Below are 287,619 nucleotides of genomic sequence, written 5' to 3' on the forward strand. Positions count from 1 at the left end.
TAAAAATGTCCATTCTCCCAACACTGATGTATAAATTTAAGGTAATTCCCATTATATTACAATTTTTGTTTTTATTTATTTTTTAAGAGATTTTTATTTATTTATTTAACAGAGAGCACAAACGGGGAGCAGCAGAAAGAGAGAAGCAGGCTCCCCGTAGAGGAAGCCCAGTATGGGACTCAGTCTCAGGACTCTGGGATCATGACTTGAGCCAAAGGTGGACATTTAACCAACTCAGCCACCCAGGTGTGCCATTTTTAACTGAATGGATATCATGCTCATAAAGTCCATTTGGGAGAATTAATGTCTGACAGTGGCCAAAAAATATTTAAGCGGGAAGGTCTTGCCTTATAGATATTAAAATATAAAGTCACCAGAATCCAATAATATTGCATTGATGTAGGATTATTGTATTGGCAGAAAACTATGGAACAGAATAAAAAGCCCATAAATACATCTGAGTATATATGGGAACTCAATATATAATAAATGTTTTGCCTCAGTAAGAACAAAAAATAAGGTTAATAAATAATATCGGAAAAATCACCTTAGCTATTTGTAAGAAAGTGAAGTTGGATCCTCACCTCACACCATATAAAAAAAATTGAATCCCAATAGATTAATAAGACTTAAATGTAAAAATAAAATATAAAAACCATAGGAGAAATTTTAGGTAAATAGATGTATAATCCAGAATTAGAAAGGATATTTTTATAGGATTTTAAAAGGATTATGACAGGAAATCTAGAGTCTATTAAAAAATGCATATTTAGCATAAAATTTTATCTCATCCAGTTAATTTTTTGATATTGTTATATCTTGGTCCTTAAATCCCCCTTTGCTTATTTTTATCATCTTTTTTGTGCTGAGGTTTTCTCTTTGATCATTCGTGATTAGCATATTTTTCTTCATGTCCTTGAACACAGTTATAACACTGCTTTAAAAGGTCTTATTTCTCAATTCCAAGATCTGAGTCACCTTGAGATTGGTCTCACGGTTGCCTTTCCTCTTGAATATGGGTTACATTTTCCTATTTCTTCATATGTCTAGTAATTTTGGATTGTATCCTGGATACTATCAATGGTAAGTTGTAGAAACTCTGGATTCTATTATGGTCTTCTGGAAGGCTATTGATTTTTTTTATTTCATCAGCAAGTTAACTTGGCTGAGCTCAGACTCCAAACTCATGCCGCTCCCTGGTAGGCAGCAGCTGGAATCTCTGTTCAGAAGCCCCTTTAGGCTTCTCAGAATTTTTCCACTGAAGTCCTTGCTCAGAAAACACTCTGATGTTTGGGTGAGGTTTAGAAGCAGACTTGGCCCTCCATGGCTTTCTACTTTCTGGTATCACTTTCCAACCACTGTGGAAGCCCCACATTTCATCCTCTGATTCCTCAACAAGTAAGAATTCAGATTTCTATCCAAGGTTTAGCTGACTCACATGGCACTGCCTGGGGCCTGGTCTGAGGCACAAAGATGTAAACATGAGAAACTCAGTTAATGGTGTTCCCTTCCAAGTGTTAGTCTCTCTAATTTCTGCCTGGTTGTGATCCCATCACTTTCAGTCCTTCAGGAGCCTTCTTTCTGTAGCCTTTTTAAAAGTATTTTGTCCAGAATTCATAGTTGTTAGCTGTCAGGGAGATCATCTTCTACCAGGCATTCTGTCCTTATTGGAGGTGGCACTCTCTGACTACATAAAATTTAAATTTTTTTTTAGATGGCTAAAGGTTCCCATAAACAGAATGAAAAGATGAACAGTAAGTTGGGAGAACAGATTTGCCAGGACTCATGGCAAGATAAAGAGTTAATTTCTAGCTCTTACAAATGGTTAAGAAAAAGATGAAGTATCCAATAGAAAAATGTTCCCAGGATGTGAATAGGCTCAGAGAAGAATAAACCCAAATGACCAATAAACATATGGAGCAACTTCCTAGTACTCAGGGAAATGCAAATTAAACTAACTCCTTGCCCATCAGATTGGCAAAAATTCAAAAGGATGTTACCACCTACTACGGATGGGGGTGGGAGGGAAAGTATATTTTCATACTTAACTGGTGAGAAGGAGCATTGATGCTGCCTTTTTGGAAAGCCATATAGAAAAAAAAAATCTGTTTAAAAACTTAAACAAAATTTAAAACCCACCTTTTAACCCAACCATCTCACTCATGAGAATTTGTCCCCCTTCCCAAAAAAAAAAAAAAAAAAAAAAATTGGTCCCATAGAACTAGACAGTGTCTGAATAGGACAACGTTTAAACCATGACACATTTATGCTATGAAAGAAGACGTAGCCAATAGGAACAGATTCACTTCATAAGGGTTCCCACAATATTATTAATTAAGGAAATATGTGTAATAGTATCATTTTATCAGACAGTGATCTACAAGCCCTTTACGTATAGGACTGCATGGGCACATAAGGATATGAAAGGATTCATAACATTTTAACATCAGTTTCTGGAATATTAGGAGAGGACCAGGGAGATGGAAAAGGGGGTAAAGTCTTTTCTTTTTTTTTAAGTGTTTGAAATGTCTGGTGGGAAGAGACCCCTGTATGATATGATACATTTATGTAAGGATGTGTGTGGAAGCAGAGTAACAGAAAGGTGCTTGAGGCAGGATATCAAACATAAATGGTCAGATTCAGGGGATTACTCTTAGACACTTCTATTTTTACAAAAAGTCTTTTAATTAAGTATAAATCACATAATGGAAAACTTACAGCTATTTTTTGTCATGAAAAAGATTTTAGGGGCACCTGGTTGGCTCCGTTGGTGGAGCATGCAACTCTTGATCTCAGGGTTGTGAGTTCGAGCCCCACATCGGGTGTAGAGATTATGTTAAAAATAAAATAGAAGGAAGAAAGGGAGGGAGTGAGGAAGGGAGGGAGGGAAAGGAAAGGGAAGGAAGGGAGAAAGAAAGAAAGAGGAAGGAAGGAAAGAAAGAAAGAAAAGAGAAGAGAGAGAAAGTAAGGGAGGGAAAGGAAAGGAAAGAAAAGATTTTAAAACTACAGAAGTTGACTTCCTCCCTAGATGATGTCATCTTGTCCATGGCTTCCTGTATGCTGATGTTTGTCGAATTTTTATCTCTGCTCCTAACCATGGTCAGGAGCTACGGGCTCACGAGTAAGCATTCTGCTCAACAGCTGCACCTTCGGGGCATCTGAAAGGCGACAGAGTCGGTGTGGCACGATGCCGTCCCCTTCGGCGGGCTTTTGCTCATCTTTCCCATCCCACCCCCGTTTAAGCAATTGATCAGGCCCTTCTAGGTCCGATGTTGTAAGTTTGTCCTGATTCTTCTTGTCTCTCCGGTTCCATACTCAATCCTAGGGCAGCCCCTCTCAGGTCCGTGTACACAACAGGCTCTCCATGCCGCTATGTCTGCGCTGTTTAGTTAAGGTGGTGTCTGCCGTATTGTGCCTTTGTAAAGGAAATTTCTATTCAAAAATTGAAAAGTGATCTGTCGAATGACACTTTGACATTGTGGGAATGTTCTGTGTCCCCAGCATTTTATCCAGTGATCTCAACACCCATGAGGAAGCCTTATTTGAATCGATTTTTATGTTGGTGATTACAAAATGGTAGTTTTTCTCATTTCTTGTGTTTTTATTCTGTATTGTTCTGTAAAGAACTTTTCTTCCTGTCCTGTCTTTCAGTATTGATGTGGATTTGTGGATTATTTTTTAATTCAATGTGCTATAATCCATTTTTGTCATCTTTTTTTATGCTCAAATTTTCAAAAGTTGGCCATCTCTGTCAAGCTGTCTTTTGACATGTCCTCATCAGTCTCGCAAGACACCCTTGCTTTCTGGCACAACAGAACTGGGATAATTGGGAACATTGAAATATAACTTTATATTGGATTAAACACGGGCGTGATCATGGTAGTGTGGTTGTGTTGGAGAATGTCCTTGCTCTTAGAAGATGTTCTGAGGTCTCATGGGATGCAATGCTGTGATGTCTGCCACTAACTCTCAAAAGGGGGGAGAGAAGAAGGAACAAATAGCACAAAATTTCAACAATCGGTAAAGCTGGCATAGATTAAAACTATGCCTTCCTTTCAGCCTCTTTGTAGAGTAGTTGAATCTTTTCAAAATAAAAGTCACAGAAAAAAACAGGAGCCACTAGACCTGCCCTCCAGAGCCGCCATGTTGATTGTCACCATTGTCGTGCTGTCTGCACACCTCCTTCCTGGTCCCCCCTTCTCCCTTCCCTCAGCACTCCATTCTCAAAGAGCTGCCAAATGAAGTGTTTTAAGACTTAAATCAGAACTAGACATTGCCTTGCCTGAAGCTCTCCTTGCCTCCTGAATAGAAGTGAATTTCTTACCTAGGTCTCTAGCCTTCCGTGGTCTGGCCTCTCCCTGCCTTCCATCCTTGCCTCCTGTCCTGCCACTTGCCCACTCTCTTTGCCCAGCCTCAGTGCCTTTACACAGGCTTTTCCCACCATCTGAACACCTTTGCCCCAGATTTTCACATGGCTTTTTCTCATCATTCACACGTCTACTCCATGCCACCTCCACCAAGAAGCCCTCTCTGCCCACTTTAACTTAGCTCCCCACCTGGACAGACTCTGTCCTTCACCCAACTTAATTTTCTCCTTAGTGCTCATTTGCTGGAATGTAACACACCCCAGAGCAGGAACCTTGTCTATTCAACACTGTAACCTTAGCACAAAGGACACAGCCTCACACATAGTAGGTGAACAGTAAATACTCACTGAATAAAATGATGTAGATGCATCCCTAGATGTGCTTGTGCAGCAATGGCACACCCACATAGAGGAGCAGCCCAAGTGCCCACGAGGTACCTGTAGAGAAGCGGAGTTGTATGGAAACATCCATGAACAAACGTAATGCTTCTGTCGTTCCTGCGCTCACTTGTACAGTGCACATGAAGACAGATACACTCACACAATAATGCTTAAACATATATCCAGTAGTCCGTAGATTTCAAACATCGACATAGACAGATACAGATGGGCTTACATGGTCTCTCTCTCTCTCACACACACACACACACACACACACATGCACACAGACACACACACACACACACAAAAAGAGATGCTCAGGGCGTAAATGAATACCTCCTCCTCCCATACTCTTGCACATGGTTACCTGCACACACTTTGCCTTTGCCTGGTCTAGGCTTTTACATCCTTGCTAAGCCTGGTTTCGTGGACACTGCTGGGCTGCTCAGCAGCCCTGGGACAGGAGGGCCCCAAACCTCCTGGTAATGCTTCTCTCCCAGGACAGATGATCTGGGAGGGGGCTGGGGCCACTGGGCAGGTGGCCCTTGATTTACAGCTGCTCCAAGGCGGCTACGTAGAGCAGTAATGTCACAGAGGCCATTAGTTGTCTGGGCCGAGCTGTAAAACACACTGGGCTCGGCCCCCTCTGCTCTGGTCACACTCACTTCTGTAGTCACCCAACCTCCCCAGGGCAGCCCCTCGGTTCCAAAAGCAGTGACCTCTCAGGACTACATGGTAAGGAGACAAGGGCCACAGGGAAAGTCCTCAGGGCTCCCCAGGTGCCTACCTACAGGACGGGGCTGAGTGTGACCCTATTGGGGGGGGGGCAGGCAGAGAGTAGTGATCCTCAGAAATTTGAGGTAAACTGGTGTGTGCTGTGCCTACATACAGCTAGCACAGGCAGCAGCTGAGTTTAGAGCAGGCTCTGGTTTACCAGGACCGGGGCTGAGAGGGCACCTGGCCCCCCAGGTGGGCTTGGCTGGTGCCTGGACCTCCTAAGGCCCACTCAATGCCAGGCCTGGAGAGCAGACCAGCCCTAGAACCCAGTAGCTGGTGCAGGCCAGACTGTCGACCGCTACCTGCCTGGCCCACCAAGGATTGCATTCTGAACCCATGAAGTCTCGGGCTGGATGTCTCCGTAACCCCAGATGCCCGGGTGGGAGGCCCTGAGGAGACCTTCGTGGCCAGCTCTTTCAGACTCCTGTCCCTGTGGAGCCTTTGGGTGACATCCTGTGCTAGGTAGGCTCAGGAAGTGGAGGGGCAGGTTCCCAAGGGGTCCTGAAGATACGTTCTGAAGCCTAGAAGCTGGGCAGAAGACAGTTTGTTCGGGAGACGCAGCTATGAACAAGACCCAGCACAATGGAGGGCCAAGGTGGGGAGGACATGGCGCACTCAAGACAGGAGAGAAGGCCAGTCCGGCTGGAAGGGATGGTGAGGGGGTAGATGGTAGGTGGGCGACCACAGGCAGGTGGTGCCCAAACCCTGTAGCTCAGGATGAGGATTTGGGGCTTGAACCTAAAGCCACTGGGGAGCCACGGATGGTCTAGAGCAGGGGAGTGATGTGATCTGATTTGACAGTGTCCCGTGCCAAGTGATGCAGCACATCATTTCATTATAGGAGTGCGGAGGTGGTCCAGGACAGGAAAAGGGACGGAAGACGTTTTGTAGAGTGTTAGGGGCTGTGCACCAGTCCTGTTTTTTGCCAAAGGAACACTGCTTAGGACCAGTGTTCAACCAAAAGGCTGGATTTCTTGCGTTCGTCTGTCCATCCATCCGTCCATCCATCCATCCTCGTATTCATGCATGCATTCCTGTATCCATCAGCATGTAGGCCTCATGGAGATGAGAAATAAACCAGGTCCTGCCATCCAGCGGTGTTCAGTAGAGAAGGAGGAAAGGAAGAGGCAGCACCTGGGGTCAGCATTTATGGAGCACCTAATGTATGCAGGACACCGAGTCAGGCAGCTGACAAGCAAGATCTTTTGTCTTCATAGTCACCTATGGGATGGGAAGGAGCTCCCATTTCATAGACAAGAAACTTGAGACTCAGGGAGGGAAGCCATCTGCCCAAGTCCTCACAGAGGGCTCTGGGCCCAAGCAGAAAGGGCCTAGAGAATGATAGAGAGCATCCGGAGGCTCTTCAAGGGTCATTTCTGTCCTTGTCTTCAGGCCCTGTGAAGTTCTGAAGTTCCCAGAAAGGATGAGACCCCGGGGGATTGGCCTAGCGGCCCAGCGCTGCCTCCCCCTCAGCCCGTGATTAATGCCTGACAGTCCTTCTACTCACAGGGAACTCATCAGACTAATATTTCCTGATGTGAACTCCGGGTTGCCCTAGAATGAGAAATCCCAGCCCCCTCGTATTCTGTGCCCCCAGATGAATGGGCTTCCGTCCCAGGGTCTGTGAGTGATGCGGCCCGTGTCTGCAGAGGGGGGTCGATAAAGGCTCTTTATCAGCAGAACTGTAGCCTCTCCTGGCTGGCCGGCTGGCCCTGGTCCCCCTCAGCGTGCTGCTCCCCAGCAGGCCCTGGACTGTTCATCACAGATGGGGAGGCCAGGCCAATGCCCAGCACATGGGGAGGGAGGGCCTTGGGAAGGTAGGGCCAGGCCTTCCCCAGCCCTGCCCCAGATACCAGCGCCCTGGGGCAGGGCCCTGGGGACCAGAAGGAAGGGGCAGGTCTGCTAAGGTTTTGATCCAGTGAGCTCAAGGAGGGCGGAGCCTGTATAGCCCAAGGCTAGGAGCAGCTGCCTGTTGAAGGCAACAAAGGACCTCAAAGGCTCTGTGAAGGATGCTGGAACCAAGTGATTCTAGGAATAGAAACAGCAAAGGTCATTGCCATAGTAACAGAAACAACTAATAACCGGTACCACTTATTGAATGCTCTCCAGGTGCCCGGCCTGGTGCCAAACATTGATAATGCCTTGTGACTCTCAGTCCTCAGAGAGTCCTATGGAACAAGATGGCGTTATCCTGTCTTACAGATGGGAAAAGTGAGGCCAAGAGAAGTTAAATGATACTCTAAGTAGCGGTGTCAGGATTTAACTCTAGAGATTTCTGCCTTCAAACCTGTGCACCCAACGACCCTTCCACTGATACTTGTCAAGTAGTGCGTGGCACGGGGCGCAGAGGAGGGTGCTGGGAGTACACGAGCTGGGCGTCATCCCCGCGCTCACGGAGCTTGCAGTCTCGTGGGGAAACAACATCAAACAAGATGACTCTGGTGCTTCATTGAGAGTGTGGGTGGGGACAGGTGTTCAAGGGATGTTTTGTCAAGAGAAAAAAGAGAAAAGGGGGGAGATCTTGTCTTTCCCTAACGCAGGGAGAGGCCAGTCCAACTCCCCAGTCTGGGTCCCGATGACCCTTGAAGTGGCCAAAGGTGGAAAGATTCTAGGGCTAAGGGTCAAAGCATCAAAGGCCAAAGCTGAGGCTAAGAGAGTGGCCCTCCTGAGGAGCCATTAGCAGAAGACGGGGTCAGGATGTGAATGCAGGCGGAAAAGAAATGGCCAGAAGGAAGCAAGGGGTCTCCTGTGTGAAGGAGGCAGCTGTCGTGCTCTGAGCTTTGTGGTCCCTGACTGCGTGGCGTGTTGGACCGGCTGGAAGGTGAAGGTCAAGAAGGTGTCTTTCGACAACAGGTCGGCAGTAGCACCAGGACGACAGGTTCATAGGAGGTCTCCAGCCAGCAGCCAGAAGCTTCCAGAGCAGCTGTGACTTTTGTGAATGGGACCTGGCATGGATTATGCAGGAGGTTCAAGCCCCAGCCAAGCAGACTGGTTCAGGGGGCAGAGTTCAAAGTTCAGCAGGAAAAGGGAGGCTGAGGGTGGTAGCCAAATTAGAGCAGACCCAGAGCCAGAGGGTGGGGCAGCAGGAGTAATACCCGAGGCCACCTGCTGGAGGCGCTATAGCCACCAATCAGCTCTTCACCCAGTCAGGATTGGGAAAGGAGAGCTTCAGTTGGGAGGGGCAAGGAGGCAGAGTCGCCCCATTCCTGGGGCTGCCAGGGGCTGGCCTGATGGAGAGGGAATTAGCCCCTTTTTCTGGCTGCAAAGAGCTTGTCCTTCCTGGGCTCTTCCTGCTCATGGCTCCACTCCGTTTCCTGAACTTGCCCTGAACCTGGCCTTCAATTCATCTTTGACCCTTACTCTGTCCCTAAGGCCCATTCCTGAATCTATTTACCCCAATTCTGAAATGTTTTCCGTCTCTGAGCCTCGGCCCCTCCTGGACCCTCCATCCCCAAGCTCATCCCACCCCAGTCCTGAGCCTCACCCCTCCCTCTCCACGCACCCCACCCCGATTCTTGCTGCACCCCTGCCATCACATCCATCCCGGATCCTTCCCCCACTGTTCACCCCCACCCCTACCCTGCCTCTGGATTGGGCTCAAGATGTGTTACTCATATTCCTAATAAGTTATTTTAAAACTGAGAGGTTCCTGTTTTCTTTGAGGGCCCAAAAAACAGGTGGAATTTCAAAATGCCCTTGTTAAAATGCCATGTACAACATCAGTCCACAGCCTGAGACATCAGAATAGTGGTCCTCCTTTGGCGGGGGGTGTCAGAGAATGGACGGAGGGCAAAGGCGCCCATCTGGAGGTTTCTGGAATGTTTCTTGATATGGGTGTTGGGTGCACAGGTGTATTCCACTGGGGAAGATAAATCAAGCAATAGACTTACAATTTGTGCACCTTTCTGTGTCTATGTTATATTTCAGTAGAAAGTTCTAAAAAAATGCCCTGTAGTGTGGGCGGTTTGAGCCCCTCGGGGAAACGCAGATGGCCAGGGGTCCCTGTAGCAGCTGAGACACAGCCTGGGAGCTGGTCAGGCTGGTCCTGCCTGAAACGGGCCCTTAGAAAAGCACGCTTGGGCTCCCAGTGTTCCCAGAACAAACATTCACCCCAACAGGATGCTGACAGCAAGTCCCCTCCACCCGTCCATACACCCCACTGTCCCCTGGGACCCTGCCTTGGTGCCAGCTGCCTTCCTACCCTAACAGCTGTATTTTTCAGGTACAATATGACAGGCTCAATCTATTCCTGTTATATATTTCCCAGTAAATGGACAAGGTGAAAACAGTGTCAGTTCAAATCACTATCATGACACTTAATTCTGATTTACTGTACCTTTTGCTGCAATCTTGAAAGTGCCTGCATCCGTGCCGAGCCGGATTGCCCAGCCAGGCCCCACGGGGTCTATGTTAAGATCAGCTTCAATAAAAGAATTTAGGGTAAGGCAGCCCCGGGTGGGCAGGGGGCAAGCTGGGGCCCAGAGGACGAGCCAGCAGAGACGCTGAAGCCGCAGCTCTCCCACGCCTCCCTCCCACCGACGCTTTGTCCCCAGCCCTGTGTTTGCAGCAGCTGGGAAATTTATGGAGGCTCCATAAACGGGTTTTACAGACAGCTGTTAGAGCGTGCGGAGCAAGGCTGGGCTGTCGGGGGACCTAGTCGCAGGCTTACAGCCAAGACACTTAAATATTATGGCTCGACATATATAAAAAGTGTGTTGTGCACGTCCTCTGCTACCTCCCTCCTCCTGACCCAGGAGCATGGGGTTGCCAGCTCGCCAGAGACAAAATGCCCACAACTCCTGGCTCTGGCCCCTGCCACCCAGGCCAGGAGCCTCTGGCTGTGCTGGCAGCATGGTTGCGGGGAAACTCGTCCGAACAGTGGTGCCGGGCATGTGCTGGCCCCCTCCTCCTCCTCCCTGCCCTCCTGGCTTGCTGTGCTCAGGCTCAGCTCACCAAGTTCTTTTTGCCTCCGGGCCTGGCTCTGCTGTTTTCTCTGTCTTGAAACTCTCCCTCTTCCCCCACCCCCCAACACCTTCTCTCTTCCTGGCCAGTGCATACCTGTCCTTCCAGAAACTCAGCTGAAATGCTGATTTCTTAGAAATCAAAATGAGCCACTTTCCTCCTCTCCGATGAGGGGTATTCTAGGTATCACGCAGAAATCTTGGGCATCGACCCCCGCCCCCACCCCTCTAGAGTCAGGGGTCCCCAGTTATAAATGCTCACATCCTCCCTGGCCTTCTTCATAACATTTATAACAATTGTAATTACATAATTATTGGTGTCATTATCTGTTTAATGTCTGTCTTCCCCACTGGACAATAAACTCTGTGAAAGCAGGGACTCTTTTTGAATGTATCCCTAGTGCCTTGCACAGAGCCTGGCACGCCATAAATATTCAGTGAAGGAACGAATGAAAGAACAAATGAAGATGCAGAAATGAATCCCATGCAGTCCTGAGACATGGCTCGAGGCAAACTGCTCAGATCGTAAGAGCCAGAGAAAGGTCTGACAAGGGGGCAACAGGGAAGGCTTCCAGGAAGAGGTGCTATGGGACCTCCCGATATACCGAAGTGCTTTAATTCAGAAGTCCCAGCCTTGAAGGTGAAGATGTGAGTCAGAGCTCTAGTCCCTTAGCTTCATGGGGCCTCAGCTTCCCTGTCTTTAAAATGGGACTCGGATGGTGCTTATATCAGGTGGTTTTTATAAAGGTTTAATGTATTTAGCATAGCACATTTAATCAGAGTTGCTTAAGCTTGCACGACTGCTGAATGTAGCCAGGATTTGGTAATTCCAGGCAAAGGGAGCCGCATGTGTGAAGGTGTTTATGGGGGATAAAAATTCCACTTGATTCCCTGCTGCCTTGGAAGCCATGTTTTGTATCTCCTGAACTTCGCCTGACCTACTTGACCAGGGGAGAGTGTCTGACCCAGTAAGAGCCCATCAGAGGCTGGCCAGTGACCTGTGGCTCATGCCTGGGCCAATCACATTACCCCTCTGGGGTGTTTGATTGAAGAGACTTGGGAAGAATTGGCTAGGGAACCGAAGCTGAAAGAACCATGATGAAAATATTGCATAATGACGTGGAAATTATAACCGAGCACAAGGAATCAGAGAGAGAGGCCTGGGATGCCTCCGCTCCTGGCCCATCTGTAACCTTGTGATAGAAGCTTTAGTTTTTTTGTTTTGTTTTTGTTTTGTTTTGTTTCTTTTGGGGGAGGCAATATAGCAATACAATTTTTTTTTTAATGTTAGCTGTGTGGCCTCAGACAGATGACTTCACCTCTCTGAGCTTCACTTTTCTTGTCTGCAGAATAGAGATGATTAAAGCATTTGTCTCAGCTATTATGCACATTGAATGCGATAAGATAGTAGGTTGTATTACTATTCACTGATACCTTCCTCATTAAGAAAAACCAACCTCATCTAAAAGATTTGACTGCTAAAGCCTTAATCTCACTCTTTGGGCCTCCCATCTTTTGTGGAAAGAAAAAAGGCCGAGAAATCTGTTCAACCCCCACACTGGGCATATTCTCCAATGCTGTCATCATATATGGAAGAGGATAGGTTGGACCATTTGAAAATGTCAATATTCAAATCGATGTTCTGTGGATGTTTTGATCCATAAAACTAGATTTGCATATGGTTGGATCATCCAAAGGAGGGATCCCCCAGAGCCCCAGAGCGCACTGGACTGGGACATCCCCGCCCTCCCTCACCAGGAGATGGAATTGGGGCCTAATCAGGGAATATTTCCTACACCTAGGGAACAGACCCCTTAAATGCGTGCCCAGAATGATTCCAGAATCGACAGAGCTGTCAAGGCCCTATGTCCCCGGTTCTTGTCTCTTTAGAATGGGGGTATTTAACTGTGATAGCCCTGTCCCATTTTACCACAGGGTATGGGTCTGGGGTGGAAGGTAGCTGGCATTTTTTGGCTCATAGATCCCTGAACCAAAATGAGCCACTTTCCTCCTCTCCGATGAGGGGTATTCTAGGTATCATGCAGAAATCTTGGGCTTTGAGCTTGCACCAGTATTTGGAGGGGACTTAGGATTGCTTGCCTAGAGGTGAGCAGGTTTTCCCTGTAAGGGATGGAGGGTATTGAATAAGTGGCAGTCAGAAGGGCCCACCATGGTAGATTATTTTATTGGTCCCCCACACCCCAGCCCCTTGAAGTCAGTCTTGGCCATGCAACTTCCTTTGGCCAATGAGATGAATGTAGAAGGGACATGGTGCTCTAGGCAGAAGCTCTTAACAGCTCGTTTGTGCTTTTCCACACTCTTTCCCGCTGAAATAACCACAACGGGCGAGGTTCTAGACAGAAGATGCTCCAGAAGCTTCCATCCTGGAAGAAAGGAAATACGTGGCCAGGTTGCCGCCAGTGTGCCCTGGACCAGTAGCAAGAGTGGGATGCAGACTTGGAAGCTTGAATTTTTTTCTTACTGCAGCACGGCCGGCTTATCCTGACCGCCAGCATGGTATGCAGAGAGCTTTAGCCCAGAGCCTGACTTGGAGTAAGTGCCATTGGTGTTTGTCTCCTGTCTCCTCAGAGGCCAGGACAAATTTCAGTTGCAGTTTAGTATAGAACTTGTAACTGGAGTAAAGTCTATTTGAAGGGGTGTAGTTAACAATAAAAGTCAAAAGGGGGACTATATCGTGGAGAACTTGGAAGAGAAGCCGCACGTCTGGCTGAACCAGCCTAGGGGGTATAAAATGCAGTCACCTTTTAATATTCCTGTGACTCTCCAATCCAGTCTCCCCGTAGAGGAGACGGGGTCTTTCTTCTCTCCCCGCAGCACGTGCCCCTCCCCTCTGCCTTCTCCCTTCCCGCTGAGCTAAGTCTGAGATCCCTTAGCAAGAGTGTGTTGAAGCTACTGCTCACAGAGAAGATCAGAAAACCTCGTCTGTCCGCCAGAGGGAGGGCCTGTGTTCCTGGCCGCCGGTTTCCCTGCCTCACGGTGTCACTGCTGAAAACAGAATGGCCCAAAGCAAGCAGGCATAAAAGGAACAATTGATAGATCTCACTCTACTAAAATGTAAAACTTCTAAGTGACAAGAGACACCATAAACAAGCTAGAAACAAGCTGTAGCCGGGGAGAAAATATTTGCAATTTATATAACAGATAAGGGATTAGCATCCAGAATATATAAAGAATTCTAACAAATCAATAAGAAAAAGACAAATGGCCCAATAGAGCACTCAGCAAATGATAAAAAACAGTCGATTTATGGAAAAGGAAATTCAAATGGCCAATAAACTTGAAGAATGTTCAATTTCACTAGTAATCAAGGAAATAAAACATTAAAGTACTGTGAACTATATTTCACTCATCAGATTGGTGAGAAAAATTAAATTTGATACTAAATGTCAGTGAGGGTGTACGGAAATAGGGACTCTTGCGTTTTGTGACAGTGCAGGTTGGCACGGCTGCTTTGAAAGACGAGTCCACTCACTGGTATCTCCCCTAGAGAAAATGCTTGGGCAGGTGTGTAAGGAGGCCTGTTTGGGGGTGGGGGAGCGATTACCACAGGATTGTTCAAAAGAGTAAAAACTTAGAGAAAAACCTACGTGTCCATCAGCAGGGGACTAGCCAGATAAACCCTAGCATGACATGCTAGGAAGGACTCTGTAACTGTTCACAACAAAGAGATAAATCTGGGACATCTGGGTGGCTTGGTCAGTAGAGCATCTGCATTTGGCTCAGGTCATCTCAGAGTCCTGGCCTTGAGCCCCACGTCAGGCTACCTGCTCAGTGAGGAGTCTGCTTCTCCCTCTCCCTCCCCCCTCCACCTTGTTCTGTCTCTCTCAAATAAATAAAAATCTTTTAAAAAAGAATGAGGAAAAAATCTATGACATAACCTCAGGAGAGAGCATTAGGTGAATAAAGAAAGTGGCAGAAAATACATAAAGCAAGACATCTGTTTTGTAGAGTCAGAGAAGCAGAAGCATACACAGTTTTTCAATTTTTTATAGATATAAAGGTATTAAAAATATTTGAAATGGTGACTCAAAGGAGAACAGCAATCATGACCTCTGAGACTGAGGGAGAGGAGCTCGCGGGGTGGCACCGGTGGGAAGGTGGTCGGTAAGGAGGGCTGGTGGGAAGGAGTCAAAGGGGATTGAACTTCATTGTTGCGTTTCCATATTGTCTCACGGAAGAGAGAAAAGGAGAAAGAGGAGATGGTATTCGTGAACTATTTGTGTAATTAAAAATGAATTGTTTGTGAAGAGAAACAGGCTGTCTGGCTTGCGAACCCCCTCCTCACTGGCAGAAAGATGGTGGGGAGCCAGGAGCACCACAGCTGGTCAGTCATTCTTCAGGGGTGTGTGTGTGTGTGTGTGTGTAGAAACTAGATTAGTCAGGGTAAGGAAACTGCTAGCACTGACACCCTCAACATCTCAGTGCCTTAACACAACCAAAGTTTGTTTCTCATTCATGTTGCCATTCAGTGTGCATGGTGGGGGAGGGGATGCTCAGTTCCATGCAGTCGCTCAGGGATGGGGGCCCCTTCCATGTTATGATCTGTCATCTCGTGATGTCTTGTCTCTTCCTATGCATCTGGCTGCTAAAAAGGGCACAAGAGATAGCATGGAGGATTGCTCAGAAGACTTCTAGTCATCTGGCCTGGAAGTGACCGATCCTCGTGTTCCATTGGCCAAGACTCAGTCACATGGCCCCACTAACTGCAAGGGGGTTTGGGAAATGTAGTCTAGCATGGGCTCAGGAAGAGAAAATGGGCTCGGTGATCACATGGCAACCTCTGCTTCCCTCACCTGTGGTGCTCCAGGTCCATACAGCTTTTTGAGGACACACCCTGGCCCACCTTCTTGGAAGACCTTTCTGTACCTCCCTGCACTGTGCCATGTTCCCCAAAGCAGCCTGACCCTGTCAACTTTAGAGGGGTTTCCAACTTTGACCATCCTCTGAGCCTAAACCCGCCATCTTCCCCCACCCCAAGGTCTTGTCTGTAGAGAGAAGAATAAACCCCTCTCCACCCACCATGTCCAATTACCTGTTCTGTTTTTAGTTCCCGGGGCATTATTTCCTCTGGGAAAATGTTCACTTTGTTACCCAGAGCTAAGGGGTGCAGATTTCAATCAAAATCTCTGAGAAGTTTCTGAGTAAGGCACTGGTGTAATAAAACAGATGCTTGAGAAAGGTGAGGAGGGTACACTGGGTGAGGAGGTTCCTTCCATGGTCCCAGTGATGGGGAATGAGTTCTCTGCCAAGGTAACAGCAGAGATGGAGCGTGGAGCAGAAATGACAGGTCTTAGAGAGGTATACTCTGTAGGACGTGGGGGGTACTGTACGGAGGGGACCCAGGGGGCTCCCTGTTTCAGAACAGTGACCCCCAAATACTGAGATAGGAGACAGGTTTGGGTCAGGGAGAGCTGGGAAAGTAACTCCAGACCTGAGATGTCTGTAGACATTCAGATGGAAGCATCCTGTCGGCAGCTGGGCTAGCACAGCAGCAAGGCGCGGGCTCCTGGTGAAGATCTGGGGGCTAAAGATGGTACTTGAAGTGACCAGATCATAGTGAGTCTGCATCATAAGAACAAGAAACACGCATCTCCTCTCAGAACAGGTAAAGAGCATGTCCTTGTAGTTCCAGCCTCCTAAAACTGGGCCAGCTGAAAGGATGGACTTCCAGACACCAAGTGACTTCCGACACAGGGCAGAGGAGCAGAACCGGGTTGGGGAAGCACTTGGCAGTGGAGGGAGCTCGGTGTGGGCCACTGTCTTTCTGAGAGGGGGCGGCTGGACCTGAGGAAGGAGAAGCTGTGAACTGAGGCTATTCTGAGGCCAAGAACATGGCCAGAGTAGGCAGGACTGGACGCAGTCATACCTACCCTCTGGAGAACCCCGGGCTTTGTTGAATGCTCTGCGGTCGTCATTTTGACATTCTGAACAACTGTAGCTTTGAACTTGTGTTTTGTAAGTGAAGTCCAATGGGACGATGAAGCATGCACGAGAGCAGAGGAGACAACACACGCAATGTTTGTGTCCCCCACTCCTGGCCTCTGTGTTGGTGTGTGGCATGTGTTGTACCTCACAAGTGCAGAATTTGGACTCATCATGCATGGGAGCCCAGTGAAACTCAGAGCAATTGGAAGGTAAACATGTTCCTTCTACTGAGCAGGGTGCCCACAGCCTCAGGTGGCCACACTTTCCCTTCAATGAAGGATTTGCTTGGAACAGTAGAAAGAAGGCAACGTGACATACCAAGCAATCGTTTCCTATCCTTTCCGATTCATGCGGCTTCCCTAGATTAGCCAACCATTTACGTTGCAAACCACAACCTCTCGAGCCTCCCTACTCCTCAGTAAGCTGAAGGCAGGCAGCATCAGTAGCTTGCGCATGTATCAGAAGTGAACTAAAAACAGCTGAGTTCATTTTGTGCGGCATTCCTGCTATTCCGGTGAGAAGAAATGTGTGTATCCCTGTGTGAGCTACAAAATAGGATATGGTCTTGGTGCTTCTGCGTATGAGTTAAATGCTCTTATGTTTGCATTCAACACCAATATTGCCTAATATTAAGTAAAATTCATGCTAATAATTTAAAATGATTTCTTAGAGTGGCAGGAAATCTCAAAAAATGTTATGATTCGTTAAGAGAGAGACCACTAAAAAAAAGAAAAACTTTGTATTTGAGCATTTTTCATTGTACTTTCCCCCTGCTTTTTGAACAGGGAGCTGAGGTGTTCATTTTCCACCAGGCCCTGCCAATTACATTGCCAGCCCTGAGTGTAGGGTTTTGCATAGAACCTGAAGACCTAAGGAGCATCGGTCCTGGGGAAATGTTTTGGCTCACTTGTTTCTTGACCCAGTGTTTGACTTCCTCTGTAACTTGGCTCTGCCTCTGATCTGGTGGCAGATAGCCCTATGATTTGGAGCCAAGCTTGAGTCTGGCTGCTCCAGCTCAAGCCCCAGTTCTGCTCTTGCTGGCTGTGTGGTCTCAGGCATTACCTAACCTCTCTGCATCCCGCATGTGCCATCTCTAGAATGAGGATTTTGATGATAGTACCTACCTCAAAGAGTCGTTGAGAAGGTTAGATGAGATAATACCCACAGAGTATTTGGAACAGCCCTTGGAACCTACCCAGTATGGGTGAGCTCTTATTATTCTAGCATTTTCTACAGTTTCGCTATCTGGTGGAGGAAGTCCCTGGCTGCCTTTCCCTCTTGCATCTTTGTGATGGTGAAAGTGGGGGCCAAACTCAGTCCCTCTGCTGGGGAAGGGGCTGTGGGGAGTGGTGCTCCCGCACGGGACCTGGGCTTCAGGTCTGTGCATGTGGGGTGTGCTGGCCTGGGGGTCCTGTGTGAGGCTGTGGAGGCAGCTGTGGGTCTGGGGTTGTGTTGGGGGGATGTTGGAGATCTCTTGGCCTCCATGTCTGTATTAATTTTCTAAGGCTTCCAAACAAAGTACCACAGACAGGATAGTTTAAAGAAAAGAAATTTATTTTGTCACAGTCTGGAGGCTAGAAGTCTGGGATCAAGGTGTTGACAGGGTTGGTTTCTTCTGAGGCCTCTCCGTGGTTTGCAAATGGCCGTCTTCTTCCTGGATCTTCACAGGCTCTTCCCTCCCCATGTGTGCATCTGTCTTCTCTTCTTAAAAGGTCAACAGTCATATTGAAGTAGGGCCCACACGATGACCTCAGCGCCTTAATTACTCTTTTAAAGTCCCTGCCTCTAAATTCAGTCCCATTCTGAGGTACTAGGGATTAGAACTTCAACCTGTGAATTTGGGGAGACACACTCGAGTCTATCACAATGTCTTTGAATGCATGGCTGCTCTGTGGGTTCCTGAGACTGCCGGATTGCATACCCGTGTGTCTGTGTCAGTGTCTGTGTGTATGTCTGTCCATCCTTATGTCTGACCTTCAAGACCCTCAGGTCTCAGTGTACTTGTGTTGATGAAGCCTCTGCAGCATTTGGAGTCAGCCTGACTGTGCTGTGAATGTGTCCACAGTGCAGTACGTCCCCCGGAACGGCGGGATCTGGGGTTCTGGGGGCCTGGGAGGGGCGGTATCTGCCCGCCCCAGGTCCTGTGCACGTGAGTCCCGACTCCCGTGTGTCTGTAAACATGAAATCTGATCAGGCATGTGGCTGCAAGGCAGGATTTGAAAGGAGAGGGGAAGGATCATATTAATTTGAAATTTGAAAGAAGACAGTATGTTTACGAAAGCGAAAGAACAGCGGGTTAAACATATGTTGGCGACGACGGTGAGCGGATGGCAGCGGAGGCTCGGGCTGGCTACAGGGAGGGTGCTGTGGTGTGTTGGTGTCTTTTAATCTGTCACCAAACCAGATATGGAAGCAAAACAATGGGACTGAGCAGAATCCAGTGGGGGTGGGGAAGGAGGAAGCAGCAGTGTCTGGGGCACAGGAGGGTCATCAGGAAGACTCCTGTGGGCACACAGCCAGCCCTTCCCCCACAGCCAACCACAGTCTGCACCCTGAGCCCTGGTGCAGTAAGTCAGTACCCAACCCTTACTTTTCCCACTACCCCCGTCAGCCCTGTGATAATGGGATCAAGCCCTTCCCCCTGTTCTTTTTGGAAGATCAGTGACAGTCCAGAGACGGTGGGCGCTGTTGGCTTCTAACCCAGGGGGCAAACTTTGTCTCGGGAAACAAATGGGAAGGAGAGGGTCAGCACAGCGATTCTTTGCCCCCACCCCCAACGCCCCCCATGCTCCCCTCCACCTTCCCCCCAACACCCAAACCCTAAGTGGAGGCATCAGGGTAGCTCAGCTGCGGACCCGGGTTTGAAGATCAGCTCGGTCGCACGCTAGCCTCTTCATTCCCCTTCCTCCGCTGTTCTTGCTGTCGGGTCCAGCCCTCCCTCTGTTTCACTGAACAGGCTTAAACGCACAGCGCTTTCAGGTCATTCTTTCCTCTCCAGGTCCTGGCGTATGAATGTTCCCCTTGGATGTCCCCACTGGGCCTTTCTCTTGGTGGCTTGTTTCCTTGTGTGCTTTAGAATTGTCTGTATGCTCTGTTTCCCCAGGGGGCCCATAGGCCCTGGGTTGCATCGATAGAGCCGTTTGAAGCTGGCCTCCACTGGGGATTGGGGTTTTTGTCTGGTCTCAGATGAGGTTGCTTATTAACTTCCTGGGCTAAGTCTCCAGGCTCCAGGCTTGATGCTGGAGTGTGGCCCGGCCCCGGATCTCCTGTTTTCTTTTTCACCCCTGCCAGTGTTGATGGCAAGTCTTTTGTCTCTTTCACGGACCAGCAGGCAGAAATTTTCCCCTGTAAGTTTTGAGAAGTTGAGTTTCTGTCCTAGTGTGGGAGTATGGCACCTTCTCATTTCCGTGATGGTTTCTTCTTGGACCCATCATAACCCGGGTTTGTCTTTATGACCAGCTGCTTTTCACCCTCCTGGCTCCGTGTTCACACTGTCTCGTTTTAGCTAATCATGCTGCCTGGATTTTCTACCACAGATTTCTTGGAGGTCATAAAGCCCCTTGTACCTGTGGCCTTGGCTCTATTAATTTCCAGCTTCTGATAAGGAGCATTTCCCAACTAATGCCTTCTAACAGCAATTGTAATTTCGTCTTTGATTTTTTCTTGGATTTACAAGTGCTTTGTTTCCTTCCCAAGGTTTCTTTTTTTCCTGTTTATCTTTTGTCCATTTGAACAGACTTTTAGAGTGGATGCTAACTAGAAAGGACAACTAGAGAGGTGTCTGGAGATGGTTTATTAAGTTCAGTGTTTAAATAAATGGACGGTGTCTGCCGGTCGGCGCACAGGCGGGGAATCGGGGGGCCAGGCGGAACCCCTGCCCCAGGCTGGACTCAGCCATGCCACTTGGAGCTCCAGTTCCACTAGAGGTCTCATGTTTGCTCACAGGAGAGCTCTGGGCAGATTGTCTCAGTGCCTCTTTCTCTTAGCAGGCAACCTCCCTGGGACTCCTGGCTCCCACCAGCCCCCTTCCCAGAGAGCCCCTCAACCTCAGATCCTGCTCACTGTCCTAACTCCAAGTTCCCACTTTGTGTGGTTCCTGGGGCTCCCTCTTCCTTTGCTTTGAATTCAGCTGTGCATTTGCATTTTTTGGTTCTATTTTATCTTGCATTTTCATGTATTTGGAGTAGGAGTGGGGAATTCCCGTACTGACCCCATGCACTACATTAACCAAACGTTTCTGGCACAATTAGCTAGATACCTTTGAGCAAAACATTTAAAATCTCTAACTTCAACTCTTTCATCTTTAAAATAAGGAGTTTTTATTTTTATTTTTTTAAAGATTTTTATTTATTTATTCATTTGACAGAGAGAAAGAGATCATAAGTAGGCAGAGAGGCAGGCAGAGAGAGAGGGGGAAGCAGGCTCCCCGCTGAGCAGAGAGCCTGATGCGGGGCTCGATCCCAGGACCCTGGGATCATGACCTGAGCCGAAGGTAGAGGCTTTAACCCACTGAGCCGCCCAGGCACCCCGATAAGGAGGTTTTATAATAGGAATATCTACAAATACGTTGTTCTAAGGATTTGGGGAGATAGGCATGCAAAGAGTTTAGCACATATGGTGTTTGGAAATAGTAGATGTCAGATAAATAGTAGATATTACTTCTGCTCCTGTTTTACAAATAAAGATAACAGGCTCAAAGAGATTAAGTGACCTTTGTAAAGCCACGCAGCATGTCAGATGTTTGAGTCTTCCCTAGTCTAGGAGCCAGACACGTGAATAAAGGAGGTCTTCAGAATGACATGGGCCCCAGTCACCATCTGAATACCCCCTATGAGAGACCCCCAAGTGGGAACACCTAGCAGAACCTAGCCAACCCCCAGATACTTTGCATAAGCCACTGTTTGGGGAAGGTTTGGGGCATGGCGTTGGACAGCAGGACCATGGTTCAGGAACTTCCTAGGCACCGTGAACTCCCTGGGAAGACATAAGGCAACAGCACTGGGGTCATTTGTTTCTTTGTCCATATACTCAGCAAATAACACGCTGAGCCCCAATTCTGCCTAGGGCTCTTTGCTAGGCACCAGAGAATTAGCCTTAAACAAGACAAGCAAGATAGGAAACAGATGAACAAGTAAATAAAAAAGAAAATACCAGGTAGCGATAAATGCCACGGTCAAAATAAAACATGGGACAGAGTGGTAAATGGAGTCTTTTGAACCCAGGTGACCAAGGAAGTCTTCTCTGCTACCTTGAGGGTGAGGTGAAGGTCAAGAGTGAGAGCTGGCGGCAGCCTAGTCCAAGCCAAAGAATTGCTGGTGGAAACGCCCTATGGTGGGAATGAGCTTGGTGTGTTCAGACATCCTTTGGAGGCTGGTGTGGCCAGTGAGTGTGGGAGAAGGGCCAGGAGAGACCATGTGTGGGGCTTTATAGACCAAGGAAAGGTTGGGTTGGGGGGTTGTCCAAATGCAAGGAGAAGGCACTGGTGGGTATTTTTAGCAAGGCGGTATGTCAGTCAGAGTAGGACAGGCCATACCGCAGTAACAAATAAACCCCAAGATCTCAGTGGCTTTCCACCAGCAGAGTTTACTTTTCTCTTGAGTTGCAGTCAACTGTGTGTTTAGAGGATTTCCTCTCACTGTCAACTCAAGAGCTCAGACTGCCTCCCTTTTGTAGCTCCCTCAATTTGTAGCTTCCAAGTCACCGTATGTCCTCTACCTAGGGACAGGTAGAAGGAGGGGAGAGAGAGGAGAAGGCACACCAGATGTTATCCACCCTCACCAGAGGTAATGCAGACCACTCTGCTCATAGCCCATTGGCCAGAACTAGTCATGGGGCCACGGCTGGGGACACAGACGAGCTCACAGATACACCCGAGAGCTCCTGACAGTTGCTCCCACAGGGACCAGTAGACTTTGGTTTGTCTTTGATTTCAAGATGGCACTTCTATGCCTTCAAGACAAATGTGAACCATGAGCAGTGGGAGCCCCAGCTGTGGTTAGATTCCAAAATCAGAGTCCACTTCTTTCCCTTTTGAATTTGTTACTCATGGTCCTTAATGCTGGGCAAATTTTACCTCCTGGGACCCAAAAAAAAAAAAAAAAAAAAAAACCCCAAACAAACAAACAAAACCCAAAAAAACCAACAACAACAAAAAAACAAAAAACACCTGAAACTTCTATCCTGAAAGGATGCTCAGGTCAAAGGTGGAGGCAAAATTTCAAAAACAAATGTTGTTTAATCACGGAGACCCTGATTCCCAGACTGTGGGATCATGGATTCGTAAATTCCAGAAACTAATTTGGAAAGCACCGACAGTTATTTTATCTCATAAGTACAAACTGCCACTTTATTTCATGAAATAAAGGGCATCTTAATATTTATAAGTCAGAAGGAAATAATAGCCCAATAAAGAACATCCCTTTCCTAGAAAAGACTGTTGACAGCTTTACACAGAACATACGTGTGGACCACGCATGTGCGGAGTCGCACCAGCCCAGTATGCACAGAGAACGAACGTTAGTCGGCTTCCTGGAATCACCCTTGAGAACCTTTTATTCTCATTCAGTAAGTATATTGGCGCCACCACCGACTGTGGAAAGGTTCTGAGTTGCCTGTGTGAGAAGCTGCTTGAGGCAAATCACCACTTTTCATTCCAAGATGGACCCTTCAAACTTTCAATTTGGGAGTCACATTTGAAGTCACTGTCTTCTTTTACTGTGATATCTCAATATTTACACCATGCCCCCCTCAATTGGTAGTCGTACAGGCCTCTTATTATAATAACTCATTTACCTATTTGAGAGTCTTTTTCTTCAGGGCTCCTAAGATGAATTTTGTGCTTACCTGGTGGCCTAATTTCTACGCCGGAACATTCTCCATGTTACGCTCACATTTGGTGTGTCCGGCCGTTGTGCTGTGATGTCTGTCTGTAACTTGCAGACGGCAGTGCAGTTCTGCGTCTGTGATGCCACATTGTCTTTATTCTTTGCTTTTCCCTACTTGCATTTCCTGCCTCATTGACAAGCACTGGTCCATGAACGATACTTGGAGGCTTCAGGGCTCGGTGAACAGCAGCGACCAAGATCGGGAGCCAGACACAGAGGTTTAGGAACCAGGATGCCAAGGGCCAAGAGTGGCCACACAGACAAAGGGCAGAAATCTGGGCGAATGTGCAAGGAGCAAGCATATGCCCTGGTGACTGGGGCCGGGCCGGGGAGGGACCTGCAGGGTGGGCTGGGGAACTAGAGACCCCTTGTGAGGACCTCCAGGAGCTGGCTGGATCCCAACTGCTTACTCCCCCACCCCCTGCCTCCTCCAGTCAAATCAATCACCCCCGCCGGGTACCCCCTCTCCACACGATAAGTCCCTTCTCCTACTTTTGTGCCCTTTGCGAGTATTTGTTCTCCGTTCTCTCCAGAGCACCTCTTTCCTGTGACCCCTTTTTCCTGCCTGGCCAACTCGTATGCATATTTCCAATGGAACTTGCTCTGTCTCCTAACATACAGGGAAAAAGAAACTTGGTGCTCAGCGGACACACCTCCCTAACTGTCCTGAGCCTTGAGGCTGAAATGTTGGAGGTGAGGTATACAAGAAAGCAAGGAGGCAAAGATGGCTCCCAGGGTTTTGGCAGAGAGCCTAGAAAGATGTAGTTTCTGACAGGAGAGATGGGGCAGATGGAGGGAAGAGCGGGTTTGGAAGGGGCAGTCAGTAGCTGGGTTCTAGAAGTTCTAGAAGTAGGGTTATGTTGGAGATGCCCACTAGACATTCAAAGAGGGTATCAAGTAGGCTGTGGGATTAAAAAAAAAAAAAAAAAAGTTTGTGGTTCAGGGAGAAGGATCAGACTAGAGACAAGGAATCCTCAGTATAAGCTGATACATGAAACTGTTTTTTCAATATGAGATTCTGTAGGATATGTCTTTCAACTGATGTCCTTCAAGCCTGGGACACCTGGTCCTTCCAGCGGGCCCTGGACAATCCCTTAACCTCACCCTCGCCCTTCTGGCCATCTTCCCTTCACTGCAGCTCTGGTCACCCCTCACCTTCCTCCCTATTCTGTGTATCCCCAAAGCCTTCCTCCTCTGCTGCCTGGTGATGGCTCCTCATTCTTCAAGGACCAGTGGACATCCTTTTTCTCTGTAGCCTCTTCCTGGAAGAATGAGTATTTCTTTTCTCACTGTTAGAACAGGACTTGGACCGCTCGTATTGATACCCTTGGGCAGATTGCTTCACACTAGGATGTAATACCTGTGTTGCTGATAAATATTTTAGAAGATTACCTGATGTGTTTCTCCTTGGAATTCCTGCTAGCACCTCAACCCGAGCCTCCTTCTCAAGGCTTAGTTAAAAACCTCTTTCTCAAGGCTTAGTTCTTCAGGGAAGAAATGATACAAGGTAAAACCAAACAACAGAAACAATGGGTAACTTCTTGGCTTTGAATTCTCCAGTTTCACTGTTAAAAATCCACAGCATTGGGGCACCTGGGTGGCTCAGTGGGTTAAAGCCTCTGCCTTCGGCTCAGGTCATAATCTCAGGGTCCTGGGATCGAGCCCCACATCAGGCTCTCTGCTCGGCGGGGAGCCTGCTTCCTCCTCTCTCTCTGCCTGCTTGTGATCTCTGTCTGTCAAGTAAATAAATAAAATCTTTAAAAAATTCCATGGCATCAAGAGAATAAGAAGACAAGCTACAGATGGGGAGAAATATTGGCAGACGACAGTGCCTAGCACATGGGTAAATAGACATGACTCTCCCCTGTGTCTGGTTTATTTGGTCTAGGCTAGATCTGACCATTAGTGGGCCTTTCAGATTCTCTCCCTCTAAGTCTAGAATTAGAGCATAGAGACACTTATCTGTGTCTCAGGTCCCCGGAACATGACCCTAAGTGGTATGTGGTAGACTAGGCGGTACCATTATGGCAGCCACGTTAGACTGTGAACAGAGAGAAAAGAGGTCTGTTAGAGAGGGTGAAGAGCAGAGGCAGATACACAGGGAGAAGGAGTAACAGAAGAACATGTGACCCTGGAAAAGCCCCAGAATGTTCCTGCCTTGTGACTGTTTCCAAGAGAATCCCATTTGTTCTATGAATTCTCTTTTTTGCCTAAGCTAGAGTGCTTTTCTATTCTGACAACCAGATGATTGTTACCCACAAGAGCTGAATCTCCTCCAGACTGTGCACATCTTTTTTTAAAAGATTTTTTTTTATTTATTGGACTGAGAGCACAAGCAGGGGGAGCAGCAGGCAGAGGGAGAAGCAGTTTCCCCACCGAGCAGGGAGCCTGATGTGGGGCTCAATCCCAAGGTCCCCCAGGATGATAACCTGAGCCAAAAGCAGATGCTTAACTGACTGAGCCCCCTAGGTGACCCTTTTTTAAAGATTTTATTTAATTATTTGAGAGAAGGAGAGAGCATGAGCAGGGTGAAGGGACAGAGGGAGAAGCAGACTTCCCACTGAGCAGGGAGCCCGACCCGGGGCTGGAGTCCAGGACTCTGGGACCATAACCTGAGCTGAAGGCAGATGCTTAACCCACTGAGCCAGACAGACACATCTTGAGGGCAAAACCAACTCTCCAAATCCAGAAGCCTAGCCAGGACTCTTAGGGACTGATGGAACAACCACTGTCTACGGAAGGGTAGGATTCCATCCAGCAGAATGTTCTCCAGGACTCTGGGAATCCTGTTTAAGAGGTCTGTGTGGTGAAGTTATAAACATTCAATTTGGAGTTTGATGCCTCTGACCCCCACTTACCGCAGCGCAGGTTAGGAGGCCCCACTTTCCACAGTTGTCATACGTGGATCATAATCCTTGTGTCGTGGGCTCCATGGCAGTGCTGAGGGAAATGATTTATGCAGAAGGGCTGAGCCCGGCGCCTGGCACAGGGGAAATGGAATGTCTGTGAATGGAAATTATCATGATATCTCACTGCCCTTGAGAATGACACTGTTCATTCAAGAAATATTTGTTGAGTACCTGCTGTGTCCTGGAGTGGCAAAAAGAGAGACAAGGCTCCTAAGGAACCTGACCTCCTGAAGCCCACAATCTAAAGAAAGGGAAGCTGCCTTCTTTGTGCCGACTCTCTGGAGCAAACTCCTCTTGACTAGGAAGGGTGTTGAAAGAATCACAACTTGGGTCTGTCGTTATGTGGTGCCTCCATGTAATAAAAGCTGTTCTGCACGTGGTTATGATTTCTGAGTTTCAACCGCACTGTTTGTGGTTGCTCTGTGTTTCTTTTCCTATCCTTCCCGTCAAACTCTGTGACAAAGAGCCAACCACATTCACACACACCTGTCCCACAAACACGTTCATTCCAGCTGCCTACCTTCTGCTCCTCTGAGCCTCTGTGTTCCGTCTGAGAGCACAGACCAGATCAACAACTCTGCAAATTGGACAGAGTTCTCTTTTAGCCAGCAAGAATGATAACTGAAGAGATTTCAACCTCACTCTCTTAAGGCAGAATCAATCCATTTTAGTTTCCACAGATCAATACCAGAAAGTAGCCTGAGGAGTAATGATGTATTTATTAATAGGAAGAGCTTGAAGTTGGGGGGGGAGGCGAAGAGGACAAAAGTGAGTGGTGGCAATCTGGGGTTCAGGAGGTTGGCCAAGGCGGTGTTTGACCTGCGTGGTCAGGGCCTTCTAAGCAGCAAGGACCTGCTCTCCAAACTGCTGGCCGCACTTTACTGAACACCCTTTGGCATCTCATCATGTCTGACATACCCATACGTTATTTATATTTATTATTAAAGTGTGAAAAATCTTAATTGCCTTCCTCCCGGATAAGGAAACTGATTGTGTTTTATTTTTCATCTTTTTCCAGACATGTTGAAACAGAATTGACATGTACATTGTGTAAGTTTAAGGTACCCAGTACGATTAGATACACATATGTATTGTGAAATGATCACCATTGGAAGGTTGGTTGACACACCCATCACCTCGCATAGTTAGCATTTGCGTGTTTAGTGAGAACTTTTAAGATCTACTCTCTTAGCCACTTTTCAGTATACAGTACGATATAGTTAACTATAATCATCGTGCTGTGTGTTATATCCCCAGAACTTGTTCATCTCATAACTAGTTTGTATCTTCTGACCACCTTCACCATCTTCCACTCCCCTTTACCTCTGGCAACCACCCATCTACCCTGTTTCTATCAGTTCTGTTTTTAAAGATTTTTTTTTTTTTTTTTGGTCAGGGATAGAGGGAGAGAGAGTGAGCGAGCACAGGCAGACAGAGAGGCAGGCAGAGGCAGAGGGAGAAGCAGGCTCCCTGCTGAGCAAGGAGCCCGATGTGGGACTCGATCCCAGGACACTGGGATCACGACCGAAGGCAGCCGCTCAACCAACTGAGCCACCCAGGCGTCCCAGTTTTTTGATTCCTCACATAGATGACCTTATCCAGTATTTGTCTTTCTCTCTAGTTTATTTCACTTAGCCTATTGTCCTCATGGTTCACCCATGTTGTCACAAAGGCAGATTTTCCTTCTTTTTAATGGCTGAATAATATTCCTTAGTGTATGTGTGTGTGTGTCTGTGTGTGTCTGTGTATCTCATACTTTCTTTATCCATTCATCTGCCAAAAGACACGTGTGTTGTTTCCATCTCCTGGCTATTACAGAGAATGCTGCAGTGAATGTGGGAGTGCAGGTGTCTCCTTGAGATCTTATTTTCATCTCCTTTGGGTATATACCTAGAATTGGGATTGCTGGATCACATGGTAGTTCTGTTTTTAATTTTCTAAGGCACTTCCATGCTGTTTTCCATGATTTTTAAATGGCATGTCAACATGACCAGCTTCGGGAGGTGATCATGATTGACAAAGCCATTTTCCTAGCCTTCCTTCCAGTTGGGATGGCCATGTGACCCACTTCTGGCCCTTGGGATCTTACCAGATCTGCCGGGGAATTCCTGGGAAAGATTGTGCTCCCCACCTGCTTTCATGCAGTGAAAGGAGACTGTGACATCTGGGGAGCTGTTCTGTGCCCTTGAGGTAACCAGTACACACATAAAAGACAACCACCTGAGGATGTGAGCAAAAGATAGAAGGACAGGAGTTCTCAGTGTCTTCATTCCCCTCTAACAGGGAGACTGAAGGTGAATGACTTCTGGCCGGCAAAATAAATGCCTATTGTTCAAGCTCCTCTTGGTTGGGTGGCCTATTATTTGTGTCTCCATCCTTAAGATGCTAAAATATAGATATAGATATGCTAAAATGGAAAACGAAAATCTCTATCCTCCCCCTACAGATAGCCACTATTAAACTATTAATGTTTGGTATATGTTTTCCAAGTATCTAAAGCATTTTATTTTATTATTTATTTTAAAAATTTTTATGTGTTTGACAGAGAGACAGACAGATAGACACACAGAGAGCACAAGCGGGGGAGGAGCAGAGGGAGAGGGAGAAGCAGGCTCTCCTCTGAGCAGGGAGTCCGACATGAGGCTTGATCCCAGGAACTTGGGATCATAAGCTGAGCTACAGGCAGATGCTTAACCAACTGAGCCACCCAGGAATCAGGCATCCCCATCTAATGCATGTTAATACATATAAATACTCATGAATACATATAAAATTAATGGGCTCATAGAATGAATGCATTCTGTTCTGTACCCTATTTTGGTTTATTTTCTTACTGCACAAAATACCATGGTATATTTCTATGTCAGCACAGCTTTCTTTTTTTAATGACTCAATCTTCTATTGCTAGACATTTAGGATATATCCAATATTTTCTCATTATAAGCGATGCTGAAATAATTATCCTTGAACATACATCTGTGTGCACTTGCCTGATTGTTTGCTCTGGATAATTATTAGACATGGACAGAGGGTATGCACATATTAAATGTTGACACATCTATGTATTAAACAAATGTTTATTGAGGGGCTAGTACATGGGGCACATTTATGTTTGATGAGCTGATACCAGGGTGGAGCTTTTAGTCTTGTGGAGAGACTGAGAATTGAACAGGTAAACAAATAGTAAATAGTTACATATTGTGATGGAGTGATAACTGGGAAATGAGCAGATGTGGTATGAATACAATATGAAACTACTTGGATGACCAGCGAAGGCCTCCAAGGACATGACATTTAGCTGAGAGTTTAAGAATGAAAAGGGCCCAGGCCCTGTAAAGATGGTGAGGAAGAATGCTCTAGGTGAAAACCCCCAGGGAAAAAAGAACTTTTGTATTTAAATATCTAAAAGGAAACTAGCATGGCTAGAAGAGCTGAGAATATGGCCGGGCAGGCAAGGTCCACAGAGCAAGAGATTGGTCGGTTGCATTGTGTTGGAGCGTTTATTTTATTTTTTGGAAAGTCACTGGAGGGGTCTTAAGAAGGGGGGTGATTTGCTGTCTTATTATTATTATTATTTTTTTTAATGATCACTCTGGTTGCTGTTTTCCATTGTTTGAAGGGAGTCAAAGCCAGGAGAATAGTAAGGATGTTACTGAAGTGATCTGGGCAAGATAATATAGTTTGGAGTGGAATATTAGAAACATACAAATGGATCAGTGGATAGAAACAGCATGTGGTATTTATAAACAGGGAACTCAATATATGATAAAGTGGGTATTCCTACACTGATGGCCCACAATTTTATTTACTGAAGTTTTATGTTACATTTTATTATTTTTTAAAAGATTGATTTAGTTTAGAGGGGGTAGAGGAGAGAGAGAATCTCAAGATTCTGAGACCACTGAGCTCAGAGCCCAACAAGGAACTTGATCCCAGGACCCTGAGATCATGACCTGAGCCAAAATCAAGAGTCAGACCCTCAACTGACTGAGCCACCCAGGTGCCCCCATGTTATATTTTAATATGTTAGATAACCAGTAGTATTACTGCTCTAATAGATGTTAAAATATAAGTTACTATATTTATATGATATAAAATATATAAAGTATAAAATATAAGTTACAATGTAAGTTTTATGTTATATTTGATACTCATTATTATTAATATTCTTATAATAAATTTAATATAACACTATTATTCAATTTAAAATTTTTTCTTCATATTTTACATATTTATTTATCAAGATCAGTTTTAAAATAATTTTGTTAAATTCCATTGCAGGGGCACCTGGGTGGCTCAGTGGGTTAATCCTCTGCCTTCAGCTTAGGTCATGATCTCAGGGTCCTTGGATCGAGCCCTGCATCGGGCTCTCTGCTCAGCAGGGAGCCTGCTTCACCCTTCTCTCTGCCTGCCTCTCTGCCTGCCCCTCTGCCTACTTGTAATCTGTCAAATTAAATTCCATTGCACCATATCCCCCAAATCATATTGGTTCTTTGATTTAGATTCCACTAAATATATAAATTGAGTTAGGGGGGATATGACATCTTTGCAATATTGAGACTTCTTCCTTGGGGATTTATTATGTTTTTCCTTTGAGGACTTCTTTTATGTTTTTCAGTAAGGTTTTATAGTTTTCTTTCTATGGGCCTTGCCATTTCTTGTTAAGATTAAGCTCAGGTATTTTAGAGTATTCATTGCTAATGTGAATGTAATTTTCTTAAAAAACATCATACTTTCTAAATAGAAATCATTGGTATTTAGTGCTGTATTTAGGGGATCCTATAAGTTATACCTCTCCCCCACTTCTGAATTTGGAAGAAACTGCGGCATAGATATAGAAAAGAGACATAGGAGAGAAAAGTCCTTGAAATTGACAGGAAACTGTAGCTTTTGATCTGTGGACAAGTTGACTTGCTATAACATCTCCCCCTGAACTGGAGAGATTTACCGCTATAGTAGCTGGACAATAGTATCTCTCTGCAGAAGAAAGAGGTCCACTTGCCACATGGCAGGAGACCACATAAAAATAGTTGCTCTCTGTAGTCAGCCAGAGCCAAAAACAAAACAGAAGTTTCTTTATGGAAAGGAAGTCTTTTCTCTTCACATTTAGAAAAGCCATGGATTTTGGTGTTTATCTCATTACTAGCCATTTTACCAAAATCTTGAAGATTTTTGGCTGATTCTCTTCAATTTTTTTTTTTTTTTTTAGGTACACACTTAAGTCATGAACAAGTAATGACAATATGTCTCTTCCTTTCCAGTATTTGTTTATTTATTTTTCTTATCTTATCACATTGGCATTAGTTTCTAGCAGCTATGACAGACATCCTTGTTTTGTTGCTGACTTAAATGAGAATACCTTCAGTGTTTCCCCATTAAATATGTTTATTGATGGCTTCTGATAAACTTTTTCATGTTATGAAGTTTAAATTTTCTTCCTAGTTTACTAAGAGATTTTTTAAAAATTTGTAAGTAATTGGTGTTGAAGTTTATCAAATACTTTTAAAGCATCTGTCTTGTTGAAATACTCTGTGATTTATTTTTCTTTAACAATTTATAGACTCCCTGATGGTGAATTATTCGTTTACTTTTTGAATAAATCTTGTTTGATCATAGTGGATTTTGACTTGTTTTACATCAAGTTGGATTCAAATTACTAAAATTTTGTGTTTAATAGATTTACAACCATTATATACTTATGTGGGTTGGTCTATAGTCGTGATTCACATATTAGAGATAATTGGTGAACTTTTAAAAGGTGCTCCTGACTCAGATGAGTTTGAGAAATGCCAGGTTATACAGTTTCTTTACCCCTGGACTTCATAGAGACTTTAATATGTAAATAGTTATTGTGATTCTCCAAAAGGTAGACTATACATGGCAGTACTTTCTCAAGTTGTTTGACTATAGAGCCTCTTTTTCAAATAACTCATTTTAAATTATCTGGGCACCAGTGTCCTATGATTAATCTGCAATTCTCTTTTTTGATGTAATCTCTGTCAGATTTTGGCATTAGAGTTATGCTAAATTTGGAAAGCGAAACAGAACGTTTTTCTTTCTTTCTTTTCTTTTCTTTCTTTCTGTTTTTTTTTTTCTTTTTTTTTCTGTGTAACAGTTTAAATAACATAGGCATTGTCTGTCCCCTAATGGTTTGAAAAAACTTGCCTGCAAAACCATCTGAAACTGGCATTTCGGAGCAAGACAGACACTTGGAATGCACACAGTTGCCTGGCTTCCCCACAGGACATTTTCCCCAACAGCCAGTTCTGCTTAGAAAAGCCTAGAATGTGTGACAATTAGACTTGATGTATTAGCAAATTGATGCCAATCACTCTTGCATGGTCCTCTGCTCGAAAGGCGCCAGCCTTCTGACCACAATTCTTTCAAATAGCAGACCGGCCCCTCTCTGGGAATGCCTTGCTGGGGCTATGTAGGACAATTTTTGGTTAAAGGTGAAGAGACAGGCTGCTCCTGTCTTTGGTACCAGCCATTCCAGCTGAGGGTCAAGTTCTGGACCCCAGCCCTCATCCAGCTTCATCTTATCCTCTGGCCCATACCTTTTCCCAAGTACTGTAGGGCATCACTTCTGTAAACCCATGGTCCCTCTGGATGCTTCCCTCCAGGGCAGTCCCATAACCCTGGTTCTGGGCCTCGGTGGGTAGATCATTTGCCTGGCGTAAAGGGGAGGCAGAGAATTGCTGGGAGATTGGGATCACTTTGAGGGGTCTGTTATTATTAGTGGGGACTGGGACCTGGCTAAGCTTGTGTTGGGTCTGTTGGGTCAATGGGTCTCCCGAACTGGAGTGAGCTGAGTTGAAGGAATGGCCTGATGTTCCCTCAAGACTAGGGAGGGTCGGGTGTCCCTGCAAGAGGCCAACGTGTGTGTGTGTGTGTGTGTGTGTGTGTTGAGGCCTGTGTGTGTGTGTGTGTGTGTGTGTGTGTGTTGAGGCCTGTGTGTGTGTGTGGAGGCCGGGGGCGTCCAGGGTTCTTAGGCTGTGCGGAAGGGCTGATTCAGTGCGGCCTAAGAGAGCCGAGTGGGCTGCGGGGCCCTGCAAGAGACCAGCTTGGCGGAGGGGATAACTAGTGCCCAGACTCCAAGAGGCCGGCGGCTCCCGGGGCTCGGAGGCCGGGCTGGGGGCCGCCCGCGGGCTCGGGGAGGCCGGGCCGGGGGGCTAGCGGGCTGAGCCTTAAGGGAGGCCGCGGAGGGGAGGCGGAGTGCCGGCCGGGGCGGCGGCGCGGGCTCCGGACGCGAGGGCTCCCGCTCCCTCCTCCCGCCGGAGCCAGCCTCGGGCGCCCGGCGCCTCCCCCGGAGCCAGCGCCAGAGCCGGGAGGCCCGGAGCGCGGCCCGCCGAGGGAGCCGCCGCCGCCGTCGTTGTCGCCGCCGCCGCCGCCGCCGCCGCCAGGCCGCGCCCCGCCCCTGCCGCCGCCGCCGCCGCCGCTCCCCGGTGAGGCTCGCGCTCGAGCTGCGGCGCCGGCCCCGCCGCCTGGGCCCCGGGCCCGGCCCCTCCTGCGCCGCCCGGGCGATGAGAAGCTGCTTCTGCGTGAGACGGAGCCGGGACCCGCCGCCGCCGCAGCCGCCGCCGCCCCAGCGGGGAACAGTTAAGTGAGGCCGGGCGGGCCGGGCGCCGCGGAGGCTCGGTCGAGCCGGCCCTGCTGCCGCGGCGCAGGCAGGCAGGCGGGCGGGCGGGCGGGCGCGGGCCCCGGGCCGAGGGGCGGGCGGGCGGGCGGAGCCGGGCCGCGCCGAGGCCTGCGGGCTCCGTGCCCGGCCCGCCGCGGGGACAGGCCCGGCGGCCTCTACCAGAGCCCGCGTGCGCCGCGGCTTCTCCAACACCGGCTTGGCCTTGCGGTGGGCAGGCGGGTGGGAGCTCAGGGACCCGAACGCCAGCAGTGCACCCCCCCGACTCCACCCCGGGCCGGACAGGTGAGGGTCCCTGAGAGCCACCCCCTCCCGGGTAGGCGGTGAGGCGGCCCATCTGTGCCCAGGCCGCAGCGGCCACCTGCCAGACTGGGGACAGTCGTTTCAATGGCCCAGGCTGGGGTCCAGCTCTCTGTGATCACGTGGGTGCAGACCAGCTTGCACCTGAGCCTTGAGCATCATCTGAGATGCGGCCTCATCTGTGACCTGGGCACAGTAGAGAGGACACCCAAATGCCAGGGCACCTGTCTAAAGGTGAGGTGCCCGGCGTGGACACTCAAGACCCAGAGCACCCATCCTGGAAGTGAGGTGGGTGTGTTGGTGAGCACCCCATAAGGACTGCAGCCTAAGTGAGGCCCAGGGGCAGGGGCTGGGATAAGAGCTATGGCTGAGCACCAGGTGACAGCAGATCCCCAGCGACAGGCCCAGGTGAAGAGGGCAGACCCGTGAGCATCTTTGTCCTCTTTGTTACCAACAGACAACTCTTCCAAAATTATCAGCCTTCTCACTACTAAAGATGTGACTCTTCTGTCCCCTCCCAGCAGCCTCTTCAGCAGGGAACAGAGGAAGGCCCCAGGAAGGCAAAAGGCAAATATCTGTTGCCCCTTCTCTGTTCCCTGCCCCCACCCAAGAACCAGCGCCCACTCAGATTTCTGCCACAAAAGCCACAACAGGCCAGTGACTCTTTAAGGGCTTTTGTCTCTGGTGGTTCCTTCTCAGTGTAATCTCATTGTACCATTCTCGACAGCCGGCTGGATCCCATCTCATTTTAATGGGGGGGAGGGCATGCAAAAAGTCTTATCAGCTGTACCAGAGAAGCCTTAGAAAAGTTAGGGGTAAGCTCTGCAGAAACGCAGACAAACCAAGAAGCTCAGGGTACTCAAGTTTAGTTACAGGACACAGGGGACACCTTTCTTGCTCACTGGAAATTGTTGTGGCACTTTGAGATATTGGACTGTGCAGAGACTATTTAAATGGGGCCTCCGACGGATGGGACCTCTGCTGGGATCTGGGCATCACGACCCATGTAAAGCAGTTGATTGGTTCATTTGAGCCCAGAATCATCTTTTCTGATCAACATTTTTCGTTCCTTCCTCCTAGCTTTTAGGCCACACTCCTGGTTTATGCTGAGGACATTTCCCTGCCTGCCTCCATCTCACTGGCAGGCTTTCCAACTTCCAGGAACAGTGCACCATGGTTAAATGCAAGGACTTTAGAATTAGACCTCAGCTGAATCTTTGGCTTTCCTACTTATCCTGTGTGTTCTTGTGTAAATGAATGAAATTTTCTGAGCCTCAGTTTCCTCATCTGTAGAGTGAGGCTAATATCTATCTTATAGGATTATGGTGAGCAGTGAATGAAATATTGCAAGAGAAGCATTTAGCTCTGCGTCTGCCATAGGGCAAGTGGTCAGTAGAAGTTAGTGCTTATCATTAAGTGTTTGTTAACATTAATCCGAAGAGTAGCTTCGTTTTTACTTTTTTTTTAGAGTGTGTTTCTGTTTTGGGTTATTATTTAGCTCTCCTGAGGATAACCAGGAGGGGATGATACAGTAAGAAGAACATAAGGCTCGGATCTAGGGGTTTGGATTTGAATCTCATTCTACTTCCTGCAATCGCAGTGACCCCAGGCAGGTCATGGAACTTCACAGAAACTTTCTTCCTTTCTTTCTTTTTAAAAAATATTTTATTTATTCATTTGAGAGAGAGAGAGAGAGAGAGAACATAAGCAGGGGGGGAGGCAGAGGGAGAAGCAGACCCCCCACTGAGCTGGGAGCCCGAAACAGGGCTCGATCCCAGGACCTGGATATCATGATCTGAGCTGAAGGCAGATGCTTACCCATCTGAGCCACCTAGGCGCCCCTTGGGGAACCTTTCGGCATCCCGACTTCCTTCTGTGTAAAAGTGGTTTAAGAATATAACCTAGCCCGGGGCGCCTGGGTGGCTCAGTGGGTTAAGCCGCTGCCTTCGGCTCAGGTCATGATCTCAGGGTCCTGGGATCGAGTCCCACATTGGGCTCTCTGCTCGGCGGGGAGCCTGCTTCTCTCTCTCTCTCTCTCTCTCTCTCTGCCAGCCTCTCTACCTACCTGTGATCTCTCTCTGTCAAATAAATAAATAAAATCTTTAAAAAAAAAAAAAAAGAATATAACCTAGCGCATAAGGCTGCGTGAGCTGTATGTGAGTGCATGTGGCTCCACAGAGGGTGTGGGGGAGTCCGTACCAAATTTAGGTGGAAGCCAGAGGCAGACCTTGGTTATCTGGGTTAGACAGTTTGGAGTGGGGAGCGGTTAGAAGAAAAAGAAAACAAGAATGTCTTGCTTTTGTACACTTTACAGAACCACTCAACCCTGTGAACACATTGCTGGGTCCTCCCTCTCGGGACCTTGGAAGGGGTGAGGGGTGGAGAGTGACCAGAGGTTCCTTGCTATTAGTTTCATGGCACATCTGCTTCTGGGGGAGTCTGAATCCAAAAGTCATGGGCCCCTCTGCCTTAGCAGGTCAGAAGTGCTCCCTGCTTCACACTGAAAGAGCGACGTCCTTTGCCACACAGGAAAGTCATGATGGAGTTGGAGCCAAGCATGGGAAATGTCAAAGGTGCTATTATGATGATGAAGATAACAAATGACTACATGGCTGGTGTGGTGGGCCGAGAACACTGTATTTAGTTGGTTGCGGTTGAATGAGCAGAGTTTCCTTTGCTGGTTGGGTTGTGGGAGGGGAGACCTGGGGTCCTTGAATGGGCTGCCTCTGTCAAGCTGTTGTTGCTCTCTCTGAGCCCCTCCCTGGCCAGCGTTTTACTGGCCCCACTGGCTCTCCTTGGCCTTCTGCTTGCCGCTGCCCTTGAGAATTGAGGTTTCCCTGCATCGTCCGCGCTGTTTGTGGTGGGGTCGCCTGGGTTAGCACTCATCCGCTCTGCTCCGTGGGAGGCGGGGCCCCTGCAGGCTGTAATTGACATTACCTCCCTTGTTGGGGACATCCTGTGGGCGCGTGTTTGGTTTACCTGACACACTTCTGGTGAGATGTGGAGCTTGTGCAGGCTGAAATGTGAGAGGCCCATGGGCCTGGAGCTGTGGGGTCACATACTCAAGCTTTGTAGCTGCTACTTCCCTGAGAATCAGAGGATCATCTTGTTGGGCTGTGGCTAGAATCAACAGGAGAGCTTTCTAGACACACACACACACACACACACACACACACACACAGGCATAGCGTGTGTGTATGTTTTAAACAGATACTGATCAGCAAAGCAAAATATTCAGAAGAATTTTCCTTGACCCTTTAGAACCAGAGCAAAATACACGAATTCTTAGTGTGCTAAATAGCCCTGAGATGTTTATGAAAATGCAGATTCCAGGACCTCCCACCCAGACCTTCAGTCAGAATATCTGGGGGAAGGGGCCCCGGAGTCTCTGTGTTTAATAAGGATCTTGGGTTGTACTTCTACTGACTGAAACTTGAAAACCACACTTGTAGATGCCATTTTTAAGTTGCAAAACGTACAGCACATAAAATGTACCACCCTAATCGTTTTCAAGTATACAAATCAGTGGCATTAAGGACATTCACATTGTCATGTGAATCTCTGGAACTTTCCCATCTTGCAAAACACTATACTCATTAAACAGCTTCCATTTCCCCTCCCCCACGCTCTGGCAGCCACCATGCTACTTTCTGTAGCCTCACATATGTGGAAGTATATAGTATCTGTCTTTCTATGACTGGCTTATTTCACTCCACATAATGTCTTCAGGGTTCACTCACATTATAGTATATGCCAGAATTTCCTTTTTAAGCCAAATAATATTCACTGCATATATATACCCATTTTGCTTACCCGTATCTCTGGACAGTTGGGTTACTTCCACCTTTTGGCGCTTGTGAATAATGCCATTGTGAACACGGAGGTACAAATATCTTTTCAAGACCCTGTTTTCAACTCTTTTGGGTACATACCCAGAAGTGGAATTGCCAGACCATATAGTAATTCTATTTTTAATATTTTGAGAAATCCCTATACTGTTTTCCACAGTAGCTGCTTTTCCATTTCCAAAAACAGTGCACCAGAGTTCCAGTTTTCCAATCCTCACCAACACTAATTTTTTGACTTTTGATAGTGGCCATCCCAACGGGTACAGACGACAGCTCATTGTGATTTTGGTTTGCATTTCCCTAGTGACCGCACATCTTTTCATATGCTTATTAGCCATTTGTATATCATCTTTGGAGAAGTGTCTACTCAAGTCCTTTGCCCATTTGTTTTTAAATCAAGTGTTTGTTTTTTGTTATTGTTGTTAAGTTGTAGGAGTTCTTTATAGATTTGGATTTTAACCCCTGAGCGGATATGTGATTTGGAAATATTTTCTTCTATTTCATAGATGGGTCCATTTTGTTCTGTCAGTTGTTTCTTTTGATAGAAGTTCTACAAGTTCTTTACACTATAGCACCCTGTAGAGGAAATATTATTATTATTCCAGTTTTAGGGGGATGAAAACTTGAGCCCAGTCATACCGCTGTACACAGTGCAAGAGCTGGGATTCGGGCTCTGGTCCGTCTGACTCCAGAACCTCTCCCTATCCGTTCCTCTGCTTCACTTCCCAGTCCCCCACCAAGCGAATGCCAAGGCCCATGGCTTTCTGCAGGAAGTGGCATGGGTTCAAGAAGTGTTCAGTTACAGGAGAGGAAATACAAATGAAAGACTTGCGAATCTTCCTTCCTTCCTGAAGCTGTGTCATTGCTTAGACCTTAGAAATAGCAGAGAAATGCAGACAGGTTTTTAACTGTTTTATTTGTTTGTTTGTTTAAGTATTACATAAGCTCGTTTCAGAGCCCATCTGCTTGCCACAGTTCCCCCAGTGGTCTGCGTTCATTCACACCGCTGCTGGCCTGGCCTCTCCTGCCTACAGTATCTTCCCTACTTGGCACCCTCTGTCTTTCCAGGAGGCCAGCCTGACCGACCGCCTGCTCTTCCCTCCCATCTCCGTGACTCACCAGGCAGAAGGAAGTGTCCCCTCTTGGGCAGCCCCTTTCTTTGGGATGTTTCCCAGCCTAGGAGTGCCACAGGGGGTGGCCATGTCTTTTTCATTGTCTCATTGGCCTAGGCCATGCATTATCTGGTCTCGGCCCAGGCCCAGACCAGTTAAATCACAACCTGGGGGACTGGAATGGGCAGCAGTGGTTTTTACCAACTCCTTAGTGGGGTCTTCTGTGCAGCTAGCTTGGAGACCCCCTGGCCTCTGCCAGGCTGTCACCCAACTGCTTGGACTAAGTCATAATCACTTCTGGAGCTGCTGGAGTGCTGCGGTCCTGCCGCCCCTCCTCTGCAGCCTGCCTGTCCCTAGAATTGTAGTGTTTGCCCTGGGCTCCTGGATGCCCAGCCTGGCGCTGTCATTGTAAGGGTTCCACAGGGCTGTTCTTGCTGTTGCCTTTGATGCTTTGTGTGCTTTTCCTAATCCAGTGAAAGAGGGGCAGTTTTGAAAGGATGATGGGAACTTGCTCCTTCCTTCCTTCCATCTACCCCCCCATAATCCATTTATTGAGCGCCCACTGTGGGCCAGGCACTGGGTGGACATAACACCTTTGAACAACCACTGTTCTCCTGGGGCAAGGGTGCTTTAACCTTCTGAGAGGCAAGGCTGTGTGTTTCTGTATGTGTGTACACACGTATGTGCGCATACGTGTGCTAAGACCACGTCCTTGGTGACACGCAGGGCTTCTCCGTGACAGCAGCTGTGTGGCTAGGCGGTCGGGGAAAGTTTGGGGAGAATGTGACCTGGATTTTGAATGGTGGGGTGGGTGTCGTAGGGGAGGAACTGGGTGCTCTGGGCTGACCTGTTTGGGGGAGGGAGAGACTGAAGGATTCATTCGGAGGCTAGTCCCCATGGATAATTGCACTCAGGTTTTTGTTTCTGTTCATTCATTCATCAAACATCTAACGAACACCTGCTGTCTTGTACTCTGAGTTCAGACTGTGGACCAGCTGTTTGGCCGTCACCTGGAGCTTGTTAGAAATGCAGCTTCTCGGGCCCCATCCTACACTTACTGAATCAGTGTCTCTGGGAGTGGGTTCAAGAGTCTCTTTTAACACACTCTGCAGGTACCTCACACTTGCTCCTGTTTGAGTCCCTGCTCCCCAGTGTTGCATTGTCCATCATCGTCATTGCGAAGTCTCCCTCGCTGCTTACACAAAGGCTCCCTGTAAATATTTGTGGGCTTATTGCTATGTGCCAGGTCCTGCAAGGTACTGGAAATGTGGGAGATGCTTCAGGGGGAGGAGGACACGTTCAGCCAGGACACAGGCTGGCAGTAGCCAGCAGGACACTAGATGCACACCTCTGAGTCTCAGGAGAAAAGTCAGGGCAGTCGAGGGATTTTGGAAGCCATCAGCATACAGGTAAAAAAATTAGATGCCAAATATACATGAAAAGAAACTCTCAAGACCCCTGTGAAAGTTGGAGAGGAGGGTGGTGGGGATGAGATGCCTGGCTGACCTGAGCCAGGTGTTCTGATGATTTCCCACCCGGCGGCCCATTTGCTTGGTGCTGAGGCACCATATTGGCATTTTTACTCTGTAAACCGGGGTAAGGATGTGACTTACCTTATGTCACTGAACATCAAGAGAGCACGTCTCCTGGGTCCTTTTGGGTCCATTTTTAGAGCACCTGCCTTCTGTGGGGTTCTCCTTCTTCCTTCTCTCCCAGGGACATATGGCACTGAGACTTGATGGGAAGCGGCAGGGCTGACCCTCTTTTGCAGTGTTTGGGGGCAGGTGGGGGCACAGTGGGCACAGTGTTCTGGAGATCGCCCCCCGCCCCTGCCCCGCTCCCCAGCACTAGGTTCACTGGCTGTGGAGAGTCTGGCCTGTAAGGGGCAGGACTTTGGCTACCGCAGGGCCATAAAACTTGATCCTGGATTTATTTTTGGAGAATGAACTCTGGGATCTAGCCTTGCACCATATGCGCGGCAGCAACATGAACTCTAGGCCTGTATCACATGATTTGTGGAAAATCTGCTTGGTATACAAATGGTTAATAGAAATCTCTGCATTAGTCAGATAGAATGGGTGCGTTTATACACCAGATTCTTTTATTAGAAGTAACAGGCCTTTACTGGAGAAGAGGAAGTGCTCGCCATTGTTAGTTCCCTAGCTGGAAAATTCTTTGTGATCTAGGAGAGCTTAGAAAAATATTTGCTTTAGTGTACTAATATCTTAGCAGCCTTCCCAGCAGCCTCTGGTCTGTGGCCACCTGACCATACTCAACGAGTTTGTTAGAGTCATTTGGCTTCTGACGGGGAGAGTGGTCCAGACCAAGTGCAGGAGGCCCCAGGATGCCGTTCTGAGGTTCCATAGCGGACGCCTCTCCGCCTGGGGACTGTCCTCCATGAGTAGCTCCAGGAGCCGGCTGGCCTTGGGTGCTACATGGACTCAGGCCATGGCCTGCCATCTCCCGAGGAGGTAGGTCTGCACCTTACCTGCACATAGGCAGCCCGGTCTGTGTGTTTGTTTGTGTGGTGGTGTGTGTTGGTGAAGCCTGGCCATGGCCTCCCTCCAGTGGGAACAGGACCGTGTCCCTCCATACCTGCTAAAGATTTGTGGGTAAAAAGGTGACAGTAATCATGGGGCCAAAGGGGGCATGGATTCTTGCAGACCACTGCTGCCGCTGGGAGACAGGCAAAGAGCTGCCCCACGATGGGTACAGCAGCAGCTCTCATGGCAGGGACAGCCCGTTCTCAGTCTCCACCCCCTGCTATTGGTCAGGTTTCCACGGCAAGTGAAATATTTACCCACTGTCTTCCCCCAGCCCCACAAGTTGGTGGATGTGGGCAGACAGTTTATGTCTTTTGTGCCCTTGACTTTGGATTTCAAACAAACGGATTGCAAGTTCATCCTTCTGTAGGGACTTAATTAATCCACTGGTTTTGTCATTTCAATTACAGTAGCCCAATTTAACCTACACCCCCCATACTTTGAAATTACTCTTCTCAAAAGTTGTGTGCGAGTCACGCCTTCAGGTCTTGGTGGGCGGCCCTGGCGCTGCTTCTGAGCCGGCCTTCCTCACCGCAGTGGGGAGGCCGAGTCCGGGTTCCTGCTGCGCCTCCTTTGATGGCACACCCCCTGCCCCCCTGCAGTTGTTGCCCCCCGATCCACCCTGCTGCTGGAAGGGCCTCAGTGGAGAGAGGTCTGAGCTCTGTTAGTTGGGTTTTGATTTCAGTACAGGAGTTGATAAAACGAGATAAACCCCAGGCTCACAGGGCCGGGGAAATTAAACAGAGATGATATCAAAGTTCCCCTGAGTTTTCAACTGTGATACAGTAGCTTAGTTTTCTCCCAGACTGGGGCCGGGAGGCACGCCTTTGATTCTGAAACAATATTCAGCATCAGTTAAGCCCAGCACTGCTGACTTTTAGGGATTAAGCACACTGTTGTAGTAATTCTTTGATCAGCTACAAGGGAGCAGTGTGCTGTCTGTATGAGAGGCTTTTTAGTTAAAGTTCATTTCTCTGTGAACCTGGGATGACAGCATTGCCAAGGTGCTGCAGGGCTGGGCGCGGGGGCCTTCCCCAGTGTTTGCAGCACTGCAGGCAGAAGCAGGAGGCGGTTTTTCTCCTCCCCGGCCTTGTTGCATAGTATTCATCGAGCATGACATGGGAAAAATCCTCCTGGCCTGGAAACATACCTCACCCTAACTGAATCTTTGTTGCCCCAGTGTGTACATGCAACACACACACACACACACACACATACACACACACCCCACAGCACATTCATACATACTCTCCTGCCTGGCGGAGAAATCCTCTCGGGGCAGACATAGGAATAGCAACCCCCAGCCTCGGAAATGATATAGTGGAGCCTGGCCATGCACCCAGGGTAGAGACTGGGAGGGCAACTGGGGCCAGATAACCTACAAGGTTAAATGAGGAGGACCAGCTCAAGATCATTGTTGCCACTGCACTCTCTGTGGGCCCACGAGCAGACGTGCCTCCCAGGCGCCATCATCACCTTGATTCCTCACCTGGCATTTCCTGAGAACTGGCTTAATTTCAGGTTGGTTCAATTTTATAGTTCTGAGAAATCTCAGCCCCCACTGTCTTGTCATCTAAAATCCTGGTCAACTTTTGGCTCTCCCTGTGGAGACTCTTGCAGACTCCCTTGCAGCCGCAGCTGGGATGGTAGAAGTTGCCTTAAATTGGCCCCCCTCCTCCTGGTGGGCCTCGCGACTTCCAGTTGGTAATGGAGCCCCTGTGTGCTGTCGATTGTGCGTATACAGTGCTATACATCAACCTATTCCCTCCTGTGCGGCGCTCGGATCTCCCTCATTAGGCCTAAATTTACCTCCGTCCTACACAAACATGGCCTTAGCTCATTTTTATTGTTGTAAATTATTTATGAGGGAAATGTTGAATCTTGAAACTGAGGTGTGAGGAAAATTAATCCCATGTTACTTTTATCTTTCTGTACTTTTCTCCCGCTTGCTTCACTTATTGGGCTATAGCTAGAGAAAGAAGAGCTTTGGCATTTTTAAATATAATTAGTGTTGAAACTGCTTTCTCAGTTGGGTATCAGATGGGATGTTGGTCTCCAGGCACAGAGTCATGGAAAGCAGATCAGACCCGGGAAGGAGGACTAAAGGTCCGGTGGCCAGTTGCGCAGCGGCTGACAACTCTGGCCCTCAGTTTTCTTTTTCCCTCCAAAATCGAGGTAATAAGACCCAGCTACCTTCCAGGTTTGGTGTGATCATCAATCAAGAAGGGTGACCGAGAAAGCTTTTTGAGAATTGCAAAGCACTCTGCAGACACAGCGCAGGTGTGTTAGTGTGTCTGCGTGCGGTTAGGATTTGAGATAGAGGTGGGTCTCTCCCTCACTCGGCCGCAGAGCTGCTGAGGATACAGCCAGGGCTTGCTGCAAGTAGGCCTTGGTGTTTTATGTATTAGACCAGCATTGCCTCTTGCCAGACAGGTTAATGTTGGTCTTAAACAGCCCGCTCCCCCAGCGCCCCTCCCCGGCAGATCTGCTCTGCAGGCTTGCATTAATGGCCTCTTCTCCCCTCTCAGAGGCCTGGCCTGTGACCCTGGGCGGCTGAGTACTCGGCGGTGCCATCCCTTCTGGCTCGAGGCTCCACACAGCCCGGGAAACGTGGAGTGCTAGTTAATAAATGGCCTTTTGTTAGGAAGGTCAATTGAAGTGACGGTAGAGACGCTGTTAAAAGTAATTTGCAGTCAGAAAATATGTAATTCAGGGCAAGCTGCTTTGAGTGATTGCCTCTGCCATGGATATCTTGGGCGTTTCTCATTAAAAGCTTCCTTTGCTGGTGGTGGGGCTTCCTCCACCGCCGAGCCGGCCCCGGCCCCGCACCGCGAGGAGTCATTTGTCTGTATTTCACAAAGGCTGCCTTGATCCCCAGGGTACAGCAGCTGGGGGGGAAAGGGAAGAAGGAGACGCGCATCCGAGATGCTCTGTGCTCATGCTCCGCTGTCGCATCCTCCCGACTGCAGGCTGGGCTGTGACCGTGCGCGAATCGGCACAGGCCGCCGGCTCCTTTGTCTGCCTCAGCCGGAGGCAGCCCGCAGCCATCTTGGAACCTGCGGCTGGGCTGCCTCCCCGGTGCATTGTGGGAGCGGCGGGGTTCCTGGGAGCGGGGGGGCCCCCACCCACTGCCCTTGACCACCGGCTTCGGGAGGGGAGAGCCGCTGTCACCCGCGCCTCACGAGGACGTCGTGGTCTGGGGACGGGAATCTGTCAGCAAATAAAATAGTTCTTATTTGTTCCCATGCTTGCCTTCTCTCTTTCTCTCACATAGTAGAGGCGGTACTATCTTAATAATAATAATAATAATAGGGTGGTGGGGTTATGGACATTGGGGAAGGTATGTGCTATTGTGAGTGCTGTGAAGTGTGTAAACCTGGCGATTCACAGACCTGTACCCTGGCGCTAATAATATGTTATATGTTATTAAAAAAATAAAAAATTTTAAAAAATAATTTTAAAAAAACCCTTGGATCTTCTTTGTTAAAGTCACAGCATGGTATTTTAGCACTGGTAGAATTTGTACATTCTGTTAATGAGTTGTTAATTGCAAAGCGTTTTGGTAACCAATAGCAGCAGGTACCCATTTTTCAAATTGCAGTAGTCTTCTTTTCATGCTACCAATACTATGGGATTTTCCAAGTGACGATACTTTTTGATTAGTGTTTGCTTTGGACTGGGCCAATGGAGATATTTAATGCTAAACCTTCTTTATTGGGGGGCATGCATGCCTATTCATTAAATAAATACTTACTTCCTGCCTACTTTGTGCAGGAATCACCGATCCTGGTGCTTTATATAAACCTGCCTGGTAAATGAAATTTGAAAAAACAGAAAATGATGCCATGGTGTGGCATGCCCTGGGCTTCCAGAAGCTCGTTTTCAGTAGGATTAAGTAAACCATAACTTAGTTTGGCTTTTGTCATGAACAGAAGTTGAGAGCGTGGCTGCTGCTAGGGGCTTCCTGGGCTTGATTGGAAACTTGGCTCAATTGCATTGACGAGTCTGTTTCTGGAGCCTTTTGTGGGCTTCAGGGGACACTGGTTACAAGGGTGACTTGCATATAGCATTCTGATTGTTCCCATTTAGAAGGCTGCAGTCATTTTTAAGAGCCTCTGCCTTTTCTGATTCTAGGCTGAGAACTAAGAATATTTCTTCTCCCTGCCTAACTAGGCAGGGGTGTTTGTTTGTTTTAGAAGTAGTAACCAGCTTCGAGAGAGCTGGTAGACCTACAGCCGGTGGAATTTAATTGCTGCAGAAGGAGGTGGAATTTAACTTGCTCTTTTTCGCTCCTTGTCCTTTTAAAAGTACTAAAAGTCATTTACATAAGGTGTTACCTCTTTTATTTGCTTTCTGGTGCACTGCCACTCCAGCTGCCCAGACCCAGTGTACTCTATATTCTCCTTGTCTCCTCTGGTCACATCAAGAGGCAGTCAGCAGCAGAATAATAATTCCATTTCCCCTCCCTTTCTCCCAAAGTGCCCAGCAAGAATTATGGTCATTGTTAGTGTTTAGCTTTGAGTAAGTACCCACATGACCTGTGGGATTAAACGCAACAAAGGCACCTGCCAGGCCTCCCAGGAATGGCATCTACCACATTTCTGGCCATTTGCGCTGAACCTGTGTGCCCCAGACCTGCCAGTCTCATCTGCTTTTTGTTGAGTGCCTACTCTGTGCCAGGGACTCCTCCAGGCCCTTCGTTCATGTGACTCCCTTAGATCTCACGGCAGCTCTGTGACTGTCAGAATCATGACCTCTTGCTTGCTCAAAGTCACCAGCCAGTAAGCCATGGAGCCTGGACTTGAATGCTATTCCTTTGCCTCCATTCCCAGATCACTTTCTTCCACGTGTTTGCAGAGCTCTGCCTACCGAACAGTCCGTGCTTGGTTGTGTGAGAGGGTATAGATTTGGAAGTCTGCACCTCCACACGAGATCTTGTAAGGAAGATAAGTGGACAGTTGTGTCAGTTCAGCTGTGTCTGCTTTCTCCCCAGAGAAGCTACGGGTATCTGTTCAGAAGTCAGGCAGCTTGTTGAGAGAGTTAAGAATGAATGGTTGGCTTTGGGGTTTGAGTCCAAGTTACCTCTCTGAGTAGGGACAGGCCCCCATTAACTACGTTAGCCCGGTGTTCAGAGCCAACGTGACAGAGCAGGGGTCAGAGACGATTTGAGCTCTTGATCTGAGGAAAGGGTCAGGAAAGCTCAGGGCTCCTTTAGCCAGTTCAGGTACATGGAACTAAGCTCAGGATATTTGCCCCAAGATTCTGGTTCTATGTGTTTGAGACTTTGTATCGTTCACTTTAAACGGTCAGTTTGAATTTTGTGCTGTCTTTCTTCTTTTCGGAACCAGGACCAATCCACCATGCCTGAAGTCAAAGACCTTTCAGAAGCTTTGCCAGAGACATCGATGGATCCCATCACAGGAGTGGGGGTGGTGGCTTCTCGGAACCGAGCCCCAACAGGCTATGATGTAGTAAGTCCAGATCCACTGATTCAACCAATGTTTATTCCCTGTGCTCAGGAGCCCCCGAGCCTTGTTGTAAATGTGCTCCTTCCCTCCGGGAACTTGAACAGGGAGCAAAAGCGTCACCAGTGGGAAGGTGTGGGGAGTGTCCTGGGTTGGGAGTCAGAGGACCTGGGTCCACCTGGGCTGTTTCCTGGTCTTGACCTCTGTGATGGCTGTTTTCACCTTCTGTAAATCTAAACGGTTGGCTCTGTTGATTTCTAAAATCACTTCTGTTGTGAGATTTTGTGAACAGCATCCGAGAGTCTGAAAGATCCTTGGCATTGGTTTTCCTGCGTGTGTAGGTGTCACTGGTGTGTCGCCATACATTTCTATAGCTCTTTACAGTTTGCAGAGCAGTTTCCTACCTGTGAACTCATTGGGCTCTCACGGTTCCCTGGAAGGGTAGGAGGACAAGTAGCTTTATCTCCACTTCGCTGATTAAGAGAACCCAAGTTCTGACAGGCGAAGTGACAGAGGCCCAGTTCTTGGGAGTGGTGAATCGGGACCCTGGCCCCTTCCAGGTCCGCCACTCTGACTGATCACACCTGCGCAGGTTAGCAGAGCACTGGCTTTGCTCTTCAGCAGGCGTCTGTGCTCCTGTTCCGTAGCACTGACGGCTGGAATTGTTGTTTTATTGTTTCAATAGATAAACTGGGATTTGGGTCAAAGGTGCAGAGTGACATTAGGAGGGTTGTGTTAGCAGTGACTGTGGTCCCATGTCCTGAGATTCTAAGCTGGTCTTATTTTCACTTTCCTCATTTTGTTTGAGACAGCATTTTATTCTTGTTTGTTGAAAATGTGCATCAAGAATGTGTAAGAATTAAAAGAATACAAGGCTCATTAGCCAGCACTGAAAACCTGCCACCATGACTAGATTAGCATCTGATATCCCAGGGGTGGGAGGGATCCAGCGCCTGGTCCAGAAGAAGCCTAAGGCCTGATTCCTCAACCTGAACACTCGTGACATTTTGGGCCAGATAATCAGATAATCCTGTGTTGGGGCTGTGCCTCACATGTAGGATGCTTAGCAGCATCCCTGGCCTCTACCTACCAGACCCTAGTAGCATTAACCTCCCCTCCCCCAACCGTGGCAACCCAAAATGTGGGCAGACTTTGCCAGATGTCCCAAGGCGGAGATGACAGAGGGGCAAAAGCAAGCCCCATTGAGAACTCTTTGGTACCCATTGGCTCAGCCTGCGCCGGGTCCTGTGCAGGGAAGGAGAAGCCCGTTAAAATGCTCCACATCACTTTCCCAACTGTTTGAAAGCTTATAAACATTTTAAAAGTGAAAGGACAAGGGAATCTTTTTTGACAAGGATTTGAGTCTTACCTGCTGTCTGACTTCAAAGCACTGTTTGAATGTATAACTTGCCATAAAATAGAATCATTAGATATGGCTTTGTGCCATAAAACTCTTGGGGAAGCTAATAAAAATGTTCCTGATTTGAGAAGCCAAAGTGTCTTTTGATGAATTAGATATGAAGCAGCCAGTCATGAATCAGGGCAGGGGCCCAGCGCCCACGATCTCTGGGAGGACTGGCTCAGGGGTTGCTCTCCCGGGAGGGTTCGTGCAGGGGGCTCACGCCCAGGGCACGGCTCTCCACGTCTTCTTGCTGTTCTCCTTTGTTGATCTGTGTCTTTAACATCCCGCTTGTACCTTTGAGGTCGTCCTGAAAGCTTGGCTAGTGGGTGGCAGATGGCCTTTGATAGTCTGGTTTTCTGAAAGTCTTGGTAAGTCTGACAGGAGCAGAATCTATCCCTATCATTTTCTCCTAACATCTAGCTCAGGGCAGAAGAGCGCAGTGTCAAATGAGTAAAATTAATAAGCACATTTCATGATTATGCTGTACCACGCATTATAGTGAAAGGTGAGCAGGGCAAGAGGCTCCCGAGGGTCAGCCCGGCAATTACCCAGCCCCCTCCCGCAGAGATGGAGAGTGTCCGAGCTCCCTCTGAAAGCCCTTTCAGGGAGAGGGCTGGGAAACGTGTCTTCGTACTGACCGCTGGGTTGTTCTTAGATAGGATCTGGTTCCCTAGAGGTCTGACCCTGAGTTCAAGGGGAATGGGCAAGGGGCGGGGGGAAGAGAGTCACTTCCTATTCCTTTTATCGAGAGTTTCATAGAACGTCAACCTCCAAACCGAAATGTAAGGCATTTTATGGTGGCAGCCTTCCGAGATGCTTAGACCGAACTGCAGTGCCCGAGGGAGCCTGCCGGGGATTGTGGTGAGACCCCCCTCCGCCTGTCACATCTGTGGCAGGATTAATCCCTCCTGTGCTTAAGAGTATGGTCCGTACTGTGACCGCACAGCCCCGAGAGCTTGGCACAGATGGACTGCTGACCCTGAGTGGCACGGCCGCATGCCTTGTGGCTTGTTTGAAGCCAAAGATGTCACATGTGTGTTTATAAAAATTTAATTTTGTAACTTTTCTCTCTAGGTCAGGGGAAGCTTCTTAGGGTAAGGGGCTGGGCATTATTTGCTAAACTTCCCAATCTATTGTCCGTATTTCTGCAGTCCTCTGTGAAATAGCTTGCCCTTTCTGTTCCACTGCCACACTCTCAGATCTCAGAGTGACTGGTGATGATCCTCCTTGTCATCAGAAGGCTGATGGTCACATGTGTCCTTGTGACATCACCGCACCCGCGCACTGACTCTGTGTTGTGGGCACCTGGCAGTTGCTGAAGGTGGTACCTGCTGCTCTGTCATATGCGGACGGTCATTTTTCAGCGAATCATAATGCCCTGGAAGCACTTCATGCTAAAACTCTTCGGGGCAGAATTAATCTTTGACTTTCACATCTCTCTGGGATACAGCAGCATCAGGCTGGCCGTTACTGACGGCCAGTGTGGGTGTGTTTTTATGTATTTTTGATGAAATACATCTTAATACGTCCTAACTTTTGTAGCCTTTTGCTCTCTAAACAAGTGCTTACAACTCAGAGACTAAAGCCTCTACACCAAATTCATGACACAACTCTCTCTGTAACAGAAATAGCCTCCTTTGATAATATGCTTTTTGGTCTATACTTTCCTATGACAATATTCTGTTTGGACAAAAACTAACAAAACAAAAAGTCAACAACACAAAGAAAGAATAATCGAATGTTTAAGAGCATTTTAACTTAAATTGTTTATTTATCCAATCTGTTTTGTGAGTAAATACTACGTGCCAGCCAGGAACTGGGGACATAGTGGTGAGTGAAAACATCCAGTGTTCAGCCTTCACGAGGCTTACAGTCCAGAGGGAGAGGAAGAGAATTAAATGCTCACACAAATAAATGTAAAACAAAATTGTGGTAAGTGCTGGGACGGGTAGTCCTAACAGACATTGTTTCTGTCAGATCCTGCTTTCCAGACCTATCCACCTTTCTTGCTAAATTCCAGGTTATGACAGCATAGACTCTCTCCTACTTACTTCTAGAATTCCCTCCCTTTCTTCTCTACCCTGACACCTGCCAAATGTCTGTCCTCCAGTGTTTTCTGAGCCTCTCCCAGGGCACCGGCTCAAGCATGTTCAGGGTTCTTCAACTCTGGGTTTCTCCCCGGCCACCGCACTTCACCATTTTTATTGGTGACATCTGTGAGGCTGTCCTTGGCTGAGTACAGCTCCCTGCTAACCCTGCAGTGACTGCTTCCACCTTTCTGGCCCGAGTGGGGATGGACACTGCTTTCCCTTCTATTCCCTTCTTCTGGGACCTGCCATGGCATCCCACAGAACAGCTGAGACCCAAGTCACTTTCCAGGAGACTTTTCTGGAGCTCTGAGGATGAAGGGAATGAGAAAGTAAAACTCAGCAACTATGAGAATGTGCTACTGAGGCCCATTGTCCCCTACTTGCCCAGACTGTGCCTTCATTCTGCCTACTCCAGAATGATATCTAGATTTGAATCCCAGTCTCGGAGAGAGGAGGAGATATTTTCTTTTTCCTCTTTCCAATCTCAGACCTCCTCCATTCTCTTCCAGAGAAACCTTACCCTATATACTGGAGTCTTTATGGCACTGATCTAAATCAAGTCATTCTTAAAAAATCGCTAGGTCTACCTCAGGGAGGGCTGTGCTAGCTTTTTCTGTTGTTTTTGGCCTCCCCTGATTTAAATTTCCAGAAGTCTCTGGGGATGTGTGTGTATGTCTATGGGAATGGTACTATATATAAATATATAAATGGTACTAAATATAAATATAAATGGAATGGTACTATTCATACTCTCCTAGCTTTTAAAATATATTGTGAGCATAGGGAGCTCTATATTAATCTATATAGATCTATCTCATCCTTTTAATAACAAATATTATTTGGCTGTGCCAAAATTTGGCCAATAATCCCACCTGAAGGACACTTAGTTTGTTTCCAGTTTTTGTTTTTAATACGCTAAACAAGGTCCTTGCACATGTATCCTGGCATGTCCTACTAGGTCCAAAGAATAATTCTATAGGTTGGAATTACTGGGTCAGGGTATTCACATTTTAATTTGATAAACATTACTGATTGCCTTCAAGAAAGGTGACATTCTGTCAGTTTCTATTCTCACTAAAGTGAAAGTGAGTGAAAGGAATGGGGTGGGGAGCAGCAGATGAATTGACAAGAGTCTCCCCCTCCCCCAGGCTTTGTGCCCAACTTCCTGTCATCCTGGGACTTCTCCCAGTAAGGGACACTTCCGGGAGCAAGGGCCCAATGATAGCATGCACACTTGTTGTAGTGCTGGCCAACAAGAGATCTGTCATCCCTGAGAAGCAGAGACCATGTAGGACAAATACCAGACTCCTTCATTTGGTACACATGGTTTCCGTCTATCTTCCTGTCTCACTTCCTTCTACTAGCTTCTTCTCGGGCCTCACTGAACTTCTCACTTTCTCATGTTCAGAATAAGCAGACACTTTATACCATCATGCCTCTGAGTCTACTTTTTCCAGAATTCCTGGACCTCCGTCCCCACTTTTGGAGTAAAATTTCACCTCTCCTTCCAAACCCCATTTGAGTAGCTCCTTAGTGAAATTGGTCCTGACATCACTCATTCATGTCTTTATTCACGCATTGGTTTCACGAATATTTGTCAAGCAGCTGCTATTGTGTGAGACCCTGGGAATCGGAGGTCTGGGGAGGTTGGGGTCCACCAGGTGGAAGGTCGGAGGCGAGGGCAGAGGTGAGGCTGGGAGGGCGGATGAGGCCGGATCCCAGCACAAAGGTATTGCCCGTTATTCTGAGGGCGATGGGGGTGGTCAGAGGACTTCAAGAAGAGATTCTTAGATGTGTGTTTCCAGAAGTTCACTTGGTGTGTGCAATGAGGGGAATAATTGGAAGACATGGGTACTGGGCCCGGGGTGGGGGGAGGGTGGTGAGGCCTGGATTTGGAGGCTTCATGCTAGTGCCGGGTGTGAGAGTAGTGGCCTGACCAGTCATAGCGGAGACAGGACGTACGTGGATCTGAAGGACATGGGCATCCAAATACATACTCTTTCACGGGAAGAGACGGATTGAGTGTTGGGAGGTGGGCGCAGAGGTGGGGAAAGGAAGAGCCCCGATGATACGAGGCATCTTCCTGGGCAGCCAGTGGGCGCTGATGCTCTTTTGCTGAAAGGGAAGCATGGACAGCCAGGTGGGTTGTGGGTAGAGAAGGGCGATTGGCTCAGTTTGGGGCACACTGAGGTGTTTGTGTGATGTCCAGGCGGCAATGCTGAGGGGCCCCAGGGCTGAAGGTTGGGAGAGACCATGGGGTAACTGAGGTGTCCCTGGGAGGTGGTCCCTGGAGTGTCACACTAGGTGTGAAGGGAGCCCCAAAGAGGGGACCGGGGCTGACTGTCCAGAGAAGTAGGTGAAAATTAGTAAGAAACTGAAGGAAAATGAGTCTTTCTAGGAGAAAGGGTGGTTGTTAACGTTCACAGTTGCCTAAAGTTTAAGTAAAATGAAGCGGAAAGGTTTCTGTTGAGTTCATACCAAGGAGGTAGTTATGGACTCGGCAGTGGCCTCAGAAGCAAGACAGGAGTGGACGGGAAGAGCCCACCTGAAGCGGGAGAGGACCTCAAAGGAAGGGAGGGACGTGGGGTCAGAAGTCTTTCTTCCTCTGTGTAAAGACAGGAAAGTGTGGAGCATGCGTAGCTGCCGATGGGAAGGACCCGGAGTGACGGAGGGCCATGTGGGGAAGGCAGGCCCATGAGCGGCCGAGGACTTGGCATCTAGATCCTGCCAGAGAAGAGCCAGGAAGTGAGGCTTGCGTGCCTCCTGCTCGCTGCTGGCGCTGGGGAGCCGGCCTTGGTCACGGGCTGTGACCAGCGGGCAGGCCTCGTGGGCAGACACTGGCCAGTCCTGCCTTCAAGTCTGCACTTCCTTGTCTCCTTTCTCTCGACTCTGCTGCTTTTCTCTGAGACTAATTAGACAACAAAACCTTTCTTAAAACTCTTGGATGTGAATAATTTATATATGCCCTAACTATATTTGGGATTTTCTAAATAATTAGAAGTTTCAGATACTTAAACTGTCAAACATGAGGGACACTGGGGGAACTCGGGGAAACCAGCTCCCCTACGGGCCAGTGGGCTGTGTCCAGGGGGCTCATGGAGGGGTGAGTTTAAAGTCCTAAGTCTGCAAATAAGGCCTTCCTTAGCAAACTGGTGAAAGAAAATAGTAATCTGCTAAATGCTGAAACAGCTTCCAGCAAGCTGATGTTTCTATACAGCGCTCAAGAAATTCTTGAAAAGTCACACACAAAGCCCGAGAAGATGGCAAAAGTATCTTATTAAAAACATATGGCGGGCCTCAAGTGGCAAACGTGGGACGGAATCATATGTCTGGTCTGGTCCCAGCTGTCACGTGGCCTCCCGGATAGCTCCAGGGTCCTTGTGGCCGGAGGACAGCCAGAGCCCGTGGCCTCCCCGGAGCTCTGGCTCCATGGAGCAAAAGCAGAAGCAAGGGGCAGTGGCGTCCCCCTGCTGCCTCCGGTCCCCCCCCCCCCGCCCCGCTCCACTGTCCAGAGCGGAAACCACCATAGGCAGAGACCCACCCCATGCTGGTTTATTTTCAGAACCAGAGCTTGTTTTGAGAAAAAGCACCAGGTGTTCCTCCCTTTTGTTTTGTTAGAAAATACATTAAACTGCGAATTACTGAAAACACAGACAGCGGTCTTGTGACCAGCTTTTGGGCCGTTGTTTCCCGTGGCCTGGATTAGCAGACTTGGGGTCATGCTGGCCTCTCCCTGCATGTTTGCCTGGGCCCCGCAGAGCCCCAGCCTCTGCCCCAGGGGGTGTGTGAGAGGTGGGCCTGGCCTGCTATTAGGGTACATCTCTCAGGGAGAACGGCCTCCATCGCTCCTTCCAGGCTTCGGTCTCCCCAACTCTGCCCTTCGGTTCTGACCCAAAGCCTTCCTTCTTGGTAATGACTTGCTCCGTAGTTGGTTCGTCTAGAAGGTGGGGAGGATTTGAGAAACAGTGTGGTGTTCTGGAGCTTCCTCCTGTTCGCCAGACTTCCTCTTCACCGCTTCGAAAGGCTTCTGACAAGCCTCAGTGAGCTGGGTTAGTGGAAACGATGAGGGAGGGACTGCTGTAATTTTTCTTTTCTTTTTTTCAGTTCAACTTTTTATTTGGAGATGACTGTAGATGCCCATGCAGTTGTAAGAAGTAATATGGAAAGATCTCGCGTGTACTCATGTTCTCCCGATAGTAACATCTTGCAAATTCTAGGAAAACGTCAACAATCAGGATATTGACACTGATATAGTCAAGATACAGAACATTTTGCTTTTAAAACATACCTGGGATTTTATTTTTATTAAAGTCTGTTGAGGCCTGCAGATCAGGAGACAAGTGCCATCGAAAAGGGAGTTTTTTACTCCCAGCTCCAGGGGGAGGGGGACACACCGCCCCACCATCACGGGAGATGGGGAGACACCAGCATGGGGCACGAGGCAGAAGGAATGAGGGGAAGCATGAGCTGGAGACTTTCTTGTGGTTTCTGTGGGAGAGGCCCGGCAGGTCAGGTCAGCAGACTTAGGACAGTCCGGTTGAAATAACTCCAGCAGGCGCTGGGCTGTCAGGGATGGTTTCTAGTCTGACAGCCTGGCCCTTGGGGACTATAGGATGAGGGGACCATGGAAGGAGCCGATAAAAGGAGGTAGACGGGGATGGAGACAGACTCAGGACTGGTTGGTTTGCGTATAAACATGTGCTCCCAGGCAGCCTGTCTGCTCTCTAGGAGTTAGCTGACCTCCTTAACCGCGGACGAGCACTACTTCGTTCTCCATTTCTGTAACTTTCTCATTTCGGAAATGCTATATACAGGAACCATACAGCATGTCGCCTTTTGGGATTGGCTTTTTTGCTGTTCTTTTTCAAAAACAGCATAATTCCCTAGAGATTCATCTGTTGCTGTCTTTATTGCTGAATAGTATTAATTGGTGTGGCTGCACCACAGTTAGCTTAACTCTTTGCCTATTGAAGGACACCCTGGTTGTTCCCAGTTCGGAGCTATTATGAGTAAAGCTGCTGTAAATACTTGTGTATACGTTTTTGTGTGACCATGTTTTCAGCCCTCTGGGATGAATGTCTAGGAGTGAGGCTGTCGGTTCGATGGTAGCTGCAAGTTTCATTTTTTAAGAAAATGCCAAATTCTTTTCCTCTGTGGCTGTAACGTTTTAAATTCCCATTGGTAATGCAGAAATGATCCAGTTTCTCTACATTCTTTCCAGCATTTATTATTGTCACTAGTTTTTTGGGTTGTTTTTTTTTTTAAGTCATTCTGATAGTTATGTAGTGACAAGTCATTTGGTTTTTAATTCGTATTACTCTAGCAGCTAATGACATTGAACACCCTTTCCCGCATGTATTTGCCATCCCTGTGTCTTCACTGAAATGTCGCTTCACCTCTTACTCAGTTTCTAAAGATTACTTATTTATTTGACAGAGAGATCACAAGTAGGCAAAGAGGCAGGCAGAGGGAGAGGAAGAAGCACTCCCCGCCGAGCAGAGAGCCCAATGTGGGGCTCGATCCCAGGACCCTGAGATCATGACCTGAGCCAAAGACAGAGGCTTAACCCACTGAGCCACCCTCTTACTCAGTTTCTAATTGGATTGTTTGGTTTTTACTGTCTTAAGTGTTCTTGTATACTGTGTGTGTGCATCTTTTATTAGTTATGGTTTGGAAATACTTTCTTCTGGTCTGTACTTGTCCTTTTATTGTAACAGGGTCTTATGTGAGCAAAAGTTTTAAACTTTGACAAATTTAAATTTTGACAAAACTTAGCAGTTTTTCCATTTTTCGGTGTCAGGTGTAAGAACTCTTAGCCCGAAATCCTGAAGATTTTCTCCTATTTTTTTTTCCTACAAGATTTATAAGTTTACATTCAACATTTAAGTCTGTGATAGATACATTTTGACTTTCGCACAAGTATGGACTTAGATCTGAGTTCTCTCTCTCTTTTCTGCTATGAATAAATAACTGCTCCAGTACCATTTGTTGGAAATGCAACCTTTCCGTTTTGAATTGCTTTTGAACCTTTAGAAAAAAATCAGCTGGGCATATCTGTGTGGGTCTCTTAGGTTCCATTCTGTGTGTTTAGACTTCTGCCAGTACTACACAATACTGATTACTGCCGCTCTGTAGTAAGCCCCACGATTGACTAGAATGATTCCATCTACTTTATTCTTTCTAAAAATTGTTTCAGCTATTCAAGTCCTTTGTCTTTCCATAGAAATCTTAGAATAATCTTGTCCAGATTCTCTAAAAAATATCATGATGGATTTTGGATGGGAACTAATATTTCAAAGGGTTTCTGACCCAGCTCCACTGTGGGGGGTGGTTCCTTATGCCGACAACCAGCAATTCTCAGACAGCAGTTCTAGGGTTCCTAGAGTTCACCAATTTTGACCCTGACTACCTGGAGACAGCATCAGATTCCACAAGCTAAAGGCTCAGTCCCACAAGACTACCCCCTCCCCACTTCAGATGATGGTCACAAGGCCAGGCTGTCACCTGTGCTTCTGACCTACCAGTTATAGATCAGAGGTTCCAACTACCCCTTCCTTGGGTTCCATTAATTTGCTAGAGTCACTAATAGAGCTCAGAGAAACATTTTACTTCCTAGATCACTGGTTTATTATAAAAGGATATAACCCAGGAACACCCAGTTGGAAGAGGTGCATAGGCTGGGATGTGAGGGAAGGGCATGGAGTTTTTATGTTCTTTCTTCCAGTATAGCATTCTCCCCACATCTCCATGTGCTTGCCAACTTGTAAGCTCTCCAAACCGCATCCTCTCCATCCTTTTGGGGTTTCATGGAGGCTTTATTACAGAGGCATGATTGATTAAATCACTGGCCATTGTTGATTGGTTCAACTTGCACCTCCTCTCCCCTTCCCAGAAATTAAGGGGTGGGACTGAAAGTTCCAACCCTTTATTCATAGTTGGTTCTCCTGGCAGCCCCCATCCTTGGGAGCTTTTCAAAAATCACCGTACTACACAAACCCAGTTGTGGTGGAAAGGGGTTTGTTATGGACAATAGGACAGCTCTTTGACCTTTATGGCTCTGAAACAGTTTCAGGAACTGAGGGCAAGAGACCAAATATTAGAACAAAAGATGTTTCCATTGCCCTTATTGCTGAGGAAATTCCAAGGATTTTGGGAGCTATGAGCCAAGAGTTATGAGTGAAGACCAAATACATATTTCTTATTATAAATCATAATGTCATAACATTAAATCTGTATATCAGTTTGAGAATTCACATCTTTACTATGTTGAGTTTCCCAATTCATGAGCATAATATTCTCTCCATTTATTTAGTATTTTGACTACTTCACCAGCCTTTTGTAGGTTTCAGCAGACAAGCTCTATACATGTTTAGGTATAATTAAGCCTAAGTGCTTCATTTTTTATTTTGAGTAATTGTAAGTGGAATTGTATTTTTTAGTTTTGATGTCCACATGTCCATTGCTACTATATAGAAATACAATTGATTTTTGTATGTTTTTTTTTCTTTTAATTTTTTATTTTTTATAAATATATATTTTTATCCCCAGGGGTACAGGTCTGTGAATCACCAGGTTTACACACTTCACAGCACTCACCAAAACACATACCCTCCGCAATGTCCATAATCCCACCCCCTTCTCCCAACCCCCCTCCCCCCAGCAACCCTCAGTTTGTTTTGTGAGATTAAGAGTCACTTATGGTTTGTCTTGATTTTTGTATGTTTATCTTTGCTGAACTTTGAGACCTTGCTGAACTCACTTAGTGTATGTTCCTTGGCGTTTTCTGTGTAGACTATCACATCTCCTTTCTGACCTGTATGCCGTTTATTTCCTTTTCTTGCCTTATTGCAATGGCTGGAGCTTCTAGTGCTATGTAGCATAGAAGTGGTGAGAATGGACATCTTGCCTATTCCTGACCACAGGGGGAGAGTATTCAATCTTTTACCATTAAGTATAATATCAGCTGTAGTTTCTTTGTAGAAGCTCTTTATTCAAGTTGAAGAAGTTGCATTCTATTCCTGTTTTTTCCGAGAACTTTTATAGTGAATGGGTGTCAAATATTGTCAAATGCCTTTTTTGCATTGATTGACATGATCATGTGGTTTTTTTCTTTAGCCTCTTAATGTGTATACTACATTTATTGATTTTTTGAGTAATGAACCAGTCTTATAAACCATGAATAGATTTCAGTTGGTTGTGGTGTATAATTCTTTTTATTTATTGCTCAACTCTCTTTGTTAATATTTTGTTAAGAATTTTTATATCTGTATCCATGAGAGATACTGATCTGTAGTTTTCTTTTTGATACCATTTTTTAAAAGATTTTTAAAAATTTATTTATTTGACAGACAAGAGATCACAAGTAGGCAGAGAGGCAGGCAGAGAGAGAGGAGGAAGCAGGCTCCCTGACGAGCAGAGAGCCCGGTATGGGACTCAATCCCAGGACCTGGGATCATGACCTAAGGCAGAGGCTTTTAACCCACTGAGCCACCCAGGCACCCCTTTTTGATACCATTTTTACATGGTTTGGTAATGCTGGATTCATAAAATGAATCGGAAAGTGTTTGCTCTTCTTCTGTTTTCTGGAAGGGATTGTGTAGGATTTTTTTGAGGAATTGATCCATTTCACCTAAGTTGTCAAATTTGCATATGTAGAATTGTTCATAGGATTCCATTATTATCCTTTTGATGTCTGCAGAGTCTGTAATAATATTCTCCATTTCTGATATTGGTAATTTGTGTCTTCTTTCTTGTTTGCCTTTGTTAGTCTTCCTAGAAATTTCCCAATTTTATGAATCTTTTAAAAACCCAGCTCTTTGTTTCATTGATTGTTCTCGATTTTTCTGTTTTTAATTTCACTGATTTCTGGTTTTGTCTTCCTTATTTCCTTCCTTTGCTTACTTTGGGTTTATTTAGCTCTTTTTCTAGATTCTGGAGGAAGGAGCTTAGATTACTGATTTGAGACTTTTCTTCATTTCTGATGTATGCATTTAATGGTATGAATTTCTCCCCTCGATGCTTTAGCTATGTCCCACAAATTTATATTTTTAAAATTTTTCATTCTGTTCAATGTATTTTTCAATTTCTTTTTGAACTTCTTCTTTTACCCATGGATTATTTAGAATTGTGTTATTTAGTTTACAAGCATTTAGTGATTTTTTTTCCTGTAATTTTTCTGTTACTGATTTCCAGTTTGATTTGACTATATTGGAGAATATAATCTGTATGATTTCAATTAGTTTAGCTATGTTGAGGTTTGTTTTGTAGCCTGTGAAATGGTCTATTTGGGCATATATTCCATGGTTACTTGAAAAAAACTGATTCTGCTATTACTGATAGGAATTCTCTTTAAGTATCATTAGATCCTCTTGGCTGATAGTGTTGTTGTGTCCTTCTGTATGCTTGCTGATTTTCTGTGTAGTTATTCTATAATTTTTTGAGATAAGGGTGATGAAGTCTTCAACTATATTAGAATTGTCTTTTTTTCCTTTCAGTTCTATCAGTTTTATTTTCACATATACTTTATAGCACTGTTGTCTGGTGCATACACATTTAGGATTACTGTCTTTTCTGTATACTGACCTATCATCATTATATAATATCCCTTTCTGTCTGATAATTTTCTTAGCTCTGAAGTCTATTTTATCTGATATTAATATAGCTGCTCCTGGTTCCTTTTAATTAATGTTTTTATGATATAACTTTTTCTATACTTTTACTTTGCATCTGCCTGTAGCATTATATTTGAAAGAAGTTTTTCGTAGGCAGATATAGTTAGATCATGACTTTAAATCTACTCTGCTATTCTCTGTCTTTTAATTGATGTACTTAGACTACTTATATTTAATGTAATTATTGATATGTTAGGGCTTAAATGTGCCATTTTATTTATTTTCTGGCTTTTGTTTGTTTCTATGATTTTCCTCCCACCTTCCTGTGGGTTACTTGAACATTTGTTAGAATTTCATTTTGGTTTATGTAAGTGTTTTTGAGTGTAATTTTAATGGCTTTTTAGTGGTATCTCTAGGCATTGCATTGTATATGTGTGTGTCTTATAACAATCTAATGGTAACCTCATTTTACTAGTTCAAGTGAAGTGTAGAACCTTCACTCTCTTTTATGTTCCTTTACTCTCCCACATTTATAATATAATTGCCTTAAATATCTCCTCTGCATACATTTACAATCTTATCAATATTATGATTTTTGCTTCTACTATCAAACATAACTAGAAAGTTCAAGAGGAGAAGTAAAGTCAATTAACCTGTATTTTTGCTTACCATGTGTTTTTCTCCCTTCCTGATGTTTCAGAGTTCCTGCTTTTATCATTTCTTTTCTGTTTATAGAACTTCCTTTAGCCATTCTTTTAGAGTATGTCTGCTTGTGACAAATTCTCTTAGTTTTCCTTTATCTGAGAATGTCTTTATTTCTTGTTCATTCCTGAAGGATATTTCACTGGATATAGGATTCTGGGTTGACAGTTCTTTTAGCACTTGAAAAATGGCATGGCATTTCCTCCTGGCTCCTGTGATTTCTAATGAGAGATCTGCCATCATTCGGATTGTTCTTCCCTTATAAGTAAAGAATAGTTTCTTTCTCACTTTTTCAAAAAATGTTCTTTATCCTCATTTTTCAGAAGTTTGACTATGATGTGTCTTGGGGGGGATTTTTTTGGTTATATCCTGTTTGGACCTTCCTTACCTTCTTGACTCTGTAGCTTTGTGCCTGTTGCTAAATTTAGAAAGTTTTTTAGCCATTATTTCTTCAGGTACTTTTTTAACTTCATCCTCTTTCTCTTGTCCTAGAACTCTGATGACAGGAATGTTAGATCTTTTGTTATAGTCCCACCGGTCCCTGAGGCTCTGTTCTTGTTTTATGCAGTCTGTTTTCTCTCTGTGGTTCATTTTGGGTAATTTCTGGTCCGTCTCCCAGTTCACTGATTCTTTCTTCTCGCTCTTCCATGCTGCTATTGAGCCCATCCATTACGTTTATTTCAGTTACTGTATTTTTCAGTTCTAAAATTTCAATTTGGTTCTTTGTGTTTTCTATTTCTTTGCTGAGACTTTGTTTCTTTGCTGAGACTTTCTATTTTTAAATTTGCTTTAAGCATATTTGTGATTGCTCAGTGATGCATTTTCATGATGGCTGTTTTAAAACTGTTCTTTTTCCTTTTTAAGATAGTTCTGATATATCCATTTCCCGATTTTGGCATCTGTTGATTATTCCTTTTTATTTAGTTTGAGATCTTTCTGTTTCTTGGTGATTTTCTTTGATGAGTGAGTTTCGATTTAAACTTGGGAATTTGGGGTTTATGTTGTGAGATTCTGGATCTTATTTAAATCTTCTGTTTTAGCTGGCTTCTCTTGACACTGTTCTGATAGGCAAATAAGGGAGAACTACCTCTTTACTGGCAGAGAGAAGTAGAAGTCCAGTTTTCCCGCTTGGCATCTGTTGACATCCAAGGAGGTAGGGCTCCTTGTGATTGCTGGACAGAGGTGGGAGTTCAGACCCCCTACTGGCCCCTACTTAAACCTCCCTGATAGGAGTGTCTCATTAAAACTCCCTTTGTGGCTTCTACTGACATCAGAGGTTTTGTCCTTGTTAGACATCATGATGAAAGTCCTGCCTATCCATCAGTTCCTCCATCAACGTCACCCCACTGGGAAGAGGGAGGGGTGTGGGGAGGTATGCGTCATGACAACCTGGTGGGGATGAAAGCCCTGGCTCCCTACTTGACCTTCCCTGACACCATCTTGGCGGAAGTATTAGGATACCCCATTACAGCCTAGTGAGGATGGAAGTCTCAGCTCTCTACTTTGGCTTTGCTCACATGGGTAGGTGGGGGCACAGTTTTTTATATGGTGTTTGTCTGGAGTAGATCTGTTAATGTCTAGAAATTTCTGTCTTTCTAGGATGCCCCAATAATGGAAAAAGCAGTCTTTTGTTGGGGCTTTTTTTGGTCTGTGTCTGTTGCTGTTTCTGGGTTGCTGGCTTCTTTAGCTCTAAAACTAAAAGAAATCCACAGAACTCATCACCATGTCATCCTTGGGTCCTGAGGTCCATAGCTCTCGTCCTTCTTCTGTCACCTTTCAGGGTTCACTTATGTTTGTTTCATATGTCTAGGGTTTTTAGTTGTTCTTCACAGGAAGAGTAGGGAAAAGTATATCCTCCCATATTCCCAGAAGTGGAAGTCCTGGCTTGTTTTAATTTTATGTTAATTCAGCTTAACCAGAGAATCTGTTTGTTTCTATGACTGTCAGAAATCTTTCTAAAATGTTTATGTTTCAGCCTTATGATATTTATAGGCAAGAAATATGCTACTACATGCTTGTAAAATACTTGTCAGTTACTCCTAATATCTTCAAGACTTAAAATGATTCAGGGCTACCTTTCTCGATTTTTATGGTCCCCACTTATAGTATTAAGAGACTGTTTGCTTGAGGGATGGTGCATATTTGGAAGAGAAGATGAAGGTGGAGTTGAGAATTGTGGGTGGTGAGCTATGTTATTGAAAGATGGAGGATCACTGGAGAGGAGGAAGAGCCCATGAAATGTCTCCAAATAGGGGAGATGAGAGTAGAAGGCAGTATCTGTTATGATTCTTGAAATGGGCAGACATCCAGGGATTCTAGAAACCAGTTCTATTAATTAATTAGTTAGTTGTTTGTAAGGTGTTGCTTTGTTTTAATAGCAGGTAAATTGTTAATAGTTTGGTCTCTATCTTTCCAATCCCTTTTCTGTGAATTTGCAAATACAGTTGATCTTTGAACAACATGGCTTTAAACTGTGCAGGTCCACATATATGTGGATTTTTTCAACAAACACAGTGCAATACTATCAATATATTTTCTCTTGCTTGTGATTTTCTTACATACATTTTCTTTTCTCTGGCTTCCTTTATTGTAAGAATATAGTATATGATACATATAACATACAGACATATTTATTAATCAGCTGGTGATGCTAGAAACAGTAAGGCTTCCAGTCAATAGTAGACTATTGATAGTTAAGTTTTTGGGGGGATTGAAAGTTATACATGGATTCTCCACTGCACAGAGGGGTATGTTAGTGCCCCTACCCCCTGCATTGCTCAATGATCAACTGTATACAAAGAGAGAGTTTTCAAAAGCATAGATTCTGGAACCCTCATGCCTGGGTTCAAATCTTGGTTCTGGGGGCACCTGGGTGGCTCAGTTGGTTAAGTGTCTGCCTTCAGCTCAGGTCATGATCCCAGAGTCCTGGGATCAATCCCTGTGTTAGGCACCCCGCTCAGTGGGGAGTCTGCTGCTCGCTCTGCCTCCCCCACGACCTGCACACTTGTTCTCTCTCTGTCTCAAATAAATAAAATATTTTTTTAAAAAAATCTTGGTTCTGCCACTTATTAGCTGTGTGACCTTGGTCAAGTACTTACCTCCTAGTGCCTCAGTTTCCTTGTCTCTAATGTGAAGAGGAATAACAACTTCCCTCATAGAATTGTGTGAGAATTAAGTGGGCTAATGTTCATAAAGTGATTAAAATGGTAACTTTCATTGTCCTAAGCTCTATAGCTGTTTGTATATTATCATTAATATTTATACATATCTATATATACATAATGTTCCTTGGCTTTTTTTCTTTTCCTTAACAATATTTGTATGAAATCTTTCCATGTCAAGGCCTATGTTGTATATCAAGCTCATTCTCTTTACATTTACTATACCATTGTGCCACTGTATAGTAATTTGTTAGCCACTGCCCTACAGACAAAAATTTAATTTAATTTTTTTTGGTTTGGTCTTTGAAAAGCAATAGAGTATTAAGTACATATACATCTGGGTGTGTGCAGATCGATCCAAGGATATGTACATTTTATTTTTTTTTTAAGATTTTTATTTACTTATTTGACAGAGATCACAAGTAGGCAGAGAGGCAGGCAGAGAGGGGGGGGGGGAGCAGGCTCCCTGCTGAGCAGAAAGCCCGATGAGGGGCTCGATCCCAGGACCTGGAATCATGACCTGAGCCGAAGGCAGAGGCTTTAACCCACTGAGCTACCCAGGTGCCCCCATTTTATTATTTTAATTTATTTATTTGAGTGAGAGAGAGAGCGTGCCTGTGAGCACATGAGCGGAGGGAGAAGCAGAAGCAGATTCCCCATGGAGCAGGGAACCCGACGCAGGACTCTATCCCAGGACCCTGGGATTATGGCCTGAGCCCAAGGCAGACACTTAACCGACTGAGCCATCCAGGTGCCCTGGATGTATACATTTTAAATTTTAGTAGTTAACCACCAGTAGCTTTTCAAAAATGCTATACCAATTTCTGAACACTCCCAGTGAGTGACATGCAAAAGTTTCTATTTGTCCTGATCGTTTCCATCATTCTGTAGGTCTTCTTTCTTTTATTTTCCCAAACGAGGAGCTCACCCTGTGAATTTATAGTGATCTTATTTATATTTAGGTTGAACATCTTTCCTATTGATTGGCCATTTCTATTTTTTCTATTAATTTCCTGTTTTTATAGTGGGCTTATGTGGTTGCCTTCTTCTTCTAGCTCTGTAGGGTTCTCTCATAGGTTCTACTTCTCAGTTCTTTGCCTATTACTTATATTACAGATGTTTTTCTCTCATGCCGTCATTGTCTTTCAGGTTTGTTCACAGTATAAAACTTTGTTGTTCGTTCATGTGGTCCATTTTTAGTTTTTATGTAGCCAACCCATGTCAGATTTTCTGGTCTTAGTGCTTAAAAAGACTTAAAAAGATGCTAAAACTCGTGGCTAGAAGTTTTATGAGAAAGAGTACATTTAAATAGTTTCAAAGTATGGCTCACAAAATATTTTTTAATTACAGAAGAACAAAAGTGGGGAAACCAAGCAGATTTCATCTCAAGCAGGTGATCCAAGTTAACATCACCTATAGTGAGACAAACGGATCTCCTGTGCCTCTTGTTATGATACACTTTGAAGGACAGGCATGTAAATAAATACATGAGTATGTGTATATTCCGTACATACATATAAGAGAGAGAGGAAGAGAGAGAAAAAGCAAATTTGAAATGTTAACATTTGGGTAATGTGGGTGAAGAGTGTACAGAAATTATTTCTGTTGTTTTTGTAATATCCCTAAATCTTAAATTATTTCCAAACAAAAATAAAAAAAAAATTAAAGAGCCACAAAGAAGCCTGCCTAGAAATATTGTCCTATATTTTTAGCCAATACTTCATGTTGTTTTGTTCATTGGGCTTTTCAAACATACAGATTTTTGTTTTGGATTATACCCAGGTACAGGTTTGTGCTTTAGGCTGGTTGAAAGCTCATTTCCTGTCCCAAAGATGGAATTCAGCAGCTTCTTGTCCCTTAGGGTTAGGGTCCTGATGCAGGAAGAGCAGGACATGAAGCAAACATAAGCCATGTTGCAGCGGCCTTCTGACTCCTGCGGACCCCCAGCCAGCCTCCTGGGACTGGAGGTGTGTGTGTGGGGGGAGGGGTGGAGAACTGATCCTTGGGGTCTGCAAGGAATGCTGGGTAGGCCTGGCCTTCAGGGCTGGGATGCAAGGCCAGTTTTCCCATCGAGGAACATGATATGCATTTCTGTGTATTTAGGTCTTATTTTATGTCCTTCAGTGAAGTTTTATAGTGTTTTTCAGATGTCTTGTTATTTCCATATGTGCTTTGTCATTGGTTGTGCATGGTTACTTTTTTATGTAGCTTTATTGAAGCATCCTTGACCTACAATGTACGGCATATATATAAAGTAGTCCATCTGCTGAGTCTTGACCTGTAAATGTTTACACCTGTGAAACCACCACAGTAGTTTGCTCTTGTCCTTTGGTAACACATCCCTCACTGTCCCAGCCCCATCCCTAGAAGACCACTGGTCTTTCTTTTCTTTTTTAAAATTTTTAAGATTTTATTCATTTATTTATTTGATAGAGAGAGAGAGAGAGAGCACAAGGATGAGCAGGGGAGGAGCAGAGGGAGGGGAAAGAATCTCAAACCCTCCATGCTGAGTGCAGAGCCTGATGTGGGGCTCTATCCCTAGACCCTAAGATCATGACCTGAGCCCAAACCAAGAGCTGGATATATAACAGGCTAAGCCACCCTGGTGCCCCACCACTGGTCTACTTTATGTCACTGTAGACTAGGTTGCATTTTTTGGAATTTTATATAAATTATTTTTTTGGTCTGGCTTTTTCTCTCAGAATTTTTTGTCTGGCTTTCTCCTCTCAGAATAATTATTTCAAGATTCATTCATACTGTTGACTGTATCAGGAGTTTGTATGTGTGTGTGTGTTTTAAAGATTTTTATTTATTTTTTTGACAGACAGAGATGACAAGCAGGCAGAGAGACAGGCAGAGAGAGAGGGGGAAGCAGGCTCCCCGTTGAGCAGAAAGCTCGATGCAAGGCTTGATCCCAGGACCCCGGGATCACGACCTGAGCCAAAGGCAGAGGCTTTAACCCACTGAGCCACCCAGGCGCCCCTTGTGTGTATTTTTTAATGAGTGGTAATATATTCAGCCTTGTTGAATACATATATGATGTTTACTTGATGATTATTTGGGTTGTTGCCAGTTTGGGGTATTAATAAAATGGGCATCTGGGTGGCTTAGTTGGTTAAGCCTCTGCCTTCAGCTCGGATCATGATCCCAGAGTCCTGGGACTGAGCCTCACATCAGACTCCCTGCACAGTGGGGAGCCTCTTCTCCCTCTCCCTCTTCCTCTCTTGCTTGTGCTCTCTCACTCACTCTCTCAAATAAATAAATAGAATCTTAAAAAGTAATAATAATAAAGCTGCTATGAACATTCAGATACAAGTCTTTGTGTGGACATATGCTTTCATTTCTCCCTGGTAAAAATGTAGGCATGGATGCTGGATTGAATGGTAATGTACATTTAACATTTTAAGTGCTTATATCATTGTACATTCCTACTAACACCTTAGAGTTCTAGTTGTTCCATATCCTTGTCAACACTTGATTTGCTCACTCTTTTGAATTTTAGCCATTCTGGTGGGTATGTAATGACATTTGATTATGGTTTTAGCTTGCATTTCTCTGGTAACTAATGATTTCAAGTATCTTATCTTGTGGGCTTTTTGGTTTTTGTTTGTTTGTTGGTTTGTTTGTTGCCATTAGTATATGTCTTCATTGGTGAAGTGTCCAAGTTTTTTGCCCATTTTTATTGGGTTGTTTTCTTGCTACTCAGTTTAAAGAGTACCTTGTTTTTTAAAAAGTTTTATTTATTTATTTTAGAAGGTAAGAGAGAGACAGTGGTGCGGGAGTGGGGGACAGTCAGAGAAAGAGTGAGAGTCTAAAGCAGACTCTGCACTGAACCCAGAGCCCAACTTGGGGCTTGATCTCATGACCTTGAGATCACGACCTGAAACCAAGAGTCCGGTGTTTAAGAGACTGTGCCACCCAGGTGCCCCTGAAGAGTTCTTTGTATATTTTAAATACAAGTCCTTTGTTAGATATATGTTTTACAAATATGTTCTCCCAGTTTGTAGCTTGATTTTCATTATCTTAACAGTATATTTGAGAAGCTAATGTCTCATGAAGTCAAGCTTCTTAATTTTTTTCCTTTATAGCTAGGGCATTTTGTAGAACATTAAAGAGATCTTTGTCAAACTAAAGGTCAAGATTTTTCTCTATAATCCCTTCTAGAAATTTTTTATTTTTAGCTCTTACATATAGGTCAAGCTTATATGAAGTGAATTTTTATTTATGGTATGATGCAGTGATCAAGGGTCATCTTTACATACAGCTGTCAAATTGTTCTAACATCCTTTCTTTAAAAGATTGTCCTTTCTTCTTTGAATTGCTTTGACACCTTTGTCAAATAGCAAGTGATCATATATGTATAGGTATTTTGCATGACTCTGTATTCTAGTCCATTGGTATATATCTGTCTATGTGCTAAAGGTGCTCCCTTTGATCATCATAGCTTTATAATAATTTTTAAAATCAGCCAGTCCTCTAACTTTATTCTTTTCCAGCTATTTTAGTCAGAATTCTGACTCCTTTGAATTTTAATATAAATTTTTAGAATCAGCATGTCAGTTTCTGTAGAAAAAGCCTGGTGGGATTTTTGTTTGGGGTTGTATTAAGTGTATGGACCCATTTGGATAGAATGAATATCTTAACAATATTGAACCTTCAGATTTATTAATATGACATATCCCTTCCTTTATTTAAGTCCTCTTTATTTTCTCTCATCAGTTGTTTTTAGTTTTCAGTGTAGAAATCATGGAGGTCTTTTGAAAAATCTGTCCTTCAGAATTTCATTCTTGGATGCTAATGTAAATGGCATTTGTTTTCATTTTAATTTCATTTTAGTTTATATAAATAGAATAGATTTTTGCATATTGACCTGGTATTCTGCAACTTTGATTAGTTCTGGTAGCTTTTTTGAATAGTCCTCAAAATCTTTTTACATAAACAGTCCTATTGTTTGTGAAGAAAAACAATTTTACTTCCTCCTATCAATCTGTATGCCCTTTTATTTGTTTATTTCTGCCTTACTGAACTGTCTAGAACTTCCAGTATAAAATGAGTTGACATGGTGAAGGCAGACACACTTGCCTCCTTCCAGATCTCAGGGGACCAGCATTCAGTGTTTCACCACTTAAATATAGTGTTAGCTGTAGACTTTTTGTAGATTCTGTTTCATAGGCTTAGGAAATAGCCCTCCAGAAAGTTTTTTTTTTAATCCTACATGGCTGTTGAATTTTGTCAAATGCTTTATCTACATCTATTAAGATGTTCATGTGGTTTTTCCTTTTTAATCTTTTAATATGATGAAATATACTGATTAATTTTAGATGTCAAACCAAACTTACATTTTTGGGGATAAACCCCAAATGGACATAATACATTGTCCTTTTAATATATTGTTTGATTCAATTTCCTGATTTGTGTTAGAACATTTTATATATATATATATGCATGAGAAATACTGATTGGTCTGCCGTTTTCTTATGTCTTTGTGTGGTTTTGGTATGAGGGTGATGCTGGTCTCATATAATGAGTTGGGAAATATTCCTTCCTCATATATTTTCTGGAGTATTTAATGTAGGATTGGCATTATTTCTTCTTTAAATGTTTGTGGAATTTACCAGTGAAGTTATCTGGTTTGGTCATGGAAAGGTTTTATGAGCTCAAGTTTTTAAATAAATACACTGCTATTTACGCTTTGGTAATTTGTATGAAGGGATTTTTCCATTTAACTTGTTTTCCAATGTCTGGGCATAAAGTTGCTCATAATATTTCCTTATTGTCTTTTTTTTGTATCTTTAGGATCCATAAGATGTCTTCTCTTTCATTCCCTATAATGGCAGTTGTCTCATCTGTCTTTTTTGTTGCTCAGGCTGTCTAGAATTTTATCAATTTTATTAATCTTAAAGATTCAGCTTTGGGTTTTATTGATTTTCTCTATTTTTGTCTTTTCTATTTTATTGTTTTCTCTTTATTACTTTCTTCTGCTTACTCTGGATTTAATGTTCCTTTTTTAAGGTGAAAGTTATAGTCATTGATTTGAGACCTTTCATCATTTCTAGTATAGACATTTTTAGTGCTATGAATTTCCCTCTAAACTCTGCATTAGCTGCATCCCTCAGATTTTGATATGTAGTTTTAAATTTTAATTCCATTCATGATACTGCCTTAATTTACCTTTCTTTCTTGAATCATGAGTTAGTTAGATATGTGCTGTCTCACTTCCACATATTTGTGAATTTTCTGGATATATTTCTGTTATTGACCTCTTACTTAATGCTAGGTCATCAGAGAACAAATTCAGTGGTCTAGAACGGGAGTGAGCAAACTTTTTCTGTAAAAGTCTAGATAGTAAATATTTTAAGCTTCATGGACCAAATATGGTCTGTATGTACATTAGCTTTTTAACCTTTAAAAAAAATGTAGAACCATTTGTAATTCACAGACTGTACATAAACAGGCTACCGGCTAGATTTGGCCTGTGGGCTGTAGTTCATCAACCCTGGCCTAGACTACAATCTGTCTTAGTAAATGTTCCATGTATACCTGAGAAGAACGTATAATCTGCTGTTGTTGCAGTTGGAGATTTTAGGGTAATTATTAAAATAGATCTTCTTCACCTCTCCCTCTTCTGGAGGCTCTAGTTACATGTATGTTAAACTACTTGATATTGTCCCAGAGATCAAGTAGCTGGATAAACACATGGAAGGAAATAATAAAAAATAAGATCAGAAATTAGAAGTAAAAGGAGGGAGAGAATTGTTAATTATGAATCGATTCTTTGTGAAAAGCTTAATAGATAAACTTCTAGCAAATATAGTAGTAAACAGAAATAAAGATAAGCAGAATTTAGATTGAGAAAAGGAAAGTAAGAGTATAGATTTGAAAATTTTAACAATATGTTGCATAGCTGTTTTGTGCAGCCTTATGTGACTAAAATGGAAAATCTTGATGAGTTAGATAATTTCCACTGCTATTTAAGAAGAAATCCTATAACCAACGTGTGTTGAAGGAAGAAATAAGAAAAATCATTAGAGATTTATTTCTAACAAAAATCCTAGCCCCAAATTATTTTAAGGTAGCATTCCCTAAAATTATCAAGGAACAAGTAATTTCCACATCCTAAAAACTATCTTAAAGCTTTAAGAAAGGAGGGGAAGCTTCTCAGTTTGTTTTATAGAGCGAATTTAATTGATAATATCGCTATTGTGCATTGTACTGTTTTTCCCATTGTTTTATTTAAATGATTATTAGTTTTGGTTTGCATATTTTGTATAAAGGAAAACTAACTTTTAAAAAATACATTTATCTTACAAATCTCATTGAATTCTTTTATGGTTTCTGATTTCCCCTTCTGTCCCTTGGCCGTTCCGTGACCCTTTGGACTGTGGTTCAAATGGATGACAAGTTTGTAAGGTTTTTATAATAAAAAGTTACATGATTGCAGATTCCACTGCGTTTATGGAGAGGGGCAGGTGAGAGGGACTGAGTTTAAGAAGGGGGTTGGTCCGCTGACTGAGCAGCTATCTGTTAAGTGCATCTCTGCTCTCCTTTGTTAAGGTCTGCTGGCTTGTCTCCCACAGGTCTCCCTAGCTTGATTCTGACCTCCAGCCTTCTGTCTGTGATTGCCAATGGAAACTTTCTTTTTTTAAAATTTTATTTATTTATTTGACAGACAGAGATCACAAGTAGGCAGAGAGGCAGGCAGAGAAAGAGGAGAAGGCAGGCTCCCCACTGAGCAGAGAGCTCCATGCGGGGCTCGATCCCAGGACCCCGGAATCATGACCCAAGCTGAAGGCAGAGGCTTTAACCCACTGAGCCACCCAGGTGCCCCGCCAATGGAAACTTTCTAAAAGATCAGATTACAGTCCTGCTGAGAATGGTTCTCCAGTTCTGTTTCTAGATTTAGAGGCCAATCCATTGTTTTACTTAAATACCCAGCAACTAATGCTGAGTTAAGTGTTCATCCTATGGATGGACTTCCCTGGAATCTAAGAACCATTTTTTTTTTTCATTTGCCCAGTCACTGCCTTCCCAGCCCCCATCCTGCCCCTCAGCTCTGTGTGTGGGCTGTCCCCGTTTTTGCCTGTTGCCCTTGTGCCTGCACGCTGTGCCGCTCCCTGGAGAATTCTCTTCCAGCTCTCTACATTTTGGTAACGTCTTTACTGTCCTCTCTTGCAGCTCCTACCCCTCTAATTGCAGGGGCCACCTGTGTGCCCTCTCCCTGGGTCCTGAGGCCCCTGGAGGCTGTGGAACAGTATCTTTCATGGGGCTGTACCTCCAGGACCCCAGTAGAGTACCTGGGTGTGTAAGGACCCCACCAGGCATGCAAAGAACGTGTACGGAATCGAATTAGTTGGCTCCTTTGTTCTGCCTTTCTGTGCCTGGGATATTGGATGCCACCATCCAGCTAAGTTACGAACTGAAATGTAATTACAGCCGGCAGTGTGGTTTGAGAGCTGAGTCACAGAGTAAATAAGAAGGGTGACTTAGTCGCAAGTGCCAGTTCATCTCCTCTGCCTTCCTTTCTCCTGTCACTGGGTGTGACGCATGAGCAGCACGGGTTCAAGTGTCCTCCCTTTTGCCCCATTGCTTTAACTCTTCCCATCCTCCTGGTCTGTTGGGTCTCTTCCAAGGGCCCCTTTGTGAACACTGGCCAGAAGCTTGCGGCCAGGCGTTGGAGTCCAAGGTGTTTGGCTCCAGCACGAGGCTGTCCTATCCATGACCGGTGGTCTCTGCCGAGAGCTGGGGCAGAGGAGGCGCCGGGCAGCCTGGGCCAGGCAGGCCAGCCTCCTTCCTCAAGATCTGGGGAAGCCATGCGGAGTCCCTGGATTTTCTGCAGAGCCCAGGATTGCTAGGTTTTGCTGTTTTCTCGACCCTATCCTGCTAGAGCCCCAGCTAAGGCAAAAACAGTGCTGTTTATCAAAGACATGGCCTTCTTATCTTAGACCCATTTTTGTGGCTTTATTAAATCGTACTCAGAAATTGCATCTTGTCATTGGACCTCCCTTGAGGTCATTTCAATTGAGTGGAGAGAAAAACTTCCTTTTTATCCATAAGAAGGCACTTAGATATCTTGCAGTCTCAAGGTGGGGGTCTGCAGAACCTTTCAGACCAGTGCAGTTGCTTGTTAATGAGCATTTTTGTGGTCTCCTAAGATCAACTGATAAGAGAAGCCCCCCTCCCAGATTCAGAGGAGGTTTCCTGAAACTTCAGAGATGGAGCAGAAGAGAAGGGGAAGCGGTCACTGACTGGTAGATATTTAGTGAGCCCCCACGCACTGTACGCCCAGGGCGCTGGGAATCGTCAGTGTCAGATGTGGTCCCCGCCTGCAGGCAATTACAGACGTGAGCCCAAGGGAGGAGGTGCGCATCCTTGGGGAGCCGCCTTCCTTCCTGAGAGTAATCCTCCTGGGGGAGTGCTCATATCCCAGGAACAGATGCAGCCCCGGCCAGCATTGCCTCCTTTGCCTCACCAGCCCCTCCAGCTGCTTCCTGAACAATCCTTTCCCGTCCCCCTCGACCTGCCTCTCCTCTTCTTCATTATCTCCGCTCACCACTTCCTTCCAAATCATCTAACTTGATGGCTTTTTCCTAATTCTTCCTCTTCTTGATCTCATCTCAGCTTTGGACACTGTTGGCCAGTTCCTTCCTTCCAGAACATATCCATTTTCTGAATGTAGAACTAGCGCGCGCTCCCTGTAGACAATTCGGAAGAGAAAAAATGCAAGGGAGGAAACAAGTGGCTCGTGACTCCGCCGCTCAGACGGACAACGCTCCTAACATTTTGAGCTGTATCCTTTAACTTTTTCTGTGTGGGTCGGTGGGTATTTACGCAATAATGGGATCCTGTTGTATATTCTTTTTCTGCCATCTCTACTATATAATATTCTTATTATTGCATTGTAGTTTTTTATTATTTCAGTATTTTCTTAGGTCATTAAATATTCTTCCAGAGCCCTTTTTCTTGAAGCACTCTTATCCGTGAAATGTGATTTCACCTGCTTTCTACCTTGTTCTTCCATTTCCCCTTCCTGTGTAGTCTCTGCCACACTGTGACATCCCTAGCTTGTGTCCCAGCCTCCTTCACGGTGTGTCCTCTTCAGGCCCGGGTCCAGCCACCAAGAGCTGAGCCGCATCCCCACGCGGACACCCTGTGGTCAGGCCATTGTCTTTAGCCAGACCTACGTTTCCATCTGCCTGCCACACTAGTCCACGTATGACAGCCGGGACGCTCCGCCTGCTTACTCCCAAACTGGTCCCTTACACTGCTCACCCAGCACCCAGCTCGTGACCGCCCCTGCTCCCAACCGTTCTACCAGGGAGAGGCCAGACTCTTCCTGGGCAGTCCCCGCCTCCGCAAGCAGGTTCTTGGAATTCGACCCCCGCATCTTCTTTCACGCCATCCTTTTCTGTCTGCCAAGGCCAGCCCTCACTCTACACGTCCTGGCTGGCCTCTTCCAAAGGGACTCTGGTCCCACTCTCCAGAGTTCCTTCTTGAACCATCAGGCAGGTCCTACCTCCTGCACCTGCTCTGCTCCCCCAGGTTCTGGCTCCTCCTACCATGGCTCCTTGGGTCATCCCACCTGAAGCTGCCTTGGCCTCACTTCTTCCTTTTCCTACCCCACCCCCTCCCTGTACCCTGATGTGCTTCCTTGTTCTTCTGAACACTTACCTCCGTTATACTACTAAGGTCACTCTCCTTCCCTTCCAGTAACTCCGAACACCCCTGCTAGGTCTGTCTCTGTGCTAGCTGTTTCCATAGACCGGGAAGCTCCTGTTATAATATTACTTTACAAAAAGAAAACAAAGCCTCAGGGAGCTCCAGCGCCCTTCTTGAGATCACACAACAGGTGCGGATGAGCAGAGATTAACCCGGGTCTCCTGCGTGCACACACGGGCCCCTCACCACTGATTCAGCTTGTCTGCTGGCCCTCCCTCCAGGGAAGTGACTGTCTTCCTCAGGTTAGTATATGCTGAGGAGTGTGCCGCAGTGCCTGTGGATCTAAGTGCTTGGTAGATACCTGCTACAAAAGAGTATAGACCTGCGGCCCAAAGAGATGAGTAGCGTGTACAGGTAGAGGCCTCCGTTTCAGGCCAGGTCAGCCTGTTTCTGCTACATCAGCACCAATATTTACCACTGATTAAGGGATTACTGTGTTCCAGGTGATGGGCAGAGCACTTTGTTTGTACTCTTTTAAGTTTTACTACAACTGTATGAGATTGAGTTTACTGTTTCCATATACAGAGACCCCAGCTGAGGCTCAGAGAGGTTGAGGAACTCAGCCAAGGTCACACAGCCACCAAGTAGTGAAGCCACGATTTGAACTCACATCCCTCTGTCCTGTACCCAAGCCCATGTTCTCGACTGCTGCCTTCTGCTTTCCTCTCCCAGGAGAGTAGGGATTGGGTGGTGTGAGGCATAGGCGGTTACCCAGAGTCCCAAGAGAAAAGGACTTGGAGATACTGGCCACAGTTAGCAGAGACAGAGAGGGTGGTCTTCAGGAAGAGCCTTGTGAGCAGGTCCTCTTTTCTTCTCTCTACTAACCTTTATTCAGCAGCTGCCTCCATAATAATTCTCTCTTAATCTCCGGATCCTGGTAGAGAGAGGATTAACGAACCCTGCCCTTTTTTTTTTAATTAAAAATATCTTTATGACATTTTAAAAATTATAAAAGCTCATTTCAGAAAATCCAAATCATATAGAATTATATGAACTGAAGAGTGAAAATATTACTACCTTTCCTTTCTTCTAGTCTTATGCATATTATTAACAATATCCTTCTAAACTTGTTTTTTTCTTTTTGCAAAAAAATCGTATTTATTTTTAATTAAATAAGGGATACAAAAATCTTCCTATTTTAAAAAACCAAATAATAGAGCCAAGGCTCAAGTTATTATCATGTCCCTAATATCTATTAGCCACTGTCCTCAGTTTGCTCTTTTTCTTCCTTTTCCCTCAGCACTTCTGGGTTTGAACGACTTACAGAACTATGTCATTGTAACTCGACTTTTCAATATAAAGTAGATCATTCAGTAAGCTCTTGCTTTCTTTTTCCCAAATGATGCACTTGCCAGTTAGATCTTTCTAGCCTCCTGTGTAGGGGACGAACACATTGTTGCTCCCTGGTGTGTGGTAGTCTGTGCAGACCACATGGGCTCACTCCAGCATTCTCCTGGTGCTTGGCATATGGTTTTCTTCCCATTTTTCACTGGACAGAACCACAGAGCACTCCCCGACCTTGTTTGGGTTGCCAAACTTAACAAATAGAAATAATAGGATGCCCAACTAAATCTGAAATCTTGAACATTTTTTGAAATTTGAAAAATATTACTCATTGTTCATCTAAAATTCAAATTTCACTGGGTGCCTGTGTTTTCTCTGGCAAGTTTCCTCCTTGTGAATGTTTGCAAGTATTTGAAGTCCCCACTCATTTGTTTCTTAAGGGGTCTACAACCTGATTTTTAAATTAAAAATTGTATTACCAAGGGTGCCTTGGTAAGGGCTCAGTTGGTTAAGTGTCCTGACTCTTGATTTTGGCACAGGTCGTGTTCTCAGAATCATGAGATCAACCCCCGCATTGGGCTCCACACTCAGCACGGAGTCTGCTTAAGATTCTCTCTCCCCTTCTCCCTCTGCCCCTCCCCCTGCTCTCTCTCACTAAATAAATAAAACCTTGAAAAAAAATCAAATGAATAAAAATTGTGTTATCAAGTATTTCATATACAGTTGTCCTTGAACATGGGGGTAAGGGTACCAACCACTCCCCCACTTGTACAATTGAAAATCCCTATATAGGGGCGCGTGGGTGGCTCGGTCGTTGGGCATCTGCCTTCAGCTCAGGTCACGATCCCAGGGTCCTGGGATCAAGCCCCACATCGGGAAGCCTGCTTCTCCCTTTCCCACTCCCCCTGCTTGTGTTCCCTCTCTCGCTGTGTCTCTCTGTCAAATAAATAAATAAAAATCTTAAAATAAAAAAATCCCTATATAAATGTCAACTCCATAAAAACTTAACTACTTTTTTTTTTTTTTAAAGATTTTATTTATTGATTTGACAGACAGAGATCACAAGTAGGCAGAGAGGCAGGCAGATAGAGGGGGGAGGCAGTCTCCCTGCTGAGCAGAAAGCCTGATGTGGAGCTCGATCCCTGGACCCCAGGATCATGACCTGAGCTGAAGGAAGAGGCTTTAACCCACTGAACTATCCAGGTGCCCCCAAAACTTAACTACTAATAGCCTACTTTGACCAGGAGCTTTACAGATAGCATAGTCAATTAACACCTCTTTTTATTTAATGTATTACATCCTGTATTCTTGCAATAAAATAAGCTAGAGAAAAGAAAATGTTCTTAGGGAAACATAAGAAAAAGAAAATAACATTTACAGTACCGTATCGTATTTATCACAAAAAAATTGGCAAGGAAGTAGACTCCCGTGTTGTTGAAGGTTCAAGTGTATATAAGGACAACATAGAGAATAATGTAATACCCATGTAACCACCGTGCAGCTTTTTCAGATATTAATATTTCACTAAGTTTATATGAAATTTTTTTTCAAGAAGAGAAAGAAAACATTATTGGTGCCTGTGCCCCCTCCAGGCCATGCTTCCTCGTTTACCTAGAGTAACTACTGACTTCGGTGTTTATCACTCTGGCACATTCCTCTGTTTTCGAACTTTGTACAGATGATATTCATATGGAGTCCATCATCACACTGTACATATTTTTCAACTTGCTTTTTGCTAAGCATGATTTTTGAGATTTATCCCTGCTGACACAATAGCTCTAGTTCATGTATTTCGTATTTCCAAGGTTGTTATCAAAATCTGTTGCGTGAATAGACTATGACGTATTTATTCATCCTTCTGTTGATAAAGATTTGGGTCATTTCTAATCATTTACTTTTATAAACACTGTTACAAACAATACCTTCACATCTTTATGCTAAGAATTTCTCTAGAGATCCATTTCGGAGTGGAATTGCTGGGTCATTTTCACCTTACTAAATTCATTTTCCCCTTACTAAATGCCGTGAATGTGTTCTCCGAAGTGGCTGTGCCACTTTGTGCCCCAATTTTTGGTGAATATTTGCAGTTTGGTCAGCGATTTGACTTAACGATAGAACGTCATTTTAAATTTGCATTTCCTAGAAGGTTGAATTTAGTGCAGTTTTCTCCCATGGCTTTTACATATTGTATGTCATTTTTTCCTTTGGATTATTTCTTTTTCTTGTTGATTTGTAGGAGTTTTTTATTTATTTTGGAAATTAACCCCCTGCCTGTGAATGCATTGCTCAGAGTCTGAGGCTTGTCTTATTACTGTCTTTAGTGTCCTTTGTAGAACCGAAGTTTTATATTTTAGAGTAGTAAAATTCGTCCATCTTCTCTTTTATGGACTTTTTTCTACACATGTATCTATTTCTTTAATAATTTCCTCCATTAACATCATAAAGATTATTTACATTTTTTTCTGAAATGTTTTCAAGTTTTACTTTTCACTTTTAGCCTTTAATCTACCCGGAATTTGTTTTTATGGGAGCTAGAGCTCTAATTCAGTTTTTTGTTTCACAGTGACGCACAGATGTCTGAGTGGTATTGATTGAACAGTTCCTGCTTGACCACTGCTGTGCCATCCGCAGCTCTGTCCCAGACTGTCTGTGACAGAGAGGAGCCCTCCTCTCTATGGGTGCCAGCCAGCCCCACGAAACCTGCTGCTCTTCTCCCTGGGGTCTGCAGAGATCCAGGGCCATGTCCCCAAGCCATCCTTCATGATGACCAGGAAAGGATAGAACATTCCTGATTTGATGTAGCCAAGTGCCCTGCCCACGCTTACATCCCATTTTCCAGCTCCTGACCTCACGGGTCTCCAGGAACCAATTTCCCTTTGTGTCTGCCTTTCCCCATCAGCAGGTGCAGAAGTAGGCCTCCTGATTTCTGGGGGTATCACCAGGGACCTTTGCTTTCTTCCGCCTTGCCCAGCCTCAGGCACTAGCCCTCTCCATGCCTGCTGGAGTCACAGCAGCTGTGCAGCAGGAAGAATGAAGAAGGGTGTCTGTGGAGCCCCTTGTGGGCCAGCTTCAGTCTTTGTGCTGTTTCTTACCATATACTCCTTTCCTTATTCATTCAGCCAGTTGGGAAATAACTGATGGTGTCCTACCAGCAGGGTCTGGGGCTGGGCACTCTGGAAAAGACCCTACTGAATGACTAGGATCCTACTTTAAGGAGCAGAAATAATAATAATAATAATAATAAGGGGCTAATATTTTTTTTTGAGTGTACACCATGTGCTGGGTCTTATGCCAAGAGCTTAAAAGAGAATAGCTTTATGGATATCTCACTCCCATACCATGAAATTCACCCTTTGCATGTGAACAATTCCGTGGCTTTCAGTGTGTTCACAGAGCTGTGCGGCCTTCCCCACTACCTAGTTCTGGAATATTTTCATCACCCCCAAAAGAATCCTTAAACCCCTGGCCACCACCAGTGTGCTTTCAGACTGCGGATTTGCCTTTTCTGGACATTTCGCGTAACGGGTGTGATACAGATGTGCCTTTTGGTGACCGTCTTCTTTCACTTAGTGCAATGCTGTCAGGGGTCCCTGTGGTATAGCAAGTGTGTGTGCCTCAGCCCCGTGGCACAGCTGGAAGAGATCCCATCGTATGGATGTACCACCTTCTGTTTATTCATCAGGTGGGGGACATTTGGGTTGTTGCCTCTTTGGGGCAATTATGAAGAATGCTGCTTACGCCTGAGATTGGAATTGTTGGATCCACTGATAACTCTGTGTTAAACATTTGGAGAAATTGCCAGACTGTTTCTGAAACTGCTGCTCCCCATTACCATCCGGCCAGCGGCGGACACGGGCTTCTGATTCCACATCCTTGTCTGCACGCACTGTTGTCTGTCTTCTCGAGAATAGTCATCGCAGCAGGTAGGAAGTGGTATCGCATCACGACTGCGTACTTTCTGTGTGCTTTCTGGCTTTTAACCATCACAAAGAATCCCGTGAGTTAGGCATTATTATGACTTTCATTTTTCGATGAGGTTCAGAAAGGAAAAATATGACTTCTGGGAAACCATGGTATGTAAGTGGCAAAGCCAGGTCTTGAACTCCCATCTACCTGACTTTAAAAATCTGAGTTCTTCCCTTTGTCTCTGGTTTTCTCCATCCTAGAGGTTTCATGCAAGAAGCCAAAGGACACGGAAGATCCTGGAAGAAGAGCGTGTGCTTTGGGCTGACGTCATCGGGAAGGCTTGGCAGAGGGAGGGTTCCTCTAGCCAGGCTCGAAGTGATGAGAGCGTTCCACACAGAGAGGATCCAGAGGGAACCCGAAGAGCAAATCCAGGGAGGCAGGGAATCGCAGCGACCGAGGGAGATGGAAGAGTCTCAGAGACAGGGGCGTGTACCCATTTCTTTTGCTAAGAAACGTTAGACATTTCAGCTGAAAATCTATGATGACTTGAGCTGTCAGTTCAGGATACAGAATGATAAAATAATGCAAATGAAATCAGAACCAAACAACAACCAAAGGATTTCTGGCCTTGTCATCAGTTGGATGGCTCTTTTCATGTTAGGGTTTTAGAAAGCGTTTGGGCACACCTCCTGTTAGGGATTCAGAAGAGAGGTGACCAGCTCCCTGTCTCCACACGGTGCCCCAACTGCTCTGATTAAGAGTTGAAATGGCTTCACGGTTGGCCACTGTCTGACCTGGGCTGAGTGTCTGTGTTTCCACAGTGGGTGATCTCACACATCAAGAGCCCTTTGAACTTCATTATTCACAGCGCTAGCCAGATATTTCCTTTGGAATGTCTGCAGAGTTTCCTGGCCCTTTTGATCACTTTATGTCTGCCAGATACATCTTTGCATTGTGGGTGGGCTCCCTTAGAACACCAGGGCGTGCATGGGGTGACCAGTCTGGTAGTTAGCCTGGTGGTCAGCTGTGGCGTCTTTTGAGAATAATGTCTCCTTGGGCAGGGAGTACACAATGCTGACAAGGAATAACGGCTGACCATTTTAAGGACTTACCATGCAGCCCCTCTCCGGGCAGCTCCGAGGAGGAGCTAATCTCACAAAGTGTTTCTCAAGTTGAAATCCCATAGATCATTATTTCTCACCCCATCAAATGAAGTCTTGTAGATGGTTGTTTTTCTTAGTATAAAAGCTACAGAGAGTCAAAAGGAACAAACTTGCAGTTATAAAACACAGTAGTTGTGGGGTGCCTGGTGGCTCAGGTCGTGATCCCAGGATCCTGGGATCGAGCCCCGCGTTGGGCTCTCTGCTCAGCGGGGAGCCTGCTTCCTCCTCTCTCTCTGCCTGCCTCTCTGCCTACCTGTGATCTCTGTCTGTCAAATAAATAAATAGAATCTTAAACACACACACACACACACAGCAGTCACGGGGAGGGGGGACTAGAGTTAATAATACTGTGTTGCATATTTGAGAGTCTAAACCTTAAACAAAATGTCTGTGTGATGACAAACATGAACTACACTTACCTCGGGGATCATCTCACGGTATCAACAAAAGTCGAATCACTATGTTATACACCTGAAGCTTAATACAACATTGTGTGTTGATTATACTTTAATTAAGAAAGGGAACACCAAAAAATACCCATGATCTCAACTGCTCAGAGCCAAACAGTGGTTAACGCTTGGCTTTACATTTGTCTAGATCATTCGACTATAATGTAGATTATTTTTAAGAAATGAAATATGAGATTGTACTATCTAAACCATTTTGTGACTTAGTCTTTCCCCTGAACTTTCCATGTTCCTAGATACGTGTCTTCCACATTGTTTCCTGCTGCAGAGTCTGCCACTATAAGGATGTTCTCTCATCATTAGAAATTCATCATTCCCCACTTTTGCCTTTAAACGCTATGCCCCAAGGGACGTATAGATAATACACCTCCCATGTAACTCTGGTGACGGAGCCCCGCTTTTTGTCCCCTTAACCCATCAGCCTGGTTTCCACCTATCTTCACGTTAGCTGCTCCCTCGCCCTGCAAGGCTGTATCTCCAGATCTCATGAGATGGTTTCTTCTTGTCCCCCAGGTGTCAGCACTGAGGCATTTCATCAGAGAGGGCCTCCCTGGTCACCCCATCCAAAGCAGCCTCTTCCTTCACTCTCTGTTCCTGTTATGTTATTTTATTTTATACAAGCCACTGATTCCTCTCTAAAATTATCTTACATATTTGTTCATGTGTTTACTGTGTGTCTTCCCCCATCGACGAGACTGTGACCCTGTGGGGCTGGTGACTGTGTCTGTCTTGTTTGACTGTCTGTTGTCTGCCGTGATCAGAGCCGGGCGCCCAGAAGTTCAGTGTGAATGAACAGATGGCGGCCATCCTCTCGTGTCCCCATCCCATCACTGCGTGGGCTCTCGGCCCAGGAGTGGAATTCCTGGGTCACAGGCATGATTGTGTTTTTTAAAAAGATTTATTTGGGCGCCTGGGTGGCTCAGTGGGTTAAAGCCTCTGCCTTTGGCTCAGGTCATGATCCCGGGATCCTGGGATCGAGCCCCGCATTGGGCTCTCTGCTCTGCAGAGAGCCTGCTTCCTCCTCTCTCTCTCTCTGCCTGCCTCTCTGCCTACTTGTGACCTCTGTCTGTCAAATAAATAAATAAAATCTTAAAAAAGAAATAAAAAGATTTATTTATTTATTTGAGAGAGAGAGAGTGAGCGCAGGGTGGGGAACACATAGAGGGGAGAGAGAGAATCCAAAGCAAACTCGCTGATGAGCGCAGAGCCCAACCGGAGCTCCATCCCATGACCCTGCGATCCTGACCTGAGCTGGAACCGAGAGCTGGGCGCTTAACCGGCTGAGCCAGCACACATCCCAGGCACGTCTGTTTTTAAGGCCCGTGATATGCAGCACCAAATGAATCTCATCTGAAGTTATACCCCTTAACACTCCAGCAGTGGTCGGGGCACCTGACTCCCCCAGAGCCTGTCTGGACGATTGTGTCTTTCCCCTTTAAAGTGTGTCTTTGTTAGTTTGACAGAGAAAGTGGCATCTTGGCTATTGGCACTTTAATTTAATCATTACCCACGTGCAACATATTTTCTTGTTCGTTGGCCGTTCGTCTTGCTTCTGTGAACTGCTGGTTCACGGCCACAGTCCATTCCTTGACCGGACCGTTCATCTGTCCCCGCTGCTTTATGAGAACTGCGTGTTTATGTTCTCTCATATGTTTCTTGGTAGGAAGATCCCCCTCCCACACTTAATATATCATGGACATAATTATAAATATACTTCATCTTTTTAAAGAACTGAGTAACTGTTCTTTTGCATAGACGTAGCACAATCGATTGAGCCAAAACCCTTTTATTTCTCAGTTTCCTCACCTATAAAATCAAGAGTAACTGATGATGATTTGTTGTGGCTCCTAGTATTGTTGTGTCAACATGTTACTTACACTGCTGACTTAGGCTCCTGGCGCTTAGAGTGTACACAGCGGGTGTTAGCTACTAGTCCCTGCAGTACGTGCTGCACTGGGGCAGACTGCACAAGAGGTTGTCTGCGAGGGTGCTGTGGCATCGGGCTCCAGCTCTCCCCACAGCCCCCCAGGAGGCCGAGTCACGTGTTGGCCCTCCAGTGAACCAGAAGCCCTGTCTCGCTGAGGTCTGCTTGCTCTGACTTTTCTTGGTTTCTGTGGACTCCTATCCTGGTTCCTCCTCCATTTCCACACCCTCCGTCTCAGGCGGGTGAGCTCCAGGACCTCTGTGTCTCGCAGGCAAAGGAATGTGGTGAAAACACAGGGCCTTGCCTGAATGCAGAGGAGTATAGAGCGGTAGAAGTCCTCTGGTTGGTTCTGCAGGGCTGGGGGTTACCACTCACAGGACCCTCCCCAACCCGTCCCGGAAGTAACTCTTCATGGACTCTAGCAGTAGAGAAGGCAGAATCCACTGTGCACACAGCTGTGGACACTGTCACACTCTGGGGAACGCACCGCATTGTGGTTCTGTTGCACCTGTAGGAACGTCCCTGATCATGGGGGTTTCCCTAAAAGGAATAATATATTCCCATATAGTCTTCCATGATATATTTTCCAAGCTCTCCAATTTTTTTTAAATTCACTTTTCTTTTAACAAAGTTAAAAGAAAAAAAATGTACAGTTAAAAAAAAATCAAAGAGTACTGGGGCACCCGGGTGGCTCAGGTGGTTAAACGTCTGATTCTTGATCTCAGCTCAGGTCTTAATCTCGGGGTGGCGAGTTCAGGCCCCATGTTGGACTCCACACTGGGTATGGAATCTACTTAAAAATATATATATATCAAAAAGTACCAAAAGGCTTATAAGACCATCTCTTCCTTTTCCACTCCCCAGAGGTTGTCACTTTCAACTCTTCGATTTCCTCACTTCTGGCTCTTTATCTCCTTGTTTCTGAATAATTTGAGTATACTACTTACGTCTTGATTTACCTATCTTACACATTCAGTCTTCTTATACTCTCCCCCATCAGGCAGCATCACAATTTTTGGTGAATGGGTTGTCCGTGTTTACCTACGAGAAGGCCAACAGGGAGGACATTTTCTTTCTCATACAACCTTTCCACTTTCTTGGAGTCAGTCATTGACTTGTTTCTTTCATTTGCTTAATTGTCTATGTGTCTGTTGATGTTATATTCGAATTTTTAAATTTTCTTTTTAGAATTTTTCCCAGTTACATTGTATTGTGTTGTGCTGTGTTATATTGTGTTGTGTCGTATTGTATTTCCAGTAAAGCTCACATACAGTGTTACATCAGTTTCAGGTGTATAACATGTATGTGATTCAGCACTTCATGCCTCACCAGGTGCCCACCACAGGTGCCCTCCTTAATCCCCATCACCTTTTTCACCCATTCCCCACCCCCAACCTGCCCTCTGGGAACCATCAGTTTGTTCTCTATACTTAAGAGTCTGTTTCTTGATTTGCCTCTCTCTCTTTTTTTTTCATTTGTTTTGTTTCTTAACAAAACATTTGTTTTGCTCATTTGTTTTGTTTCTTAAATTCCACATATGAGTGAAATTAGATGGTATTAGTCTTTCTCTGACATATTATGCTTAGCATAATACTCTCTAGCTCCATCCGTGTCATTGCAATTGGCAAGATTTCATTCTTTTTTATGGCTGAATAACATATATAGATACAGATATTTGATATATATATCAAAATTTGATATATACACTGATTTGAAATGGATATATATAGATATAGATATAGATAGATATATTTGGATAGAAATGGATATATATAGAAATGGATATATATAGATATAGATATTTGATATATATTTGATATAGATATTTGATATATATTTGATATTTGATATATTTGATATAGATATTTGACATCTATTAGCAATAATCACGCCTCGGATAAACCTCATTGGCTACGATACTGCCACTGCGCAAAGCTGATATTTGACATCTATATCAAATATTTGATATAGATACTTGATATCTATATCATATCTATATCAAATATTTGATATAGATGTCAAATATCTAACTCTATCTATATCAAATATTTGATATAGATAGTTGATATCTATATCAAATAAACATATATGATATAATATTTATTTTGATATTTTATATCAATATATTTATATCAATATTTATCATATTTATATCAATATATTTATTTTGATATTTATTTGATATTTTGATTATGATATAATATTTATATATGATAAATGATATATATATATCAAAAATAGATATAGATATAAATATATATAGATATATACATATATCTCTATATAGATATTTGATATATATATCAAATTTTGGTATAGATATTTGATATATATGTCAAATTTTTGATATATATCAAATATCTATATCAAAATATATCCATTTCAAATTAGTGTTTTTGTATTTGGTGGGTAAATACTCAGTAGTGGGATTACTGAGTCATAGGGTAGTTCTATTTCTAACTTTTTGAGGAACCTCCATACTAAGTGCCTATTGGTTTTTACATTTACATGTTAAATTTTTTTTTTTAATTTTAAGTTAATTAATAAGTTATGTTTTCAAACAGCTTTACATCTGTGTTTTTAGTTTTCTAAATGCTCCAGTACCTCTGTCACACACCCATCTGTATTTCTTCCCAGGGCTTAAGTTCAATTCCAAAAACTGTCCTGTCCCTTCCTCCCGCAGATGGCCGGCCATGGCCTTCTCTTCTTTTCCTCGTGTTGTGTCTAGGCCCTGGCACCCTGCTGCCTTCTCTTCACCGTCCTGTGCAGGATCTTTTTCCTGGGGTTCGTAGTTTCCTCGTCATTGATTTCATACCCAGTTTTGCTGATGCATTTTCCAGTAGGCTCCCAAGAGAGGCCCGATGGGCGATTAATTTAACTCCTTGCACATCCGCAAGGGTCTTTATTCTGCCCTCACGATTAATTGGTTGAGGTAGAGAATTCCAGAATTCCCAGAATTTTTTTTTTAAGATTTTATTGATTCCCAGGAGAAATAGAGAGACCGATCACTAGCAAGCTGGGGGAGGGGCAGAAGCAGACCCCACCCTAAGCAGGAAGCTGAGTTCGGGGCTCCATCCCTGGACTCCAGGATCAGGACCAGAAGAGAAGGCAGAGGCTCCATCAGCTGAGACCCCCCCCAGGTACCCCTCCCCCAGAATTTTACAGATGTTTTTCCTCTTATTTAGCGTTCAGTCTCAGAGAAGTCTGATGCCTTCCGATTTGCATTCCTTTGTATGTGACCTGTCTCTTCTCTCTGGAAGTTTTAAAAATGCTTTATTTCTCTGAAATTTGGTGGGATTCTCTTTTGATTTGCTTTGAGACTTTTTCATTCCCTGTGCTAGGACCTCCAAGGCCTCTTTAATAGCTACACTCACCTCCTCTGTTTTTTTATTTCTTTTTCTGGAGATTGCATTAGTTGGGCGTTGTCCTGATAGTTTTTTCTTTCCTATATAGCTTATCTCATCTTTGTATTTTACTTTCTAAAAGAGTTCCTCAATTCCCCCCCCCCCAGTATTTTTAAAATTTTTTCATTTTATCTACAACATTTTTACTTCTAGGCTCTTTATATTATTTTTAAATTGATCCTTTGAATTTTTTCACAATGTTCCATTCTTGTTTGGTGGTTGCAGTTCCCTGCATTATGGGCTTAGTCGTTTGTCCCTTAACTTGAATTGTTTCCTCATGCTATCTGTGCTACCTTCAAATGCCCGTTCTGCTGTGGACCCTGTCTTTCATATTGGAGACTTATCCCAGCACCTGGTGATCCTTTGTTGTCCGTTTATATTTAAGAGGGAGACACTTGTCGGTGTGGTTGGGGAGCCGGGAGTGGGGCTGGGGGCTGGGGGCTGGTGGGTGGCTCTCAGGGTGAGGGAGCTGGGAAGCAGCTTTTGTAGCAGGAGACCCCGGAGCCTGGGTGTGCTGCTCTGCTCTCTGGCAGTCTTTAGTGTCTCCAGAGACAAATCCTCCCATATCCAGTGTTTAGGGGATACCCCTGGCTGCTGAGGTGCCGGCAGCAGGAAGGAGGATAAGCCCGGTGGTAGCACGTGGGGGGAGGGGAGGGGGAGGGCCCACCTTTCAGTGTGCATGGTTACCCCCCTGTTTTCAGTCTGGAATCTACTTCTTCCTGGTGTTCTGGAGCCCTGAGCCTTACTGGTTCCATTTCTGGAGAAAACGCACCTGAAGTGGGGGGGTTGGGGATCTGGGAGTGTAACTGCTGTGTTTCTAGACCTTGTTCAGATCTTCCTGTTTCAGCTGGAAACTCACACACACCCACCCCCCACGACCCCCACCCTCACCCCAATGGAATCTGGTGGCTCTGGGGCCCAGGGATTGGGGGGCAGATCATTAGCCCCTCCCAGGCCTGAGATGTCACCCCCTCCACTCGCTAAAGCCCAGCCTTTCACCGTCCATGTCTCCAGGCAGTTGTTGGCATCTCTCTGGATCACACTCTTCTCTTGCTCTTTATTTTGGGGGCTCGTACCTTCCGCACACGGCTGTCATTTGAGATGCATATTGGCAGAGAAGGGAGACAAACCCATGCGTCCAGCCTGTCACTGCCCACCTACTCCTCCCCAGAAGCAGCTCGAGGCCCCAGGGAGATGCTGGGAAGACAGGGCGGGCATGCAAGAGTGCGTGCGTGTAAGAGAGAAGCATGAGTGTGTGCACATGTGAGTGTGTAATTAAGAGTGTGCTTGAAGCTGTCGGGTGTGTGCTTGTGTGCACATGTGCGCATGTGAAGCCCCGTAACAGATCCTCTGGAGGCACCGTGGCAGCACTGGACATGCTCCAGTGATTTGGGGAACAGGGCAGGGTACGAGCAAGATGACCAGAAGACTGAGGGACCTTCTTGTCGAAATAGGTGTGTGGCCTCACAGAGTGGGGATTCTGAAGGGGATACACTCAGCTCAAGGGATTAGATTCTGAAAACTTCCATTTAAAATGTTTGATTACCAGGGTGCCTGGATGACTCAGTCAGTTAAGCATCTGACTCTTGAATTTGGCTCAGGTCCTGATCTCAGGGTCGTCAGATCAAGCCCCGTGTGGGGCTCTGTGCTCAGTGTGGCGTCTGCTTGTCCCTTAGTTTCTGCTCCTTCCCTCCCCGCCCCTCTCTCTCAAATAAATAAAAAAATAAAATCTTGAAAACATTTTTTTAGATTTCCTTCTTGGGGCGCTATCAAGGTGTATAGCTTTTCACAGTTTGCTCCTGATTTAATGGCTGAATCTTTCATTCCTTCAACAAGTTTTGATTGAGCCCATACATATCAGGCACTGTGCTTACTGAAGGGAAGAGATAAGGATCGCCGTTTTCCTCGTGAAGCTTCTAGTCCAGGGGCAGGATAGCAGGGGGCAGGAAAACATTTGTTGCACATGCATATAATTTGTGTTTGAACACCAGATATAATCCCAGAGTTGGAGAAGGACTCCCAGAGGACCAGCTAAACCCCAGTGTGACAGTTTAGGACTTTTTGAATCTTGATGTAGCATGACATCATTTTGAAGGTTTGGTTTGACTAGATGTCTTTATTTCTAGTTCAGACACGTGAGCCGGGCTTTGTGGGTGCTCCCTGGAGTCCACTAAGGTAGAAGCTTTGTTCGTACATCATCCCTAACCAAAGTGCCCCCAGGAGGAGGGGTTTGCTTCAGCCACCAGGTGTCAAGTTCAAGTCTACATCTTAATTTTATGGGCTGTACTACACTTAGAGCACCACTTCCTGCAGCCCTCGGCCCACCTCCCCACGGCCTCTCCCATCCCAGATTCAGAGGCTGGCCTCTGGGGTCTCATGGTCAGAGGTGAATTTCTGCATGGAGGCTAGTGCAGGCACCTCATACATAGCTTAACTTGGAGATCATTAGCTCTTCTAATTTGGGACAGGAAGAATTAAGATTAGTAAACACCTTTCTTGACTGAGTGGGAAAGAAGTTTCTGGGTGTTCTGGGGAAGGCAAGGCTGGGAATGCCCAGCTTTGTTACACAAGGCCCACTTCTCTAGTGCTCCGTTGATCTGGGACCCTGGGCCTTCTCACTCCTGGCTCCAGTCCATCCCCTGTGTGGGTCCAGGCTTTGGGCAGCTCTGCATTCTACACATATGCACACACACGCACGCACGCACACATGCACACACGTGCGGGCACGAGGTTGCGCTTGCTCACTCTCTTTCTCACCACCCTCCAAACCACCCCTCGGAGGTGAGCTTGGAGGGGGTTACACATTTCTACTTCCTTGCAAATGAGTTGTGGCCTCAGGGCAAAGCCAGGCCCTTGGTGGTCCATTTTCAATGCTCCGCCAGTGCAGGCTGGAGGACTGCCACTGCCTGGGCCTCTGAGGAAGGAGCAGGCCCGCTGCGAGCTTTTTCTCTTTACACGCTTGCCCTGGCCTCTTTATCACGGTGAGGTGTCTTCTCACCCAGAAAAAAGAAAATTCAGGCAGTGGGGAAAGCGGAGGGAACCACCATTCTCAAGCCCTGGAAACAATAGTCTTGACCTAGGGCACACCTACTCCCCCAGTGGTATTCCCAGATATCCCAGAGAGCCCTTCTGAACTCCATTCCTTTTCTGGTGGGAGGTTAAAGACAGCTCTGTCTTCTGAGGTCCCAGCGTGGGATTCCACAGCCTTCCAGTGTTCTGCAGACTCATTTTTTTTTTAATTTATCAAAAATAAAATATTTATTATTATAGAAACCATATAAGTTCCCTTATTTCTTTATTCCTGTAGCATCTTTTATTTTCACATCTTAATGGTTCTGAAATTAGAATGCATCTTGAAATAGATCTGTACCTTTTGACATTTTATTCTTTTTTCCTGAAGCATTATTCTTGAAATCCATGGGTGATTCCCAAATGACTGCGGCCTAGAATTGAGGAAGTACAGGAAAAGGACAGTTGGGGAAACAAAAAAATTTTTCAAAACTTGGAATCCACAGGAGAAAATCGACAAAGGGGATCCTTGGCGGCAGAGAGTTAGTGCCACTGCCTGAAATCTCATGTTTTCCGAGAAACTCGATGGAGGACATTCGTGGGGGAAAGTGCTGATGAGGCCTGATGCCATTCTGTGTCATGTCTTTCCGTGGGGGTGACATACTTGGTCCCCAAGATTATCCCCATACCATTCCTCCTCCAGGTTTCAGGTCAAACATATTTGCAAATGTAGCATAAGGACCTTTCTTTTTCTCGTGCTGCATTTGCTAATTTACAATTGTTCCGTTTGGAGTGGGGGGAAAAAAAGCATTTTTCTTTTGCCAGCTGGCCTTTGGGCCTCTCTGAGGCAGCCTCAGAGAACAGGACTATGGGAGACCCGGGGATGTCCAGGCAGCGTTGCAGCCCAGCGCGCCCCCATCCCCTTGCAAACGTAACAGCCCGAGGCCACTGGCGTGCTGTGGCGTGTGTATATGGGCTGGGGCTCCATGGAGGCAGTTTTCGTGCAGAGCATGGAGGTGCTTTCAGCAGTCTGTCCGATCAGGGATTGCATCCCAAATTCTAAACCTCAACAGGACAACCGGGGAGATGGCAGAGAGCAGAAACGGGGTGCTGCTCCCTCCATCTTCCTGGCTGTGCCCCCTGGGGGTGCCAGCCACAGACCCTGGGCTGGTAGTGCCATCCCGTTGGGCTGCTGGGTGAGAAAGAAGAGCGTGCCTGACAGGCCGGGAAAAGAGCCGACTGGAAGGCGATGGGGGCAGTGCTGCCCTCGTCCGGCCATTTCTCCCCCGCTCTCCGGTCTCCTTGCCCACTCTTAGCCCCAAAGCAGGGGCCTTCGTGCAAGGCCCCCCGCCCCCAGCCCAGTACACAGGTCCTTTAAGACTCAAATCAAGGCTGGCTTCATGCTTGGGTGCTCCTGAGAGGAGCACTTCTCTAGCCGCACACAGGAAAATGGTTTCTTAGTGAGACTATAAACAAGGAGCTGAATCTTTTTTATTTTTCTATCATGAGACAGTTTCCGACCTTGAGTACCCCTCACAGAGCCTGTAGGGAGAAGACACAGCGAGGAGCGAGTTTCCCTGGCACCCTGCCCCGGGTCCCCACCAGGGTCCCATGGAACAAGCACCCCAGCTGGCCCCAGGGTCCTGGAGCAGGCAGCTCCCCGCAGGCGGCGCCCCTCCCAGGTGGCATTTCACACCCCATTGGACCTTTTCCTGCCCCTCTCCCGTCCCCCGAGTGAGTGGTACCGAGCAACGTAATGTGCTGACTTCTCCAATCCCTCCTTGGTCCATTGCAACAAAAGTTGCTCTTTTCTCATTAGAACCGTTTTTGTCAGGGTGTCTTTAATCAATGGCTTCCCTGGGGACAATATTTTTAGAAGTTGTATTTTTCACACTCTCCCTTTTCCCCTTTCGGAAAGTCTCTTCCCGGTGTCTGGTGAAATGAACTAATGAGATGCCAGGAGAGTTCGGCCCAATGTTAATGGGCACAGGTACAGGTACAGAGACGCTTCCCGTGTCTACCTTCAGTCCCAGCCCGCCTTACCCGCGCTCTTCTTCTGTCTCTCCGGTGCAGGTGGCACAGACAGCAGATGGTGTGGATGCTGACCTCTGGAAAGACGGCTTATTTAAATCCAAGGTTACCAGATACCTGTGTTTCACGAGATCATTTTCCAAAGAAAATGTAAGTCTAGCGGTGGCGTCCATGTGCTGCATAAGCACAAGGCATTTACTTGCCTGGTTGAAATTTTCTCTTTTTCTTCTTCTTTCTTTCTTTCTTTCTTTTTTTTTTTTTTTGTTGTTGTTGTTGTGGTTTATTTTCCTTGCCATATTAATCTGTGGTTTTAGCGAACTGGGTAGAATCAGCAGCTCGCACTGTGCTTCATTTATTAACAGTATTATTAACCTCGTACTCCAGTGTACAGTGAATTCCATTAAAATGTGTTCTCAAAAGGGAACCAGGAAATTTCTCCCCCGGCCCTCATTTGCCTATAGCTTTCCTGTAAGTCACAAATCACAGGATGGTGTGGACGTCAGCGTTGCCGGCGTGGCTGGATTTAAAGCTGGCCAGCATGCAGAAGCAGGGCTGGAAGGACGCTCCACCATCCCTTCCTTCCCCAGACGCGACCTTGTTCCCAAAATGACTGACTTTCTCCCTGAGTCTCTGTGACGTTTGACATTTCATTGTTTCCACAGTAGGTATCTGCCACGTGTGCAGGTTTCTTTCAGTAGGCCGTTCTGAACTCTTGGGCCCATAAATTAGGACATTCTAAACCTATCTATTAAGGCTTTTCCAACGGAATGTTTTCACGAGCAGCTTAGAAAGAAAGGGAAGTAGCTTTCATGAGGATTTGCACAGATCCAGACTGGGAGGGAGGCCTGTCCTAGGCACTCTGTGAATAAACTTCTCCCATCCTCAGACAGTCTCTTGGAAGTATTAGCTCCTTTCCTGAGATCAGGGAGTTTTGGGGCTTGTCCAAGGTCACCTGTCTTCCCTAGCCCCAAACACGGAGCAGTCAGCTTTTCATTTTCAGGGGTGACATATTATTTTTGGCCTAAATGTTATTGGCTCTTTCTAATGCAAGAAAAACAAAAACAAAAACAAAACATGGCAGGAAGAATGTTTTTCTTAATTTATTTTTACAAATTTTATTATACCAGTGATAGATCCTCACGGTTTAAAAAGAAAAAAAATTTCCAGACATCCTCATTCAGAAGTGTGAAAGGGGAACAGCAAGCTTTTGTCCCCATCACATATGACACAGCCCGTGGTCCTATCCCAGGGCCCTTGTGTGGCCCGTCATTGTTGTCTGGATGCCGACGGTCACGTGGTCCTCTGGCTTGCCCTCTCTTCCGCCAGCCCTTCCTGTTGTTTACTGATAAGTCTTTGTTAGGAAAATGATTCCTAATGTATTCAGGACTGGGGGAGAAGTCATTGCTTTAATTTTTCCCCCTAATTATGAGAGTAATATATGCTTGCTGTAAAGTACAGAGTTTCTAATGGGGCAGGCACAGTCCTCGCACTAAACACTAGAAATCCTTCTCAGAGGCGAGAAGGTGGCTGCTGGGCCTGTAATGAGCCTGAGCAGGTCCCTGGGGCTCATCGTGCAGCCCGAGGAGACGCGGAGGAACAGTGTGGAAGCCAGGTTGCCTTTCCAGCCGGGGGCTTGAGCAGTTAGGGTAGTTCCGCCCCGCCCTCCTCATAGCTCCATTCCTCCGCCCCTGCACCCATACCCCCACGCAGGGCACTCTCATGCCTCTTTGTCCCTGGAGTTGACCCAAACCTGTTTTTGAAACTACTGATATTTTTAGCTTTTGTCACCTCTGTTCTGTCTGCTGGCTGCCCCTCTGCACAGGTCAGTGCCTTCACTGCCGCTCAGGGAAGCCAGGACAAAGTCCCGAGGATTTGAACAACTCACTGTGCCCAGCAGTCTCACGGCTTTGGCATTTGGTACTGATCTCTGCTCGGCCCCACCTCTCCTGCCTGAAGCTGCAGTTCCCGACTGTGGCCTCACAGGACAGCCATGATCTCTTTGATTGTTTTTGACTTTTGGGTTTTTGGGGGTTTTTTGGTTTGTTTTGTTTTGTGTTTGGGAGATTTGTTTTGCACTTCCCCTAAAAGCTGTGGGGTATTGGTAGTCTAGGCCAAGAGAGTCCTGATCCCTTGGAGTTGGGGACAGTGACAAGTCTAAAAATGACAGATGTCACCAGTCCTGCATAAACATATTATAGAAAGTGTATCGAGTTCATTGGCATTTGTTGAACAGAAAGAGATAGTGTGGAATGCTCATTTGTAAGCCTTACCCTCTGGGGGGGGTTGAGGGCGGTGGGGGAGGTCTCTGGTCTCTGCCTCCCTCCGAAGGAGGATGGGAAGTCGGTGCATCCTGTTTCCCGAAGAAGAACGACTGAGTCCTTTAGTGAGACCCAGAGGGATTCATTCAGGGGGGTGGCAGGGACCTACTTGCCCAGGAGCACAGTAGGAACGGGCATATTTTAATCCACCACAGCCGGTCTGTCCCGGCCCTGCTGTCACAACCAGGACTTTGCATAGCGTATATTTTTACAACTGTAGAGGAGGGATGTGGGATCTCAAGACTGGACAGATTCTTAATTAGGCAGCTCGAGACTCCCTGTGTAGGAGTTTGGGGACACTCCTTTGGAACCTAAATTCCTTTCCCCCAGTAATGCTATTAATACAGAAACCTGGCTTTGGAGTGACATTGCTTCCTGGGGAAGGATCGAGATTAATTGCACTTTTCATGCCCTGTACTTTCTGCATTACCTGTAATAATAATGTACATAGATTAGGTAGGGAGGATATTAAACAGAAGGATTTATGAACATTTGAATATTAAGTTGGTTATCTGTGGCTACCTTAAATGCAAGGTTGTCAGAAATAATTACAGTATACTAGCAAATACTGGCTACCAGAGACAGTATAAATACCCTGAGTCAGTGCATATTGGGCTTTTGGCATGAATCATTTGCTCAACAAGGATTGGGAATACGTTCTTCATATTTATGAGGAGGAAATGAAAGAGAGCACGGGATGGGGGAGGGGAGAGGAACAAGCAAAATTAATGATGTCGCAGACCCACCGTATTAAACCCAGTAGAGCAGCAGCCCCGTGTGCAGAGGGACCGCACTTGGGTTGCAGGAAGCTTGGACAGTGCAGCGTCCCGTTTTGTATGCGTGGGAGGGTTCTCGATGCTTTTTTTTTTTTTTTTTTTTTTAATGGCCACACCACTGATGTTCTGGTTTTATGATCGGGGACATTTGTAGAGTGTGGAGGGTGAGGTCGCTAAGTGGTTTGCAGTTGACTTGTGTAAAACCCAACTTGTCAAGTAGAAGACATTTGAGAAGGATATTGATGAATACCCATCCATCTCCGGGGCAGGAAAACATACCCAGTTGTTAATTTCTCAATGCAGAAAGCAGCGATGACACGGAAAAGCAACTGCCAGGAAAGAAAAAAATTATGATAGATTAGATCAGGCAATTCTGAAAGCAGCTGATGTTTTCAAGTTAGGTTAACGGTTCAAACCTCTTCTACACGGTCAGAGATTTATTCTGCATTAGTAAGGTTCCGCTTTTCATGTGTGGTGCTGAGCTGTGTGCATTGTTTCTCTGAGACCAAGCTACCTGAAATGTCATAATAGAAAATAGTCGTCAAACATGAGAGGTATAAGAGAAGGAAACGGGTTTGTGACAACAGGGCCATAAAAGCCCGGTCACAGTTGACATTTGACACTGTGACTTTCGTAGTGAAGTTTGAAGAATTTATTTCAATTGTGCGCTTTTAGGTTTATAATGTATTTATGAAGCATCCTTCCGTTTTTATTGTTATAGTTGAGGTTTGTCATCTAAGCAAATCCAATTTGATTTCCAGTTCTGGCCCACCCAGTTGAAAATGTACCCCCAAAATGTTACGCTATTCAGTAGGTATATTTTAGTAGGTAATTATGAGGTAGGTAATAATTGAGCATGTATGCCGAGAAGTGTGCTAAGCTTGGGGGTCTAGTAGCAACAGACAGTTTTGGTCCTTGTGGCCCTTGAACGGTCATGGGGAGACAGATAGTGAAGAAAGAACCTCACACATGGGCCATTACCAATCGGTAGGGAAGAAAAGAAAGAGCAGCCAAGAGAGACAATAGCGCAGAGTTCAGAGGGTAAGAAGTTCCTGACTAGCCATCCAGGCTAGTGTTGGCACAGAGCATTTCAACCAGAACCGTGGGCTGCTAATGCCGGTGTGTTTGCAGAGGGTGCTGTTGTGCAATTACACGATGGTGCATGCTGTCCTCAGAAGATATTTTTGCACTGGTTACAGAAAACGCACGCTGTGGACCCCCTATGCTACCACTGAGTTGAAACTTTAAGAGGCCCTTGTGCATGTCATTTTAGTAGATGTGTGATATGGAGACAGCAGGGCTTTCCAGCCTGTATGAGTTGACGATTCCTAGGATTTTACAGAATCGTATCTAGCAACTGAAAGGTGTGTCAGTACGCAGATGGGCAATCACCTAGGAGCGTGACTGGTTCTTGGGGAGGCTTTGCACGCTCTCTCCAGCCGCGGTGACTGCCCCAGGAATGTGCAGCCCATGCTGCAGGCCGAGTGGCAGCCTGGTCCCAGGATGCACGCGCAGCTGCCCTCTGCTGGGTTCTGTCTCGAGCATCTCCCAGGTCGCCGTCTAGCTAACCACCGTGTCTGAGTGAGTGGTGTGGAGGTGCGGCAGATGAAGCTCCTTCCCGGGGGCCCCCCGAGTCCCTGCGTAGCCGCTGGGGAACATTAAGTGGCACCTACTCTAATTAACCTGCTGTCGTAAAGCTGCATGAGTCATTGTGTTAAATATGCATCTCGAAGCCAAAATGGCAAACCCACCACAGGGCTGTTCAGATTAATAGTCTGTATCTCTTTTCTTTCTTCCCAAGAGTCATTTAGGGAACGTGTTAGTGGATATGAAGCTCATTGACATCAAGGACACTCTGCCTGTAGGCTTCATCCCAATTCAGGAGACGATGGACACACGTGAGTCTCCCTTTAGTACCGCTCGTCACAATGAGACTTTTCTTCCTCCAGGTATATTTTTAGATGGTTTGTATGTGCATTTTTCTTCGGGAACATTTTAGGGGGCCTTGCTGCACACCCGTGACTAAACCCTCCTGCTCGTGCCGTGTGCCTGACTTGGTTCTCTGAGGAGTTTGCGGCGCTCTGGGAAGCAGCATGTAAATGAGCAGAATGTCCTTTTCTCTTAGAACGGGCTCCCTGCTGACTCGGCTCGCTCAGGAACAGACCAGTGAGACTGGTTGCCGTCCCCACTCGGTCCATCCTCTGGTGTCGCAGAAGCCAAGCTTAGCACAAGACCCACAAACAAAAGGAAAAAAAAAAAAAATCAAAGACGTCCAAGGAATATAAGTGCAATAATGTCCTATAATGTCCTTATTTTTGGCTCATGGAGCACACAAGAAATGCCGGAACCAGGAAGACTGTGCCTTAGAGGACACGGGCTCGTATTTGAGTGACTGCTCTGACCCTGAACCTTGGCAAGCAGAAGCAAAATCACTGACCAGCCGAAGCTTCTTCAGGATTCTGGAGGGATCTTGTCATACCTGTCGGTTCTGAAATCGTGCCGGAAAACCTCCGGATATTTGAGCCTCCTCATTCTGATTTAACTTAACTTGTTTTATTTTTAATTACTGTCACCAATTTTAGGATGGCACCAGCAGTGAAGCAGTACGTGAAAAACAAAGACAAGGAACCCTTCCTTTATTACACATGATTCATTTATGAAATCCTGTATCTCATTCTCTGTCACGCATACCTTGTGTTTCCATGGTTGGCCCCATTTTGGATCCATAATCTGCTGTTTTCTCGCTAGCATTTCATACAGACCAGACTGGGTGTACAGAAGCCACACAGCCGTTATTTTCACGAGACAAGCTGAGTCCGTTGTATTGCATGTTTTTATTTTCTTCATAGTCCTCTCACTTTTGGACATTGTGCTTTTACTTGTTATCCCATGTATCAGCTACTACTCGTGCTAGCTGACACGTGGTAGGTGACGTACCAGACGCTAAGCCTGTGGTAAATGCTTTACGTACCTGATGTCACTGGCTCTCCAGGGGACCCGCGTTTGGAGATGGGTGTTGTTAAACCCATCCCATGTGAGGAAAGTGGGACACAGTAACTGCTGAGGGTTTGAAGAACTTATCCACAGTCACTTATCTGGAAGCGGGGGCATCGCGAGAGGACACACGGGAGTCTGACTCTAGCCCTAGCATTAACCACCATGCAGCCCTGTCACGGCATGTGGTTAAGTGCCTTTTACAGATAGATTTGATGTATTTATGCATCAGGTGTGGTTGGTAACAGTTCTATTGAGATATAATTCATATGCCATTAATTTACCCATTCGAGGTATACAATTCAGTGGTTTTTAAGGTATTCACAGAGTTGTGTGACTTTTACCACAATTGGTATTTTAGAACATTTCATCACACACCCACCCCTCAAGAGCCCTACACCCATTGGCCATCACTCCCCATTTCTCTCTAACCCTCCCCTATCAACCCCTTCCCAGCCCTGGACAACCACTGAACTCCTTTCCCTACGGACTTGCCTATTCTGGACATTCCATGTAAATGGAATCCTACAGCATGTAGTCTCTCGTGATGGGCTTCTTTCACAAGGCATAAAGTTTTCAAGGTCCATGTTGTGGTGTGGGTCAGTACTTCATGCCTCGCTATTACCAAGTCAGAGTCTGTTGTACGGACTCCTGCATCTTGCTTGTCCACTCAGCTGGAGGATATTCGGGTTGCTTCCACTTCGGGCTGTTGTGACTCGTGCTACTGTGAATGTTCACCTTCAGGCCTTTGTGGGGACATGTGTTTTCATTGCTCATGGGGCCAGACCTAGGAGTGGAACTGCCAGAGTCTTATGGTAATTATTTACCTTCTAGAGGCGCTGCCAGACTGTTTTTCAAAGGAGCAGCACCATTTTACATACCCACCCACAGTGTGGGAGGGCACCGGTGAGTCCGCGTCTCCGCTGACACTTGTTACTATTCTGTCTGTCTTACTGGGCACAAAGTGGTCCCTCGTGGTTTTGACTTGCATTTCCCGATGGTTAATGGTGTTGAGCAGAGTTTTGTGTGCTTGCTGGCCGTTTGTATATCTTCTGCAGAGAAATGTCTGTTCTGATCCTCTGGCATTTCAAATTGGGTTGTCTTTTTTATTATTGAGTTATAAATATTTGAACATATTCTAGATATAAGCCCTTTCTCAATTATATGGTTCGCAAAATTTTCTTCCTTTCTGTGGGTTTTCTTTTCATTTGATGTCCTTCGAAATATGCAAGCTTTTTATTTTGATGGAGTTCTGCTCATTTACACTTTTCCTTTGTTGCATGTGTTTTTGGTGTCATACCTAAGAAAGCATTGCTTAATTCAAGGTCACCAATATTTATGCCCATGGTTTTATTTCCTGAGGGCTTTATTATTTTTTTTTAAGATTTTATTTATTTGACAGAGAGAGATCACAGTAGACAGAGGCAGGCAGAGAGAGAGAGAGGGAAGCAGGCTCCCCGCTGAGCAGAGAGCCTGACGCGGGACTCGATCCCAGGACCCTGAGATCATGACCTGAGCCGAAGGCAGTGGCTTAACCCACTGAGCCACCCAGGCGTCCCTTCTGAGGGCTTTATAGTGTTTGCTATTACACTTCGATCTTTGCTCCATTTTGAGTTAACTTCTGTGTGTGGTGTGAGGTAGGGATCCACCTTTCTTCTTTCACATGTGACGGTCATGTCGTTCCAGCACCATGTGTTAAAAAGACTGTTCTCTCCCCCGTGGAATTGTCTTCGCATCCTTGTTACAGGAAATCAGATGACCATAGATGCGAGTTTGTTTCTGGACTCTGACTTCTCTTCCATTGATCTGCGTGTCTTTCCTCATGCCAGTAGCACATGGTCTTAATGACTAGCTTTGTGGCAGGTTTTCATACCAGGAAGCATGAGTCTTCCACCCTCATTCTTCTTTTTCAAGATTATTTTGGCTAGTCTGGGTCCGTCAAATTTCCATCTGAACCTTAGGCTTAGTCCATTTTGGCAAAGCAGTAAGCTGGGATTTAGATAGCATTTGGTGTCGAATCTATAAACCAGTTTAGGTATGTATCAATCTTGAAGGATTTTCTTGTGATGAGTTTCTAAGTACTGGAGGCTGCTGGGTCTTAGGTCCTCTACAGTCGGCTCCAGCCTTCCTCTACAAATGTCTTCCTCATCTTCAGGTACCCCCTACTTTACCCAAACTGAGGCACTCACTGTGTACTCTTCGCCCTTGTTTCTTTCCTGACTCTACTTGTTTGCTTTGTTGTTTTTTCCCCTGTCTGAAAAGCCCTTTCCCTCAACTCTGAGTGCCCACACTTCATATCTTTCAAGCGTGAGCTTTAATTCTGCCCTCTGCATGAAACTACCTCTGACCCTCAGATACCAGTTTCTAGCAAGCCCTCTCTCTCTTCAACAGTCAGTGGGGATTGATGAATGCCTCGTGCAGGCACCTCAGGCTTTGTGAGAGAAGGCGGCTGACTGAGATGCCAGCCTTTCCTTCGAGGGGCTTAGTCTGGTGGGTGACTCAGCCCTGCAAACAAGGAGTTGCCTCACAGTGTAATCAGAGCTCTCTCTCATCAGTCAGAGATCAGGGACTGTCTGCCTTCTTTGATGCTTTCCCTCACACGCAGCACAGCACACATTCAGGGGAAGGAGGGAGAGAGGGAAGCGCCACAGGTCACAGTGGCCAGAAGCCAAAGGAAGTAATAGATTCTGTCTCTTACTTCCCACCCCAACCCTGACGGGACGCATGGCAGCTTGGCCTGGAGGTTGCAGGGGAGAAGCACTTGGACTCCACAGTCAGACTCACCTAAGATTGAGTCTGGCTTTGCCACTCACAGCTTTAATGCCCCAAGTGAATGACTTCACCTTCTGGGGCCTCAGTTTCCCTATCTGTAAGATGGGGGGATTGGTATCTGCCTCCCAATGTTGCTTTCAGCTTGCGTTTTAGCCACTTCCATGTTTTCTGGACATCCTCACTACTTACCTTTCTCTTTGAGGACAAGATCTGTGTTTAACTCATTTGTGAATCACTGGAGACACCTACCACACACGGTGCCTTGCTCAGAGGATGGGCTCCATAAAGATAAGCTTTATTATCCTCTCTTGCCAAATTAACTTCCAGAAATACCAGTTCACGATGCCACTAATGATACAGGCTTGTGCCTATTTTCCACAGGCCTGCCAGCATAGGTTTTAAATTTTTATTCAGTTTTACTATTCTAATTTTATTTAATTTTCATGTCATCATTTATTAGCAAGACTGAAATTTTCGCAAGGTTTGCTTGCTGCCTTTGCTTACTCTTATATGACTTGTCTGCCTGGGAACCAAAATTGCCTCGTAGACTTGTATTAATTTCTTACTTGTCCCTCGTGCTTTTCTTAGTTTCAAAATTTGCATTGGTGTTCATTTTTGACAACTAATTGACTTATAATGTCTTCATATTGATAGACTCTAGAGCCACAGGGGATTCCCCATTCTGCATTTTCCTCTTAATTTGTTGAACCAGTTAAGGGAGGAGGCCCAAGGCCTCCTGCCCGGGCCTGTGGTCTAGTTGTGTTGGGGCCCCAGTGGTCCTGGGTGGGAAAGCTCTTCCCCATGATCGTTGTTCCCTGTGGACATTCTGAGATCAGGTCCTGGCATCACCCATAAGTATCTTATCACACGAGGGTGGGTTTAGGGCCGCCCGTTCATTTTGGGTTGTATGGTCATTTCCTGGAGCCCGTCCCCAGTGGGGAGGGTAAGCGAGGCTGACCGGATAAACCCATGGTCAGCTCTGTGCAGCCTCAGTGCCTTAAGGCCCTCATTTTATAAAGTCAGCCAAGAAGATGAGACTCTTATAATGAATATAAAATAGTTTGTTGCTATCCACACAGTATTTAAAAACTGGAAGACTGTTTGTTTTAGTAAAGTGCTGTATCCTTTCTGTGTGTTCATTAGCATGACTGAACACATTTCTATTGACTCTGTATAATATGTTTACTTAAAATTAGGCCTGTTTAAGCATGTGTAATTAGTGGCTCCTTCTACCCCGAGTTGCTGTAGACGGAGGAAAAGAGCAAAGAGCAGCATGGCAAAAGCAAGTAAGAGACCTGTTTCCATTTCTGTGAGGGAAGGTCTCACCTTCTTCACACTTTCCCAAGTCTGATCTTACCAGCTCATATTTTTGAAGGTGCACTGTTGGTACGGATGTTTTCCCCCAGGATACCGTCCCTGGCTCATAGGGTACAATGTCTGGGGTCTGGATTCAGGACATTATTAGTCATAGCTCATAGATCTGATCTAGCCCTCAGTTTCCTTGCCTGGGAAAAGAACCCACCAAGTTTCTGAGATTCTACCTGGCTCTTTAAAAAACACCCTCCCCTCAGTCAGCGATAAGACACCACCACTGACCGTAATCTCCCTTTGGTCAAGCCAAGACCAGTGGCGTGACTGTCCTTCCCTCCCCGCTCGGTGTCTGATTTGAGTGTGCTTACTTCCTGCCCCGGAAGTGAAAGGTCTTGAAAGTCAGTGCCAAACGCTGACATAAATTGTGCACTGGAGGCTTACTGGTAATTCTGATGATAAGAGCATTCATGGCTATGCTCTACTGAGCACTTACTATGTGCCAGGCGCTGGGCTAGGAGAAGCATATGATGTGTTATCACATTTCATCCACCTGATGTCCCTTTGGGGTAGGGTTTTAGTAAGTCCCTTTTACAGATAATGAAACCTATCAGAGAAATTAAGTCATTTGCCTAAGATGATAGAATTGATGGCGGAGTTGGGACTTTAACCCAGGTATACCTGACTCATGCATCCAGTGGATTGGAATTGATTGGAACTCATATTTAAAAACCACAAATGAACAACAACAACAAAAAATACCTGGTTGGTCAGCATTGGAGTTCGCTAAATCACCAGCTCATTTCTTTGAGACTTACTAAGTAAGAGCAAAGAATCATGTATCTAGCTTTCCTTTCTGGTACCGAAGCTTTTTCAGGGAGACCAAGTAGTTGAAAAAAAAAAGTTACTGTTTACGTAGAAGAATTCCAGCTAATAAATTCCAGAAGGAATCACAGAATTAGAAAATCGTGTGTTGGAGAGGATGTGGAGAAAGGGGAACCCTCTTACACTGTTGGTTCGAATGCAAGTTGGTGCAGCCCCTTTGGAAAACAGTGTGGAGATTCCTTAAGAAATTAAAAATAGAGCTTCCTTATGACCCTGCAATTACACTACTTGGTATTTACCCCAAAAATACAGATGTAGTGAAAAGAAGGGCCATATGAACCCCAGTGTTCATAGGAGCAATGGCCATAGTCGCCAAACCGTGGAAAGAACCAAGATGCCCTTCAATGGATGAATGGATAAGGAAGATGTGGTCCATAAACACCATGGAGTATTATGCCTCCATCAGAAAGGATGAATACCCAACTTTTGTAGCAACATGGACAGAACTGGAAGAGATTAGGCTGAGTGAAATAAGTCAAGCAGAGAGAGTCAATTATCATATGGTTTCGCTTATTTGTGGAGCATAAGGAATAACACGGAGGACATGGGGAGATGGAGAGGAGAAGGGAGTTGAGGGAAATTGGAAGGGGAGGTGAACCATGAGAGACTATGGACTCTGAAAAACAATCTGAGGGTTTTGAAGAGGTGGGGGGTGGGAGGTTGGGTGAGCCTGGTGGTGGGTATTAAGGAGGGCACGGATTGCATGGAGCACTGGGTGTGGTGCATAAACAATGAATTCTGAAACACTAAAAACAAATTTAAAAAAATAAATTAAAAAAATTTTTTAAATCACCATTTTGAAAATTTTAATGAGAGTATGGATCTAGGCAATGGTCATCAGGGGATGAAAACACTGCCCAAAGAGTGGTCGTGGGGGGCTTCACAGCCCACGTTACCAGGCCGACCCCACCGGAACCCCCGCAGGGTGGCAGAGCTAGACGCCGTGCCTCATGACAGGACGCCACTGGACATCTGTGCACCGCCTGTGAAGCCTTCCTACCTAAAAGAAATAATCTAACCTGCATCTCATCAAGTCTTTTGCTCCAACTGCCAGTTCACAGGAAATACAGGCTAATCACCCAATTTCAGCAACATTCCGGTGACCTGAAGGAAAGGGGAGGGAGAGAGTTTGTTACAGAGGAAGAAGGACCTAACAGGCCTACCAACCAGATCCGGGGCATAGACGTCATTTCGATCTTGATCGAGGCCAAGCCATAGTTAAATGGTATTTTGGAGACAATGGAGGAAACTTGAATGTAGACTGTCTGCGGGGTCATGCTAAGGAGTCATTGTTCATTCAGTTGGGTGTGATCGCAGCCTGCTGGTCGTGTTCGGACAGACTGTCGGCCGTGGGTGCTTCCTGAGACATTGGTGGGTGACATTACCTGGTGTGGGGATTCATTGAAATCCTCCAGCAAGACTTGCCAGCAAGCAGCTTGTCTGCTGTCCATAATGTTGAAACTAGATGCCGGGAACAAAGTGGGTTCTCCCCACTTTGGGGAATGTGTGAAAATCTCTGTAATAAAAAGTAAAAAAGAAAAGTCCACGTGGCATAAAGTGTTAATACTCAGGGTGTCTGTGTGTCTGTCCCTGATGGCATGAGTGGTGAACAGACCGTGGGTATGGGCTTCGGAAGCCAGCCTCGTGGGTTTTTTCTGGCTCTGCATGCCCCTGGGAGCCCTTCCCGGCAGGGAGGACTGGGGTCAGGTCCCGAATGCAGGAGCGGGGCGACTGGCGCCCACTCTGCAGTCACAGCCTGGGCACCCTGTGGAGGGCAGGAGAGGCTCAGCCCAGCGACTTGGGTGGCTAGTTGCTCCTGCCGCCAGGAAGGGGACGTGACGGGAGACATTCAGGATAGAGATGCTGGCATCTCTGGACGACTCACACCTTTTCTTGTTGTCCTTTTCTTCAGAGGAATTGGCTTTTAGAAAAAAGAGGCTGTGCATTAAATTTATCCCACGGGATTCAACTGAAGCCGCAATCTGTGACATTCGGATCATGGGCCGGACCAAGCAGGCCCCTCCTCAGTACACATTTATCGGGTAAGTCTTAGTCACACAGATGTCATCTCTTCTCTCCGACGAGAGAGAGCTCAGGTCACTCCCTGGGGTGAGACTGTGTGACCCACAGGGCTCTGGGCCACCTGCGTCTCCGGCCTGAGCTCTCATCGCTGCCCTTCCCGCTAATGCTGCTGCCAGGCCAGACCCCGAGCTCTTGACCTCTCTGTGCCTTTGCGCGTGAAGCTCGCTCCTTTCCTTCCCTCGTCCTTCTGTGTGCTCGTCCTTCAGGCTCCTCGGGTGTCCTCTCCTCTTTGCCCGCTCGGCCTGCAGTCTTGCATTGCTTCTTCATCCCCGCTAGGGTTTGAGGAACACCTGTTTGTACCCCTGGGCCAAAGACCCCGGATATGATGGTCAAGGAGCCAGCAGAGACCAGCTCTCTTGGAATTGGTATTCTAAGAGGGGAGACAAGCAGCAAACAAGAAATAAATGAGTGAGACCATTTCAGTTCGTGGCAAAAATAAGACACAGCAGTGAATGGAGGCTGCTTCAGCGAGGTGCCGGGGAGGTGGGGGGTGGTGACATGGGGCAGAGGTGCAAATGCCGAGAAGAAGCCAGCCGTGCCGAGATCTGAAGGCAGAGCCTTTTTGACTCAGGAGAAGAAAAAATGTAAAGATGGGAATGGGTGTGGCTTGTTCAGGAGCAGAAAGCAGAGCGGTGTGGCTGATGTGGGAGAGCAAGGCTGAGTCGGGCGTTGGGGTGAGCGGTTAGCAGGGCCTCATACAACACAGAGGCAGTTTGGATTTTATCCCAGGCACACTGGAGAGTCGCTGGAGGGTCTGAGTCAGGAAGAAACATGAGTCTCATATGACTACGTGATAATTTCTTGTGCACTTTCCAGTCTGATGTTCATCTTCCCTGAGAAGCAGAGGGCAACTGAGGGCTAGGCCCACTGTGTCTTGTTTACCCGGTAGCCCCAGTACTAGGCACGGGCCCAGCTCTGTAGCTGTTTTGTAAATAAGAAGTCCAGGGAATCTCAGGATTTCACTTTGGACTCTTGTAAGTGACCAGAAACCCAACTCAGGCTGGCTAAAGCAAAAGGAAGGATTCGTTGGCTGGCCTAATAGCGTTCAGGGGCAGGATGGCTTCAGGTGTGGCTTGAGCTAGGTGCTCAGAGGACATCACTAAGATCTAGTTTCCCCCTGTTTACCTCCTTGCTCTGATTCCATAGGGTGGATCCCATTCTTCTACATGTTCTCCCTTGATGAGTGGACTAGTGGTGGTGTGGGAGTTCTGCCTACTTTTCCTTCAGGTTCAGTTTCTGAGGCAAAGAGCAAGTCTATGTTCTTGATAATTCAAACGGGTTCTAGAATTTAGTCTAACTGATATTGATTGATCTCACTGAAGTCCTGTGCATTGTCTGAGAAACCAGAACTGAGCTAGAAATGGGATTGGCTCCATTGGAACCCAGAGGCTAGGACTGAGGGGTTGACTGCCCCCCAAAATATGGAAGGAAGAAGGCAGAGTCAGAAAGAGGGGTGAGTGGATGCTGGATGCCCAGAAGATTAGAGATAATCATTACATTCAGTCAACTGGATGTTGAGTCTCTCAACTGGAACTGAAACTCAGATCTCTCAAACTAATCAGTCCCCTAGATGGCTTTCAGCATCCCTCTCTCCCTGGCCAGCTCTGCAGGTACACCCCAACCCCTTGTCCCCATGGGTGTGCTCCCCTCCTTGGCTTTCGCAGTGGCCTCTGGATCTGGGTTGTGCTCTGTTTTGCTTCTTGCTCACTTGAACCCAGATTTTCACTCTACAAACTGGGCCTTTCTCCGTGGGCCTTTTGCCGTGGGTGATGGCCTGAAGGTGTGGTGTTTGTGTGGAGGTCCTGGGAGCAAGTGTCACGGGAACAGACGGTTTTCATCCTGGGGCACGATAGTTCCTGGAGACCGTTCAGCTGTGGAATCTAAGTGCTCCGTCTCCGGATTCTGTGATCCCTCCCTCCACACTCCAAAGTCCTGTTTTGCAACATGGTTTAAACTAATTATATAAAGAGCATTACAGGAGGAGGAAACAGTTAAGAGAATGACTGTACTTCAGGTACCTAGAAGCAGCCATTTACATATAAATAGTAGAAACCAACAATTTAATAATGAATTTTTAAAGTCTAATTTCGTCACTATGTGTATTTTTAATTACTAGCTATAGTCCTTTAAAAGACTCAATTTTTAATCAGTTTAAACAATTCTAAAGAATAGATTGTTACCATATGTCTTGATAATCAAAACTAGAACCTTCTTTCTCTTATATCATTTTGAAAAGATAGCTAAATAAAACATTTTTTGTATCCTCTCGGGGCAAAAAATTCCTTTTCAGAAGAAGACAATTCCAGTATTATTTTTAAGGAAGGAAAAAGGACAATGTCCAGAACTCTGAGTCACTTTTTTTTGAAAATGAGCATATACATTACTCTGTAAGAGTTCAGGGTTGTCGGCTGGGGGAGACAAACCTCTGGCTGAGGATAGCCCCTCTGAGGCTGGGACCACGGGGCCATCGCTGAGGTGTGATGGAATCAGCCATCTGATGAGCCGTAATCGTGGTTTAGAATAGTTCCTGAGAAGTTACCAGACGTCTCCACTGAATAAATCTGCCCTCATCGTTTGATGAAATGCAGTTCTATGGGGACAGCTGAGAAGTTTTAAGTTGGATGTGGCTAAAATAATCCCGTTCTAGTTCCTAAGACCAAACCTGTCTCATAAACACTCCTAACCAGGTGGAGTGGCACATCAGGGAACAGGAGACCCGATGTGGCATCTGTTGAGTCCTTTTGTGGCTGCTCTTGTTTGTAGTGGTTCGTGGGGCACATGCCTCAGGCTTTGTGGTTTGAAGAGGTCTCACCAGCTGCCCCTGCGAATGAGGCCAAATGCAGGTGACATCCAGGTCGTAGGAGTTTATCCAGAAGTTGGGACGTGTCCTTGAGCAGGGTGGCGCTAATTCCCATCACAGGGAAAAAACCTGGCACAGGGGGGCACCTGGGTGGCTCAGTCCTTAAGGATCTGTCTTCAGCTCAGGTCATGATCCTGGGCTCCTGACATGGAGCCCACATCAGGCTCCCTGCTCAGAGGGGAGTCTGCTTGTCCCTTTCCTACGTCCCTTACTCCTGCTCATGCATTCTCTCTTTCTCTTTCAAATAAATAAAATCTTAAAAAAAAAAAAAAAAAGGCAGATGCATCCATTTGCCCATTGTTGCCCCCATCTGTCTCACCATAACCACAGAAAAGACTTGAAGTGGATTATTACAGAATTACGCATCATGTAGTGGCAAACTCAAAAGAATTTTGAAGACTGAGAACAAAGGAAAGTGTCAACCGTGTAGTAGGAAGTTGCTGGCTCCAAGGGCAGGTAAAGAAGATGGCAAGTCAGAGAGCCTGCCTTGTTGGGACAGTCGACTTCACATTAGGCTCTGAACTCTAACACCCAGACCACAAAGAGCGGTGATAGAATGGATCTTTGTGGGCAAGAGTGGTCTCCCGGGCATTCGAGGCTGTGATTCTTCTAACTGAGCTGGTTTGCTCTGTTGCTCAGGTAAATGCTTTGTGCTGGACCACGCCGTGACAGTTTCTCTCTTCTCCCAAAGGGAACTGAACAGCATGGGGATCTGGTACCGAATGGGCAAAGTACCGAGGAACCATGACTCATCTCAACCCACAACGCCTTCCCAGTCATCAGCTGCTTCCACCCCGGCCCCCAACCTCCCCAGGTGAGGCCTCATCGGTGGTATCTGGTGCTGTTAGGCGTGTTACAGTGATGTGGTCTTGGGTCTCACTGAGTAATGTTTTGAACACTTCCCCTTAGCATCTACTAAAAACTGCGGAAGCAATATACTGCTAGAGAAGATTTTTTTTAAATTTTAAAGATTTTTTTAAAGTTCCAGTTAGAATGCTATCTTGTACCCGTATTCTATCTTGTCCATATTCTGCTCCTAAGATGGCAGAATCTGTGACGTTCCGTTGGCTTTGCTCTTCTAAAGAGCTCATAGCTACACGCAGACATGTGACTTGTAGCCGCGTGGTTGGGAACACTGGCCATAAGAAGGGACAATTTCTTCTCTGCCTTGGCCAACAACTCCTCTGAGGGCTGGTAAGTCATTTTGTTCATGTGCATATCATTTCTTTTCTCACTGAGCTACGAACTAAGAAATGGGTAGTTTGGGTATGGGAGAAGAGCAAGGAGGCTTTCAGGAGGTGCTGGTTTCAAGAATTCCACAGAGAAACTTAGGTGAGCAAACTGGTCACCTGATTTCAGTTGTAATAGAGGTAGTCGTGGTCTCTGTGAAAAGCAGGTGGTTAAAAAGCATCCTATCAAATGAAAAAAACACTTACCTCTCAGCACTGACTTCTCGTGGTGAGCACTGCATAACGTCGAGAATTGTCGATTTCCTGTGTTGTGCACCTGAAACTAATAGAACATGTGTGTCCACTATAGTTCAATAATGATAATAACAAAAACCCGGGCCTTACTATAGTGAATTATTTGAGGGCCAGAAACAGCAATGAGGGATTACGTTTGAGAAAGGCATTACAAAAATCAGTAAAACAAGAATTGGCGAGGCCGTGCTGTTTGGGGCGGGATGTAGCATAACCGAGAATGCGTCTAAAAGCTCCCACGTGGGTGAACGGAGATGAACAGTGTCTGTCAGAAGCAGACTGCAGGACTCCTCCAGAGCCCCACAAATCCCACCACACACCAGGAGGTACTGAGGAGCGGGCGGTGTGGCCACCGGGTCTCTGCGCGCTGTTCCCCTAGCTGAGCATCCGCCCCCCTCAGAAGAGCACCACTGCCATGAGCCAGGAGCTCAGGGGACGCCATCCTTTGGGACCTCCCCCGCCCATAAAGACAGTCTGGTCTTTCTCTTGATAGTTCCGCAAACCCACTGATACTTGAGCTTAACTCCTCAGAATTGCCTGGAACTTGACAAGTAGTTTTTAGTCTCGCTTTGGCATGAAGAGGCAGCAAGAGCTGGTGAGCTGCTCAGAGTCTCAGGGTGACCGTGGCGTGTCTCCAGTTTAGGGGTACAGGACTAACATAGCTCAGGTCAGCATTTTCATGGTCCTTTCTCAATACCCAGCACATCGGCACAGCTGCGGTCACTGTCGCCTGTGCAGGGGGTCAGCTCAGGCCCATGGCCCATGCCCAGGGTCGGCTCAGGCCCATAGCCCCGGAGTGGTTACAGCTGCTGCCTATTGACATCACATGGTCTGGAAGGGCCTAAGCTTGGGCCCCACCTCCGGGCAGGCTGGAACTTTCTATGGAATCAAGAGCACCGCTTCTCCCAGTTAAAGTAGGAAGCACAACCTCTCCAGAAGTTTGCCAGGCCGAAAGAGAGCACAGTCACTAGCAGCTGAAGCGAGAGGGCCCGAGAACACAGGCCACGGGAAGCCGAGCGAAACTGAAGGTAGTACGTCCGAACAAAAGGTTTATAAGGTTTATATATTTTATGCAAAACCCTTGCTGTACAGTTCGTGGTTTACAAGGGCTACAAGGAAGTTGGATCAGTTTTGTTTTACTTGCCAAATGAAACAGATGTCAAAATAGCCCATATAAAGTGTATTCCCGGGGCACCTAGGTGACTCAGTTGCTTAAATGTCTGCCTTTGTCTCAGGTCATGATCTCAGGGTCCTGAGATAGAGCCCCGAGTTGGGCTTCCTGCTCAGCGGGGAGTCTGCTTCCCCCTCTCCTCCCTGCTGGTGCTCTCTGTCGCTATCTCTGTCTCTCTCTCTAATAAGAAATCTTTAAAAACAAATAAAATGTATTCCCGTGTCACTGGGTTAAGTCCACCGGTTTGCGGAGGGATAATTAAATGTTATGTTAATGCTTCCGGCTAAACTCCACCTTCTGTCCCCAGCTTTCCTCTCTCGCCAGTCAATCCTTTCCAGGTGGCATGCACGTCTCTGTGAGCCTCCTAATGTATGGAGGGAAGGGAGTGTTGTCTTTGCTTTTTGTATTTTCCTATCCAGTACCTTTGACTTAAAAAAAAAAAAAAAAAAAAAAAGAAATGCTGATGCTTCACTCAAAATTTCCACTGCAGATTTATGAAACGATGAGCATCTTATTTCCTTGAGGCTTTGGGTCTGTCCTCTCCTCAGCAGAGGAATCAGATAGCTTTCCCTCCGGTGGTGGTGAGCTGTGGGTGACGCTTGTTTTCCTGTGTGGCGGTCTGCAGTGGGCCCATCGGCTGAAGGCTTCCAAATCCAGCTCCCGTGACCTCCTCTTCCCCACCCCTAAGCTTCAGACTTTAAACTGGTATTCTCTTCTTCCCTTGCTTTTTCATGTTGCAGTGTCTTTGCTCATGTGGACAGCCATACGATGGTGTGTCTCAAATCCCGTGCCTTAGATGGCGGCTCAAAAGCCTCCTCTCCCAGGAAGCCTTCCCTGAACACCCTGGGGTTGGATCTGGGCTGGGGTTTCCTCTTCCAATGCTGCTTCTCAGCCATCATGCCTTCACCGTGGGTTGTGGACACGTTGTGAACTCCCTGAGGGCAGGAACCCTGTCCAGTGCCTGTTACCTCCTAGCGCTCCGCCCAGATCCAGACACATGTTCAGTTTTGCAGCAAATGCTTCTCCAACAGCCTGGGACCCTGTGCTGCAGGTCCACCCCCTACCCCGACTACTGAATCTCTGAGCACTCCTTGGGTCCTTTTCTGACTAGAGCATAAGCATAAGAAATACTTCAAGTGTGGTCTTTTGTGTGGCCACGGATCCAGTGGCACAGCGGGGCTAGAGAGAGCGTGTGCGGTGATGCAGCGCCCTCTACTGACCAGATTTGGAGGTGGCCAGGAAGACTAACGTGCTGGTTCCCAGCAAGGGACAGCAGGCCCTTTGCCCAGCAAATCCCTGGGTGGGGGGACTACAAGGCACCAAAGGAGGGGACAGTAGCAGACCTTGTTGCCTGCTTGAGCTCAGGCTTTTGTCTCAAAAGCTAAAAACCTGTGCTCTACCTCTATTGCTTATGTTGTTACTCATCTTTCAAAGAATTCTGGGCCGTTTTTTGGAGAGCTGTTATCCCCAGCTTATGTCAGGCAAAAAGAATGGTTGGTTTAGTGGACTTTTCCAGAGTTAATGAGTCATCACCTGAGGACCCCCAGTCCTCTCCAGAGGCAGATGCTGGCCCCGGGAACAAGTGCCTCCTGCCTGTTTCCTTCCTGTTGTTGCAGAGAATGCTAATTCGGAAGCCAGATCTGGGCATGTCCTTTCAGAATGGTTGGGCCGCTGGAGAGGTGAGGGAGAGCCCCTTGGCTGTATCCAGTGAATCAGATGCAGTGTTCGGTCAGGTCCACGGCAAAAGACAGGATGACGTGTCTCAGCAGAGCTCTTCTTCCTTGGCCAGTGACGCTTCGTCTCACATGCGTACGTCTCTGCACACATTTCCTGACCATTTCCAAGCAAGACGGGCTTGCCACCTCCCCCAGGAGTGGGGAGCCCCTGTTTTCTCTCTGGGTCTCCGTGCTGCTCCACCCTCTGCCTGTCTGCTCCGCACATCCTGCGCAGCATAGACTGGCCTTGGGGCTGAGGCATGGTCCCCTCTCCCCATCTGTTTGAGCTCAGCTTTGCAAGACAGCCTGGTACACACAAGCAGACAACTGGTGTGCGGATGCGGGCTTTTCTGATGCTCTTCCATGCCACTGCCTTGGGACAGAGGGCAGGTAACGGAAGCACCTTCCCGCTTCAACCAGAGCGGGTCCCGCTCTTCCCTCTCGCACCAGGTCTCACATACGGTTCTGCTGCTGCTGGTTCTGAGGTTTAGAAGAGCTCCGGGAGGCAAGTGAACTCACAACTGGAGTTCACCGGTTGCCACAGAGTGTGGATACTTGAATGGTTCCATGTCGTTCCGGGAGGGGGCCTCTGGTGGACCGCTGCCCCCTGGCTTGCTGAGCAGTGGAAGCAGTGGCTTGATAAAGACATCAGAGGCACGCTTATCAAATTTGCAGATGACACAGAGTCATTAGGGAGAGCTGATGTGCCGAATGACAGAATCAATACTCAGCATTCTCCTTTACAGCTAGAACACCCCGCTGGAAGCAGAGGATGAAAGGTGATGGAAGAAAGCCTCATCCCCCACCCCCACCCCCACCCCCAGGTTTAAAAAAAAAATCAGTTGCACAAGAATGAAACCGAGGACCCTGGCTTAGCAGTGATTTGTGCTCAGTGACCAGGTAGGCCCCAACTGGGATTGTGTGGAATGCAGCCTGGTGTGCCCAGTGGGGCACATCGCGAGAGGTAGTGTCCTACTCCTATCAGGTTCATCGGGAGGGGCGCGTCCACTGCTACACACCACCCCGTAAAAGTTAACCAAACTGAGCACTGACTTTGGGGACGAGGAATCGCTGCAGGGCTGCCGGCCCCAGGTGTTCCAATGGTCAAGAGGTACCCGAGAGAAGGGTTTCCAGGTGGGAGTGGGTCGTTGGCAGCCCCAAGAAGACAAAAAATTAGATCAAGTGGACTGAAGTTTTAAGGTGGTAGATTTAGGCTTAACGTGTTCCCCCAAAATGGAGAAAGAACTCTCCAAAGGCAAAAATCCCGTGGCGTTGAAGATGTCCCGCTCAGAGGTGGTGCCCCCCAGCCCCTGCCGCAGGCAGCATCCAAACAGCGTTTGGCTTTTTCAGAGCTGCTGGCGTTCTTCATAAGCCTTATTTAAGAAGTGTATCTTGTCCCCAACCTCAAAACGGCAGGCTCCCTCGGCATCTGGGTGGCTTAGTCAGTTAAGCATCCAATGCTTGATCTCAACTCAGGTTTGGATCTCAGGGTTGTGAGTTCAAGCCCCGCAGTGGACTCCACATTGGGTGTGAAGCCTACTTTAAAAAAAAGACTCCACAGACGTCTGCTGACACCTTACCGAGGGTGCCTCCAGGCAGCTGCGGTGGGAGGGGGTGCAGCACGGGGAGCTCGTCACCGGGGCCTGCACGTGTGGCTTTCCGTGCTTCCTCGTCATCTGACTTGTGGCCGTGGTCCCCTTCCGTTCACCAGTGCTGCGGTGTGGGTGTGTCTCTGAGCTGTGGAGGGCAGTGGGGCCCCCTCCCTGGGATGGAGGGCACAGGGGGCCCCCAGCGGTGCTGCCATGGATGTGTATTGTGCCCCTTTCTAGGTCCACCCGAACTAGGTAGTCTAGACTCCAGAGTGCTGGCATCTCTAGCTTATGTGGACTCCGGGCTCAGGCCGGCCAAGGAGAGGTGGGACGTATGGTTCTAGGAGCTCCGCTGTGTCATTCCCCTTGGCCTGAGTCTTGCACATTGTGCTTCTGGAGGAGGAGCTGCCCCCTCAGGCTGCAGGCACATGTGATCCTGCCCTGACATTGCCCACCACCACCACCCCCGTCCCGGGAGAAAGTGTCATCCCCACCCCCACCCAGAGCCCCAGAGCACACGGTCCTTTGCCAGCAGTTGAGACCTGCCCCCTGCCCTCCGCCTGCAAGGTTCAGCCTCTGGGGAGCCTCTCCCAAGTGCCAGGCGGGGCTGAGCTTCCCTTCGAGGCTCCTCGTGCTGCCCCGAGTTGTTGCAGGAATCTCCTGGTGATTTGTCAGCTCCTAGCGAGTTGTCAGTCACAGGTTCCAAAGTCTGTTTCTTAGTGACAGACATAATTGTACTTAACTTTTTGCGTGGATGTTATCAATCTGTGACAGATACTCTGGGAAATGGGGCATTTTGATTGCAGAAGATCTGTCACAGGCGTTTAGTCTTTCTCCCAGGGACACCAGGATTCAGTCACAACTTTTGCATGTCGATGTCAGGTTTAGAGAACATAGATCCTTGCTGACCTCAAAAATCGCTCCGTCACTCCGATCCCAGGGCTGTCATCTGAAAGGTTAATGGCTCTTCCTCAAGGAGAGAGACAATCACACCGGGAGGATCTGGAATTCAGGCCGTGCCCGCCCAGGCGTGCCCCCCATCACAACCGGCGTCAGAGGCCCGGAAGCCGCTGCACGATGTCCCCCACCCCGGCCGCCCGGACCCCACCTTCCTGGGGACGTGGGATCACCTCTCTACTGGTCAACCCCGGAGTAAGCCAGCAAGTGGAGGCGGCCTCGGCACACCGGCTGGTGTCCGGTTGTCTAAGCCTCCGTCAGCACTCAGTTATGAGACGATCTTTATGCTGCAGAGGACTTGTGTCACCTGTCCTGTTTGGCAGGATTGAATGGCACCTGTCAGGCAGGCCGGGTTCCCCTTCGAGGTGTTTGCCGCCTGTCCCGAGGGGCGGAAGGCTTGGCACTGGAGATGCCGCCTGTCAGGAGGCGTAGCGGATTCCCTATTCAGGTTTAATGGAGAAGGCTCAGCCCAGGGGAGTGGAGGGAATTCCAGAACTGAAAGCTCTTCTTTAAGGTCCCTCAGGGTCATCTGTGCCCTGTTTCAAGGTGAGATTAGAAGCCAAGGGCCCAGTCCAGTGATCTTTGATCTTTTTCCTCCCCCATAACGGTAAGCACGGTGTGTCCTGGATTCTGAGCTCACACCTGTAGGAACAAGAGACAGGTTGGGGGGGGGCGGTCCGTGAGTCCCTGGGGAGCACTCTGCCTTGGTCCCTCCAAAGGAGGGCTCGGGGCTGGCCGTCCCAGCGGGGCCCTTCAGAGCCACCCACCCCCACAGGGCGTGTCCTGGCAGAACTGTGGGTCTGGCTTCACTTGGGATAATTAGACTTCCTTTTCCTTCACACAAAAACCACACAGATTTTTGTTTATTTAACTTTGAAGATGGGATACACATTTTCATAGCCTTCCTGGCTGCATTACCCCTTTGAAGATGAAGACTTCCTGCAGATGTTTCCACGCAGAGGTCTGCTGTAGACTTGAGTTCCCCTCACTCTGACCCCGGTACCTTCCACCCACTGCTTTCCAAAGTACCAACAGCCAGGGGTGCCTCAGAGAAGGGCCGTCTGCGGGGTGGGACCTGAATACGGATTTAAATCAAATGTAGGTTCTAGGTTGTGCTTCCAGGGTCTGACATATTATTTCAGTAGCTCACCTTGACGTTCTTTGCCTAGAACTTTAAAGCCCTGGGTTGCCTGCCATCCTGTTAGGATTTCCAGATTTCCACATGTTCTCTTTACTTTCTGGAACCTTCACTGGCTTCCTATTATCCGACATACCTCTCACATTACCTTGTATTAATCAGATGATTCTCTTCTTCACTCCTGAGCACCTCACCCTCCTTCCAGAACCGTCTCTGCTCTGGCCATTGCTGTATATCTTGGCCTGTCCTGCTGCTGCCCTCCGGGAAGGGGCAGACCAGACTCCAGAATGCAGAGGCTTGGTCCTGTCCACCTTCCAGCCTGGGATAGCTTTCGGCCCTTCTAGAAAGCCCGGCCCAGACTGTTTCTCCTCTTCCCCTCTTCCAGTTGCTTGCACCAGACAACTCGGCATTTCACATTCTCCTGTCATTGCTACATATATTTATGCTTGGTCCTCTGACCAGATTTGCTGGCTTATTGATGACAGGGATTCTGTTTCCTTTCTGTCCTTTAATGCTTTAGAAAAGGCTAGACATACAGAAATACAGATGATAACATTGTATTCCCAGGCATGGCAGCTCAGCGAGTACTTTGAACCCTGTCCTCTCAAGTCGGTGTGTGTTCAGTGGAAAGTGCCTGGTCCCAGAATGGCAGGGACCTTTGAACACCGGGTTTTTGGCATATCTCTTGAATGTATAAAGTGAGCTGGTTTAGATACATACGACCAGGTATTAATCTATTGATCTGTCCCTCCTTCCATTGATTCTGCCAGCCAGCCAGCCAACAGAGACTTACATTGTATCTGTTAAGTGTCCTGCACTTTCCGAGTGCTTTATAAATAAGAACTCCTTTAATCCTCATAACAGCCCTGTGAGTAGGGTACTGTCCTCACATCCACTTTAGACCAAGGGGATGAAATCCCTTTCCCAAGTTCATGCAGCTACTGAGAGTCAGAGCTAGGATTTGAACTCAAGCAGGTGAGTGGCCTGGGGCTTACATACTCCGCCCCGAGGCTGCTGGCCACAGAGTCACCGGCTGGGAAGCAGCCACCCAGGTGTCCCAGCCGTCTCCACGTGCGGCCACTGCAGGCTCCTGGCCAGCAGCCTGGAGCCATGGACTGGCCAGAGTGTGCCCATGTGGGCGCGGGGGAGCCCACTGTCTTCTCCAGGCTCCACGAGGTCTGCGTTCACACCCTTGTAGGAGACCCGTGAATGCTGGCCCCGGCCCCATCTGCCCAAGCCAGAGAGGGCAGCTGAGAACAGGTACCCAAGGGGGTCCTGGCGGCGCAGCTCCCAGCAGCGGTCTCTGAGCCCGCGATAAAGTGGGGTTCCAAGCGGTGTGATGTATCCTGGCTTCCGGGAGAGCGGCATGAAAGAGACCTGGCGGGGAGGGTTCAAAACGCTCGTGTCCCTGCACTGCGACCGCTTTTGCAACAGTACCCAGCTCCGTGGCGGTGCCCGAGCGAGGCTGAAGGGGGGTTTCATCAGAATGCGGTTTGATAGTGTTGGATATGAGTGATGAGTTTAGGCTGAGCAATACACTTTTTGGTATTAATTTTTAATACGGCTTCTTGGGAAGTCAGAGTTTCTACTTAATGAAGAATTGACTATTAGTCAATACAGCTTCCATCCCTTCTTTGCTTTCACTCGTACACCAGATTTTGACAAGGTAGTTGCTGCTCGTAAATGCGGTTATCTTTGTAGTTTTTGTGACTCTGTGAGTGTCTAATTTTTCTTGGTGGTTATGATGGTTATGCGCGCTGCTTGGCGTTGTCCCGGAAGCAGGGCCGTAAATGTGGAGTGATTTCCTCCCGTGCCTGCTTCGAGGGTGCACGCGGGCTCTTTGTGTACTTGGTTTAAGCTCCAGGGTTTGGAGAAAGGCCTTTTTCAGGATTATGAAAATAGTTTTCCGTGTGTCAGAACAGATTTATCAGTTCACTTTAGGGTCGGTTTTGTGAACCAGACCATTTAGGGGAGGATATTTTACCTTTTATCCGAGTGGAAGCTGACAGTCTATTTGCAGGGAGCACTATGGAATATTTCACCTGGGTCTCTCAGTGTAAATCTAGCTGCCGAACAAAGTAAAAATGGGCATTAAGTGAAATTTCCCACTATTTTACCCACCCCCCAAACCCCCACCCCAGTGCTGTTCTATTTCGAGGCAGGCTTTCAATTATTAATTTGGATATTTAATAAAATCCTGTGCTTGCAGTAACTTTTAAAAAGACCCCTTGAATTTTATTCGGGTCGGGTTTCTGCCCATGGGTAGGGTAGCGTTCAACTTGAGTTTCTTTTCTTAAGCAGATGTTTTGTTTCCAGTTGAATGATAATGTTAACAATTATTAGAATAAATAAAATTATCGTGGTCATTATTTCAGCTGCAATTTTTTGAGCATCGTGTGCCAGGCATTGTGCAAACACTTCATAGCTATCATTTTAATCTTTATAACCATGCAGTGAGGTGCATAATGGGAATGAGCGAAGCCTTTAAGAAATAAGCAAGCCTTTAAGAAATAAGTGGGGAGAGGTGGCGGCAGGCCCAAGGGCAGAGCTTCGGGACGCAGAGGGGTCAGGACTGGAGCCTGGTCCCACCATCCCTGCCTGAGTATTGGGACTTCACCTCCGTGTCTCCTACGGCCTCACCGGGGACCAAACGTTAGCCAGGAGCCATTCCGGACCACGGTTCCCATCGCACCTCCTTATTCGTCATTGCTTTATTTTGCTAAATAAATTGTTTTCCACGGCTTCTGAGATTGATTGAGCAAGAAGGAGAAAAATGTGCCTTTGATTCTTTGTTAGGGTTTGTTGTTTTCTGCTCGGACTGTTCCTGCCCACCCTGCGCTCTCACGCACGTAGCCTTTTATGGATCTGAGTTTAGCAGTCTCCCTGCTCTTGAATTTTGGGAAAGCGGATATTTTAGTAGGCTGGAAGAAGATGAAAAGCTAGAAGTGCCCATATGTTCCTTGTTTTTAAAAGTAGGGTCAGTGAGGTTTAGAGACTCTTTAAATATTTCAGTTTATAAGATTAGACTAGATCATCTGGAATGGAAGTGCGGTGCCCTGGGTCCCAGACTTCGCTTTTTTCTTCATTTCTTTTATATGGGAGGTAGGTGTTTGGGCATGGCAGGGTTCAAGTGTAATAAAACTTAAATGCAGTGAATAAATACCACGATTTGGAGTGTTGCTGCAGCTATGAAGTTAGTTTCCTTTCTTTTTCTTTGTTTCTTCTTTTTTTTTTTTTCTTTAAGTAATCAGGGACTTGAAAAATAGCCGATTGGTACGAGGATGGTGTAACTTCACTGAAAACTCTGAAGCTTTAAAGGAATATAGTTTTTGGCATTTTTCTACAGAAGCGTTTTCTTCGCCCGGTTAAATCTTCGCGGGTCGACATCAAGCATCCATCCTGAAGTGTCTGAGTCCTTTGAAATTGCACCCACTTGTGCATTTCGTTAAAACCACTCCAGCCTCTGCCTTCATTCTCTCTTGGAGTAGGGTTGGCAAATCTGTCACGCTGCTGGTTTGTCTCAATCCCAAGAGAACCGCAGAAGCCAGGGTTCGGAGCATCTGCCTGGCCCAACCCCAAGTTCCCGACAAGGGGCCCACAGAGGGGACTCGATGCCGTGCACGTAGAGAAAGGCTGGTTTGGGACCAGGTCTCGCCTCCAGTTACAGTGCACCCAGCACTCCGCACTTCCTGCCGCGAGGCAGGACAGACAGCCTTTTACTGCCTTGGGTTGCCCCACGCGAGGTCCTGGGAGACACCTGCGTGAGGGAGGCCTGTGGCCACCAGGACGCCCAGATGGGAGGGACCTGGACCTTCATGGTTTTCTGGGGATCCGCCCTTGCCCGCCGAGAGTAAGCGGGAGCTCTGTGCTCGCCCGCATGTCCTGTCATGTTCATTCACTCTCCATACCTCTTCGATTCTAAATTTCAGGAGTAATTTGTCACTTTAGAGGAGGGAGTCATTAATAACCATTATTTAGAACTGTCGAGCCTTCCTCTCTGTGTGTGAGTGTCTGAGTTAAGCATCCAAAAAATTGGCCTTGTTGGTGGCAAACAGGGCCTCCATGTTGACAGATCCGAGGCTGCCCCACCCCCACCGGCCTTTCTCACGTTCTGGTTATTCCAAGTCTGTCTTTAATCACCGAGAGGGTGGCGGCCGAGTGGTTGAAGCCCGTCCTCCTGGAATTCATTAGTATTATTACCAAAGACCGTGTTGTAAATTGTTGATTTTTTTTTTTAACTGCTTGGAAAAAATTTCTCCTTAACTATTTCATTTTAACGTGCTTTCAAAGAAAAAAAAGGAAGAAAGATTTTTCTCATCAAATATTTGAAACGAAAATAGTTCAGAAACCTCGACTTCAGATCTCACCGGGTGTGGGCTGAGGGGTTGTCCTAAAAACTGAAACAGCGTCTCAGCCACCCTCAGGCTGTGGGGTGGGGGCCCCCAGCAAGAACCCCCCAAACCTGCCGACCGTGGTTAAAAAGAATTGGCATTCCACGTATGTTAATGCACATTGTTATTCTTTAACATTAAAATTCCTCTAAAGCAGTAATAATTACTGTTAATATCTTTCAGTGGAAACTTACAGTAAAGGAGCAATAGTAGAAACAGTATTTAAGGGAGAGCTGCCGGCGTGATAAGAATGCAAATAAGTGTTATTAGCCTAATGATTTTGCCGTCTCCATGGTTGTGCGGCAGCAGTGTTGTGAATATGTCATCCGGCACCCGTGAATTTGGAAAGTGTGTCAAAACACAACTTCAATTAGTTTGCTCTAATTATGGCTCTGGAGAGTTTGTAACTACATCACTCCTCATTAAAAGAGATTTTCTTATATGGATTAATGTAATATACAAAGGAAAGTTTCAAAGTTCCCGACGCCGTTTGCTCCCGCAACAAGCAGGCTCAAAGCAGGGCTGAGGGATCCTGGGTCTGCTGGTACCCCCCACCCCCCACCCTGGCCAGGCCTGGCGGAGGCAGGGGACAGAGCCAGGGTGAGGGGGTGGGGGCCAAACCAGGGGCTGTGGCCAAGGGGGCCTGTGCTGCCACCGCACAGAGCAGCTCATCCCTCTGTCTGGTAATCGGCCGCCTGCTAAAGTGGCCATTGCAAACAGTTTTGACGACTGCCACAAGAGGGTAAATGAACCCATCTCAGGCCTTTAAACTGCTGATCCGGAACTGTGGGGGTGTCCCTCATTCACAGCACCTGTGGCGTCTGGAAGCCAAAAGTGCTCACAACCTCCCATGGCCACGTGCCATGTGGGAAGCCAGCCTTTGGTCCTGTCCTGGGGCCTTGCAGGAGATTTCATGGGAAAATTTATTTGGGGTCCTGCAGGATCACACCACCTCTGCGAAATGTCAAATGTCTTGTCATGGAGTGAAAGAGTATTTTAAGGAAATGTTCTCGCTTGTCTAAGCTGCTGGGTAGGTACGGATGCTGCTGTTGGGGGGCGGGGCATGCCCGGGTGGTTCGGTCCCTTAAACCTCCAACTCTTCGTTTTTTGTTTTTGTTTTTTTAAAGTTTTTCTTAAAAGATTTTATTTATTTATTTGACAGAGATCACAAGTAGGCGGGGGGTGGGGGGGGAAGCAGGCTCCCTGCTGAGCAGAGAGCCCAATGTGGGGCTTGATCCCAGGACCCTGAGATCATGACCTAAGCCGAAGGCAGAGGCTTAACCTACTGAGCCACCCAGGCACCCCCCAACTCTTAGTTTTGGCTCAGGTCATGATCTCGGGGTTGTGAGATGGAGCCACCAGCTGGGCTCCGCTCTGGGCATGGAATCTACTTGAGATTCTTTTTTCCACCCCTCCCCTATCTTCCCCCCGCCATTCATGGGCACTCTTGCACACTCACTCTCTAAAATAAATTAAAATCCTTTTAAAAACTGCTTTGTTGAGCTGTTGCCATTTTGAAAGAAAAAAAATCCACGTTTTCTTATGCTGTTACTGACTTCCCTCCCCTCGGACACCAGTAATGCTCTGCAGTGCCCACCTCTGCGAAGCTCCAATGTACAGGGTGTAGACAGCTATACCAGGTCTCAGGTCCACTTGCAAGGCCGTTTCCTTGAGCTGTGCTGCCTCTCTCCGTGCCGCCTTCCCCTGAGCAGCTGGCCACGCGTCCTTGTGACTGCCCAGTTGGAGGAACTCCGTGGTACAATTTGAATCCAAGAGTTAAATTTTAGAATGCTTGTTGAGTCCACCTGGAATTTGGGTGCAACTCCTCACCCCCACCCCCTCCATTTACATGCACAATGCAGGATATCCAAAATACAGCTTTGAATATGTTTTCTTGACCTTTGATTATTCTCTTTGCCCTTATTTCTGGTGCGTACTGGGGGATATATAACTTGACCTTCTTTACAGCACTCACAACCAGTGTTCTCTTGACTGCATTCTATCACTACTCCAAGTCTCAGTTTCCTCTTCTGGAAAGTGGGGATAAGAATATCACCCTTGCAGATTGTTCTGAGAAATAAACCGGGGACACATGGAAGTGCCACGCCAGGCCCACAGTGGGCCCGCGTGCACGTGGCTTTCTGTCTTTGTCCAGGCTTTAGTTCAGGGTCCAGTCTGAGCCCGAGACCTCTCTGTTGCCCACATTTGGCTCCTTTCTGCCCCGGCTGTAGCTTCAATCACACCCCCGCACCCCCCACCCGCCGCCAGTTCTCGGAGAGCCAGACTGCGGGCACAGGGGCCCCCGCAAAACTGGGGCGGGGATCTGGGGCGAGATCGCTGTGCTCACAGGTGAGCAGCTGGTGAGGGGTTAAGATAGTAATTGTGTAAGTCTTCCAGGCTTTCTCCCAGTTCTGCGATAATTTGATGAAGAACTTCACCCTAATTAAATATTCAAATTAGGAATAAGTGTCAATATGGCTTCCCATTGCCTGGAATGATGATTAATTGTATTCAAAACTCTAGTGGCCCGCTGTAATCTAAACTGAACCGTTGTTCTTGATTATTTTCTGCACCACACTTGCCATGTTTTTGTTTTAAGATTTAAACTAGTAATTGATTTGCCATATGCCGTCGAGCTGCACATACTTTAAAGCTGTGCGTTTAGGAACTTGGGGAGTTTGGAATTTTGATTTCCTTAGTCTTCCAGTGGCAGTTTTCTTGTCCAGTGCATAATGCTTTGGTTGGGAGGGGGTGGGGTGTGCTGCCCAGGAGGAAAACTCATTATATAGTCAAGTTGGTAGGCTGAAGTTTTATTGATCACAGCAAGTGGGTTGCCTGAATGGAAAATAGAAAGTCTGCATTTACATTTGGCTTCTGCTTTGCATTGTCTCGGCAAAGCAGCATGTTTCTAGTGGAAAAAGCATCTACTCAAATACTAGCCCAGCCAGTTTCTTTTGCTGTGTGTCCTTGGGCAAGTCTCCTAACCTCTCTGAACCTCCTTTCACCTGAAGAGTAGAATAACACTTACCTTGTTGGGTTGGGCCGCTTAGAGATGAGCGTGAATCACGAAGAATAGTTCAGGTGCTCAGTGAGTGGTAACTGTCATAGTAACAGACGACTGTGGGGACAGAGCCTTCAGTGTTGTTCCCCCTGCCTCCCACCTCCTGACATCCGACTCCAAAACGGCCTCCCATTTCTCTGACTCCAGGAGTCTCCATTGCTGTCTCTTCCTCTGCGACATCTCCCAGCTCATTGCCTCGACTCTTGAATTTCTGCTTCATTGTTTGAGGCTTTTCTACCTGTCTACTGCACTTGCAGTCTTTTCTCTTGACTGATGGGACCACAGCTTCGACAGCCCTGGACTGGGCACTTCCTGGGGTTTGGTGGAGCGCCTGGTCCATGGTAGACAGACACTCAACAGATATTTGTTGTGTTCTTTTTTCTTTTTCTTTTTTTTTTTAAGATTTTATTTATTTATTTATTTGACACAGAGAGATCACAGGTAGGCAGAGAGGCAGGCAGAGGGGGTGGGGGGGGGGGGAAGCAGGCTCTCTGCTGAGCAGAGAGCCCAATGCAGGGCTCAATCCCAGGACCCTGAGATCATGACCTGAGCGGAAGGCAGAGGCTTCTTAACCCACTGAGCCACCCAGGCACCCCTGTTTGTTTTCTTTTTCTTTTTCTTTTTCTTTTTCTTTTTTTTTTTTTTTTTGGCCATTGCTTTAAAATGGAAACATATAACCTTATTTGCATATCTTTAGAGCTTTTTACTTTATGATCTAGCCGATTTATGTGTTTCAATTTACTTGTAGATATATTCCTAAAGAGGAAAGATAGAAATCTCATTTGGCTCTTTTTTTGTTTTTTCATTTTTTAAAAATTTTATTCTCTTAGAGCAGTTTTAAGTTCACTATAAAATTGAGAGGGAAGTATGGAGATTTTCCATATATCCCCTGTTCTCACATATGCACAGCCTCCCTGTTCAATATACTCACTAGAGTGGTACTCCCCCCCCCCCCCACCAGGGATAAAACTACATTGACACATCGTAATCACCCCAAGTCCACAGTTCACCTCCAGGTTCACTCTTGGTGTTGTACCTTTTGTGGGTTTGGACAAAGATATGATGACATATGTCCATCATTATAAAATCATCATGCCCCAAAAATCCTCTGCGTCCTGCCCGTTCACGCCTCCCCCAGCCCCTGGCAACCACTGGTCTTTTTATTCTCTCCACAGTTTTGCCTTTTCCACAATGTCCTAGAATTTGAATCCTATAGTATGGAGCATCAGATTGGCATCTTTCACTTAGTGATAGGCATTTATCGTTTGGGTTTTTTTTTTTTAATGATCTCAGTGCCAAATCCTGTGGTTGGACTATAGTAGGAGCTCAGTTAAAAACTGGTGGACTGAATCAGTCCCAACACCAGATTATAGCAGCCTTGTGTGCCTGCTGATACAACAGTCCGTCCGCCCTGGGATGGCATCAATTCATTCAGTTTATTTGGAATTAAGTTTCAAGTCTGGGCATAGCAAGTTTATGAGATAGTGGATATCACTGTAAAGGAAATGGGTCTTTAGGTTTTACAAAACCAGACTTCGCTGGTGTCTGTCCATCACAAAACAAAACAAAGCTGTCTCATCAGTCCATGAAAAATGGTAGCAAAGTTGGCACATGGTGATTTCTTTCTGAGGTTGGCTCTAAAATCAATGAAAAAAGAAAAAACCCCATACCCAGAAATTATTTTAGAGCCTAGAGTCATTAAAATGACTCTTGATATTATTAGAATGAAGTGGCAAGAAAAATGTGCAACATTGTCTCACGTTATCTCTGGGTCTTCACAGATCTGAATCCTAACTCAGGGCTCAGTTTGGAAGCACAGGGGACCCGGAGCTGGAATCCTTTCTGTGAAGTCTTTGAGGACGGTGCTGGTGCTGGTCGGGCCTTCCAGCTGAAAATGATTCATTTTAATTACCGTCCAGGGCAATCTGATACCTGAGCATATGGTCCTTAAGAAATAAGCTTGCCTAAACTGTCAGCGAGCGTGGGCAATGGTCGGGGACCTCATTCTGACACCGTTGACCAGCCTTGGAGAGCGGATGCTCTGGAAGGTGCTTATTAAAATGCCAGCAGGTGCAGCGAGGGTCCCCTTCCCTGTGACTCCCTCACCCTGCTTGTGCCAGGTGTTTTATAAGAGCCTTTTTCTTCATTAAATGGCATTCATTAAGCACGTCCTTACACCTGGCACAGAAGCTGTGTGTCACAGATGACTTCTTCCCGACGGTGTTTTGCAGGAATAAAGTGGAATTTCATGTAGCTGTTGGCTGTGTTCTTCCCCCACCCGACCACCCTCACTCAGTTATCGTGGCTTTTGCATATTCTATTCCTCTGCTGCCACCCACCCCCATCTCTGTACTTTGCTTCTGTATGTCACCTCTGGTCCTTGTCCACCAGCAGACGGGTCCTCTGGAAAACAAGATGTTCCTGTAGCACCAAACGCTGTGCTGTCTGCTTTCATGTATGTTTGGAAGCTAGACTAACACTCCCAGCAACTTCTGTTTTCTGCCATCTTCTTACTGATAAAAAGAAAACTTCTCATTGGAAAAAACTAACACGTAAAATATGTGAAAGGGGAGGAGGAAGGGAATCTGTGTCCACGCAGGCCGCTGGCCGATCCCAGTCCTGCCGCCAGCGCCGGGCCGTCTCGGCTGGGAGCTGGTGTTTTCTCCCAGGCCCCTTTGATCCTTCCATGCATCCGCATATGCATAACCACAGAAGTACACCGCGTGCAGGGGAGTTTCTGTATGCGGTCTTGTTTCGTTTTATTTTGTTTTTACCGAACAGCTGAGTCTTGGAGATTTGGCTGTGGAGATATTTAAAAGAAACAAAAGAACAAAACTATGTCTGGCTCCTTCCTTCTTGTTCTGTCCTCATTTAGTGTCCTATGAGCATTTCCCCAGTTCACCGCTCTTACAAAGGCCGCCTGAAAGGACCCGGCTCCCGCCTCTCCTGCCCCTGGGTTCCCTCTCCCAGCACCACAGGGTCCCACCCAGAAAACCTGGAAACATCATTTTATGTCCGGACGGTATTCTGAATCAGATGCTTTATAATGTCCTATAAATTATATTACATTTATACCACTCTATAACGTTCCGGTTTTTGAGTCAAGCATCATGATTCCGAGCTGCGTTTTGTGATTTTCCCCATCAGGGTTCAGACCCAGGCTGTATCCCCTCAGGCAAGCGGCTGAGCCTTTCTGAGGCCATCTGTCAACCAGAGAGGGTCCCAGCGCCTAGTCGTGGGGTGCGGGTGGGGCTTGCGTGATGCGTGATGCAGGGTAAGCCCTGTGAAAACGGCAGCTAACGTTGTTTGCTTGTTTTTATCTTAAATAATTCCTTTCCCATGTTTCCGGTTATTGCCTCAGGCCACATTTCTAGAGGGAAAGCGAAAATGTCAGTCCTTTTGTCTGCTTCCTTCCCGGTTCTTAAGTCTTAATTTCACATCCTCTGAAGCACATTTGAATGTATTTCTTTCAGAGGAAGGGATGTGAATGATTTTATTTATTTATTTATTTATTTTGGTCGGTGTCTTTACCTAGAAGAGACAACTTGAAGGAATAAGTAGTTTCTGAAAAGCCGCTCTCTCTCCTTAAACTTCTGTGGCTCCATTGTCTTCCGGCACATAGTATGACAGAGGAAAAGTCTGAAATCACTGCCAGAGTCTGCCGGGACGCGTCTAGGGGTGGGTCTCTCTTCATTGCCGTTCCCTGTCCTGTCAGCCCCATTGGTTTCCTCCTTTAGCGCCCCCCCCCCGCCTTTTTTAAAGTTTTTTAGACCAGGAAATATTTTCAGCTTTACTACAGTATACTCAGTATACAATAAACTGCACATATTTAAGTAGAATTTGATGAGCTTGTCTATGTACACTTAACAATACCATCACCGAATTCAAGGTCGTGCCGCCTCCAAAACTTCCTCGTGCTCCTTCGTAGTCCACCCTCCCTCCTCAGGCCGACCACTGATCCGCTTTCTATCTCTATGGGTTAGTTCATATTTCCTAGAATGTTCCGTAATATAATGGAACAATACCATGTGTATTTTTCACCTTGCCTGTTTTACTCGGCATTATTATCTTGAGATTTATCCACATCGAGTGTATCAGTAGTTTGTTTCCATTTTGTTTTATTTTTAAAGATTTGATTTATTTGACAGACAGAGATCACAAGTAGGCAGAGAGGCAGGCAGAGAGAGAGGAGGAAGCAGGCTCCCTGCTGAGCAGAGAGCCCAATACCGGACTCCATCCCAGGACCCTGAAATCATGACCTGAGCCGAAGGCAGAGACTTTAATCTACTGAGCCACCCAGGCACCCCTGTTTCCATTTTATTGTTGAGTAGTATCCATTGTGAGATGTTCTTCAGTATACTTACCAAGTCACTTATTACTGGACATTTGGCTTGTTTTTTATAACAAATAAACTGCTTAGTACGTTTGTGTACAGAGCTTTGTATAGACCTATGCTTTCCTTCCTCTTGGGTAAAAACCAAGAAGTGTAATGGCTGGCTCCACTGGTAGGATGTGTTAAATTTTCTAAGAAACTGCTGTTTCCTACAGTGGTTGTACCATTTTACCTTCCCACCAGTAATGTAGAAGAGTTCCGTCTATTCCTCAACCTTGCCCACAATTGACATTTTGGGCGATTTTTGCCTTTCTAGAAGACACATGTTGGCATCAGACCATGGCTTCAATGTCACCTCCCTAATGACCAGTGATGTTGAACATCTTCTCATGTGCTGATTGACCATTCATACATTTTCTTTAGTGAAGGATCTATTCTGATCTTTTAGCCATTTCTTTAAATTGGACTTTTTTTTTTCTATTAAGTTTTAAGAGTTCTGTATAAATGCTGGCTATAAATTGGGTATGTTTTTACAGATAACTTCTTCAGGTCTGTGGGTTATCTTTTCATTTATGTAATAGACGTTCTAAAGAACGAGAGTTTTAAGTGTTGGTGAAGTCCAGTTGATTGATCTTTTTCCTTGTATGGTTTATGGTTTTTTGTGTCTTATTTAAGAAATTTTCGCCAAGCCTACGGTCACAAAGATCTTCCCCTTTGTTTTCTTCTAGAAGAGGCCATGCTCTGCCTGTGAAGTTAAGATGCATTGAAATAAAAAGTGAAATACTAGGACTTCCAGACTTAATAATTTATCCTTTCTCTTTCCTCTTTTCTAAAAAACAGTTCTGTGAACCTCTTGGGTCATTTATATATGGTGTGAGGTAAGCGTCAAGGTTCATTTATTTACGTGTGGGTATCCAGGTGTTCTAACACCATTTGTTGGAAAGATTACCCTCTTTCCCTTGAATTGTCTTGGCACCTTTTGTTGAAAATCGATTGATCATATCTGCTTAGATTTATTTCTGGACTGTCCCTTCTGTAGCATTGATCTGTATGTCTGTCTTTATGCCCTAATACCACACCATATTGATTATTGTAGCTTTACACTAAGTGTTGAAATTGGGAGTCTGGATATCCGTATTTATTTAGCCATGAGTCTCTTTATTGATTTTATTGGAATGTTGAAAGCCCTATTGACTCTATTATATGGAGTCGTTATTGTTGTTTTTTACTTAGACAGACCGTAAACTTCTTTTTCTGATTGCTACTTCTCTTTTAATTATTGTGGTTTCTTTCTAACACCTAAAATATTCAGGTTGGTTCTCTGTGTTTATCATAATTTTCCTCCTCATCGCTTGGTTCTTTCTTTCTCTATGTTCTAGAAAATCTTGGGGGCTTTTCCATGATACTATTGATTTAGTTCTTTTGGAATTTTATTTCTCTGTTATTTCTAATGCAGATAAATTTCTCTATATGCTATAGTAAATTCTTTTTTTAAAAGCTAATGTTCTTATCTTGTTGTATGACATTTTTTGTAGACCAGCAAAAGAATGTATTTAGACTGTTGGCCAAAAGGCAGGGTGTGTAAGGTATCCCCCCATCTCACTTAGGTGGTCACTATTGGGTAGATTACTTTCTAATTCTTCATCACCCTTCTCTGTTCACCTTAGTGTAGGGCCTCAGTGACAGGAAGCTGGCCGGAGCTGTCACTGGCCCAAAAACTCATCCAGTCTTGGTTTTTCAAGGACATGTATCATTTCATCCACCTGGTTTGATTTTTTTTCAACTATTGGTTCTTCGTACCAGTGAGAGTGAATAAACAAATGTCGTTCCTCATTATTTGGGGGATAATGTTTCTGTCTTGGAGCGGCCTGCTGCTCATGCCTGCTCTGTCCCCCAAACGCAAGTTTACATTCTCAAAGGATTTGGTCGCTGCTAGTCAGAAGAGGGACTCCCAGGCTTGTCGGGGAGCTGTGAGGTGGCTTTCGTGTGAGGAACATCATGTTCCAGTTCAAACAGCCAGACACTGGACTTCTCCTTCCTGGCTGTCTGTCCAGGCACTGTTGCCTTCCCGCCATGCTGTGTCTGTTAAATCAAGATGCATTTAAGTGGAGATTATCAAACCCTAGGCCTTCCGGACTTAATAATTTTGTCTCTTCCTTTCATCTTATCTAGGATAGTTCTGTGAATCTCATGGGTCCTTCGTATTTTTATTCCTGCTCTGCTTTTTTTTTCCTTTATATGTATCGACACACGGTTGATAGCTCAGCCATGTGCCCTCACAGGGCTCAGGCACATGGATACTGGGGAAAAGCAAAACCTTCAATTATCTTAGACTACTTTATTCTCAAACTAAATTCTTCTTCTTTTTTTTTTTTAAGCTTTTATTTGTTAGAGAGAAAGAAAAAGAAAATGAGTAGGGGGAGGGCCAGAGGGAGAAGCAGCCTCCCCACTGAGCGGAGAGCTCAGGACTACTGGATCGGGACTGTAGCCAAAGGCAGGCGCATACCAACTGAGCCACCAGGTGCCATCGAACTAAATTCTTGAGAATAGTTACTTGCCTGGCCATAACAAGTAAGTCTTGTCCTTCTGTCTTTTTTTCCACTTGTGAAAATTTATTAACTTTTTTCCATGAGCACCGTTTTCTTTGAGGAAGCGTCCCATGGAGACCAAGCCTTTGTTCTTGTTCTTACTCTTCTGAGCCCAACCCCACCAACTTCAGACCTTGGGCTTTTGTAGAGTCAGTTTCAACAGGCTGCCCTAGAGCAATGGTTTGAAAACTTTGAGTCTAGGACTTCTTAATCTTTAAAAATGGAGGATTCTAAAGAGCTTGTGTTCACGTGGCTTGTGTTAGCCTATAATTACCTTACTGGAAGTTAAAACTGAGAACAATGGGGAGCATTACAAGTATGCAAGGAGACCTCAGAGTGATGACCCCACAGTCTTGCAGCTTCTGAAAAACTCTGGGGTGCCTGGGTGGCTCAGTAAGTTAGACGTCTGACTCTTGGTTTCGGCTCAGGTCATGATCTCAGGGTTGTGGGATGGAGCCCTGCTTTGGGCTCCCTGCTCAGCAGGGGGACTGTTTCTCCCTCTCTCTTGGTCCCTCCCTCCCCCACCCCCTACTCCTGTGCTCACTTGCTCTCAAATCAATAAATCCTAAACAAAAAAAAAAAAAAAAAATTTTTAAATAAAATTTTTTTTAAAAAGGAGGTGAGACCTGAAAGTGACATCTGTCTCTAACTGTGAGTCTGCCTCTGTCTTACCGGCCACCACTTCGTCCACGCTGCCCCCTGACAGTCTGAGAGGACATCAGGCATCCCCACTGCCTGGGCAGAGCCTGCTCCATTCTATGTGGCCACTGGGTCCAGAAGATTAATGGTAACATTTTAAAAATTCACACAGACCTGGAATCAGCACTAGAAAATACAGATTTAAATTAACAAGGAAAAAGCAGAATCCCATCAAAGGAAATAAATCGTGCTGGCAACTATTGTCACCTAATAAAATGTGTTCCATAACTGACGGACTTTCCTATGGAGCTGTCTGCAGCTAGTGGCCATGTTAATTGAATAAGGTGCCTAAAACTGACTTGGGGGGAAAAATGAAATTTCCCTCAGCATCTATTCAGCCAGAGCCGTTGTCAGCAGCCCGTATGACACTGACCTATTTGTTCCACAACAGCCAGTCCCTCCTGCAGAATGTGGTGGTTGCTCAGCCCCGAGGCCCCCGTCCTCTGGGCTGTCCCCTGCATAGGAAATGGGGAGGAGAGCTTGGTACAGTGCACCCTCTTCTAGTTGGAATTCTCCAGGGACCAGATAGATTTTGGAAGAAGAAGCCATCATTCAAGTCAGGGGGCAAAAATGGTTGGCCTCTGACGTCCGTTTGTTCCAGTGGTCCAAGGCCTACTGGGGATGGTTCTAGAAAGTCTTCCTCTCTAGGCACCTACCTAGCTAGAGATGGTTTCCTGAGTCCTTAGGTCTATCTCTTAGCCTGCTAGTGATCTTTATGAACTTTCCTAAAATCTAAAACAAGGCCTCTGCTTATGGAGTAATCAGTAACTTTGGAACCCATTGATAGAACCTTGCCAAACATGCTGTCCAGGGGACCCCAACAGCTGTCATGTTCTTAGACTGCTCAGTTTGGCTAGAAGCCATGGAATACCTACTTGTTCTTAGAACCCTCTGGACTAGGTGCTTCAGAAGACAAGAGCCAAAGTGCCCAGCTCCTTCTTTCCTCTGCTAGCAACACCCAGCGTCATGAATGGCATGTTCCTTTCATCTCTTTAGACAATCAGGTTGTGGGAAATAAGCCCAGGTGTTGGGTTAACCAATCACAGCTTCAAGTGTGAAAATGAGGATTTGATATCACTTCTCGCTAGATGCTGCAGTGAGAGGCATGGCCTCTGGCTGTTGGTCTTCTGAAATGTTTTGAATGACTGTAAAATATTTCATCAGACAGTTGTACCATAATTTTTTAAGCAGTCCCCTATTGTTTGAGATCTGATTCCACTTTTGGCTTTATAAACAATGCCATGATGAATGTATTTACTATTTATGTAAAAATACTCGGGAATCAGAAATAACTGCATTTTCCAGTTAACCGGCCTGTCCTGGGGATGAGAAAGAGACAAGTGGGAAGTTTTCATGTAAGTCAAAGTACAAGTCAGTGTAAGAGTCACTCATTCATTCAATATTCTGTAAGATCACCTATCAAGTGATCCTAGAGGCTCTCATATTTTAAGTCTCCTCTGTGTGGAGGACACTGTTCTAGGCACTGGCGATACGGTGGAAAGTGTAGTGTAGATCATGTTCTGGTGACCTATGAACAAATCGGACAGTCCTGTAGAGTGGGAAGGGTCTGCAGAGAGGAAAGTGGGGTGTTGTAAGAGCGACTGGAGGCAGGGTGCCCCAGCAGGCATCTAGGGGGGTGGCCTGCCTGGGGGAGGAACCAGCGTCTGGAGAACTGGAGGAAGAGTGTTTAAGGCAGAGGGAACAGCAAGCACAAAGGCCGTGAGGCAGGAACGAGAGTGCCGGGAGCTGGTAAGGTTGGAGGATGTGAGTGCGGGGACCATGAACAAGGCAAGCTCAGAGAGGAGCGACGGGCTGGCAGGACCTCCCAACCACGGGGCATTTGGATTTCATTCTAATACAGAGGGAGGGCACTGGCGGGTTCTGTCATGGTCCTGGACTATGCCCTTCATCAGTGGGATGCTAAAACAATGACCGGAGTGGGAAGAATCAGAATAGGAGCTGTGTGGGAAATTATAAGGGACATTCTGCTTCTACACACCCACTACATGCCTGGTTCTGTGCCGTCTGCTCGGCGTGGTCACAAGGTATGCAGGAGGGGGCAACACGGCGTCCCTGAGGGGCACCCAGCTCCCGGGGGTAGTGCTGGGACTTGAACCTACATCAGACCAACTCCAGGGTTGGTGCTGCTAACTGCCACCATTGCTCTCTCTCCCTGGGCATGTGGTTGGGCCGTAGGGTGTCCCATTCTGTTGCTTTTCCCTTGGTGACATGGTATCAGAGGGACTGTGTCCTGCCAGGATCATCAAGCCAGTCAGTGGCTGAGATGCTGAGTCCTTGGTCTCATCGCTTGCAACAGGGTCTGGGGACGGACTGTGCAGTCCTCACTCTATATACCTGAAAGCCGAGATGATACAGTAGGGCAACTTCCAGTTAATAGTGTTTACCCCTGGAGGATACGTGGATGAACGTTTTCCCTAATTCTTAGCATTCTCTTTGTTAGCTTTCCCTCTGAAGCCCCCGGCCCCGTTCCCTGATCTATCAGACGGAGTTAACTATTCCAATCGGAAAAGGTTGCCGGGAGGATGAGGCGAGGCGTGTGCGTGAAGGCACCCAGCCCGGTGCCTGGCTTGAGGTCTCCCCGCTCCACCCGGCCCCTGCTGGGGAACTAGAATCTCCTTTCACTCTGCTATCACCAGAGCCTCGCTGGTTCCTGTCATCTGTCACTTTCAGGCTAATCTGACGCTGCAGTGCCCCTGGGCCGCTTCTCCTTCTGCAGGTGACTTGCTCTTTCCCTTTAACCATAGGTTATCTGTCCCCTCGGCCCCAGCTGCCCATTCTCATTACAGGAGGCTTTGCTGTGGCTTTTCCTCCTCCCACCCCCTACATTTCCTCTTCCTGAGTCTGGACAACAGAAGTGAAAAGCAGCTCTTTGCAATGCAGGGAACCCTTCTCTTTAAAGCTGTCCCTGGTCGGGAGCCTCTCATCTCTCTGGGTGCTGCATCGTACCGTCCTGTAGCAGCTGAGGAGCCAGAGTCTGGGGTGACTTCATTACCGTTCACCGCGATCCTGTTGAGCTATGACTGTCGAAGATACAGTCGGGTATGCGACTCGAATGTGCTGTTAACGTCACATGTACTCTATGAACCACGCATTGTATGTAGGAGATCAGAAATCCTTTTTCTCTCTCCCGCCCCCCCACCACCTCCCATAAATTCCCAGTCACCACCGATCCCTTCTTATATCATACCTGTTTTCTTCCAGGGCAGAGACGAGCAGGATGCCTGGTGTAATAGAGACCACTTGAGTCTGATTGGCAAACACACACATGGGTAGAAATGGAGTCACAGACACTCTGCAGTTTATACCAAAAAGATCCAGAGGTTTTATTAGAGTAGATTCAGGGCTTGATTTGGTCAACACGTGCTCAACCACTATCTACTCCAGGTCAAAAAATCATCCTACAAAATGGGCACAAATTGATGAGCTTCGGCCCTGATTTTGAGGAGGCCACAGTCGTGTTAGGAAGACAGGCTCGTATCAGATGCTTCAAATAATTTGTGCAAACTGGAGAGAGAAGGGACATGCAGGCCTCCGGTGAGCCCAGAACAAGCCCAGGGAAGGTTCTACCAGAGAAGACATGCTTGGATGGGGTCTTGAGGGATGAATAGGAGTTCGGAGTGTAGGTAAGGAAGAAATGGAGATTCTACGAAGGGAAACAGCCTGGCTAAAGAGTCAGGCTAAGGCATGAACATCACATCACATATTCAGAGATTTACAGAACTTTCCCCTCTTCTGGGTAGAGGGAGAAGTAAACAGGGCAAGAGACAGTTGGGAAAGCTGGGCTAGTGTGTGAGCACCACTAAAGTCAGGGAATGGCTGAGGATGAGGTTGCCTCAGGAAAGCATATGGAATGAGGACAGAGCTCAAGCAGAACCCTGACAAAGAGTAAATTTTAAAAGTTGGAGGAGGGACCAGAAAGGACATCTGCAAGGAAGAGCGGCTGGCCGGGGTAGGGGGGTTGCCGAGCATGTCAGCCAGGCACGATCAGGTGTCCCAGAGAAGCAGGAAAAGTTGAGACCAGGGAGTCCACATCGGGCGGGGCTGCTAAGGAGCCAGGCACCTTAGTTTCTCTGGTATAGCCTTTGTTTTTAAGTCCTGTATACCGCACAGTTCCCCCCAGACTGTTCAGAGGGCTGCAGTAGGACACTTTGGCAGGAACTGGAAAGGGTCTACACACAGTAAGTGCTCAATAATTGCAGTTTCACGAGAATCCCCACTGTAATTTGCTGCTCCGTTCCCGTCTACCACAGCATCGCCGTTTTATCTCCTCACCTTCCCATAGGCAGGCAATCTGCTTGGCTCTTTGCCATCCAGGTCTGCCTGTCTTCGGAAGTTCCACTAACACCCACCTCCTCCTCAGCCTTCCTGAATGCCTCCAGCCCCTGGGGAGGCAGGGGGACTGCACCGCACAGATGTGTGATGCTCTCAGTTTGGGTGGATGCACCTTTCGAAAATGCTTTCAAGGCTTAGAAATCTTCAGGCATGGCAGCCCTGCCTTATAGTTCTTCCCCGGCTTCGGGAACCCCCCTCCCCCGTGGTGTGGTGGGTGCAAAAACAGCAGCCGCCCCAGCCAGCTTTGTGGATGTGCGGCCAGCTCCGTCCCACGGGCGCGGGCTCAGAAGGCCCACGTCAGGCCCAGGGCTGTGCTGGTGCCATCTCCCGTGCCGAGCGTTCGAACCACGGCCTCCCGGCCTCAGTGTGTGCTGGGCCCTACGCTCGCCTTGTAGGAGCGCAAGGAGCCAGAAGAGACCGCCTGAGCTCAGCATCCCCCGAGGCCTGGCACACGGCGGCACCCTCTGCGGGGTGACCTGTCATCATTTTAGCTCCGCTCAACCACAGCCACAGTCCATAATTCATTCTTCTGTGTGCTCAGCTTCACTGACTCAGTGCTGCAGTCAGAGGCGTTGATCAACTGTGTAAAACCCTCCTGCAGCTGCTCCTTACCCTCCCAGGGTCGCAAACCTGGCCGGCCTTCAACGTCACTCCTGGAGCTGTTAAAGATAGATTCTTGGCCGCACCCCAGGCCCCCCAATCCAGGCTCCCCGGGCTCGCGGCTGTGACTCTGTGTTGTTAGCGAGTGCCCCGCAGCCCGGATGCCTTCGTTTGTGCTGTGATGGGCAGAACAGAGTTAGGAACTCTTGTCTGAGGGAATGAAGTCTTGAAGCATGGCGGGGTGGGGGGGTCCCTTCCAACCTGGCCTCAACCTTACCAGCCTCGCTTCCACACATACCCTGACCCTGTGCGCCAGAGGCTTGGCTTTCTCTGACCACCCAGTGAGTTCCTTTTACTCCATCAGTACCCGTGTCCTCTTCTGACAAGGGGTCACTAGAACCCCAGCCTCTTTCTCAGAGCTCTTGTGCTCCCTCGCACCCAGGCACCTGCCCTGTTGCATCTGGTGCTTTATTTCTACACCTCGATCCCCTGTAACCCGGGCACTCCTTCAGTGAGCGCACCCCTGCATCCTTCGTTAGCATTAGTAAAAGCAGACACTCAGATCTGCTCCACACATGTCAGAGTCTCCCTGCACTTAGGTCTGCTGGTTCCCACCCCCTCTTTCACCAGCCCTGGGTCTAGGCAGTGCTCAGCAAAGCCCTCTACCCACCGGGTTGAGCCAGACCGTTCCATGGCACAGATGTTCGCCTCAGTGTTCATGCTACAGCAAGCAAACCAAATGCCTTTACAACCGTTGGTGCTCGTCTTGTCACCAAGAGACCCTGTGGGGACAGGTCTTGCCTAGAGAACGTTCCCTCCCAGGAGCCTGTACGTTCAGGAGTCATTCCTAGAAGGTCATGCATTTGTTGTGTGAAAAAGGCAACATGTATAACATAAAACTTTGTCATAAATGCTCCCTTCCTCGGTCTTTTCCCTTTTGACTGAGTGTGGCCAAAACTCGGGCTACTGAACTCATTCAAGCCAATCCCTAGGCCTGCCAGTAAGATGCCTTATTGTTGTTTTTTCTCCCAGACCTGTTGGGTTTGAAATATATTTCTTATCATCTTAATCTTCTTTTGCATTTGCTAAAGGCAGCTGATGACCACACCAAATGGATTATTTACTTTGCTTGAATACTCAACTTGGGCTCTGTGGGCACCTTGAGCTTTAATGGCCAACACCTTTGTCATAAAAAGCCAATGCTGGACCAATCGAGATGATTTCCTGAGCACCTACTGTGTACTCCTGCCAGAGGGCGAACACACAGGCCCAGCAGTTCAGGAGAGCAGGCCTTTCTGATTCTCAGTGGTTGTATGTTTTCCTGGACTCACGTGGTAGTAATAATACTCTAGACCTTCATTCACAAAGTGCTCCTTGCCCTATTCTCAGTGGCCTATGGGACAGGAATGAAAGCCATTGGGTGGACAATGGAAGCTGGATGGCAAAACATGCCTGGGCTCCTGGTCAGGGTCAAGTGTTTTGTTTCTGCGGGTATATTTTGCCCAGTGAGCAGAGATCGAGACAAAGTTGCTCACACAGGCCATAAGGCTTGGGAAACATTTTCCTCCACTTGGATATTCTTGGAATTGAAGAAGGTGGTCGCTGATGTCTGGAAACTTCTGAATTCCTTGAGGGGGCTTTGAGCTGTTGGGGGGCCTGCTCCACGGGCACCCCCTCCTCCTGCTCTGTGCTGCTACGGGCTGGTGGTGGCGCGGGTGCTTTCTGAGCCTTGGGGAGTGCTCTGTGCGCCCTGTAACCTCCTCTCTCCTCCGTCTCTTTCTTAGGCACATCTCACTAACGCTTCCTGCTACCTTCCGAGGCAGGAACAGCACTCGGGCTGACTATGAGTACCAGCACTCCAATCTGTATGCCATATCAGGTACGTGGGGCCTCTGCTCATGGCCAGCTACGATGTCTGTGTCCCGGGCACCACCTCCCTCTGTGTGTCTCCTGGCTTCGAATGGCATCTGTCTTACCTGTCTCTTCACCCTGCGAGGAGCCTGTCCCCTGCAGCGATTAGCCCTTTCCTTCCTTTATGTCACCTCAGCACTTAGAGAAGGGCCAGACACTCTGTGCATTTGGAAACTAACGATGAAAAACAATGTGTGGATTTCGCGAGCTTGAAGGGAGGTTTCCAGAGGATACTCTGTGCATTGTTCACCTGCCAGAGCCAGGGCGGGTTTCCCATGGGGTCTCGGGAGTGGCACAGAGCTGAGGCCCAGTCCACTCACCAGCCTGTGTCCAGGTCTGTTCTCCCCTCTCATTTCCCAAAGCTAGGTTTGCAGCCAGAAGGGACGCTGGCTGTCTCCTTTCCCACCCTCGTCATAAGGGTCTGTGATTTCTGACCTCGGCCTTGAAGTAGATGGTGGTCCTTCGGCCGGAACCTCAGCAGTGCGCGTTTGCCTTCCCACCTTCGCCATGGAGGGGAACACTTACAGGCCTGATGGCAGAGTGGAGACTCATGGGGTGCCTGGCAGCACAGGTGATGCGCTAAGAGCCCAGGAAACCCGTAAGTTCACCTCCGATGATCCTAGGCCTCCAGTCAGGGGCGTTTGTATTTAAGGGGGAAGTGGCAAATCGGTGCCACTTACCAGCGCATGGCCTTAATGGTGAGTGACGTTTTGAACACGGGAACATGGCACTCATTCATGTACCATAATGAATCCGTTATTTAAAAGGTAATCTTTTTTCTAAAAATTGCAACTTGGGGTTACTAAATAGATGAAATAGAACAATGGTATAATTCATGTCAGTATCAGTTTCTCTTGTTATGATCACTCCCTAATAGGTTTGGAAGTAGAAGCAAAAGCCAGTTGTTCCATTTCTGGGTGGGGGGAAGAGGAAGACCTGGGATGTCCTTAAAGCCCGGGCGCCTGGCCGACCTCCAGGAGCCCAGCTCCTTAAAGGGGCAGAGGGAGCGCGTCGTCTCAGAAAAGCACCTCCAGAGAGAGTTACTTTTGTGCTGTGGCTATTTCAGCGAAGTCGACAAGGAGCATAACAAGTGTGGAAAGATGACCTATTTTGTAGAAAAGCTATTTCCCCAGATGCTTCGTGGCAGAGTAGTGCAAAACAGGTCTGTGAAACCCAGCAGGGCAGCCCCGTTCCGAATGCGCAGGAGGAAACCTCAGTCAAAGCCGATGCTTCTTTCCTTACGCTTGCAAACCTTTTTCCAGCCACGGTGTTCGGCTCGAGCCCCCCCCCTTACCTAGGTTCTCTGATGCCTTTCCCAGCTGTTGACATTTCTGCAGAAAAGGACCCACAGAGCGAAACCTCCTCTGGTTTGGCAGGAATGTTCCTGTCTGCCTCTGGACCACTGCTCCCTCGCCCCTCAGCTTTGATGAGGTGTTGTCTGGGCTCATTTCAGCCGTGAGTTTAGCAACACCAAGGTAACAGCCTCAAGACACAGGGGAAGCCATTCAGAAACTTCCTGTTACATTTATGTAAGTGGCAGTTGGTGGGATTTTATCTTCCAAACAGTGGTAGTAGAGGCTGCCCCCTCCTGTGTCTCCCCCCCCACCCCAGCAGCAGGCAGCCCCCAGCACCTCCGTGGCTGCCGGCACCAAATTGCTCCACCAGGGTCCGAGGCTGCCTTGTGGGAAGGCTGCCAGAAAGAGCCCGCAGGACCTGCCAGCTCCATAAGGCCTGCATGCTCAGCACTGGGCAACCATGGTGCAGCCGGGAAGCCTGCCCGCCCCCCACCGGCTGCCTGCCTGCGAGCCGTGCTGGTGGAAGGGAACAGAGACCACCTACCCCACCCCCAACCCCGTCCCTGCCATGAATAGCGTTTGGCACAGAATGGCACATCTCAGTTTGGGATTGCAGAGTTAAGGTTTCAAGGGTTGATTCCAAAAGCAGTGGAGGCAAAAGTGTGCCCCAGGCCCTCGCCGTTGCCTGGTGCCCTACATACGGTGGCTGGAGCTCAGCCAATAAGGAAACGAAGCCTCAGACTGTTCTGAACCGGCCCTGGTGCCCGGCTGCCACAGGCTTCGGGGGTCTGCCTTCCATGCAGACTGCTGGTGCGTTCTGGTGCGTTCCTGAAAATATGTAGTGAGGGCTCCCTTCACACGCGGGCACCTCCTAAAAATGAGTAGATTTCTAGGTGAAGTAAATTGAAAAGCGAGTAGCCCATGCTTAACTTGTGTGTGTGGTTGTTAAAGTCATATTAACTTTTCAGTGTCTTCTCAAAGGCATGCCCGTTTTCCAGCCCCTCTCCTGTCCCCCGCACAGAGGCTGCTGGTGACTGTCAGGGGTGTAGAGGGAGGGACAGCGCTCAGAGTTGCTGGAGTAAGGGGAGGGGACTCTATGGAACTGTGGCCCCGGTGCGCAGAGGCGCTCATGAGCTGTTCATGGGAAGGAGAGCCTTTAGCCCAGGAACGCCCCCTGTGACCTCTGCGGCAGGCGATCTGACCTGCTTCTCGAATGCATCCCGACGTGTGGGCCTCCACCTCCGCCTATCCTATTCCACCTCTGCAAGGTCCTCCCCTGCTCAGCTGAGCTCATGTTCATACCCACCCAGCCATTCGGGCTGCAGATGTGTTCCACTGGCCAAGGTGTGCCAGCTGCCAGCTGCTCAGCCAGTAGATCTCTCGCGCCCACAGAAGTGGGGTGAGGGGCTTCGGCTAACTCAGTGCCGAAATCCTGAGAAGTGCATGTCCCTTGCCTTGCCACTTCGTACCCTCATCACATGGCCACAGGGCCTGCCTTTGCTCCTCGTGCATCCACCAATAAGAATTTTTTCTGGAAAACACTCACGGGTGTTCAGGAAGGTTTATCCACAGGGATGAGCGCTGCTGCTTCTTAAAAATAATACTCAGGGAAAGGGCTTGGGGTGGGGCTCTTAAATGCCCCAGACAAAAAGCGAAGGGTTAAATTGTGGAACATTCTTAAAAGATTTGATGCCATAACTCTTAAGGCATCAAAAATGATTTGGATAAAAAGGTGCAGGTGAATGTTGTTAAGTGACAACCAGAATGAGCAATGTGATCACATTTTTTAAAATATCCAGGAACACCTGAGCAGCTCAGGGAAGCATCCGACTCTTGATTTCTGCTTAGGTCATGATCTCAAGATCATGGGATTGAGCCCCACATCAGGTTCTGTGCTCCGCATGGAGTCTGCTTAAGATTTTCTCTCTCCCTCTGCTCTTCCCCTGCTTGTACACATGCTCTCTCTCCGCCCTCCCACCCCTAAAGAAGAAATCAGAATGTCTGGAAAGGTACCCCCAAAGGTGTTTACAGTGGTTTTCACCAGTCTTTCCTGCTCTTTTCTTTCCCCTTCCGTGCAGTGTCTCATTTCTCTATGCTGGCAGGTGTTACTTTTATAATAAAAAGTTCGGGCGTGCCTGGGTAACTCAGTCAGTTACGTGCCCAGCTCTTGGTTTTGGCTGAGGTCACGATCCTTGGGGTCCTGGGATCGAACCCTGCATCAGGCTCCACACTCAGAGTCTGCTCCAAGGATTCTCTCCCACCCTCCCCCTGCTCTCCCTCAAATAAATACATAAGTCTTAGAAAGAAAGCAAAGCAAAGAAAAAGTTTAGACCCAAAGTTCATTTGGCGTGCTCTTAGTAAGCCATGCTGGTCCCCGCGATTACCTTGCCTTTTCTCAGTGCTCCCAAGCCTCCTGACGCCTCTTCTGAATTCTGTTGGAAATCACCTCCAGGCCACAGATCGATAATTTTCTTATGGTCCTTTTTGAAAATATGGGGGTTTTATTCCCCTTGTTGTCCAGTTGCTGGTACTCCTGTCCACTGCTGTCCCCCAAAGACCACTGACCACCAGTCTAACACCACTGGTGGTCCAGACGCCGATGGGATGTGGGAGCCCAGCTGCGGGAGCCCAGCTGCTGGGGCTGTCTCCTCGCCTGCCTTGCTCCTCACATCCCGCATCATCATCTCGTTCTTTTCCTTAGGCTTGAGGATGGTTTTCCTTGAAAGAGGAAGTAGAAATCGAGTGGTAGGTTTGGCCTGGTTTGGCTCACTGTGATCCATGTGTGTTAGAGTTGGCAAACCACTTTTTTTTTTTTTTAAATCCTTGTGTCTGATAAATGGCAGCTCATGGGTTCACGCTTTCCTGACAACATTCGAACTGGCTTGTCCCCCTTAAGACCTTACCTCCTGGGAGGTGCCTCCTTGGGCCATGTTGATTTTCTAGATTCTACCCCAAAGCCCTACTCCTGCGAGCCCTTGTCGGGCTTCTTGGGAGCTGTTCATTTTCTTCCTAAGAATGTCCCGTTGGGGACGGTATGTGCTACGGTGAGTGCTGTGAAATGTGTAACCTGATGATTCACAGACCTGTACCCCTGGGGTACATAATACATTACATGTTAATAAAATTTTTTTTTTTTTAAATAAGAATATCTTCTCTGTTCTGGGGAAGCCTGGGTGGCTCAGTTGGTTAAGCAGCCAACTCTTGATTTCGGCTCAGGTCATGATCTCAGGGTCATGAGATCGAGCCCCATGTTGGGCTCTGCACTCCGTGCAGATTCTGTTTGAGAATCTCTCCCTCTGCCCCTCCCCCCCCCACACTCTCTCTCCCTGTCTCTCTCTCTCTCTCTCACTCTCAAATAAATAAAATAAATCTTAAATATATTTATTTTTTCTGTCCTGGAAAGTCTTCTGATTTAGTCCTGAATGATAGCCTCCTAAACTTTCTGTTCCCCCTAGAATTATTTTAGATGTCTAGATGTCTGATCATTTATTTCTAGGCCAGCCGGTCCAGAAAGATAGAAGGCAGCTCCAAAAATACATGTAACCAAATGAAAATGGAAGCGAAAAAGTAAGAGTGAGCAAAAATACAGGATAGAAAAGGAGGGTGCAGCTGTGGGCGAGGTTTTGCACAAAGGGGATTCTGGATTTGGTTCCGAATCAGGACAATCTCTGTATGGATAAGATTAAAACAAAGCTGGTTGACTAGGATGAACCTAGCTTTTCCTTAAATGGAATTTAAGGCCCATAAAGAGGGCCAAGTACAAGGCTTTGGACAACAAAACAGCCACTTTTCAGTGAGTTTGAGGAGGACAGCCTAGGTGCCCCCATATTAGGAGATCTGCTCCTGTTTGAACCCCTAACATGCTTGGCTGTTGAGTGAGATGTTTCTTAAATGGTCTTGGGTGTCACGTGTCTTAGGGACTGGAGATGTGGAGGTATCAGGAATGCAGGTTCCCTGGCCTCCTGTCCCACCTAGAAGATGCACCTGGGCCGGAGTTTCCCCACACGGAGAAGCTCAATCACAAGGTGCCCAGGATCACTTTTTCTAAGCACGAATGTCTATCTGTCTTAGGACGGTTTCACTTAATGAACAGGATACGATAGGTCTGGGAAACCACACTGTGCCATTCTTTTGTTTTGTTGTTGTTATCCACTGATTCATATCTCTAAGTGAAGTATTTTTTTCCAAAGAACCTATTTTTCTCCCTTTTGAAAAAAATGGCATAGTAATATAAAATAGTAAAATTAAGCAAATGCACATTGAAACTGGCACATAATGAAGCCGAAAATCTCGAACAGTCCATGAATGCAGGTTGAGCCATAAGGCAGAAACACAGTGCAGGGATCCGAGGGGTCCAGCTTCCCTTCCCTTTCCTCTGTGGGCAGATTGCCTTGCTAATACCTTCATTTATTCAGGAGCATTGGGCTGGCCGTGGAATAGATTGCCCACACTATCCCTTTTGAGAGTCAAAGGGGCTCCCACTTGTACCTGGACAAAGCGGTAACCTAGAACTGCCCCAGCAGATGGGGTGGAGAGGGGTGTGGTCACCCTGCTTTTAGCTTTCTCGATCTTTTCATTTTTTCCAGTGTTCTTTCTTTTGGCTGGAAAAAACCTTTTATTGCTCTCCACAGCTGTTCCTTCTTAAAAATCCATCTCCTTTCAAGATGTTGGGCCAGGAAGCTTGTGAGCATGGACAAGCCTGAGTCCATGGGCTCCTCGCCTTGGCTCACAGCAACTTGGACAGAGAGGAGGATTTCCTCTGAAACAGAACTGCGTACGAGCAGTGTGTAACTCTGACATCAGACCGGGAAAGCACAAAGCAATTAAAAATAATTAATGATTACTGAATATCAGCCTTCTCCATGCAGTTTTAATCTAGTCCTCATTTAAATTGGAAGATGGACATTTAATTATCAGTATTATGAAATTCATGATTTATATATTTCATCCAATTGGATAAAATTTCTGCCACCAGCTCTTCATCTTATTACAAAAAGAAAAAAAAATCTGTATGTTTTACAGTGTGAGCATTTAAAAAGTCTTCTGAAGCACACCAAACAATTACAAACATATTTTCCTTTGTAGTGATTACTATTATTTCTGTCCTTGAATTAGGGAAAAAAAAATCTCACCTGGAAAATGGAACGTGAACTTAATACTTTCATGATCGTAAAGCATGGCCGGGCTGGAAAATGAAGGCTAAAAGACCAAAACAATAGGGTACTTGAGAAAGGCTGGCTTTTTTCTGCATAAGGTGTTCTGACCAACAGCTGTTCCAGGCGCAGCGTGGACAGTATCCTCGCAGAATTTGTGTCCGCGTTTTCTGTGCGCATGCCCGTGCTTCTTCTTTTCCCCTGAATTTGGGTGTCAGCCGTGCGTGGGTTGAGTGACGATGTTACTGATAATCACAAACAAGGGAACCCCAGTGTCTTCCAGTGGAAGCCCCATATGAGAGGCAACCTTTGCGTTCGCAGGTGCACCCCCTTCCCCCACGGTGGCCTCTGTCCTTCATGGACATGCTCGTGTGGCTTCTGTGGCCTCGCGTCCAGACCCCTGCCTCCCTTTCCCCTCCGCCGAGGATTTTCCAAGCCACCAAGAACTGGTTGGAGACTTAGGGGGGAGGGTGGCAAGGATCCGGGAGAGAGGGAAGCATCCGTTTGACGCAGCCACAGATAATAGCAGAGGGGGGAAATTCCTGAATGAAGCGAAAAAATATTTATAATAATGGTGTTCAAATCAGGGAGGAAATAAGTCATTTTAGAGGTATATAAATTTTTATCATCACCTCCAACAGCCGCGTGTCCCTTGTCTATCCATCTATCCTCGCCCTGACTGACAACAAAATCGAGGGCAAAGAAAAATATAATAAGAAAAAGAAGAAATGAATGGGAGCGGATGGGGAATTGATCGTCTCGTGTATTTGTAGATCCTGATGTAAAAGGTACAGTTGACAGGTGGCCGGCTTCGCTCTGTACACAACCATGTGTGTGCTGTCAGACGCACGCACGCTGCCTTGTTTCGATTGATGAATTGCCTGCTTTCTTGATTAAACCTTCCGTCACTTAAGAAACAAAAAGCCTGTGTTTAGATGGCAGAGTGGGACATGTCAAAAAAATCTGCCTCCTTTACCTTTGTGCAGATGTTGGGCACAGACTGTAACATGTATTATTAAAATGAATGTGGCATTTACTGTGCATTATTCCTTTCCTGGGAGAAAGGACTATAAATTATATGCTAATAATAAGCTTTAACCCTTTCGAAATGCAAAAGATTTAAGAGTGCAAATATTCACGGAGGCCTGGCTAATTGGATGTGCTTTTATACACCCGCCGTGACGGCCGTGTCGCTGAAGTTAATGAACAGCGCGTGCGGGCAGACACACAGGGCGCTCGGGGACCTCTCGCCTCCTGGAGGTGTCCCGCCCTGCAAGGACCTCCACTAGGAGTTCACAGAGAGAGTGAGACCCCGAAGGCCCTCCACTGGGCTCTGGATCATCTTACTTTGGATTAGGTATGGAGGCACAGCCATGCCCAGTGGCCCCAGCGAGTCTCCTGGAGCCGAGAGTCAAAGGCGGTCTTCTCTTGGCTTTCCTGCATCCCTACTTATGGGGCTGGCTTGGCTCAGGCCTGGCGGTGCCAGGCACTGGTGCCTCACACTTGACTTGTCCATCTTTCTTGGCACGCTCCTCGATGCTCAGTCCAATTGCCCAGGTAGCAGATTCATCTCCTTGAGGCAGAACTCTAGAGAGCACACCTTCATCTGCCTACCCCGGTCCACGGCCCGCTGCGGTGATCCACACCACACTTGCCCAGCATTGAGGCTGCTCAGCATAGAGGCCAGTCTCTACTTTTCCAGGGTCTTCTCTCCATTTCTCTTCACCTGTGTCACTCCTGGGCCCTCACTTTGTCTCTTTGTGCCTGTGCCCCTGCCGATCATATATATGGCCCAGATTCACCCAGCTTCCCTGTGGATCCATCTTTGAGGGCTGGTCCTCAAACTGCTCTTCCAGTAAGCTTTACCGAGTCCCTTCCATCTGGGGCTGCTCCCTTCCTGGTGTGCTCCCACACTGCTTCGTGCTGCAGACCTTTCCCCCAGGAGCACCTTGAGATGCTTATGTGCAGTGAAGAAGGAGCGTGTCTTCAATCCTTCCTGAATCATGGAGGATGTCATTAAAGGTGAAGGATAGTTTACTCCTCCATTCATTTAGCAGACTCTGAGGGCTTCCATGAGCCTAGCCCCAAGTTCCCTCCCGAGGACAACAGGAAGCAGGTGGAAGAAGGGTCAGCACGTGGCTGATGGGGCATCTGGAGCCCAAAGCACGTATGGCCATCACACCAGAGCCTCTGTGAATGACCACATGGGTTGCACACCATGCAACGTACGTAAACGCCCCCCAGCCAGAGCCAGGCCACAGTCCTGTGTGATGTTGCCTTGGGCAGGTCACTCCACACTAGCTGTCCATAGCTGGGAAATGATTCGCTAACTACCGCCACCTTCCCAGCATTGGCGTGAGGAACCGGAGCGTATGAGAACATTTTGTAAGTCGGGACGCAGCGCAGGAATGTCCCCTTCTCTCCACACGTACCTCCCCTGTGGGGCTGTGATCAGAGCAGAGCCCAAAGATTTGTGGAGAATTATCTCTCAGGACACCCTGGCTCCTGACCCACGTGGCCTTCCCCTTCTCAGCCCTCTCTTCTGTAGTTTTATAAATGAGATTACTTCCCAGTCTTCAGCACACTTGGAGAAAATCTGGCTCCATCCAAACAAACTTGCAGGCAAGGCTCTCTGGCCTCGCTCAGCTTGGCACCCCCTGCTAACCGAGACACTTTGTCACCATTGTCACTTAGAAGTGGGCTAGGCAGGGGTGCCTGGGTGGCTCAGTAGGTTAAAGCCTCTGCCTTCGGCTCAGGTCATGATCCCAGAGTCCTGGGATCGAGGCCTGCATCGGGCTCTCTGCTCAGCAGGGAGCCTGCTTCCTCCTCTCTCTCAGCCTGCCTCTCTGCCTACTTGTAATCTCTCCTGTCAAATAAATAAATCTTTTTTTTTAAAAAAAAACGAAGAAGAAGAAGAAGTGGGCTAGGCAGCCCACAGGCCCTCGGCAGGGTGACAGAATGATGGCTTGGGGCAGGAAGGAGAGGAGAGCTCGGTATACTGAGCCAGCAGCATCTGTAAAATCCTCCAATGTGCCTTTGGCTTTTTGGGAGGAAAAGGACTAGGGTGGGGCGCGACAGGCTGCTTTCTGCTCCGGGCCTTCATTTCTTCCTCATCTTGGGCTCCACCGGTAGCAGAAAGTTAAGACTTTTTCCAGTTTCGTCACTGTGAAAAAAATATTTAAAAAAATTATTAGGTGACAGCTACTTTGGTGCTCTTGAAGCAGTGGCCACACGTCCCACCCCTGTTGTGCTTTCCTTCTCTCTCTGGTTTTTAGGCAAGGCCACGTTTAGGCAGCGTCAGTTTAATGACCCATGTCCCCTGTTCAGACCCAAGAGGGAGGCAGCTGGTGGGGGCAGCAGGAGGACCGAGGGCAGGAGCTGTGAGCACCAGGCTCCCTTCTTGAACCAACTAGTCCCATCACGCCTTCCGGGATCTGCGTGTCCGAGTCTACAGCAATAAGAGCATCTGTAATTTAAACAGAACAGTATTTTCCAGAAGCTTCCTGTGCACCAGGCGTGGTCTAGTATCTAAGACGGCAGCGATCATACTCTCTCCCGTGGGGTGTCACCAGCACACGTGCGGCTGCGGCCCCAAACTCACAGGCATCCCATCCACACACCGTCTTGACCGCAAAGACCCAGACTGCGGCAACAACGTGAGGAAAACCAGATTTCTGACACCTTTCTCCCCTTGTGTTTATCGTCCTTGTCTAGTTGTCAAGCAGAAACATGCATGTGTTTGCCTCTCCTGCTTCCCTTCCCCGTGGGCTGCCTGCCTGGGGGCCCACGGCAGAGTCCCTTCCGGAGGCCTGGTTAGAGAGGCGCTGCAAATGGGGAGCACACTGAATCCCGACCCTTCATCTGCTCTTAGCATCTCTTCAGAAGCTTCCTCTGGGCTGAGTGAAGGAGCCGAGCCGGGCTCAAACACGCAGTCCTGCCTCGGGGCAGCTGACGTCAGATCAGCCTTCCGTTTCTTTTTCTAGCTCTGTCTCTGTCCTGCTAATAGACTGTCAGCCAAGAGGGGGGAAATGCTATAATTAAGGCAACTTCTTTAATTTAAACACATTTAGGGAGCTGAAGTTGTTTTTGCTTTTATTAAAATGGATTATATTAATTTATTTTAATAATACCTAACCTTCCTCCAGCACTTAGCATGTATGAGAGTCTGCAGTAAGCACTCTGCATGTATTTTGTCATTTAATTGAGATAAAACCTTACCAGGAAAACCTTACAACAAAACCTTTAGGGTTTGGGGGCACCTCGGTGGTTCAGTCCATTAAGCATCTGCCTTCGGCTCAGGTCATGACCTCAGGTTCCTGGGATCGAGCCCTGCATTAGGCTCCCTGGTTAGCTCCCTGCTTCTCTCTCTGCCTGCCACTCCCTCTGCTTGTGCTTGCTCTCTCTCTCTTTTTCTCCCTCTCTCTGTCAAATAAATAAAATCTTAAAAAAAAAAAACTTCAGGGTTTGTACCATCACTACTATTATCTCTATAGGTGTAGCACAGCGCTCAAGCCTTGTAAAACAAATCTCTCTTACATAAATCTTTATTTTACCTTTATAAATATTTTTATTTTACAGATAGAAAAAAATGAGGTTTTGAAAGATTTTAGTCTCTCCACAGTTCTGTTGCTAGTAAGGAGAAGAGCTGAGATTCGAACCTAGGTCTCTCTGATCCAGCCGCCAACCTCCAAATCCCCGAGTCACATATGTGGCTCCAGGTTGCACGTGACCATTTCCTTCCTGTCATCGACTTGAAGTCAGAAATGGCACTCATACCCCAAGTGAGTCATGCTGGGACTAACTTGGGAGATTAGGTCTCAGGGTTGTTTAAATCTCAGGAAGTTCCCTGGCCCGTCCTCTGTGGCATCCCATTAGCATGAGGCCCTGGACACTGGCCTAAGGACAACTCCTGAGTCCACAGAACATCTGGAACAGGGTTGTGGCTCCCGTGGGCGGGTTGCTGGGCAGAACAGTGATCGGATGAGCAGGCGGACCCCGCACTTAAGCTGAGTGGCCCCAGGTGAGGAGCTTAACCTGTGCCTTAGTTTCCTTATCTGTTGAATGGGAATGAGAGTGGGTTTGTTGGTGAGGCTTGGAATCAAGCCTGGTACATGGGAGGTGCCAGAGACGTGTCGCTGTGATTGTAGTTATTCCATAGCCCCTTCCTCCCACCATTTCTCAGAGCTTTCCTGACCAGGAGAGGGAATATTCTAGGAACCTCGGGGAACTTTCTCGCCATCAGTAGATGGGACTACCATGGTTCTTGTTGTTGGAGACTTCTGTCTGGGGAGCTCTGGACATCTGGATATCTCCTTACCCATGGTCTTCTCTTAGCCCTGTGGTAATAGTGGGCGACCCAAACCCACCACTTCACCTGCTGGAACTGAACCTTAGCTGTTGTCTTCCTCCTGCCCAGCTGTTCTGGGCTGTGCCCATGATGGGACATTTGTTTGAATGACAGTCACCTTATGGCCTCTCCTGCTTTGAAGCATCATTGTGTGGATTGGGCATCCTAGGATGCATCCAAGCCCAAGGTTACGGGGCCGTTGCAGACCCTGTGCGTTCCCTGTCCGTACCCAGCTCGCATGCCCCTCCTACCGGGTTGCGGCTCCCCAACTTCTGCTGTTGCCACCGGCACCGAGCACCCCAGCTCCCGCCTTGCTGACCTACAATGGTAGGCGTGGGGTCACTTTCCACATGAGTGTTGGAGGCATTTAAACTCCTGATGGCTTGATGAGTGAAGACGGGGGCATTGGCAGGACCTGGGGAGGAGTTGGATAGCCACATAGGCTTCGGGATGAGATCGGAAATTACCCTTCGTCACACAATATGAGCCTCCTCACGTTTGTGATAGAAGACATGCATTCAGTTGCTAACATTAGGACTAAAGAAATTCTGATCTGTTTTATTTTTTTAATTTTTTTTTTAATTTTTTATTTTTTATAAACATATATTTTTATCCCCAGGGGTACAGGTCTGTGAATCACCAGGTTTACACACTTCACAGCACTCACCAAAGCACATATCTGATCTGTTTTAGAAAAATGAAACCTTACCTGAATCCACCCATTGATGTGTTTGGGTCCTGAACGCCCAAGTGCATTTCCCCTTCTTTTTACTAATGGCAATGATGGTCCTTACCTGTTTCTGTTTAAAAAACAAACAAACAAACAAACAAAAAACCCCTCAGTGCTCCAGCCTAGAATTTGGACGAATATATTTATCACTTATCCCAGAGAAGGAGGCTTTTTCTAACCCCAAATTTGTCTTTTGATTGTCTCCAAGACAATGAGCGATGCGGAACTCTCATCCAAGGCCGAGATCCTTTGTCAGAGAGCGGTTTCTCACGCCTGACTTGTTTTATAGCATGAACGATCTCATGATCCACCAGCGAGACAACATCCATAATTTTGAATGAGATAGTAAAGCTTGCCTCGTTGGCCCTAAGCTTCGCTTCTGGTGACACTTAGAGGTACTTAAGCACTTGCTACCTAGAGGCACTAAGCACACCCATCTTTATGTTCCATTGCCTTGCGTGTTTACGTAACCTACGCCCTGTGCTAACAAAACGCCGTTGTCACTCCTGCCGGAAGGTCCTGGGGCTCATGAGTTCCAGAGTCCTCCTTCACCCTCATTCTGCCAAAGACGGTTGTGCCTTGCATAGACCCAAATGGGCGGCTTCTTTGGCTTCTTGGTTATCAATGCCATCCTGTGAAGCTTTGGCCATCTGATGGGTTTCCCATTTCTGAGGAAGTGGATTCATCTTTGGTGGGAGCATTTGTTCCCAGCCGGGTTCTCTGCTGGAGTGCAGGATCCCTTCTGGGCTGCTGGCCCAGCGATGCCTCTCGGGTACTGGTGTGTGCCTGATGCCCTGCCTGGGACCTGGGTGGTAGGAGGCACTCAAGGATCTGTGCCTTCTGATCGGTTCTTGAGATCCACACTTTCCAGTTGCATGACCTCAGATAGTTCGTGTGACATTTCAGTTCATTTTCCCTTCTATAATTTTGAGGATCAGAGATAATGTTTGTGAAGTCCCTAATACTGAGCGAGCACCCCAGAAATTGTAGCAGGAATGACTGTCATAAATACTCTTATTCCAGTGCCGTGCTGTTTATTATTCTGGAAGCCCCAGTCCCATTCACACTACAGTTTGACTCCACCACCCCACCCCACCCCCAAAAATGGAATCGAGGAAGGAGCAGCTTCCTCACTAAGGAAATACCAGAGGGGAACCCACACCTGCAGGGACCCTGCCCGGTACAGGGGACTTTTGGATATAACATAAGGCAAATCCTCCACCCCAGGTCAGAAATTAGTACTTGCTTGGGATAGAGTTTGCCACTGGGCCAAATAATTTTAAAACAAACTCCTCAACATTTAAATCGGCTTCTGATTTATTCCTCCCCATCAGATTAGCTCTGATTAAGAAAGGATTGTAGCTGTGTTCATTCCACTCTTGAAATGGTTTGACTTTCTCTTTGCCTTTTGGTTTGTGGCTCTTTCTTTCCTTCCCCTCCTATCCCAGGACGCTTTAGCAGGAGGGGAAAAAAAAAGAAAGAGGGAGAAAAAAAAAAAAAAGAACAACCCAAAGCAGCAACAACCCTTTCCTTACCCCAGAATCCTTACATATCTGTGAGCCAGGGCTTGGCTTAAGGGTCCATCAGATTCCTACCACTCACTGAGCACATCGTCAAGTCTCCTCTTCCAAAGCTCACTGCCAGGCCAAGGGCCCTCAAGCCCTGAGGCCTGTATTGAAGATACAGCCACAACCAAGGCATCCTTTCTCTGCATTTGAAAGTGGACCGAAGGACTTTCTTAGATGTCCCCATCTCATGGGAGGACACCAGACTGTTGATGGTGAGGAATTGTTCCTTTCTCCAGGCTACATTTTTTTTAAAAAAGATATTGTACCTTTTATTTGGCTTTAATGAGGACAGACATTTTAATCAGAGGTTAGTCATTTATTTTTGCAAACTATTGTTTTGATTCATCATTTTTGCAGATAATTAAATGGTTCAGTTGGCACAGTGTTTCTACTTTATTAAAACAGGTAATTTTGAAAAAAAAAGATGCTATTTTTTGGATCACTGCACAAGAATTGCTTTTATCTTCATCTTTGAGCATAGTTTCTCGTTGCTTTGCCAGAAGGCTCTCGTGTTCAAGCATTTGGTGTCTTCTCTGGGCTGGAGGGGGGGCTTGCCCTTGGATGAATGGGGTGTTAGCCACTACGCCCTTTGAAACAGGAGATGAAGAGCCCATTCTGTGCTGTTACCTTCTAGAAAGACGCGTAGGTTTTAATTGGAGTGGGGAAAAGAGCCTACAAGTTATGAACTTTGCAGAGCCGCAGTTCTTGGGCTGAAAACAGATTAATTGTAGCCCTCACAGTGGGTGGAGTTTAAAAGTCAATTACTGCTTGTCCTATTCTAATTTACACACCAAAGATTTGAAAAAGTCTGTCACTTAGTATGAAAATGAAAAGGTTATGTTACTAGTTTGAGTATACCTATGACTTTTCATTTGTAAATGCTCTAGCTACAATGTATTTGTATGTATGCAACTTGTAGCCGCTGAGCTATAATGTAACTACATCTGTGAGCGGCTTCCTTATGAGGTGTAACCTTTCAGATTCAGTTTCTTGAAATCTCTAACAGCTTAGAATATAGTCCTTTGTCTTGCAATGTAACCCACTTGTAGGCACTGTGGCTGGCCCCCACACAGCCTCAGGAACACTCTGCTCCTGGGTCACAAACCAATAAGGGAATGGCCCTTCAGGGGTCAATTTTTTCAAAACACATTGCTCGTGACATTTGCTTTCTTTGATTTTCCCATGTTTGTGTCCTGAATCAGTTAATTCGCTCATTAAAAGGATTTATTTTAGGTGGACCAATTAAAACTTTGGAAGCTAATTTTTTGCTGAGCAGCACAGAGCTCTGAAAACACAATTTATAATGTGGCTTCTGCCCTTTTCCAGCGAGAGCCGAGAGCTGTCGGAGAGCGCTGCGGCCTCTGGCTCTCGCTGCGGCCTCTTGCGCTCGTGGAAGGACAGATCCGCCATCCTTTGTCCGCCCCTCTGGGCGAAGCTGCCTTATGGGTGGGTTTCTCATGGCCTCCCATTGTTTTAAGGTGAACAGGCAGGTCTGAAAAGTCCAGCCCGGGAGTGGCACGCCACATTTGTTTGCTTGCATAAACCCCATAGTTTAATTTTTTTTAATAGGAAGCTGCTGTGCAGTTTGGATATTTAAACAGTTATTAACCGAATGACAATTAACAGATTGCATAGACAGATTTTCTTTTGAAAACCTCTGAAATTGAGTACAGTTTGCAAAACTATCACGGCATAGTAATGACAATGAATTTTGATTTCCCGGAACTGATATTAGACTCCTTATTAAACTATGTGCATCTGCTTTTAATTTACTCCAAATAATTGGAAAATGCAATGAAGCTTTCCAATTAAAGCACGGCTTTATGCTGTTTAATAATACCCCCATAATATTATAGCTTATGAAGTGACAGGTGAGTTGGTGTATGAATAAAACATAAAGGCAGCAATAAGGGACAGAAAACCGGAGACAGTTGTGGGGATTTTAAATGCTGGATGTAATTTGCATATATTAATCTCTTCTTTTCAGCCTTATCAGGCGTTCTTCAGTATTTGAAGTTAAAATAGCGTTGACAGGCGGGAGTACGCTTAGTTTTTTCAAGGATTTATTACTTGTATAATTTCTGATCTTTAATAAGCAGATATGACTGATCCTCATAGTTCTATAGAAATCGGTTAATTGTTCCAGATGGCGTGTACTGATTATGCAAAATTACTTTTCACACCATTTTTTTTGTGATGGAGTTTGGAGTAAAATTAAATTTTTTATAGCCTTCTTATCATGCTGTTTTACAGTGGTTTTTCCACAGAAGTTGAATTTAATCTACTATATTACATTGACCAGCACAGTTATTCTAATGTAGCATTTTGTGATTTGACAAAGAATAATAGAACACATTGCTCATTGTTCATTACTGTGTCCCTAATAAAAAGGAGCTCCTGTGTATAGAACATAGCTGTTATTTATGAAGAATGCCTAATTCATAGAGTTAAAAATGCAAAATTGTACCATGAAGTAGTTCCTTTTGGGGAGGGAGTATCTGTGAGGAGCAAATGGTAATCGGCACATTGCTTCTGGTTTTCCATGCTGAGGGAGGGGTCGTCTTTAATGAGCAGACTGCGTAAATTGTGCTACTTTCTTCTTCTTTGAAGGGGGTGGAGGGTGGGGGGGAGGCCAGATAATCTCATTCTATTAAGAGAGGTGTCATCAGTTGACTTGTCTTGATTTACATAATCCCAGAAGCCTTTCATAATTGAATAGCATTTATAAAAGGTAGTTACACTTCGGTGTAAAGTATCAAAAAAAAAAAAAAAGAAGAAGTCTAGAAAGCCTCAATGATAATTTGGCTCTAACGTTTCCCAAAGAGTTGATTTTTGCAAAGTGCCGCACGCCCATGTCAGATCGAAGCCCAGGTTGTGTGTGCTACAAGGTGACATGAATCTAGGCCCAGAGATCGCATTCTCCCTGCAGTTCAGTGGGAGAGGAAGGACTCAGCAGACTGACCCCAGAGTGGAATCGTGGAGCTGTTATCGTGATACGGGGGTGGACGCACTTCCCGAGGGGTGGGGGAGGAGGAAGATTTTTCTGTTGCATCACAATTCCTGTCTGGGGAGGATGCAATATTTTAAATACAGCAGGTAAAGGAAAATACTTCTATGTCTATAATCTGAAGTTTGACTTGTTTCAAAAAAGACTTGTGTATTAAGTCTTATCAAGACTTTTATAGACTCAAGATATATATTTCTATTTGAGTCAGATCCCATATGCAGAGCCACTCACATAGATCTTCACGTGGCGGGCCGAGGGCTCGCTCCAGATAAATCTAGTTCTGCACATCAGCCTCTCCCACCCTTATGCGTCGTCCACAGACCCTGAGAACTCTTCCTCTCCTGAGCAAACTTGAGGTGGATTTGGATCTGTTTAAAGGGTTCAATTCCCTTGGCCCCCAGGGAAGTCCAATTTTTTTTTTTTTTTTTTTTTAATATTCTCCCACCAGCAATACTGCCTGCTTTCACGGAGGGGTCCTTGGAGTGGAGACAGGACTTCACTGACAGCCCCGTGGCATGCTCTTAGGGAAACAGACAGAAGGTCATGGACCTTGGAACTCAGAGGATGGCTGTCTGTCCACCTGTGTCAGCTGGGGTTCAGGGCCCGGGGCACAGGGCAACAGTTGCTCTCGGGAGTGTGGGGTCTCCACAGAGTCCAGAAAAACCAATTCAGTTAGACGTCTGGATGTTAACCACCGGCAGAATTACAGACATGGTATTGTGCACGCTCGGCTGTTTTCTGGCCTTTGGGGTATCTTTGGTTAGACTCTCTGCTGTATCTAGTCCAGTCTTGTAGGAGGTTTATAGGAAGGTAAATATCTTTGACTACCTATAGGACTAGAATGACTGGTTAAGCCAAATGTAAGGAAGTGTGTTTTGGTTGGAGCCCAGAGCAGTTTCAAAAGGCAGTACCAGGGAAATTGTGTGTCCTCTCTACCTCTAGAGTACTTCTAAAACTTGAAACCTTTCACATACCCTCTTCTGTAACTCAAAAAATATTTTTGTGAAAATGAAAGCTATCTGAGAATGCATAAATCAGACATGATTAAAAATATTTGTTCTAATGCAGTAATAATTTGGTAGTAATGCTTTCATCAGTACAGCTTAAGGCTACATTAAGTGGACAGACTTTATATGGATTCTCTAATTTTAATCTTCAAAATGCTATCTAATGTCTCATTAAGACTTGCATATAATGTATCTTAAGTACAGTCATTAAATATAGTTTAGGGAGATTTATGTTCAGATATTGCTTAAAGATGTTTTAATAGGCCCATTTACTCTGATGATATTAATGAGCTCTTAATACAGACTAAGCTTCTAAAACTAGTGGTAAAGACTTCAGCCTGAGCACAACAACTCAGAATCTGTGCCTAGTTTGGACAAGAGCCCCCGGGTGAGCCCTGCCAACATCCCAGGGGGCCAGTGCAAGCCCCTCTAATGAGCCCTGAGCTTTAGAAAAGGGCCTCCCCTTCCTGCTTCAGTCTGGCCATGGGCCGCCAAAAAACTCACATTTTTCTGCACGCAGTCCTTTCTCTCCCCCAAAACCAGGCACAAGACATGTGCTCACTTGGCCAACCTCTGCGTCTCCAAGGTCACTGAGCGGCATGGGCGCTCTTAGCGGTGTCACCAGGGCGCGGGAGGGTTAAAGGAGTCTGTCGCCGTGCTTCCCGTGTGAGCATCTGGCAGGTAAGGTGAGCACAGTCTGGCATCGTTATGTGAACAGCTTCGATCTACCATAAGCAAACCATAAAAGGTCACACGGGTGTGCTTTCGTCTTCCAGGCATTCGTAGGGACTCGGATATACGTAACGAAGTGGTCCTGCTAATTCAAAATTGGGAAGTAAAAACCCAGCCTGACCAGAATCTCGGTGTGCCCCATGCTCGCGCAGGGCCATCCCCCAGGCCCTGCTTTTCAAACATGTCACCAAAAAAATCTGCATTGGTATTTCCTTACCTTTCAGAGAAATACTAAAAAGCACAATTTTTTGTTTGTTTGTTTGAGTTATTTTAAGGGAGAGGGGGAAAAAAAGAACCTACGAGTTCAGAGACTTTTCTAATTACTAAATTGGTTTGTTATAAAAAGATAATAGCAAATTTCTTCTTTTCATAATTGGACATTTCTTCCCTGTAGGCTAATGCTTGCGCAGCCCGTGCATGCACAATAAGTTGTGCTTTTGAAAAGCCATAACTAGCTAATAACAGCTACAGTGTCATCAGAGAGTAATGGTGTGCTGATTAGCATAATTAATGACAAATGGTGGTACGGAATTGGTGGATTGGTTTAGCGGATGATGAATGCGGCAAGGCCCGGGCTGGGGCCTGCCAACTAGGCCTCGCTGGCTGTCAGCCCTTCTGTTCTCGCCGAGGCAGCCCTCATTAGTCACGATGGGAGGTGCCAGTTTGTATTCTGTTTGGAGCACAGAAAACTTAATAATCCAAGCAAACGCAGCGTTCCCTTTTTCCTCTATTTACTCACAAAAATCTCTGCTCGCTCATCCCTGTTGTGGCTGCACCCCGAAGACACAGCGGTTTCAAGATGCTTCCATGATACTTGAAGGGGAAACAAAAGGTAGTGTAACTGACACTCCTATCATGAGGCTGTCCTCTGACCATGGATGGATTCCTCCTGTTAGGAGGACTTGTGCTTTGTGGACTCTGTTTATCTGAGTATTTATAAGGGAAGAAGAGAGGAACTCAGGAAGCTATACATTCTGTCCTGAAATAAGACTAGCACATTTATCTTTGACTTGATTAATCAGGCCTAATTTGCATTCTCAAATGAGACTGATAAAAATGGATTTACCTTTTAACCTTTCGAGGGGGAAAAGTATTTCTCTGCAAGATTTCTGGGGCTATCTTTCCTTAACCGATAAGAAGCAATTCCTTTATCAATAAAGATGAAAATCCTTAATTTGCATTAGTGAATGAGACTAATTATTATATAGTTAATTAGCATCTGGAAATGAGGATTATCTTAATTACAAAGCACAATTTCCCTAATAGCTACAAAACTCTAAGTTTGATCCGTGTGGAAATTGGTAACTATTATTATGTAATTAGTGATAACATTAATAGTACAGAGTATTTAGGCATAATTTGCATATGCAAATGTAATTTACCTGAACTAAGCAAGTGGACCATTAATGATTGGAGTGTGATAGAGCTGACGGAAAGTTCTAGAGAGCTGAATGGTCTCCATTATGCCAAGTATCTAAATTATTAAGTGGTGGAGCAGGTATGGATTTTTTTAATATGTAGGTGGTCAGAGTGGATTTTGTTTTAAGAAGAATTAGTAGCTGGAGGGTTAAATAGTGAAGCTAACTGGTTCGGGAAAGAGCTGGCCATGGTCCTCTCCTTGGCTTTGATTTCCCCATGCTTCTCAATGTGCCTCATACTTTCCCCACATATTTTAACATTTCTGACTATTGGATCTGTCTTACAATTGGGGTGTATGTTTAAAGCAGTTATGCACACATATGAGCACAGCAAATTATGAAATTGATGGTGCAGTCTACAGTTCTTGGGGGGAAATTCAGAAGACTCTGAGTGTTATCTGTGTGGCCCTGGAGTTAGAGCTGCTGCTCTATCTACATCTCCTCCGGTACCCATTGGCATACCTCCTCCAGGCTGTAGCAGTGCTTCCCAAAAGATGGGGCATGCACCTGTGAGATGGGAATGGCTTTTTTGACTTTTGTATCTCACCCATAATCATATACAGTGGGTAGCATTGTTTAGGAAAAGGATAAAGTAGGTATGTTAATTAGTCTTAGGGTTATGCTGCAGTAACAAACAGGCCCCCCAATCGCAATGGCATACACGACCACCATTTTGTATGTTACTCAAGTTCACAGTTGGTGACTGCAGGTTGGTGGGCTCCTGCTTTGTGGGTCTTCTTGTTCTGGGACCTGGACTGAAGGAAGCCCCAATTACAACATGCTGTTCTTAGAATAGAGGGAAAGAGCAAGAGCTCCAGAAGTAACAACCAGTGGCTCTAAAACCTTCTGGTCAGACACGGCAAAATACCCAGCCCAGCCAACATCGGTGCACAGGGGTGTGTTCTTTTCCCAGGAGGCCCTGACCTTTCCATGGCAGTGGGGGGAATGGTCAGACTCACACAGGGAAGTGAGAACACTTATACAGGAATGGTGGTTTTGAGTTTTACAAAGTGAGTTTCAGCAGAAACAACCAGAAAACAATTAACAAGATGGCAGTAAGTATATACCTGTCAATAAGTACTTTGGAGCATTCATTCCATTTACACTTAATCAAAAGACATGGAGAGACTGAAAAGATAACAAAAATAACAAGACCCATCTATATGATGCCTACAAGAAGCGCATTTCATATCTAAAGACCCACACATGCTGAAGTGAAGGGCTGGAAAAAGATATGCCACACAAATAGAAATGAAAAAAGCTGGAGTATGATACTCATATCAGATGAAATAGACTTTAAAACAAAGACTGAACAAAAGACAAAGAAGGGCATTACATAATAATAGAGGCGTCAATCCAAGAAGAGGATATAGCATTCATAAATATTTATATTCCTGATGTAGGAACACCTAAATATGTAAAGCAAATATTAATAGGCATAAAGGGAAAAATTGACAGTAGTAGAATAATAGTAAAGGATTTTAATACTCCATTTACTTCAATGGTCAGATAATCCAGACAGAAAATCAATATGGAAACATTGGACTTAAACAACAAGTTAGATCAGATGGATGAAATAGGTGTACACAGAGTATTCCATCCAAAAAATGCAGAATACACATTCTTTTCAAGTGCACAGGGAACATTCTTCAGGATAAATAACATGTTAGGTGCTCCAAAACAAGTCTCAGTAAATTCAAGTTTATGAAATTATATCAAGCATATTCTCTGACCACAGTGATATGAAACTAGAAATAATTATAAAAACACTGGGAAAAACACAAACATGTGAAAACTAAGCAACGAGTGTGTCAACAAAGAAAGAGGAAATCAAAATAAATCCTGAGACAAATGAAAATGGAAATACAACTTTCCAAAATCTGTGGGATACAGCAAAAGCATTTCTAAGAGTGAAGTTCATCGTGATACAGGGCTACCTAGAGAAAAAAAGAAAATCACAAGTAAACAATCCAACTTTACACCTAAAGGAATTAGAAAAGGGAGAATAAACAAAGCCCAAAGTTAATAGAAGGAAGGAAGGAATAAAGATCAGAATAGAAATAAATGGAGACCAAAAAAGAGCGAAAAAGTACCAATGAAACTAAAAGTTGGTTCTTTAAAAAGCAAAGTTAATAAGCTTCTAGCCAGGAAAAAGAGAGGCCCAAATAAAATCAGAAATGAAAGAGCTGTTATAACTGACACCACAGAAACACAAGCGATCATAAGAGACTATTACAAACAATTATATACCAATGAATTAGAAATCCTAGGGAAAAAAGTGGATAAATTCCTAGGAATACCCAACCTTCCAAAACCAAATCATGAAGAAATGGGAGATCTGGAAAATGTGAATAGACTGATTATAAGTAATGAATTGAGTCAGTAATTTTTAAACTCCCAAAAAGCAGAAGTCCAGGACCAGATAGCTTCCCAAGTGAATTCTAGGAATACAAGGATGGCTCAACATCCATAAATCAGTGTGATTCACTAAATTAACAAAATGAAGGATAAAAATCATATGATCTTGTCAGTAGATGCAGAAAAAAACATTTGACAAAATGCAATATCCACTTATGGAAAAACACTCTAGATAGTAGATGTAGAAGGAAATTATCTCAACATAAAAAAGGCCATATATCACAAACACACAATTGACATCCTACCCAGTATTGAAAAGATGAAAGCTTTTCCTCTAAAATCAGGAACAAGACAAGGTTGCCCAATCTCACCACTTTTATTCAACATAATTTTGAAAATCCTAGCCACATCAACCGGGCAATAGAAAGAAATAAAAAGAACCCAAATTGGAAAGGAAGAAGTAAAACTGTCACTACTTGCAGATGACATGGTACTATATTCAGAAAACCCTAGGCTCCACACACACACAAAATTAGAGCTAGTAAATGAATTCAGTAAAATCACAGGATACCAAATTAACATATAAAACTTGATTGTGTTTCTACACACTGATAATGAACTATAAGAGAAATTAAGACAGTCCCATTTGCAATTCCATCAAAAAGAATAAAATACCAAGGCACCTGGGTGGCTCAGTGGGTTAAGCCTCTGCCTTCGGCTCAGGTCTTGATCTCGGGGTCCTGGGATTGAGCTCCACGTCAGGCTCTCTGCTCAGCGGGGAGCCTGCTTCCCCCACTCACTCTCTGCCTACTTGTGATCTCTCTCTATCAAATAAATAAATCTTAAAAAAAAAAAAGAATAAAATACCTAGGAATAAATTTAAACAAAGTGAAAGACCTGTACACTGAGAACCATATAAGACACTGATGAAGGACATTGAAGACACAAATGGAAAGATATTTCATGCTCATGGGCTAGAATAAATTAATACTGTTAAAATATCCATTCTATCCAAAGCAATCTACAGATTCAGTGCAATCTCCATCAAAATTCCAATGGCATTTTTCACAGAAATAGAACAAAGAATCCTGAAATTCGTATGTAGTCAGAAAAGACTCCTAATCACCAAAGCAATACTGAGAAAGAACAACAAACTTCAAAGTATCATGCTTCCTGATTTTAAACTATACTGCGAGGCTATAGTAATCAAAACAGTACAGTACTAGCATGAAGACAGACAAACCTATGAGTGGAATAAAAGAGAAAGCCCGGTAGTAAAACCACACATATAAAGTCAATTGATCTGTGAAGGAGGCAAGAATTTACAGTGGGGGAAAGATTAAGAAATGGTGTTGAGAAAACTGGACCACCATCTTACATCATATACAAAAACACAGTTAAAATGGATTAAAACTTTGAATTCAAGCCCTGAACCCACAGAACTCCTAGAAGAAAATAGCCATTCGTAAGCTCTTTGACATTGGTTTAGCAGTATTTTGGTGAGCTGGTCTTCTCAGGCAAGGGCAACAAAAACTAAAAACACCAACCTAAAAAACTTTTAGACAGAAAACCATCAACAAAATGAAAAGACAGCTTACAAATGGGAGAAGATATACACAAATCATACATCTGATAAGGGATTAATATCCAAAGTATATAAAGAAGGTATACAACTTAATATCCAAAACACAACAGTTTAAAAAATGGGCACAGAACTCGATAGACATTTTTCACAGAAAATTTACACGTGGCTGACTAGCACATGAAAGGATGTTCAATTAATCTTCAGGGAAAGCAAATCAAAACTACAATGTGGTATCACCTCACACCTGTGAAATTGCCCATTATCAAAAAACACAAAATAACAAGTGTTGGCAAGGATGTGGAGAAAGGGGAACTCTTGTATGCTGTTAGTGGGAGTATAACTTGGGGCAGTTGCTATGAAAAAGTGGAAGTCCTTTAAAAAATTAAAAATAGAACTGGGGCACCTGGGTGGCTCAGTGGGTTAAGCCTCTGCCTTCGGCTCAGGTCATGATCTCAGGGTCCTGGGATCGAGCCCCGCATCCGGCTCTCTGCTCAGCAGGGAGCCTGCTTCCCCCTCTCTCTCTCCCTGTCTCTCTACCTGCTTGTGATCGATTGATCTCTCTCTCTCTGTCAAATAAATAAGTAAAATCTTTTTTGAAAAAATTAAAATTAAAAATAGAACTGCCATAGGGTTCTGTAGGTCCACTTCTGGGTATTTATCTGAAGAAAAGGAAAACAGAAACAGAAAATGAAGAGATAATATGCATCCCAGCATTTATTGCAGCATTATTTACAATAACCGAGATATGGATGCAGCCCAAGTGCCCACTGATGGATGAATGGATAAAGAACATGCGGTATATACATACAACAGAGTATTATTCAGCCATAAGAAAAGGCTAAAATCTTGCCATTTTCAACAACATGGGTAGACCTTGATGGTGTCATGTTAAGTGAAACAAGACAGAGAAGGACAGACATCATATGATTGTACTTACATGTGGAATCTAAAAATGAACAAACAAAACAGAAAAAGACTCATCAATACAGGAGACAAACTGCTGGGTACTATAGGGCACAGTGGTTGGGTGGGGGTTGGTAGAGGGGATTAAGAGTACAAACTTGCAGTTACAAAATAAGTCAGGGGGATGGAACGTACAGCATAGGGACTATAGTCAATAATATTGTAAAAGCTTTGTATGGGGACAGATGGTAACTAGACTTATGGGGATCATTTCTATAGTGTGTAAAAATTCTGAGTCACTATCATGTACACCTGACACTAATAAGATACTGTATGTCATTTGTACTTCAATTTTTTTTAAAAAGTGAGTTTCAACCAGAAAAAAAAGTGGGTTTCAGAAAAAATAAATTAAAAATAATATGAAATAAAATGTTAATTTAAAAAAATTTTTAAGTGAGCCTTCAGATGTAAATAAAAATATAAAAATAATTATACTGAAAAAAGTAAGTGAAGCTGGGGCATGAGACATTGCTTCCTAAAGTTTGAGAACCATTGTCCTGTAATACCTCTGGTTTCTGTAGCTTATTTCAACTCATCAGGCACTTGATTCTCCTGGCACAGTTAGGTTTAACACCAGGATTTTCACAGGGGTTCCAGTGTGGTGGGAATAGCGGTGCCCCCTGGCAGCTAAGGCTCATTTTGATCTCTTCCGAACTTGAGAACGTCACTCCTTTTCTCTGGGATTCAGTTTTCCCAGCTGCAAAATGAAGCTGTTGGACTAGGTGGTAGTACTTCTAGTTGCTCTACCCTCCCACCATGCCTACTGAGCTCCTGTTGAGAGCCAGGCATTTTGCAGGGGCTGGAACAGAGGTGTTCCGGACAATTCTGCCTCAGGGCTTGTGGGACTCAGCAGTTCCTGTAAGAACCTTAAAAAGTTTGTTGCCAGACAGAACAATTTGTTGATAAATTTCTTTAATCAAAAACAGACAAGGGTGCCTGGGTGGCTCAGTGGGTTAAGCCTCTGCCTTCAGCTCAGGTCATGATCTCAGGGTGCTGGGATAGAGTCCCGCATCTCTGCTCAGCAGGGAGCCTGCTTCCCCCTCTCTCTCTGCCTGCCTCTCTGCCTAGTTGTGATCTCTCTCCCTCTCTCTGTCAAATAAATAAGTAAAATATTTTTTAAAATTTAAAAAGACGGACACAAACTTTTCTGATTTATAAATTCAGACAATATTTTAGTGTAGATCCTTATTCTTTTTTCTAATATGTATATACATATACATATTAATAATATAATAATACTAATATGTATATGTATACCTACATATTATATCTTTATATAAAAGTATATTCCTACGTAATTAAGTGTCCATTCTGTTTTTTTGGTCAGATTTATTGAGGTTTAATTCACATACAATAAAATTCACCCCCTTGATGTATACAGTTCAGTGAGTCTTAACAAATGTTAAATGTCAAACTGGCACAATAAATGTCATGCAACTGCCACCAGAAGAAAGATACAGAATTTTTCCATCATGCCAAAAAGTTCTCCAGTTCCTGCTGCTGGTCATTTCCTGCCCCATGCTGAGCATGACGATCACCCATGTGTTTCCTGTGTCATAATGGAGTCCTACAGGATGCAGCTTTGTGTGTTGCTCACCATCATGTTTTTGAGATTCATTCGTGCTGCATAGATCCATCAGTAGATTGCTCCTTTTAAAAAAATATTTATTTAAGTCATCTCTACACCCAGCATGGGGCTCGAACCCACAATCCTGAGATCAGGAGCCGTGTGCGCCTATGGACTGAGCCAGCCAGGCGCCCCAGGAGCTTGCTCCTTTTCATTGCCAAGAGTGTCCATTCCATTCTGTGACCTGGTCGCAGGCTTGCTCCTTGCCTTTCCGTCGTCTTCCCCGGGGCAGATGTCATGGTTATGTGGCCTTCCTCATGGATGCGGTGCACTTTATCTAACGGGTCCTCTAAGGCTGGATATTTACATTCTCTTCCCTTTTGAGATACTTTGGTAAGCTTCCCTTCAGGTAAACCTTTGTTCCTTAGGGTGGTAAGTGTGCAGTTTTAGGCATCTCGATATGTAGTGACACATTGTCCACCAAAATGGTTGAATCCATTTACACTTACACATACATGAAAGGGGTTAGCCTTCCTTTCCAAGATCCTGATCGCTTTGAAAGAGGACACGGCATCTCACCGTGAGGGCATGTTTTCCTGTGCTGAATGGCAGCCGTTGGTACCCCCTAGTCCTTTCCTGTTTGTGCCCTTGCTGCTTTTCTCGTGAAGTCCTCTGGCTTTTCTTGTTCGGCTGTAGCAGCTCCTTATGGAGTGAAGTTTTTTTTTTGCTGCTGTATTACTACTACTTTTTTTCCAGTTTGTGGTTCTCCTTTCATTTGTTTTTTTTCCCCCCTTTATGTTTTGCTCCTTTGCCATCACATTTTAGAAAAGTCTTCTCTAGCTCGTTTTGTTACTTTTTTTTAAATCTAAAATCCATCTGTGATTTATTTTGATGTATAACCTGAGGTTAAGGGTCTATGTTTTTCCAAATCCTCTTTGTCCTAATACCATTTATTAAATAATGCTTTTTTAAACTAGCTTATTTGAAAACAATCTTATATAAATTTATTATATGATATATTTTGTAGCTTGTGTCCTATTGATTTGAATGCATATTCTGATGGGAGAATCATACTTTTAACTATAATAAATGTATATGTTTTGGTAGCCTGTCTTACTGTTCTTTGTTTTCAAAATATTCCTGGTAATTCTAGCTCAGACTTTTACCCAGTTGAAATTTAGAATCACTTTAAGTAACAAGGAAAATACTTTCAAGACTTTGTTTGAGAAAATGTTAAAACTGTAAAATAACTTAGGGAGAATAGTCATCTTTAAAATACTTGATCTTTCCTTCTAGAAATGTAACATGCCTATCCATTTATTCAAAATTTTTTATATCGTTCAGTAAAATATTATCATTTACTTTCTGTTTATCTAATTCCTAGGTTTCAAATTTTTGTTGTCATTGTCTGGTGTACTTTGTTTTATCCAGGAGTTGCTTATACATATATTTTTAAGTACTGTTGGTTCCTGAATCTTTATTTTATAACTGGCTTCCTCTCTTCTGTGCATGTTATTTCTAGTAGCTTCCAGCTGATTTACTTGGGTTTTCTCAGTAGACAACAATATCATCTGCAAATACTGTTTTGTCTCTTTGATAAGATTTATACTGCATTTCTTTTTCTTGCTTTATATTTTTGGCTAGAACATCCAAAGCAGCAAATGAAGGTAGCAATAGTTTGCATTCTTACCCAGTTCTGGACTTCAGTGGGGATGAATGTTTCTAGCATTTCGTAATCAAGCCCGAGGTAGGGTGTTAATTTAGGAGTGAGTTTGATCATGTTAAAGGAACAGTTCTTCTATTCCCATTTTCCTGAGAGTTGGTGTGTGTGTGTGTGTGTGTGTGTTTTAATTCAGGCACAATTTCAGTTTCAAGTAAAAATCACTTCAAAATCTATCCGTACGATATTGTATTTTTTCTCACTAGACTTATTGATATGAGTCATTATATTTTGATGATTTAACATTGAGATAATTGCTATATTTTTGAAATCCTTTTTTTACTGTGGTGCATGATTGGTAGTACTAGATCTCAGCTGCTGTTATTTAAGTTAGGATTTTGGTATTTAGATGATATCAGGCTTAATGCTTATTCAAATATTAATTTCGAATGATCTAAGAATCAGAAATTTTTTCTTTCAAATATGAGAATATTCTTAAGATATTGTAATTTCTGTTCCTTGGGGTAGGGGGAGGGAAAATGAAAAAAAAAATTTTTTTTCCCTCTGAAAACTAAATGGACCTGGGGAACCAGCAGGTACTTTGGGAAGAGGGACAATTTCACTTTTTTCAGGCTTCTGCTTTTGCTTGAATCAGTTTTGTCATTTATATTTTCTTTGAAAGAAAACCTAGCCCTTTCACCTAAATTTTAGAGTTTAGTAGTATAGGGGTGCCTGGGTAGCTCAATCGGTTAGGGGTCTGATTCTTGCTTTTGGTTTATTTCAGGGCCATGAAATCAAGCCCCACATTGGGTTCCATGCTGGGCATGGAGTCTGCTTAAGATTCTCTCTCTTCCCCTTTGCTGCTCCCCACTCCAAAAAAAGATGAAGTAAAAAAAAAAAATTAAGTTTATTAAAGGTATATTATTAAAGGTATAAAGCTGTGCCTAAGAGTTTAATCTTGATTTTGAAATTAATATACCTGCAGTCATATATATTCCTAGTTTCTTTTTCCTTTGGTCTTGCTAACGATTTATTTTTTCACGTAACTAGTTTTTGATCTATAAATAAAGGCATTAGGGTTTCTGTTTCATTTTTTATCTTCATTAGTTCCTTTTTTCTAGTTTCTTTTGGCTTCTATTTAAAATATATATATATATATATATATATATATATATATATAAAACTGCTTGAGTTGGATGGTTACCTCATTTATTTTGTTTGTGTGTGTTTTTTTTTTTTTTTTAAGATTCTATTTATTTGAGAGAGAGAGCATGCAAGCTGGGGGAGGGTCAGAGGGAGAGGGAGAGTGAAAGAATCTGGAGCGGACTCCATGCAGAGCCCAACACCTGGCTCATGTATGACCCTGAAGTCATGATCTGAGCCAAAACCAAGAGTCAGACACTTAACCAACTGAGCACCCAGGCGCTCCTGTTTTGTTTATGATTTTTTTTTAAAGATTTTATTTATTTATTTGACAGAGAGAGATCACAAGCAGGCAGAGAGGCAGGCAGAGAGAGAGGAGGAAGCAGGCTCCCTGCTGAGCAGAGAGCCCGATGCGGGACTCGATCCCAGGACCCTGGGATCATGACCTGAGCCGAAAGCAGCAGCTTAACCACTGAGCCACCCAGGCACCCCTTGTTTATGATTTTTAACAAAAGTATTCAGAGCTGTAGAGGTATGTCTATGTATCACGTGGAAGGAAGTCTGATACATAGTCATTACATTTATAAACATACAGTAGTTTTAGTTTTGGTTGCCTGACTGACTCAAGGACCATCTCTGAGGGACTGAGATTTTAACTTGTTTCTAACTTTATTGGACACTGGGCAGAGAATGTGGTCTCTAATGTTTCATTTTTTTCAGATCTTCAGAGTTCGTCACCTCCTGTATTACCTCTTGTTTCAGTAAGAGTTAGGTTGATTCTTGGAAATAATGTCTTCTTTCTGTAAGGCACCGTGTTTGAGATACACACATAACCATTCTTTAATCAGGTAGGATGGATGGATAGATCCGTTTCCATATCTCCATCCATCTTGCTTAGCCAAGAAGGGTACCTTTTTGTGTTTGGGGCCTTAAGTTCTAGAAGGTTCTTGCCCTGCTTGGCTGTCAGGTGCTTGGCCATGACCTCTGTCACTCGTCTCTCTATTCTGGCCAGCTGAGACTCCTTCCATGGGTGCTGCCAACATAGGCCTTTGTTTGATTTTCCTCCCTCCCACATCCTCACCAGTCTCCAGCCTACCCCGGAGTCCCACTCTTCCTGGAAGCCATCCCCCTGGTGACTCCTGTATTCCTGGTGCCTTCCATGGATGACTCCAGCCCGTCTCTGTACCCACACGTGAACCCATACCTCTCAAGTGCCCTCTGTACGCAGCCAGCCACCTCGCGTCCACACCTGGTGGGCGGGAGCTCTGCTTTCAGACTGGGGCCAAGTCCAGGCCTGCTCAGTCTTTCTTGGCCACCTGGTCACCACGTTATAAACAGATTGATCGCTGCTCCTAGACTGTTCTGGTTTTGTTGTTGTTGTTGTTGTTGTTTTAAATGGCTTCAAGAGCCTTACTCCAAAATGTAGATCATGAGAAACACTATTTGAAAGCTTTCCCACATTCCCTTGTGATTCTCCAGGGACGCGGACAGAACACTGGGCAGCAGGTGTAGAAGAGGCAGCAGGGGTGTTGGAGACACCTGCCTTCCTGACTGGGCACCAGCCCTGTCACTTGCAGGCACCCTCACCCAGGCTGGCCGTCCTCCCCTCCATGGCATGGCTCCCCGCCCCTCCTGCACACGGGTCTGTGAGGTTCAGCAGCACCTTCGGTCAGCAGGGACCGAGCACCTCCCGTGGACCAGCTCAGGGCCAAGCCTGGTTGGTAGCAGGGCCAGCAGAGAGCCTGAGGACAGCAGTTGGGGCCAGCAGAGAGCCTGAGGACAGCAGTTGGGGCCCCCCACACTCCGGTTTGCTGTGACCTGTCACCAGAAACATGCAGTACAAATTGTAGAGATCAGGTTGCTCTTTGGCGTGTTGAGGTGGGTCATTGGAGGAGGCCCAGGGGCCCCAGGGGGATCCTGGGCCCCAGAGACCCGCAGGCCCACCTCTCTCGGGCTGGCTGCCTGCTAGCACAGCCTCCGCGGTTTCCTGTCATTAGTGTGGTTTCAGATGGGAGTGAATATACCCACACCACTGCCTTGCTAAGGCTCATTTCCAGAGGAAGACAGAGAGTCATTCTTCATGGTTAAAAGTAAGGACAGCCTCTAATTTGGGCAAATTTAGCCACTTCCTACCTTTCCTGCCCAGAGACTGAAGAGTATTGCTGAACCTGGAAGGGCCAGCCTAGGCCCAGAAGGCCCTGAGTCCCAGGGCACGTCTGTGGAGTCATTCCCTGCAGTGACAAGGCCTGGCTTCTGTCCTCTCCTGACCAGCCGCGCCTCGGAGGAGCTAGGGAGAGGAGTGTCTGTCTGTTTCGGGAATAATAGTCTTTATGGAGCTAAATCGCCTTCAGGTGTGAACTTACTACATCCGTACAGCCACCCTGGGAAGCAGGCGGTATCACTGTCCTCCCCATTTGACAAGTGGCTCAGAGAGGTAAGCGAGTTCCCCAGGGTCACACAGTAAATCTCAACAGTGCCTTTCCCGTGGTTTCCACAGAACTCCGTCCTAGCCTTTCACACTCCGCTCTTGGCTTTACATCTCCGTACTTCCTCAGCGGCGCGCTCCACGAGGGAGGTGCTCGGCCCCGCCCGTCCCTGCGCCCCCAGCCTCCTGACGTACAACCTCCGAGTTGACAGAGGGCACCAGCCTGGGCCCGGGCGGTAGCAGCGGCCGCTGCAGGGAGGGCCAGCCAGGCGGGAAGGCTCATTAGGCCCGGGGGCCACTGATTACCTGTGCCTCGCGGGGCACGAACCTGGGCCCTCCCTGGGAAGGAAGGCCTGGCGCCCCGGAGGGCAGCGGGCAAATTCCATCTCCTCTCATTAGGCAGCCTAAGCGACGGTCGCCTGAGCTCGCACTTCTGTCCAGGGACAGGTGGACGCTCCCGCTTGCTCCCAGAGCAGCCTGGGAAGCCAGCCCCCTCTGGGGCGGCGCAGATGGCGGGCCCACACGACAAAGTAAACTCCAATACGTCTTGGAGACACTGTCAGCCCGCAGCTTATTTGTCATGTCACCGCGGGGGGCATGGACTCAGGGGCACCCTCCGAGCCTGCCCAGCTTCCCCCCCATGGGAGGATTATTTGCAGGAAACTGATTTTTATTGGGGGGGGGCACAGTGAGGGAGGGGACATTGGTCATTTTTGTTCTCATTTAGGAGGCGAATGATAGCCTTCTAAATGCACCGGATGCACTTACCCAGCATCCGGTGTCTGCCCTGCTCTGAGCGCCTTATCCGGACTATCTCTTCCACCCTGACAACCCTAAGCGGGAGGCGTCCTGTGTCCCAGCCTCCAGCCCCAGAAACAAAGGCCGGACGACCTAGTTCACCTACCACAGCCGCCGCTGGGGCAGCTTGGCCTGCACCCACTCTTAACCTCCACACTCCGTTTCGTCCGTTGTAGAAACAGAGATGGAGGCGTGCAAAGCTTCCTCTGAGAGCACAGGGAAGGTTCTGTGAACTAGAGCTTGCGAGACACCTGGCCCGCAGCAGGTGCTCTTGCTGCCGTGTGGGCCAGGGAAGCAGGGAGAGGGACTGCGTGAAGGGCTCTGCCCTTCGGGGCACTCGTCGGTAGAGGAGCACTTGTGGGTAGAGGTGACAGGAGGGTCCTGAGAGCCACCCCCGAGCGGCCCTCTGTGCTCAGAGGGGACCAGGCCATAGCAGGGCTCCACAGAGAGGAGTGGACTGAGTCAGGCCGCACAGCAGCAGGAGTCTGGGGGAGGGGGCCACAGGGAGCTCAGCGGTGGGACTGTCCTGGTCCCCTGCCTTCCCGAGGTTGGAAGAGAAAATGCTCAAGGGCCTGGGCTGGGTGTCCAGGACACGTATCCTTTGAAAGCATTTATTTATCTTTCTGATTTAGCTTTAGCGATGCCCCAGAACTCCCAGCCTCTAGGCACAGGTAAGCAGTGGAAGCAGGCAGAATAGGAAGCGCGGATTAGGCGATCCTCGTGACTGACCCCTGCGTGGCTGGACTGGCGGCATCTGTGTAAATTCCACGTGTGCCGGCGATCGAGGACACCTGCCATGTCCAGAGCCGGGCAGAAGTCGCGCTGGTTCGGTCCTCATTCCCGCTTACCGGTTCTGGGAAACTCCTTTCCCAGCAGCGCCGTGTGCGTGGCAGGCGTCAAGGGGTCCGCTTGGGCAGGCCCCGTTCAGACTTCTGCAGTGTTGGTGAGCACAGAGGCACCTTCTTTTGCTCTAGCAGATGAGAAAGGGACGTCATTGCTGTCCTGGAGGATCTCGTGTGCCCACGTGTGTGCACACATGCAGAGTGTGTGTGGCCACGCATACACATGTATGTGCACAGACACACAACCAGGGCTTCCAAGTAGAATTTGCAACATGAAAAACCCAGTGTTGGGTGTGGGCCCTTCAGCCGGCCATTTATGAAACCCTGAGGCCCTGCCTTGGGCCAGTCACTCTGCTTTATTTTGGACCGTAAAAGCCACAGAAGACAGGCCCCGCCTTTGGCCTTGGGTGCTCTCCCTTGGTCTATCGGGCCCACACTCAGCTTCAGGTGCCTGTAGGCCTAGCGCCCTTGGCTTTGGCCTGGGAGTCAGGGAATTGTGCCCCAGTGGGGCACAGTCCGTCTGGTGACTTGGGGCCAGCCACCATAACAGATCCCACGGGGCCTCCATCTTGTTTGTATAGGACGCTGGTCCTGTTCTGAATATTGCTGGAAATGACAGGGCAGCCGTTGAGCCTCTCTGTGCTGGGTAAATAGGTAGAAAGTATTCCAGCCGGCAGAGGAAGGGAAGACAAGCCCGTTTGCCTGTGCCTCTGCTCTCTGACTTGTGCGTTTGGGAGAGGGTGTGATTTGGGTTTGGGTGAGGGTTTGGACTGAAATGGTGGGAAGAATAATTAGAATCTCTTAGGAGGGAGAACAGGAAGCGATGTTTAAGGGTAATTGGTGACCGACACCAAAAATAAAAGAGCTGTAGAATGCGTCACAACTTCCAGCTCTTTCTCTGGGACAAGTGGCCTGTCGTGGGGTGTGGGATGATGACTATGGGACCACATGGCTTCATTTTAAAGCCCTGGACCCAGGTAGCAGCTCTACCCTTAGGACAAGCCCATCACTGCCTTTGAGCTCTGGTAAGCAGAGATGATAGGAAAGACCAGTTACGGCACTTGCGCTGTGTCTTTTCTTATCAGCTGCGAGATAGGTAAGATCCCAGTTTCTTCAACACGAGAAGTTTCTCTTGAGCATCTGTTTTGCAGAGGCTGGTGTCCCCTAACATTGGGCCCTCTGCAGCCCTGCCCATGAGCTGGCTCATCCCTGGTGAACAAGGGAAGCCAGCTGAGTGGGGGAGGGCCAGGGGCCCAGTGAGGGCAGGGACTCAGGGCTCAGAGGGAGGATGGCAGAGTCACCCTTCGCCCATGTGACATTCTCAAGTTTGGAGTTTTATTTTTAACTCAAAGGTTGGGCATTTCAGGGACTCTTCCCTCTCTGCTCACAAGGACTCTGGGGGAACCCTGTTTCCAACCGCGCTGGCCCTCTGTGCTTCATGGAAGAGGTAGTCAGTCACACAGGCTTGGTGTCGCCTCAGCTATGAGGCTCATGTGGTTTCTTTCCACACATACAGACACACACACACACACACACACACACAGAGCCTCCCCTTCTCTCCAGATCATCAACGTCATCGTAGGTGGGTACCACCCAGGCCTGGGGTGAAGGCCCACCAGGCCCTTCAGGACAGCATGAGAGAGAGAAAACACACATTTCGGGTCCCACCAGGGAAAATCTGAGGAAGACCCACAGTAGCGCAGAGGGTAGCTTCCAGAGACCAGGGCAGAGCGTGTCCCCTGGAGCGGCTCCGACTTACCGCCCATTAGCACCTTCCTTTGGTCCTTTCGAGTCCGAAACCATCTCTCTCTACTGAAAAATAGCCTTTCTGCTTTCATTTTCAAACTTCAAAGTTTACTTCTGAAATAAAGTTTTCCAGTGAAATTCCAACGGTTTGACACATGTGTGAAAGGAGCAGTCTGGCTGTGAAAATGTGTTCGCTCTGCCCCTCGGTCCCCTTAACCACAGACGCTGCACAGCCACCTCCCCTTTGTCCTCCAGAACAGCCCCCCAGCTCGCTTCCCCACCACGAAGCACGCGGCCCCAGCCCGAGTCTCATTCAGGAGAGCCTGGTGGGGCGAAATGGGCCTTTGTGTCTGGAGGAAAGCCTTCCTGTTCTCAGCAATTCAGCTGCCCCCGTGAACCCCAGTCTCTGTAACTGGTCGCCACAGTGGCCCAGTCTTGGCTGAGGAGAAGGTGGCCCTGGTCACAGCCAGAGGAGTTTCCCAGTCACGAGTAAGGACAGGTTTGCAGTGGTTGGCCGTGTGGCTGTGGTCAGTTTTTAACCTCTGGATGCTGTTAGCCTCAAACCCAACTGAATAATGGGGCCGGAGGGGGGGGCATTTTTGAGCCTCTAATGCACTATGTTATGGCTTTTCTGTCCTGGATGATTCTAGAACAATAAACTTTGATAGGTCATCTTGAACATCTCTTCCTAATACAATAATTAGACCATAAATGTTTTTGTAGGATAATTCCCCAAGGTACTCCCAAGTGCCGAAATTTAGAAACCGCTCTTTAGCACATAATTCTCTCCGTAAAATGTAGGAACATAAAAGTGAAACATTTGGGTGAACCTGTAGAACTAACAATTCTATAAATAAAGACCAACGTCATTTAGAAAGTTATTTAAATAAATTTTGTCACTAAAATGAATTCCTCCACATATTACATCACTGTTAATAATCATTTTAACTGTGAGTTCTGTTTATGTAGAAAAGATTTGGGACAAAACCCAAGGTTTTTCTAATCAGGCTGTCAGTGTGCTTGGCTGAGGTTCCCACATTGCCCCTGTCCATCTCCACCCCACACCCCTGCCCCGCCCGCTAGGATGTTCAGAATGTTGGCAGGAACCTGGCTGAATGTGGAAACAGCTTCAGAACTAGGGCGGAAGGGGAGAGGCTTTGTTTAGGCCACCTGGCCTCCATCTGAGGAGGCTGATGTTTCCAGCAGAGGCCAAGTTCACCAGCGCTGATGTCAGGACCGTCCGGCTACCAGGTCCTGAAGCTGTGTGAGCGGTCGCTTCCCCCACAGCATCCCCCTCCCCCAGCATGTGGGGCTCGGGGTCAGCAGTCCACGTGCCACTCACACTCCTTCATTTTCTTCCACCTTTTCCAATCTTCCCTTCCTTGATGGGGTGTGTTTTAAAAAATAAGGAACAGTCTCTGCTTTTGCAGGAGAAAGGTGGAGAACTAGCACAGTTGGGCTGAAATTCAGGGGCCGGGCATGTGTCAGACTGGCTCGCCGGCCGGACGCCCCACGCGTGGAACTGCTTTGTATGTTAGCAAAATGACGAATCATTTCATGTTGTGACCGTCAGGATTTCCACCAGCAGTAGACACCACCAATGCTGTATTCTCGAGTACTGGGGGAGAGGCTGTTTCAGGGGTGAGGACACAGGTCCCTGTCCTCCTGCCTTCTCCGTGACATATCAGACCTCAGACTGCCCTGGGGTGAGGACTTTGTGGAGTTAAAGAAGTGTGGCATCTCCTTCTCCAGAGGTGTGCTGGCACGGCACCCCACTCCCGGGCCTGTGGGACTTCACAGGCACAGGACTGAAAAGCCGCCTTATGTGTTCTCAGCCTCAGGTGGGAATGAAGTCACGGTCTGGGGTTCGTCCAACAGCCTGGACGGAATCAAGCCTAGAGCGCCGCCAATCCGCAGACCGGCCCCCTCTCCGCCAAAAACGAAACCATAAAAAAAAAAGCCAAAAAGAGGTGTGCTTTCAAGATGTGCCTGTCGAAGACCATTTGCAAATTCTTTCCTAGTAAAGACTGAGCAAACTCTTAACGCTTGTCCTCTGAGCCCCCAGTGCCCCCAGACCAGCAGCCCTGAACATTCTCTCACGAAGAGGCGGCCTTTGACTTTGGGATCTGGGGTCCCTTCTAGGCCTCTGCTGAAATGGTTTTTCCACTGACCCCATAAACGATTACACCACAGTCAGGAGGGCCATATTCAACACCCGGTTCTGTTACGGGCCCACTGGGCCGCATTGAACAAGCCTATAAACTCTCTGAGCTCGGGCGTCGTCATGGCGGCTCTGGACCAGGGTCAGCCTCGCGGGGACAGGGTAGAAAGTAGGATAAAGCAGTTAATGGGTGTGCAGCCCCCAAAGGAAGCTCTGCGGGTATTCACCATGTGAGTCATACAACTCTGGGGGGGCGCCATTCCTTCATTTCTAAGCTGCTCCATGCCCAGGCTGACTACCCCCCCACTCCACTCTGCCTATAGCTTTGCCGTCCTGCGGGGTTTCTGTTTTCCCATCTGCTTTGGGGGTTTTATTTGTTTTAATTTAATTTTATTTCTTCAGTATTCCAAGATTCATTGCTTATGCACCACACCCAGTGCTCCATGCAATACGTGCCCTCCTTAATACTCACCACCAGGCTCAACCAACCCCACATCCCACACCCCTCCAAAACCCTCAGTTTGTTTCTCAGAGTCCACAGTCTCTCGTGGTTCATCTCCCCCTCCAATTTCCCCCAATTCACTTTTCCTTTCCTTCACCTAATGTCCTCCAAGTTATTCCTTATGCTCCACAAGTAAATGAAACCATACGATAATTGACCCTCTCTGCTTGACTGATTTCACTCAGCATAATTTCCAGTCCAGTCCATGTTGATACAAAAGTTGGGTATTCATCTTTTCTGATGGAAGCGTAATATTCCATTGTATATATGGACCACATCTTCTTTATCCATTCATCTGTTGAAGGGCATCTCGGCTCTTTCCACAGTTTGGCGACCGTGGCCATTGCTGCTATGAACGTTGGGGTTCATATGGCCCTTCTTTTCACTACATCTATTTCTTTGGGGTAAATACCCAGTAGTGCAATTGCAGGGTCATAGGGAAGTTCTATTTTTAATTTCTTAAGAAATCTTCACACTGTTTCCCAAAGTGGCTGCACCAACTTACATTCCCATCAACAGTGTAAGAGGGTTCCCCTTTCTCCACATCCTCTCCAACACATGTTGTTTCCTGTCTTGTTGATTCTGGCCATTCTAACTGGTGTAAGGTGGTATCTCAGTGCGGTTTTGATTTGAATCTCCCTGATGGCTAATGATGATGAACATTTTTTCATGTGTCTGTTAGCCGTTTGTATATCTTCTTTGGAGAAGTGTCTGTTCATGTCTTCTGCCCATTTTTTTGACATGATTATCTGTTTTTTGAGTGTTGAGTTTGAGGAGTTCTTTATGGATCTTGGATATCAGCACCCTTTGTCTGTAGTGTCATTTGCAAATATCTTCTCCCATTCCGTGGGTTGCCTCTTTGTTTTGTTGATGGTTTGGGGGTTTTAAATTCCCGTTATATTTCCCCCTTTCCTGGGGCTTTAAAGAAAGTATTTTTAAGAACAGGCCTCTGCTTTCCTGTCGGGGCTTGTGTTTTGTGATGGTGCCCCCCTAATTCCCACCCACCGTCCCGTCTAGCGGCTGCAGCTAGAAAGCTTCCTGGTGCAGAAATCACTTTTGTGTGTCTTTTTAAGTTGTTAGTTTCCGTTGAAATGTATCCTTTCATACTTTGTTCTGACCAAAGGTTCCCTTTGAAAAATTCAGGGCAGATTTTCAAGTGCTGGAAGTCATTACTCAGGAAAGCACAGAAGGGTTGGAGAAGGAAACTCAAGGATCCAACACAAGTTAGAAATACATTCCCCAGCTTCATGATATGTAGAGCTCAACTGGAATTAGGCATTAGAGAGAGGGAAGGAGAAAGCCTTTTGTCTGGATCCCAGGAAAGATGGTCATAGGCTACCTGAATGTTACCTTCTTTTCCTACTATTGAAGGTAAAGGCCACAGAAACCCCGAGTGCTCAGGAAATTCACTGTAGATTGAGAGAAAGACAGACCAAGGACCTTTCTGGGCTCCTAAAATCTTGTGAATTTTGGAGGCTCAGTCCAGGAAAGATCCAAACAAAGAGAAACCCCATGGTTGGGTCTCATCGTAAGTGATAAATGATCACTAGCAGAACACCTGGTTATGCTGTGGCCCTGACATTTTCTTGAGATCGTGTATTTAATTATGTAGGAGTGTCAAGAGCCTGGCCTTCTAAGGTTGGCACTCCTGGCCTCCCTTTGAGCTGGAAGCAGGACCACCTGCCTCTCCCAGCCATGGGACAGGGTGAGCGCCTTGGCCTCTCTGGGCTGTGACCGTGCCTAGCACTAAGTCCAAGATTTTGCCAAGTGACGACTGTGACCAGTGCTGCGGTTCTGTGTGCCGCTGCCCTGCTTAGTCCTTATGGGACCCAGAGTGGCTTATATGTGGGTCAGAGGCTGACAGAACCGCACTCTGAGGCTCCAGGCACAGACTGGAGCTTCTCATGGTGCCCTTGTCCTGGAGCTCCTGAGCCAAAGTCTGGAGGTTTAAGGCCAGGGATTTGATTGGCAATGATCATCCCAGACCACTCTGACACACTAGGGCCTGTAGTTTGGAGAGAAAGGGCGGGTCTTCTGGAAGCAAGGGGAGGGGGCATGGCTCTGGAGACACATGTCTAAGGCGGTACCAGAGGCCCAGCTCAGCAAGGCCCCCTTGCCTCCCACACTTGTCTGGACTGTCCTCGCCCCTGTGGGGTGCCCCGGTTCTCTCCAGGGATGTGGCTGCTCGAGAGAGAGAAGGTTCCTGTGCTCAGAGCTGCTTTTCCCTGGGCTGACTTCACAGAGGACTTGCCCTGGTTTGCGAAGCAGTGGCTCCTGCAGTTCGGGTCATCTGCTTGGACTTTCTATTTGGGGCCTGTCTTTGAAACCACTGTTCTTCCTGCCTGGGGCGTCTACAGTCGGCTCTACTGGCCTCAGTTGCTCTGGAGGACGCCTGCCCGTCTCTTTGACAGGCCCCCTAGCAGGCTCCCAAATGAATCTGCCACCCCATGGTCCCTAAGGTTGGCAGACCCCCACCTAGCTGCGTGTGTGGCTCTTGTCCGACCTCCCTGAGGCCGTGCTCCCCCGTGGGGACCAGCTCTTCCTGCACAAGGAGCAGGTCCTGGGGGGAGGCCACCTGGAGTCTTGGGCCAGCAGGGCTTAAGCTCCCACTTCACTGCCTGGTTGCTGGCAATGTCCGCGTGGAAGTCGTCAGTGCTCCGCCCCCAGTGTCTCCACCTGGAAAAGGAAAACATTCCACAGAGCAGGATACACAAGTCAGCTTCTGGTTTCGACCTTCTCAGGTCCTTTGAAGTGTTTAACCTCAGAACACTGACACCCCACCCCATCTCAGCTCGCCCCCGGATGTGCCCCAAATGCTCTGCTTTTCTTGCACTTTCCATCCACTGCGGAACGAGCTGCTTTGCCCCATTCCTTTCCAGATCCCCTTTTGGGGGAGGGTAGAGTGATGTCAGGAACATAGAGGGGGGCATTCCCCAAGTCCGGGGCTGTGGAGAGAAATCTCCGGAGGGAATCAGAAGCTCCGTGGTGGTGTGCGGAAGGCTGTGTGCAGTTGCCCGGGTTCGGCCCTGCCGCCGTGTCTTGTCTGCCGTGAGCTCCTGGGCGGGTTCCCCATCTGCCCTCGGCCAGAGTGTCCTCTGCGAAACTGGGAAGTGGGGGTGTAATGACAATAAAGAGTAACCACATACATAACTCAGGATGGTCCCGAGTAACCCGTCCGTTCGCAGAAAGCACAGAGACCACGGCCTGCCATGGAGTCGGAGCTCAGTTCACTGCGAGCCACCGCCACCATCACTACCTTCTCGGGGACTGAAAGGATTGATGACAGGTGTGAGGGACGAGGACAAGTCCCTGTTGTCCCAGGCCCCAGGATTAGACATCCAGGTGGGCAGTGGAACTCTTCCCTGGGACCGCGATACAGAAGCAGGAAGCTCGTAAGGGAAGAGCGAGCTGCCCTTGCTTCTCTGGTGGCAGAGGTCGGGGACAACGTCTGGCTGCCTCTCCTGTCGGGTCCCCAGCGGACCGCTTACGTGGCCGTCAGAGAGCCCCCGCGATTCCGCCCGCTGGCCGGCTCCGCGGCTCTTCAGGGCTGGGCGGCTATTGTCTTTGAATCACACTGCTGGGAAGTAGTGTGATTCCCAAGTTTGTAATTAAAACAACTGAGAAACAATTTTCAGTATAAAAAAAAAAATAGCTGAACAGGAAGTGTCTTTTAAAGCAGATGTTGTGCTGTGAGCCATGTAGAAATATTATTTTATCATCAACCCAAAACGGTTATCTCAAGACTTGAAAGGAAAACTAAGGGAACATCTTTTCTACTAACCCAGCATTTTTTTAGCGCCTAATATCATTTCACATTTAAAGGTGACAGCAATATCTTTAACGTTTTTCTATTGGATTAATAACGTTTAATGTTCAAAGCCATAAAGTGAAATGTTTTCGTGAGAGTGCTTCATATCACTGGTGGAAAATTCAAGTGGGAAAAAAAAGACGATGACCACACACACAGTAATAGGCGCCGAGTGCCATCAAGAAAAGGGAGACTGGGCACGGAGGTGGCTTCACAGAGCCTGTGGGTGTGCGAGCCTGGGGTCCCCCCGGCCCGGCGCCAGGAGGGGCTCGGTACTCTCGGCAGTGAGCGCTGGGAGCCCCCGCCTGGTCCCCCAGCCATCCGTCTCCGCCCAGCAGCGGAATATGACAATGTTAGCATTTTTCATTTCCCTGACGTTACCATTAATAAAGCAATGATCCAAAAGGGGCTTTGCTGAGTCTGTTCTTTATGCTCCCATCACTCACGACTAGATAATTTCACACAGGATCGTTTTAAAATTAAATGGCGATAAAAACGCTCTGCTGTTCTGTGTTCACCAGTTCATAGAAGTCTATCAAGTCATTAATGTGTCATGACAAACTGCTCGATGGATACAAGAGTAATTAATTATTTGAATAAATAACAAGTTGAACGTGGGGCTTTGAACCACAATGACATACGCATCCCATTAAGGGCGTCTTGGAACCTTTGCAGGGCACTGGTACGAAGAGTTAAAATGCAGGCCGGGGTGTTGGGAATGATGAAAACCAACTTCGCACACCCAGGGTAATATTTTACAGGGAGAGAGCCAAAATGTCACATTTCTGTGCCCACATGTTTGGTGTTGAAAGTTCTCTGGCAGAGGCCATTTCAAGATACCCCTGGATCGGCGATGTTGTCAGAGAACAATTATACAGATTTTCATAATCACCATTAATCTCTGCATATTTTTCACGATAATTACAGCAATTATTACTTAGATTTCTCTTGTACATGCCCATTGTGGGGAAGGAACAAGTGCTCATTATACCGGATAGTTCAGAGAACCTCGGATTCAAGTTCTTTGTCGTGCCTGCGCTCCGTTATTTCAACTCGCATTGCCTCTGAAAATTCGTCAGCTCTAGAAATTAGAGTCATATTCGCAGGCTCTATTATTAAGTCCTAAGGCTCAGCTTAGGCTGCGGTTCGAGTCGATGGCTGACTTGCTCCTTCATGGGGCCGCACGTTTGGTGGGAATTACTGTCAGGTGGCGGGAGACGCCCGTGACAGGTGCCGGCAGAGACGGGGTGGGGGGGGGCAGCCTCACACCTGTTCTCCACGACAGACTTACAAAGTGAGCTAACAACCAATATTTAGAGAATACATTTTTGTGACATGCCCTTTAAAGGTTAATATTAAATCTGAGATCTGGGTAATTTACGGCATTGTACTTCGCAGACGCGTCAAGTGAGACAGAAGGGAGCGCCCTCCTCGGTTTTCCCAGATCAAGGTGGGTGTCCATTCAGGCATCGGTTCTGTCTCGGAATTTTATCTTCATGTCAGCGTGGTCCGAGAGCTTGTCCACCAGAGCTGAGTTTTGGGGAAAGTGATATGCTGCTTGCAAGGAAAGCCATTCCCCGGGGCAACGTTTCTGGAAAATGATGCAGTTTGGAAAGGCAGGGCTGTGGAGGTCTGGTGTGTGTGCTCTTGGGCCCCATCCCAACCACAGGCATGACTCTGTGGTCTCCTGTCATTCCGCGTCTGGCCCTGGGGACCGGCAGAGCCTGCCCGCCTCAACCAGTTGTTACAGGTCTAGCTATGTGAGGGGGATGATGGCCAAGCCTTTGCTTTTGAACTGGGAAGTTCAGTATTTGAGCTTTCTGTAAAAGAGAAGAGTAAAAAGAGAAGAGTAGTAAAAATGCCCTTTTTCCCCCTCTTCCAATGAACTTTTATTAAGTCATGACCTGGTTCGAATGTACACAAGCAGCCCAATCTTAAGTAAGCATAAATTGCGTGTAGAGGGCTGTCAGACTTTCCGTGGAGGTCGCCTTTTATTTGGCCTGTACCTGTGTCCGTCCCTCTGCCTGGTCTCTTGGAGGCACTCGGCAGCTCAGGGAGGCTGAAGCCTGGGGCCCGTGCAGGCAGCCTCTCCCCCAGCGGCTGCCCTCCTGCCCCTTAGCTGCAGGACTCTGGTCCACGGTTTTCTCCTTCACTGGGGGATGCCTGGGCCCTGGGGAATTCGATCCCACTAACCAAGGTCAGAAGAACTCTGTGCTGTTACATTTCAGACTATCTTTCTTTACCCGGTAGGCAATCTCTTCTCAAATCCTAAATAAAATGTATAATGAGGTTCTGCTTTTCCCGCTTGGGTGATGCCACCATCCTTTTGAGAAAGTACTTGGGCAGTTAGACAATTAAAAGCTGACTTACTGGTGACGAACGGCCGAGATCCCTGAAGCAGGGGTATTTGTCTTGGCCATGAGGGTGTCCCTGGGGAGAGTGCCCAGGGACGCTGCAGGGGCGGCTCCCGGGAACCTTCTACATCCATACAACTTCCATCCGCTTTCTTGTCCTTGTTGATTGGACTCCTGGGCTGCCGTCTGTAGGGGACGTTTCATCTCCTGGAGGAAGGCATCCCCACCTCCTCCTTCATGCGGTGGGAAGGCAGTGGACTTGGAAGCTCTCCCTTTCTGCACCAGCTGTGCCATTTACCAGCTTTATGGCCCCAACAAGTCCCTTCCCTTCTGTGCTTCAGGTCCCTCTGGCAGGGGGTAGGACGAGGTTTAAACGGGACTGTGGGGACGCCTGGGTGGCTCAGTTGGTTGAGCAGCTGCCTTCGGCTCAGGTCATGATCCCAGTGTCCTGGGATCGAGTCCCACATCGGGCTCCTTGCTCAGCGGGGAGCCTGCTTCTCCCTCTGCCTGCCATTCTGTCTGCCTGTGCTCGCTCTCTCCCCCTCTCTCTCTCTGATAAATAAATAAAATCTTTAAAAAAAAAAAAAAAAAAAAAAACGGGGCTGTGTGCGAACTTCCTGGCGCGCTGTCCTTGCCTCCAGAGAGTAGTGGCCAGTCAGTCCTGGCTTTGGACATACAGAAACCTGGGACACCGTCTCTCCCTGCCCTCTGGTTCCAGGACAGGGAGGCATCTGACCAGAAGCTGCTTTACCCTTCGAGATCGTTGCTTTTCCAAAGGTTTTGTGAGTAGAATCTGGAAGAGGGCTGGAGAAGTCAGCTAGAAACCAGCTGTTACCACAGTGCGTTTGGAAATTGCACCCTCTGGGCTGGACCTCAGATCACAGGGCCATATTTAATACAGTGATTCTGAGAGGAAAGAATGTCCAGTGGGGGGGATTTTAGATCTCACCTAGCCCAGCGCTGCTCTAGCCTAGTCGCACCTGGGAATCAGCTGGAGCCTTGAAAAGCTACCGATTCCCAGGGCTACGGCTCATACCAAGTAAATCAGAAGTTCCTAGAGGAGGAACGGCAGGTGGTTTTTGAAAGTCACAGGTCAAGGACGCCTGGGTGGCTCTGTCAGTTAAACATCTGACTCCTGATTTCAGCTCAGGTCATGACCTCAGTGTCCTGGGATCGAGCCCCACATTGGCTTACACATTCAGCAGGAGGTCTGCTTGAGAGTCTCTCTCCCTGTCATCTGCTCCCCCTGCTTGTGCATGCTCGCTCTAAAATAAATAAATCTTTAAAAAAAAAAAAAAAAAGCCACAGATCAGCGCCAGCTTGGTCATCTAGCCCAGCCACGCACTCTCATCTGAGGACACGGAGCTGCGAGGCCAGCTTTCTTCTCTGCCACCGTGTCAGCTGTTACTGTATTCTTCTGTGCGCATCCTGTCCGGAAGTTCATCCTGTTGGCCTGACCCAGCTGGGATCACCCGCTCACGGTGCTGCTTGCTAAGTTTCCTTCCCATAAAGTTACTGTTTTTCCTCTTGTAATTAACATGTCATCAGTGGGAAATACTTTGGGACTATGTGCATAGTTCATTCCTAATCAGATTATCCATTGATTTTTATAACTCCTTCATTCCGTCGATGTGCGTTGGCATTCTATTGTAAGGATGAGTTCCCCTTATCCCTTGTCTGTGCACATTGGTGTGGACTGGAGGGTTCTAATTCGTTATTGTCCTTATTTATTTGGACACTCAAATTGTTTCATTTTAGCCAGGAGGAGCCCCTTTGAGCTGGCTCCTAGGTCCTTCTGCTGAGTTCCTGTGATTCTTTGAAGACGTCTTACTTTCTGGTACAACAAGGTGTCCTAGGCTTGTTCCTTCCCTGCCTTCCCCTCCGGCAGCCATTTCTCTAAAGAGCCCTTGTGTCTCTCAGAGGAGAAAACTAGAATCTAAAACTCTGGGCACTAGGTGTGCTCATGGCTTCTGGGCTGTCCGCAGGTAGAAATAGACGTCCCTTTGCGTGTGTGTGTGTGAGAGAGAGAGAGAGAAAGAACCCGTGCATGCATATAAAACCATGTGCATATAAACACATACCTCTGTGTGTCGATGTATGTCTGTCTGCTTATTAAAACCATACCTCCTGGGGCGCCTGGGTGGCTCAGTGGGTTAAGCCTCTGCCTTCAGCTCAGGTCATGATCCCAGGGTCCTGGGATTGAGCCCTGCATTGGGCTTTTTGCTCAGCAGGGAGCCTGCTTCCCTTTCTCTCTTTCTGCCTGCTTGTGATCTCTGTCTGTCTAATAAATAAATAAAATCTTAAAAAAAAAATTCCACACCTCTGGTTGTGATCCAGTATCATGGAGCACATTTGAATTTTCCTCCCATTGTTTGGCGGACTTCTTTTCTTTGGCACTTGCATCAGATGTTGCGTTGCTCAGAGCCCCTTGCTGGCCCTGCCCTCTTCTCAGCGCGTGCTCGTCCCAGAACGTCTCATCTTCTCTTGTGCCCCAGTCACCGGCAGGCTGGATGCCCCAGGTCCTCCCCTGGCCGCCTTACTTCTGTATTTCCATCTGGGCGGTCCTCACCAACCAGTCTTGAATCTTGCTCATCATGTCCCAACCATGTTGACTGTGTCTCCTCTGAGATGTTTCACAAGCCCGTCAAACCCAGCATGGCCAAAAGAGACCCTGCCAGCTTACCCCACACGTCTCCCAGGTCCCCAAGTGCCTGTTCTCCTAGAAATCCGTGAAACTGCCACAGCCAGTTGCCAAGTCCCGTGATTCTGCATCAGAATGCCCCTCGATCTGTCTGCTCTTCTCCATTCTTTCAATCACAGTCCTGGACACTGCTCCCAGCATCCCTCGCCTAATTTACTGCCAGAACCTCCCCCCTGGTGGTCCTGCCCCCCCACCCCCACCCCCGCCTCCCTCCCTCTAATCCATGCTCCTCTCTAGAGCCAGGAAGCCATTCCTGAAATATAAATGTCTCTCTCCAGCTCAAAACCCTTCAGCGGCTCCCCAGGGACCTCATGGTGACTTGTAGGCCTCTTAAACAGGCAGCCAGGGCTCCTGACCAGCTGGTTGGTCATTGGTCGTCTCTCCACTCATACTTCTGCCAGCTGTTGAAAGGACCAAGATACATCTATAGCTCCGACAGGGGAACTCTCTGACAGTTACTGAAAAAAAGCAAATTGTAGAACGGTTATGCTACGATACTATTTTTATGAAAAGCAAAGACACTTACAAAACAAAATTCTGTATTTCTTCTGTGTATGCAAACAATAGCAATGGTTGGGAGAACCCGAGGACTGTGCGTAGATCACATCCAGGGCCAGCCCCAAGGAGGCTCCAGGGTCAGGGCTCTGCATTGAAGGGCACTTTAACTTAGCTGTACTATGGAATTGTTTGTTTAGGAAAGTATTCCTTTATTGAGGGCGTAAAAAGTACAACTTAAAAACATACAGGTCTTCCTCGTCTCATGGTGGGGTTACATCCCAATAAAGCCATCATCGGTTGAAAATGCATTTACTACTCCTACCCTACCCAGCATCACAGCTCAGCCCAGCCTACTTTTAGACATGCTCAGAACCACTTACAGTTGGGGAAAATCATCTAACAAAAGCCTATTTTGTGCTAAAGCGTTGAATATCTCTTGTAGTCTTTTGAATACTGTATCAAAAGTGAAAAACAGGATGGCTGTACAGGGATAGAATGACCGTCCGTGTATGTACTGTTGACCCTCGTGGTCCCCTGGCTGTCTGGGAGCTGTCGCCACCCTGCACCGTGAGAAAGGATGGAACCGCTCGTTGCTAGCTCAGGGAAGGGTCAACATTCAGAACCTGAAGTACGGCTTCTACTGAAGGCGTATCACTTCTGCACCATCGAAAACTCGTAAGTGGGGCTGTCCTGAATCGGAACTGCCTGTGTGTGAGATGGTCCTGCCAAGATGAAGAAGGGGCCGTGAGGGGAGGTGCACCTTCCTGCCCACGCGGCCGGGCCCCCCCCGGCAGGCAGCGATATTTGCCACTCAGACCTGTCACAGCTAGAGGCCAGACCTGTCCTAGGTCAAGGCTTGGCCTCTGTCCACAACTGGCTGTGGATGAAACTGCTTGTTCAGACCACACCTGTGTTCTGGAGGAGTGTGGTCGCTCCTAAGAGCAGCAAACCTCCATTGGCCCTCAGGCTGCGTCTCTGCTTCTCGTCCGGCTTTGAGAGAGCTGTTGTTGTCTGCAGCTCGCTTAGGGGTCTCTGTGCATGTTGCCCTGTGGGATGGCAGGTCTGGACCCACAGGATTTCCCTGCGATGCCCCACAATCGAGGTGCCTTTTCACTCATGTGGAAAAGTGGCGCTTGGCTGGATTTTATCTTTATCTTGAGCAAAATGCAACAGGTCTTGGCCCCAAGTGACCAAATATTCATGAAGTTTTAGAAAGCGTTTCTGCAGCAGTGGGTTTTTGTTCGTGTACCCAGAGTTTCTCGTGGCTGCAGTGCGTGGCCCTGCCCTCTGCACTCTGCCTTCCCAGCTCCTGTGGCTCAGACACCAGCCACCAGGCCGCCGACGGGCAACTCGTCCTCGAAGGAGGACGGGCAAGTGCAGAGCCCTCGGTTTCCTCCCAGGATACTGGGGACGCGGAGACATGAACTGGGCCACACGGCTGAAGTGACTCTTCCTGGCACGTGTTCTGTGTGGGGGACAGAGAGCCTCCCCCACTTCATAGAGCCTCAGAGAACATTCATTTGTAGGGTGTAGCCACTTTATTTTGGAGAGTACGGCCTTTCCGACTGACCTGACAAATGAACCTCCTGGCACCCAAGGGCAGTTTTCTTCACTTACTTTGCTTCAGGGGCTCTTGTCCAGGGGACGTTAAGCCGGCTTGGGCCCAGCATGGGTCTTGCTCCTGCAGTTGAGCTTGACCTGTGACCCAGAGGTGGCAGGTGCCAGGGAGAGCCATGGTCAGGGGCACCCCCGGAGGGAGTCCTGGGCAGGTGTTGCTTCCATACCTGCAGAAGCCTCTGCACGGGGACTTCTAGCCCACGGGTTACAGAATTTAATGTGGCTGCGCTTCCATTTTGATGACTAAAAGCAGGTCAGAAACCAAAAAGGTCTACTTCCTTGGAAGGACATTCTCCCCAACTTGTGATGACGATGAGAATGAGCAGGTAGTTCCCGGGGGCTTTATGGTTTTTCTCCTTTAAATGACACAGCAGCCCAGGTAGGATTATCTCCTTCCTTCTCCAGTGGAGGAAGGAGAAGCAGAGATTCAACACTTGTCCTAAGTCCGAGGTGGACCCGGCCTGAATCATGCCTCTGAGAAGCAGGCCCTCTTGGTTGGCGTCTGCAAATCGCCGGAATCCACCACGCACTGTGTGCCCGCTGTGGGCCGGTCCACGCTCAGACCTCTGTCCTCTGCAGGCTCAGGCCCTTGGCCATGCTGCCAAGTGCCCTTGGTTCTCCTCTGACAGGTGCAAGTCTGACTCAGGCTGAGGGACCTGCCTGAAGCCCCATGGCCAACAAGTGGCTGAGCCCGGCTCAGGGCTCCCCTGGGTCCGACTCTGACGCCCACTCACTCCTCCCTATGGTGCCATCGGCCTCAGGTCCTCACTGTGGCTGATAAGTCAGTTCTTTTGGCTCTTGAATAACTGGCAAAACACATTACTTGGGGGATCTAGAAGGAAGCAGTTGGCCTAGTGTGGACTCAGTGGGAATGTCCCCAAGCAGACCGTCTTGGAGGCATCTACACATATCTTCCTAGGAACACCCCTGAAGTGACCAAGAAAGCAAAACAGGCGTGGTGCTTTGGTGTGCAAATGAGTTTCGAGAACCAGCCTTGAGATCTTGAGGTGTTGGCGTCTTTCCCGTCACAGATTGTAAAGGACCGCTGACATCACAGGAAAGGAGAGAAGAAAGAGGCAGGTTGCTGGTTCTTTACAAGCGAGTAGCCAGGGTAAAAGGCCGCCCCCTGCCCCATTCTGGCTGCTTTTGACTTTATTCTGCAAGTGACTACCCGCCGATAAAGCCACATCGTTCTCGGCCATCTTGAAAGAGTCCTTCTGAGATGCGGGGACCCCGGTTCACGGGACGCCACCTGACGGCTATAAGCAGGGGACAGTTGAGATGCTGGGAATGCAGTCTTTTTCTCTTAATGCTACTTTTTTGTTTGTTTTGCCACATGACTTTAAGACTTGTTATCAGGGACGCCTGGGTGGCTCAGTTGGTTAAGCAGCTGCCTACGGCTCAGGTCATGATCCCAGCGTGCTGGGATCGAGTCCCACATCAGGCTCCTTGCTCGGCGGGGAGCCTGCTTCTCCCTCTGCCTCTGCCTGTCATTCTGTCTGCCTGTGCTCGCTCTCTCCCCCTCTCTCTCTCTGATAAATAAATAAAATCTTTAAAAAAAAAAAAAAAAGACTCGTTATCAGACATGTTGAGGATGAGTCCGAGTCGAGCCTGGGGAAATCCGAAAGTGTGTGTTTTGCGGGGAGAATCAAGGGATGGCTCTGAGGGGCTGCCTTGGCAAGGACAGCTACAGTTCCCACACGAGGGAGAGACACGGGAGCTAGCAGGCTGTCCACGCAAGCAGGAGTCCAGCTCCCGCCCACACAAATCCAGCACCGCAAACGGCTCCTTCCCCAGGAACAGCAAAGTCAGGTAGTCGGGTCAGTTGGGGAAAAAAAGAAATCCTCCCTCTGCCTTCTCCTCCTTTAAAAATCAAGGGTGGTGGTACTACAGCAGCAGATTAGAGCTTTATTTGTTTAAACCTTGCAGATTCTGTAAGCACTCGCCATCCTCTTGACTCGCAGTGCCGATTGTAAAAAGAACAGTTGAATGAGCTCATTGTTTCCTGGTTTTTTTCTTTAATGTATTTTACAAACACTCCGGTGACAGGCCTGACACGCTGATTTCTATGTACTCGTACTTCAGTTTGGGATTACAGCATTAATAACAGAGCTCCATGCATCATGCCATTTTTAAGCATGATCGTTATGATAAAGGGCATATACTTAATTACAGGCCTGCTTAATTACAGCTCTGTTGAAGCTCGTTTGTTTAGGAGAATGCTAATTGCACCACGGAGCCCGCGGCCCATCCTTGCTCTCATCTGCCGTACGCTGCTCGGTGCCGGGGATCAGCGTTTTGTTAAAACTGCCACCAAAAACAAAATTAAAAAAAAAAAAAAAAAAGGAGCAGAAGAAGAAAATAGTGCCCTGGTGCTTAAAGGAAGGCTGCCCAGACGTGGCTTTGGGTCCAAGCGGATACTACCATCTATGGCCCCGGGGGGGCCTCCCCTCTCATGTGACTGTGGTCCCTGTCACCCTCATGCTGCCTTCTGAGAGCTGCATCTTCCCATTTCACAGACAGGGTAGCTGAGGCTCAGGGAGGTGGGGTGGCCGGCTGGGCCACATGCCCATGCCCACAGAGTTGGCAGAAAGGCCCAGGCTGTTGACCTCCCGGGCCGCCTTTCCATCACACCCCTGCAGTGCCCCCGCCACCACCGGCCAGACTCTGCTGGACTCCTGGCCCCGGCAAGCCACCCCACTGCTCTAAGCCTTGGCTTCTGTGAGGCTAACTTGCAAGCAATTGCTTTGAGGCTAACATTACTCGATGCATGTTCCAGGAAGGCCGGCTTTGGTGCCAGCAAAGAAAGGACAGGCGCCGTCTCTCCCTCTGGGTTGTGACCTCGGATGGGTCAGATGGTATCCGTCTGGGATCCCCATGCAAACCCCAGGCTGACTGGGAGGGCAGGCTGGGAGATGAAAACATTCTCTCCGAAAGCAAGGACGCTCGCTGCCGGCTCTCCCTCCAGCTGCCCCGCACATGTCCCTCTGAGTAGACTCAGTGATAGACTGAAGGCTAGAGTGAGTGTCACAGTCTCGGAGCGCGGAAGAATAGTGAAGACAAAATAGTGGCTTCAGTGAGGGGAGAAAGAAAGGAAGGAAGGAAGCGTGGCGCCCCCATGAGAAGCCAGGATGGAGATGATTTATGAACACGCTTTCGGAACACATGAAAAATGTGTGCCATTGATTTTAAGAATTATGTTTGGCAAATCTCTAGATATTTTAAAATATGGAATGGCTGCCCAGATAAAGAGAGTAGAAATGGATGTTATGGAATTAGAAGGGGATTCAGCAGTCCCACGGATCAGCTTTCCACCCAATACACAAAATCTCCCCCGAGCTCCCCAGCACATGGCCACTGCCGGGACCTGCTCAGCCAGCTCTGCTCATCCTCCCTTTTGTGTCTCGTCCAGAGGACGGGACCATCCCCCTAGCCTTCCCCCTGGGGCAGCTCTGAGAATATGGGCGGACCTCTGATTACGCTCCCCTTCGAGTCTTACCTGGACCGGATCTCACTGCACTTCCCCCCATGCTGGCACGGCGATGGGTTCTAGGGTGCCAGGCAGGGGCTGATGGTGAACCAAAATGGACAGGGTGATGCCTTCCTGGAGCATCAGGCCTGATGGCTTTCTCCCCTCTCCTTGTGTGGTCGGACTCTGGGTCCCCCACCATCCTGGGACTCCTTGCAGGCCACACGGGAAGACCCTCTGACAACTGGTCCCCACACTGAGCTCACTGTCAAGGCCAGAGCAGACCAAGATGGCGGCTCCCTCACGTCGCACTGGGACTGTAGCGCGGTCTCTTCCTGTGGCACCCCTCCGGCATCTTGTTAATTGAACCACACTACTGACTCATTTGACTGAAGACAAGTCTGTTTTCATACCTTCTGCTGTTCCTCCACATGTCTTTCATTCCATCGAATACATTGGTTTTTAAGACCTCAAGCACAGGACTTACTAGCATTGACCTGTAGTAAGTCCCATCCTTAAACTTAGACCATGATCCCAATTTGGGGGGATCTTCATTGGATTTCTCTCGGTTATCCAGCGTATAGACTGTCCTCCCAGATCCCCCGTTGGCCACATCTGAGATGGGCTATGTGTATCTCCATTGAACTAACTGATAACGCCCTGGTACTCTCCAGAGAGGTCGGTTGAGGTCAACATCTATCTATTAATCAGCTTTTTGAGCATCTAGTCCAACTAGTTATGGGTTCTCTTCCTGTTAACATTATTTAGCCATATTATCCATCTTGTCCACATGGGTAATGTGAGAAGTTTTGTCAAATGTTTTGCTAAAATTCACATTCTTTCAGCCTGCCATAATCTTTGTTGTGCTAAGTTTTTTTTAAATAAACGAAATTTGGCCAGCAGACTATCTGTCTAGCAAATCTACCCACAGGATCCTATCTACTCATTTTCTTTTCATCCAAGACTATTAAAGTCTGTTTTCTAAAAGAATATGAGAAGGAACTGACTGTGCTTATCTTTCTATCATGAACTTTAAGATAAAGTGAAATTTATCCCAAAGTTCCCATCTCTTTCCCATCACCAGGCAGTTCCCCTTGGGGGTCAGGCTGGGTCCGAGTGGTCCTCCCCATCATCTCTTCTGCCACCAAACCCATCAGGAGGGCACCCTGAAGGCCACTGCTGCCTCTCCAACACAGTCTCGGGGGGTGCCTCCTCCCTTCTCTCCAAAAGGGCTGTCTTTGGTGTGATCCCATAAGGATGTTGCTTCTGGTCTTCTGCCTTCAGCCCCCTCAAGAAGTGGGTCTGTGAAGAAATTGCCTTTGAGCCGACCCAGCAGGGACCAGAAGGCGTGCCTTCGCCAAACTCCTTCATTGTTCGCGTGGGAGACTGGCCCTTGATCCCAACAAATCCCCACCATTCTCCAGGTCTGGGAGTGAGGTTTTCACCAGGAATGAGGTGGTGGGGAAGGGGCTGTAGGTGAACAGGAGGCACCTCTGAACGAGACCAACTTCCCGCCACTCAGAAATTCTATGGAATGTGGCTGTGTCTTCTACTCCCTTCCTCTAGTCTGTTTTAGAATCTAAGAGGGGGCCTTTGGGAAATGCTGTGTGTGTCCGTGTATATACATATGTACACACATACATACACATATATAATGTCAAAACATTTATATATTCTATAAACATGCATGATGTAAAGGTGTATTTTTATTACACACACACACACACACACACACCCCAAAAATTCTATTGTTAGTATCCAGATTTTACAAGTCCCTTTTTCTGGGTCTTTTTCTCCTCAATTTTTTTTACAGCCCTCCAGGTGCCAAGGGTCAAGCCCCTCCCCCATCATAGCCCACGAGACTGAAATGCAAGTGGGCCACCACGGTACAGAAAGCCAGTCTTCTCTTTCTAGATCTTTCTTTCTCAAAGATTTGACCATCAGTTGGAAGGAGATAGGAACACACACTCCCAGGGGGACAGAGGGAAAGTACTGAGTGGCGGGGTGTTGCTCTGGAGCAGGGGACATGCTGTGGGACTGGGGAACGGTGGTGCTCGCTCAACATTATGAACAGACCAGATGCTGCTGAAACGTTCATTCTCAAATGAATTTTGTATTGTGCGAATTTTAGCTCAACAAAATGTACTAAATTTTACTGGTGTGCCAAAAAAAATTTTTTTTGAGCATCAAAATATCCCTCCTCCCTGCTGAAATCTCCCCAGTTCCTGGAGGTGATACCCAGACTCCTTCCAGAAACCCGTGGGTTTTGGCAGCGGCTCACCAAGGCCTCAGAGGGTTAGGTGCACGCCCCAGGCTGAGCCCCCCTGCTCAGGGCTATTCTGGGGGAGCTGCCACCCTCCTGCCCCTGCTCCCCTGAGCCCCTCCAGACCTGGCCCTGGCCAGGGACATGGAAATGCAGCAGCGACTCACACGTGGACTGCCGGGAAGCCCACTGCCGGAGAGGAGATGTGGCCAGGGACCCAGTGGGGGGCGGGGGCGCCTCTGGGAAGCTCGCTGCAAGAGAGGCACTCGGAGCGGACCTCAGGAGGACAGCCAGGTGTCAACATAAGGAGTGTGAGGGGAAGGGCCTTCCGTGAAGGGGTTGCAGACCCTTACGTGCCACTGAGGACGCCCCTTGGGAATCCTGCTGTGTGGGGCACTGGTGTGGCTGCCAGCCTCGAACCAGATGGAGCCACCTCTCTGCCTCCCTCCTGCTCTCCGTGCTCCCCAGGCCTCCCATTTCTGGAGCGGGGGATGATCAGGCCGTGGAAAGTCACCCCACTTCCCCTTCAGGATACGAGTTCTCTAAACACACACGGACGTTCAGACGGAGCCCGGTCAGCAGCGACGGGGAGTTCTTGACTTCTCAGGACCCCGCAGACACTAATACAGTCTTTCAAACAGCAAGCCTAGTGAGTGACTGATCAGGGGTGTGCAGGGCCGGGATGTGTGCAGATGTGCTCGCCGAACACTCCTCGCCAGGCGTGAGATCAGTGGGCTTCCTGCGCGTAGCTGGCGGAAAGAAGCGGGAAAGAGTGTGTGTGTGTGCAGAGGTGTGTACGGAGAACACCGTGGCCCTGGCAGGTGAGAGCCATGGGCTTGTGAGATTTTTTTTTTTTTTTAAGATTTTATTTATTTATTTGTCAGACAGAGATCACAAGTAGGCAGCGAGGCAGGCAGAGAGAGAGAGAGAGAGAGAGGAGGAAGCAGGCTCCCTGCTAAGCAGAGAGCCCAGTGATCCCAGGAAGGTCCTGGTCTGGAAGAGGCAGATTTGTTCTCAGAAATTCCATTTATACCCAGTGGAAGGGCCAGAGGATTTGGCGTCCCTGCTTGCTACCTGAGTGTCCTCAGCTGGCCCCAGTCTGTGGAATGATGGCAGGTGCTGAGTGGCACCTGCCCGTGCATCTTTGTGGCACTGGGAAGGGGTCAGGCGTCAGAGTGCCATGCGGGATAGGCCTTGGCCCACACCCGGAGTTGGGCAGATGGTGGTAGTTGCTGCGAAGGGAGTGTGGCCTCTTCTTGGACCTTGGGTGGGACCCCGTCCTGTCCCTCTCTAGAAGGCACGTGGCCTTTCAAGGGTTGTCTGTTTAGGGATGGGTTTTCCCAGCCATGCATGAACAAGCACGCACGTGTACCCCGATGTCAGTCGTATGTCTGCACGTGTGACGGGCTGAAAATTCCTCCCCACCTCCTCTGGAGAAGTGTCACACTTCCTGGCCCTTAGCCGGCATTCCCCCAGGCGGTCCCGGTAGCTTGCAGGGGCCCAAGATGGGAAAAGGCCCCCAACTGTGGATGTCCGTGCCCGGGCTAGGCCCAGGCCTTAGGCAGCAGCCTTCCAAAGAAAGGAGGCCTCCGGGGCAACAGCTGGGGCCAGCTGTGCTGTTTCCTTTTCTTCAGACTTACCGGAGGAGGCTTCATTTTTCCTTTCCTCAAACACATTATGATCATTGCTTAAAATGAGCTACTGGGCTCAGCTTGCTGATTGGAGAGGATTAGCTCCAGACTTCTCCTTCCCTTATTTTTCTCCTGTCTGTCTTCTTTTTTTGCTTCTGCAACTCTTCTTTCTTAGGACTGGAAAAAATTGCCGCTCGTGTACCAGAGAAACCCCCATCTTAGATGTTGGGGGAAGCAGAGAACATGACTTCCCAGGGAACCCCTCACCAGGCCTTCCCCGTGTCCTCCCAAAGCAGAATGGGCAGGAAGACCATCTCCCTGCGGGCTGTGGGAAGGGGAATGCTTCCCCAACCCTGTGTTTTCATTTGCTAGGAACCCGTTCCCGTCTTTCTCTGATGTCCCCATTCGAGCAGCCTGGTGCCTCGAGGCCACTGGGAAGCCCAGGACTAGGAGATAGAGAGGGAACCATGCTGGCTGTGTGTGGCCCCCCAACCTGCTCTGTGCCTGACGCTGCACACTCCTCCAGCTCATACGCACCCCTACTCACACATACCCCAGCTCGCACACACCTCCAGCTCGCACACACCCCTGCTCACACGCACCCCTGCTCACATGCATCTCCAGCTCGCACACACCCCTGCTCACGGGCCCTGCCATCCTCCTTAAAAAAAAAAAAAAAATTCTGTTTATTTGAAAGAAAGAGCGCCAGAGATAGCAAGAGAGCGCAGGACAGGGAGGACTGGCAGGGAGCCCACCACAGGGCTCTGTCCCGGGCCCCTGATACCGACTAAGCCACCCAGGCGCCCCCCGCCATCCTCGTTCTAAACATAACGTAACCTTACTGAAAGATTCAAACCCCGTCTTTCTGACTCCAAAGTCACTCTCTCCTCCAACCTAGACCTTCCCTGTGGGCCTGGCAGCCTGGGGCATGGCGTCCTTCTCAGTGGAGAAAACGTCTCCCAAGCACGCTCCCTGTCCACCACCCAGAGCACAGCTTTGTCCCCCTCCCCCGAGCCACACGCACCTCTGTCCTGCTGCCAGCCCCTCGGGAGCCGCCCCACAGGTCAGAGAGCAGACACCGGGCTCTGGAGCCCTCTCTGCCCCCATAGCTCGGTCTGCACTTTGGTGAGGCGCTCAGGTGTGTGTCCTGGGTGAGGGCTGGAGCCCCTGGGGTCCCCACTCACCGGGACCCACATAGACCTGTCCTGCCAATATCTCCGGCCTCCGAGCACCGCCAGCATCTGCAATGCCTTTTCTCTGTTTCTGTTCTTTTCCAGCAATGGACGGTGTGCCTTTCATGATCTCAGAGAAGTTTTCCTGCGTTCCAGAAAGTGTAAGTGTTTTTGCGTGATGGCCCCGCGTGATGGCCGCCCCGGCCTGCACACCCCCGCGCAGCACACACGCCCCCACCCTCACGCTGTCTCGACCACAGGGCTTCCTGTGCAGGCCCCTCCAGCTAACGCTGCACACAGGGGGTGCTCGAGGAGTGACCGGGCAGGGATGAGGCGTGGGGAGGCAGCGAGATGGACAAGCGGACAGACCCCGATTCGGCCACAACAGGGCCTTTTTGTTTCAAATGTGACAGTCAATGGGGCTGAACTTCACAAGTTGTGAATGTTCTTGGTTTCCAAGTTCCACGTAATTAATTTTTGTTCTTTTTTATTTAACCATGATAACATCTTGCTGAAAGAAGCCTGCCTCCTTTTTTTTCATTGTAATTGGCTGGATCTGAGATAACCACGCTCTGCTCTCAGTCGGAGGGAGGCCTCCGAGCGGCAGGGCTGGCTGGCAAGTGTGTGTGCCCAGAGCTGTGGTCGCCCGTTCGCTGCAGACCTCCAGGGACCCCACGACACGCACTAGCCAGCCGGGGCCCCTGAGCCACCTATGACGACGCAGGGGCGGCATGAACTGGCCGGGCCTGCCGGCCAGAACCCGGACCGAGGGGGGTGCCCACCACAGGCTGTGCGCTCTGGGGACCCTCTCTCAGACGGCCCTGCCCCCCGGGTGGGAGTCCCCCGCCCGACCCCGCCCTCCCCACCCAGCTGTTCAGGCCTGGGCTATGCTGGCTCAATAGGCCTTTTCTGGGTCTTTTTTATCCTTTTTGCAGAAGTTTTTCATGAGCAGCTAATAACCATGAGGGCCCCAGTTTGGGTACCAGCTAAAGAATCCTCTAGTGTATTTCTTGGATCCAGCTTAAAACCACCCGGCTTGTGATTTGACCTGCTCTGTAGTTTCCATTTTCATGAAATATAATAGGCCTCCTCTGAACCCTTCTGGTAAGCAGCTTAATCTTGAAAAATGCTCGTGACGTGACACGCGGAGCATGAGTAACTTCAGCCGACGCCACTTGGCCGCGTTGCCATGACGACGCTGGCGCCTCTCCCGCCTGCTCCCTGGGAGAGGCTGCTCTGTCCTGCGCACCAGCTCCAGTCGGGAAAGTTTAGTGGGGCGGTTAGAGCCTAATGATGCAACAGCTGGGCCTCTGCTGGACGGCGGGCAAGCAGCCCCGTTCTTGCCACTCGGGCTGGCAGCCGGAGAGAGCCACACTGCTTTGTGGCCGCTGGCAGAGCAGTCCCGGGAGCCGAGTGGCTCATGCAGTGGCCCCGTCCCAAGGTCGCACTCGCACACATGGCACTGCCCTCTCAGTAGGCGCTCAGGGCGGGCAGCTCGGGCCAAGCCCAGTGCCGTGCACCTCCATGCACTTCTCGAGGTCCCCCTCCCGGCAGCACAGCCCCAAGAACCCAGCCACGCTACTCTGAGCGGGAGAGGAAATGAGGCAGTGATTTAACCCACAGCTGCCCCGTTCTGCATCCAGGTCCGTGGACTGGGGAGCCGGCCTTTCTCGCGTACCTGGCAGGACATCCCCGTTGGGCTCGGCTCCTCTTGGGCTCTGGGCTGCGGTTCAGAACCATGAGGGCCTGGGGTTTTGTCGGGGACCCTGGCTTCACCTGCTTGTCCCCAGCTGCCAGTTGCTGGCTCCTGTCGGGATTACAGAATGCTGAGGGGCTCCGAGCGGGGGCCTCAGGGACGGGCTGCCCACTGACCTCTTACCTCTCACCATGCATCCAGCCCCAGGCTCTCTGTGCCGCCAGCTGACATGTTGCCTCGTGAACTTGGCCTTTCCAGCTAGCTGGGGGAAAGCCAGCACTTTCAGAGAAGGCTCCCGTCATCAGGAAATTATAGAAACACCCATTAAAATGCAGTGATAGCATTTTTCACCACCATTGGGTTCTCAGATGACCATCGATGGGCGGTTCTTTCACTCAGCTTCCATCTTGGAAGACCCAGAATTCCCGCCTGCAGTTCCTTAACCCAGCCCACTGCCAGATGCCACAGTCAGGGCGGCCGTGGCCTCACCTCATGCCCCTCCGTCCCCCCAGCTGCAGAAGGAGAAAACCGGCTTTTGACCCGGGCAGGGACAAAGGAGAGACGGAAGTTACCAGTGCCTGGCACCGTCTCTCAGGAGGGCTGGGACCCTCCCCGGGGCTGCCCACCGAGGACTCAACAAGGGTCCCCACCAGAAGGGACCGGCCCTGCTGTCAGCCAGGTTTTCTAGAACGTTTGCTCACATTGCTCGTAATCACTAGAGTCACGGTGCTGGGCTTCCCTTCGAAAGAGGGTAGAGAAGATGCTAGATCACATAGGGTGGTTTGAGGGGACACAATCGTTATGCATAAAAGCAAATGTGAAACAGCATTTTCCAACCGTTTAAAAGAATTTGATCCGTATTTGCAGATGCAGCCCTTTGATCTCTTGGGAATCACCATCAAATCTCTGGCAGAAATTGAAAAGGAGGTGAGCATGGCGCCTAGAGAGCGGGCAGGTGGGGCCTGGGCTTGCATGCTCCCCGCGGGGTCTCCGGTCCCTCACAGGAGTCTGTCCCAGGAGCGGGGAGGATGTAGGTGTGCGGTGCCCCTAGGAGGAAAACACTTCCATGTGCCTCAGATTTATTCCCTAGAAAAAGAATCTCACGCTGATTGTGTTCACTGCTTCAAGTCCGTTAGGACCGACACTTCTTTGTGTTCTCTGAAACCCAGGTTGTCAAATGCCCCCGGTTTTAAAAGGTGGGAGGTAGGGGATGGGCACGCAATCGCCTCTCTCTCCTGCTTGGGTTCTACTCTTCGCCGCCAATAGAGGTTTGGGAACATGTCCAAGGAGCCTCTTAATGATTTAGAGCGAGGATCAGGATCCGTTCCGTTGTGCCCGAGAAGCCAGACCCCGTTCCGCCGCCTGGTTCCACATAGTTTGGATGTTTGCATAACCAAAGAGAAAGAAATCCAGGCCCGCGGTCCTGTGACAACTCTTGAGGAAGGAGAGCTGAGATACTGGGATGAACCCAGAGGTCTGACCCGCCCGTGTCATCTCTGTTTTCCTAAGACAGCGTTAGAGTGTGTGCGTGTCGTGTTCCATGTGTAGACGGCCGTTAAGCAGTCACATGCTTGCAACCAGCTCTCCTCTGAGAGGAACATTTGTCTCAAAGATGGAAATGGTAGAACCATTTCAATATTCTCAGTTCCTCTGGGTTTTCTCCTGTATACCCAGCTAGCAGAAGCAGGTTGCATTATTGAAAGATGGCTGAAATCAAGGAAAATTGAATCAACGTAGTACAACAAATTTCTAAACCTGTCATAGCAAAAACAAGACCAAAAAAAGTCCCCCTTTGTTTTTGATTTTCAGCAGATCATAAAGACCAACGTGATTGTCATTTATAGGTTGGTGGGGGGTGTGGGGGGAGCTGTAAACTTGGGGGAAGGAAGGGCGACTCCTTTAGAGACCCTGTGCCCATGGAGCTCCGTGTCAGCCCTTCTCGAAAGCAAGGCAGCCATAGCTGGTTCTGCAAACTGCCTTTGTGTGGGGTCCCACGTGGGGCGGCCCCGGGGAGTGTATGCAGAAGGCGTCTGAGGGTGGCTTCCTCTGGCTGCTGGGGGAAAGCGGGGGCATGGACTGTGACCACTATAGGATGGACAAGGTCATACAAACAGACGTCCAACCCAGCTCCACGCCAACAGGGGACAGGTCACCCCTCTCTGTTTAAAGCTGGGATAACGGGAGAATGTACCCCCTAGGGTTTTCAGGAACACCACGCGAATGTATGTAAGCACAGGGGCGCGGCCCCATAGGTTGGAAGCTGTGAGGTGGCACATGCTGAACCAGGGAGGCGACCGTCTGGATGCCACACTTTCCCTTGCCCAGAGTCGTCCCTGCTTTATTTTAGCAGCTGCTCTGTGCTCGCCTTCCGCATTTTCACTGGCTCCCGCCGCCCCCCACCCCCACCGCTGACCAAGGGGGTGTCATTCCTCCCCATCTCGCGGGGCAGAAAGTGAGACACTAGAGGCGAAAGGTCTTGCCCAAGACGAGACTGAGACCCAGTGCTCACACTCCAAACCCTGCCCCTTAAGACTTGAAGCCTGTGGCTCCATGGGCTGGGGGACAACGGGGGTGGGAGCTTGGTGCCCCCAACGTGGGCTGGGCCTTTGGGTCACCGGGATGGGGCAGACTCTGGGAGGCCTATAGGGCTCGGAGCAGCCTGCAGAAGCCACCAGAAACCCGAATTCGAAAATGCCACCCAAACACACGTTTCGTTAGAATGTGTTGTCTTGATGTCCGACACTCTGAGCAGAGCGCGGAGGGGTGCAGAGGGCTTCTGGGCTCGGCCGGCCCAGGCTCGGGTCTCAGCAGCACCACTTCACTGCTCTGAACCTCTGTCTTCTCTTCTGTAAATCAGGAGAGTAACAAAACACTGCCCACCGAGCACTTACGGGGTCTGAGTCGTGTGAAGGGCCCAGGACGGGCCTGGCCGTGGCCACAATCGTGCCTGCTGTTACCGCTGTCCTCAGGACGGGAGGTGAGTGGGCGCCTATCTGGCCCGGCTGCCCACACATAGCTTTATTTCTTGTCGCAGTCATGGGCTGAAAACACAGGCCTGTGGTCTCTGCTGAAGGACATTAACGTGGAGTTACAAAGCAGGGACATGAGGAAGGGTAGGAACCTTCCATGGGGTGTAAAACCATCACAGATGCCGTGGCAGGCAAGAATGCTGCGGTTTTTCATTTAATCTGAGGGTTTAGAAGTTACTGGCCTCGGCCGGCCGCGTGCATTTCATGGTGATTAGTATGTTGATATCACGCTCTGGTGAACGGGCTGCAGCTTCGGCAACAATGGCAGAGAATTCTCTCCATAAATAAACATGAACTTCCCCCGCTTTTCGCCGCTGAACTCCGCGTTGCTCATGGAGTCTGAGGGCGAGCAGAAGCTGGGCCCACCACCCCCCCCGGCCCTGGCTCTCGGCTCCTGAGTAGCTGGGTGTCCCTTTGGTCAGGATGATTTTGCTCCTTTCTGTCCCCAGCAAGTCTAGCTGCGCCTGGAGGGGATGTGTGGGGGGGTCTTGGTGGAGGACTTTGCTTGGCTCGCTGTGTATTATTTTGTCATATTTTACATGATTAAGCCAAACCCCTTCCCCCAAAAAGGCAGGAGACTGCCTCTGGGTTCCGGGACAGACCCAGCACCAGAACCACGTCTCTCTGCCCATCCTGAACGCCGCCTCGAGCTCTCGGCTTCCTGAACAGCAGGGAGAGGCCAGTGTCCACGGAGGCTGCTTTGTGCTGGGAGGGGCTTCTCTCCTTCACTCCCGCCACCGCCGCCCCGCCGCCCCCCGTGTGGACATGTGGTGTTGCGTGAGGTTCCCCCAGAGACCTGGGCTCACACGGTCTCAGGAGAAAAGGGCGCTGAAGCAAGCCCCGGTGACAGCAGTGTTCTGTCTGCCCAGAACTGGGCTGGGGTTGCTTTCCTGCCAACTTTACCTTCACTTACCATGCTCTGCCCGGGGTACGATTCTGAATTTAAGCCCGTGCCCCATCACCGCCATTCAACCGCAGGGACTGTTCATTCCATGAACGAACCCCGTGACCCTGCCAGCCCTGACTTTGGTGGTTAGCCAGCTGCCGGCGCAAGCAGGGACCGCCCCCCACGGCAGAGACCCGCAGTGCCCCCCAGCCTACCACAGCCAAGAATCGCCCAAGTAAAGATGGAGCGAGGCGAGGTGTCACCCCAGGTGTGGTTGGGCAGTGCACCTCCAGCCCCCCCGGATCAGCCGAGCTTCAGGGAGCATGAGACACAGGGCCCCGCCAGCAGGAGGACAGGACAAGGCTCACTGGCTGTGTGGACCAGAGGCCCCTGCCACGTTGGTGGGTACACCGCGGGTGTTTGCTGGGACATTCATGGACCATGTAGACTGTGGAGGAAACAGCATAGGCTGGAGAGGACACATTCTGCGTCTGAATGCATGGGGTAGCACGCCAAATCTGCTGTGTAGGTTCGGCCCTGAACAGGTCCCCTGGCTGCCCCCCAACTCCGCCCCGGCCATGGGTCCGATGGCCCCAGCCTGGGTGTAGCACTCGTCCCCGCAGCTTCTGTTTCCGCCTGCATCGTGACTCCCCAGAAGTGGTGGCTTGTAGCACTGGCTTAAGTTTCTTGAAAGACCCCCCCCAAGGAAGGTCATGTTTTAAGGTTGTGATCAAAATCCCTCTACCTGCCATCAAGCAGACTTGGGGCGAAAAAATTCTTGACAAACATGAAACCTCTCACAACTAAGGGATACTCTGAGGTGTGGGGGTCGAAGTGAACAAAGCTGTGGCTGATAAATTCCCACGTGAATGCGGTCACTCTCCTGGCGCCGATGGGCCGGCAGCCTCCTTCCTGCCCAGCCTGTCCTCCCCCCGCCGTACTGCCTGCCATCCGCGTCCGTCCCCGGCCCGTGTACATTTGTCCGAGGCATGGAACCCTGCCCCCACGGGGCTGGGCAGCAGGAGGGTGGTGGTGACCCCGGGGGACGGTGTCCCCGTGAGACCCTTACTGCCCTCCCCGCGGCCCCAACAAAAGCTGCTCTCTGTTCAGGAGTCAGGAAAAGTGAGATTTCGCAGCCGACCCCTGTGATGAAGCATCTCCTCTCGGAGTGAGAAGATGGGCATATAAATATTCCCCGTCTCTGCTGCTCTTTATTTCCCTTGTAAGCAGTTGCTCCATTTCTCCATCTGATGGATTCCCCGTCACAGCCAGGGTGGGAGCACCCCAGCTCCGGGAGCCCAGGCTGCAGCTTCTAAAATCCCGCCCGTGTCTCCGTTCCCTTTACCGTGCCTATTTTTCCTGCCTCCCCGCCAGAGCCCCGCCTGCCCTGTGGCCCCGCCACCCCCAGTCTCGCCTCCCCTGCAGACCCTCCATGCCTGGACTCAAGGAATAACGGCCAAGAGACGGCGGCCTTGATTGTAGATTTCACGCTGCACGCGGAACAGCCTTTTAAAACTAGGAGCCAACAATGCCTGTAACGAAGCGGCACCCGGCATCCGCAGTGCCCTCCAGCCCCGTGCAAAGCCACCTCCCCACCTACCGCCGACCTCCCACGGAAAACCATGACGCTCACCCTCCCTTCCGGGGGTGCCACGCTGAAAACTCAGCCTGGCGAGGGAAGCGCCATTACCCCACCCTGCTTCCTGGTAGGACACACAGCCTCCATTTTCAGTCCACTTTAAAGCTGTAAGACACGGGAGAGTCTAATTAGTAAAGGGACGATCTAATATTAATCACTCCCTGAAAATTGACAAGGGAGGCAGTTCATTTAACCACTTAATTGCTACAGGTTTTTATGGGCTGCTGTTTGCAGACTCTTTAATGAAGAAGTTATAAATCTAAGGGAGCTTAAAATTTTAATTTTATACCTAAATATTTTCCTTGTTCTCATGTTTGTAGTCAATCCTCAAGAGTGTAGTCACGTGGAATGTTCTTTAAATGAACATATTTGCTAACTGGCGTGATTTCAGTTTTTAAAACATTGGTTCCAGCAATTAGGCATTTTTCTCAGTTCCCAAATGACTAGAGAAATTCGTCTTGATTATAATTGCTCTTAGCCACGCATATCTAATTTGTGTCTTTTTAAGTGTTAATTAGTAAACAGTTTGAGCTGACATCTTTATGTGTTTGTGTGTTGAAAAATGGGGCTTATTGCTTATTTAGCTTGGGGCCGATTCTGCTAGCATTTACGTCACGACATTGAGGTGAAATTAATGGAAACCCCTTTGGCACTGCAAAGTAAAAAAAAGAAAATTTTTCGAATTCAACTTTTGGACATCCAGTCTGCGTGGGCTTCTACGGGCCCCTTCAAATAGATGAGAGTAGATTTGGGACCTGCATATGCGGGAAGAAAGTGAGGCAGAAGATTTTTGTATCAGTAATGAAATGGCAGAGTCCCAATTTTATAAAAGCAAAATGTTCGTGTCCCAGCACAATCGTTCATTCCTTCTACTTTTGGAAAGCTTTCATTGTGCTTATTAACGTTGAAAGAAATTCTGTGGAGGGAGAGGGCGCACAATTTGCGGTCCCTTTGCACCATCTAGTGGTCAGGTCTTCAACTGCAACGGGAAGTCGGCCGCCTTGTTCTCCCCAGAATCCTTTTTCTTGATTTTTCAGTAACTGATACGTTTGGGGAAAGAAACCTGCCTAATTCATTTATTATATAAAAGTCAATTAAATAAATAGACGTTAACCTGTTCGCCCCTTTTTTATATTTCTCAAAGGCACCAAGCTGCCACCCAAACCCTTATACACAGTTAGACCATTCCAGCCCAAAACAAAGAAACCTAATGATTTAGTTTAACGGACGGCCTTTCTGAAGGCGCGCAGGAGGTGTTGGCTCTGAAACATGGGAAGCAGCTTGGGGACCACCCCTGCGTAGACTTCAGGGGCGTGACCCTGGCTTAGGGACCAGCTTCATGCCAGAGATGAGTTCCCTCCCCGTAAATTGTAGTGGATCTTGTGGGCACTTTATCATCTGAAACAGCTACCCTGCCGATCAGAATCAGTTGTTTAATATTTAGTGTTTTCCCCTTGAGTTCAAAGGTTGTAGGTGTTTATAAAACTGTAAACATCACAAAAACATAGGAAGTAAAATGTGGACACACGCACACACACACACGCACACGCACACGCACACGCACGGGCATTATGTAGGCTCACACTATACATAAGCTTCACCTTGCTTTTCGCTTCCACAACCTTCCCTATCACTTCGCCCAGACCTACCTCATTCTTTTTAATGACTACATGTGGTTCCCTTTTATGATTACGCCATAATTTATTTCAGCAATCCACTATTGATTGAGTTTTGAGTTGTTTTCAATTATTCGCTATTACACGGCTGCAGTATATTTTCTTGTACATGTGTCTTTGCTCCCCTGGGTCTTTCTTTAGGAGAATATATATTGCCATTTTGCCTTCCAAAAAGGCCATGCACATTGTGACCTCCCCACCCCATAGTGTATGAGGGGGATGCCTGTTTCCCACATTTTTTTTTTTAAGATTTTATTTGACAGAGATCACAAGCAGGCAGAGAGGCAGGTAGAGAGGAGGAAGCAGGCTGCCTGCTTAGCAGGGACCAGCTTCATGCCAGAGATGATGTGGGGCTCGATCCCAGGACCCTAGGACCCTAGGACCCTAGGACCCTAGAATCATGACCTGAGCCGAAGGCAGAGGCTTTAACCCACTGAGCCACCCAGGCGCCCGTTTCCCACATTCCCACTAGGGCTGACCACTGGCATCGGAAGGTGAACGTTCTTTCACACGGTTATTGGCCATTTGTATGCATTTTGCAAATCTCTCTGTGCGCCTTTGCCTTATTTTTTCTGTTGGCTTCATTTGGTTCCATTTATTTTTAAGAATTCCTAATAAGATTTTATTTATTTATTTGAGAGGGAGAACAAACAGTGGGGAGGGGCAGAGGGAAAGGGAGAGAGAGAAGCAGGCGCCCTGCTGAGCAGAGAGCCCCAATGCTGGACTCGATCCCAGGACCCTGAGATCATGACCTGAGCCGAAGGCAGAGGCTTAACCACCTGAGCCACCCAGGCGCCCCTTCTTTATGCTCTTTATAACAACTTTCTCCTTGTCCCTTGCTCAAACACACCTTTAACCAGTGGCTCTTCTTGTTAATGATGTGTTAGGCTGTACAATAGTTTTAATTTTTTCACAGGCTCTTATTTTATGTTTCAGCATCTTATTTATTTATCTGGGGCTTTGTGCCAAAGTTAGAAGATGATAAAAATAATCAGTCTGTTTTCTTCTACTCTTTCATATTTAAATATATTAAAATATGAAATTCTTTTCAACTACTTAATCCATCTGAAATCTACTAGAATTAAGACCAGCTTTATTTTGTCCCATGGCGTTAGCCAGTTTTCTTAACACGGACTGCTTTCTTCAGTGCATTTGAAATGCTGTCTTTATCACACTGTTCTGTAATGTAAGCGGACCCGGGGACATTGCTCTTGACTCCGTTCTTCTCTGTTCTTTTAATATTATTGCCACCCTGTTTTGAATCTTACGGGTTTTTTTTTTTTAAAGATTTTATTTATTTGACAGACAGAGATCACAAGCAGGAAGAGAGTCAGGCAGAGAGAGAGGAGGAAGCAGACTCCCTGCTGAGCAGAGAGCTCAATGCGGGGCTCGATCCCAGGACCCTGAGATCATGACCTGAGCCGAAGGCAGAGGCTTTAGCCCACTGAGCCACCCAGGCACCCTTGAATCTTAACAGTTTTATGATGAGCTTCAACATGTGCCGGAGTTCTCCCTTCATAACCCCCCAACTTTTCTAATCACATGATTATTCTCCCAGCTCACTAGAGAACCTTTTGGGGGCAGGGGTTTTCAGAAACTCTGTTCTAGGTGTTTATTGTGACCGCACTGACTGCATAGATTAGCAGAGCAGCGACTGTCACTTTAGATGAAATGTCCCGACCCCAAGGCTGGTCTCTGTCGCCACGCACAGCAGAAATGCCGACCCCACAGGCTGCTTCTCAGGTTCCTCTGGATGTTGAATGTTCTCACGGCTCTTGGGAACGGCTCTTTTCCGACGTCATATTTCCCAGCATTTATAGATCAAGAACCTGCAGGCTTCTGACCGACTTCTTTTATTGTTCCTGATGGGTTTTCAGTTGCTTTTCTCCGGGGTCGCTGGCAGGCAGCTGTGCGCCTGCAGACCCCAATGGGGCCTCCTCCCGCCACACCTGCCTGCACCTCCCCACACCTCACCTGCCGCCTTCTGGCCACTGTGCCGCCGCGTCTGACCTGTGCCTTAGTAGAAGCTTCTAGTATCCGTGTTAACCCATAATGCTGCGTTTGGGCTTGTTATATATAGACACGTCTCTCACTCTCTTTTTTCTTATTATTATCCTGCTAAAGAATTAGCCGTCCATTTCTATTTTTCTAACGGTTTTTTATCAGGAATGGATGGTGGCTTTTGATAAATGTCTTTTAATCATCTATTGAGATGATCATACATTTTCTCCATGGGCATATTAATATGCTAGATTATATTAATAGAGTCCCTAATTCTGAGAGTCTCTGAGCCCCCCACCCCCCACACACACCACCCCTTGGGTTTGCGGGCGGCAGCCCCCGCCCAGCCTGGGCCCCGGGCGTGCATCACAGAGCTGAGAGCTGCAGGCTGAGCCGGTGGCAAGGAAGCCACAGCAGAGGTGAGGTCCGGCAGCCTCACCTGTCCCGGTCATCATCGCGACCTGTGCCCTCGCTCTTGCCACCCAAAGCCCAGATGAATACGAGGTCTCCCACAAGCCCTTCACAGAAGGATCTTTCTCTCCTCATGTTTTGAGAACTCTCATCCCCCATGTTTTAAAGTAATATCTGCCCCCCAGACTAAACTCCGAGAAGCTTGCCTGTCACGCAGGTAAAAAGCATAAAGATGACAGAAAGAATAAGGAGGGCGCTTTCCCAGAGCGACCACGTCCCTCACCTGCCGGGGGTGCCAAGTGGTGGTGTTTTAAATATTTCCTACAAAGAGCCTAGAGCAGGGAAAGTTCACAGATCCGTTTTTTAAAAGTTAATACTCAGGTGAGTTCTTGAAATGCTGACCCAATGAGGGGAAGGCCCCGTGGTTGCTTACAGACATAGAAATGGCATTTTCAGCCACGAAGTCCCCATCCATGGCCAGGCCCACAGTCGAGGGGGCAGGCTGGACATGTAGGCCCCTGCCAGGCCGCGGGTCCTGAAGTGGGGGAGGGGCTGGGGACAAGCAGGACACCTCCGTGTCCTCACTGGCCATACTGCGGTCTTCAGCACCAGCACGGAATGTGCCTTTGCCCCTTTTTCCTTAAAATTACATGACCTTCTCAGTCTCTCTTTCCTTCTCCTACTTTTGGTAGACATGGGTACAAGAAATATTTCACTTTCTTGCTTACTTTGTCCCCACAACCCTACACACTCACAAAGTACAATCATAGTGATAACATCAGTTGGGCAGTTTATAGGGGGTGGTGGGGAGTGTGGCAAATTGAAAAGGACATGGCTCTCTAAAGGAAGCAGCCTCTAGTTGCAAGAATGAACATCCAGAATTGCTACAGCCTCCTATTTTTTTCTAGAACAAGCTGGAAAATGTTGGCATTTTATGCAATGTCTCAACTTTTCAGTGTTTATTTTTAAACATCCCACAGACCAGTAGCGTGTGAACTTCCAGCTTGTACATGGTGTTTGTGTGGAGATAAAAACACTCAAACTCATACTCTTGCATTCACGGGGTGATGTGGCCAAGAACTGAGCTTTGGAATTTATATGCCTGAGTTAAATAACACACGATAGGACTGATCCCACCATCGTGCTCAGAGGGCTGGGGGAAGTCAGAAAACCCAGGGCTGGACGGACGGCTGCTTCCACAAAAGACTAAAAATCAGAATAACCTGCCATCTGCCTCAGAACGTAGCCCCTAAGCTAGCTGCCTTCTCTCCTTTGCATTGAGCTGGACCCAAAGACTGATCTGTTCCTTCATTTACCTGTCCTGCACCACCCGTCCATCCGTCCTTCCTTCCATCCGTCTGTCCATCCATCCATCCATGGCCATAGCCTCCACCAGGCTCTGGAGCTACAGAGACGACTGTGGCCCATCCTGACCGTGCACTTAGGAGGATATGTGACGTGTTGGGGAGGCTCGGGGAGTTGGGATGAATTCTCCCCAGGGAAGGAAGGAACATGTCCAGAACAAGTACCCCTTTAGCTGGGCCTTAAAAGACAGAGTTTAGCCATTGAAGAGAAAAAGTGTCCGAGGGAGAACTGAGTTCAGAAAGGCACAAAGGTGTGGCTGTGCCCGGCCCATTTAGGACTCGGTGCTGGGGACTGAGGAAGAAGAGGTCTCTGCGGAACCCACTCAATCCTCCCCCTGGAGGAGGGGCGGGCCTGGCGCTGTGCTGGGGCAGAGCGGGGATGGGGGAGTCCCTGCCCCACTCCTGGGATCTCTTCAACGACGCTCCTCTCTGGGTCCCCCAGCAGGAAGCTGCTCTGTGAGCTTCGTGAGTGAAGGCTGCCTTGGGAGTGGGGGGCTCTCCCGGCACTGAGCCCAGGAGGCAGCCCATGCAGGGTGTCACCACCCCCGTCCTGGGAGACCCAGGCTTAGAGCAGGAAAGGAGGGAGGAATGGGTGCTGAGGATCCCTGAAAGGGACCTGGATGCCCCAGAGTGGAAAGACCTGGGGGCTGGATCAGCAGAAGGCTGTGAATTTGATGAACTGAGCAGCCGCTGTCGGAGCCCTTTTCTGGGCTGGTGCCACCGGGTCCGGTGCCCAGACAGACATGGTTCCTGCCAGAGCAGGTGAGTCTTGGAAGGGCCCTTGTTTGGATCATCATTTAGGGAGGGACCCAGCAGTGGGCCTGGGTGGGGCTCAGGCCCCGACTCGGGGTTACTCCTCTCGGATTAGAGCCCAGGAACCCAATGGGAAAGCCGAAACGGAAACCGAGGCGGCTTCCCTGATGCCTACAGGAGCCGTGCCGACCCCTCTGTGCAGCTGCGGGGGACCCAGGCATCCCCATGGGACTGTGGCATTGAAGATGCCTCCCTGCTGCCCCCCTATTCCTCACGGCATCGAAAGGCTTCTCAGCCGCTGAGAGCCCCGTTTGCCCACCGGGGTGGAAAGACAGCAATACCAGCTTCACGGGCGTGTACGGATTTGGTCCCAGCACCCCGACTCGGGACATGGAATCTCCTGTCACATTAGAGTCACAGGGTGCATGGGCTGTAGCCCTGAGCTCCAGAGTGTTCTCTCCCCAGCTCCGGAATGTTCTAGAACCTCCCTGTAGAATGGGGAGGGCAGTCTTGGAATCCCCTGCGTTCCTCTGGGCCCCCAGTGTGCACGTGGGGAGACCTCGTCCAGGCAAAGCCATCGTTCCTGCTTGTCGGGACCCCAGCGCGTCCCCCATTCGCTCAGTGGTTCCGATCTCCATGTGGCACCAGAGTCCAGGCATGGAACGAGGACTCCCGGGCTTGTCCAGTGCGGTGTTGGTCCTCAGTCTCCCCTTAAGGAGCATGAAGGGGGCGATGTATTCAAATCAGCTGGATCCCATGCCCTGGTACACAGACGAGGCTGCCCTGTGGGGTTTCAAGGCCCTTCTGCACCCAGCTCCCCTGGGGCTGAGTTCCAGCAGCCAGACGTGCAGACAGAGGGGAGGGCGTGGAGGCCTCAAGTGAGGAGTGAGGTTTCCCGTAGCTGAAATCCCTGGAGAGGTTGAGCTGTGGGTGACAAGCAGAGCCCGTGTCACGGCTGGGGCTGGGGGGCACCGAGCAGGTGCAGGACCTGCTTGGGAGGGCAGGCCCTGGGCAGGCTCTGGGGAAGCAGAGCCACTAAGAACCTCGTCCACCTTCCTGACTGTACGGGGCCAGGCCCATCTGCCTGCCCGGGGACCCTCCGTGATTACCGAAGCCCACCCTTCAGTGTGCATGCACCCCGATCCGGACTCTTTGTTGACCTAAATCTTGGCCCCCTTACTTCCCCTCTACCTGTTCTCCCCTGGCCAGGCCTCTGAGGCCCAGCCTGGTTGCTCTGGACCTGCTCTCGACGCACCCTTCCAGGCTCTTCCGTGATCCACCCCAGTGCCAGCTTACACTGACTCCTCGGCTCCCATCTGTCAACCTGCCCCCACCTCCGAGCCGCAGGGAAGGGGGTGCACACGCTCGCCTGTCCCCCACCCCTGGGGCCCCTGTGGGCCTAGTCCAGCTTTGCCCTGGCTCTTTCTGGACCTTTGGGGAAGTCTGATCCTGCCCCAGGTCTCTGGCCTCCGTTTCTACAACACTCAGGTGCTGGAAATAATCCCTTTCTGTCCTTTTCTCTGATTTGAGTCTCTGATTTGCTTGTTGCCAGACCCAGGAAGGGAAGGTACCTGCTCGCCCTTTCTGCCCTCTGCAGATCTTCCTCAGCTTACAGTGGGGTGGCCGCCCCCCCCATTAAATCCGTCATGAGTTGAAAGCACTATAAACTGAAAATGCATTTATTACCCCTAAGTTACCGAACAGCACCGCTTAGCCTGGCTGCCCTCAACTCCCAGAACCCGGCCAGGAGCCCGCAGCTGGGCGGCGCATCCCACACAAAGCCTGTTTTTATAATGAAGTGTTGTGTCGTGTACTTCACTGAATACCGCACTGAAGGCGGAAATCAGGACAGTCGTATGGGGACAGCCCGGCCGTCAGCGTATCCATCATGGACCTTCGTGGTCGCGTGGCTGTCCGGGGACAGTGGCTGCTGAGCAGCACAGGACAGGGTCCAACTCAAAGTCCAAGGTCTGGTTTCTGCTGAACGTTTGTTGCTTTCACTGTGTCATAAAGTCCAAACATCATAACTCGGAGACCGTCTGAACTATATTTGATAGTTTTCAGGCAGTGCTTCTCACTTGCCTAATCTGTCAGGTGTCCTGGGGGTTTTGGAAGATGCCATCTGCCCCACCAGGTGAACCAGAACCACCCCACGCCAGAAGGGGCCTGGGCACCGGTGGCTTGGTGAGAAACCTTGATTCTGATGCAGCAGGAGGACTGGGTTTTTCAGGCAAAGTGTCTCGGGTGATTCTCATGCCTTTGTGAGTGGACAGGGGTTTGCTGGCCCCCTTTGTGCCAGTGAGGCTGGGTCTAAGTGACAGCCGCCACCATCCAGCTGGAAGCCAGGGCCCACATGTCCCACAGACTAGGACGATGGCCTCGCTGGGCCTCATGCCCCACAGCTAGAGAGGCACGATGCATCAGTTGCAGGGTCTCCCAGGCGGAGGCGGAGGGACACTGCGGTCCCTGGGCCCCAGGAAAGCTCAAAACAGCCCCTGACAGTGACATCTCTTTCCTGGAAACACCGCCAGGCCTGGCTGCTGTGATGGCCTGTGTCCACCAGAGGGCGCCATGGCCTGGCGCCACTCAGCTGGGCTCGGCTCTGTGAACCCAAATGCTTTTTAATTGAAAATTTTTTTAATTCAAAAAGGATTTGCTGTTTGTACGCGAGTGCAGGTTTTCCTTATGCAGGAGACTAATGTCTTGAGTAAACAGATCCGGGCCCAAATCCACCTTCAAAGGTACTCACTGTTTGCCCAAGGGAGTGAAAGGCCTTCCAGAAGCGGCCCTAGTCTCTTGGGCAAACACTTTGGGGCCAGCAATCCCGGGCAGAAGACAGTGTCTGTGGGAAGGGTTATCCGCAGCCTAAGGGGGATTATGTCTGGGGACATATGTTGAAATTTCATTTGGGGAGTTAGAGAAAACAAGAGGTGGGGGTGGGGGGGGGGAATAATGCTTTTCTCCAGCCAAGATAACCTAAAAAGGGAAAAGCTCCCAAGGGTAGGAGTGGGGGGACAGCAATCTGTGCAGGGCACCAAGTCCCGGCTCTGGAGGGGGGAGGGGGAGCGGCGCGCGCAGGCTGTGAATCCGGAAAAGGCAGCGTGTGCGCTTGGGACTTCTGGCTGCTTCTGAGAGGTGCCTTCTGTCCGCTGCCCCAGGCAGGCATCTCCCGGGCTTGGCCTCCGCGCAGCCCGAGTAAAGCACCCCCAGCCTCCTCCCTCCACAGCTCCCCACAGCCCAGCCCTAATGTCTCTAGCCCTCTGCTTTCTGCTCACTCCCACCCACATCCTCCCCTTCGTCCCCTTGGTTGGGTCACAGAATTGTCTGAACTGGTCCCCAAATCACCTGGAAGTTGGTTGAAAACGCAGAATCTTGGGCTGTACCCCAGACCTTCTGAGTCAGAATCTGCCTTTTACCAAGACTTCCAGGGACTTTTGTGCAGTAAAGTGGGATCAGCCCGCTTCAGCTCTTTCCCTGGGTGCCCCCCTCCCCACCCCTGAGGGGCAACCGCACCCGCCACACTGACAGCTCTCCAAGCTTCGCCCACCCAGAACTGCTCCCATGGAAGCCACTATGCCCAGCCCGTGTCCTCCCTCTGCTCCCCTCCAGGTCCTCCACCCAAGTACAAGGCCTGTCCTCACCCTCTGAGCCTGTGTGCTTCTCCCGAAACCTCTCTCCACTGGCACTCCAGATACCCGCCGCCCCCGAACCCCGCTCCTCCGGCAGTGCTTCCCGTTCCCAACCTTTGATCCCTGGTTTCCTAGCTCCCCAGCCAGGCAGCTGCTCCTGAGCCCCGGCTAGAAATGCACTCATGCTCGGAGCCCAGCCAAGGGTGAAGAACCGGGTGGGCGCTGATGGAACCCGGGGAACCTTTCCTGCCATGATGCACCCGAGCAGCCACCAGGTGGCGGTATTGTCCCAGACTTTGCCCCGGGGCCGCCTCTGGGGCTGCTCCACAGGGCTGGCCTCCTAGAGCTGGACTCCAGCCAGGGCCCATGCCCTGCTCATCAGGGAGCAGGAAAGGGAGCAGGTTGGGGGCTGCTCTGATAGATTTTCCCAAGCCAGCAAATGTGCAGCAAGCGCTTGCCTGGTGACCGTGGCGCATGAGCCCTTAACCTGCATAGCTCACCCCATCCCCACAGCCAGCCCTGGAGATAGACTGTGACCCCACTTTTTTATTGAGGTGTAATTGACTTAGGACATTAGCGTCAGGTGCACCACATAATGAGTCCATATTTGTATATATGCAGAATGATCATAGCACATCTAGTTAACATCTGTCCCCATGATTACAAAAGATTTGCTCTTAGCACCTTCCGAAATGGAATGCAGTAATAATGGTCATCGCCCTGCCGTCCATGACACCCCTAGGACAAGTTTTATAGCTGGAATCTGTACCTTTCGACCCCCTTTGCCCATCCAGACGCCCTCCCCGGGCAAGCCCCTGGCTGGTTAGACTCCGCATGTAAGTGGGGTCCCATGGCCTTTGTCTTTCTCAGACTCACTGTACCTCATGTAATGCCTGTGAGGTCCATCCGTGCTTTGCAAATGGAAAGATTTCGTTTTTTATGGCTGAGTAAGAGCCCATCATGTCTCTACGCCACATCTTCTTTGTCCCTTCACCCGTCACGGGACGCCTAGGGTGTTCCCGCGTCTTGGCTCTTGGAGAGAATGCTGCAGGGAATGTGGGGGTGCAGGTGTCTGAGTTAGTGTTTTGTTTTCTTTGGATAAATTCCCAGAAGAGGAATTGCTGAGTCCTAGGGGAGTCCTAGTTCCTATTTTGTGAGTCTCCCCCATACCGTGTTTCATGGCGGCTGCACCCGTTTGTGTTCCCAGTAGGGCCCAAGGGTTCCCTTTTCTCCACGTTCTCGCTAACGCTTGTCAGTTCTTACCATGGCCCAGTTCAGAGAGGGGCAAAGACCTGCCTGAGGTCACCCTCCAAAGTCAAGTCCTTCCTACCCGCCCCTTCTGGTGACGGACAATGTCTGTAGGGTCGCGGGGCCCTTTGATCCGGGCTCAGAGGCAGCCTGAGGCTGTTCCCTCCTGCGGTTCATACAGAGATGGGATGGGCTGAGCCCAGGTCTGCTTCTCCCTGTGTAGGGTCAACCCCATGGGCCCCTCCGGCAGGGGCGGTGGAGGACACAGTGCGCTGGGTGCCTCCTCACCATTTCTACTTGAGGGGAAAAACCTTCAGAAGTCTGTGGCTGCCCCTCATCCTTGACCAACTGCTGAAGCCCTCAGTACTGAGCTGTTCTTCTGCGGAGGCCGCTCGCTCGCCTGGGGCTTCCTCTCATCCTGCCCTCAGTGTGCCGGAGGCAACAGCTGTTTCAGCCCAGGCAGCCCCGCTTTGCTCTGGGTACAGGGAGGAGCCCTTGTTAGGGCAATTCTACTGCTAAAGAGTCTTGAGATGGGATTCAAAATGTTGAACCTGCCTGACCAAAGCCATGGGCCCACACGGCTGCTGTGGCCTCTGCTGCAGCGCCCCCGCCCCAGGCCCACCAGCCCCACATTTGGAAGGTGCCATCCCTCCTAGCCCTTGGGGTGAGCCGCAGGCCTTCCCCTTTCCCTCTGTAAGTACCTCTGAATTTCCGTCACACTTGGAACCTTCCTTTACATGTCCGTGACCGAGAGCCAGGTAAGCTTCGGTCTTCAGCATGAGGTGGGGCAGGGGACGGGTGTGCCCCTCCAAGGACCATTCTGGCCCAGGCCGGGTTGCCACTGTGGGGTGCTGCCCTCCTGGAGCCTCGGGCCCTCGTCAGGTACGGAGGACAGTCACACAACCTTCCGGAACTGGCGCTGGGAACTCAGGAGAGGGCACACACGTGCGGGGTGCCACCTGCCCCTCCCCGGGGTCACCTAGCCTGTCAGCAGGCAAGCAAGGAAGCACTGGGACCAAGGGTCCCCCGGGCCTGGTGGCTGTGGCTGGCCTCAGGTCAGGTGGGGGATGGCGTTCCAGAGCGGTCCCTTACCCCGCCTGCGACCCCTCTCCTGGCAGGCAGCCCGGCCCACGGCCAGCTCGTGGCTTCCGGCCCCAAGGTCCCTCCTTGCGGAGAGCAGAGCAGGGACTGGGAATAGAATCCGTCATCGGGAACTGGGGGCCACCTACAGCCGCAGAGGTGCGTCCCCGCACGCACCCCCACCCACACACTGCACGGAGGGCACACGCTGGGCAAGGTGGCCTCGGGTCCCTGCGGGCCAGGCCTGGGGCCGAGGAGGGGCTGCTCTGCTCTTCTCCCGCACTGACCCCGCTTCTCTGTCCTCTCCCTCCTCCAGTATGAATACAGCTTCCGCACGGAGCAGAGCGCGGCCGCCCGGCTCCCGCCCAGCCCCACCCGGTGTCAGCAGATCCCCCAGTCCTGAGGGGCCGGCCACCACCCTGTCCCCGTGGGGAGAAGACGCAGCTGCCCAGACTACTGAGCGCCCCTCCCTCGCCCAGGCCTTCCTGCCCACCCTTCCCTACCGGCCCCCCGTGGGGCTCACCCGGGAGACTCTGGGCAGCTGGGCTCTGACCTCCTTGGCCCTCGGCCTGCCTAACGGGACACCCCCGCCTCCCTGGGGACACTGTTCATAATCGCCACTAATCTGTGTTTGCTGTAGTGACCAACAGCTCTTAACGTGTCTGTATGACGACCGGCCCTCCTACAAATGACCCTACCCACCCCGGGAGTCACCCCGAGGGCCCCGCACGTGTGCTGGAGCTGCCCAGTGACACCGCCGACTCCCTTTCCTCCTGACTGTTGCCTGCCACAGAGCTATCCACATCCTTCTGGAAGGCCCAAAGGTGGGTGGCAACTGAGGCCTCCCCGAGGGCCGCAGACTCGGGGCTGCCGTGGAACAAGTCCCTCACGCCAGCGGCAGCGAGTGCCCTGAGCATCTCACGGCGACGCGGACGACACGGGGGAGGAAGAATCCTGTGGTCCCAGAGTGACCCCGAGCCCAGGTTCCTGCCCACTGGCAGCCACACCTCAGACTCCACCCCCAAGCCACACACTGGACACACCACGGTCAGGGAGAGGACGCCCAGTGGCCCGCACCGAGGACTTGCCTTCGGGGTGAGAGGGCGGAGGGCCCTGGTGCTTGCTCGGAGCGCGTTCGCTGCCCAGGACACTGTGCTCCCCCGCCACACGCCCCCATTCCTCCCAAAGGGCTCATCTCTGCCACGCCCATGTGCCAACTGCCATGCCAGCTGCCTCGGCCCCATGCCCTGCCCCAGGGACAGGCCCGCCACAAGTGAGGAGACGCTCAGCCAGCGGCCTGCCCCAGAGGCACACGGGGACACTGTCACCCTGGTCCTCAGAGCCAGGAGGCATCGCGACGCGCTCCACAAACAGCAACGTTTGTTTTAGAAAGTCCGTCTGAACCAGGCCACCGAGCTGGGACCAGTGTAGACCCGTCCACCACAACTGGCTAGCAGACGCACAGGCTCTTCTTACCACGCCGGCCGCCGAGCTCAGCTCCACGTGTGTTTGCCATGAGAACGGGGCTGCCCCCGTCCCTGGGGGCTCAGGCCCTCCCCCCGGTGGCCTGCCTGGTCTAGCTCTCGGGATTTGTCCTGAATCAATTCCACAGAATGTTGGTATCTCCCCTCTGAGCGGGGGGGGTGGGGGGGTGGGGGGGGGTGTGTCCCCTGATGGCTGGAGCTTTGGACGTGAGGCTTGCCATGTGTCTGGAGAGTGGGGAGGGTCCCCCAACACAAAGAGAGCATGGGAGAGCCACGGCCGGGGACGGAGCCTGCCTCCCCAGGGCGCCCGGGACGTTTCTGAACGGGCCAACACCTTGAGGAGGGTGGCCGCCGGCTAAGCAGTGGGGCGGGCCAAAATACCTCATGTACCTTCATTGGCGCTGCCGCCTCAAGCAGCTCCCCTCCTCCCGGTCGCCTGTTGATGTTCATCCAAAACCTCCTGATCTCTGTGCATTAGAGAAGTGCTTGCCTCTGCCTGCCTCTGCCCGGACCTGAGGATGTCCCCGGTGAGGCCGGCCTTCCTGGGCCCCCACGGCAGAGTGGGTGGAACCCCCAGGGGCCACGGGCTGGAGCCAGCAGTCCGTCTGTGGGCCTTCTGGGACTGGTGCTTAACCAGGAGAGGACAGAGCTGTTGAACTGGTCTCAGAGGCACCCACTGACATAAGCTGGTCGTGATTCTGGGGAGTTGGAACCCCATGTCTACTGCGTTTTGCCTGGGTGGCTCGTCCAAAACCAAGTGACCCATGTGACCCAAAGCCCAACAGAGAGGGGCGACCCCCATTACTCCTCTTCCCTTGGTTCGTGCACTTTGCTTGTGGCCTAATTGTGAGGTTGTCATCCGACAGCACCTGGCGGCCCTTGTCCCTGACTGACAAGCAAGCATTTTAGCGGAGAGTCCCAGAGACAAGCATGGGGGAGCCGGAGTCCAGGTGCAGGACGGCAGAGCCGGGCGGGGGGGCGGGGCTGTCCAGGAGGAGGCGGGCGCTTGCCCTTCCGAGCCCCCGGGGCTGTCCTGCAGCCAGGGGACCCATGGAGGGCAAGGCCGGGCTGCACCGGGAAGAGGGCAGACCTGCTGGGCTCGGCCGGGCTGCGGCCACCTTGACAGCACCGTAGACGGAAGCTACGTGTGACAGTGACTGTGTGTACCCCTGAACCACAGCTTAAACAAGTGATGCAATGACCGTGGTAGGGAAAGGCTGCTGTCAGGGGTAGACTGCAGGCTGCTCCTAGCCCCTTTCCTTGCCTCCTGAGAGGTGGGGGTCAAGCAAGCATGTGACGGTAGGCTGGGGGTGCGCGTGGGGCTCATGAGGACCGCAGGACAGCCGGACCCCTGGCTCGTGCCTGGGAGGGAGCGTTTCTTCACCAACCCTGGGGCCACGTGGGGAGGGGAGGGGGAGGGTCCTCGGAAGCATGAAGGGCAGCGGCCTCGCCCCCGTCCCCCCGCCCCCGCCCCGGCACTCCCTGCTTCCGTCCCTCCTCAAAAAGACTAACCAGAGCACAGTTTTCCTGTTGTCTTTCCTTTCCCCCCTGAAAATGCACAGTCTCCCTCCAAAGCCCTTGGACATGGCACAAAGGTAGTAAGGAGTAAGTTGTTGGCTGCACGTTCACTCGCGAAGTCAAAGTCGTATCAAGGCTTTTTTCCCACCCCGAGTCCGGGAACTAATCTGGGCCACAACCCTCTCCGGCTCGGAGAGCTGGACAGCCGGGCGGGTGGCGGAGGAAACAGGCTACAGCCCCCACACCGGTCCCCCCAGCCAGAGGAGGGCAGCTGCTGGCGTCTCCCTCGCTGGGAGTCCTGACTGGGGTCCGGCTGGCGGCAGGACGACCCCGACAGTTGCCCCCCCCCCCCCGGCCCGGTGTCCTGCGGAGAGGCGGCGGGAGCAGAGGCCAGCAAAGATTCACCCGCGCCAGAACCCCTGCTCCTCGCCAGCCACCGGGCCGGCACCGTAAGCACATTTTCTCCTGTTATTCCCCTTAAAAAACAAACCCCCAGAAGTGGATGTCCGTCACTCCTTGTTACAAAGGAAGAAGCGGAGGCCCGTCTGTGAGCCCAAGGGGTCAGTGGCAGGGATGGGGTCCGGAGCCGCGTCTCATCTCGGAGCCACCCCGCCAGGGGGCCCGACCCAAGCACATGCCTCGCTCTGACCCTTCTGTCTCCTGCCCCGTGAAGACTTCCCGGCACCACCAGCCTCCCTGGTTCTAGCGTGATTGGCCGCCCCTCCAGGGCGCCATGGTGCTCAGCCTGCCCAGTCGCTCCACCCTGACGACGAGGGCCCCCCGGACCCCCGGGGAGCCTGAGGGCCAAGGAGGGCCTTGACACGGCAGCCACGTGCCTGCTCAGGGGGGCAGAAGCCGAGCTCATTTGACTCAGGCCACAATCCACCGGGACACCGGGGCCTCTGGGCCTGGAGGCGGCCGCCGCGTGCCCAACCCCCAGCCCGGCACCCCTGGGTTGGCCCCTCTGTCTTCACCTGTTCCGATGCGGCCCGGGAGTGGCTGTCACCACCCTGCAGCAGGGCTTCCGTTCTCCCAGCAGAAGGCCCGGGAGCTGCCCTGGGACCGCACGGGGCCTGGGACAGGCTGCTGTGTACCCGCAGAGGAACGACACCCTTACTGTATTTATTTGAGGTGACTCCTGTATTTGGCAAAGGGAAGTTTCACTGTGTGATTGTCTGTCTTAATATAATTTGTTAAATAAATGTTTGTTTTAACCTTTTCCCGGCTTGCTGCTGTGACGCCTCCTGAGCGAGGTCAGCATCACCCCAGACGTTGGCGCGGCCGGCCAAGGGGACGGGGGCACAGGGCCACCACCACGCCTCCCAGCCCTCTAGAAAGGCCTGGCAGGCTTCTCTGCACCCTGCTGAGTTGAGAGGCCTGGGTACGAGCCCTGGGAGTTCAGGAGGGCAAAGCAAGCCCTGCTGTTCTCTGGGAATAGCCCTCTGGAATGCCCCTTGCAGGCGAAAACGCCACAAAAGCACGTGAAACAGGTCGCCCGCCAGGAATGCAGAGGTGCGGAGGGCCCAGGGCCTTGTCTGTGCCGCGTGCAGAACCGGGGGGCTGCTCAGGAGGACGCGCGGCCCCCGCAGCTTCAGTCCTGTCCTGACTGCTCACCTGCTTGAGAGAAGCCACTCCCGACACCGGGGAGGGGACTGAAGGGCCACGGGACACGGCCCGGGGCTCCTCGCAGACCCGTCAGTTCAGGTTTCAGGATCAAAGCTCTTTGCCTCCTCCCGAAGTGACCTCTGCGTGTCTGGGCGAGACATCACGGTCGGTCGGGGCTGTCTCTGCCTCAGGCCCTGTTTATGCCAGACTCCGAAAGGGGCCACCTTCCCTCATGAGGACGGTGAGAGCCCCGGAAGTGTCCGCGCCTCCAGCCCTGGACCCCCACCTCTAGCCTCGCTGGGAAGAAAGGAAACGCAGCCGAGGGGATTCAGAGACACCCACGCGGCACACTCCACGGGGGGCTGGAGGAGCTGGAGTCGGATTCTGGCTCTGCCCTGCCTGTGTGGCCTTTAGCTGGTCACCTATCACCCACAGAAGGGGGACCCTGCCTCCCTCCATGGCTTGCCCGGGAAGAGGGGACGAGGATGCCCGCAGGACACCGAGCACAGGCAGAGACCGCGGGCCTGGCTTCGGTGTTGCCATCCACACTGCGGAGTCCCTGCGAGAGCTGGGTCACCAGGGGAGGGCGGGCAATGGCCTCCGGCATCCAGGACCCCGAGTCTAGTTGCAGGAGGCCTCGGGGTCTGCTCAGGAAGGCAGACGAGTGGATCCCCGGGGCCCAGGGGGAGGCACCTGGCCAGCCTTTGGGCAGCAAGAAACCAGAACCTACTCAGAGCAGCCTAGGCCCAGGCAGGGTTCGTGGCCAGACCCGGTGCCCGTGTCTCCTGTTCTTGCCCGCGCTGCCTCACCTGCCTCCGCCTGGGCAGCTGCTTCCAGCCTCGCACACTCTGGTCTTCCCTCCCGTGTGCTCTCTGTGCCAGCACACGTGGCGCACACACTCGTGTGTCCACACGGCCACTCCAGATCGTGGATCTCCGTTCAAAAGATCCAAAGGCGAGAGTCCCAGGACAGACTCTGATTGGCCAGCCTGGGTCAGGTGACCCCTCCAGCCCCGGCAGCTCAGGCTGAGGGGATGGGGGGGGCAGGGGAGTGTGTGATCACGACATATCTAGAGCAGGTCTAGATTTATTCAGAACCTTGACGGGCATCTCCCCACGGACAGGGGAGCACAAGCCTTGGGGGCAGCAGGAGCGGGGCAGCCCTTCCCGGGGAGATGGAGAAGTCCTCCATCAGCCGCTCTGTGCCACAGGGAGAAGCCCCCGAGGTGGGCGGAGCATCCTTCATCTTCCCATCCGTCTGTCTGTCCATCCCCTCCCACCAGGTGGGGGGAGCACCTCCCGCGTGTAGGACCTGAGCCCACGTGAGGATTCAGCAGGGACCCCACGCCGCCGTCCTGACGGTCTAGCCCGTCCCACTGCACCCCCACATCCCCCGCACCAGGTCTCTTCCACTTCTCCCCCTGCTCCTGCCTGGGTGTCCCCAGCCGCCCTGGCTCATGGCTATAGCTCTGAGCTCCCTGAGTCCCACCCTGACCTTTCCCTCCGGTTCCGTGTCCTCCCCACTGCCGCCCAGGGCAGCCTGGGTCTTCAGCTGTGCTCAGCTTGGTCACAGGCCCATCTCCCTGAGCTCCGGCAGCCACCTGGGGGCGCCACCTCCGTGTTACACCTTGACCTCAGCCCATCCTAAGCGGAACGTAGCATCTCCCCCACTCAAGACCCAAACGGCTCCCCTTCTCCTGACCCCCCATCCTGGAACAGCGCCCCCCCACCCTTGACCCCAGCCCACCCCACCCCACCCCCGTCTCCTGCAGAGCTGCCTCTGCCACCACCTGGAGCCATCTGTGGTCACCCCATTTCCAGCTAGACAGTTCTCCCGTCTAAATGTGCACCCAAACTCAGCCCCTCCTATTCTCTCTTCTTGCCTCTCCTTTCTCAGTTCTGCCCCTTGACACTTTTCACCTGGATTACGGCATGGGCCCCTTAACCACTCCGCCACCTCCAGGGTCTTCCTCTCCCCGCCATCAGCCTCGGAGCCACCTAACAGGGCTCCTCCGCTTACACCGCTTCGCCCCTCACCTTAAGAATGAGATCGAAGCCCCTCAGCTTTCCCAGCACCACCTTTCTCGGTCTGAGTCCGCCTCCTGTCCCAGCGTCACTGCCTGCAAATCTCTTTGATGGGTTATTTGTGATTTCACATACTCTAAACGTTGTACTTCCTCGTCTTGGCATAGGCTATTCCCTCTACCTAGAATGCTTTTCCCTCATTTTTTTGCCTGGTCAAGTCCTGCTCATCCTCTAAACTCTGCTCATACACCTCCTGTGTGATGTCCTACCTGACCCCTTGGAGGCAAAACTAATGTTCCTCCCCTTCAAGCTACGCCACACCTTGTACCCCAGAACCACTGACCCGATGGGACACCACAGCAATTTGATCCTTCCATTAGGTGATCTGCTCCTGAAGGAAGGGTGCAGGTCTCATTTAGGACACGTTCCTCCCTAACCACACACACATATGCAAATCAGGCACCCAGCACAAGCCTAGAATACAAAACAGGTATGAGCAAACGTTCTTTGAATGAATTCCTCAAAGTGGGGAAGGAGACAGGTGGGCTGGATTCCACTGCTAAGCAGCCCAGGACGAATGGGCCCCCAGTGACGCGTGCTGTGAGGCCTGTGACCACCTCAGGGACGGTGATGACCAGCAGCAGCCCTCCCTGGACAAGTCCTGATGCTGGCCCCAAGGAGGCCAGAGACCAGAGGGAGACCTGGGCCCACACCTGGCCCATCTGAAGTCATGGCATCCATTAAGATCCACAACGGGTGTATGGAAGGAAGATGAACAGCCATGGGCTGCTGGTTCTCCCCTTCAAGCCCAACTTCTGGGGCTACCACAAAAAGAAGAAGATCTATGGATCACAGGAGCTAACAGTAAAGCTAGGAGGGGCTTGGCTTTGGGGAAGAGCAGACGAGAGGCAAAGTCGGCTAATGCCACAGATCAGGGAAGACATGGGGAGACCAGTTTGCTGGCTGGGCTCATTCATCGCACACACAGACACACCCGTTGCCCTGGGTGGGTCATGTCATCCCTTCACCACCAAAACAGCAGCTCTGCTGACCCCTGAGCTCCCTCCTCCCCTCTCCCCACACCTTGGGCCAGGTAAGTGCAACCAGAGATGTGAGTCTTAGGAAAAATGGTGCTGGAGAGAGGTCTTGGCCATTTCCATGAGGATCTGGATCTCCTACAGGGGGAGGGGACATGGGCAGATGTCGGCACAGTTGCGTACCCAAGGCATCTCCATTACCCCCCTCCTCCCTGTCCTTCTCGGGAGGGGGCACAAGGTTTCACGACCTTAACCGCATGACAGAAACACCTAGAGAGTTTTTTAAAACTCCCTGTGCCCAGACCACATCTAGATCCATGAAATCAGAGTCTCTGGAGGAGGACCCATGAGTCAGTCTTCTCCAGCCTCCTCGGGTGATGCCAACATCCAGCTGAGATTAGGAACCACCAAGCTGGGGGCTTCTAGCACATCCCTCGGTTACATGGTACCAGCAACGAAGCTTAGAGTCCCCAGGAATAAATTCACAGGAGAACAGACTCCAGAAGAGCAGGTCCACCAAAAGGAAGACAAGACACCAACCAACATCAGAAGAAGAATTAATAGTCCAGACAGAAAAGGAATTTAATAGAAACAAAAATTAGCTTCCCCGAGAGAGAGAACAACCCTGGAAACATCAGGGTCTTATTCAAAACAACCTGCTCCCACCCCTCTGCCTAGAAACACTTAACAGGCCAGAGAGGAAAAGAAACCGAAAAATCAGCAATCACACTTGAAGATTTCACTATATCTCTCCTAGAAACTAGCCAAATTTATAAAACATGAGCAAATACGAGGTCATGGGTGCAAAATACGAGCAAATACATAACCCAGATACCAAAACCAGACAAAGACACCACAAGAAAATCACAGACCAACATCCCTGGTTGATACAGATGCAAAAATCCTTAACAAAACTTTAGCAAACCATTTCAATAATGCACTACAAGGACCAACTACAATGAGCAAGTGCGATTTTTTCTAGGAATGCAAAAATAGTTCCATATCCACAAATCAATCAATCCTACACCACATTAACAAAACAAAGGATAAAATAGATGCAGGGAAAGCATTTGACAAAATGCAACATCCATTTATGATTAAAAACTCTAACAAAGTGGGTACAAACGGAATGAACCTATCTGTTCTTATTCCTATACATTCTCTAGAACATAATAATGGCTTTATAGGACAAGCCCATGGTTGACACACTCAGTGGGGAAGAGTTTTGAGGGATGGAGCCAAGCAAGAATGCTCCTTCTCGCCACTTTTGTTCAACATAGTATTAGAGGTCCTAGCCAGAGCAATTTGTCAAGAAAGAGAAATAAAATACATCCAAATTGGGAAGAAAAGAAGTTGTCATTATTTGTAGACAACATGATACGATAGAGAGAAAACCCTAAGGACTTCACCAAAAAGCTGTTAGAATAAATGAATTCAGTAAAGTTGGAGAATATAAAATCAATATATAAAAAATCAGCTGCATTTCTATACACGAATCGTGTGCCATCACAAAGAGAATTTAAGAAAGCAATCCCATTTGTAAATAGCACCAAAAAGGATAAAATACATAGGAATAAATTTAACTAAAGAGGTAAAAGACCTGTGCACTGGACATTCTAAGACACTGATGAAAGAAATTGAAGACACTAATAACTGGAATGATGTTCCCTATTCACAGAGGAAGAACTGATATTTTAAAAAATAGTTTATTTATTTATTTGACAGAGATCACAAGTAAGCAGAGAGGCAGGCATAGAGAGGGGGTGGGGAAGAAGGCTCCCCGCCAAGCAGAGAGCCTGACACGGGGCTCGATCCCAGGACCCTGAGATCATGACCCAAGCTGAAGGCAGAGGCTTAACCCACTGAGCCACCCAGGCACACCAAGAACTGATATTGTTAAAATGTCTATACTTCTCAAAGCAATCTCCAGATTCAGTGCAACCCCTATCAAAATTCCAGTGGCATTTTTCACAGAACTAGAACCAGCACCAAGGATCCTAAAATTTGTGTGAGACCACAAAAGACCCAAGGAGCAAAGCAATCTTGGGGGAGAAAAAAAAAAAAAGAACAAAGCTGGAGGCATCACTCTCCCTGGTTTCAAACTGTATTACTAAAGTTGTTAGAGTAACCAAAACAGTGTGGTACTGGCATAAAACAGACACACAGATCAACAGAACTGAATAAAGAGCCCAGAAATAAACTTGTGCCTATATGGCCCACCAACTTAAGCCAAAAGACCAATAATATACAATGGGGAACGCACAGCCTCTTCTGTAAACAATGATGGGAAAACTGGACAGCCAAATGCAAAAGAATGAACCTGAACTTTCTTCACAGCATATGCAAAATTGTTCCTTACATTTCCTTACACCATGCACAAAAATTAATTCAAAATGAATGAAAGAATTAGAGAGGACGTAGAAAACCTCTTGCACACTGTTGGTGAGAATGTAAACTGCCATGCCCACTGTGGAAAACAGTATGGACGTTCCTCAAAAAATAAAAAATAGAACAACGGTATGACCCATCAAGATCAACTCCGAGTATTTATCTGAAGAGACAAAAACACTAACGCAAAAAGGTATCTGTACCCCTCCCCCACCGTGTTAATTGCAGCATTATTTACAACAGGCAAGACATGGAAACAACCTAAGTGTCCATCCGCCGATGAATGGAGGTGTGTGACGGGGTATATATTACACCACTTAATATTACTCCACCATGTGTGACGGGGTGTATATTACACCACTTAATATTACTCCACCATAAAAAAGAATAAAATCTTGCCATTTGTGACAACACGGGTGGAACTCAGAGCACTGTGCTAAGTGAAGTCAGACAGAGAAAGACACATACTGTACGATCTCCTGTGTATGTAGAATCCTAAAAAAAAAAAAAAACACACACAACAAGCTCAGGGATAGAGGGAAAAGTTGGCAGTTGCTAGAGGCAGTGGTGGGAGTAGGAGGAAAGGGGTCAAGGGGTCAAAAACGACAAACTTGCAGCTGTGAGATAATCAGGTCCTCTGGATATAACATGCAGCACGGTAACTAGAGCTGAGGAGACTGTACTGCATATTTGAAAACTACCGGCAAGATACACAGATACTGAATCATCATATTGTACACCTGAAACGAATATGTTATATGGCAACTGTACCTCAATTAAAAACATACATGAGCAGACAGATAAAAGATTTGAGTAATTTGCCTAATTAAGAAGCACAGCACTTTTGATCCAACATAGATCTCGTCTCCTTTCAAAATGTACTGTGTACAAAGCCACTGAAGAAGTCTCAATAAATTTCAAAGTATTGACATCGCACCTAAAATCCTCTCTGATCAGGGTGCCGGCACGGCTCAGTCAAGCATCCGATCCTGATTTCGGCTCAGGTCCTGATCTCAGGGTTATGAGACCCCGTGCGGAGTCTGCTGGAGATTCCCTCTCCCTCTGTCCCTCCCTCAACTTGTGTGCTCCCTCTAAAATAAATAAATAAATCTTTTTAAAAAAATAAAATGGCTGTAGGAATTTACACTCACACCAGCAAGGCAAAAAAGTTCCAGTTGCTCCACACCCTTAACAAGATTTAAGACTGAAAAATTAGCCATTTTAGTACATACGAGGTAGTATCTGATTACATTTGAAATTTGCATTTCCCTGTTGACTAATGAGGTCGAGAACACGTTCGTACCTTTACTGAATGTTTGGTTTGCATATCATCTTTTGTGAAAACCTGCTAAGTCTCTTGCCCATTTTTCTATTGTACGGTCTACCTTTTCCTTAGTTTATTTCTTAAATTCTGTAAACATTCTCAAAGAGAGTTCTTTAACATGTATTTGTGCGAATATCTCTTCTCACTCTATGGCTTCTCTATCCTCCCTTTTCATGGGGTCTTTTGATGAACCCAAGTTAGACTCCCAGCGCTCAATAGCAAAAAAACCAAACATCTGATTTAAAAATCAGCAGAGGACCTGAACGGACATTTTTCCAGAGACAGACAGTCCGATGGCCAACACGTACGTGAAAGGGTGCTCCACATCACTCCACAGGAAAATGTAAATCAAAACCATGAAGAGAGATCACCTTACACCTGTTAAAATCACTATTATCAAAAAGACAAGAAATAACAAGTGTTAGCAAGGATATAGAGCACTGTAGTTGGGGATGAAAACTGGTGCTGCCACCATGGAAAATAGTATATATGGAGGTCCCTCAAGAAATTAAAAATAGAACTACCATGTGACCCATCAATCCCACTTCTGGGTATTTATCTGAAGAAAACAAATATACTAACTTGAAAAGATAGCTGCACTCTCATGTTCACTGAAGCATTATTTATAATATCTATTTAAAAATAACATGAAAACAACCCAAGCATTCACTGATGGATGAATGGGTAAAGGAGATGTGATAGATATATATATATATATATATAACGGAATACCATTTGGCCATAAAAAGGGAAGAAATGTTGCCATTTGTGACAACCTGGATGGATCTTAAGGATATTAGGCTAACAGGTCATGATCCCAGGATCCTGGGATCGAGCCCCACATCGGGCTTCCTGCCTGGCGAGAAGCTTGCTTCTCCCTCTCCCACTCCCCCTGCTTGTGTTCCCTCTCTCGCTGTCTCTTTCTGTGGAATAAATAAATTCATTTATTAAAAAGGATATTATGCTAAGTGAAATAAGTCAGATAAAGACAAGCACCATATGATATCACTTATATGTGGATTCTTAAAAAACAAGCACACAAAAACTCAACTCATAATACAAAAAGCGGCCGTTACCAGAGGCAGTGGGGGTGGGCCAAAAGGTACAAATCTCCAGTTGTGAAATAAAGAAGTCACGGGGACAGAATGTACAACATAGTGATTAGAGTTAATAATCCTGACTGTGTATTTGAAAGTTGCTAAGAGAATAAATCTTAAAAGTTTTCATCACAAGAAAAAAAGTGTTGTGACGGTGTATAGGGACCGATGTTCACTAATCTTGTTTTGGTGATTGTTTCACAATATGTGTAAACACAGAAACCCTATGTTGTACACCTGAAAATAACAAATGTTATACCTCAATTTTAAAAATAACTTAGAAATTTGTGACATTATTAATAAACACAGTCTGATTATTAACCTTTTCCTCTATGGTTAGAGCTTTCCATGTCTTGCTTTAAGAATCTGCCTGTCCTCCCAAGCAAGTTCAAAAATGCCTTTTCTTTCCTGCCAGGAACTTCCCCTGGAGAGGAGCCCTGGAAGATGGGAGTGGGGGAGCCCCTGGGGGTCGTATGGTGTGCACTGAGTCTACACAGGGTTGGGATGGAGGACATTCCCAGTGAGAGGTAAACAAGAAAGCAATGGGGACCATCACACCCGACCACGCAGCATCCGCAAACACGGCCAGAGTGGCACTCTTCACGGTCGCCACCAGAGTCCAGCATGCAGCAATTCCCCCAACTGGCAAGGATGAAAACAGAAGCTCTAGAAAGTGCTGGGAAGCGCCAAGAGCCAGCACGGGGTGCCCGATCGAGAATGCCCAACGCCAGCGCCCCGCCTGAACATGGCCCCGATGGAAGCATGCTGTCGCACGATGGTGACATCTGACCTCTCAGGCCTAGAGGTCAGACTGGCCCCACTCAATGCCCAGCTCTGCAACTTCACCTGAATGTGACCCCGGGGCTCTGGGATAAAAGCAAGTAGGCACCCAAGGCTTTCCTGGGCACCTGAATTAAGACCCATAATTTGCTGGGCCCAGGGCAGGGCACAGTGTTGGCGACAGTGGTGGACCCAAAGGCATCTGGCCATGCGGAGGGCCCAGAAAGCAAGAAAGGGGACTGAGTGTCTACAGTGACCATGGCCCACTGCAAACCTGTCCACCTGGAGTGGGGACCCCCAGCCCAGTACATGCTGGTCCCCAGTTCTCGCTGGCTAAATCTGGCCAGAAGGCCCAAGCGCTCGCTGTTGGGAATTTGCTTCCAAACTCAGCGCTGGCCTCGCTGTATCGGTCTGAGCTTCCTGCTGGGGTACTGAGCCACTGCGGGCGAGGCAAGGGCTGCGGAGCTGGGCTTCGGCCACCCCCACCCGGCGACGAGCCCCAGGGTGGACTTCTGCAGCAGCTCCCAGGAAGGCAAACCCCAGCTGGGGGAACCCGGGAAGTCCTCTTGCACTTTTCTTATGCCTGTTGTCTCCTCTGCAAATTTAGGGCCGTCCTGGCAGCTCCCTCTCAAGGCTGCTGGCAGGGTGTCACGAAAACGCCGAGCCAACAAGGCCCCTCCACCCTTGCACGTCTGGGTGACAAGCGGCCAGGACGTGCCCGGCCGCCGGGGCACACACTCCTGAGTCCGGCCGCGCGGGGGCGCTCTGCTGCGCGCCCGGTCCGGGCCCGTCCGCCGAGCTGGTCCTTCTCCCACCCTTCCAGAAAGTGCCAGGTCTGCGAATTCGCCTGGCCGCTGGAAAATCAATCCATCGGCTCCCCGCCGTGGACGTTTCGTTTCGCCAGCCCACGGCGCCAGCCCCCTTCGGCGTCCCTCTGCGGTCCCGCCCGGCCCATGGTGAGCGGCCCGCGTGGACCCCGGACCGCCCGGATCTAGGGATGGAGGACGCGCCTGGCCAGGCCTGAGCGCTTGCCCTACCCAGGAATCCAGAGGAGCTGAGGCCTGAGCCCCCAGCTCCACCCTCCCTTGCGGATGGAGGGCTTGGACAAGTCACATCACAGATCCTCCACTCGGAGCCTCAACTGCCACATTTCTAATATGGGGAAGTCAACAGCCCCCACTTCAGAAAGTTGCTGTGAAGGTTAGAGGAACCGTATCAGCATCCTCCTGCCTCCTGGCCTTAGGCAAGCCATCTGCAACCTACCTCCCTCAGCCTCAGTTTCCCTAGCAATAAAATGGGGATAAGGAAGTCCTTACAAGGCCCCTGGACAGAGGAAATAGCAGCAGCTGCCTGGGGCTGGAAAAGCAGCTACTGGGGTGGTCATGAGAGCTCAGCGTTGCCCCCAGAGTCTGGCCCCTCGCCTGTGCTCCAGAAGCCCACAGCCAGCCCCTCAGAGACCAGGCCACCCAGGTTTGGGAGCTGCCGGCTCAGAGCACAGCTGGAGCTCCCGCTCACCCCTGCCTCAAAGGGGGTGCTCCTGTGTGGCTCACAGGTGACTGCGAGGCAGTGCCCACACTCGCCCACACTGGTCTTGGGGCCCCTTCTGGTTGAGTCACGAGGCAAAAAGCACTTAGCTTTTTGACACTGGCCAGAAAAATGAAAATGTCCCAGGCGTCTAATCCTTCTCTTCCTTTTGGCAACTGAAACTGCCCTGAACTGAAACCAGGGCACTGAATGCAGCACGGGGGTCCACCCTGGCGTTGTGGCCCCTGTAAAGCCGGCCTGGGGACTTGGGGAACAAAGCAACACCTGGGGCAGACTCAGCCAGGCCAGGTATGGGGTGACCCCCCACCGCCACCAGCCCACACAGCAACATGGTTCCAAAACCCGCCACAACCCGGAGGGCACGTCAAGAACCCGGACTTCCTTCCCAACCAGGGCTGCTGCCTGCCCCCACATCCCCCCAAAAAAATATTTGGAATGGTCTTTGACTGAAATGAGATTAATCCTCAGTTCTCTGACAGTGTCTTTGGGCATATGTTTTTATAACCTCTCTTTCAAATGAGAACCATTTGTCGTCGGGAAGCTGGGGAGGCCCAGCCCCAACTGCTGGGCCAGACATCACTGGCACCTGATTGAATGTCAAGGACAGTGCGAGGGGGCGGGGTGGGGCGGGGCTGAGCTGAGGTGAGGGCGGGATGTGAGCATTGGGGACAACCTGTCTTGTGCTGGTTCCTGCCCCATTGCCAGCTTCAACCCTGCCTGTCCCCCTTACCAGCCATATATACTGAGCTAGTGGCTTGGCATCTCTCAACCTTATTTTCCCTCCCTGTAAAATGGGAGGGATGATGGCCCCTGTCTTGCAGGTCGCGTGCCCAACCCAGCGACTGCAAGACAGCCAGTACCCTCGATGCTGAAGGAGCTATTGAGCACAGGCTTGGACCCCCTGGAACTCCTACGTGGAAGGGCAAAGCGCTCCTGGCTGGGTCCTTCCAGGGGGCTGCAAACGTCCACCCTAAGTGGAGCTCTTAGCCTCCTCCCCCGTCCAGGCTCGGCCTGGGGCGAGAGGGCATCCCTGCACAGAACTCCAGTCACTGGCGCTTTAATATGGAGAGGGCTGCGTTTATAGGAACGCAGCCTCTTTAATTAACTCTCAGCCCTCTGTCGGTGGCCTCCCCCCTCCGCAGTCTCTCCCCCAAGCCCAGGTCCTGTTTGAAGTTTGCAACCCTTCCCGCCCCCCCCCCTTCCTGCCATCCCGGCTTGGCTGAACCAACTACAGACCCTACGGGCTCAGCTGGGAGGGATTTATTGGAGAATTTCAATCATGGGTTCTTGGCTCGAACATGCTGCTTCCCCCAAAATCTCCCCACAGGAGTCTGATGCTTGTGGAACCAAGGCTTGAAGGAGGGACTCCGATGATCTCAGAATTCCACCTGGGCCGGTCAGAGACCCCACAGCCCCTGACTTGGAGGAAGGGAGTACAGAACAGCAAGACGCAGGCTCCCGAGACAATGCAGAGGGGCCAGAACCCGTCCCCTTCTAAGGAGCTGCTCCGAAATAATTCCACCTTCACCACCACCCCCTACCCCAGCAAGGCCACGTTTGTACAGGTGTCTGGATCTCTGCGGTGTAAGTCCCTGGTGGTCTTGGAGCTGGGGGAAGTTGGGGAAGGAATCGAAGCATCCCGATCGGTAGAACGGGGCACCAAAGCCACGGACACTGGGCCGTTTTCCTTAAGCTGTGCGGCTTGCCTCCCCCAAGGCGTTCCCTCAGCATTTTTTCAGATGAAGGAGCCGACGCCCTTCCACGGGAGCCAAGCCAAGAAGGTCTTGGGACAGCGGGGCCCCAAGTGCCGCTCGTTTTTCTCCCCCCCCCACACCCCCCCCCGCCCCCAGGGCAGGGCTGGCTCATTCTGGCTCTCAGAGAGCCGATCTCTGCCGTGATGGATAAGCCACGGCCCCAACTGCTGTGGCCCTGGGGAGAAAAAACATCTTTTGCAGTTTCGAGTAAAGCCTCCCACTTCTCACTTAATAAGTGGTGAAAGCGGCACAAACAGAGAGAGGGCCCCGGCTTTCCATGACTAACAAGATGACTGCATCAGGCAGCCTTGCGGGGGGAGAAGAACGAGCTGGCCGGCCGGTTGGCCCTGGAGTGAGGTGTCCGGTTCCCTCCCAGGACGCGCCCGCCAACAGCCCTTTGAAGCCCAGGCCGGCTTGGCTGAGCCCCTGCGCTCCAGGAGCCGAGGGGGGCGCCCGGGCCTCCCTCCTGCACGATGGGCACAGATTGCCCGAGATAAAGCAACCACAGCTTCATCCAACTTGTGCTGATTTGCTCTTTTCAAAAGCCCTTTCAGATGGTTTCACTTCTCCGCGCGCTTTGTTGAAAGATGTAAAAATTTCAAACCACCACAAAGTAAACATTTCAAAACTAGCTCTTTTCAAAATCAGTCACATTTTCAAAAATCCCTTGAATTCCAGCTCACCCCGCACCGCGCCCCACCACCAGCCCCCCTGCCCCATACTCCCCACTTCTTTTGCTCTCTTTGGATTCAAGTGTTTTTCATTAATTTAGGAGCGGTCCAGGTAAAGCTGGTGTTTGCGAGCCGTGTTTTACGGGCGGGAAGTAGCTTTGTTATTTAAGAGACGTATCAGATAAGTCGGTGTCTTGTCAAAATCAAGCAGGTTTTCTTTATTAGGGTGAAATCGTAATGAACTCATCTGCTTCTAATATTTATAAAGAGAAGAGTGGCCATTAATTCTACTGCTTGTGAATAAAACCATCTGTGATTTCTTTCCATTTGATGGGTTTTGGTTTTAATATACATTTTTCACAAATAAGCACAGGGATTTTTTGGTGAAAATGTCACATTCAGGATCTCATAAAGAAAGAATGCAAAGAGAGGAAAACGAAATGTTTTGTTAGCTAAGTAATTTCTCACCTTGCGGAGTGGGGAACATTCGAGCCAACTTTAGCACATGAGGTGACAGAACCGCCCGTTCAAGGCTAATGCGATCCATGACATGTTACAAGGCAAACCGCGTCCGTTTTGAAGTTTGTTTTCCTTCGGGAATTACACAGTTCGTTTAACCTAATCTGTCCTGACACTTGAATTATAATATTATGAGCTTCTTCAGGGAAGTAAAACAGTAGTTGCCTGCTTAAAAGCAAAGCAGAAGTTAATAAACTGGGCAAAATGTCAAGGAAAAGGGGCTAATCGAATCATGGTGTCATTCTCTAGAGAAAATACAGTCAAGTTGTATTTTTTTTTTTTTCCAGTGGAAATCTTGGACGCCTAATGACATATTTCTGTCCAGGAAGAAATCTGAACTCTGAGACCGAACTTGATTAAACCCCAAACTGCGAGACCTTGCCCGATGGGACCACTCGGGGACTTTGACTTCTGGGTGTCAGACCTTAATTAAAATATTCACCCAGCTGCTCTCCCCTCACAAAGGGGGCCCAGAGGAATTAAACCAATAAGCTTAATTCTATTAGTTCACCTGCCTGTGTACACAGAGATGCAGAAGACCGTTTACGGGTTCAGAAAAGAAATTTTCAGACCCACCGTGCAAAGGCAGCGTCGGCTGTGCCTGCATCACGGAACGGTCCCGCAAACGGAGGTCCACACAGCACTCCCCGGGTCTCCACTCCTGCCTCCAAACACACACACAGCTAGTTTTAATCTCTCTTCCAAGAAAACGAAAACGTGAGCAAGTCACTGTAACGACTTCCGTGTGTGTTAGAACAACACGTAACATTTACTGAATTCTCTGTGCCCCCGTGCCGAGCCTTCCCCATTCAGGTCTCAAGGAAATCTCCATTTCCAGTCTACGAAGTGAACACCACTATTACCCCCACTGGGCAGACAAGAAAACTGAGGCTCCTGGAGATGAAGGGACTTGAAGCCCAGAATGCTCAGACCACAGAGTCTGCACTCTTAACCACCACCCCCTCCCCCGCCCCCAGTAAGGAGGGCTTCACGGACATTTTGGGCTTTGTGTTTTACATTTTAATTAATTTAGCTTCCATCCGCCATACACACACACACACACACACAGGAGGATACAATGCAAAAGGTACAGAGGCCGTGAAGGCTCTCCCTTCCTCAGCGCCCTGGGTCCCCTCCGCAAGGCAGCCCTGCCAGGGACAATTCTCTGGGGCTCCCTCCAGAGTCAAGCCTTATTCCAGCACATACAGGTCTATTGCCTTTTTAAAAGATGGATATGGAGAACAGGTACATGACTCTGCAGCTCGCTTTTTTCATTTAATAATGTATCTCAGAGAGTTGATTTCATTCCTAAGACAGCCTGTCATTCCATTCAATAGGTGTAATAGATTCAACCGTGAGACGGTCAATATCCAGCCAGTTTTGACCAGCAAGACTGGCATCTTAATATGGTTCTGCTTAAATAAATAACATATAAACCCAGTTTCCTGTGATGCACATTTATGTGGCTTCCTGCCTTTTGCACCTACAAACGGCTCCGTGCTAAATATTCTTTCACACAGAGGTATTCTCTGTAGAACAGATTCCTAGACATGCCACACCCTGGGATGTGGGTATGGCAAGTCCCCTCTCTTGGCCTGAAGTCTTCAAAACGCAGTGGCCACACTGGGTAGTCTCGGAAGCTGTGGCAGGCTCCATTGTTCTGCAGGACCGTCACCCCCGCGTTTGTAACACTGCGTTACAGCCGGTACCGGCCGCCACCTCGTGGAGCACAACCACGGCTTCTGCTCAGGGTCCCCCAGATCACCGTGGAAACAAATGTTTTCCCGCACACACGAACTCCCTCCCTGCTGACTGTACTTGTCAGCCAGGGAATGAGACATTTCCCCGTGATCAATACAAATGGAATAGAAATCTATCCCAGGCAGCAGCAGCAAGACTGAGTTTTTTTAATAAGGGACCTCCAGAGGATATTGCATTCCTATGACAACAGCCGACAGACCTTGATTTTTAGTGTCAGAACCTGTTTCACGCAGAGGTCTGTGGCGGGGGCCCGGCCGGACGCTGGTGGGGGTCTCGGGCTCCCAACGGACCAGTTCTTAAAGGTTGCAGCAGAAACCAGGCTGCAGTCCCGGCTCATTGCGGGGCCTCGGCCCCCTGGACCACCTGTTTACAAAGGCAGCCGTGTTTGCCAGCTGGGCTGGGGTGGACCTAGCGAGGCCGGCTGCCCAGAGCTGATCTGCCGCCACAGACCGGGTTATTTACCGCTTGCCGGTGGTCCCCGACCACTGGGCATCTCTGGGACGATGGCAGTTTGCCCGAGACAAGACCAGGTACCTGGGCAAAGATGGCAGGGCAAGCATGAGGACGTGTACCGACTCCTTGTTATAAATTAACCTGCTAACAGAGTGACTCAGGGATCCCCCGAGAAGGGCCAGTGATGAAATGTCTAGAAAATAGGATGCTCTGAAAACACGATTTTTGCCTAAAACAGCCCAGATGCCTCTGGGTTGGGTCTCTTGATTTTTCTTCCTCTTTTAAAATTATCTGCTGATCCAGACCAGGCAGAGAGAGACGGCAGAAACAGGAAAACAGCTGGCATGTAAGGGAGATGCGGTCGGCATTGATTTATTTCCAAGGATCTGATATTTTGTTATTGTTGTTCTGTGTGTGCAATAAATCGTATTTTTAAAGTATCTGTTAATAGAGTGTTTTCCTAAAAAAAAATAAATAATTAAAAAATATCTTTCAAGTGGATGGGTTGTTTCTTGAGGCTGAATCCTTGGGTTTTATTAAGAGATATGATAATAAGAGCAGGTCAATAAATTTTTCCTCTGGGAAATTTTGCCACTTGATCTTATCATCTAGAAAAGGTCTTGTCCTTTAAAATAAAAGAAGCCTTAGATGGTATTGCTTCAAATACTTTGACTATATGTAAATGTATTTAGTCCTTTTTGGCTTTTTAACCGCTGAATTCATGTTTAGGAATTTTTAAATACCGTGATGGGCACTCTCTGAGTTTCAAAAGCCGACTCTCAAAATTACATCTACCAAAGCCCTTAAAATCAGGCACAGGGGTCCCCCAAGGAAGGTCTTAGGGGATGATTACAACATTCCTTTGTGTGACACAGTAACACCCCGCTCGTGGGCACGTTAAGACCCTCTGTTGAAAGTAACTAGCTGGACTGCAGCTTAAAACTAATCTTGTCCACGGCGCCCTGGCCAGAGGTCAGGAGGCGACGCTTTCAGAATATGATCTCCGGCGAGATCTGAGAGGCTCCAAGCATATAACAAGTTGTAAAAGGGCGGAGGGAACAGGGGTGGGGTGGGGGGAGAAAGAAAGAAAAGAAGAAAAGCAAAATTAAATTTTTACAATTAAGTATATATTTTTTTTCATTTAGTTAATTTCCAGCCGCTCACGTTTATTGCACATTAATTATGCATACAGCTTTTGTGCGGCTTAAAAAGTGAAGAATGAGATCCTTATCCTTTTATGGAGGATCAGGCAGCCTTGCTGGAGGCTCCGCCAGCCAGCGGCTGAAGCGGCTTCAGGTCAGAAGGGGCAGGAGCTGCCCCCCCACCCCCCACCAACCAGCGGCCAGGGCCAAGACGCCCAGCGCTGATCCCCCCGACCTCCACTTTCTCAAAAGTGTTTTCTACAGCAGGGGTAGTGACCAAGGGCCCTGGAGGGTGGCTGGATGTGTTTCTGGGCCAAATCTAGGGAAAGGACCCCAAACTAGCCAAACTGGCCCCTGGCTGGCCCCCTCAGCTTGTCCTGACCCACACCGGTGTTCAAAGACCTGGTCCAGGTCTGGGTGTGGAAACAGAATGTTGACAAGGCCTTGGTGGGGAGGACCATGGGGGACACCCTTCCTCCCTCCAACCCCTCTCCCCAAACAAAACGTGTCAAAGGAAAGAGGATGTGGAGGCCCACGATGGGAGGGTTAACTGACTGGAGCCTCAGCGCTTCCCCTACTTTGCCTTCCCGGCCCAGAACCCACCGAAGGATGCCCCGCCACCCAAGCAGACATGGGGACTCCTCCATGGTGTGGGTCCCAGGGGACCAGACTTGGGCCAAGAGCACAGACCCAGGAACCCAACCCTAGAAAAAGAGCGACCCTCAAGGGCTTACAGTGGCCCATGTTTGTCAGGACCCTTGGGCTTCAAAGGAAGCCTGTCCTTCCTCCTCGGCCTAAGACCTGGGGACTGGGTCACCTCATGGATACCAAGTGCCCACCCTGAGCCAGCCAGGGCAGAGCAGTCACCCTATCGTCCCCACAGGTTTGAGCAGACAGACTCAGAACCCTGGCCCGGCCCCACCTTCAGTACTGTGGCTCCCTCTCTGATCCCAGATTCCTCATCTGAAAATGCGGATTGCAGCTGGACACAGGGTTGTCCCGGGGTTTGGGTGGAACCTGTCGCCAGAGCACCTAGTCCAGGGTACACACCCACAAAACGGGAGCTCAGAGCCCCAAGAGGTGGGGACGAAGACCCCATTTCACAGCTTTGGAGGAAAGGTGGCGGGAAGGGCCAGCTGTGCGACCTCAGCGTCTTCTTGGGTCCCTCTGCCCTCAGCTCATGAGGGGCTGGAACCTGAGCCCTACTGTAGTAAAGACCAGGCCAAAGGGAAGGGACCTCACGCAAGTGGAACCTGTCCCCCTCGGGACGGCTGCTGTGGCTGTGGCTGGTTTGCCGGGGTGTCCACACCCTGCGGGGGGAGAGGCTGTGGCATGAAGGCTCTGGGTCCCAGCAGCCTCCGCCTACAACCACAAACCAGCAGCCCTGACAGGGGATGTCGCCAAAGGATTGAAGACCACGGGAAAAGCAGGGAGTCTGGGGGGCCTGCACAAGCTGGCGGTGACCACAGTCAGGCACCCGGAGCCCAACCACCAGCATGCCACACCAACCCCCAAGTGCACCACGGGAGCTGGAGGGCCTGGGCCACCTCCTTTTATGCTGTTTGAATAAAAAGTGCTCGCCCCCTAGTCCTGCAGGAATACTCTGTAAACTGTCCCTCGGCCCCTCTCTTCTGGATGTCCCCACCCGTCCTGCAACTCCTCTATGACGAACCTTGAAATAAAATTGTCATCATAAAGAAATCAACCGTGCACAATAATAAACAACATGTTTAACATTTATTGGTCTGCCTTCTGACAAACTGAAATGTGAAAACATGCCAAAATTCGGGTTTCATAAAACAATTTTTCATCAAGTTCTTTCCTTTGACAAAATGCCTCTGTTTCATTCCTGGCTGGTGAGATTCGCTTCAAATGAGGCACCATTTCTAGAAACAGGTCTTGGGCCTGATACTCCCAAGGATCTTTGGCTCCATTAGACTTGCCCTGACCGACAGCCGTCCGGCTTTCTCGGTGAGCAACAGCAAGCCATCGCTTCCCCGGGGAAGGGATGATTAGGTGTGGAGCACCAACGTTCTCGAACAGAACCTCACGATGCAGCCAGTCACAGGCTCCTGAACCTCACTTTTCTTTCTTGCAGTCAAATACGCAGAAAGTAAAATTCACCGCCTTCCCCATTTTTAAGAGTTCATTTCACTGGCATAAATCAGATTCGCACTGTGGTGCCACCATCCTGCTCCAGAACACTTTCCATCTCCCCAAACTAAGCTTCTGTACCCATTCAACAACTCCCCGCCACCCCTGCCACCCACCCCCCACCCCCGGCAGCCACGAGTCCAGAGTCCACTTTCGTCTGGGAATCTGAATCCTCGAGCTACTTCCTGTGGGTGACATCACACCCCACCTGTCTTTTTGCGACTGGCATATTTCACCTGCTGCCCTTGGGATATGGTGTGAGAGCACGCATCAGAGGGGCCTCCCTTAATCAAGCGGAGTACTGTCTCATTGTAGCCGAGCTCTTCATCCAACCTCCCACACGAGCACAGTCATATACACAAGTACACAGTCGCGGCTGCAGATACACCTTAAAACGCTCCCCCCCCCACCCCCCCCCCCGCAGCAAGGTCAAAGAAGGGGCCGCACAGCACCCCAGGGAGACACCACAGCACCACCTCGGCCCAGCTTTGATGGCCCTGAGGGGTACCTGGATTGGCCCAGGCATCCCAGAGACTGAAACCCAGCCCTAGGCTGCCTGACAAGCCCCGGCTCTCCCCATAGGCCTCTGTCCTCTGATCAGGGGTGGAAGGAGGGGTGGGCTCTGGCCTTGCTCATTGCTCCCTGAGTGCCTACGAGCTGCCAGCACGCTGCTCTCCCCCCACACACTGCCACCGAGTGCCACTCGGTCCTCCTCCTAGCTGCCCTGTATGGAGACTGAAACCCACGGAAGCTTTTCAAATAATCCTGTTCTGCTGAGTCTTTCATTTTTCTGCGGTACCAGCTCTTATGTCTATCAAAATTCCACCTTCTCAAAGAGGATTACTCTTCCAATGGTAATGGTGTTAGGATTATGGATGAAACTCTTCTTACCCTCAGAAAACGCACACTCGAAGTGTTTAGGGAGGACATACGAAACTCACTTCCCAACATAGCAAAAAAATACTTGCAGATATAGGTCTACGTAGATAAAGCAAATACGGTAAAATGTTTACAGGGGTTGAGTCTAGGAGGTGGGTACGTGGGCATCTGTGCACTCGCCTCTCAATGTTTCTAGGTGTTCCAATATTTTCATAATAAGGACATCTGGGGGAAATCCTTGAAGGGAGCCTTCACTGCTGTGTCCCTCTGCACACTCTTACCACAGATGTGACCCAGAGGTACAAGGGAACGCATCCACAAGGAGACACGAGAGAACATTCTGCCAGTACAAGGCAGGCGCGCTCAACCTGCTCTCTCACAATGGAGGCATCACAGGGCTCTGCCACGAGCTCTGGAAAGAGCTGGTTCTGGTGGGAGCACAGAGCTGCAGAATTGTGACGGTCCCATCAGGCACCATCCCCAGGGCCCCGAAAGGGCCATGGCCGGGACAATCATCAGACACCAAGTATGAGATCATGTCCACAATTTTCTCTCCTCACGGCAGAGTCACACTCTGGGGTGTCCCACTCACCCGTGAAGTGTGTGGCACAGTCGGGTGCACATCAGAATCAGAACCCCGCCCCCCAGGAGCTCAGGAACCACATCCACAGGAACACATCACCGCTGCTGGCTCCTGGCGCCAGCCCAGAGCCCGGCACAAACCCGGTGCTTGAGGGAATGAACTCAAGCTTGCGGTCTAGGTTCTCTCTTTACAAGTTAGAATAAATTTCAGGTCTTTCCTCACATGCCAGCTGACCACAGATCGGGGTGAGGGGCTGGCGGTGTGTGGGGACCAGGCAAGCCTCCTACCTGTCCTCCGGGGCCACTGCAGTGGAGGGTAAGCGGGTGGCTGGCCTGAGGAGTCGGCATGAAAAGGCCTGACACGCGGGCCGCTGGCATCAGGGCAGGATGAAGGCAGGGGGGCCAGAGACGGGAGTGTGGCAGGGAGACTGCTAGACCAGACACAAATCTGACCTGGCCAGAACCAGGTTTCCAGGTGAGCTTTCCCAGGGCAGCCTTCGAAAGCAGGCCCTCTCCCACGTGAAGCCTCTGGGATGGGACAGCCTTTCTCGGGCTGCTCAGTGTCAGCAAGCCAGCAAGGGGGGTGGCTGGGGTCAGGGGGATTCCCTCTTGGATGAGGAGAAACCACCTAGGAGGGTATACAGATACAACCATTAGAGATCAGAGACAAGCCCCACTGGGCTGGGGGGTGGAGAGGGTCTTCCTGGAGTCCTGGGGGGTCCTGGGGGCCAGCAGATAGCCAAGAGGGGCCTGGAGTAGCCCTTTCTTCTCCTCCCACCTGGGATGCCTGGTGCAATGTCCCCTCACTGCCAGAGAGGCTGCCCAGGGCAGTCAGGGTTCAGAGACTTCTGGACACCTGGAGGAGGCAGGGACCTCAGAACTGGGCTCTTGTGGACTGTATGGCTGTGGCCTCAGAAAGCCCACCACGGGTAAGAAGAAATGAGGGAGGAACCGTGCAGACAGTAACCGGGTCTGTTGAGGGGGCCTGAGAGCCAACTGAGGCTCCCTCCCCTTCGCCAAGGCTAGTCGTTAAAAGCCGGGACTCTGGGATAACAGATTTGGTACCAGGCTGTCTCTGACAGCAAGCCCCCTAACTTCCGGAGCCTCCCTTTGCTCTTTGGGGAAGGGGCACGACTGTGCTAGGCCACTAAAGGACTCCCAACCACCTGGCACAGCGGCCTGGCACAGACTGAGGGCTCGGTGAGCGGCGAGTGTTCCTGTCGGCCTGTGTACGTACCCCACGCCGGTGGGGGTGAGCCCATGGCTACTGGGATTTGCTGAGACGCAGTTTAGGCAAAGCTCACCCCGGGGGGCCCCCTCGATGGCAAGTGGGTCTGAATACAGAGTCTCCAGTCCCTTCCTTGCCCACTGCCTGTGGCCTGGGCCAGCGTTCCCCATGCAGGGACTGCCATCTCCCTGAGCCCTGAGCCTAGAGGTGGGATGGCCTGGGTCCGCTGCGGACAGATGCCAGAGACTTCGGCCCTGCTCTGTTGCCATGAAAGAGCAAAACCACCGCAGGGTTCAAAAGGAAGAGGAAAACCTGGTAACTCATCCCAGACGGGTCCGTCCACTTTATCAAAGCTGATTCCAGGGAGCAGCATCCCCACCGAGAGAGGCCACAGCCTCATTAGAAAGATCTGGGAACCATGAAACCGCCTAGCCAGCCGCGTGTCCCTGGGACAATTAGGCTGGGCCCTTGGCCTTCAAAGGCAATCTCAGTGTGTGCGGAGCGTGTGTGCGCAGAGCGCGGGAAAGCCTGGATAGGGGGTCTTCTTCCTTTTGTCCTTTTATCTTTTTTGGCTGTTTTCTGTTTCCTCCCTTCTCGGCAACAGCTGCCGTGCGTGTCCCTAAAGTTCCCTCTTCAGCCCCCGGGGCACCCCCAGATGTCCCAGACCAGATGAAAGGTCCTCGGGGAGGCTGTGCCTGCCTGTCCTTGGAACAGGCCCCAGGACGCCCGCCCCGAGGCGGCCAGCTCAGCCAAAAGAGGAGAACGGTGCCATCACTCTGGCCAGTTCCTTCTCCTGAACTCCAGCTCCCCATCAGGAGTACAGAATGCAAACTATTCCCCCAGAGCAAACTCTGGGGCTCTGGTTTCCGGATACAGCAGCCTAAGCCGAGATTCTTCTCCAAATCCCGAGGAGCACCTCCCCCGCCCCTTCCCTATGGAATGTTCCTTACCCATGTCAGGAGTCCTAAGCAGGGACAGGAACACATTCCTCCGCACCCCTGGATGCTGCTGGGGCCCTAGCTTGAGAGGCATCATGCAGTCCAGAGATGTGAGCTCTTTTCAGGAATGCCCCCCCAAAACCGATCCAGGCCCCCACACGCAACACGGGCCTGCCCAGCCCTGCCAATGTTGCAGCCGCCCACAGCCCAGGCCCCTGGCACCACGGAAGTTTCCTGTAGCCGACGACACCACTTGCAAGACTCAGATTCTGACACCAGGCAATTATTGGAGGGGATCGGCGTGTTGCTTTAAGTGAGAAGGCAAATTCTAGATGCTTGTTTTTGTCATAACACCAGAGGAAGCAGGCGCAATATTTGCAAAATTAGAAACAGCCTCGGGCCTCAGCCCCTCGCTGATGGTACGCAGGTATTAATCCATTAAGGCAATCAAAAGAGCTTAAAGAGAAGTCTGAAGCCTGTAATATACGTGTCCACGAACAAGCGGTAAAACTTCCTGAAAAGGTGATTTCAAAGCCATATTGGCAAATTGCATATTTAATTATTTTGTCCGTCCTTCTTTCTCCTCTAATCTTTGGGGAAAATGTCCTGAGACATACGAAACCAGTTAGGATAATTAAGGTGCGATGGAATTAGGTGTCGGCTGATTTCTCAGAAAGATGCCATCCTCTAACCTGGTAGGAGATGTGTGCAGGCCCCAAAAGGCAGTAACGTCTGTAATGTCTGCCTTTCTATAGAAAGATCAAAGGTCTTTTGCCCCTTTCAGGATGTTTGTAGAATTTGTTTCCCAATTATCCCACATTTGCGCACTGGGACATCCTAGTTAACTCTTCGATGGCACCTCTGGAATTGGGCCGTAATTGACATCAAGCTGCACCTCCGGGCTCCAGGCTGGGGGCCAAGGTTCTGATCTGGATTCTATGCTCCTAGAGGGAAGGGGATGAATGGGAAGTAGAAAGGGGAGGAAGACAGGTTTGGGAGCCGGCTGTACCCTTCACTCAGTGAGGAGGGACTCTCTCCATTTATTCAGGCTGGGGTGAACACTGGCCAACAACCCCCTGCTCTCATTCTGGCGTGAACTGGAGCTAGGACTCTGTCTTTGCAGAATTCGGACATCTCAAGACGAGAGCCGGATTGCCTGCCTCCGAATACCATTCTAGAAAGGAAATACACCGAATGCCTTATTTTCCCACACAGGGATATTTCTTCTGGTCCCAGAAAAGGTTTAAAAAAAAAAAAAAAAGGCCATCAAATATTTTGAAAACGTGAGAAAAAGCCATCAATATTTGACATTTTAATTAGGGCAATTTGTTTGAAACAATAGGATTAAGATATTCTGCCGAGGTATAAAATACGGATGTTAAAAATTATTAAAGAAAATCTAATATCGCGACTTTTCCTAGCATGTTTTTTTTTTTTGTTTCCTCTTTTCCACATCTGTCCGCCTTTCTTGACTCTGCAAATTTTTTTTTTCCTGATTGCTCAGTCCAAATAATTGAACATTTTTCTCTTAGCTTAAGAGAAAGGGAGAAAGAAAAAGACCTCAATCTATTCATAGGCGAATACAATGGCCCTTTGGAAATAATTTTTTTTTTTAAATCCCTCCATTATTTGAAAAATGAAATACCACTGATCCAGCGACTCACATTCCAAGAGCTGCCCCAAGAACTTGTGCTAGTACTTGGCCTTTCTCTTTCCTTCCATTTACCCCTTAAAAGTCCACCTGTGTCCTAGCAAGTTTTAAATCAAGGTGATGAGCTCCCAGAGCAATCGGGGGAGAAGTTTCCCGGATAGCGGCTCTTTCCCGTATTCTCAAAGAGAAACCAGACGGCACAGAGGCCGCCGGCCGGCACTGCCACATTCTCTACAAACAATGAACTCAAAAAATGCCTCATTTCAGGGATAAATAATTCTCATGGTGCAGGAGCACCCCCCCCAAGCTCCCTACAAAAATATACATATTGAAAGAAAAATAGCACAGGGAAGTATATTCTCTACCCTTTGCAATAGTATAGGGGTGATCGCGGTCTCGGGTGTTTCCAAATGCTAAGAGCAAGCACTTCCAACCCGGGTTCCTGCTGCCGGAGAAGGCCCTGAAAGGTCCTCATCTAGGAGGGAAAACAGCCACCGGCAGCTGGAGAAGGAGCTCTGGGTAGAGCTGTATTTGCATCTTGCTAAATCTGACAATACAAAAAACAAACAGAAATGAGAGGTACCATTCAATTGGAATTTCAAGTAAGGAATAATTGTTTACATAGAAATATGTCCCGAATATTGCATTGGACATGCTTCTACTGAAAAGTTACTCCTTATTCTCTGAAATTCCATTTGAAAGGAACACCCTGTATTTTATCCAGACAGCCCTAGCCCTGGGTCCCAACTGGGTGGAGGAAGCGGATCCGGGACATGCGAGTTTTCCCGTCCAGAAGCAGCACCAAGTCCATCATGGAAACACCCCTTTGGGTTGCACCAGGAACAAAGCCTGGCTGCCACCATCCGGCCGCCACCATCTGGCACCTGTCCGTCCCCCCCCCCCCCACCCCTCCCCCGGTACCCTAGTTTTCCCATTCATGAGCTGGGGGTTGGAGTGAGGTCTGGGGTCTGCGGGAAGGGAGCAATCAGCTCTACACCAGCCCTCAGCGGGCTTTCTGGGCGTCACCCAGACCTCCCTACACCAGACCCCCAGGCCAGGGACCCTGTCCCTGACCAGAGGGGGGGACACCAAGCTGGGTTACCCAGTGAGCAGACGGAGCCACTGCCCAGGGCACTAGTGGAATGTGGACACCTAGAAATTTTAGCTGAATGGCTTTAAAGCACCCATGTGTTCACTGCGGGGAGAACCGGGGCTCTGCAGGCCTTCCTAACCCTTTCCAGGTTCGTGCCGTTTCTTTGGAGAAGCTGTGGGGGGAGGGGCATCATGCTGGTCTAGGGGCTTCGACAGCTGAGGATCTTGACTTCTGGGTCAGGCTGTCTCTGGCCTGCGTGGGTCCATACTCCCAAGACGGGGGGTTCCCCAACACCGGACTGCTCAGTGAGCTTGAAGAAATGGCCTCAGAGGCTCCTGTCGGAGGCTAGGGATCTCAGAATGCCAGAACTGCCAGGGTGATTCATTCAAATCACATCTGCAGTTCCTCGAGGCTGACCTTCCACATCCTCTCGCCCTCTGGCCCAAGGCCCCAGGCCCAGTTAGGAGCTGCCATCCTGTTTCTTCATACAGCTCCACAGAGGACTGCCCACTGCCTTCTGCCCAACTGTTCCCTCAGCCGGTTCTTTCTCCTATCCCCCCTAATTCCCTCCTGCTGCAGAAGCCCTTCTGGTCCCGCTGGGCCTCCGAAGGAGACAGGGAACAGCTGGTCAGCATCTGGTGCTCTCCATTAGCCAGGGCCCCTGCCCCCTGGGCCTTCCGCTCCCCGGGCGGAATAATCCTGCTTCCTCTAACCTTTCGGCTGGGTCCCGCGCTCCGGGGCTTTCATCATGTCCAGTGTGGCCTCTGATGCCCCTCCAGGCTCCCTGGCCCTCCTATGGCTTCTGCTGGGCCGGGCCAGGCTGACCGGCAAGAGCTGGGTCAGGGGGTGAATGACACCGCTCTCCTCCCGGCCCAGAAAGTGGGGGGTAGGGGCAGCCACGTCTAGGGGAAGGAGGCAGAGGTCAGAGCCGTGCCAGGCTCCCCCACTGCCAGGTGAGCCAAAGTTTGTCGTCTAGAGACTGGGGACTCCATGACCGCTCTTGAAGGTCTGGTGGGAGGACTCCAGGAGGGGACATGGGTAGCGCTGTCTGCTCCTCTCCCTCTGCTGGGTGACTTTGGGTCACAAACCTCTTAAACCTGAGCTTTTTCACTTACAAAGGAGTAGTTAGGAAGATCCCCAAGAAGGCACTAGGCCCTGACCCACCTCAAGAGCTCCGGGGTGTTAGGACGGGCATCGTCGGTAGGTGCTGTCGGCAACAACAGTATCATTAGTATTTGTCACCCCAGACCAGGAATGGGCACATCCCGAAGGCCCAGCTCTGCCTCCCCTCACAGGCCTGGATTCTGGGGCTGTGAGAGTCTACGGTCGCCCCCAAGCTGGGAAGGAGGGCGTCTGCAAACACAGTGGAGTTCGCTTTTCCGCCTCGGTGCTTCCAGAAAGATTTGAGGAATCTCCCCTTTCCAAAAGCCTCTGGGGCCCCAGTGTGGTGCCTCTAGAGGCCTGGGGGGTGGGGGTGGGGGTCCCAGGAGGGCTGGATCTGGTCATCCTCTCCCTTCCCTCCCTTGCGTGGGCAGCTTCCCTGGGGCGAAGGGTGTGTGCCCTGAGCCAGCAAGTCTGTGCAGGTGACCGCCAACACTCAGCATTTCCAGATCTGAACCAAAAATCAAGCTCCCAGAAGTTTTGGGCCACCGTACGGGACCTCGGGTCATGTCCCTCAGAGACCTGCCCCCATGTAAGGGTCCCAGAGATGCCTGCTGTTCAGAGCCAGAAGCAGCATAAGCTGTCGGATTTCGAACCATGCCCTACCCCACCGTCTCCCCCACCATGACCCCCGTGGGCCTCGGAGAACACCCAGCAGCCCAGGGCTTGCTCTCCAGCTCACGTTGAGGTTAGGAAAGAACCACTGGGAGCGTCCCCAGCTCCCCGTGCCACATGTTGTCACATCTGCAGGCACATCTCTCTACCCAGCACATGCCCCACGATTAATTTGGTGATCACAACTTGGAAAGAATCCCAGAGACTAGAGTGATATTTATTAAATGCAAACTTCTAATTACTTCTCGGAATGCTCCTTAATTTTTTTTTCTAGTGACTGAGCTGCAACGTATTTTTCTAGCAATTATTTTTAACATCCCCCAAAATTGCCCTGAAGATATGCAAAAACACATTTTGTACGAACCGCACTTAAGAGAGACAAGCTCTCTCTTCCCTCCATCTCCGTTATTAAGAAAATGGGGAGTCAAATTTGTCAACAATCACGTTTCTGCAGCGGATCCTAACTGGGGGTGACTGCCCACACCCCCACCCCCAGCAACCAAGGAAAGGAAACGGAGAAATAAACCACAGAACACGCCTCCACGGGCTTTGTGTGTTCGCCCTTCCTGCCAAGGTGTGGCTGTTCCAGGGCAAAATTTTCCTGGCGTCAAATGGCAGCGAGGCCCTGGCTTCCCCCCTCTGCCGCCCAATGCCCCCCAACGCCCCCATGCTCTGGGATGGAGTTTAGAGCTATAGGAACTTACCTGCAGGCGTCCCGAGGGGCAGGCTCGTCTCCGAAGCTGGCCGTGCCAGGGCTGGGCGACAGAAGGTGGAGGTGCGGCGTGCGGAGGCCTTTGTGGACAGGTGCACGGGCCCATCCCTCTCCGAGGCGCTACCTGCGGTTTACTGGACGTTTATTAGAAGCCCACGCAGTATCACGAAGCACCTGCAGGCAGTAAAACCCCTTACATGTGTGAGGCCTTGAGGAAATTAACGGCTCCTCCCTGGGGATGCATATTTTGTGAAGATGTTTATTACAGACGAAGTGCTCCCGGGGTGGAACATTAACAAGTTGTACAGTGATAAAAGGATTTTTATCCTTTCTCGGTGACAGAAGTAGGAAGAAGGCTTTAATGGAATCTATAAAAGGCCCACTTCCTAATGAATTTTCTTAACTCTTTATTAATAGGGTCAGCTGAGTGGAGTCGGGGTCCTTGGACTGCTGGACAGCCGGACGAGGGGGGCTGGAGCCGAAGCAGGGGGTGGGGCGGGCCTGGAGGCTGGACGGAGAAGGCGCGAGAAGGGTCTGGGTTCAAGTTCCAAGCACCAAAGGCCATCTGAGCGTGGGTGGAGAAGGAATGCATTCTGCCCCAGGAAACTCATCTGGAGGCCCCTCCAGGTGATGGGGTGACTCAGGCCAAAAGGCAGGTTCCAAGCCCCTCTTTTTAACCCTCTGTTCCCCACGCCGGCCTGCAGGCCATTACCAAGATGAAAGCCCAGAGAATGCCTTTGGACCATGACTGTGGAATCTAATTGAATTATATGAACGCAGTTAAACGTCTGCTTCAGAGAGGCAGGGCTCACTTTCAAGACTGGATGCTTCAGGAGTTAATGGGCTATTTGAACAATATAGGCCAAGAGCCGAACACAGGTGGGCTGTGTTAATAACTTTATTTAGACCCGCTTTTTTTTTTTCCTTTGAGGCGCACAAGTCTTCCATTAATGCATTCATTAGAGTTTATGGCCGGGCTCTGGTTTTCTCCTAATGACACTGTCCAGACCCGGCTCCCCGGCTAATTGAGGCCAGCTGCCCAGCTGCCCCGCCCCGGCCTTGGGACCCAGTATGACCAGGATTAGCTGCTGGAGCTGGACCTGGGCCTGGACAGGTCTGGGGATGATAGTGGTTGAGGGAGGGAGCCCTGCCGCTCCCCTCCAGGAGCTATGGCAGAGGAGAGGTCAAGGGAGTCCATGTCTTCAGACACCCCCCAGCTCCACCCAGGCACAGAGAAGGACCCCAGATAGGTAAGCCTCCATTCCCACCCCCACACCCCACCCATGGCCAATGCCACCTCCCCTCCTGCCCCCTCCGGGCCCTCCTCCCCACTGCAGTCGCGCTGATGTTCCAAAAGGCCAATCAGATCCCCCTGCTGAACAGCCACTGGGGCTCCCCACAGCCCTCAGAGGAAAGTTCAGACTCTGTCTTGGCATCGATGTCCCTTTCATCAGATGGCCCGCAGCCTCATCTGCCTGCACCCTGGCACCATCAGCCAGGAATGCCTCCTCCTTACCCCCAGGGCCCCCCCTTCTCTCACACCTGCCAGAACCAGTTCAAATGCTGCCTCCTCCAGGAAGCCTTCCTGTTCTGCCTGAATCAGAATCCTATGAACGTGTATATGTCTTATCACTGGCACGGCAGGATCCATGTCGATTATTATTATCAAAATAACTAAAGGCACGGATTGCATGGAGCACTGGGTGTGATACAAAAACAATTAATACTGTTATGCTGAAAATAAATTTTAAAAAATTAAAAAAAAATAACTATCACACACTAGGGCTCCCACTTGTGCAGCACGTACTATAGGCCTGGTGCTTTCACAAGCATGTGTTCATTCAGTCTCCACAATTTCCTGGAAGACAGATTAATTGCCCACATTTTACAGATGAAAAAATTGGAGCTCAAAGACAAGAAGTTACTTGCCCAAGGATACCCAGCTCTCCCATTTACCAGGCCTCACTTCACCTCCCTGATACATTGTGGGACTGCAGCAGCAATGGGCTGGACTTGATTGATACTAGCCTGAAAACACTTGCTAATTTTCAGAAATTCATTTTGGGAGCTGGTTGTTAAAACCAGCCACTGTTAGAAATTAAATTCTATAAACTTACTATTAAATAAGTGATATGAACATCAAAAGTAATAAGTACTCCCAAGTCATCGATTCCTATAAATTTACTTCATTTTACTCTTACCGATGCCCTTGAGGTTGTCTCTGCCCACTGCCTCTGTGTTATAAAAATGTCGCATGGGGGCACCTGGGTGGCTCAGTGGGTTAAAGCCTCTGCCTTCGGCTCGGGTCATGATTCCAGGGTCCTGGGATCGAGCCCCACATCGGGCTCTCTGCTCAGCGGGGAGCCTGCTTCCTTCCTCTCTCTCTACCTCTCTGCCTACTTGTGATCTCTGTCAAAAAAATAAAATCTTTTAAAAAAAAAAAAATGTCGCATGATGGTGAGCCGCTGCACATCCCTTTCCAGCCCCACGTCTGGTGACATCATGTTGGTAACTTGAAATCAGTCACCGTCGGAGTATTTATACCATGGAAATTGTCGAACTCTACACATTGGGGTTGGCTGGTTGGTTCTCCAGAGCGCTGGTTGTAAGACCTGTACCAGCATACCCCCAGACTCTAGAGGAGAGTCAATAAAGAGTCTACCTAGAGGGGCACCTGGGTGGCTCAATGGGTTAAAGCCTCTGCCTTCAGTTCGAGTCATGATCCCAGGGTCCTGGGATCGAGCCCCACATCAGGCTCTCTGCTCGGCAGGGAGCCTGCCTCCCCGCCCCACTCTCCTCTGCCTGCCCCTCTGCCTACTTGTGATCTCTGTCTGTCAAATAAATAATAAAATCATTAAAAAAAAAAAAAAGAAGAAGAAGAAGAAGAATCTACCTAGACCTCTGAGCACAGGGCCTGGTACACACTTGGCATCCAATTAAAAGTCGCTTTGAAGACTACGAGCGCCGGTGATGGCGGCGATGCCCGTGAGGTCATCCTCCTTGTGCTCCAACCCCCAAACCTCTCTCCAGCCCAGACCTCTCTCCTGAGCTCCAGACCCACCTAAGCCCAGTTTCCTGGACCTCCCCACTAGCAAGCCCAGGAGCCCCTGGGATGGGACACGTCCGAATGGAATCACTGCCTCCCCACTCCTGGGAGTCCCCAGCCCAGCGAGGGGCATCTTCGCCCTCCAGCAGCCAGACCACCCATCTGGCCTCCTAGCTGTCTGCCATCCCCACCGCCAGCCCTTCACCACTACTACCTCTCGCCCGCACGGGGGTAACTCGCCCTCAGTGTTGGCCAATCTCGCTCTCTCCCTCCCTCCAGTCCACACCCTTCCAGTGGACATAAGCCTCATCCTGTCACCCTTCCCTGGCTCGCGATCACCTCCAGGAGAAGGTCAAGGCCCTCACTGTCATCGGTGGCTCACCCCAGCCTCCTGCTGCTAACTACTGGTCCTCAGCTCCCACCACCTCCTTTGGCCGCGTCCTGCTCCCAGCAATGCCAAACTGCTTGTATTTATTGAGCACATTCCTCTAGATGGTGCTCTGGGGACTGCAGCTACAAGACTGAACAAAGAAAACCCCAGTTCTACTGAAGCTCTCATTCTAGCAGGCAAAAAAAGGTTAAAAATCATATACATATCATGGGCTATGACATACACATACACATACATATATATGTGTGTGTATATATAGGTATAGATAAACATATGCATGTGCATATATAGTATCAGGTGGCTTGGTTATCAGGGAGGAAAACGAAGCAGGATAAGGACAGAGAGTAATTGAGGAGGTTGTTTCCTATAGGGGTAGAGGACAGCCTCACCAGCTGGTGACGTCTGGGCAGAGACGTGGAGAAAGTGAAGGTATGAGTCCTAGGTAGAGGGAACAGCCATGCAAAGGCCCTGGGTTAGGACAGCTGGGGCTGTTCAAGGAACAGCAGATCGGAATAGAGTAATTTGGCCAATTCAGAGAAACACGGGGGCTTGTTTGTGCCAAGGACTTGGAATCCATCTGGAGTAAGCTCAGAAGCCATTAGCAGATTTTCAACAGGAGCAAGGACAGGATGCACCACCAGGAAAGAGAAGCTGTCCCGAGGAGATGATGGGGGGGTATGCCGGCTCCTCCTTCTGGACCTTGGCTCACAGAATCCTGTTGGCCTAGAACGGCCTGTCCCCAGTTCTCCTTATCAGGTAAGTCTAAATCCACGGCTACCTCCTCCAGGAAGCCTCTCTGATTTCTCTCCCCAGGTTGGGTCAGTTAGCCCTTCCCAGTGTCCCCTGATGTCCATTCATATCCCCCTCACTATAGTTACCCGTGTGTAAGGTCTTTCTGCTCACCTACTTCCCCAACAGCCAAACAGCAACTTGAGTATAGGTCCTGGGTCCTTCTCCCCAGGGCCAGCATATGACCAGGCACAAAGGAGATGCTTAGTGAACATGTGATGACATAAACTAAAAGATACGGCAATATTAACAGTGAATGCCATTCAGTAAGAACTCAAAGAACACCTTTGAAAGGGAAGCTTCTACAGGGTGCTGGACATCTTGCCCTGAACAAAACAAACATCTTCCTACCTTTGAATCTCCCCCTCTAGGGTCTGGGGAACTTCCAGAAGTCAGGTGTGGCCAGAGTATAAGAGAGGGAGGGGAAATGGTGAGAGCCGTGAGAGCCACTGCATCTGGAATGTCAGGCTGAAGAATTTGCACTCTATCCTGTGATCAGGGAAAAGCTGTTGGAAGTGTGTGGTCTAGCCTAATTCCAGTTTGGGAAAGAGGACCCTAAAATGGCACCAGGTCCAGATGGCCTTATGAGCACTCCCAAAGAGGAGATCAGTCGCATGCAGTTAATACATTCCAGAGAATAGGAAAAGATGGACAGTTTCCCTTACAATCCCATGGAGCTAGTACAAGTTTACTGCCATAATCCCACAAAGTCAGAGCTGTAAACTCTGTGGATCCCTCTCTTCTGAAATACCGATGGGCTATAGGAAGTCAAATCCTATCGAAGAGAATCTAGGGGAGCATTAAAGAATAATACACCATTAGATAGCATTTATTCCAGGAATGCGGGTCCAAGAATGCATAGTCAACATGAGGGAAAGCTCCTTACATTGCCCACCGCATTCAGTGCCCATTCTCCCTTTAAAGACTGTGTATACTTTGCGCCTAAGAATGAAACACCAGCGGTAAATAAATGAAGCAGCCAGGCTGCTGACAGGGACAGCTGCGACAGCCACTATGCTGCCCCGTTGTCCTGGCTCGGCAGGCTCAGGAGTCCTCCTCCTCTTGTCCTCATAACACAGACATCCACTCACACACCCTTCTCTTCTTGGCCACCCCCAGGGGTTGAAAGCGGTGCTCAGCTCACTAAGCCACACCCCAGAGGTTATTTGCGATTCCCAGTCTGAGGCCATAAACCACGCCCTCCAAATAATCGTGACATCCCAGGGAGCCTAGGAAGTAGAAACACTGGGAGAGAAAGTATCACCATTTTCCAAATGAAGATGCTGTTTGCTTATAAAAGCGACACTTAAGTAAAAAGCAATAAATACAATTTAATGTATTAATTAAATGGAATTAAATTGAATTTAAATAAAAATCCACACTTAGATAAAAAAAATTATTAGAACTAAGAAGAGAATTTGGTGAGATAGCCAGGGGTTAGATAAGTAGGAATAGCTTTCTATATTTCAGTGACAAGCAGTTAGAAAATATAATGAAAAAAATCCCATTTATAAAAGCCATAAAAAGTACCAAATGCTTATAAATGAACTTAACCAGAAATGTATAGGACCTACACAAATAAAACTAAAAAACTTTAGTGAGGGTCATCACACTCTTCATTAACTGGATGGGAAGACTGATTACTATAAAAATCTATAAAGTGCTTATTCTCTCCGAAGTAATCTACAAATTTAACCCAAATACAAACAAAAGGAGTGGGATTTTTATTTTTTAATTAAATAACGCTAAAGTTCATCTAGAAATGCAGGTGTTTTAGAATTACCGAAAATTTTTTGAAAAGAAAGATTAATGGGAAGAGTTTGCTTATATGACAGCAAAACATATTGTAAAACTATAGTCAGTAAATCAAAGAGACACTGGCAGAAGAAGTGACACGCATGCCAACAAGACAGATCCAAAGGCAATGGGAATTAAATACGGCAAAATATAGGATTCAAATCCATAAGGAAATAGTGGAATTTTTAATAAATAAGTAGAAACATTAGGGGAACCACTAGGGAAAAATTAAGTTCAATTCGTACCTTACATGAAAATAAATTCCAGATTTATTAAGGATTTAAGCCTTTAGAAGGGAATTTAGAAGAAAATGTTGGTATTTTTATAATCTTGAGTGTGCAGAAGATCTTTTTAATATGACTCCAAAGACCAAAAAATGTTTAATTGTTATATTTAACTACATAAAAGTATTCCAAGTGAGCAAAATATAAAAGAAACACTCTTATTGGAGGGAGGAGGGACATTTGCTAGATAAATGACAGAAAGAAGTGAATAACTCACATATAAGGATCTCTGGCAAATCTAGAAATACCGTAGAAACAATTCACAAAAAAAGAAATTAAAATGACCTGTAGATGTAAGAAAAAGTGCCAACCTCAACCATGCTCCAAAAAGGCAAGTCACAATAACATCAAGATGGCACATTTCGCTTATCGGACCATTCAAGATTCGAAAGAGTGATAATACCCAGTGCTGATGAAGGTGCAGGGAAAGAGGCAGCCATGAACGGCTGGCTGGTGGGACAGCCAACGGATGCAGCCTTCTGGAGAGGGCAACACACGTTGTTAACAGTCCTCTTGTACTTCCTTTTCCTGATACGTTCCATGCACAAGAGTCTTCAGTGAAGATGTGAAAAATTGGATACAAATGGAAAGTTTAGGGAAAAGGCTAAATAAATAATTACACACCCATCCTAAGAAGCATTAAAAAAAGAATGAAGGGGATCTGTGTGTGCTGATACGGGACCACCTAGAAGACCACAGTTGAACACCAAAGGCTAATGTTAAGCATTATGCATGTATAGGGGGTTTATAGTTGTGGGAAAATACGTGTATTCATATATACATAGGCACAGAAATCCTAAAAAGATGCCCTCCCCTTAAATTGTTAACAGTGGATGGTGAAGGGGGATCGTATATAAGCCATTGGTACTTCCGAATTTTTTACCTTCTGATTTGTTAATATAAAAAATAAAACAAGAGGTACGCCTGTGTGGCTCAATGGGTTAAAGCCTCTGCCTTCAGCTCAGGTCATGATCCCAGGGTCCTGGGATCGAGACCCATGTCAGGCTCTCTGCTCCATGGGGAGCCTATTTCTCCCTCTCTCTCTCTGCCTGCTTCTCTGCCTGCCTGTGACCTCTGTCTGTCAAATAAATAAATAAAATCTTTTATTATAAATAAATAAAACAAGAACATTAAGTCAAATATGTGTGTATTTCCACATGGGAAAGCTGTCAAAAATTATCAGCGCAAACAGCATGATCTCATCTTTTAAAAAAAGAAAATAAAAAGAAAAGGATCCTCTGTGTGTGTGTGTGTGTGTGTGTGTGTGTGTGTGTGTTGTATGTATCTGGTTTATTCATTACTTCATCTCACTGTTGGGACACAAAATTGGGGCTTAATGAACATTTGCTGAGGGGCACCTGGGTGGCTCAGTTGGTTAAGCAACTGACTCTTGATTTTGGCTCAGGTCATGACCCCAGGTCCTGGGATGGAGCCCCATATCAGGCCCCCTGCTCAGCGGGGAGTGTGCTTCTCCCTCTCCCTCTGCTGCTCCCCCTGCTTGTGCACTCTCTCTCTCTATGCCAAATAAATAAATAAAATCCTTTTTTTTTTTAAGATTTTATTTATTTGACAGACAGAGATCACAAGTAGGCAGAGAGGCAGGCAGAGAAAGAGGGAAGCAGGCTCCCTGCAGAGCCCAATGTGTGGCTCGATCCCAGGACTCTGGGAACACGACCCGAGCCGAAAGCAGAGGCTTTAACCCACTGAGCCACCCAGGTGCCCCTTGTGTGTGTGTTTTTTTTTAAAGATTTTATTTATTTGGGGCACCTGGGTGGCTCAGTGGGTTAAAACCTCTGCTTTCCACTCAGGTCATGCTCCCAGGGTCCTGGGATCGAGCCATGTATCGGCCTCTCTGATCAGCGGGGAGCCTGCTTCCTCCTCTCTCTCTTTGCCTGCCTCTCCATCTACTTGTGATCTCTGGCTGTCAAATAAATAAATAAAATTTTTTAAAAAATCAATAAAATCTTAAAAAAAAAAAAACAGTCAAGCTCCCATGCCCTGGCCCAGCCCAGCGGGCTCTCTGGAAGTGGCCGAGGTCCTGTGGCCTGGAGGTGTTGGAGGACCAATAGCCCATAGACGAGGGCTGGACCTTTGCTACCCCTTTGCTGACATCCCAACATTCAAGGCCTCTGGTGCGGTGGCCTCAGTTTACTACTCCAGAGTCATACAGCACCTGATTTCTCTTGAACCCCATTCCCCTACACACCCACTAAACTTGTCACTCTTCCTGAAATAGGCCCCTCACACCTTCACATGTACAACTTCCCAATCTGGGATGTGGCCCCCACTCTACCTCCTGGCATGCCGTTCCGCATGCAAGCAAATCCAGAATGCACACTCAGAGACACGCCCACCGGAAACAGCCCACAGCCACCCTGTACCCAGAGTCCTGGGGCCTCCAGAGCAGCTCACCTTTCCTGGACTCTGATCACCCCTCCCAACCCCATTCTGGGCAGATGGCCTGCAGCCCTGAAGCTGGCATGCCATGTCCATCCTGAGACAGGATGCTCAAGAAGAGCCTCTAGAACCTTCCTCTCTTGCCAATGGCCAGGCAGGCTGGCGCTATCCTGACCACCTCCTCTACCCTCACAACTACTGACCCATTAACAATTCCTACACATTAATAAGCAACAAACACCCCATTAAAAATGCTTATCTTCCCATCGGCACACTGCAGGTAGAGTCGGGGGGCCTTCCCAATTGGCACAGAATCACCAATGGCTCAGGAATCTCATCTTGGAATGGGGGGGGGGCTTCTGGCCCTCCTCCCTTGCCCCTCACCCAACCCAACACTTCCCCAAGCTTCTCCAGCTGGGCTCGGCACCTGACACCCCTGCACACAGGATCTCATAACCTCCAAGAGTCCTTGTGTCCTCTTACCTGCACCGCACTCCCAGCAGGGAAGGGCCGAGCCCTGGATGTCCTAATGCAGGAGGACTGGAGGAAAGTCTGACATTGGTTGGGAGGGGACACCGAAGGTCCCTGGAGTCTGCGTGGGCTCATTCTGGGCACACTGGTTTGCACACCCCATCTGTCACAGTGCCCTTCATTCCATGTCTTTCCTGAGCTCCCCACTCCCACACCACAACAGGCCTCTGAACTCTGGGGATGGGGAGAGGTAAACCGGGTGACACAGGTCCTGTTCCTGGAGCCTCGGCTCCTCTCCCCAGCCCTCTGGTCTGGATCTCAGGGAGGCTGGTAGCCTCAGGAGGTAAATGGTGTCCTGGAGCTCTCAGTGTGACAGAGGCCAGACCTCAGCAATGGGTGGGGCCAGAGTGGGCATGGGAGCATGGCTGAGAGTCCCTGTGATGCACCCCCACATCAGAAGAGCGCAGTGAGCCTCTGGGGTGAGCCTGGACCCGATTCCCTCTGTGCCCCGAGTGCCCACCCCCACTGAACACAGGCTAGGAGGATTGCAAGAGCAGGTGCCAAGGCCTGTGCAGAGGGGATTCTGTCCCGGGGAAAGGCCTGGCCTCTAGACATCAAATTCCACCATTGCCCTTGGCTGGCTGCTTCAAGCCAACTCCCATTCTCTCCAATCTCAGATTCCTCATCCGGTAAATGGACGCAGTGCGCATGCGTCATCCCTGGGTGCTGTGTGGATAAAAGGAGAAGGTCCCTGTAAATGCTCTCAGCCCAGCAAGCGCTCTGGGTGGGCACTCACCTGGTGATGGGGAGACCTCGCCAGGGCCATCTGGTCCTCTCATTAGGCCCCCTGCCCCAGGCCCTTACCAGCTGGCTGGACTCCAACAAGCTCCTCTTCCCAGGACAGTTGGGGCTTTAGGCAACAAATACCCTTGACTTCTTAGGGCTCAAACATAAGTCCTTGACCACAGGGCCTGCCTAGCTTGTGGCCAACCCCTCCCGCTGGGCTCTGCCTCCAACCCCTTTATCAGAGGTCTCTCATCTCTCTCTCTGTGGCCCTAACCCTGCTCTGGTCTCCATGCTTGAAGGAAAGGTCCTTGGACTCCCTGCACCAGCATGTGGGCCCTCTCATTGCTCACCCCTGCACAGGCAAACTCCTGGGAGGGTCCTCAGCACCCTGTTCCTCGCCTCCATCCAGGCTCTGCCCACCTTCCCTCACCTACCAAAGCCACTCCCCCTTCCAGGTGCATCCCTGTCCGGTCCCAGCTTCCTGACCCAGACTTACTTTGAGACAATTCCTTCTCTTGGTTTCTCTCCCTCCACGCCCTGCGCCACCCCTCCCCCCATCAACTCTGATCATGAAGGATGACATCCATTTTGTTTCTTGCTGAATCCTGAGCTCCTAGAACAGTGCCTTAGCCACAACCGAGTGAATAAACAGAGAGAAGCCAGAGCCCAGCAGAAGGGCTGCAGCAAAGGCCATTGTGGTGGGCAGAGTGGGCGTCACTGTGCAGATAGGGACCCGCAGGCAGCTGGAGAGGCTGGTGACTGAAGGTTAGGACCACGGAGCCCAGCATGCTGGATTCCAATCCTGACCCTGTCTCTACTTCCTCAACTGTAAAGTGGGGCCCATAACTCCCCCTCAGAAGGTATCTGGGGGAATTAAGCAAGCATACGATGCCGCCCGCTGTCTGGTTCTCACTTTAGCCACCTGAGATCATCTTCTCCTCACCACAAGCCTGGAAGCAGGTCAGATTACTGCCCCCCTTTTTCAGATGAGGAAGCGAGGCCAGAGAGCTTAGGTGGTTTGCCCACGGACAGGATTCGAGGGTGATGGGATGGGGTTTGAATCCAAATGGTCTGACCTCAGAGCCAGTGCTCTCAAACATAGCCCAGCAGCCCAGCACATCACAGGTGCTGCAGTAGCAAAGGTACCCACCCAGGTGGGGTTTATTCTCTGGGGTTGCCCAGAGGTGAAGTCAGTAAGGAAGATTTGGTGAAGGCTTTAGCTGGAAAGTAAGGACATAAGAGTCCAGAGGAGAAAGGACAGAGAACCTCAGCCTTTAGTCTGGGGATCTGAATGTAAGCCAATGGCAATAGGGAGCCAGAGCAGGTTCTTGAGTGAGGGGAGCCCTCCAACAGCAGTAGACAGGGTGGGTGGAAGACCATGGAGCCGAAGTTGATACTCTAAGAGGACAAAGATCAGGCCTGGCTCATTCAACCACTCAGGTCTCTGCACCTGGCTTAGTGCCTGGCACACGGTAGGCACACGATTGGTGGATGAATGAATGACAGAATGCCTGAGTTACCGCATTAAAATAGACTACACCTGCACCACGACAGTTCTAATCTGGAAACTGCTCTAGAGACAAACGACCCAATGATGTGTGTACAAGGTTCTTCTAAGCAGCCTGGTTAATAAAAACAAAAGATAGAGCACAATCAAAATGTCCATCACAGCAGGCCATCTGCTCAGTGGACTACTATGCAGCTGTAAAAAGCACACCCTTCCACGGCAACATGGAAAGATCTCCCGCACCCAGTAAGTGGGAAGAGCAGGGTAGAGACCACAACGCAGTTTGGTTATGTTCACATCTTGTGATCTTAGCAAACGTCTGTGTGCATAAAGAAGCTGGAGGAAAGTACCCAGAAGCTGACAGCAGTGGCTCTCTGTGGCAGGGGGAGGTGGGAAAAGGGGGCTTCACCCTTTTTAAAAAAAAAAAAATTATTTATTTATTTGACAGCAGAGATCACAAGCAGGCAGAGAGGCAGAGGGGGGGGGGCAGACTCCCTGCTGAGCAAAGAACCAGATGCGGCGCTCGATCCCAGGACCCTGGCATCATGACCTAAGCTGCAGGCAGAGGCTTAACCCACTGAGCCACCCAGGCGCCCCTGGGCTTCACCCTTCTGTCTACAAATAACTTTGAGCTGCATGGATTGTTGCATATCAAAATAATTAAATTTAAAATATTTCATAATGGGCTCCAGGGTGAGGCAGGGTCCAGGGAGAAGAAGGTGAAGAGAAAGACTCGACTCAGTCCTGCCATCTGGCCTTGGGGAGCCAAAACTGGGGCCGAGAAGTCACCCCTCAGGTCCCTACTGAGGGGTGATTGGGGTTGGGGCAGGAGGGGAAGAACTGGCAGGGGTCACACATCTTCCTCCCACTGGGCAGCCTACATTCCTGACAGGTTTCCCTGATGGGAGGAGGAGGAAACTGAGGCACAGAGGAGGCAAGTCATTTGCCTGCCAGGTCACTGGCCTAGTAATAAGGTAAAACGGGTATAGGAAATCCTGCCCTCGGGTCGCCTGGGTGGCTCAGTCAGTTAAGCATCTGCCTTCAGCTCAGGTTATGATCTCGGGATTGAGCCCCGCATCAGGCTCTCTGCTCGGTGGGGAGCCTGCTTCTCCCTCTGCCTGCCGCTCTGCCTGCTTGTGCTCGCTCTCTCACTCTACCAAATAAAATCTTAAAAATACAAAAAATAAAAAGAACTCCTGCACCAAGCTCAGGCTCGTTCATCTGCTTCACTCATTCAGTGAGTCCGACAGTCATCAGTTAACCCCTCAGCCCCTGCTCCTTGCCAGGCTCTGCGCTGGACTCTGGGGACTTGTAGGTAAATGGGAGGCGGGCCAGGAGAGGCGGCTAGGCTGGGATTTGAAGGACTAGTTGGGATCCATGGAGACAGGAGAGAGCGAGGAGTACAAGGGAAGCCCAGGAGGTAGGAGGACAGCAGGACCTCTGGGATGCAGGTCTTAGTGCCTGGCCTCACCCCTTCCCGTCTTGAGTCAGTCTCCAAGCAGAGCCAGGGACCTGCCCGTTCCAGGAGCACCCAAATCTGGACACCCCAGGCTCAGTGCTGGTGCACTAGGCGAGCAGCTGGAGAAAGGCAGACCTGGGGGGCTGGATTGGGGGGTGGGTAGGTGTGAAGGCGGGGCCGAGGGCTCAGAGCCCTGAACAGAGCAACCCACCCATGTGCCCTGCAGGAGGGAGGGGCCCAGCGCGGGGAGGGCATGAGTGGGGGTGGAGGGTGGCGGCAGCTGCTGTCCCTCTCCGGCTGGGCGATGGGCAGGGCCGATAGCGGCGACGCTGGGCCGGCTGAGGGGGCTCGCTTCGTCCTCCCCCCAGCGTTCTTTATCAGCCGGATGCGCCGTTGCCAGGGAGCCTGCCGCAGGCCCTGCTCCAGCCGTTGCTGGGAGGATTATCAGAAAGATTTGAGGCTTTTTAATTAAATCTGAGCCAAATGCAATCCTGTACCCGCCGCTCAGAGAAGCCCATTCAGTATCCTGTTGACGTCTCTGATAGCTTTGTGTCGCAGACCCTGCTATCAAGCCAGCTATCTGGTGGCAAGGCAGGCGCCCCGTCCCCAGCCTGATGGCGGCGGGCACCTGGAGAGGAAACACATGAAAGGGCCCCTCTGCCTGCCAGCTCCTAGCCTCCGGAGAAACTGCCCAGAGCCAGGCAAGACACCAGGCCTCTCTGACCCCTCCACCCACCCGGCCTTCAAAGCCATCTCCCCGGGGCCGCAGTACCCCAGCCCACACCTCCTGGGCTTTCACTCCATGCTAGGTATGATACCCAGCTTGTGGATTCCTCGGGCTGCAACCCAAAAGGAAGGTTCTGTTATCATTTGCATTTTATAGAAGAGAAAACAGAGCCCAGAAGAGGAAGTGTCTCACCAGGGTCCCCACAGCTAGGAAGTGGCAGAATCAGGATTCGAACTTGGATCCTTCGGACTCTGGAGTCTCCACTCAGTGGCTGCATCTACAGCTTTGAATGGCCAGCCTGGGCCTCCCCAGTCATCCCAGCCTCCCTTTCACCAAGGCCTCCTGGGATCCTTCCAGAAGCTCTCCCCACCAGCGGTCAGGCCACCAACAGTACTAAGAGCTGACACTTCCTGAGTGCCCACTGTGTGCCTCATTCAGGACTCACCCAGCCTCAGGGGACAGATTCAGGTTCTGCCCCATTTCTTGAAGGAAGAGTGGGTCCCTTGCCTGGGACCACAAAGCCAGGGAGAGTCCCACCTGGGGCTTCCTCGTGAAAGCTGGCCCTCCCAGCCTGGCTCTTCCCCAGAGGAGGCAAGTGCCGGCCTGGCCCAGCCAGGGAACGGGAGGCGAGTCGGGGTCGGGGCTCAGAGTCAGTTCACCCTGTGGCCAGAGAACAAAATTAACTCGATAAATAATGTGGGCGTGTGGGGGTGGGGGTGTTCTTTTTAGAAAACGCACCAGCTCCTGGCACCCACGCCTGTGCGTTGACTTTTAGAGCTAAGTTGTAATTGCGGGCCCCACACCCTGGCCATAGCCGCCCTGCAGAGGAGGACGCGTGTTCTTTTTAATTAAATCTGTCTGTTATCTCAGTGTATTGTTGGATGAAGGGAGGCCCATTAGTGGCGCGTGGGTTGCTGGGAAACCGCTTGCTGCATTGAACACAGTCCCCGCAAAATCCCCCATGGGGCCACAACTGCTGACCGCTCCCCTGTCCACACTGAATCACCAGGGAGAAGCTCTGGCTGAGCCCTCTCACACGCAGCCCTAGTAAGCTCCACGTAGGCACCTGCCACCCAGAGCTCTTACTGGACCGGGGAGCCCCCCACACCAGGAAGTAAACGGAGCTGGGCTCTGGGGTCAGAGAAACCTGGGCTGAATCCTGGCGTGGCCACTTGTTTGCCATGTGACTCTGGGATGATAGTTTCAGACTTTGGGTAATGGTAATGATGGGCAGCTTGTGTTTCCTGGACCATCCTGGTAGGTAATCTGCAAGCTTTTCGTGCACAGTGCTAGTGACTTCACACAACACCCCAAGAAGTAGGGACTATTGTTATCCCATTATACATAACAGGGAAACTGAAGCTCAGAATCTAACTACTGTGGGCCACAGTATTATATTATATTTAATTATATTATATTATATTATATTATGTATTATGGCTGAGCTAGGATTTGAATGGACCATGCCTCAGTTTCCTCACATGGAAGATAAAGATAATAATCCTCAACTGGGAATGGGGGCATTAAGTAGGACAGTCAAGGACATGGAATAAGTTTCAATAAATGATGGCCGTTTTCATTTGGCCTTTATAATTTAAGTATATGAGTTGGCTATTGGCCCCATTTCCCAAGCAGGAAATTGAGGCTCTGGTCCCCATAGTCCCTTGTACTCACTCCGCTGACATCACCCCACACCTGGGCATCCCAGCAGCCTCCTTGTTGGGCTTCCTGTCCTGATTTCATGACTTTCAATCCTGTCTCCTCTGGGCACCCAGAGCTGTCTCTCTTTCTACCATCAAAATAATGTATAGCTTAGCTTTACTTGATTATAGAATAAAATCAGAATAAATATGTATAAAAGAAAAGTATAAAAAGAAAACTTAAATCACATGAAATCCCATATTGTTATCTACTTGGGTTAACTTCTGTCTGTCATTTTACTATTTGCTCAGTCATTCATTCTTTAGTGAAGCCTACTCTGTGCCAAGCCTTGTGCATGGTGCTGGGGAAAAAGTGGTGAATAAGACTGACCTGGTCCCTACCCTCAATGAGCCCAACACAATGGAAAGAGATGGATATTAAACAGACAAGCACATCTATAATATTGAATCTCAAGTGTAAAATGTGCTGCACCACATATTTAAAGGACCATACACCGTAGCCAAATGGAATTTATTCCTGGAATGCAAGGGTGGTTTGATTGAAAACTGATCAATGTAATGTGCCCCATTAACATAATGAAGGGGGAAAAACACACATGATCATCTCAGTTGATGCAGAAACAGCATTCAACAAAATTCAACACACCTTCATAATTAAAAAAAAAAAACACTCAAAAAACTAGGAATAAAAGGAAACTCCCTCAATATAATAGAAGCCATATATGAAAAACCCACAGGAAACATCATACCCAATGGTGAAAAACTGAAAGCTTTTCCCTAAGAGCAAAAACAAGGGGCAAGGAGGCTTGCTTTCCATTCAAGATAGTACTGGGCATGCTAGCCAGAGCAACTGGACAAGAAAAAGGACTAACAGACATCCAAACTAGAAGGGAATAAGTAAAATTATCTGCGCTCATAGGTGATATGATCTTATATGTTGAAAACCCTGAAATTACACATGTGCACAGGCAAAACATAGTTAGAATTAATAAATTCAGCAAAGGAGGAAACAAAGTCAACACAAAAAAATCAGTTGTATTTCTGTACACCAATAATGGACAGTCCAAAAAGGAAATTAAGAAAACAATTCCATTTATAAAAGCATTAATAAAAGAATAAAATACTTAAGAACTAACTGAGAAGGTAAAAGATTTGTATGATAAAAATTATAAAACATTCCTAAAAAGAAATTAAAGATGACAATAAATGAAAGATATCCCATGTTCATGGATAGGATAATTAATATTTTTAAGATATCAATAGGGAGTCTGGGTGGCTCAGTCATTAAGCATCTGCCTTCGCCCCAGGTCATGATCTCAGGGTCCTGGGATTGAGTCCCATATCATGCTCCCTGCTTAGCAGGAAGCCTGCTTCTCCCTCTCCCACTTCCCCTGCTTGTGTTCCCTCTCTCCCTGTGTCTCTCTCTGTTAAATAAATAAAATCTTAAAAAAGTAAGATATCAATACTACCCAAGATAATCTACATACTTAATGTAATCTCAACAACTTTTTTTCAGACATAGAAAAGCTTATCCCTAAAACTAAAGTTCATATAGAATCTCCAGGGACCTCAAATAGCCAGAACAACCCTGAAAAAGAAGAACAAAGTTGGATTCACACTTCCTGATTTCAAAATTTACTATAAAGCTACATTAATCAAAACAGTATGGTATTGGCATGAAGACAGACATATAAGGGAGCAGGAGAGAATAGAGGATCCAGAAATAAGTCTTCATGTGTATGGTCAAATGATTTTCAGCAAAAATGCTAAGACTAGTAAATGGGGAAAAGACAGTCTTTTCAACAGATGACGTGGAGAAAACTGGGTATCTGCACGCAAAAGAATGAAGTTGGACCATACGATCCAGTGATTCCACCTCTGAGAATATACTCAAAAGAATTAAAAGCAGGGAGGCTTAAAAAAAAAAAAAAAGGGGGAGTACAATAGGAGAAGAAGAAGAAGATATAAACTTTAATATTATTTTGTACCACTTTTTAATTGTGTTCCACATGCCTTTTACAACTTTGAATTTAAAAAAAAATAGATCACAACCAAGAAATAAGGAATGAGTTTTTCAGATATTTTGATTTAAAAGTTTCTCTTTGGGACAAATCTTTGCTATCTGCTCATCTGGATTGAAATCCTAAAAGCCATCACTTCTGGCTGTGTGACCTTAGCAAGTGGCCTCACCCACTCTGAGCCCCAGGTTCTTCATCCACCCTATTCAGATGGGAACAACTCTGTGAGAAATGAGAACAATATGCATCAACTGCCCAGCATGTCATAGGTGTTCAGCTCTTCCCACCTGAACTTGACCAGAGCCCTCACACTCAGCTCAGCCTCAGCATCCTCACTCCCTGACCACACCGGGACCACCTCCAGCCCTGGCCTCAGCCAAGACCTTTCCCTCTGGGGGTGACCCTGAGTGGATCTGCCCCCAGTGTGGCTAGGAAGTCCCCTTTACATGGGAGAGGAGACTGGAAATGGTAGCCCCAAGGAGCGAGGTCCCCCTCTGGAGCTGGAGTCCTGCAGCCTCCGTCCATCCCCTGCCAGTCAGCCAGCGCATCTGACGCCCATGTGTGTGCTCCTCTGACCAGAGGTTTGGGTTCCTTGTTTTATGGCTTTCTAATCCTTACTTGGCAGAAAGGAAGTGGTGGGTCCGCCGGGCCACGCAGAGAGTGGCCAGAGGATCTACAAAAGAAAGATTCATGGACCATCAAATGGGACTTGTGCCTCTGAGGCTGCCCTAGCCCTTCACATGGACATAAATCACCGCCAGGGAAGGAAGATAAAAGGTGCCGGGATGCAGGGTCCGTCTTATGAGAAGCAATGTGCTGAGGGGGACTTCTTCCCGGAGCTCCTGCAGAGCCGGGCTGGTGATGTTCCAGGGGCTCCTGAAACCTGGTCCTCACACACCTGCCTCAGACCCAAAAGACATGCAGCCTGTACAGTCACACAAGGCCTGCTACTTAGAAGGGCCCCAGGCTTGGCTTCATGCTGTGCTGTTGCTGCCCTGAAATCTATAATAACTTTTGAGCAGTGGGTCCCACATTTTCATTTTGTGCTGGATTCTGAAAATTATGTATTCAGCGATACCTGGCCAGGATGGCTTTGGGCACTTGCTGGTGGACGTTTATCTGGCTCAGCTTGCATGCCTCCAGAGACAAGGTGGCCCTTGTCCTCCTGGGGTGGCCCCCAAGTCTGCTAACAGGCAACTGAAGCTCAGAGATCTTATCTCGCAATGGTTGCGGGAACGATCCCATTCTAACACTCCAAGCTCCTCGCTGGCTGTGTGACCTGGAGAATGTCTGCAGAATGAGGTTAATAACAGGGCAAATGGGAAGGTCCAGTGAGATGAGGCATATATGATGCCTGGCACATAACAATTCCGTACTTCATCAGTGATAGCTGTTATTATACGTTATTGGAAAAGACCTCCTATCGGGTTGGGATCTGCAGGCCTGAAGAGTTGTTAGGGGGAGGAGGTAGAAGACAGTACATGCAACACACACGCATGCGTGCGCACTCACATGCACACCCACACACACACACAAGTACCCACGCTCTAAAGTCAAACCTGTGAACTTCACCTGGGCTCCACCCATCAGGTACCTTGTTCTCTGCTGCCATCTGCTGGTATGAATCAGGCACTGCATCACATCACAACCAAGACTGCCGGACACCAAGTTTCATTTGTTCTTCTAATGATTAGAAGGTAATCAAATCATTTGACAGAGGCCTGCTCTGTGCCAGGCATGGGGACTTTGCTGTGAACAAAAGACAATGTCCATGACCTCTTGGAACTGACATTTTTGTGGGAGAAATGGACAAGTCAGAAAATCAATTATTTTGATTTCTGCTGGTGATGATGAGCACAATGGAAAGGGGGGAGGGGAGACAGGCAAAAAAGGTGGGGCATAGAGCCAGTAGGCTCTCAGTGGAGCCCCGAAGGACAAAGTCCGTCCTGGGGCAACGTCAGGAGGATGACAGGCTGAAAGGCAGTCAGGCATGGGGACAAGGGGTAGGCTCTAGGGCTTGTCTGGTCCCATCAGCCTGGCTCCTCAGTCCTGCCCCCGCTTCCTGCATGGCTCTGGGTGACTTCCTCCCTGACCCAAGACTTAGTTTCCTCATCAGGAAGATGGGGAGAATCACAGCCCCTTCTCAAGCCAGTGTTATTGTGAGGATTCAGTGGGATGCTGGAGGGGAAAACGATTTGTGAATTATACCGTTTTTGTTTTTTTTGTTTTTTAAGATTTTTTATTTCTTCATGTAACAGAGAAAGAGATCACAAGTAGGCAGAGAGGCAGGCAGATAAAGAGGGGGGAGCAGACTCCCTGTTGAGCAGAGAGCCCGATGTGGGGCTCGTTCCCAGGACCCTGAGATCATGACCTGAGCCGAAGGCAGAGGCTTAACCCACTGAGCCACCCAGGCGCCCCGTGAATTATACCGTTCTTATCCATTACAATCTTCTTTTAAAAAGCCGCTGCTAGATAGGTACTGTGATCACTCACCCCTTACAGCAGAGGAAATCAACGCCCAGCACAGTGGCAGTAAAGGGCTTGGGCAGGTGAGAGTTTGGGGACAAGGCCTATGTGTAGGAGGCCGAGTTTCTGGCTGTCTCCAGAGCGTCGCCTGCACAGCCCTTTGGTCCTCACCACCTTGATGGAGAGAAGGTGAGAGCAGAAGGTAGGACCTCCCTTCTGGCCGGCAGCCCTGAGGCTCCCATCTCCCATCTCCACTACCTCATGGCACGACACTCCCACACAGTGCTACCCTCCAGATGCAGGGGTGACTTCTGTTTCTGTGCTATTTAGTCACTCTAAGCCACCCTGTCCCACCCTGGATATGCTGCTGCTTGTTCTCTCCGGCCTCGGAGGGGGAATCAGTAGGGTCCCTGGCCAGCTTGTGAAGTGGCAAGAGTTGAAAGGGGACGAAACTGTGGTGCAGTGCACACAAGACACAGCCATCACTGCTCTCGAGGCCCTTTTCGTCCTCACCACAATCCTGTAAGTAACCAACTCAACCCGATGTGTCTGGAACTTTCCAGGTTTTAGCGCTGGAAGTCCTGCATCTCAGGAAACCCCTCAGTTCCAGACAAACCCATAAGGCAGAGAATATTAGCTGTGTGTTCCAGGTGAGAAAACGGAGGCTCCGAGTAGATACGAGCTTGCTCGACATCCCACAGCCAAGAAGGGGTCCCGGTCTGTGCACTTCGGAGCTGTGCTCCGGCTAAGGCACATGGCTGGTCCCTGCCGGCAGCGGGAGCCAGGGAAGGTCCCGGGCAGTGGAAGGCGCATGCCCAGGAGCTCAGCGCCCACCCAGGCAGGCCAGCACTGTGCAGGCATTGAGGAGCCCGCCAGGGATACCCTTCAGAGGAGGACAAGCTGAACGAACAGCAAAACACTCTGTTACACTCCCTTCCTTGTTTAGGTTTCGACTTTGAAGACACAAATGCCTCAAATAAGTTCAACATGGACTCGAGGCCCAAGAGACTCAGGCCCCAATTGCTTCCAAATGGGGCAGTAGCCCTCACCTCCCCAGAAGCCGCGTTTGACGTACACGTGGTCCCAGAGGCCTGAGCATCCCTAGCAGAGCACGATGGGGCTGCAGGTGCTCCTAGAAGTCCGGGCCACGGAGTGGGAAGGGAAGGCTCAGACTCAGGGTCAACAGGCCAGGGGCAAACCCCAGCCCTGAGCTTCTGCTGTCAGCCACCATTCACTGAGTGATCCCTGAGTAAGCCCACAGACATCACCAGACTCTCATGGTGCCTTGGTGAGGAAAGACCAATTATCCCCATTTTAAGACAGATAAGCTAAGGCTGAGAGACCACGTGACTGGTCCCAGGTCCCCCTGAGCAGGCATCCTACAGCCTGAAAGCCCCACTGTTGGCCTCCATATCCTACCTCTTGACTTCTTGAGGTGTGACCTGGTGGGTCTCTGCCCTCCATGTCTGGGTTGCTCGTCTGGAAGATGGGAGCAAGAGCCCACATCCAAGTGGCTGTTGAGAGGACCCTCAAAGAGACTGAGACTATAAAGCACTCAGGAGGGATGGGGTCATGGCGAAGGCACCACTGACATCCCGGCACCGTTATCTTCAAGTTCAAGGACATGATCTGCTGCTACATTTTTGCTGCTTTTGTGGCACTTGGAAGCAAGGAGGGCTATTCACCTACTATGTGCTGGGTCCTGCTGCACGATGTCTTGTATACATTAACTCATGTAATTCTTAGAACACACAAAGACAGGCACCCTCATCACCCTCTTCGGCATTTTACAGGTGCAGGCACTGCGCAGCCCGAAGAGGAGGGCTTACTTGCCTGCCTGCACTCAGCTGCTAAGCAGTAGGGCTGGGACCTGAATGCAAGCAGCTGTGTGGCTCTACACTCCGGGTTTGATTCCACAGAACAGAAGTTTCTGGAGGCAGCTGGTCCCCCAAAACAGGGGCAGGAAGCTGGAGGCCTCTGTCGGGGCCCCCAGGGCATTGTGGACACCGAGGTTGGCCCAATGTCAGGTGCCCTTGGTCCCTGGGAGGGTGAGGACATCCCCTGTTTTCCCTGTAAAGTGGAAGGTGGTGCCTCAAAAGAAAAGAAACCAGGGTTCTGGGGTGGACAGTATGTGGGCACCGGTAGTGGGAAGCCGTCTTCTGGCAAGCAGTCAGGACGACCTCCCTGAGGGGCGGCCCACACACTGAGGCCTAAAGGTTGCAATGGAGTCAGACCTAGGAAGAACCAGGGATAGTGCCCCTGCTCACCAATCCTCAGTTTCCCCATCTGTAAAGAATACAGGGGGAGTTGTCCCTGCCCCAGAGGAGGCCAGAGATTGGAGACAGAACCCCAGGCATCTGTGACTCATGTGATACAGGCAAAGGCTGGGCTGGGCAAGTTCAAGGAGGGAGGAGTGGCCTTTGCTGAAAAGGTCAGAAGGCCTGCAGAGGGGCCCTGGGATCCAGCCCTCAGGGAGCTCTGGCAGCTGACCACAGAGCCTGAGGGGTTGAGGGCTGAGTCAGGGCCAGTGGAGGGAAGGAAGCCTATGGAAAGGGGCTGGGGGCAGGGGCGGGGGACATGCAGAAGGCAACAGGCACAGGCAGGGTCTCACCCACAACCCTGAGATCTCCCCTGGAGACGTAGGGAAGGGCTGGAGCTGGAGCCAGGCTGACAGGACAGGCCAGGACAGAGACAGTGGCCAGCGGGCAGGGAGAGGGGGAGGGGCCACAGATGGGAAGCAGGTGGGGGGTGGGTGGGAGGCAGGAGACAGATGAGGCCTGGACAGGGAGGAAACAGAGAACAAGATGAGAGATAAGATTTCAAAGGCGCGTCAGACAGTGGCAGCGACAGACAGAGCGTGGGGAGCAGCGCCTGGACTGGGTAAGGCAGGGGTGGGGGGAGAGATGGGGGAGAGACCTGAGGTGGGGAGGGGAGGGGAGCCCTGGGAACAGCTCTAAGCTAGGCACTGTGTCTGCACTAGAGAGTCCTGTCTCGCAGTCCCCAGCCATACTCTACTGTACCCGTGACTCTGTCCCATGGAGAATCAGACCTGGTAGCATCCCCTGCATTCCCCAGCCCCCGTGTGATCTCAGCCTCCCCCTGTCTCTGTCCCCATGGCGCTGGTCATGCCATCTGCAGCACAGCCTTGGTCTGCTCTTGCCCAGGGATGGTGCTCACGCTCTAAGCAGTTGGCATCCTGATGCGGCGAGAGGGGAAGCCAAGCCCTCTTTGGGAACCCAAACCGCACTGGGCAGGCCACGCATGGGGGGCTTACCCTTCCTCCTGCTGCCCCCACATTTCAGAAGCAGATGGAACCATAAGGGACGGCACTGGAAATACCCATGCAAAGCTGAGTCCCTGGGAGCGTCTGGAAGGACCCAAATGTACCTTTACCCCCACCCCAGCCTCTTGCTCCCATCTCATCCTGGGTGGCCTGTGGGTGGCTCTGGGGACACGGGGGTGTGCAGATCCTGCAGAAGCCCGTGACCTGCAGACATTAGCCCACAGCCCCCACTTCCCCCTCCAGCCCCTGCCTTCAGGTGCTGGCAACACGCAGCTGGCTCACCTTGCACTTGGTGGGAGCCCTTGAACAGTCGGTCCCGTTCACAGGAGCTCAAGTGAGGGGACACTGATGGCTGTACCTGCCTCCCACGGTGGATAGAAGGAGCCACCTAAGGCACAGCACACAGCAGCGCTTTGTTGAATTGTGGTCTGATCGCCTCCCTGCATCTCTGCTGGCTCTGGTGGCCCTCCTGGAAGTAACAGATGCAAGGAACCCAACTCAAGGGGAAGCCCCCAGGGCATCCAGTGGCATCCGGCAGTTGGAAACCAGCGTGGCTGCTGACATGTGGCCTGGACTGACTGGCAAGTGTCACTGTCCTGCAGGTGCCAATTTTGCAGCCGACCAGTGCCGAATCCCTGGTGAATGGGCCCCGGGTGAGGAGAGACCCACATCCAGGGCCACTCAGGACTTCTGGTAACCATGACAACGTCACAGGGCGTGAACCCAGTGCCTGGAGCAGGGGACAACCTGAATCTCAGCCAGTGATTCCAGAGTTTCACTTGTAGAACAAGGACCGCTGTGCCCAAACGCGACCTAAACTGTGCGTGCCAAGGGAAGGCCTTCAGGAAGCATTTACACAGGCCTGCAACTCAGCAGGTGCTGTTCTAGGGACACAACAGAGACCTATATCCCTGTCCTCGTGGCACTCGTGTTCTAACAAGGCGGGGACAGGCACTAGACAAGATTAATAAGCAATGAATATCGTAGGTTAGCTGGCGCTGGGTGCTCCAGGAAAAACAGAGCAGGGAAGGAGATGAAGTGTGCTGGGCGGGGACAGGGGTGCGTTACAAAGCGGTTACAAGCATGGTGGCCAGTTAGGAGGCCACTGCTGTCCTTCGAGCAGAAGGTGACAGTGCCTTGGACCGGACACAAGTGAAGCAGTCAGGGCGTGGGCGATGTGCTGAGTTGGGATAGACCTGGTGGCGGGGGGGGGTGCTGCTGAGAAGGTTTCCTAACGGGGTGGAGTGTGAAGTGAGAGCAAAAAGCAAGGCCTCTGGCTTGAGCAAGTAGCAGGAAGGACTCACCTTGATAGAGACGGGAAGGCTGCCAGGGAGAGATGGGGGACCCGTGCTGATCTTGAACTTCGTGCACAGAGGACAGGTGTACAGTGGGCGACAATTTACAGTGGTTGCACAAATGCCACTGTCTGTGTGCAGGTGGCTTGGGCAGCTTGGTTGGAGCCTCACAGCAGAGGGGCTGGACCTCTGAGCACAGGCAGATGGAGAGCAGTGCCTGGCATCGCAGGTGTTAGGACGTGACCACCCCGAGGGGCAGGAGACAGCAGCGCAGAGCGGAGGCTGGGAGGGTGAGTAGAGGCAGCAGGGTAGGTGTGAGGATGGAGAAGGTGGCCTCAGCGGGCTCCTTGGAGGGTCCTGGAACCCATCAGGCCAGCAAAGATGGTCTTCCCCAGCCTCTGAATTCAGGGCAAATGGAGCAACGCGCTGAACCTAGAGTCAGGCCAAATTTGAACCCACGTTCTCTGCTTCCCAGCAGGCAACACTGGACAACCCAGTCTGGGACATCTACAGGAGAAAAGATTGTGCTCAGCAATCGTGCACTGGGAGTTCCTAAGCCTCTGCTTTCTGTGCATTAGAGCAAACCCCCATTCACTTTATTTTAAAAGATTTTATTTATTTATTTGACAGAGAGAGATCACTAGTAGGCAGAGAGGCAGGCAGAGAGAGAGAGGAGGAAGCAGGCTCCCTGCTGAGCAGAGAGCCCGATGCGGGGCTCGATCCCAGGACCCGGAGATCATGACTTGAGCCGAAGGCAGATGCCTAACCCACTGAGCCACCCAGGTGCCTCCCCCATTCACTTTTGTAAATAACTTTATCTTGGTTAATGTTCACCAGGTACATATTACTCGCCAGTCATTCTGCTAAACACTATATGAATTATCTTGTTTAATCTTTATCCTAATCTTAACCTTTATCCTCTGTCATTTAAATACTAATCACTATAAAGTGCTCAGAGCCCGTCTGGCTATGAGCCATGGGACTTCTATTCAACTGTCCAAGGGAGAACAGCTATGAAGGGCCCACTGCGGACACACAAACAGCTGCCGGCTGCAGGAGGTCAGTAGCTAAGTCACAGGGTGTAGAATACTACTCGGCAAAAAAAAAAGTGAGGAGCTGTGGATACGGACAATAACTTGGACGTGTCTCTGGGAAACTGCGCTGAGCGAAAAAAGCCAGTCCCACAAAGTCATGTATCATATGATTCCATTTATGGTTTTGAAATTGACAACACTTCAGATATGAAAAACAGATCGGCGGTTGCCAGAGGTGAAAATGGGAGGTGCAGGAAGGAAGGGGCATGGTAAAAAGAGGACACAGGAGGGTCCTGTGGCAGGGGAACTGGTCTGTACATTGACTGCAGTGGTGGTTACACATGTCTACACTTGTGATAAAATGGCACAAAACTAGATACACACACACACACATGCATGACCACATGTAAAATAAGGGGACCTGAATGAACCCTGTGGATCACATCAGTGTCAGTTTCCTGCTGTGGCTATGTTCCCGCTGGAGCAAAGCTGGGGAAAGGGCACAGAGAGATGGCTTTGCTATTTCTTATGTCTAGAGCTAGGCTGTCCAACAGGAGCCACGAGCCACACGGAGCTACTGAGCCCTTGAAACACGGCCGGTGTCTCCCGACGTGTCCTGCTAGACACTCCAGATTATACACCAGGTTTCACACACATGATATAACTGAAAGAATATAAACTGTCTTATTCATTTTTTGTATTGACTATGTGTTGAAATGACAACACTTTTATACATTAAGTAATACATTTTATTAAAATGACTTTCATCTTTCTTTTTTAAATGCCTCCTAGAAAACTTTAAAGTGCATATACTGGGGCGCAGTGGGTGCCCTGGGTGGCTCAGTTGGTTAGATGTCTGGCTTTGGCTCGGGTCATGATCCCAGAGTCCTGGGATCAGGCCCCACACTGGGCTTCAGCCCAGTATGGAGGTCCCTGCTTGGTGAGGAGCCAGCTTCTCCCTCTCCCGCTTCCCCTGCCTCTCTCTCTCTCTGTCAAATAAATTAATTAAATATTTCTTTTAAAAGTGCATATATTTTATGCATTTCGGTGGGACAGCACTGCCGGAGAGCAACCAGCATATCTACGTATCTACAGGTTACATCATATCACGAAGTTTCCAGCGGGGACTCACACCCCGGCTTACTCACTGTGTATCTTTTCTCACTTCCCAACAGGCACTTCCCATCGGCTGTATCTAGGCAGGACGCAGAGTTGGTTCTGTGTGGTCTCAGAAACCAGTGAGGCTCACAAGGCTTGGCCCAAAGTCCCTGCAAAGGTCAAGATGTGACCAGTAAAAACCACTCTACCTGTTCTTTCTGTGGTAACACTTCTCATGGCCACCCACCACTGTGTCATGCACAGAATCACTGTCGTATGCCTGAAAATAATATTGTATGTCAACTGTCCCCCGATAACGAAAAGATTTAAAAATACCTTTCTGAAACTCATGGTGAATAAAAAAAATTTTAACACTTTCATTTCTTTCTGTATTAAAAGAAAAAAACCCTGCAACCACATGCTCTCTCTAGGCATCCTCACAGGCGGCCCCAAGGGTCAGGCACCCGGCTAATTCATTCTCTCCTTGGTTCCAGCCCAGATGCCACCTCCTCTGAAATGCCATTTGGATACTCTGTAGCATTCAGGAGCCAGCGTGCTCTGCGGCCTCTACTGCAGCCGCATAGGGACGATGGGATAAAGCCTCCCTTGGGCAGGACCGAAGCCTCACTTCGGCATTAAGGCTTCTCCCCGCACGCTGCACAGTGAAACCCACTCAGAACTCACACACCGGCGACCCAAGTGTGGTCATCTCTTCCTGGAGATGACGCTCGGTGGGGGGGGGGGACCACTGAGCCGTGAATGGGACACGCCTCTGACCCATGAGGGCTGATGGGGTGAAGAAACACGACACCCACCCCTGTCCTATGGGACTGAGACATAGTGTCCCTTGATGCCATGGGTCACCTTGACACATCCTTGTGCCAGCTTTCCCTCCTCTCTGAGTCACGCTGCGTCCCTTGTTCCTATAAAGTACTTTCACTGAAGCTCTGTCTCAGGCCCTACTTTCTGGGGAACCCAGGCAAGGACAGAGGACCCCTCTGCCTGCCAGTTCCAGAGGGGTCCTCCCAGCCCTCAAGTCCCCCCAGGTCAGCGCTGGCATCCTCTTTTCACGGCATCTTCTGGGCTTCTATGATCATGCTCAAGTCCATGTGCATCCCATCCCCAGCACCTGAAACTGGGCCTAGTAGGTATTTGGGGCTCAGTAAATGTTTTTTGTTTTCAAGATTTTATTTATTTATTTGACAGACAGAGATCACAAGTAGGTGAGAGACAGGCAGAGAGAGAGGGGGAAGCAGTCCCCCTGCTGAGCAGAGAGCCCGATTCGGGGCTTGATCCCAGGACCCTGGGATCATGACCTGAGCCGAAGGCAGAGGCTTTAAAACCACTGAGCCACCCAGGCACCCTCAGTAAATGTTTGTCAATTGAAAGGCCTCTGCCGGAGCCTGACTGCTGCTCTCAGAGCAGGAGCCAGGGAAACCCTGACGCTCCGTCTGACATCTGGGACCAGACACTTTTAGCATAAACCATCTAGTAAGCTCATAGGCCTTTATGCTGGGGAGAAACAATGCCGCTCTTCTTTAAAATAAGATTTTACCTTTTGGATCCACCCAGATAGGTGCTGGCCCTTGAAGGTGATAAAAGTCACAAAAGAAGCAACTATGAAACTGGTGGCCGTCAGCATTTTGAGCCATTCTGAGTACAGTTAACCGCCCCACCACCATCCCCGGGAGCCTGGATGGCCTGGAGCTTCTAAACCCCTGGGATATTAGGAAGTATCACTGGGCCCCAGGGAGCACCCTGGGGAAGTTGACAACACAGACTTTCTCTTTTGCATGGTGGCAAAGGTGAGCTGCTGGGTCCTGCAGATGCTGTGCTGCTATGATCACATTCATCAGCCTCGCAGCCTGGGTTCCTCAGGAGTGCCATAGGCTGGGGCACCTGTCACATGCTTTGTCATCACCATCATCTTCACTGTCACCCTGTTACGACCCTGAACTTTCACTGTCACACCTGAGAGGCAAGCCCCGGTCCCCTCGCACAGACCACCTCTGCCCCACAGTGGTGGTTCTCTCCTGAAGGCAACGTCAGGGCCCAGGTGGCACCATCCAGAGGCATCTGTGGTGGCCACAACTGGAGGGAGGTTCTATGGGCATCCTTCCATGCACCGGACAGCTCCTCACAATAAAGACTTAATCAGTCTAGTCCCAGATGAGTGGATAAAGAGGAGGTGATACACACACACACACACACACACACAATGGAACACTATGCAACCAACAAAAATGAAATCTTGCCATTTACAACAACATGGATGGATCTAAACAGTATTATGCTAAGCAGAATAAGTCAATCAGAGAAAGATAATTATCATATAATTTCACTCATATGTGGAATTTAAGAAACAAAACAGAGGAACCTCGGGGAAGGAAAGGCAAAATAAAACAAGATGAAATCAGAGACGGAGACAAACCATAGGAGACTCTTAATCATAGGAAACAAACTGAGGGTTGCTGGAGGGGAGGAGGTGGGAGTGGGGTAACCAAGTGAGGGCACATGATGTGATGAGCACTGGGTGTTACAGACAACTGATGAATCACTGAAACTAATCATATGGTATAGGTTAATTAAATTTAAATTTAAAAAATAAATTAATTATAAGGGCGCCTGGGTGGCTCAGTCAGTTAAGCATCTGCCTTTGGCTCAGATCATGATCCCAGGGTCCTGAGATTGAGCCCCCCCCCCCCAGGCCTCCTGCTTAGCAGGGCAGTCCACTTCTCTCTCTTCCTCTCCCTCTGTCCCTGCTCGGGTGCTGTTTCTCTCTCTCAAATAAATAAATATAAAATCTTTACAAATAAATTAATTAAATTAATTTTAAAAATTTTTAAAAAAGGAATTAATCCATCCTAAATGTCAGTGAAGCCATGGTCGAATAGCCCTGAGCTAGAGGATGTGGAGTGTGTATGCAATGTGTCCTCAGCTTCCTGCTGCACAGGGCAGCGTGGCGACAGGACCCCAGCAGTCCTGGGGTTGAAGCCTAGCCTCCTTCGAGTGGCTGTGCATCCCTGGGCAAACGAAGCTTCCCCTCTGAGCCTCAGCTGTCCCATCTCTAAAATGGAGAGGACAACACCAACCACTTCAGCTTTCAGGGGGACTAAATGAGGTAATGTAGTACATTCTTCACAGAGAGAGCGCAAGGAATGGGGGCTGTCCTGGGTTGGACAGTACCCCTGAATTCACGTCCAGCAGGAATCTCAGCCTGTGACTTTATTTGGAAATAGGGGCTTTGCAGATATAATTAGCTATGTTAAGATAAAGACACACTGGATGATGGTGGGCCCTGAGTCCAATGAGTGTGCTACTCTTAACTCAGGGCAGTGAGTTCCAGCCCCATGTTAGGTATAGAGATGACTTAAAAATACATAAATAAATCATTTTTAAAAGGAAGGAAGGAAGGAAGGAGGGAAGAAAGGGAGGAAGGGAGGGAGAGAGAAGAAACCAGTCTTGGCAACACCTTGGTTTCAGACCTCTGGTCTCCAGATACTGTGAGAGAATAAATTTCTGTTATTTTAAGCCACTTCTTTGGTGGCAGTATCTCCCGGCAGCCCAGGCAGGCTAACCCGGGGCGGTGGCCGTCCTGTGGCTGTGGCACACCGAGGGGATGTACCCAAAGAACAAGGTCTTCGGGACACCGACAGCCCCGCGCGCGTCTGCCCTCCAGCAGGCTGCACAGAACTCAAAGAACCGGGATGTGTCTGGAGCTCAGGGATTCTCTCCATGCGTCAGGGAGAATGTCTAGGTCTCCAGGCGCCCAGTTAAAGCGCACGGTCTGTGAAACCTGGGGAGGATCTCTGGAGCTTTGGCGCTTTATCTCCAGTATGCCACCCGCACTGTCAGCACGACCCCTGTGCACCGCCCCCGGGTGTGTCCGGGGTGGGGGCATGGTGAGTGTCCTGACCCAGCCGCCCACGTGCGTCTGAGAAAGGCAAACATGTGGAAGGACCGAGCCGCAGCACACAGAAGCCTCCACCACAGACGTGTGTGGAGAGACCAGCAGGTGCGACCCACCAACGGCATCCCCTGGATGGAGTCTGCAGCCTGAAGCAAATCTACAACTCCCCGGTGCGTCCCCAGCAAGCAGGGGATATCCGCAGCCCGGGGACCTTGCCTCCCCGCAGAGGTGGCTCCAAGGACTCGGAGCCGCTATGGCACATGGAAAGCAGAGAAGGAGGAAAATCCATTTGGGGCCAAGAGCTCTGTCTGAACTTTGTCCTTTTCTCAAGCAAAAGAAAATATTATTTCACCCTCTAAAGAACCACACATAATAACAGGCGAAATGTCAAGACCAATGTTGATATAAACCCCCAAGGAAAACAAACATCTCCGTACCTTCTCCACGGCCTCCCCACCTCTCCCTGCTCAGCTAGTTTAAACAGATCTAGCAGTGGGCAGAGGGGAGGTGGGGGGAGCAGGCAAAGGCTGCCTGCCTGGGAGAACTAGGAGGGAAGCTGAACCTTACCGGGACCAGGAGTCGTCTGGGCGAGCCTGGCCCGGAAGGACACAAAGACCAGACCAGCTGTTAAGGGCTTGGCCTGCTTTTAAATCCCAGCATCCGTCACTGCCTATGTGACCTTGGGCAAACAGACTGACCTCTCTGAACCTGAGCTTCCTCACTGGCAAATGGGGAGGACAGTATGGGAGAATTCAGGTAGGGCGCTGAGCACAGTGCCTAGCACAAGTGGAAAATAAAAGGAGCTGCCATTACTGATCACTGATCAGCCAGGCCAGGTCTCCCTGGAGGAGCAAGAGAGGACCCAAGACTGCAGGAATGTGTGAAAGAACATCTCCTGAGCAGCCACTAGTGTCAGCCTTAATGGAATCCATGCAGTCCTGGGGCGATAACCATCCTCCAACTGCAAGAGGGGAAATAGCTTTAGAGAGGTGAAGGGACTCGCACAAGGTCATAAGGCTGGAAAAAGGGACTGAAATTTAAAACCAGACCTGCCTGGCTCCAAGAGGGATGACTCCTGAACTCATCCACAAAGCCGGAACTCCATTTCCAGTCCAAGACTCTGTGGGATGCTCTGTACCCCAAGATGCGGGCGCAAGTTAGACTATACCACCCAAGAGACCTGGTTTGAGTTTGGTTCCCGTTTGAAGTCCCCAGTACTGGCCCTCCCACCCCCACTCCAGAACAGGTCCTCCAAACTTCCAGCCCAGTTTTCTTTTTCTCTTTTCTGAATTGACGGGAACCCAACAAATATTGTCACTCTCTCTGTGCCATGCCATGGGCTAAGCGCTAGAGACCCAGAGTTCGATCCTCCCTGAATCCAGCCCTCAAGTAATTCCGATCCTGGTCGAGGTGTGGGTGGGGGGGAGATGAACAGATAGAACAAGACTATTATGATATAATATTTACTTTCATTGGTGCCTGTATAGGCTCCAAGAGGACTGAGAGAGGGGGCACCTGCGTCCTCCAGGGGAATCAAAGGGAGGCGGCACTTGAGCGAAGACTTGCATATGAACAGTAGTTTGCCTGCAGGACCAGAAAGGAAGGGTGTTTGAGTCAAAAGGAAAAGCTCTTACGAGGGCATGAAGGCAGGAAAGCCTCCAGTGATGGGGGTCCACAGGTAGTTCACATGAATATCAAGTGTAGGACACTGGTGAGAGAGGGTAGTGAGTTGATCTAAGATTCCCCAGGGAGAAAGTAGGAGGAAGAAGCTGGCACGGGCCACGTCGTAATGGGTTTTACTGAGATGAGTCTGACTGTGAGAGCAGCAGGGAGCCCTTGAAGGGACATAACCGAATCACATTCGCATCTGGGTAAGGTCACTCCGTGTCCAGTGGGGAGAAGGGTTTGGAGGGGAAGGCTGGAGATGGGAGGAGGCAAGAGAACGTGGCACCTGAGCAAGGGTAGGGGTCGGGGGATGCCTAGGAAAGGGGCCACCCAGGACGTGCGTAAGGTAGAACCAACAGGACTGGGTGGCCAGTGTGGAGCCGGAGGAGTAGAGAATGAGTAGAGAATAAAGAGGAAGAGGGAGAAGTCTATAAGATGCAGCAATTTCTCCTTCTGATAAGCAGCAGCCTGAGAGGAGGGCCCAGGAGGAGCTCCATTGGGGATGCACTCAGTCTGGGGGACAAATGGGGTGTCCCAGTCAGGACACCAGGACACCAGCAGGCAGCTGGCTGTGGGATTCTGGAGGGAAGCTGGGGCTGGAGGGCAGGTTTGGACACACACCCCCCCCCACCAAGGTCACAGTGGCTGACATTTCCCAGGGAGGATGGAGCAGTGCAGGGAACCCTGTGGGCCTGCTTTGGAACAAGAGGGCATGCCAGAATTTAAGAGACGGAGCAAAGGAAGAGGCGCCAAGAAGTAGCTAGAGTAGGATCCGCCAGAAGGTGGTGACCCAGTGTGCAGGGGAGGGGCGAGGACAGGGGGCAGAGTGCCAAGAGCTGCGGGGTGGGAGCGGGTGAGGAGGTGGGCACAGACGGGGGCCACACGCTGGCCTTTTTAAAAGCTTGGCAGGAAATGGGAAGAGAGATGGAAGATGGTAGCTCGCAGGAGGCTCAAGGTCAAGGAGGGTTTGTATCTCAAAACGGGCCACTTCCAGAACTGCTCTGAACTCAGAAGTTCACGTCATAGGAGCAGGTCCCTGGAGGCAAGGAGGTCCCGCAGAGTGGCGCCAGGTGGAGGGCTGGGCCCATGGGGTGGGGGGGCTCCTGCACTGAGACAGGGACAGAAGTGATGAGTGGGGAGGGTCAAGCCAGCAAGAGCAGAGGGAGAAGCAGCACGGGCGCACGCAGAGATGGGGGATGTCAGCGCCAGGGCAGGCTGAGGAATCCCGCGGTGTGGCACGGAGGTGGGGAGGCCCGGGCGCTGGATTCCGACTGACCTGGGTTTGCATCCTGGCCCCACGACTCGCCAGCTGTGTGACCCTGCCATCCCCCACGTGGCTGTTCCCTCATCCCTGAGACCAGGAGAGCAGCAGTCCCTGCCCCGCGGGAACAAATGCACGAAAGGCATTCAGCACGGGACCCCGCAGCACAGGACTGCGATAAATGTTAGCGCATAAGAATAATAAATAATGAGGAGCTATCGAAGGGTTTTGAAGCCGGGAAGTGACAAGGTCAAATCTGTATTTTAGAAAGACCCCGCTGGAGGAGGAGGTAGCCTTGGGGAGAAACTGAAAGGTCGTGCACTTCTGGAGGTATTTCTCTGAAGTCTGTGGGAAGTTTGTAGTGTCAGGTTAAAGATTTTATTGGTTCCATGTTTGGTTTTTGATTCGGCTGTTTCCTCGGGTCCTCACGCGTCAGATGCTGGTCTTACTGGTGTGCTCGTAACTGGCCTGGTGAATTGGGTCTATTTGTGGCTTCAAGATGTATTTCAGAAATGAAATAAACTAAGAGGGAAAGTAAATACAGAAAAATAAATAAATAACGTGGAGGAAGGAATTGGGGGAAGGTCTGGGCCGGGGCTAGTGGGGGGACGGCTGGTCTGCTGTTGGCCCTGCGGCCCCATGAGGCAAATGCAGTGTGGTGAGGGGTGGTGCCCAGCCAGGGAGCGGGTGGGGGTGAGTCCCGGTGAAATCCAGGCTGTTCCTCAGGGAAGACCAGCAGCAGGATTTCAGACATGGCTCAGGCCTCTTCTCACATCCCCTGCAGCCAGGGCAGAAAAAGCTTACATCCGGGAACAGTATTGGCAGGTCTTTTAGGGGACTCCTGGAGCCCATGGCAAGCCCAAGGCTTTAGGACTGGGAGGGATAGAAGGGTAGCAGTAATCCTAATATTAACAATGCTTATGAGTGGGTTCTTACTCCTAATCGACTCCTAATCGATACGCACAGCCCTCTGATGAGACACACACTGTTCTCAACCCCACTACACAGAGGAGAAGACTGAGGCTCAGAGCACCCCTCGAAGAGACACCCCACTCTTCTTCTCCCTGTCTCCCAGACCCTGGCCTGTGTGGAGCACCAGGCAGTACTTTCTCCAGGAAGGCCCCAGGGAAACTGAGCTCTCCACCTGTAACTCAGGCATAAGGTAGAAAGAGCCCAGGGGAGCGGTGGCCTCCCCTTCCAGTTCTCTGCCGACCTGCTGTGTGACCTTAGCCCAAGTGACTTCCCTCTCTGCACCTGTGGCCGCCCCCTCCTCTGTCAAGTGTGGTTCACTTGACTGGGGCAGCTTTATGGATTTCACTGGCCCCTGCCTACTGGCCCCAGCACATAGTAGGCACTCCACAGAGGCCGGAGCCCTCTACCAGGGCTTCCCTGTCAGGCCCGATTATCTCCATGGAATCCACGCTGTGAAAATAAACATGAACTCAAGTGGCCCCAGTCTCCGTGGCAGCCAAGGGGAAGCTAGGTCCCCAGCCTGTGTCTGTTCTGGGCAAGAACAAAAGTTTCCCTGTGAAGTTGCCCCCACCCCCCGCTTCCCTTCTGGAGCCAGCTGGGATGGGGGGGTGGGCGGGGAGGGGGCCGGGCCTGCAGCCCTGTGAGCCCAGCTGCCTATCAAAAACCAGCCTCCCTCCCACCCAACCCCATCCCAACACCACCCAGGGCGGAGGCAGGTGAAGGGCGTCCAAACTCAGGAGCCCCAGGGTAGAAAGCTGGGTCTGAAAGTAGGCTTTAAGGGAGAGATGCTTCCCCCGGATGGCCCTGGGGACAGAGTGTGCAGGGACTGGAGCCCCGGCATGTGAATGGGGGAAGCTGCTGTCTTTCTTACACAGTGCCTTGCCACTGACCCACCAAACACCCCTTTGCTGCCCACCCCCCCACCAGCCTCCCGGTTCAGAGCCTCTTAGACCCCGGGTTTCAGAAGCTGGAGGGAAATGGTTGGTTCTGGAAGATACAGCAGAACCAGCACAGAATTCAGTGTCAGAGGGAAATGGCACCAGGTCCGGCTCCATCTTAAATTGCCACAAGACCCTGGACAGGTTAGGTCCTCTCTGAACCTCCAACTTTGCCTCCATGTCACGGAGTGGACCACCTCACTGTGGCTGAGACAGAGCCACAGACAAGTTCAGCAACACACCTCAGTTCCGTGGCTCCTTGTGCCCACTGAGGACAGGCAGCGTCCTGGGGTGGATGCGAGGGGCACCCACGGCCGGTTCAAACCTGTGACAACCTGAGGGAACAAGGGAGCTGGGCAATGGGAGCATGGGGTCAGAGAGAAGCAGTGACACCTGAAGGTGACACCTGAGTGACACCTGAGAAAGAAAGAGCCAGACTCAGGCCAGGGCTCGAGGAGCAGAGGGGAGCCTGGTCAGGATGCAGCTGGCTCCGGAGGGCAGTGTGGCAGTCCATGGGTGTGGACACAGCTCTCCTGCCAAGGCGCGATGTGACTATTCCCTAAGGGGGACTGTGGAAGAAAGCCCCTCTTTACTAAACTCTAAACTTTCCTGTGCCCAAGCAGCCCTGCAGTGGAGCCCCTAACCCAGCAAAAGCCAGAGGAGTGAACTCTTTCCCCTCCAGGGTCATCAGAGCACAGGAAAGCCACAAGGAGAGTGGACAGCAGGCGCCAGTGGAGTCCTGACATGGCCAGGGCCCATGGTAATGAACTTTGTTCAACAGGACAGTGGCACAGGTGAGGGAGGACAGAGGCATTGTCAAATGATGACCAGGACTTATGTGAATTAAACCCCAACAACTGTTTAAAAAACTTAACTTGTGACTATTCATTGCTAGTTTATGGAAATACAATGGATTTCTGTCCTTTGATCTTGTATCTTGAATCTTACCAAACTCACTGACTAGTTTGAGCAGCTTTTTTTGTAGATTACATTGATTTTCTGCACGGATGATTATGTCATCTGCAAACAACTGCAATTCCAGTTTTCCCTTTGGAAATAAAATGACAACCAGAACTTACCTGTGGATGCATGTTACACACCCTTTGGGTCTCCCTGAAACACCTGTAAAAACGGGTCTCTGCAAGGTGCTTGGTCTCCAGAATGAAGAGGCCGGTCCTCAGAGCTAGCAGGATCCAGCTGTCATCACAAGCTGATGAAGTCAGCCGTACAGAGTTCCTCCCCTCCAGGAGGATCATAACTCATGACATCAGAACTGTACCCCCTCTGATGCAGAACAGGATTTGGAGCCCACAGAACTGTGCTCCCTGTTGTCTTGAGTAGGCATTGAAATGTTTGATGATGTACTACTGTTGGCCAAATATGCCCCCCTCCAATATTCATATGTTAAAGGCCAATCCCCAGTGTGATGGTGTTTGAAGGTGGGGCTTATGGGAGGCCATCAGGCCGTGAGGGGGGGGGGCTCATGTTTGGATTAGGGTCCTTATGAAAGAGACCCTGGAGAGCTTCCTACCCCTCCCACCTTTCAAGGACACAGGCGATGAGGAACCAAGAAGCATGTCCTCACCAGACACCAACTCTGCTGGTGCCTTGATCTTGGACTTCTCAGCCTCCAGACCTGTGGGAAATAAATTTCTATTGTTTATAAGCCACTGGGTCTCTGGTATGCCGTTTAGGCTGCCTAGGAGGACTAAGCGAGACATCTAGTTTATTCAAAACAAGCATTTCGGGGCGCCTGGGTGGCTCAGTGGGTTAAGCCGCTGCCTTCGGCTCAGGTCATGATGTCAGGGTCCTGGGATCGAGTCCCGCATCGGGCTCTCTGCTCAGCAGGGAGCCTGCTTCCTCCTCTCTCTCTGCCTGCCTCTCTGCCTAACTTGTGATCTCTCTCTCTGTCAAATAAATAAATCTTTAAAAAAAAAAAACAAGCATTTCAAGAAAACTGACAAAGGCGCGTTTTTCAAACCTGGAAAACCGACTCTCGATCCTGGTCTTTGAAACCGGTCGTTAGAAAAGTATGACACGCACACAGATACAGACCAGTTGGTTGACAGATAACGGAGAATGCCCCCCCCCCCGCAACACCGTGTAGGCAGAAATAACTCCGGGATCGCCTGAGTCCTCAGCAAAACCAGGAAACGCTGCGCCGCCACCACGAACGACAGCCGTGTGCAGAGGCGTCGTGGCGATGCGTTTGACTGGCCTCTGAGTGACATCACGTACAGCACCGTGCTCGAGGAGACGCCCGGGGTGGATTTCACACATACATACACGGAGGAAAATGTCTGGAGAGAAATGATTTCAAAATGTTTACCTGATTACCCCTAAGGGGTGGAATCAAGACCAATGGGCACGTTTCCCCTGGATCTTCCTTCCGGCTTCATCTGCCTTTTCTTGCAACAACAAGACAGACGACTACCATTTATTAGGCAGGGCCTTCCCGCCAAGCACCGAATCGAGGCCTTTCTATAGGTTTCCTCACCTCGTGTTCAAAGCGGCTCCGGGACACAGACTCTGTAGCTTCGTGGGCAGAATTCTGTCGGTGGGAAGCGGCGGAATACCCAGCGCTAGCCGGTGTAAGCCAAGAAAGAGGATGAATTAGCTTGTGCCGGTGGAAAATCATGACTGGCATCAGGAAGGGCTCTAAAGCGGTCCATCACAACTGGTTTCCCTTGGCTCTACTCCTCTGGAGCAGGCGAGCTGAGGAGGCTTCGCGCAGGGACGCACCCACCCTCACAGCCGCGAGGCTGTGGAGAACCAGGTGGTCCACACAAGCCCTAAGGGCACGCCATTGGACTGGCTTGGGTCACGTGACCACCCGCCCACCAATCGCTGGTCAGGTGATGGAGGCACCGATTGATTGGCTTAAGCCCAGGTCACGTGCCCCCCCCAGCGACGCACACAGCCCGGGAGTGACGTAGTGGTTCAGACGTGGGTGGGAATCGGTTCCTCTAAAGCAAAATCAAAAGCGAAGTAATGGATGCCGGCTGGGGATCAAGAAACAAACGAAACAACCGTCCACTGCAATTACCATCTCCAACTTGCTGATGAAGCAGCTGGAGTTCAGAGACGGGAAATAGACGGTTATAGATGGTAAGGGCGGAGGCGGGATTTGCACCCTCCTTGTCTAGCTTGAAAGACCGGGAACTTAATTCACTGCGTGTTATTGCTTTCCTTGATTGCTTGTACGTTATTTCGATTAATTCAGAAACAAAATAAAATCGTAAGCCCCTGTCAGTGGTTTTAGGGTATCTGGCTGCATAAAATGCAGATGGGGTCAGAGCGTGCCTGAAACCCTGGGGCCAATGCGTCCTTCCGAGATGGTGACCGTCCAGCTTTGTATCTTTTCATCGCAAGTGGCCCAGACCAGCCCTGACACCAGAAGAGAAGATGCTCCGAACACAAGTTATAATAACAATATCTGAGATTTATTGGTGGCTTATTATGTGACAGGCGTTGTACTCTTGAGTCCTCATGATGACCTGTGGAGGTGGAAACAGTGGCTATCTTGTGTTAAAAATGAGGGAACTGAGAGGTGCCTGGGTGGCACAGTTATTAAGCACCCCACTCTTGGTTTCAGCTCAGGTGGTGATCTCCCGTTGTGAAATCAAGCCCAGCTTTGGGCTCCACGGTAAGTCTAAGTCTGCTTGAGATTCTCTCTCCCTCGTCCTCTGCCCCTCCCACTTGCCCCTGCTCTCTAAATAATACATAAACAAATAGATAAATAAAACTTTTTTTTTAAACTGAGGGAACAGAAGCACAGAGGAGGAAAGTTCCCTCCAAAGGTCACACAGCCATCTCAGGTGGAGCCAAGATGAGGTTGAGTCTGACTCCAAAGCCAGCCCTTAATCACACGTTCTGATGCCTTGGCCACGTTCCTCTGTGGCCAAGAGGGAATTTTAGTGGTACCTGCAGAGATCATAACTGTAAAAGGCAAATGATCATTTAATCCCAAGCACTGAAGGACCCAGGTAAGGTGGATGCTTGTGGCTAACAACCTCAGGGTATTTCCCTGGGCATTTGCCAGGGAAAGACTGTGTAGTCAGGGCTGAGGCACAGTAAGCACACGGCCAAAAACTTGCTAAATATTCTTGTTGTCATGACTTCAGCCTTAATCTTGAGTTCAGAATTATTGTATATGGTAAAGAAGGTCATCACCAGTAAAAATAAATCCAACCTCTAAGTAGACACTTAGGTTTAAAAGGATGTTCAAGGAGCACCTGGGTGGTTCAGTGGGTTAAGCCCCTACCTTTGGCTCAGGTCATGATCTCAGGGTCCTGGGATCCAGACTTACATCAGTCTCTGCTCAGCAGGGAGTCTGCTTCTCCCTCTCTCTCTGCCTGCTGCTCTGCCTACTTGTGCTCTCTCTCTGTCAAATAAATAAATAAATAAAATATTTTTAAAAAATAAAATAAAAGGATGTTCAAGGGGTTCCTGTGTGTCTCAGTCATTAAGCCTCTGCCTTTGGCTCAGGTCATGATCTCGGAGTCCTGGGATCAAGCCCCACATCGGGCGGGCTCCCTGCTTGGCCAGGAAGCCTGCTTCTCCCTCTCTCTCCCCCTGCTTGTGTTCCCTCTCCTGCTGTCTCTCTCTGTCAAATAAATAATTTTTTTAAGACATGTTCAATTAGGAGAATGCTCATGATACATTGTTAGTGATTTTTTAAAGCAAACTATAGTTTTATATATAAATATATATGCATATATATATATATATACAACACATATATATGTATAGCATGATCCAAAGGTTGTTTCTTGAAAAAAATTCCAAACATTTTTAAAAAGACCAAAGGAATAAACAAAAAGGTTAACTCTGGGTGCTAGTCGTAAGGATTAATTTTATTTTCTCATTTGTGCTTTTCTATATGTTCCAAATTTTCTATAATGAAGTAGATTATATCCATAATTTAGAAATTATTGAATTTTTTTTACAAAGGTTTCCAAGTGTAAGAGACATTAGACTGCCATAACAACCTCAAGCATTGCTTTTCTTTTAACTTTTTTTCTTCATTTATTTGTTCATTCAACAAATACCCACTGGTTTTGCTGTGTGGGCTCATGCTCAGAGTTGATCAGACAGATTCCCTTGAAGAGCTCCCAGTGCAGCAGGTGGACCTACAGATGGAAAGACAGACAGTCCCGTGCCATAATTGTGGTTCATCTCTGTATCCCAGTCTCAAGGTAGGTTCCGAAATAGAGTTAGGTGCTCCAGAAGTACTTGCTAATGAAGGGGTGGAATCCGGAAGACATGAGTTCAAATCCTAGCTCACCTGAGTTCCTGTTTCTGCTTCTACAAAACGGGGGGATAATACCTACCTCA

General features: G+C 48.8%; 1 protein-coding gene and 1 pseudogene across 7 annotated transcripts; one reads left to right on the plus strand and one right to left on the minus strand.

The window, feature by feature from the left end:
• Window positions 1-33,645: 33,645 nt before the first annotated feature.
• On the plus strand, window positions 33,646-228,785 carry MVB12B (multivesicular body subunit 12B). Of its 7 annotated transcripts, none has more exons than XM_045082413.1 (10): window positions 33,646-33,822; window positions 47,012-47,134; window positions 92,041-92,148; window positions 96,894-96,990; window positions 104,964-105,093; window positions 108,685-108,807; window positions 137,854-137,948; window positions 195,606-195,661; window positions 198,064-198,123; window positions 215,229-219,133. In XM_045082413.1, the coding sequence occupies exons 1-10, from the start codon at window positions 33,748-33,750 to the stop codon at window positions 215,313-215,315; spliced, it is 954 nt and encodes a 317-aa protein (XP_044938348.1). In that variant the 5' UTR covers window positions 33,646-33,747; the 3' UTR covers window positions 215,316-219,133. The 7 variants fall into 7 exon arrangements, with proteins under 7 accessions (XP_044938348.1, XP_044938347.1, XP_044938346.1 ...); XM_045082412.1 differs by lacking the exons at window positions 33,646-33,822; window positions 215,229-219,133 and adding exons at window positions 34,231-34,448; window positions 227,805-228,785; XM_045082411.1 differs by lacking the exon at window positions 33,646-33,822 and adding an exon at window positions 34,233-34,448.
• LOC123392828 lies at window positions 85,360-85,491 on the minus strand (annotated as a pseudogene).
• Window positions 228,786-287,619: the final 58,834 nt, after the last annotated feature.

This window comes from Mustela putorius, unplaced genomic scaffold, assembly GCF_011764305.1.
Source record: "Mustela putorius furo isolate JIRA1106 unplaced genomic scaffold, ASM1176430v1.1 tig00000596_pilon_pilon_pilon, whole genome shotgun sequence".
Lineage (NCBI taxonomy): Eukaryota > Metazoa > Chordata > Mammalia > Carnivora > Mustelidae > Mustela > Mustela putorius.

Coding starts and splice junctions, on each gene's coding strand:
- MVB12B (XM_045082411.1), top strand. CDS start 34,248: ATGGCCCAGGCTGGGGTCCAGCTCTCTGTGATCACGTGGGTGCAGACC. Junction 47,135..92,040: donor CCCCAACAGGCTATGATGTA/GTAAGTCCAGAT, acceptor TCTCCGGTGCAG/GTGGCACAGACAGCAGATGG. Junction 96,991..104,963: donor TCAGGAGACGATGGACACAC/GTGAGTCTCCCT, acceptor CCTTTTCTTCAG/AGGAATTGGCTTTTAGAAAA.